The sequence below is a fragment of the Pleuronectes platessa genome, chromosome 5 (assembly GCF_947347685.1).
Source record: "Pleuronectes platessa chromosome 5, fPlePla1.1, whole genome shotgun sequence".
Lineage (NCBI taxonomy): Eukaryota > Metazoa > Chordata > Actinopteri > Pleuronectiformes > Pleuronectidae > Pleuronectes > Pleuronectes platessa.
The window spans coordinates 6171734-6431317 of record NC_070630.1 but is presented as its reverse complement, the minus strand read 5'-3'; the positions used below and the strand labels follow the sequence as shown (position 1 = coordinate 6431317).

Below are 259584 nucleotides of genomic sequence, written 5' to 3'. Positions count from 1 at the left end.
AAAACACCTGGACAAATCAGGTTCACGGTTTCTGCATTAATCCGAGTTTCAAGAGAGAGAAGAAAATGAGCAATTTCTCAGAAGGAAGTGGATTCACAGACGTTCAGAGCCAAAGTCAGTACGACACCTAATTACTGTGCACAGGGAGGGGAAATGCTAAAACATGTACAAATCTGTGGAGCACCCCAACCTCTCCACCTCCATCAGCTTCCTCTTTCTTTATGTCCCCAGTGTTTCACTTTATGCAATCAATGATTTCAACCGCCGCCGCTTTCAACCCGGTCCCAGAATCCAGAAGCTAATTTCTTTTGTGCACATTCAGGCTTGTCTCTGGTTTTCTCTGATCGCCAATCTGCTTCATTAACCTCCTTCCAGAACTAGGAGGTAATTAAGGGAACAGCTGTGAACCGTCTGACGACTCTTCTTGCCGCCGCCGCTCGACACTTCGCTTGGAGAACGCCGGCGAGGAAGCTGCCAGGCACAGGTGCTCGGTGTGTGGACGGCTCACCAGCACCTCTCCACAGCCATTCACACTCCAGCTGCAGGTCAGACGCCACCTCTTCACCGCCATCAATCAAAACTCAGTTTACGTTTGATGATCTCAGCGACCGACTCGTCGCAATTTCACATCATTACTAAAAAAAACTTGTTCTTAATCAATGTTAAATAAACAGTCGCGCTCGCTTTGCAAATTGTGGAAATTGAAGTGAGATTACGGTGAAAGATGGCCGTCAGTGGGGACACTGCCAGATGTAATGAGAGAGGGAGGGTGGACGCCGGCCAGATCCACCATTTTTTTTTGTTTTAATAACTGGGAAGTAATCTGGGTGATTTGTTCATCCATTCGTCACTTAGCCAGTCGCTCTAACCGTCCTTATTTAGTGCCGATGGGGTCCGCACAATTAACCCAGAGGGATGTGGCCTCCGCGTGCCGGCTCCTCGGATCCTTCCCACCTCAGCTCTTTTCTCTGCTGTCCTCTTTGCATCATCAGCCGAACACACCATCAACCATTTAATATTACCAATGAGTCATGGTCTTTATGAAAGTGCTTACACTTATTATTACTGGTATAGGCCCCTTTGATTTGCTGGGAAATTACGGGATTCACTGCACTTTGCAGAAATCACGGAAAAGTCTGAACGATGATGAGAACCCCTCTCATGTGAGATGGACTTTTAAAGACACATTTGCAATATGGATACAATAATATCTATTTAGTTTAATATAGCAAAAATCACATATGTATCATGTGGGAATAGTTCACCTCAGTGGAAATTTGAATCACAGGATAGAAGGGAAACAGTGGAAAAAACAACAGAAATTGACAAAAGTACACAAAACAAAAAAAAACACTCAACAGAAAATAGTAATTTTCCTAAAATATCTTCTTTTATATGCAAAATGCAGCACAATACAAATGAATCTCTATAACACTTAAGTGATAAAGTAAAAAAAACCTACAAAATTACCAATGCAAATTAGAGCCAAAATGATTTATCAGCTGTCAAATAAAAATCAGTCAATATGAGCTACAGGCGTTCTCGCCTCGCTACACTGGTTTCCTGTCAGCTGCAGGATTGATTTCAAAATTCTTATGATTGTGTACAAGGCACTAAATGATCTGATCCCACGCAGGCCGCACATTTACCGATACACACCGTAATGAACAGCGACAACAGATTGAATGATGCACAAAAGATGTGCGTTAATATTTTCTGCCAAATTTGTTTCCTATTTTCTAAACTCGAGTTCTAAATATTTTGTAGCATTTGTATTTTCTTTTTATTCATGGATATTTAAAATAACTGTAAAATATCAAATCTCAAATGCATTTCTGTGTCATAAGGATTTGGAGTCAAGGGTTATAGTGCAAATTTAGCTACTTTAACAAAAGTTCAACTGTAACTGACACATGTATGAAGTTATTACATGTACATGTTTGGTATTTTGACTTGATTATTACTTAAAATGATAGATTATCACTATTGTTGGTCATAATTTGCTACTAATTAATTATTACAGAATATTTGAGCTAAAAAACAAATGGGATTATTTCTGGCTAATGCATAAAATTAAAAACTTGACCAATCAAGGTTTTTCATTTGACGGATGCTCTAATCATCATGTTTGTTGATTTATAACCAGATGGTTTAATACGAGCGTTCCTTCAGATCCTTTAGAACGATGAACATCCTTTTGTCTGCCCCCTGTGGGTTTTCAATCCGCCTCCTGTCAATACAACATTTCTCCTGGTACAGGTACAGTGCAGAGCCCTAATTAAAAGCCCCCTCACACCGAGAGACACTGTGTGAATCTGCCCGCCCCCTCACTTCCCTGTGAATCCCGAGGAAAAACACTGGAAGCCTCTCGTCTTGTTCAAGGTGTTGGGTAAACGTGTAATGACAGTATTGAAACAACCTTTCACCCCCCCCCCCCCCCCCCCGCTGCTCCCGCCCAAGGTTTGGAATGTCCAATGCAAACACACAATCATACCATTCAGAAGTCACGTGTTTCCACTGCAGCGTTTACAAGCGAGGACGCTCAGAAAAGCCCTATGACACGACCAATCATGGAAAACAATGCAAATGGCGACAGACATAAAAAAAAGGGCCTGGCGGTGCCTAATGTGCAGCGAGGCCACATGATGGGTGTAAATTAGAGTGTTTTCTTAGTCAAATGACCTGGGGAGCTGTGGTGTGATGTGAATGGCGGCTGCTCTTCAGGCGCTGATGGATGGAGGGTGAGGACGAGGGTGTGTGGGGGGGGGCACCTTTGGGTTCATCTCACCTCTCTTACCCTCGTCTCCTCTCGATCGGCCGGCTGCTGACTGACTGACTGAGCGAGCGAGCCGGGAGATGAGACCCGGGCTCATCACGCCGCCCTGTGTGGCCTCGGGGCTTTTTCCCATTCCATCATAAGACGGCTGATGCGCTTGTGTTGCCGTCTAAAAGCTGTTGTTTTTTCCAGTCGGGCAATTCCTCTCTTCTATGACGGTGACCTACTTGAGAGCAGCAGCTACACCCCTCTCACCTCCATTTATCTTTTTTTTTTCTCCCGGCGTGTGTTTGTATCTTTTCATTCAAAGCAGATAAAGGGAGCGATTGCTAAAGACAGGCCGCCGTCATGTGACCGGCTTCGGGTCGCATGTTATTTGACTGGTGTGTATTCCTAGATCGTGTCCAGAGCTTGTTTTATCGATTCTTCTTCTTCTCCCCCCTCAAAAAAGACTAATGAGCTCAGAGAATTCCAGCAGAAAGGTTAATACAATATTGAAATGTCAGGAGATTAATGATATTGTTCTTTCTTCCTATAGTCCTGTAGGGGCGGGTGACAAATGTCTTGCCCTTTTCGCTCCGTTCCTCCCTATTTGTGATCTTTTTAACTCTCCCCATCTCATTCTCTTTGTCTCTGCGTCTGTTTCCCTTTAACTCACCGTCTCCCTTCTTTTCCTCCCTCCCTTTTGCCTTCTCCCTCGTTCTCCTCCGCTGACCATGGTCTCCAGATGCCGAGGACTCATCCCTGCGACTGTGTGAAAACAGCCGCAGCTATATGTATACACACACACACACACACACACACGCGGTGACACAACACAGGAGATGGGCTGGTGCTCGACACTGTGTGCGGTTGTCAGCTGATGAATAGCGTTGATCCATCTTCATTAGATGGATCAACGCGATGAGATTGCAACACGGGGAGTTTGTCTTCTGTCGGGAGCAGAGGACTCGTCCGTTTGCACCGGACCATCAAACAGTGTATTGTTACACTCCGGGCTTCAAACCCTCAGCCGGTCAACGTGGTGCAGATGTTAACCGCTCCTTCTGTGTTCAGCGATTCTGCCGTGAAACATCTTGACTCCTCCTATGCTCCTGCAGAAGCCTGGCATGGGGTCCAAGTTTTTAATCAACTCTGCATAATTGGAGTGATTCCCTGTCTTGCTGTATATTTCAACCCATCTGTATAATTACGGTGAATTAAAGTCTTTGTCGGAAAGGAACGGGGAGGGAGCAGCCTCACGGAGACCCTCCCCTGCCAGCCCCCCCCCCCCCCCCCCCCCCCAATCCGCCACCAGCCCCCTTCACACTGGAGCTCACACAATTACACACCATCTTGAGAGAGAGAGGAAATTACCTCTTTTGTCATCTCGTTTTTTCGCTGGTTGGAGGCCAAACACACGCGAAGGAGCGTAAACGATAATTAATGCATCACAAACAACCCGTGTGCAGAATATCCTCCGTATCTATTTCGATATCACAGATCAACCAATTAGCGTTGCACCTTCACAGAGCGTCCCTGTTGGTCTTTGTGCTGTTTGCTGCTGCTCCAGGACCAGCAGCAGGGAACTGGGATCTTGCCCCTTGCTTTGGGGGCTACTGGTCAAGCCATGCCTCAGTGCAGTAATTGCATCGATGAGAAGAAGAGCAGTAGCTTGCAGGCGAGCACGGCTCCTCATTACTCTGCGTGACGCTCGCAGCCCTCAGGTCGGCCATTACTGCGCCGCGTCAATAGCTGATGCTGTTCTATGATAGAGGCCAAACGTTAGCCCTCCCAGGGTCATGTGATCACATCCTGCCTGCAGGTTAAAGGTGCAGGCAATTACTGGGACGCCAATTTATCTTCTGTCTGTTTCAGGTGAAGATCCTCGGAGTGGTTCAAATAAGACCTCACACAAGGAGAAGAAATGGAGATGCAACCGTTGTGTCTTTCTTCTGCTCAATGTTCTCAGCATTGCTCTTTTGATTCTGTCACTGGCGTCCCGGTCACAGTTTGATCCCCGGGCCCACGTCTCATTTCCTCACGTCTTCCGTCCTGCGGCAGACGACTGCTATCTCTCCTCCTCTGTGCGATCCCACAGGGGGAACACTCCTCCGATAACTCCTACCTCCGTCCAGGAAGTCCTGCATTATCCATGAAGCTACTGGGCCAAGTCATAAGGTTTCATTCTTTTCATTCTTTTTTATCAGACCTGCCAAAGCCTTTGAATAATTGCTCCTCTACAGTGTGGCTCTTTCCTTTATTGTTCTGAGTGGAGGCCAGTCATCGTTCAGCCTTTATTATGTAATTCCCAGGGGATGCATTCTGTGAGTAAAGTATAGCGGCACTAAAAACAACAGCAGTCATTATGAGTGTGATCATGACGGCACTTCTTGCTTTAATACCTGTTTGTTGATGACTGTGCTGTAGATTGACTCCACAACAGAAATCTAAACTCCCTGCTCTGTGCTTTCCTTCGTCCATAATTGAATCTAAAACGTCTCTGTCTTCATTTATTGTCTCGCTGGTCGTCTCTCCTGAAACGGTTGTCTCGCAATCTCATTCACCACTGACCTTGGCCCTCTCCCAATTTCCACCTCACTACCTCCCTCCCTTTTGACCCTCGCATCGTCCTCCCCTCCTTTTCGTCTCTCCATCATTGTCAATCCGCCCGCTAACTTCCCGGCAATTGCGGCTTTTCCCTCACGCAATGTTTCCGACAGACAATTTATACGGTGGCAGGACGCATCTATCTCCTGGAAGGCTGAGGAGTGCCTGCGTCTCGATAGCAGTTCCCTGACTCACCGAGGGACTGTGTGTCTTCATCTGTGCCTTTGTGTCTCTGGAAAGTTTGCTCTGAGTGTGTTGAACTCAGCGGCGTAAAATGAGAAACACTTAACTTTCTGGTGCTAAATCCTTTGTCTGCGCAGTATCAGTCTGTTTCATCGATTGAAATGACTGGTTATAATCAGAAAAATGGGGAATTAATGGGGAATGAATGGGACTGGAAGAAAAAATGTCAAAAGATTTAATAAATCCATCAAATGAACCTGTTAATTACCTCATGTAAGGCCATTTTTCAACGAGAAGAAAATTCAAAACCCAATGAGATCCGCCTGTAAACTTTTAATGTGCTCATCATAATTCCTAATCTTTGACCCACTTCACCTCCCATCAAGTCTCCTGTGCCACAGTCTCAGCCTCTTTAGGTCGGACCCGTCCCTCAGCTCGACTCAGCGTTAAGAGCAAAGCCCCCGATGGATGTGACTCCGAGTTCACATGCATTAACGTTCCAACCCGACGCCACTGGTTCTCCCCTCAGCTGCACCGCGATCCGCCCTGACGTCCTCGTGTCCTCCCCGCGTCCCGGGCCCGAGACGTGTGCAGCCAGCAGGAAGAGGCGAAGCTGCACCGAGCGCGTGCAACAGCAATAAAGAGCAAAACAAGCTGTAAGTGCAGCTTCGTGCTTTTTAAAGAACTCACACAGCTCCTCAAAACACTACACTGTATCTGATAATATCATATTCTGTCTTCCTTCCTTATATCCTCTTAATCAGTCATGTAATGAACTACGCTGGTACTGCTGTTAAGATTAATTAAACCCAATTACACAGCGCATCCAATGCTACAGCATCTTTATCTGATTACAATAGAAAGATCAGAAACTCATCACATTTTTTACACGAGGAGCTCCTCCACGCAATCTGATCCAGGACACAGAGACAAAGTAAATTAGCGCAAATATTTTTTCTTGGGGAGAGGACGAATCACATGCTGCACACTTTGTCACAAGTTGCGTTTTTCCAATTTGTGTTTGTAATTAGGGTGTGCAGCACCCCGACATCCAGCGGATAATCTGGCCTTTCTGTATTAGACGGGAAGTGGACCGTGAAAGTAATTGGTGAGTGTAGTAGCACAAATTGGATCTAAGCGTGATGCGGTTTTTATTCCTCCGAGGCAACATTTGCAAAACGATTAGAACAATGCTGCTCGGGGCACATTTAAAAATTAAATAAAAGCTTTATTACATATGTGTAGTGTTTATGATCAAGTGTTACCAGGTCCAGTAATCAACCTGGAGGTGGGAGGAAGAACTCAACGTCAGCTCGCAGGAGAGAAGACACCGAAGTTTACAGCCGAGGCTCAGGCTGCTTTCGATGGAGGGTAAATAAATAATGAAAATAAAATCCTAATGGTTTTCATCAGTCAACTGTTTCAAAACTCTTCCAATTAGGATTCCCATTTAGATGCCCTTGGAAAGAAACTGCCAAATCAAGCACAAAAAATATGGATTGAAGAGTTGTTTTGGTGAAAGACAATCCCACAGAGGGGCATTAACTTCTGCTCCTGCTGGGACGACTGTAGCGTGTTTTAAGTTGTGTGAGACTCATACAAATAAGATCATTAGAAACAAATTCATTAGCAAGTAACACCACTTGGTAATGAGATCTCGAGCTTGAGCGCGTAGCCACTGGGGGCTCGGTAAGCCTGCCAGAATCATACTGGTGTGACACCAGCTTCAAAAGCACAGGGATGGGATACATCTGCAGTCTGCAGACGCTGCAGCTGATAAATGGGGTTTTATCACTTTGGCAGAATCCTGACCAATATGCCCCGGCTGAATGCTGAACAGGGTTATTGTGTGGGTGGGGAGGAAGTGCTTTTCCTCTGAGGACAGGGAGGTGTGGGAGAGCTGGTCTCATTTGAAGCATGTAGGTATTGTGGCGACACACAGATGGACACGAGGTCCCTCCCCGACACAAAGCAGAGGAGGGGCTCCAGGAATACACTGCAGGGTTAGGATCAACAAGTTTCATGTAATAGGGAGTATGAGAAAAATCATAATCACGAATATTAAACACGATACCTCAATGACCATGGAAATATTACACATTTAGGCAAGACAAAACAGGCGACCTATTGCAGAACCAAAAGGCTTTTGTATTTTGTGTCGATGTTTGTTGTCATAATCGTTCAAAGCCATAATCATAATTGAAGTTCAATTAATCGTCCAGCCCTAATAGGGAGTGTGCGATAAGCTGGATGTAATATCTGTGATTTACAACTAATCATCTGATCAATCTTTTAAAGTCAGGGTTGGTGATCTGGAAAAGAGCGGGCTACACTTGGAAACTATGAGACAAACACATCTCACCCCCTCCCAACTGAATTCTCTGTGACTCTCTTACCTATTTTTAGATAATGGTCACATTTTCCTTTGGCGTAAGCTTAAAAACTACATGGTTAGGTTTAAGAAAAGAAAAAAAAAACTGGTTTGGCTCAAAGTAAGAACTTTCTTAAGGTCAGAGGAACTTTGTCACCATGGTTACAATGATAAAAATAGCATGTTAAGCTATCTGCTTCAAATGTGAAATGAATGACAGTCTCCTGTGTCAGAGTCCTCCTGTCACATACGGCAAACACAATCTAGCTTCCTCCTCTGCTCCTGTCCTGATTCGGCTGCTAAAGGTCGTCTAACAATATTGAGCAATTGAATTTTTATCTCAGACGTAAAAAAAGTACTTTTAATCTCAATTCATACCCAGACCTGTACAAGAAGTCTCAATCTCAGTTATGTAAATCGGATGGAAAAGAAAAAGTTAGGATTATATCCTTTGCAGGGATTCTGACTAGTTTTAGCTCAGATAACTTTGTGTTGCTGATGTTTCAGTTGGTCTCCACTTTAAGTTGTTTACATGATAAACAATAAGCAGCAGCTCCTCTGTTTGCCAACTTCTCTAGGTCTAATTGTCGGGTTCCCTCCCAGTTTGCTCTTTACGCTGGTGGCAGTAAACCCCCCCCCCCCCCCCCCCCATCGATTACCCGTTACACTCTGTTTCATGGTGAGCATGAAGGAACACGTCAACACCTCCGCACACACATGAAAGCCTGGCCATCCACACAGAGGAAAACCCCCTGACAGCATAAATTACCGGGTGGAAGAAGGTGAAGGCATGTGCATGTATCAAGCCCTGTCTGCTGTCAGAGGCGGGAGACGGGGAAACAAAGGGCGGCACAGGGGCTGAGCGACGAGAGGGGAGAAGGAGGCAGGACGTGAGGTGAACATGGCGGAGGGAGGAGGAGAACAGGACATTAGAGATAGAGAGAGGTCGAGGAGCTGGTCAGAAAACAGGACAAGAACAATCCTCCGGTGGGATCCAGTGGGACTGTCAGCTCCCATGAGAACAACAAGGTTCTTAAAGGAAGCAGAAACAGCCTTCAGTCGTCAGAGGTGGAAGACAAACCACCGCTGGCACAACCGTGGCGTGCTTGTTGTGTAGCTGGTGGAAGAGGAGCTGAGGAGCTGCGTGATGAGGGACACGTCTGGGCGCCTCCGCCATTGTTTCGGCCCAGTTGAGAACCATTTATCACAATGGGAGCACCTGGTGTTCACAGGAGGCTTCAGCAGAGCAGGAGCTGGTTCACCACGAGCCGAACGCCGCCGCCAACAAAGACGGTGGAAGTAGCAAACATCTCTGTGCACGTCTCTTCCCCTGTTCCCCTTCACGTCCACCCGTCTCCGCCCCCCCCCCCCCCCCCTTCCTCACGCTGGTTTCAACGTGCCTCCATCTCCTCATGTTAATTTGCTGCTTCAGTGACACGCATCATTGGGGGAGTCATTTCTAATAACCCCCGCCAGCCCCCGTACGAGTGCCTGTGAGTCACGCACTGAGATGTCGTTCAAATTATTAAGCATAATGGCGACAACGACGCATCTCCACAGCCGTGCTTCCTTCCTGACACGACCGCAGTTAGCTCGACACAGGGCCCAGCCAATCCACCGACGTCCTCCCCCCCCCCGGTGCAGATGAACCCCCCCCCCATGTCCCCATCTCATCTTTTTGAGAAGGAGCACGCACCGAGCCGCTGGGATGAATCATTTCATTTCCCCGAGCGTTTTGCCACAAGGAAAATCTTTTTCTTTCTGAAGCATCTCAGCGTGTCCCAGGCTCCTCGGCGTCCTGTCACACGTCGTGATGCTTCTCGGCTGCAAGAGGCTGAGGGTGGGGGTGTCTCTACCTCCGTCTCCCTGACCTGAGTCAAAGTCGCAGTAATTATTCATTCAGTCAGGGCCGTCGGGGAGGACGCGCCGGTGACATTTTCCCTCGGCGGCTTTGTTGTCGCAGATCCAAGGCAGAGAGGATTGTGTGAGCTCAACATCTGCTGGTTTTTTTTTCTCCCACAGCCTCAGCTTGATACAACTCATCTCTGCAGCTAAAGAAAATAACCGAACAGAGCCACAGGGATTCTCCTGCTCTCGTTTACAGGCTTCAGGGTGTAGGCATCACACGCAAGGCAGATGGCAAGAGGAAAACATAGCCAGACAATAACGTTTAATATTATTTTGGTCGTGTTTTTACACTGGAGATGTAAGAGGTTACTGCGGCGCGGTTCTGCCCTAAGATACACACAAAGTAGTGTAATTTGCTGAGAGTTGTGTTACCGCAGTCGTCAGGAACTCATTTTCTTTGTCCGTGTGTGTTTTCTGATTTCACAAACATGGCCTCCTCTGCCTGGGTGATGCCACAGTGATGTGGGTTTAAAAAAGCAGAAAGCAGATGCCAGGGTAATGAAGACAATTAAACCAGCAGCTGCACCATCTGCTATTGACCGTGACCGAAGTAATGAGTGGAAAAAAAGAGTGGAGAAGGAATTCTGAGAGCGGAGCGGCGTGCAGGTACATCTTCATCCTCGTCACCAGATAACTGCAGAGCCACAACGGCTACGTCAGGTCAAATAAAAAACGTACACAACAAGGTTATTTTTGAAGAAGTTAAGCAATAAATCAAGAGACCTTAAACATTTTCTAGATGCAGGATAACAAGACATATTCCTTTAACTCATCCGTTATCCTCTCCTCAGCCTCCGTTCCACTTCCAGCCTGTGTGGCCCGAGCTGGAGAAGATAGATGTTGGGGCAGCGTGTGAACCCAACACCTTTCTTGACTGGAAGAGATTAACTGATCATGGATCAGTGAGCGGTGACGTTCAGGCTCGGAGGCGCTGGACACATAACTTCTTAACATCCAGCACATTAATTATGATCAAGTTTATTTATGCGGCACTTTTCATAGATAAGTTATAGAGTAATTAACATGTATTAACAAGGATTAGGACATTTCAAGACTAAGGCAAATAAATGATACAGAAAATATATTGGAAGAAACCAACCAACAGTAAAAAACAAAACAATAGATAAGAAACAAAGAGGAAAGGAAAAGGAAGAAATAACCCAACAATAAATGATCATAAGATGTTGGCAATCCAATATTATCCAAGAATTGATTAAAGACTCTTTTAAAAAGATATGTTAGAAGAAGTGATTCACCAGAGAACCAGTGGACTCTGTTTTAAATGCCTAACCCTAACCCCTAAACCTGACACATTATGAAAGTTCATACATTTTGAGGCACAGAAATAACGTTTTCGATTTGCTTGTTTTTAATGAAGAAACATGTTCTATTTGTAAACAGTTCTTCATAAGACAGTTGAAGATTAAACTGTAAAACATTGACACTTAATCATATCTTTATTTATTTGATAACAACATTTCGTTATCAAATCTTTGCCATTTTCTGAAAATATATATTGTCCGATATGTATATATAATCATTTTTTTGACTGTGATGAATGAGACATTTTACACAGATTACGCATCTTCTAAATTGTTACGTAATGTGTGCAGCTCACTCTGAAAAACTCAAATCCGACTAAATCATATTTTTCATTATAAAATATAATTTTTTCTTTATAAAAATACAGCTCTTAAGTGGCGGCGCCTTGAAACTTTCAAAGTCCTTGACGAAGACTCGTATCTGCAAAACCTTTGCCCAGCACATGAGTTGAAGTGCCACTGCATGAAAAGCATGAGCAAGTTTCCACACAAGTTAGACATGAATGAAGAAAACCTCTCAGTCTGTTTTGTCTGAGCCGGTGTGTGTGTGTGTGTGTGTGTGTGTGTGTGTGTGTGTGTGTGTGTGTGTGTGTGTGTGTGTGTGTGGCAGGAAAGGATAGTTTTGCATATTTTCTCTCCACTTCATACGAGCAGAGACAAAGCCAGGCCGTGTTGCTTCTTTATTCCTCCGTGTGGTTTTCAAACACACGGCCGAGCGCAGGGTTTTTATAAACGCCTCGTTTTCATGGACAAGATTTCAAGGAAGAGGGACATGTGTAGTTTGGACTCACGGTCAAAGAAAACATTTCTCCTCTCTTTGATTCTCTCACATATAAACCATGGTGCATGTGCAGTAAAAAAACATATGTTCTATAAAATAAGATGATTTACGGAACGTGCAGAAACCCTCAGTAGAGAGGGAACTGAAGAGAACGTGATGTTAACATTAAATCCATCACAGCTACACGGCATCAGTCAGCTGAGGGGTTTATGTTTCCACTCCTTTTACATTATGGGTTCCAGACAGTGTTGGGCCCAGCCTTTAATTAACGAGAGTCGGACAAGGTTTTGGGGTGTCTCCCACTGTGTTCGTTAACACACATCATTAATCATGTGTGTGTGTGTGGGTGGGTGTGGGGGGGGGGTTCCATTAAGCAGGTCACTCAGGATCATGCTAAACAATTAGGCTTTGATTAAGAGATTGTTCATCAAGTCGTCGCACCAGCCGCCGGTGGCAGATTAAAAGCCCACAGGAGCAGGATGTGGCTCCGTCCTCACAAACACGTGTGCTCTCTGTCAGTAAACGACAAGTGTACTTAGATACAAACATCCAGTGGCAACACAAACACACACAGACACACACACGTCAGAAAGTTTAACAGGCAAACACTGCCTTCTTTTCTCCAGCTTCTCTCGATGCCTGTTACAATGCGACGCCAATCAATTACTGTTTATTTCTGCCGACAACCGTTTTGCTCTTGAATTCACAGCTCTCAGCTTTCACCGACGTCCCTGCTCTCAGCCTGAACAGTTTGAAAAGACTGCAAGGTTGAAACGTAAGGCCGCCTCCCACTCCACACCGGAACACAGCTCGACTGCAGAGCTCAAGGAGAGCAGATGAGTGGAGAGAAAGGAAAACGTGTGGGCAGGCAAGGATGTCGGGGAATGTGAAAAGAATACGGTGGGATGAAGAATGTGAGAGAGAGAGATAACCTTCATGTGACTATCGGCAGAGAAGAATACAGACGTTCACGTGTCTGTCAGAGGAGCCGGAGAAATGTCACGGAAATGTACGAATTAAAAAACTTTCTGTGAGGCTGATTCTCCGTCAGCAGCATGGAAAATATGAAATGTTGTGTAACCTGCATTTGTTAAACCTGGTAAAAAACAAGAGTTCAACACATCTGGGACACAACTGCATCATTTTGCTGCTTATACTGTCAAACACATGATCACATGTGTCAAACACACACGAGCTGCAGAGCTTCACAAGTTTCACACTGATACGAGGCAGCAGGGATATTCTGTGATATGATCGACACAGTTCACACTCTGGTAATTTGGTTTCCTCAAGCAGAGAAGAATGTGTCTGTGCTCGGCTAAAGGAAAACATCACATCTATTCAATACTAACGTGTTGTGAGTAAACGTGTTGAGCTCTGTCTTCGCATTTGTCTCGTTAGAAAAACACAGGCTGCTTTTGATAAGGAGGGTGTGAAATGTAATAAATCTGATTCTGCAAGTAAACGTTCAAAATCTGTGGCTGAGAGACTAGATTCTGTCAAAGAAATGTTCTGGTAACTAGTTTGAGGTTTCAAACTGTTAACAGAGATGAGTCCAAATATCATCAGGTCCTATACTGGCTAGAAAAAGTTCCACTGGTTTTATGTCAAGTGGAGAAACATTTGATATATTGTCTGTTGCCCTCAGATGTTAATTTAGCCTCAGTCAGTTTCCAGATGGGATCTGAGATTAAAATGTTTGTTCGGTGACCTGTCGCCGATGCGTCTAAAGTGAAGTCCCTGTTAAGGTAAAGCTATGTGTTGTTATTGTTGTGTTGTGTAGAGGAATTTGCAGGTTATATAGAACACAGTGTTTGCAATACAGAAGCTGAATATTTATGTAAGATCAGCACTAAAACAAAAATAATTAATTTCTCTCTTAATTGATTTGATAACATTTTAATAGTAGATTTTTTTCAGCCTTTTTATAATTTCACACAATAGAGGATTAATGTAGAAATAATGTTCCTATTAATCACTGCCAATAACTCTTAGTTGAACCCCCTGATGAGAACAGGGATGTTCTCCCTAGTGTATTTATTCTAAACAGAAACACAGTCTCATTCCAACACAGACTGTCATTAAGTACAACCAGCCAGTCCTCAGACCCGGTGACTCCACTGCCCCTGATTCTGATTCTTAATGAAGAGCCACAGGAGACCAGGCTGCTCTGTGACTCAGAGCTCGATGCATGGAAACGTGTTGGTCAATAAAACAACGCTCTCGTCCAAACAGCTGGAAAATCATGTGGCTTCAGGAACGGTTATCAAATGTGGAGCTATGATGGAAATATATAAAGGATGGGAGAGGGAGGGAGAGGGGGAGGGAGAGAGAGAGAGGGATGAAATGCAAATCCACGCCGCCTGCCCCCAGCAGCTGGTTTAGCTGTTTGACATGTGTGATGAATGGTGTTGCATTGGTAGTGCTGCCCTCTCACCTCCACTCTGTGTCACCAGCACAGAGACAAAGAGGAGGAGGAAAGAAACGCAGCACGAGTAGAAGATGCTTCCTTTCATCAAAACACACACACACAGACACACAAAGACACACAAACGGTCTTCTGTTACTTGTGAGGACACAGAATGCATTCCCCTATACAGACTTTACATTATCCATTACAGGTACTTAACCTTATCCTCAACCTCTTTTAACCCTAATCCTATTACAGACATCTGAAGCTGTCAATGTCCAACACTGAGGACAATGATGAGGACACTTTGCTCTGTATTTGCAACTTCAAAATGTCCTCACAATAGGAGACTGACAGGATTATAGTCCACTTTTAAAAACACACACACTGAAATGTTATGCCAAATTCACAGGAAGGAGGATGAAGGCTACAGAAAGGAAAGAAGAGAAATCAGTGTCTCACACACACGTCTTGAAATATGTTTACGACTGGTCAGGTTGAAAATGAGCAGCACTACAGTGGGAATGTATGTAGCCAGTAACATGTGTTGGGATTTGACCCCAAAGTCCCAGCAGCCCACTTAAAAGTACTATTTTGTAAAAACATAATTGGTCCTCGGCAGAACCCACTGATTTCTGCTTCCACTTGAAGTTACAATGTCACTTGTCCATTCTCAAGCAACAAGCTAATGTCAGTTTGTTAAGTGTTTTGTTTCCTTTCCCTGATTTCACAACAGATGATACACACAGACACAACATATTCAAACATTTATTTATAATGTCAGGGTATTCAATCCTGCCCAGTATCGTGTAAATGAATTTAAATACTATTATTTTAAGAATATTAAATATGCCTATATTTGACCCTCTGGTACTCTGCTTCACATTGAAGGTTTCAAACCAAATTATATCCACACAAGTCAAAGATACACACACACATGCATATACACAACAGATTTCCTCTCCCAGTACAAACACTCATCTAACATCCAAACATCCAAGTGCACACTCACTCACACCCTGATAACTTGTATATCTGCAGTGTGTATTTGATGAGCAAAGCTCGTTTCCCTCCGCCAGGCTGACCAGTTTTTTTTTTCTCCCTCCACAGACAATCTCCCCCGATGTCTGATGCAACAATAACAAGCTCGTATGAAAGCAGGAAAACAGGTAACGTCACAAACTGCAGATCTGCTGCACACCCGCAGCAACGTGAGAAATGAGGAAGAGGTGGAAGAGTGCACACTGGTAAACAGCTGGAAACAAGAGATGGGAGCGGAGCTGGGAAGTTGCTGTGTTGGCAAAGAGCAGAGCAGTCATTATCACACAAACACAGACACACACACACACACACACACACGGATGAAGAGGTGTGAAATAGGAGCAGATCCTGCAGACCATATACTGATGTGTTTGTTTAAAGGGTCGGGATGGACTGCTAAATCTTTTCAAAATATGAAATCAAAAACAGTTAACCATCTCAAACCGTTTTTTGACTGTGTGGGGGTATTTCATGTATTTTGCATTAATGGTTCTGCTTTTTAAAAAGAAAATGTTTTAAATCCAAAGTCTGAATCTTGCACTAATATAGGCTGTAACACGTGTGAGGGTCTGACAGTCACTTCGGACAGATTAAGAATCACTGTGTCATCAGAGCAAAGGGGAAACAGCATCACTCTAAACAGGTAATCACTCTAAATGCAAAACTTAAACAGCAGAACAGGAGGCAATTTTTAAAACTCAGTCATGAACACATGAGGATAAACTGAGGGGGGGGGGGGGGGGGTTCTCCCACTGCAGCATCAGTCATTAACAGATAAACAGCCGAGTAAACAAGAAGTACTTTTCTGTCTTTTTGCATAAATACACTCAGCTGAGATAAAAACTGAAAAACTGAAAACTACTGACATTTAGAAGAAACAGAGAAAGTTTAATCTAAATTGGTTCACAAACATCAGATAATAATCATATAATATAATCAGATTCTACTGAGTTACTTTTTCATCATGAAGATAAATGATAGGAGAACTTAATGTCACATCGCATTTTAGAGAAATGGACCAAAGACAATCATCTTTATATTATGATTTACATTAAAAATGAAAAGGTGACACAGCAAATATCAAATTAAAACAAATAAGAACAAAGCAAAATCACTCTACCAGATGAATAAATAAAGTAGTTCAGACTGTAGAGAGGATATAAGCCTGATTTCTACTCCTGTCATCATATGATATAAGTTATATGTCAACACAGTATATATCATTTTTTTTTTAGCTGTTGAAGATAATTTAAAAAATACCTCAGACCGGTGAGTCACTTAGATTTTACATTTCCTTCAGACGCCTGCAGCTGCCACCAAACTGAAGATGGCTCGACTCCAACAGAAAACCACACCAGTAAATAAACAGCCTGCGAAACCGTCTCTCTTCCCAGTAAACCAGTTATTAACAAACATTAAAAACAACAAAGTGAACTCACCTTTTGTCTCCGTGTCCGGGAGCAGTTCACCAGAGGAGGCAGGTGCAGCCGCAGCTTTAACCGACATCCTTCTACAGAACTCTGCTCATAAACCTTTAATGTTTAATACCTCTTTGTCTGAGAAGATTAGAGGTAACGACATTTAACCTCTGGACACTTTCTCTTCACAAAATGTATAAAAAAACAAGGCAGACAAACAGAAAAAGAGTTTATCTTGGTAGAGATCGATTATATTATCACTTTCAGAGCTGTAAGGAATCACTGCTTGCAAATTAAAACGTGATTTTATAAATAAACATTATATTGCTTTAGATATTTATGTCATTACTAGTAAATGAGCTCTCCTGTTGCCGGGCGGATGCCACCTTGTCCAAATGGTTGAGTCTCATCCTGGTGCTTTGACCTTCAGATCAAGATCAACCCCACAAATTAAGTGATATCATGGTTCCAGTGTATATATTGAGCCTTATAATTAAACCTGTGAGGGAAGAGATGATGCTTTAGTGATGTCAGTGTAATATTGCACCAAACAACAATGATTTTCTTGTTTCAAAATAATAACTGAAGTGAGCTCTAATTTCTGAACCCAAACTGCACCCTTGAATTTGTCATTTACAGCAAACATCTGGCCTGACACCCCACACAGGCAGCAGCCTCCCACGCCGTGAGGCCCATTAGTCCCACGCAGCATCCAGACAGCAGACGACCCTCTGGAGCTGGCGCTCGAACATGTGAAGGGGATGAAACGGCTCCAGCTGCAGAGTTTCCATCACCACGTCCAAATCTTGCAGGGAGAGCGCAGCCCCTCTGCGGTGAGGAGACATTCTCTGGGCACCGGAGGAGAAACAACTTCTTCTTCTTCTTCTTCTTCTCCTCGTTTGGGAGGTCGGACAGCGTCGTTAACATTCCCTGAAGAAACGAATGATGATGATCGTCAGACACCAGCAGACTGAACACCGTGTCCTCCACCAGCACAGAATCAATGAGACGACGGTGAACACTGTTCTTTTCTGAGGTCAGCTCACACATCACTCCGCTCAATGAACAATTCACCACAGCAGCTACACACACGTTTCACCGCTCGCCTGGGAAACAGGGAATCACGTGTGTGGTCTGTGTGTCGACTGTTCCAATAGAAAGACTGATCCCACAGAGATACTATGGAATATGTTTGGTGGGCAGATGAGGAACAGCTCATTTACATTTGCTTTGTAATTCTGATCACAACGGTTGTATTTAAACAGTTTTGCATAATTTCTTCCATGAGTCATTTTCCCTCTGAGCCTCACCGGAAGCAGCTTGAGAGTGTGAGAGTGATTTAGCAGATTTAAGTTTGTGTTTGATGCTCCGCTGCAAGGATCAGGGTACGGACTGGGTTTGACATGAAGAGCACAGCTGAGTCAGGAGCTCTTTTAAAAACACACACACACACACACATAAACACAGTCAGCTAAACGTCTTTAGTGCAGATATACACACACAAATAACATCAGAAAATAGCTGCACACGTTTTTGCAGAGTCAGCAGTATAAAGACAAGAGGGGCCATGTTTTCGGAGAAACAGGCAAACTTGCCAGATTTCATTGTAGCTATAAGAGAGTAACCTATAAACGCTTCAGTTATGGATAAATGTGATTCCTTATTTTTACTTTTACTTTCAGTTTTGATAATAGACTGGTAGCTATCTGCAGTATGCGTCATAATCCCACCTTCTCCAGGTTAGTGAACTGGACAGGGACACAAATAAAGTCGAAGCACGTTCAATATTTATTTTCTTGAAGATAGTAGCTGTCATTTTCAGTTCTCATCCCTCCATTTGTTTAAAAGAGATGTTGTTCATCTTTATTTACACTTAATTGAATTTTTTAATCTGTTAATTACGCTGCACCAGAACATTTCTATCAGATACAAATCATATCAGGCATTTTTTTCATTTTTCAAAAATATTTTATTTGATATTGATCCAGGTACAAGGAAAGAAAGGAACATGGATTTATCTTACAGGACATGGGGATGAGACTGTAAAAGGTTTTATTTTCTTGAGCCACTCTCTTCTTGGACAAGGACATGCAAGTGAACAAAGAAGGTGGTTTACAGAAAAAGAAAAGAAGGCAGAATGTACCGTACTGTAGAAATGGCGTCGGACCGAGGTGTCACCTCGACCCGCACTGTACAGAAAGACTTCACCCAACAACTTGATCTTTTTGTCATTTTTAATCTTGTTTTTATAGCAAAAAGGCAACACACAGAGAGGCTACAAAGAACCAACAATATTGAGAAAATGAAAAGAGAGGGGAAAGCCAAAGTACTTTCATCCTTTTCCCTCAAATGTCTTGACAAGCAAATTGTGAGCCCTAGTTTTTTGGCTCATGTGTTCAGAAAGTTTTTTTTAGTTTCTTTTAGTTTTGACATGAGAGGAGCAGTGTGGTGAACATGCAGGACGAAGAGTGACTCAGACGAGCGCCGGCCCCGGCACCTCACCGTGCCCCGGGCCCAGCGTGCCCCTCACCTCCTCACGGCCTCGCTGCTCGGCTCTGACAGCAAACTTTACAAGGAACGGAAAAAAAAAACACATTTTATATCCCACGAATCTTTATGCATATTTTTCACAATATACTTTTTATTATCATTTTAATAAATACAAAACGACACTGTGATTCAAAAAGAAAAAACAATGAGCATTAAAGAGACACTCAAACGCATTAGACATTGGAAATATCAATCTTAATTTGGTATGTTCTTTAACTGACATCTTGTCTTTAGGTGGCTGAGCCAGCGCATTACACTCGGAATCAAAATCCACGGCAGGAAAGAAAAAGAGGGGGATGAAAGAATCGGACGTGAGAGGGACGTTTCTGTCAGTGACAATGGAATGGCATAACCAAGTGGAGCTGTATATGGATATATACACATATATATACACATACATAAAACACCACCAGAATGTAAAATAACCTGAGATACTCTTTGCACCTCATTTCCAGAACACTGGCCACTGGGCGGAGGATATAAAATGACGATGGCATGACAACAACAGTACAACAGCATCTGACGGCCTTTAGTTTTCCACCCCCCCCCCCCCCCCCCCCCCCGGTTTATCAACATTAGCGGTACAAAAAAAAAGACAATAAAAACAAACAGTCATCGAACCACAAAAAATCCTGAAACAGTAATATTAAAAACGGTCGTTGTAATCAGAGTTTCTGAGTCTTGAGAAGGCATACGAAGAAAAAACAAGCTTTTCATCAATAGAAGGACAACCGATAAAAAAAAAATCAAGGGAATCCGAGGTTTGAGGAGTCGGGCAGACGCGTGTGAGGGAAAGTGTTCTGCTCCAAACTGTGACTGGAGACATGAAGCAGCCGACCTGCTCGTCAATGTACAAAGGCTTTTCTCCGCTATCCCTCCACCGTCGAGGGAATCAAACACCAACTCAAAAGCTACAATCCTACACACACACACCGATTCCTCCCTCGAAGTTACTGACACTTGACTGTGGTGATCATCGAGGTTTTCGGTAACTCAGGCACCAAACTTTAACTGCTTTATAACGGATCATCTGAGTTTAACAGCCCTCAGGTGAACTGAGCAGGTCGATGTGTTGTTTCCTCTAAACGACCGTGTGCAGTGTCATATAATGAACATTAAACGGTAAGTGCTCTGAAAAGCAAACAACATTAAAAATGGATGGAAATTAAAATCAACAAAAGAAAACAAAAACGTAAAAAGATGTAAACAAATTATATTGCTCCACTGGTATTTTTCAGGTAAGTCTGGCAGTATAATGGATACTGATCACAGTAGCTCCCCCCGCTGTCTGTGATTTGTGTTTACCTATTAAGGCCTGAGAAGAATCATGAATCTGTCTGTAAGTGCTACGACTGAGCTACAGCCACAGATCCCAGTGGCTCCTCCCACCCCGTGACTGGTTTATGGTGAGTCTGCGTTATGCCGAACGAGGAGCGTAAACTTTGTGCGGCTAAAAAATGATTTAGGCAGTAAATCAAAAACTTGAAATGCTTGGAGACCATTTAAAAAAAATAAAATAAAAGAGCACAACATTGTCTTGGAAAACAATAAAGCCTGGGGGCTGCTCCCAAAGCACTGAACTCTAAATGTTTCTGATAAACTATTATTATCAGGCAGCAAAATTAGGAATTACATGATCAACTCGGTCACCATCAGCAATAAATACAGTATCGTCTGCATATAGTTCTTCTTCCAGCCTCGTATCTGTTCCTCAGACCTTCGGGAACCTTGTGTGTCTGTCGCCCGATTCGTCTACACTACGGAAATGGGCACGTTACTTGTTGCTGTGCGTCAGCAAAGCCTTACTCTTTAATATCTCTCTGTACATTAGTATATAATTTTCTTCTCTTTACAGTACAGAAACTCCTCTTCACATATTCTTCCGGTTCTTCATGTCAGCAGGAGCTATGTTTTTGTGCTTATCACCAAAAAATTGCAGTGCAAAAACAATAATTAATAATAATAATAATGATAATAATAATAATTAATGGTAACTATTAACAAACAATGGATTATAAAACAATTATTTTTATGGCACGGCAGCCACGCAATTCACATATAATACAAATAACCAGATAAAACCAACTGTTCCTGTATATGGAAATAAAAAGCTCAAACTGAATTAGGCTTGCATAGCAATGCAACAACAAGTGACAGGTTATATTTACAGGAAACAGAATTCCCTCTTTCACGAGGGCAGTTTTCAGAAAAATTTGTTCTCATATATGTTTTCTTTTTTTTTTGTTAAACTTGACTTTTTTTAACAAAAAGAAAAATCTAAATAAGGTAGGAGGTGGAAAATATTTTCTTGAGGACGAAAACATAGTGAGATGTACAGTATGTCTGTGTCTATACATCACATTTACAGTTCTGTGACACTGCCTCTCTCCGCCGTGCCCTCGGCTGCACCCCCTCCCTCCGAGAACACACAGCTCAGGACAAAGTTCGATGCCCCGACAGCGAGGGCGTCATTCTCTCGTGGACAGACTGAGTTTCCTCCAGTTCACATCCCGGGCAGATCACTCTGTGAGAACGACGACACATGACATGAAAATTAGTTGAGACGAACAATATAAATTGTATATTTGTGCGCCTGATGCAGAGCTGGAGCCAGGAGCTGATTGACTTAGCTGAGCATAAATCAAATGAAACCTTATTGGCCAAATATACCAAATTCAAGGTATTTATTTGTAGTTTATGATAGCTATCATTGCACTGAAAGAAAATACAGGGGATAAATTTACAGCTAAATAAAGAGACTTTATCAAGTTTAACAAATATTGTTATTTGTTAGCTAAAAGACTGGAAAACAGCGACACAGCAACAGCAACACCTCTAAAGCATTAATTCACATATTGTGTCTTGTTTATGTATCGTTATTATCAAATTATGATTAGATTATGAGAGGATGGTGAGAGTAGTCAGACCCTTTTTTTAAATATCTCATAAAAAACATAAATGAATTACTCACATAACTCCCCCGAGTACTGATTCTGTCCGTTGGTCCCCAGGAACTCAGCGTGCTCCGTGGCGGTCCACTGTTGTGGCTGTCGTGGCCCCTCGCCCTTCCGTGGCCCCGTCGAGCCCTTGGAGGAGGCTGTGCCGGAGGAGCTCTGTCCACCGGGGGAGGGGAACGATGGTTTACTGTATGGCAGGCACCCTTCCTCTGGAAAAACACATGCAGGAGGGAACAGAAGGCCCAGTTTGAGTTTCAAAAGTAAAGACATCATGTGACTTTTAATTGTTGTGGCGGAACAACATCTAACATCTGATGCGTGGGGACAAAGAGCACTTTGGACAGCCCTCTCCTCCGGACATCTGCAGAGTGGCGGTGCCAAGTGGCGCAGCCAGGGTGTGCCACAGAAAGCACTCTGCCTCGCACATGGCCTTGCAGCTAGCAGCCTTATGAGGGGGTAAATACAATAACAGAGGGACCACTGGCTGCCGTGGCACCCCCCGCTGCAGGGCAGCATAACATTGACCCTCAGCAGTCTCCGTCATTGCATGAAATCTCATCAAACTGCTCCCCACTGCTCTGCTAATGACTGTAATGGAGCCTGCCCCGACCTCAGTAGATGCCACTGTGAATCAGTCAGCAGTATGACACTTATGGGAGTTTACCTATGGGGTGTTGTAGCAAAGATGCTGATTGTGGCACCTGTCTTTGTCTCACAGTCTCAAATGAACTGTGCGAGGAAGTCCTGGCTCAGAGAGAGCCGGGTGCACAGCATGGAGATCCTTAATGGTTACAAACGCACATGCATATTCACATGAACACACAGATGGGGTGTAGAGTGGCTCCTGTTTGTGTGAAAAATGAGAGCTGAAGCGATTAGAGTGCATTTCAGTGGCTGGGGGCCTCCTGCCTTACTCGGAGCAGAGCGAGCCAATATTGGCAACAGTTACAGGGGCATTGGGGAGGCTGGGGGGGTGGGGGGGCTGAGGGGAGAGGGGGGCATTCTGGAAACCAGAGCAAGTGGCAGACAGTGCAATCTGTTCATGGGAGCCTGGTCTCAACGCAGCATGGAAGCTCACTCCAACACAAGAACTTAGAGAACAACGGCTCACTACAAAGGCTCATCCGCAGAAAAACTCTACTGCCCTGCTATAATGAAACCAATGATCTCTTTACTCAAATAAAGTCTCAAGTTTAAACAAGAAAATGTCCACTTCAGATCTTCAGTATCGTTTAGAATGTGCAGCAGAATGTTTTTTATTTTCTTCACCATGGTAAGTTCTACGTAAGCCAAATTATTTGATTATTGATTGTGTTTGGTTGGATACGAATACGTTTGGGGATCTCCAGACTTTTCCTCCTTCACAGAATGCTAACATGCTAATGCTAACACGTTGATTAAACAAGCGAAACATAAAATAGTCACAACTACAACCATGTCAACGTTAACAGGTTAATGAGCCTGTTAACTGCAGTCTTCAGTCTAGTTTCACCTGTACCTGTTATGTGTCCCCTGCGTCCGTCCTCAGCCCGGTCCACGGAGCCCAGCCTGTCTTGGGCCTGGCGATAGTGTTCCAGAGAAGTGCGTGTCTGTCTGTCCATGGAGCTCTTCATGTCCTCCGGCCCAGACAGGGGTCCTGATAATGGCGTGCGCTCCAGAGAAGAAGCCTTCCGCTCTGTAGGGGGCGCCATGCTGGTTACGCTGCGGGCCCCCTGGATACGACTCTGCCCCTGAGAGGGAGGAGGCTCAGGTGGAGGAGGTAGGTCTGAGGTCGATGCAACACAGAGTAAATCACATTAATTCAGTTATTCAGAAACTGTAACTTTGTCAACACGACACAAAACCTCAAGAACTTTCCACATAAGCTACTTAAAATGTATTTCAGTCGCAGCCTCACCGTCTGCGGCAGCTTCTCTCCGGTGGGGGGCTGTGCCCTGGCTCCGGGGCTTGCGTGTGGGTCGGGCGGCCCTCTGGTGGCCCAAGCTGTGTGTGCCGACTGTGCTGCCATCTGTCGAGAATGGACTGCTGGGCCGGGGCCTGTGGGACAAGCCTTTACCTGCAAGAAAGATAATGGACCACAAAGCCTGCCGGTTAATAAAGACATTAAGGAGCCAACACACAGTGGAGCTGAGGCTGTCATCAAAGAGAAGGTTTTTATTAATCAAGATCCAAAAACCCTTTTTAGAAACCAAAGATGAAGGTTTTCATTAGAAGAGAAAGCACTGAGGAAGTAGCAAGAACAAAGTCTGAGACCAAGTCAGAAGATCACATGGGCTGAGTTAGGGTAAAGGAGAGAGAGATACCAGCAGTCTAGCCACAAACAGCAGGTCCCATGCACAACCTGGGCACAGTGTCCACAAGCAGCAGAGGAAATCACCAGCCAGCATAATGTGGGAAACACCAGCCAGTGTCTGACAGGGGGGAACAATTAGAGCAGAAAAGAACAGATCATCTGCCGCTGGAAGAAGTTCCAGTCCAGCAGTGGGAAGCTGCCCCCCCCCCACACCAACCTCTCTTGCTGAGGCTAGTGCCCTCCAGGCGGTAGCCTGCCTTGTCTGCAGCGACCACTAGGGCCTGGGCAAAGCTGCATTGGGTAAAGATGGAGCCATCGGATGAACTGCCCATACTGGACCTATGGCTGGAGTAATAACGGTCATCCTCCGAGGCTGAGCCCCACCCATTCACCATGGACCCTGGGGAACACCACAGGTTACAGGCTTTCTGGATTTGATTTGTATTGGAATGCTTCCATCAGTGGATCATTTATATTTTATATATCTTGCCGAACACCTGTGCTGTGATTTAGATGAATGGAAGTTCTGATTGATCTTACAGATGTTAGAGATGAGATAAATATCTAGACTTGAATGAATTCAGATTTGCTGCAGGGCATTTCTTTTCTTGCAGGTGGGTCGATTTATGTACTCACTCTGTCCAACCTGCCCTTGATCATCTATTACAACCAAATGCAAAACATATAGCGCATGTACACACACCCACAACCAACCAACCACAACACAACGTAAATAAACACACACCAGAGTTTACAACTGACTCTTCTTTTTTTCTTTACAGGGAACAATGAGCACACCTGTGTGGAGCCGTGTGAGCTGAACAACAGCCTCAGGTGACACAGATGAAGCTTCTCACAGAACAGCGGATTGAATCCAACACCTGGTGCAGTTTGTTTTATTGCTGTTTGAAATGCACAGCCACCACCGACTGGAAGCTTCATTAAAGGTGTGTCACTTACAAGCTGCTGTAGTTACACAGACCTCTGCTCACATGCTACTTCATAGATGGTTGAAATGGAAGATTGAATCAATTTTCTATTAGAACACAAACATGATCAGCTCTTTGATGGAGCTGACAGAACTCACATGAGGGAGAAGTATAGATATTGTACAACGTTTGACCGTTGGCTTGTATAGATGCGCTACTGTAATTATTTCTTCATGCTCTGATTTATTTTTTTTTTTTTCCACCAACACAGAAAAAAAAAAGAAGCCAGGCCAGCACTTCAAATATAAAAAACTATCAGCCTGCCAATAAAAATATGGCACTTTAGCAAAGCAAAAAACACGGAACAGTCGGCTAATGTGACAGCTTTCAGTGGGACTGGTTTGGCAGACTTTGCTGAAGTGGCCTGAACCCAAGTGCCCCGCTCACACACACACAGACACACACACACACACACTCAATCTCTCCCTCACACAGAACACAGGAGTGATGTGATTGAACAGGCTGGTTAAACGGGGGGGGGGGTTAAGGTTGTTGAGACAGAGCGATCGGGACACAAAGTTAGCAGCAGGATTAATTAAAAAGTGAGTGTGATATTAAGGGGTTGGTTAATCCAGGATGGCTCACAGGGTTCAGGGATTCAAATGAACACAACAACACAATCAGCTGCTCTCAGACGACTCTACTCCACCTCTTGGAAAAACAACATTTAAATCCTGACGTGGAACCTGTGGTTTCTTTTTTGAGATACACTCGGACGTCCCTTTTCAAAGAGTTTTTTTCCAATTTTCCATCTGTGAATCTCTTTGCCGCTTTAATGGCATGTTTCAGAGAGGCGGTAACTCAGTCGCTTGAAGTGGCTCCAGGCGGTTGCACCTTCAACAGCTGAAGTTGCAACAGATTTTCACACCTAATGCAGTGAGATGCTCTCCGATTATTGGAACCTTCTATAAAATATAAGCTTACATAAGGTTGAAAAGCTCCTTACCCAATCCATTTGTACTGCGCTAACTGAACTCCAGGGCTGTAACTACCTTGAGCCCTCCATCTTGTCTGGCAATTTTCTTTGAAATTCTTTTCTAAGATTTTTTTTTCCTTTTCCTTCGAGAAAGAAAGAAAGACAGCAATTCCACTGGGTCCAATCCTCCCACAAAGAATAGAGCAGATAATGAAGTATGGGCCGTGTGAGCCAAAGCACTGAAGCTTCCAACTCCTCCGGCTCGGCTAAGGAACACCGCCTCAGCAAATCACTTCACAGAATGACTTTTCTGTCGTGCTACCTGCCACTTTCTCCTGCTGAACCTCTGGAGCACTTCTATGCTCAGAATGAGAGTCCATCAAACGCTGATCATTGGATTATAATTTGATAAAAATTCATTCAATTTTCTTTTGCCCTAGAAATGGGATTTTTCTCCAGATGCTCCAGACCTAGGTTCAGCCCATGATAGTCATTTTATCTTGTCCTGAACCTCAGCAACGGACCAAACCGTGTTTTCTAAAAAACCACAGACTGGTCCCTGACGTGCTCGACACACTGACAGAGCAAGACCAGTAAACGGGAGATGGTTGGGGGGGGGACAATAAAAACCTCAGCTCAGGTCCCTCCTGCCACTAAATCTGATTTATAGGGACGGAAACCCTACTCTGCATGTCATTAAGCAGGAGAATCATTCCCTGTGATGAGCAGGCGTCTCTACCTGCCGACAGGAGACGTGACCCCCGCTCCTCACAAACCTGGGACGGCTTTTATGGGAGAGTAATCGCCCAGAACAGCTCCGCTTTCCGCCCATTGTCGCTGTAACAGATTCCCCTGCCACCACGTCCCAGCTCTACATGAGCAGCACCTCCTACACAGGGAGCCGGGTATCACCTGCCTGCTCCCTTCATCTCTGACTCAGGCCACAGTGCAGCACCCACCAACATCGGGATTTACATTTATCTTATCTGAGATGAAAAATGGCCCCAGAGGACGAAGCTGCTTCTGTTTTCTGGAGCATCGGTGAAAATGTTTGATTTACCGGCCTTTGGTGGAACATTATGAAAACAGACCTATTTCCATATTATTAAAACAATGACAAATCTATCGAGCAGGGCTTGACAGGAGTCTCACTCCCACCCTCCCCTATTTGTACAGTCTCAAAATGGTGGCCGCAATAAATCTCCCTGGGTTCCCCCCCCCCCCCTCTCTTCCTGCTGCTTGCCCCGGAGCCGGGACCGTGTCTGTGTTGTCAAGCGATGGGGTGCGAGGCCGACTCTCAGGGAGATAAGAGGAAATAGTGCTGTCTTCAGAGTAATACAGTGGCGGAGAGATGCAGTAGATTGGGGCCCAGCTGCTGCTTTATATTCCTCTAAATACATCAGCAGTAGAATGTGTCAGCGCTACCAAAACCGCTGCTCCATCATCCCAGAGAAAAACTACTTTTTGGGGTCTGCTGCTGACAGGGAGGACCAATGAGAGAGAAGAACCGCCAACCGTCCTGTTCTCAACTCCCTCCACCTCCAGCCTCACTGTCTGCTCACTCCAACTTTCTTTCCACACATACATTTCCCCGTTATAGATTTTTTATTTCTCAGCCCTCACAGACACTGATGGAAGAGCTGATAGATACTCACTTCAACAGTACTGTGTATCACAACCTGTCCCTCAAATACACAACGGGCACATGTCACACATTTTTACAGCCACCCCTAACCTCCAGTAAACAGATGGACAGCGTGGCCTGGTCAGTGTGAGAGAACGGAGAGTCGGCTTTGCTGCTGCCGTGCCCTTCATGTGTCCCCCCCCTCCGACAGAAGGCTGTAAAACTTTTCAGTGAGTTGTAAAAATGGAAATGGGGCCTCTATATGCCGCACGTGGAATTTATTTCAAATCTCCTCAGGAGGATGTGGGTGCCTCTGGTTCAATCACACTCGCTCTCTCCTGATGCTTTGCTTCTCCCTCTTCTTAATTTCCCGCTCACTATCCTGTTTAAAATTCATGGACTTTCTTATCTCTTCTTTATTTATTTTTTTGGGTGGAATGATAATTATAATTCTCCAGAGTCCACCAAAAGTGCTTTAAAAAACGGAATGAGGGGCACTCAGTAGGCATTTGGGAATTAATATGTAGCAGTCTCATGGAAAACATGTCAGGAACAACTATCCATTTACTGTACACCCAGTAAAAGTGATAGAATTCATTTATATTTGATCAAAATGTAATAAACACTGATAAAAAAGTATAAACAATAATAATAAACCACATCGCAATAACCACAATTAATTCTCCAGTACACCTTACCTGTTAAAGAGCTGTCCAGGTTGTCCATGCTCGAGCCCGGTGTGTGCTCAATACCACGGGGATGCCTGGCTCCGTAGCCTTCATCCTCCTCCTCCTCCTCTTCCTCCTCCTCCTCCTCCTCATCCGGCATGTCGGTCTCCTGGTCGGAAAGCATTGTGCTCGACACGTAGCCCACTGGAGGAGCGGGAGCCTGAGGAGGAAGGGAGCTGCTCTGCATGTGCCTGGAAAGAGGAAGAGAGAACTCAGTACACATCAAGGCATGTGCAGGGGAGTGGCATATAGAGAATACAGGGATTATTCAGTAGATGTGAAGGTGAGTTATATAAAGGAGGGTGTACGAGGCCATGTGGAGCTCATTTTAGAGACGGCTGTCACACATGAAGTGCTGAATAAATCTACCAAATTCCACTTCTTCCTCAGTGCCGCGAACACGCTAACACAATGACCTGTTAATTGCTGCTGTTGATGGCACAAAGACACGCGCCCCGGGCCTGTCGACACATGGCAGTCACCTCTAGCGGCGGCCGACTCCACTGACAGCCACGTTTGTTCGGAGAGTGCCGCGTCTTTGGCGCAGTCTGCAGTGGGAATTGGTTGTAATTACCGGCCCTCTGGTGTTGTCAGAGATGCTCTCTAACCAACATAGTCATTACTGGGTAACATGACAACCCTTCCTGACAAACCCCCACCACCACCACCAGCACCGCCGCCACCAGCAGGACTGCTTCACTGTTATGAATGAATCCCATAATTCGGTGGATGCTGCGGTGCCGACAGAATGAAGAATTGTCTTCATCTGACTTGCATGAGCGCCACAAACATGGAAATTCGCTGTATAGGTGTGGGAGGAGTAAACAACTGGGTGGGAAATTGTTTCTCTTAGGGTGAGTAAAATACAGCAGCCGCCTAAGTGGTAGCACGGGCCCATTAAAATGGTACGATAAATGGGTTTATATCTCCACTGCACACACAGCTGACACACAGCTGACATACTGCAGGGCCTGAATAAATCCAGGCAGCAATACACACAGGGCAGAATGTACAGTAAGCATTTTAAAATGACAGCACTGCATTTATTATCAACTGTGAGAATAAATCCTTCAAAGCAGAGGGACTGATGGATGGATGCACAGATAAATATGGAGGCAGATAGATTGATAGATGGATACAATCGGGTCCACCTTCTTCTAACATCACTGTCTTTACCATGACTGCTTTGCCATGTCCAGTTGGTAAACTCTGGTCAGCTCGTCCAGATGGGCCTGGAGCATGGGCTGCATCTCGTCCCGGGGAGAAGGGGTGAGCGTGGCCGTGGACTGCTGCCCGAAGGACACCGCAGCCGGGGAGGAGGCGACTCCTCGGATGGGTGGGGTGGGGACCCTCTCCTCCTCCTCCTCCAGCTCGTCCTCCAGGCCCTGATGGAGATAGGTCTGCACGGGCATGGGGGGGCCCCAACCGTCACTCTCGTACCTGGGGGTGAGAAGAGATGTTTACTGCACACATTCTCACAGGCGATGTGTGAAATTGTGTGAGTAATCAGCTTGATCCATCATCTTTATACAAATATTTTATAAAGCCCATGCTGAGCTTTGAAAGTTAATAAAATAATCTTAAAATAAGTCTTGACCAGTGAAGGGAAGCAAGTTTCTAAGTGATGTGAGACCTACAGGCGGTTTTAGTTAAAATACGATTTGTGATATTATCAAGTTCTCCAAATGTAACTGAAGGAACTTGGAAATAAAAAAATAATGGACATGGAAACATTAATATTTTAAGAGGGATTTTTACACATTAACAGATCTTTGTGACCTTGTCCGACCTTTTCAAGAACTTGTTATACGAGTGTCCTGAGTGGGATCGCAGAGCTAATCAGGCTTCACTTCCTCATAGCCGTGCTTATACATGCTGAGATAATACTGGCCATAAAGAAAATGTTCATTAAAATAATTTGTCACCGCACACTCCCGAGGACATTAACTGTTTTAATCTGGTGCCATTAAGAGCAGCCGCAGATTTACAGTGCACTGGACTCTTCATTTGCCAGATAGACTATTAAAGCAGATGACTCTCCCAGATTGGAAATGGGACGGAAGAGGACACGGTAGCTGCTGGACCAAAGACACATGAAGACACTTGAATAAGCTGCTGCTACTTTATCCCTGTTACTGGTGGGATCTTGGTTGTTCTTGAAAAAGTCATGTAAATAGTCGTATAGTAGACAAAGTAAGGAAGCACATTCAAACATGTATATACGCAATCTGATAGATTACTGTCTATTTTCCTCCTCTCTGTCTGTCTGACACTTTTCCCTCTATGAAACAATACAACTGCAATTGTGGAATTCAGCAGATAGACTTATCTGAAACCATCTGTGTGTCTACACACTCGCAGCAGCAGGACCCGGCTCTAACATGGCTTTTTTTTTTCATTTGTTTTCCAGTCAGGAAGTCATCCCATAGACTGAGCACAGGATTAGCAAATAGTCGGATCTGCAGCCATCTGTATAGGAGTTTTCCTGCGAACGAGTGTGTAAGTGAGGATGTGTTTGTGTGTACGTGGCTGCACACAAACACACAAACAAACACGTTGATCCTTCGCCTCTTCTCCAGATGTACGATACTACAGTAATTAGCAGCAGAGAAAACAGAGCTGAACCCTGTTATTACACACAACAAAGTGTAGTGTTGTGCATTGTCTTTTTCATTCCAGAGAGAAAAACACTACATTCTCCGTGTCCTCAGAGGAAACGCACAATAACGGTGCAGAAATCTAGTCGTTACTGCTTCATGTTATGTTCTCCCTTCTCATCTGCACTCATTAGTTTATGTACAAGTTTATCTGAAAACAAAATATGCAAAATGGCTATAAAATAATTTATATTGATAATAATAAAAACATTTAACACGGCCCCTTCATTTAATGTCAGGCTTTGCAATGTCCCAGGTTTCAATATCTGATCGTGATGAATAAATAAAACGTATATATCATCAGTCACTTGTATTAAATCACATTTATCTGTTCAGATGCGTATAAGTCCTCATCACTAGTAGACCTACCCTCCTCCCTCATGGTGCTCATTGGGATAATGGTCCATCTCGGTGCCAGGAAGCGGGTGGATAGGGGGAGGGGGCAGGGGAACGTTGGCCCAGCTCGAGCCATTGGCTTTCGTGGGTTTGGAGCCAGCCTTGGTTTTCTTCTTCTTTCCTCCCTTACCGCCTACAAAGGAAAGGATGCATTTGAGAGAAACAGTCGTTGAAAAATAAATTGTACAAGCTGAATATAACAGTAGGTTCAAAAAACAACGAAAAAACACTAGATCTGTAAATGTATATTCTAAAGAAACTCAATTTAGTCCCAACACCTTACTTACGGCTCCATTTGGACTCAATTTCAACATACTCTTAGGAAGTCACACACAATTTCCAAACCCAGGGATTCAATGGGCTCCTGGCCTGTCACAGTGCTTCCACAGAGAAGTTCAAGGTTTCCTGATGGAAAGCGTGCCTCTATTGATTGATCGGCTGAAAAGCCTCAAATCTCCATAGAAACAGGAGAGAGCTGCAGTAAACGCAGTTGAGGCGGACCTTTGTGCTCCACCCATTCCTCAGTGTCCCCTTTTCACAGCGGGCTTTGGGCTCCACAATGAAATATCTCACTTCACAGCATCATCATAATGAATGGCTTGTGTAGTGTCAGTGTGTCCCTAATGGAATTCACTGAGAGTCTATTACTACTTTCATTTCTTTTATTACACCGGAGCGCTGCTAACCCCATCCATTTCCACTCATATCCCTCCAACATCCGATTCTCCCCTGTCACATCCGTCTTTATAAATCTGCCAGCCAGGTCAATACTGGGTTTTATACGATTTGGTCACCGTGGAGGAAACCTTTTTTTTCCTCTTTAAAACACATTTGGCTTGAAGCCGTAATCCGTTTTTCAACTTAAGAGGAATATATAGTATTTGTAATTTCCGGAAGACACACCGGAGCAAAACAAACTCAAACTCGATTTAGATTTTAAAGCATATTAACAGTAACTTTAACAACATTCTAGAGCCTCAGTGTCCTTTGTTCTTATCTATTTGGCAATTTATTTATCATGAAAAGAATATACGGGGGAAAAAGCAATATCTCTTATTTTATATATAGTACATTTAAGATTTTACTGAGAATCGTAAGTAGATGTAACAGCAGCCAACTGTTACCATCCATAAAATTGTTGGATTTGCACATTAAGGTTAAACACTGGACTAGTACATTATTTCAGAGGTCGGAAACCCTGTACCACACAAATCATTCTGAGCGGAAAGTTATAATTATTTTTTTCTATATATGCATTATGTCGTTCTTACTCTGGGCATATGGGTAAAGTAAGGATACATAGTGTTGCATATATATATATATATATATATAGACATTTGTGGCTGAAACACCTCACATCTCAATCCAGAAAATACCTCAGGCTGACGTCAGCGGCCACACAGACGAGTGAAAGCCATCATTGGGAAACTCTGCTGAACACATTTGTATCTGTCATCTGCTGGTTAGGCTTCCCTGCCAAAGGCCTGTAATCACTTCCCCCAGCGCCACAGAAAACGCTGCCAATATTGCATCTTGTGCGATGTAACATGATGCACTGAGATGTAATTTGATAAACGGATTTGACTGAGGCACAGTAGCACACAAAACAAGTGCATGACTGTCATCAAAAGAAACTTACAGAAGCAATGAGGTACATGTCCATTGATTTTTTTCACGGGGGCCAGATGGCAGAGAAGTCATGAACGCTGTGTGTTTCAAGTTCAGATAATTCTCATCATATTACATTTAGAAAAATCTATTCCCAGCAAGAAGAACAAAAGTACTTCTAAGATGAGCACGGAGGAGGGAGGGAGATCTCAGGCAGGGGTCGGAATGAGATTAATAAAGAATGGAAGTGATAAAAGAAACAACTGTAAGCCCAAGGCAGGCGGCACCAGTGTAGGTATAGTCTGAAAGTAATTGGGTTTCCTAATTGTACCTCTGGGCGACGCTTGACTTTTCCCAATAAATGGGGAGCTGACGCGATTGTTCAATCATCCTTAGTCTCTCCACACAAGACCGGCCATCAATATTGTAAATGAGCCTCTTCTAGGGAAGGATGGACTGGCACTGGAATTATAACAGCTCACCCCAAATATGAAAAATACAGAGAGAGAGAGCGAGGCTGTGGCTAGGAGCTATACAGGAGTTACACAGTGAAGCCATCCCCTGTGACAAAACTGGGCCTCTCTTCAAAGGGGAACTCGCACTAAATATAGATTCAGCTTTGGGTATTTATACCCAAGGTTTGGGCGGCCCCAGCCTATAACTGTAGGGCTGCAGAGCCTTGAGCTTGCTTTGTTTTCATTGGGTGCGTCAGTGCTGAGGGGGAAGCCACAGAGCAGAGACTGGGAATATGCAGCCAGTAACTTGCGGGTGGGGGAATCATTTGTATTTAAAAGAGGACGAATCAACTGAAAGTCATCTATCATCTCAATTAAAAAAGAAGTTACACGATGAGGTGAGACGCAACACACACAGGAGGTGCAGGACAGTTCACACACACACAAACCACGGACTTCAACACACGATGGTGGACTTTGCAGCCTCACAGACAGATCAGTGAGAGCGGGGGGGGAACGGGGAGTCTTCGGGGTCTCGAACAGACACAGAAAAAACAGAGAAAACAGCAGCTACATCTTTCCCTTACACTATGAAAGCTTTTTAATGAGCAGCTTCATGCCCCCAGTGGAGAGCCACGCTGCTATAAAAGCCGCTCTATTTCAGTTCCTTTTCATCCCGCTCCCCTCCTTCAGACCTGACATTCATTATTCTCTCCATCTCCTCGGAGGGAGCGCAAGGCACTGCAACTTCTACTCCCCCCCCCCCCCCCCCCCCTTTCAAATGGTGAACTTACTTTGGCTGAGGTCTGAATCAAAGCCCAGCTCGTGCTGATTCGAATTTCCATCACCGTATATAACACGCTCTGTATTATATAGAAGATATACAGTCGGAAACTCAGTTTGATACTCATCCCTTATTCTTTATAGGGAAGAATATCATAGCCTATGTTAATCCATTCACTTTTATAGCGTTGTTAATACATTTTTGAATTATTATTTCACTCTGGGCTACCTTTTACCTAGTGTAAGCTTGGATCGGCTCCAGCCCCCCCCCCCCTCAACAGGAGAGGTCTTACCATCACTGGCTGAGTAATTCCCTAAAAGAAGTTATGAGGTTGTAGACGCCTGTATGTTATACAATATACATTCAACTATAGGAGACCATGTCTGAGTATAAGTGAAAATGAATAAACCTAAGATAAATCTTTAAGAAAACTGAGAACATCCACTCCTGGAAGCAAGATTAATCCCACGTTCATATTTATGTATTGACAATAACCAGGAAACTCTTTCTGCTTCTTAACTAGAGTTATTTTAAAGCACGTTAGTTTTTTCCACGTTTCTTTTCAATCCATGAAATCAAAATACAGGATGTGTTAAACCCAGTTAGAGATTTCCCTTATGGGAAGGATCTGCCTGTGAGGCCACTTCACATCCTTCTCTCCAGTCGACTGTGTGCTGGAGCACTGAATTAGAGACCAGTTAAGGCAGTGGCTTGTAACTAGATAAAAGGAGAGGAGAGGGGAGGCAGGCAGAGGGCTGCCTTGTCCTATAAATGACATTGTAATTCTCTGAACATAGGTTTTAGTGTAGTCGGTGACCATTAGTAGAAGAGGGGAAAAGGGAGGTATTTTTGCCACTTTACCCAGCCAAGCATCTCTAATGGCGTGTGTGTGTGTATAGAGTCCACTCTGTCTGAAAGACTCCCTCTGCCCCAATTCCTGTCTTCTCAGCCGCACAGTGAGAGACAAAGCCTTAACAAAGAGCAGCAGTGATGGCAGGAACCCAGGATTAGCACTTGCAGCAATATTCTGTCTGGAGCTCGTAGCAGTGTTCTACTCTCTCTTATTTAAATGTCCTGCTTCTTTATGCTCCAGTAACTCATACCCTATATTAGTTAAAATAATAACCACATAGCATTCAGATGTATTGCACTGTGAGCAGGGGCAGCTGAGTGAGAAAAGCATCTCTGGTGAAGGAAAGGGACGAGGTGAAGAAAGAAATCTTAGATGTCAGGTTTGAACATGCAGATAACAGATCGATGAAGCAATTAAGACACCTGTCAATCATAACGTCAAGCGGCAGAGCCCCAGAGAGTTTCCCAGTTCACTTTGACTCAAACCCACCTGAGAGACTGCCGCTTCGCTCTGAGCTGTTGTGAGAGCTGGTGGTGCTGAAATCTTGTGATTGGTTGTGGGGTATTCTATTAGACAATCCATCGGCCAATCGGTAGTCAGGAATGAAAAGGAGGGCTACAGTGGGGGTTAAAGGGCAAAAACCACAGTGGCGTCAGGTGATTGGCTCTTAGCACAAGCACATGCAAACATGCAGTTAGAGCATCAAGCAAGCAGGATATAATCAGGAGTCACACATTTAACAGGCTGGATTGATTCAACATTACGTGGGATTTGAAGGCAACAGACTAAACATTGGCTGGACATACATGATTTGATATTGATCTAATTTTTTTTATAAATAGAGATTTTAATTCAATATATGATAATTATTATTTCTTAAAATGATGCCAGGAAGATTTAGACAATTAGTTTCTAAAGATCCGTTTCATTTGCAATGTAAAAAACATAAATAATCAATTTTAGACTTTGAGAAAATGTGATCATAAATATGTATTAGAATACAGTGAAGGAATGCTCATCACACCTCAAGTGTGAAACTCCAGTCTGCATTAAAAGTCCCATAATTAAACCACGGTAAATTAATTTGGATCCTTTTCCAAAATATGACTCAAAGTTAAAACAGATTGGCAATCACTCTGAAACCCAGGGAGGAGCGGTGATATATCGTGAAAACCCAGCAGGAAAAAAGGGATGGATGACTAAACTGTACTTCTCCCTCAAAATATGTTTATTCAACCTTGGAGAGTGACCAAGTTGATGTCTGCTGGAGGAGAAACCAGTCTTTTTAAGGAAACCTCCCACCACCGCAGCCGGGTTTAAAAAGGCTTCAGAGTCTTTAGGGTGGAAAAGTTGAAATACCAAATGACCATGTTTTTTTCAACTGTAAACTTTGAAGTGTGAGAACGTGGTTAAACGACTTTGTTGTTGATGTCACTGGACGACAATAGCGACACTATGGCTGACACACAATCGTAAAAAACTTGCTAAACCTCCCACACACGAGGGAACCAATGTCCCCAAAAAACCTCACACTGGCACGCTCGCGCTCTCAGGACAACTTACTGTTGTTGCAGGAGTTCTTGTCGGGCAGGGAGTAGCCCAGGTTGGCCATCTCCTGCTTGGCCTGGAGCGAGGCCTTCCACTGGGCCTCGGGCAGGTCCACAGCCAGCTCGTGGATGCTGCTGGTGTGGAGAATCTGAGAGGTGGCATAGGGCGTGGCCTGGGACGTTTGGCCGGCGCTGTTGTAGTTGGCTTTGGTGGTGAAGTCTATGCTGCTGTAGATGGCTCCATCAGAGAGCATGGTGCCCGACTTATCCCCTTGACCATTGGGGATATCTGCAAAGACAAAGGAAGGGGGGGAAATAAGAAAGCTGCCACCTCACTTCACCTTCATGCCGGCAGTACTTAATCAAAAGCTTTTTGTTTTTATGGCAGATAGAGAGAACAGGACTATACAAGTGGATCTCCTTGACTCTTATGAAATTACAGTCTGCGTCCTGGAGCTTTCAGGTCCACGGACATCTTTCAGAAACAGCACTTAACAGCTCAATCTCATTGAAAGAAAACATCCCCATTATTTACGTATTTCACGGAGCTCTGTTCCCCTCCACACGTGTGGATATCTCACTCCCCTCCCTTCTCTGTTCATATACATCAGGGACAATGCTGCCGCTTTGCATGTGTGTGTGCGACGACAGAGGGAGGGAGAGAGAGAGAGCGAGCAGACTCTCTCTGTAGTGCCTGGTTTGCATGCCCAGTGAAGGGGAGATGATGTAGAGCCATGGCGGAAGTGTCCGCATCTGCGCCAGTCAAGCTGCGCCTGTCCTTCACGACTGGCTGCCCCACACCATCCTTTCAAACACCCATCCACCCCCTGCTCCTCTTCCTGTCTCTCCCCTCGCATTCTCTTGCTCTGAGGTATGGGCTGCTACACCGAGCCGGACTATTTGCCATTACTCAGCCTGGTGTCAGTGGAGGCCCCCAATGTTAACGCTCTAGCTGTCCCCCTATGTGATATATAAATGTATATCCAAACATGCATGCGATACGCTTATACTCGATGTATTCATCTCGCATGCATATATGTACATGATGAACAACAGGAGCTGGTGGCAGAACAGAAAGGAAAGCAGGTCGTCATCTTTTATCTCTGTCAGTCCTTTCACAAACCGCCGGGGACGGCAGCAGGGCACTTACCTCCTCGCCCAAAGTTACTCAGGTCATTGGGTCCCCCAGAGCCGCTGTTGACAGGCAGGCTGGTGGCTGGCCAGGAGTCCGCTAACCAGGGGTATCCGGGGTCACCGGCAGACAACAGTCCCGGCCGGCTGAGCAGAAACACAAGATAAAACACAGGATTAAACACAGCCTGTGAAATGACATCGCTATCAGAGTCTATTGCACTAACAACATCCCTTATTCCTTATTACGCATGGTTGAATTTGGGTTTATGTTTCCGGATTTAGAAATTAAAGATGAAAAACATGACAGCAATCAGCAGAGAGGCAAAATGAAGACAAAAGAAATACCAAACATATGTTTAAATGTTGGTTGTGCAGTGGAATGTGTGTTTGTGTGAGATAAGCTCGCTATAAGCCTCTGAAGCTAATGAAACACATCTGAGATACGGGTGAGAACTGTACAGATACAGTTCTTTTACACAGAGTTGGAATTCCTTCAGGCACACACGGCCCTTTATCTCTCCTGTTTCTCCTGCTGTGTCTTTGTCACATTCCCTGAGTTATTAATGCAAAAGCACACCGTGGAGACACTAATGCATACATCCACACATGTGCAGCAATGCACGCCCACACCCACATGCATACGTTCCCTCATTCGTTAATATCTCGGGCATTCTGCTGCGTTTTCCCATCAACCCCTTGTGGTGATGTCCAGACAGTCTCAATCTTATTTGATGAGACGTCAAACCTCAGCCGTCGCCCCACCGTGATGCCCCGACCCACTTGTGGGACGCCTGCATATGGGTGATGGGCAGCTCCATTGAACAGGTGTTGCGTCCCTCCTGAGGGGGCGAGGACCATAAAAAGCAGCCATTAAGACTTTAACCTGTCATGGGTGACTGCTGGGAGGCCATTAGGGCCACTTTACTGTACAATCACGTCTGAGCCTCGTTACCACGGGAAATACAGATGGAGTTGAGTTAAATGCGGTTGTTTATGTTCAATTGATGAATCATACTCTGAATTACCTAGCATTGAAACCAATTAAAATATGTATAACCACTAGTTTACGAAGCGGAGGAAGGATAGAAACAGACAAAAGGCCCAAGGACATTTTTCTCAGATAAATTAAACCCTGCACCGGTCAGACAAGCAGCATGTGCAGTGAAGCGGATGGAACTGCCTTCTCAGATATACACAGCACACCCCGCTGTCAGTGCCCGGCAGTGCTGCGTGTACCAGACTACAGACAGTCTGGTGCATTCTGAGAGATGGTGTGTAACACAGTAGTTAGCAGTCTGGCTGCCTGATGGGGCTTTTCGTCTCAGCTCCACCGGGGTGACGTGTTGGCTCCGAGGGACTGGGACAGAGTCAAGCCCCGAGGACAAGGGCAGGTAATGGGCGCGCTGCAGTCGGCTTCTCCCTCAGCCACAGGTTCTAAATGAGAAGAGCTTCTGCAGCAGGGGGGTGGGGAGTCCAAATGAACTGCAGCCCTGGCAAGCTAAGAACCCTCGCTGTGGCTCCTGAATGCCAAAACAGGCCCTCGGGGGAGACAAGTCATTCAAATTGATGGCTGTGCATCAGACACATGCACTTTTATAGGGTAATACATCTCTCCCCGTCCTTCTCCCTCTGTTTCTGGCTGCAATGTTTCCAAACTGCCATCATTCTCTCTCTCTCTGTCCCTCTCTCGCCATACCATCCTTCCCTAACCCCTTTTATCCCTCCTGCACCACTCCTGTGTGCTCAGCATCTGTCAGCCCAAAAGCAGATCAAAAAGGAGAGGACACTGTCTCTCTAGCAGACTCCAGCAAGGCTGCACCACAAACCTACACGGTCTAAAATAAAAGACCGTGACCTTGTCTTACCGCCGCTCTCACTTGCCCCTGTGTGCTCCAGCAAGTCCTCCCCCCAGCCCCGCTACAGAAAGACCATTTGAAAGACAAGGAGCTGACAGTGGAAATGGCTGCATCGTCCTTGCATTCATCACACAGCAGAACTCCTGTTAAGGGATAATTAGAATAAGACTGATTCCTTCTGGGGATATTTGTTATATGTGTGTGTGTGTGTGGGGGGGGGAGATGGTGCTGGAATGGGGAACGGGCGGGAGGTGGACACTGGGTCGTATGTCTAATGAAAAGTTGACACCTAGCTTGGATGGATAGCAACCTTGGCAGATAAAATTTGATTTGGAGCGCTTGCTCTTAGACGTTTCAGATCCGTGTGATGGGTTGGAAACCATAAATACAGCCTCAGACCCCGACACTGAGCTTCCCATAAATAAGCCAAGTGAGAGGCATTAATTCCAAAGCAACTTCATAAATCAGGTGTTTATGGTCCCACGGACTAGTGAATGGAACTTGGATTAAAAGTCTAGACATTAGCTAGCACTAAAAGCAATGAGAAACCCGGATTAGTTTTCTAGATGAACTCTCAGGCAACGTGCTGTCGTTTAGCATTCGGAGCCCGGATGGTAAAGGAAATCTCCATAGCCCCAGTGTCAGTGAAACCTGTTCCCTCTGCCTACAGGAGTGAATGTGCTTTGCTAAAATATTGATCAGCGCCGAGACAGGAAGTTATTACTACCTCGTAATTACCATCTCCCTATTGGCAGGGGGATAACGAATGAGCCCATATCGGCTTTTATCAATTTCAATTGAGCAGCCAAAATCAAATGGTCCTGACCCACCGATCTGCAGCCTATTCATCTTCCATGAATCATTTATTTTGTGATCGATTAAGTGTAATTGTTCAGTCAGGGCAATTTGGCAAGAGCCAATGAGAAACTGGAAAACAGACGCAGCTTCATTTGCTATTGTCTAATTAATGCAATGAACATTTCATGTAACAAATGAACACATTTTGCCTCTGACGCCGTGCTACATATTTTCACTCGCGGGGCAGATGGGGAAGTTGCCACATCTGGGATTGGATGGCACTAGAGTGACTAACGGATCAGAGGCTCCAGACTGCATCCTATTCCAGTCGCTGCTGCCGACTAAAGATATGACAAATACAGAGCAGCGCAAATACAGACATTTCAAATCCTATTCGCTGGCCTAAGAATCAGGAGCACTTATGTGGAAAATTGGAGGAAAAAAACACTGCAGCAGAACGTAGATGAGAAAAAAAAGGCAACGACGAGTGGCGTGGCTAATTCATTGAGAGCTCGCTGGCAGCTCCCAGAACAATACAGGCAAAATTGTCCATTGTGGCATCGAGTCATATGCACGGAGTAAAAGGGGGTTCAAAACAAAAAGCATGAATACCGCAGCCAGAAATTCCCAGAAGCCCAGAGACACGCGGGGGTCAGATTTAGTCAGCGGTGTCTCGTCGAGGGTTTGAATCCAGCAGGTTTTACCCAGTCAGGTGTGATAAGCAGTAGATAGGCGGAAGCACCAGATTCTCAAGGGAGTCTCCTGCATACCCACAAAGGCTCAGTAACTGGTGTCATTGAGATGTGCCCTGTTCTCCGAAGCCCCCCCCCCTCTCTCTCTCTCTCTCTCACTAACACACACTGAGATGGAGCAGGCTATACGGGGGTGCAAGCGGGGTACCTGCACACGCACCTCTCCCCTGGGTAATTATTTTTACATTATTACATGTGCTCAGATCCCAGCCGCCCACGCGAGGTGACAGGCAAATTTATCACTCCAGAGGGCTTCTGGGCCGCCTGCAGCCGGGCAGCCGAAGATAAATGACAAAATAAAAACACTCTCTGCTTAAATTGTTTCTGTTAATTCCGCGGGGGAGATTTACGAGTTCATCCGTCGATGCACAGATGGAGATGTGGTAGAAACGTAGATTTGCGTGGTCGGCGCACAAACAGGTATCGGTTATCTATCAATCTATCAGTCGTTTATCAGCGTTAGAATCAAGAGCAGCTCGCGGAGGACGTGATGCATGACTGTGGAGGAAGTGCGTAAAGGCATGTGAAGATGGTAATGATGGGAAGATCTGTTTTTTTGCTCAAATATTGATGGTCTGGTTTGGTGTTGTGGTTTTTGTTTCTGGATGGACACTCACCTTCCGTTGCTCATCAGGCCGCCATCGACTCTCTGGAAGGTCACTGATGACAGGACGGAGAGAAAGAGAGAGGGAGAAGACGGAGGGGGGAAAGAAGACAACACCAGATATTTAATATTTCTAGTATTTATAAGAAAGAAGCAGGATTTATTTCCATAAGTAAGACACATTGCACTTTGAGTTATGTCCTGTTTCCCTCCATGTTTCAGCAGCTATGTATTCATCTGCTCACTTTTCTAACACAGCTGGATGGATAATACTTGCGGATGTCCCTCTGCATCCAATGCCTTTCATGAAAATTAAAAAAAAAAGAAAGTGCAAAGATGAAGACTGCATATTGCTTTGCATTAAGCGGAGACGTCATGTGCTCCTCAAGGACAAGACGCCTGATGAGAGGGAAAACTCATTTCATCTTTCCTGTTTTGCTGCTGAGTTATTATCAGATTTGAGATTAAATTCTCAGCCAAAAAAATGATTAGAAAAGGCAGAGGGCTCATTAATCACGTTGGATTTTCTATCTGGAAGTGTGATAGCTGAGTTGCCGATGCTCCAGCTTGCAGGGGCTCCCCAGAATCCAAACACGTGACCTGCTCCATGACAGCGATGCACTGATAACGAGGGCCCCTCTTTGACGGCGGTTTGTGAAACTCCAGCTTTTGAAAGAAATCCATTTCATCTCCGCTCGACAAACATGATGACAAAGCAGCACCGAGAGTTCTGAGCGTGTTAAGAACTTCAATGGATCACAGGGAACACGGAGGAGCGGCAAGAGTTTTGGAAACCACCTCATACCGATGAGGGGGGGGGGGAGCTGGTTTACTCAAGAGCGAGAAGGAGAGCTGTTAGTAATTTGGCTCATGTGCTCCACAGATGGAGATTAAAGGGAGGAGGCGGCATTCCTCCTCCCTTTTCTGTTTCATTCAGGTTGATTCCACAACAAGCCCGGGCAGAGGCGAGTGAGAGAGAGAGAGAGAGGGGGGGGGGGCTTTTCTGTGGGTGACGCTGTAAAGCGGATGACAGGGAGAGGAAACTCCCCCCATAGATTACAGAGGCTGCTAACATGACATTTTAATGCATCATCAACACGACCTAGGCCTATTTGATCCAATTTCCTCTGAGTTCTAAGCAAGGAAAACACAATTCTAAATTTGTCTAGCAAGCATATCACAACAGTTTAGGGGGTTTATTTACTGCATTCAGATTTAAGCAACTGCACACAAGTAACTGGAATTTAACTGCTTACTGCCAACAATAGTTCTACTCAGATAAAACAAACACTGCAAGTTTGTGTGAATGCAACACAGCTTTGACAGCTTGAGGCAGACTTGGGTTTTTCTTTATTTAGTCGTAGCTAAAGCCATTCGCCTTTGTTCCACCACCAACAAACTTGCGTTGGAGAATTCTTTCCCTCGCCTCAGAGAGGACTGACAGGAGGAGGAGGTGGCGGCGAGGGGAGACTCAGCAGCGGGGGGGGGGGAGGCCCTCTGAAGTCCCTATCTGCGCTCAGGCACATTTCTAGGCTGCTGTGGAATACTTTTCATGTTAGCCGGAGTGACATGGCGGCACAGCTGTGCTTCTCGCCTCTGTCTTCCAGATAAGCACTTTCTCCAACATGAATACAGATTAATCCCCTTTAATAAGCATTAAGGGGGGGGTGAACATAATCAGCGTATAAAAATTCCATCAAATCTCTTTCCTGCTGGCCGCGCGCCACAACAGTGTCGTGATTTACCTCTCCGGCACTGACAGGAGGCTGAACCAGGACACTCTCGATATATCAACTAATTGTCAATATAGAGAAGAGCAGCACTGTGGGACTCCTCGGCCGTGCTGTGGCTCAGGTTCTGAATATCACCTCAATAAACTGTTTTATCTCTTATACTTTAGAGAGTTAACATGAAGTTTATCTCACATTTTAATGTTCAAATATCTGTTGTTATAGTGTTGAAAAGGCTGGAATCATTTCCATGGGGACTACATAACATCACAAACTTCAACAAACATGTCATTAGTTCGTGATGGTTGAAAAGTCCAGAGATAATAATTAAAGCTGACCCGTAAACCTGTGTACTGCAGCTCCACTGATATTATACAGAACAAAGGAATCATTTGAATTTAATCCTCCATGTCTTGTATTTTCTTAAACTCAAAGCACTTGAAAACACTTTATCTTTGATTGGGAGCTATTGACTCCATCCACTCTATCCACAGACTGCATTGTGGGTGCTTCTTCAATAAGCTTAGAGCAGCCGGTGACAGGACATCGTTCAGAGTGGCTGTTCTTTGCCATTACGTTAAGTAGTAGGTGACATTCCTTTGTCACAAGATCACAACTAAACAGAAGGGAAACAATCAAATGGACCACCGAAGCGCATAAATGACACCTACGGAGATAGATCTGTTAGAGACACAATGATTTGATGATTCTAGAGGGGAAAGAAAAGGAAGATGCACTAGACAGGATGACCCTTCATTCATAAGCAAACATACACACAAATACAACACAACATGTAAATCAGGCGGAAAAGGTTGGGCGGGGATAAGAATTGAGGTTTGGTCATGGCCAATAACAAATTCGGATTCATTTGATTTTTTTTAATTTGTTTCTCTGCCGGGTTTAAAATGTCCTTCATTAGTATATGGTTTGGATTTGTTCATGACCATCAGTCTGACAATCCAAGCACATGTACTATGAAGCGGGGGGGGGGAAAAGGATCTGCGTTGAGGTGGGGTGAGGAGACGGGACAAATGAACAGTACCTGCAGGGGTGAAGGTGAAGGACTGAACTGCAAAACAAGAAGACAGAGAAGTTGTGCGTTAAAAGCCTGCAGAGATAAGCAGAGCTTTAGGGGGTTGTCTGCACACCGGGGCCGGGGCCAAGTGGAGAGGCCCCGGGGTGGGTGGGGGGGGGTGGTGTCAGACAGTGGAAGACCACATTGTCTCCCCGTGTGCAGAGCGTCAGGCAAGGGAAGCAGCCAGCTCAGAGAATAAAGAGGTGTGGAGACGGTGGCACAAACCAAAGAAAACACACATGTAACAAACAGAAATGATAAAAACAAATTAACCAGGCAAACTCTGGACACACTCATTAATTGTTAATAACTAAAATAGAGACATAAAAGTGTGCTTCTATGGAAGTTCTGCTTGTTAATGAGAGAAGAACTAATGTAAGAATATTATGCTGCACAGATATTTACACACACAACATAAATGCGTCAGTTCATTGCCATTTTTCTGCTCTCTAATTAAATCTTGAACCCTTGGCAGCGCATGTGGACCTGGTGGTTGCTAGTATTGACTGGAGGGGTGTGGGGGGGGGGGGGGGGGGGGGGGGGGGGGTCGCTTGAGTAAGATGTCAGGGTCAGTGTGTGGGAGGAGAGCTGGACGACCTCCAGCGTCAGTGACCAGCAGAGAGTCCAGTCTGCCCACTCAGCTCCACCACCCTGGGCTAATAACCAGCACCGTGGGTGGATTTGTCAAAAAGTGTAGCCCCGTGGATATGATTCACGCTGACACATGTCTCCCTGTTGAGCTTTCACACACCACGGCCGCCTCAGCCTCACCGCTAGCAGCTTCTACACTATTCCATTATATCTGTGCTGATTAAGACTGTGAGATGTTAATATGGTGGTAAAATATTCATGCTTTGATACAGAAAAACATAATTATTTGTTGAGTTGTGGACCAATTTCCCCCTTGTTTGCCGAGGCAGGGGAGCAGAATGTCGGCGGCAATTTGCATAGGCGACCATGATCAGGCTGACCTGCGTAGTTGCTGAGGCCCTTCCTCTTCTTTCTCCTCCAGTAGAGCCAGATGCTGAAGCCCATGAGGATGACCCAGCAGGCCCCGCCGATCCCCGCGATAAAGGCAGGCTGCTTCACCACATCAGTGATCTGCTCCGTGATGCTGTTGTTACGGTTTCCATGTATAATCACGTCCCGAAACTCCTTACCTGAGGGCACAGGGGGGGGGGGAAACAGGAGGCGTTAATGTGATGCTGGGGCGGATAGCTACTGGAGGGAAACAGGAAATAACAACGCTGCTGCGCCTGAGCTGCTGCTCCTGAGCTGCTGCTCCAAGGTGAAAGTTAAGACAGCTGCCCGTATGATGCCGAAAGGCCCTGAGAGTGTTGCACCTTTTCACTCCATGGAAAATAACACCTACAGATGCATCGAGGCAGGGTTAGGGCTAGATTAAGCTCAAAGGAAAAAGGTCTGATGAATTTCAGCAATAGATATTGACAAAGGGAGCAGGACAGGATCTACAGGATGTGCAGTGAAATATAATGTGCAGACTGAAAAAGAACAAAGCCTAAAAGCTTATAACAAACCCCCAGATGAGCAGGTTGTTTGCTGAGCTCAGGCCCTAATTCACCCTATTGCCCGTAAAACACACCATGCGAAATGAGAAGAGAGGATCCTGGTCTGTATTGATCTCCAATCGCTAGCTCACCCTGACTGGTCTGCTTGACACTATGTCTTGGAGAACAAACAAATGTTCCCTCATAACAGGAACAGAAACCCACAAATATTAAATGTGCAGGCGTGTAAAGATGCACAAAAGCTCTTTATGGTATTACAGTGTGACCCACATGAACACAACCCAATCGCATATCCACAGACTTGCAAACACACAACATATTCTAACTGCAGACTTGGGGCTGTGCTCTGGGAGATGGATTATGTGAGTGACACAGGGGAAATAAGAACATGCTGCAGGCCAAGCCATCAGTTATGGGTCAAATCAGGCACAATCTGCCTTGGCTCCACATAAATCACACGTGGTCACGCCACATTTCAAAATAGTGGTATTATAGGAATAATATCAATTTGGTAATTCCTGGTGTTAGATGAAAACATTAAGACCGGCTTCTCTTCTGTTGAACTCCTCCTGTCACCACTGGAATACACTGTTGTTTCATGTGCACACTGATGGTGCCATTGGGAAAAAACAGATACAAAATATGGAATGCTTTATAACAATAAGTCTTACCGATGATGATAGACTGAGGTTCGCTCTTGACTCCAACCCCCGCGCTGGTGCTGGCAGCCACTTCCACTCGGTACACCACTCCCACCTGCAGCCCCCCCACCACCACGGAGCGAATGGCTGCGTCCACCGTCTTATTCACATGGAAACGTGTCTCGTTGCCCAAACACCAGATCTGGAGCGCAGGGGGGAGAAAACAGATTTGCAGCTGATTCCATTTGGCTCAGTGTGATTGAAATGAAAATGTCCACGCTGACTTGCCACGGGGACAAACCTTGTACTCTTGCACGAGGCCGTTCTGGTGGTCTGATGGAGGGGGGTCCCAGGAGATGCTAATGGAAGTGCTGTTCTGGTTTCCCACGGTCAGGACTGTTACCTGCTGAGGAGGAGCACTGGGAGCTGAAAGTGGAAACACAAGATAACCAGGTCAACCATCAAATGTACTATTCTACAGTTCAGGCAGCGGCGTATTTAATTGGGATGCAACAGTTGTATTTTACATCTGAATATGTTAAGAGCTCAGAAATATGCACATGCGTACAATCAGACACACGCACAGGCGCACACACACTTTTCCAAGGAATGTTATTCTTTGGGGATGGCCCAGGTGCCTGAAGGCTGTCAAGACGTCTCATTAAAAGAGGGATTTGCATGAGGACCAGGGCAGCTCTGACATGGCTGCAGCCGATCCTTAACGTTTCACTATGATTTAATATATCTCGCCCTCTGCTCGGAGGGTGGTGGAGCTGCACAAAGAATACTGGTATTGATTTGTGGAATGACATCCTGGCACAGTCAGGCAGGAGCTCTCAGAAAAGCTAAGACTCCAGTATTAACCGAGCCATGGTAGCACGGAGGTCAACGGGCTTATGGGATGAAACGCAGACAAGAGGGAAATATGGAGAAAAAACATTTTAGGGGAAAGGAAACATGGTCTCAGTAAACATATTGACGGGTTCCATCGATCAGCCAGAGGAAACTAAAGCCAGTAGGTAAGGCTAAGATGGACGCTTCACGGCGGGGCTCATCTAAACCAATCAGTTCTATCCACAGACAAACGGAGAGTGAGCAGAAACAAGACAAGTCCGAGCTTTCATAAACCTCACTCTGTTGTTATTCTGATGGCGACAATCTCCTGACCCCACACGGGGTGACGGAGGACAAAATAAATAACAGTTGGCCCGACTGGAAATAACGTTTTAAAAATAATGTTTTCTCATTTCCGCAGTGGCTGGCAGGGGAGCGGCACCACGGCAGAATACTGACAGGTCAATTACTCCCGAGCTGCCTCTCCCTCACCTCGCCTCCGTCCAAAATGGCACGTGTCACCCGGTAAATCTGTGCTCATCCCTCAGTGCGATTGGCCACCCGGTCCCCCAGAGAGCCGGAGAGCCCTGGCACGGCGGAAGACGAATGGGTCCAATGATGAACCCAGCACCTTGGCCAGATTAGAAACAATCTACCGAGGGAGCTTCTGATCAGGCGTCGTGCTCAGGGCTCTCCGCCGCTGAATTACATCCAGGTGACAAAGTGGTGGAATGGTGCGTGGCAGCCATCGGAGACAATGTCGTTCAAAGTTAATGCTATGAATGATTTAGCAGCTGATTATCATGCATATTTGCGCTAAACAATACACATTTTTCATTAGCGTCCTCAGAGGCTGTGCTAATAGAGCCATTAGTGGTGTGATGTATGGCGGGCAGGAATGTGACCCCCTGTCTCTCATGCACACACAGTGCTAATCTGCATGAAGGAAGGAATAACTTCATACCATAACCAGACAGGGAAGCCAACAGCTAATGTAAACCAGTGGGTAGTGTGGGAGGAAAGACGTGGGCCTTCCATCATTATGTCCACTAGAAATTACAATATGTGACATACGTGATTTTTCTTTCACCTAAATAAGCTTCATATTGCATATTTGATGGGTCTATGTGGTAAATTCTTAGAGAAGCATTCAGTCGGAATCCGAGGGAAGCCAGAGTTCATCCAAAGCATCAGTCACAACAGGACTGTCCACAGGGGAAGTGAGACATTGGGTTTAAAAGAATGAGAGACACGATTTGGACGGACACGGCATTTGAGCCCGGAGAATCCGCCTGGACCCGTCCTGGGGATTCTCTAATTGCGTTAGGTATCGAACAAGTTTGAATCACTCTGTGAAGTAGACTTCTCCTCTTATCCGTCTCACTGTCCTTCTCAGTAGTCCCAAGGTCTCCGAGGAGCCAGTAGCCTCGCTGCCGACGCTGTATCAGCTATCTCCTCTGACCGGGTGCAGCAGCGGTTCTGTGACAGGAATAGAAAGTGGCCGAGCTCTCTGGGGGACTGGGATGCAGATAGAGCAGGAGCGCAGAGTGTTATCAGCATTGGTAATAGCTGTGACATGCAGGTTCCGGAGGCCTCGGGGAGAAGGGGTGTGTCGGTATGTATGGGTTTACTGTATACATGTCTTAGTGTGGGCGTGTGTGTTGGGGACGGTTGTAATGTGATGGCAGTTCCACTACAGTAGCGGCTACACTGGCTGGCCACAGGAGATAGGGTCCCTTTGAGAAGGGGAAAATAAATGGGTCTGTCACCCCGATGGATGTGAACTGTCTCTTGTACACGCAGGCCTGGATACGTTGTGGCAAGGGGGGGGGGGGGGGGGCTTTGTCTCCGGCACAAGGAGCCTGTGTTTGTGCTGTAGTGGGACAGTGTGTCTTTACCTCAGATCAAATCCTAGATTTAATTTCATTAGACTTGAAGGTTGAGGAAAGGTAATGGTGCAATGCCAGTGGCTGCAATTCCGCTTTGACATAGATAATTCATTCAAATACTGACCAGTGTCTGTGTGAGCGTTTTTTTTTGTGCCCACACTGCTCTGTGGCCTTGTCAGAGTCTGTATGAATCAGGCTTTGGGGCGACAGATCATCTTCGCGAGAGGAAGTGTGTGTTGTGTCCAATCACAGCTCAGCCCGTGGCGGCTGGGTGATGGATTAGAGGAAGGTTGGCACTAACTCCACCAATCATTACCAAAAAACAGCACAGCAGGAAGGTCAGACAGACAAGCAGGGACATCCACACACATGCATCCTCACATACACTGTCTACCCTCAGTTCTCAGAATCCAACGTGATATCATGAGACACATTAAAGCAACCTGTTGGGTCATTTACACCCCCCCCCCTCCCCCACACACACCACAGTTTGACTGCTCAGCGAGTTCTCTCCCTTCGTACCTTCTTCAGTCGTCCGGGCCGTCCTGGACTCACTGTCCATTCCTTGAAACTCGTTGAAATAAGGCCGAACCTTGATCTCGTACACGATTCCCTTTTTGAGCGCGGAGAGGATGACGCTGCGCTCGGAAGGGACCTTCACATCCTGGGTCTGCCAGGGTCCTGGCGAAGGCAGCCCTGATGTTTGCCTGTACAGAACTCTGTAGCCCTGGATAAACTGGGACTGACGATCCACCTGAGAAAGTGAACGGTAAAACATTAGGGTCGGTATTCCATTGCAAAAAGAAAAAGAGCTGATTGGAGAAGATTGGTTGACATTACCTGGGACTGCCACTAGATTAAACAATAGGATACTTTGCTCACTGGATCACATTCACGACTCTTAAGAGGCTGTTACTGGTTTAATGGGCCTTTTATCACCAGCTATGACACATTTAGCTCAATTAACACCCTGCCACTACCTCGTACACACAGCTCCTAACCCAAAGAAAGGGTTCCCTCCTCCATTACAAAGACTATCTGTAATTCCGCCTTAAAGGACATATTCATGTCTCACGTGTAATATAAACACTAACTGGTGACACTGGAAATCAGGCTTCCCCACGTCTAATAAGGGCCGTGAGTACGCGAATGTCATGCAGCAGCAAATACAGACACCCGGGGGACATGAGGGGAATACGCAGCAGAGGTGATAACAAAAGATCTGTCCCATAGAGAAGATGGAGGGACTGGAAGTGTGATTGCCCCCCTGCAATCCACAGAGGACCCCTCCCTTGAAACTTGGGCCATTTAGCTAGACATGAAAATCTGAATTTATGCAGAAGAGGAGTGGGTGCACAACTCATTGTAATGGCTTGTTAACAGTAGAAAAAGTGAGCAGGGCTTTCAAGTGGGATATTAAGCAGCTGTTTTTTTTTTTTTTCCCGCCAGTGTAGCCCGAGTAAATCAGCAGAATGGATTCCCTGCTTAGTGCGGGACGTTTATTAATGGAATGATTTGGGAATATAAAAGCTCTCTGAGAGTGGCCCCTCTGTTTGCTGAAAGGGCCCCTGATTGATTATGTAGCCGTGTTTTGTGTTGATTGTACATTACAATCATAAAGAAATGCTTCAGCATTAAATTTGTCACCATGTCCAGGGGGGGAGACTTATTATAGGGGTCAATAAACATGTCTCCAGGAAAAGTGCTAATGTGGCTCATTGGGAAATGGAATCCGGCACCCCATGGCACTAAGTGAGGGCTGTGCTCTGTAAATACCTGCATCTGAGTGATTTATCAGAACAAACCAGCACGTACTTTGTATGAATGCCTGAGCTCTGGGGAATACAAATAGCCTTTTTATCCTCATTTCCATACAATTAAATACAAAAAATTAGACGAGGCTGTAGCTGTTCATTTTTCACATTTAATAAACCTGTCAAATTTTGAGACATTGCTGATTCTTGTGTGTATGTGTATGGTGGAACAACAGATGTGTGTTTGTATTGTTTTGAAAAGAAGAGTAATGTGTCGCGTAAAGGTGCGGAAAAAAAAACACATTCACAAAATACAGTTGAATTACAATCGCAAGCTAAGTTTATCTGTGCAAAGTCTTTGATTAAAGAGGGAAGCAGATGAAGACACATGGAAGATTGATGAACAACCAGATGTCTCTGACATTTCTTTTAATGTTCCCAGTGGTTCAAAGAAACTATGTTCAACCATTTGATGTTCAGTTTACTTTTAAGTCGCCAATTACAATATTTCAAAGCTTCGGGGGAACAACCTGATTCGAATGTTGCCTCAAGGAGAAGATTCTTGGTTTTAAAGAGAGTTAACATCAACTACCATAACTTTATGACTCAGTTTTGAAATATCAAAAGATGTAAAGTAGAGCAGAGACAAGAAACCCAGAGAAAGGGAATTATTTCATGTATCTATTGTAAGTTCTTCCAGTGGGAGGACTCGAGCTTGAACAGAGGAAGGATGTTCTTGGTGTAGCATCAGTTGAACAGAGTTATATTCACAAAATGACAACTTGCACTTACCGTCCATGTGACCTGAATGGCTGTGGGACTCAGGACGACCGGGTTGTGCAGCCGAACGATGACTTCGCCAAGTTCTTTCTGCACGTGCCTGTGGTCGACCCCCTGAGCTGGAGGACTTATGTCTGTGAGAGAGACAGACAGAAACACACACACAAAATCAAATAAATGGTTCAATCAGGTCCTCATTTGAAAAGGAGCAACCTCATCTGCTTTAAAATAACCTCATTACATTTTGTATTAAGGAACTTGTCTGGTTTGGAGAAAAAGGAAACGGACCAGGGTCGGTGAAGTTTCGTAGATGTTTGACTTCTCTGTAAACATCTACGTCAATGAACAAACTCTGAAATCGAGACTCGAGACATTTTGGATGGGAAATGGAAAATGAAACACAATTTTCCAGCTCATTTCCCATTTCACACATGCATTTGTTTCCTGCTACAAGCAATAAAATACTCGAGCGCATGAGATACTGAGTGCGGCTGAAGGAAACCACATTTTGAGTTATTTACTGAAGGAAAGCAAAAAATTATATTTCAAAAAAGCTCCATTGAAACAACCGAACACCGTCATGAATCACAGGCCCCGCTAACCGGGTGAGACAGGCCAAACACGGTTAGAAAGAAGTGAAAAATCAATTTGTCATCAATGCACGCCATCGCCAATAAACACGTCTATATATCAACTCAAAACCTTCACCGCAGCATGAGGGAGATATTCAGCAATTCACACTGACTCCACTTTCCTTTTTTTTCTCCTAACACTCCCTTGGCTTGTATTTGACAGAGCTTGGCCACGGGTTGCTTTTTTTATTATATTATATCTTCTGCAGGGGGACTTATCATATCAATGTAATCTGGAGACTGTGGTCTGTCCGGTGCTGTAATCCAATCGTCGTTGGGTTTGCGGGCAGTCATATTTCCCTGTTATGATCATTAACATAGCAGGAATAGCACTAACTCAGTTAGGGCGTAGAAGTAGACATGGTTATTTTACATAATTGCTAAAGTGTAGCCTTAATGAGCTGGCCTCCGATGGAGAATTTGACCTCTGCAAAATTGTCCGGTGATTCAGTGTTCAGCTGTTCAGAGCAAATTGCTGAGAGGGGCTGATAAGTATCACACTTTGAAGAGGTGCACAACGACCTTACCCCATCAGGGGAAACACAAATTACACCCAGGAAGAAGAGAAGCACATACCAACAGTCAGAGTCATTATTACAGGTCTTGAAACAACTCTACACGTGTTCCATAAACACGACAATCACCAGAGTTCATCACAACTACTTTCCATATTCATGCCAGTGTAAGCTACCTTGTGTTCGGACAGGATCCGACATGGGGCTGGGGTCACTGAGGCCCTGGCTGTTGACGGCTCGAACCATGAACAGGTAGATGGTGTTGGGACGGAGACCTTTGACCGTGAACTGGGTGGTTTTGATGTGATCTGCTACCGTTTGCCAGCTGTTGCTCACTGATTGACTGCAATCAAACAGAAGAAGGAGGGGGTTATTCCACACTATCTTCAAAAGGCATTCAGGTGGTACATTGTAGTGTGTTTGTTAATTAAAGTGAGCAAACCTGAATGCTTCAATGACATAGGAGGAGACGGGTGAAGCCCCAGTCAGTCCTGGCTGCCAGGACAAGGACACACTGTTCTTGGTGACGTCGGTGACCTGAGGTTTAGATGGTGGCCCTGGAAGCTCATTCTCATCATGGTTCTTCATGACAATCGCTCCAACAGATTCTGAATGGACGGAGAGGAGGAGACAGATAAATAACCCACTTTCTCTAAAAATATATCTATTTGTTCTGTATTTAAATACATGGAATCAGGAAGCCGTCTTGTACCTTTGACTTCCAGGAAAGCACTCCATGATGTTTCACCGCTGGAGCTGGTGGCCACACACGTGTAAATCCCAGAGTCGGAGAGCTGATGCACAGAATACACATAAATATATGAATAAAAGCAACATATACAAACACACACACACACACACAAAACCCCCCGTAATGATTCATCTAATGACACTTTGCAGTGAAAGGACAATTTCCCTTCACACACTCTGAGAGCAGGATCAATGACTGCATCTACGTGATCTTCCGCAGAAACGCTTAAAGTGATGGGGCGACTTCACGGGCTCGCCTTGTGCCGGCCAAATTGTGTGTCATATGTGAGTGCCTCAAAGTGCTGACACTAATTTCCTAATGAATTCCATTTTCCACTCACCACCCTTGCATCACTTTTCCACCCCCCCCTCCTTGTTTCTCCGCTGTCCTGCCGACCACAACAAAGCCAGGCTAATTAATTTAGGGTGGGCTGCTGGAACCCCCTGGACCGATGACAGCTGGCTTGACTCTCCATCCCTCTTAGGGAACTTTGGTTGTTGGTTGGGTTTTTTGTCCCCGTGCCTTGCTTCCGTTTATTAAATAACATGTCAGTGGTCGGCAGCTTTATCAAGCGTAATAGATATTCCACCGAGGCCTCAGAGTGCGGAAAAGAAGATGGGAGCCTTTTAAATCGAATCTGGTCCAAGTGTGTACGCGTACACACCCGTCTGTGTATATCTCTAAGTGCATTTATGTTTCTATGCTACAGCTGGAGACCGTCCCACCCTGCCCAGCCGGGCCCTTTTGTGGCTGTCCTGCCTTTAAGTGACTCTGTCAAACAATTAAGAAGAAAATCAATGCTGCCAATTCATCTTTGCGGTATTGTGATAGCTCTTGTCCATCAAAGTTGCACTTAAACCTATAAACGTTGCATACATTAGTGTTGGAAGATCACACAAACATCTTAAATTAAGATACATACACGCTATTGACCACTAAGGGAAAACAGAGTGGAAGTTAACGTCTGCATCGAAGAGAAAACAAGAACCAGGAGAACGATGGAGTCCTCTACCTTGATGTTTTTGATCTGCAGGCTGCCCAGCTCCTGCAGGGACATGCGCGGGTCCTTCCCCAGCAGACTGACCCCGTCCTTCAGCCAGCTGATGGAGGGGATGGGGTCTCCCGATGCCTGGCACTTCAAAAGGGCCACGTTGTCCACCGCGAGCGTCTGATTGGACGGGCCTTGGCGAATAATGGGCGGCGGTCTGTCTGTGAGCACTGCGGAAAAAACAAAGACAAAAAATGTGAGCACGCGCTTGTGTCTCTGTGAAGTCGAATGACGTGTTCACATGAAGGCGTCTGACTACAGAAGAGACGGAGTGACAGCACTGCTCATGGAACGCACCGGGGGTGGATGTGGTTATCTGTCGTAAAGTGGACTATTTTCTCTGCAGGTCTTGTAATTGCACCACAGAACAATGACCATATCCTGTATTTCCAGGAAGCAGGGGAAGAAAAAGCCGAGGCAGCGTTTTTTCTCGTTCCATTGATGTGGCGGAGGGATGCTAAGCAGTTTCCAGTTACTGCCTTATTTTTATACACTTCTCTAGACTCTGTGGTGCAGTTTGGCGGTGAGACTCTTGCCCATTGACTCAGTGTGGTTCAGATAAACACTTCATTATGTGCAGCGTGGGGCACAATAAAAGGTCAATTTCAACTACGTGTTACTAAAAAAACTCTTGTGATATTCATATAAGCACCAGTTCAATCCTAACATAAAATAATCAAAGAGCAGGAAGCTTCTATATTTCGCCTCTCGCTCAGTTCTAGTCGGATGAATGCTAATGCTGTGATGAATTCCATTCCATGAGAAATTTCATTTGTTACACAAAAAGCCGGTGGGGTCTGTCGGTGGAATAGTGGCGATGTCAGAGGTGATCACGCAGAGATTTGGCACCGGGGCTCACCGGCAGTTTATATATTTAGAGTTGAATAATGTGGAGTCCCCCTGGCATCCCAGAAGCCACATTAATTAGAAGGTATGGATTAATGATGTCAGACCTGCGGGGGCTAATTACCGGGTCTACCTTCGTAACCTTTCAACACATTACTACACCCTCAGCTCCACCTCCTATTTCCTCTCTCTCGCAGCCGCATCTGACAAAAGGAAGTGATTTCCGATGATGCATTAATGCTGTGGTACCATCGGCCTCCTGCTTTGGGTCAGCAGCGGCAGAGAGAGAAAAGCTGAGCAGGAAGAAACCAGATTATTATTTTCAATTTATCAGTATATTAGGGGAAAATACAATGATGTGAAACTAAAGTCTTTAGTTTCATGACTCCATAGTTTACTTCATGAGGTGCATCCGTGTTTAAGTGATGATGTTGGTGCTTTTCCTTATCGAGGGAAGACAGGAAGCTAATTTTGACAGATGCCAGTGCTCGGACCTCGATGTGTCTGATGCATGTGCGGAGGGGGCGGGGGGGGGGGGCAGGAGTGACAGGGGGAGGAGGCGAGGCTCGAATGAAGCCTTCGCTCCCCGGATCTGGAATTTTCTCATTACAGATCTCCTTGAACTCCACAGACTGTTGTCAGGGCTCGGGGTAGTAAATCACATAGAGACTGCAGCAGGTGTGGCCGTGACCTCACCCTGGCCCTGACGTGCTCTCTCCTCCTCTCCCTGTTTCACTCTGCGACCTGCCGAGCACCTGTCTTTGCTAACACGGCTTTTGCTACTCTGCCCTCGTGAAGAAAAACAGTTTGAATCCAAAAACCCACAGTAAATACAAATACAAGGGGTTAGCCGCCGGATGGGTGGTTACTGAATGTGTGTAAAATGGGGATGTTGAATTTGAACGACACACCAATTTTGCTGTGCTCCTGTGGAGCTTTTAATCTTTCTGCGAGCGAGTGCTTCAGGAGACATATGGCCGTCGATCTCGCCATCACAACTCCCACAGCTCGCAGGACAACATCATTCATTCCACAGGAAGCCGGTGTCAGTCAGCAACACAATCGCATGCCTCCTCTCTCTCCGTGTCTCTTTCTGTGGCTGATTCCCTCAAACTCGTACTTGCTCCTCGCCCACTCATCCAAGCTCTCATCATTCAACCTGAGGGAACTCAAGGGCAATGCTTTATTCCCTTACCGAAAGGAAATGTAGGACATTTTTAATTAAATTGTGTCAGGTAAAAAAAACGAAAAAAATACCTTAGAGCAAAAACCCACCAACCAGAAGTCATGGGCACAGTAGTTTATATAGCCACAGCTGAATTTAATATTTTTACATCGAATATACGAAAAAATGTATTTGTACTTCTTTGTAACAACTGAAAACCTTCAAACTAAAACCATACGTCAGTTAAAATAATCTATTTGTTGAAGGATAAATGATGAAATGCATGTGGAAGAGAATCAAACGTGCAGAGAGGATTTACATCTGTGTTTATATCCACATCCTGCACCAGCGTCACCACGGTGCAGTGGTGTTAAATCATGTGCTAATGTGCTGTAGTGTGCTGGCACTGAAGAAGTTATACATCGTCCCCCCCCCCCCCCCCCCCCCCCCCCCCCCCTCACCATCTGTGACCTCCAGTTGAGCCTTGGCGAGGATGCTGCCTGCAACGGTCAGGGCCTGGCAGATATAGTAACCAGCATCTGTCCGCTGCACAGACGTGATGGTGAGGTCTCCGCTGGGCGACACCGAGAAGCGACTGCTCGGCTGCTGGGGTTGGTTTGGAAAGAGCAAATTCTGCAGGAAGACGAACAAACAGCCAATTAGTGAGAACATGGAGCCAGTACAACCTGGAAAAAAGACAAAACACTCACACTCTCTTGCCTGCATACTCATACACACACACACACACACTCTCACACACACACACACACACACACACACACACACATCAGACTCTTAGAGCTATAATCTGAGCAACTGAATCTCTCGCTTGGTTAACCAAGCTCACAAACTCCACAACCTGTCCACAGTTTGATGATTTGGTTTCATAATTATTCTCGGGCCAAGCCAGAGGCTCCAGTGTGTCATGAAAGCTCTTTTTTTTCCTCGTCATGACTTCTTTCAGTTTTGCTTCTAGTCCACAGCGGTTCACTCACACTCTCCCCACACACGTTCAACTGACACTGAATATTGGACAGTTTATCTTGAGGACACATAAACCCTACTAAATATTTAACTTTTTCAATATTCTACATAAGGGTTTACATTCTCCTTATTTCAATTTTAGTGTTTTATAATGCTTCTTTCGTTTTTGTGTTGTTGTCATGCATTATGTAAAGCACGTCCAGCTGCTTTTATCAACTTTGCTCAAAGAAGAAGTGATAATGACCTCACGTATTTGAGGGTAAATATAGAGGATCAGAGGAAAACATCCCCTCTACTTTTGATTATCTTTTATTCTGTCACCTTATTCGAGCACTTTCTTTTAGTTTTCCCTTTTTCCTCATAATCACTCCCAAATGTAACCCAGAAAATACATTAGCTGTATTCAATTTCCCCACTAATCGCTGTAATGCAACAAATTATGTTGATGTTTTTTTTAATTACGCACAACGCATCTCCAACGCATGAGATATCCAGTCCATTATCCTCAAGAGTGAGAAAAAGGCTGTTCTGTCATTTAATGAATTTACTTAATTAGCTTTAATTTGTTCTCTCCACAAATGGCTTTGTGCATTATATACGTCCGCGTGACGGAGGAGGAGAAGACCTCAGCTGACACCGACACAAGTGGGGAGACAAACGTGCAACTGCTTGTTCCAAAGTGTTTGTGTAGCATTCATTTCCAAAGCCTCCTCTTTAATGACAACGTGAGACACGAGCTGGATACGAATCCGTTCACAACATTACTCAGCAGTGAGTCACACGTTAAGGTCACACGCTGGTGAGGCGTACAGCGGGTAAAGTATCCCACTAAATGTGTGTGAGAACACGTAGCCCTGTGTGTCTCACTCCTCTTTCCTACTTTGCTGTAATTGTTGGCCTCGGTGTGTGTGTGTTTATGTGTGTTTGAACCTTAGCCAGGGCTGAATCATATCTCTGGCTCATCTACAAGCCTCAACAGGCTCCTAATTGGTGCTGTTGTGGAGTGGTGCGAGGACACCCAGGTATTTGAATGGGGTTATCTGCTTGACTGAGGGATAGGATCGTTCTTATCAGTGCAGGGTCACGGGAAACCGATTAGCACTTCGTCGTTTGACTGCTCCTGAGAACAAAGGTGCGTCTGTAGCAGAGATACTGATGACAGATAGTGTGGTTTGAAGTGCTGCCTATACTGTATGTGTGTGTGTGTGTGTGTGTGTGTGTGTGTGTAGGTGTGTTCAGGGCAGGAGAGTCATAAGTCCTGAGCAATAAGACTCAATGCTCAGGAAATAATAAAAGCTGCCGACCCTGAGAGATGATGTCTCCACATTTCTGTCATTTTTGTTCCACACACTGTTTGTCTCCTCTTACCTGACTTCCCTCCTTCTGCCAGAAGACAGCCGGCTGAGGGTTTCCTTTGGTTTCACACGGGAAGCTGGCAGTGCGGCCCTGAGCCACGATTTGGTCCCTTGGCCGGATGACAAACTGGGGTGCAGCTGGGGTCAAAGGGCACAAGCAGCAGTGTTAGCAGAGCGGCGATACGCACAGGGGAGGTCAAACATCAGGGCTGGAGATTACCAGGGCTTTGGGGGGGATTACAGGCACCAAAACAAGCAATATACCATATGGTCAAATCAAAATGGGAGTGCTGTACAGAGCTTCCATGCAGCTTTGTATCTGTCTGTTTGCCCTCTAATGGCTCTGGACAGACGGGTGGGTGGGGGGGGAAAGACACCAATCACTATCCTTTCCATGTTAACCAGGTTGGCCATTCATCCAGGTGAGACAGAGGCTGAATGAATGACGGCCACATCGGCATTCACATGTGGAAGCTCCTTGGTCAGGATGGCGTTTAGATCGGAGACAACACAAAGGCACAGCCATGCCCCGGACACATCCACGACACAGGTAAAAGACATACAGGGCCAATCGTGACTGTTCATATGCAAGATCTCATATAAAAGTCAAGATCCGAGGTGGCTGATCACAGTTGTATCAGAAGGGGGAAGTGTGAGACAGGAACTCTCCATTCGAAGAGAGAAGAGGTTTGAAACTATTCCAAAAACTGAGTGTGAAGCTTTCTCGGTCAGTGTTTACGACTCCACCAGGAGCCAGAGCAGTTGTCACACACTCTCAGTCACAGACGGAGTGAGACATGTCTGACCGACAGACGCAGCTCACTAGTAGAGAGTGAAGAGAGCGTGGAGATAAGATAGCAGCTCGTTTGGTGTGCAGCGTCGTCTCTCTTCCCTCCCTGACCCATCGCTGAGAGTGAAGCTACTTTCAGAAACGCACTGAAGCCCAGAGATTTAGTGTTGTCGTGTAGAGACGATGAAGAATCCAGCACAGCAGAGAAATGAAATTTAACATTCTTCATATTCTCAATAAAAGCTACTGTAGATGGCCAAATGCTCATCAGGCGTGCAACTATAGGATATTCTCACAATTACTGCAGATATAAAATTAGAACTCTGAACATGTCTGAACTTTGACCTGAGGTAATTTACTGCCTGACCCAAGACCTCTACTTGTTTATTCTACTTGTCACTGAGGGGGGGGGGGGGGGGGTTCTCTGTTGACAAGTGTTTGCCAAGATAAGACATCAATCACATAAAGGAGGAAACACGGTTCCTGCAGAGATAATGAGAGTCAACAAATTAAAACTTTCCTGTCGTAACCTGTGCAGACGATGGGTCGTTAAAGACATTTTCTACAGACGGACATAAAGTAAATTCTACAGATTGTTGTAAAATTGTGAGAAATCTGAATTGTTGCAAAGCGACATCTTGCACTCTTTGTTTCTTTCGATTTCTTTGTAAGTCCTTTCCCTGACAAGCCAGCTGGTTCCAGTAAGGCCAGGCTCTTCCCATTTGGCTGCTTTCTCCGTGTAATTCCTTTTTTGGGGGATGTGTATTTGTCAGAGACACACACAGTTGGGAACGGTACAGATGGCTACAGATTTACTGCCTTTCCGTTTGGCCTTGTGCAGCTTGGATATCTTGTGGCTCTCACAATGCTGGGCCCTGATACAGAGCTCCTAAATCACGCTCTGGCAGGGACCTGGCTCCCTCCCCTCTCTTACTGTTCTATCCCACATATACATACACTCCTGACTCCTGACTAAAAATAAGGTCTAACACCTTACAGAGTGGGTCCTGTCACCGGGCCGGCCAGAACCATCCTTTCTCACGCTCTCCTCATTAGTATGTCCTCCCTTCCTTACCTCTGGATTTATGACACAGGATTGCGGATGTGGATGTTTTTGAGGTTTATAATTGGGTTTTGCTTGTATGGATGATTGTCTACAGCTGGGTGTCAAAAACAAAGTCTTAAGTGTTCTTCAGTTAGATCTCACAAAATCTACTAGGAATAAATATTATCATTCATGGAAGTTATGGAGGATCTTTCCTCACTGAGATATGAATTAAATGAAGATGTTTCATAACGTGCTGGACTCTGTTAACCTTACGTATTTTGCTTAGTTTTTCCTGGTAGCCTGAGTTTCATCTTGAGCTGCTTCTAGACCTGCGGCGCTACTTTCAATCTCCCTTTCTGGCTTTTGAATTAACTTTAAAAAATAATTAAATCCTGACGGGGAATGCTTTAAGAGGCGAAGGCCCACTGAGAAGCATAGATCAAAAACGCAGACAAATCAAGAGGAAGTCAGTGTGCGACAGTTTCACAGCTTGGCTCAGGGCTGACTCACACTGGCCCTGTTTTGATTCACAGGCCCTTAATGACATGTGAGCGGCCTCTTCCTGTCCCCTCCTAAGGAAACACATCATCAGGCTCCCATATTTAATTCATGACAAGTCACATCCGCCTGGTTCGGGCTAGATCTCGGCATAAAAACAGCAGTCAGGGTGAAGAGAACAAATGGTCACCGAGAATGACATCTATTCAGTGCAACCCACTCAGAGGCAATTCTACCTCCTCCTTTAAAAAACCCACGTTCAATCATATTTTATTCAGGAGTCGACAGCAATTACTGTCTCTCCCCACAGGCAGGGTAACTGTGTAATTTCCTCCGTCTTCTTCCAAGTTGAAAGTTTGACAATCGTATAACAGCCACTGCTGTTTTGGCAACCGAAGTCCTGCCAGTGAGGCAGTGTCTGGGTCTCTCTGCCAGCCAAGTCTGTCTTGACGGACACTTCTGTCAGTCTCTTCCTCGTCCTCCTTTGTCCTGGCGTATGCGGCGTGTTCCTCTATTTCTTTTGTTTCCAGTTTCCAGACTCGAGAAACCCACCTTTCTCTACACGCGCCTATTTCCACTCACTTCTTCCGACAATTTTTATTTCTTAAGTGTATCAGATTCGGTTCTGCCTTGACCTTTTCCCTCATCTATGGGGAAATCAAATGAGATTCTCTGCTCGGTGTTGTGGGGCTCAAAAGGATAGAAGCCCGTCCAAAACAAACAGATCTCTGCTTTGTGTTCCAACAATCCACAGATGGCCTCAAGACTTGCGAGTTAAACACGTTCTGGACCATATGAGATGACAATGTCGGAGACTATCGCGCTGCCAGCCCACTCACTCATCGTAAAGGACGTGGTGTAGAATCTAAAGAGCCTTCAGTTCAGAGCGGCTCTAGCAACTGAAACTTTGAGTCATTAGATTTGATAAATCTGTGCTGTAGAAAGTTGTGACTGAAACCTGCAGCGGTAACGTCAGCTGCCGGTTGAGATGAAGTGGAAAGTCCTAACTAGAGCGTCTTGAGACAGCACAACAGCTGCGACACCCGTCAACACCACCAACACCCCTCGGTGGTGATAACTCAGGAGTCAGACCTGTGATACTCATGGGTCGGACCACGCGTCTCCGAACACCGGCCTTCATTTTGATCTCAATTGCACTATTGCAAAGGTTCATGACAGCAGCCCACTCAAAACCCCTTCTGTTTTCAGCAGAGTAGGTGCCTCCAAACACACAACACAGATAAACACAGATAAACACAGATAAACACACAAAATATCACCATCGTAGCTTCAAATATAAAAAAAGAATGCCGTTTATATTGTGGGATTCACATAATGAAGGACATCTTACCTGATGTTATACAATCTCCTTTTAATATGTGCTTCATATTAAAGTCCTGTTTTTGTGTGTTAGTATACTAAGCAGAACTACCACTTAGAACTAGCATTTAAAAACAAGGAACACAATTTGCAAACACTACTTATAGGGCTACACAATATAATGTAACACCAGCTCTAATCGAACACAGTGATGTTAAGCAATGGTGATTGATTGTCAAGCAGTCGGGTGCAGTAACGTGTATGAGGGCATGCGGGATGGGATCAAATCAGAAGGATGGGTACTTACCGACAGGGCGAGCTGGAGACACAACAATGGAGGAGTGGATACACAAAAGGAACAAAATAGGACACAAACACACACAGAAACAAACAGACAAACACACACACATACACACACAGAACGAAAGAAGACGAACAGAACAAACAAAGCAAAATAAGACACAAAAAAAAAAGAAATCAAAGTCAGAACGAATGACATGTTGTGTTGGGGTCAACACATTTCTGGCAAAGGGAAACATGACAGAGAGGATTCAGTAGCTTTTTATCCACTGGACGGTTTTCTGTTGTTGTTTAGGTCAAAGCTTCTGTTTCTCACGACCCACAGTGATTAAGTGGGTTATGGAATGAGCGCCCACTACAGGTCAACTATGTTCAATTGCATAGAAATCCCTGTGGGGGCAGTCGCTTTGCTTTTTAGAGACAAATGTGCCACTGGATCTTCTCTGCTTGCATTAATGAAATCTATAATTCTAGGAGTGGAGTGTATTTGCAATTGAAATGCGAAGATGTGTTTGTCACTGGTGCTGATGTACAGGGCAGGAAAAAGAGAGGAAGAGGAGGCAAGGAAGAGAAAAAGCTTAAGGACAACATGTGGGTTGTATTCAGTGATTCTGAAACCCCCATACTGTATCCAGAAGAGCTGATGTAGGTGGTTTATTCTCTGTGTTACTGTATACGTCTTCGCTGTCAAACAAAAAACAAAGATGCCTAAAAAAAGGGTCAAAAAGAAAAAATGAACCCAGACTTTGTTCTACCTCCCAGTGGCCCCCTGTGTCGCTACAAAGCGCTCCACTGGGAGCTTAAACACTTGGATTTAATGGGAAGAAGAGTGGTGAAAAAGAGGGGAAATTATGGTTAGAATGTTTTTTATTAACCTTGCAAACCCCAGGTGTGAGGCTGGCGGTGTGCACCAGTAATCTGTGAAATGGCTTTGCTGACTTGGTGGTTGCAGCATGAAGGGTGGCGTGGCCAGCAGACCACCTCGAAAGGGGGGGGAGGGTCGCGGAGTGTGTCGACACCGCACTTGGAAACGTAAATAATTAAACAGATTCATAGACTGTCTACATCTCTCTCTCGGCTGTGGGAGTCAGCGTTCTGGAGTTCCATTTGTGTAGGGGTGGACCCTACGGAGCAAACTGTCAATCCAGCTTCTTGTATTGGTAACCACTGCGGGCCACGGCTTCTCTAAGTGCTGCTGGGCGCCGGCTAATGTGAAAAAATAACAGAACACAATACCTCTGACTGTGAGAGTGGCCGAGGCCTCCAGCTTTCCCACGCGGTTCTCTGCCAGGCAGGTGAACATGCCCTCGTCGTTGACGGAAGCCTTCTTCACTCTCAGCACATAGTCCTCCTTGTCGTACTTGATCTCATACCTGTCGACAAAAAAAATGTTGCAGCATGAAATTCCAGTTGCCCTTTCAGCATTGCATGCAAAAAAACTACAAATTCAGATAAAACATTGACCCAGAGACGAATAAGATGTTATTCTACACTTCAACCACGACTGTCTGGACTGTCTGGCAGTGGCCGTGAAAAGTGTGTCTATCCTTGGAGAGGTGCACACAAGTACAACTGTTCATTATGACAAATGGAGACTGCAGGGAGGAGGATCAATTATTCAACAATGACACACAGTACACGGAGCTGTGCATTCAGATGGAACGCACTAAACTTGTTCAATATTCATGAAATGGTTCACTCTGTGTGTGTGTGTGTGTGTGTGTGTGTGTGTGTATATTTTCCAGCCATATTCAGAGGGTTGTGTGTGTGAGGTATATAACTGTGCCATATTCCTGAATGTACGTTGGCATGAATCTATACACAGCCACACCTGGTTATTATTTTGGAGGGACTGAATCAATAGAACAACAACACCGAGGCAAAGTTGGTCCTGATTTCCATTCGACTGCAGTTTCCTCGTGTTTGTGTGTTTACACGTGGTTGGACCCCTGGACCTATATAAATTGTATGGCAGTTGACAGGGAGGGGGGGGGATGCTGGTCTGGGTTTGTAGCTGTGGTCTTGTTTGTTCTGTAATTGAAGGGGGGGCCGGCCTGGCAGTGAGTAAGTAGTGTGGTGGGTGGCGGGGGTGGTGGGGGCTGTGTGATGGTGGTCCCTCAGCCTGACAGCCTTCTGCTGTCCACAGTCTGTCACTCACAGACACTGAGAGCAGAGTTGAGATGAGGAGATAAAGGGCTACTCCGTTAGAGCCTGACACCACGATGACCCTTTAAAGCCATCCTGCAGATTTCTATTTGATTATAGAATATGTAGAAAGATTAAGTGCATGTGATGCTTTTCCTCTTTTCTGCAGAGTAAGCACGGCAGCCTGCCACGGTGTCTTTTTTTTTTTTCATACTACCACTTATAATCCCACAAGGTTTTTTAAATATCTTTTTTTTTTCATTTTTTATTATAGTGTCGGCCTCTGAGCCTCAAAACCTCAAACTTGTAGTATAACAACTGTTAAAAACACATAAAGGAGCAGTGATATGTGCCCAACGCAGAGGTAACCGCTCAGAGATTGAAAGTGCAGTCACACGGCGGCTCCAGAACAAACTACACAATCCATGTTGATCATAATGAAGAATTATTCCACCCCGCGCTCCAGCATGACTCTTTTATGAGCTTTCTAATAGCTTCTGGATGACAACGGTGCTCTGAAGGAAAGAAAAGAGAAACTGCACCAGGTTCGCTCACACAGATATATCGGGGTAGGATAGGGATTAATGAAAAGATAAAGACATTTATTACAGTTGGTGTTTTGAACATAATATATATATAAAAAAAAAAGGTTTACTCTGGATAATACATTGGATAGTTAGATGTGGCAATAAACTACAAAAGCAATACTTTCTGAGGCGACTTTAGAGTAACCGTTCGCTCCGGTCCATTTCCCCCCCGAGCGGAGAGAGACCCCTCTGGTCGCCCATCAGGTGTATTGATGGCTGCTTGCCACTGGCAGCTGCAAAACTAATCTGTCCTGTCTGTCCATGTCTTATTTTTTCCCTCTCCTGTTATGACATTTCCTGAGTAACCATTCAAAGGCAGCTTTTATTGAGGCACATTCCTCAACTCTGACTGCCAGTTCCACCTCTCCACACAGGTACTTAAAGAGCCATAATGATTATTTGACTGAGTCATGACTGAATGCTTTGTTCTAGAAAGAGGGGATGTACAGTTCAGGTAATGGTAGGGAACAGGAATAAAGCATTTACTGTTGATTCTGAGTGAGCGGCATCGGAAGGAATGAGGCAACACCTTTCGGGACATGTCTGCTCTCAGATGAAAAACAAACAAGCTAATAGAAAGAGCCTCTTCACATTCTGTGCCTTCCAGCTATAAGACGGGTAGAAAACATGAAGTCCTGACTTGCAGGTAGAGAGAGGAGCAACAGAGTGACAGCAACAAGTCAGGGCTAAGGGAAAACATCATGACTCCCTAACAAACTATTATGAGAACAAGCGAACAGGTAAATAGTTCCCCGTGCTCTCAATTAACCTTCTCTTACCAACGGAACCAAGAAGGAAGGTAAAATGATTCCTTTAAGACTCTGGCTGCTTCAGACCTGACGTAGGTTTGAATTCGTTCAAATCAACAGCTGCAGATACAGAAGCTGCACACAGAGGAGCTACAGCAGCCTTCCCCTTAACATACTGTAAAAACAAGCAGCTCTCTGAGGCTGTACAGCGCTGAACTCAATGCTAACATGCTGATCTGAAGGGTTGTGTTAGGTCAGACATGTTTACCATGTTAGTTTAGCATGTGAGCATGTTAACATTTGCTGATTAGCAAGTGCAGGCAAGGCTGATAAGAGTATCCTTAGTTTTGCATAGAGCCAAGACTTTAAGAGAATGGAGATCAAAAGCAAAAACTAAGATTTGTGGCCTGATGTTTAGCAAGTTTATGGAAATTCATTATTGCTATACAATAGATTGTGTGCGACAAAATTTGTGGTAATGCAGCAAACAGCAGAAAAACTACTTGCCAACCTAAGAGTGGACCATAAGTAGAAATCAGAGGATCATCCAGTCACTAGAGTTCATCCTCTCAGGACCACAAATATTTTCATTTTAACCGTTGCCATCCATGAGATAGTTCTTGGGATATTTCAGTTTGGAAACCAAGTGTTGGACCCATCAAATGAACGACACGGAACTGAGTTGCAAAGACCCATCCATGCTTTCAACTCAATTTTGATCTCTTACTTTATGATCAGGCATGAAAAGTACAGCTTCCACCAGCCATCATCCAGCAACTGCATGGCCAACCCTCTGCAGTGTGGAGAACCTGCGTAAGCACCCACTGAACAACACGCGTATTGTTCCCGGTCCTGTCTCTATCAGTCTCTCAAAAACAGAACCTCCTGCTGGTCCATGACATGTTAGAGGGAAACACGAGCCCAATCAATCTGTAATCAGCTTCCTATATGGAATCAGCCTGGATGACAAGATGAGTGGAACTACTCAGGGATAAGAGGTAGTTGAGGCCACACACACACACACACACACACACACATGCGAGTACACAGGGAAAAGGAACAGTAGCTCTTTATTGCGAGTGGATTGCGGCAGAGCTCTGTTTTCTATTAGAGGAGGAATGTAATTGCACATGTAGAAGGGCTGTGGAAAGGATAGAAGAGCCAAGTTCGCCCGGCCGGATTCATCCTCCTTTTCAAACAGAAAAGGCACACTGTACACACACAGACACACACAGACACACACACAAACAGACACACACGCACACAGAACAGAGTATACAATCATCCGACACATATCCACACATGTACAGAGTCATTCATCCAAGCAGGAAGATGAGGAGTGACGGGAATGTAAGCGAGTGCCAAGACGAAGCAGCATTTTTCTGGGTTGTCGCCTCGATGTGTTTGCTGCACGCAGAAGGCGCCAGCGGAGATGAAAACTTTATTGGACGAACTTTAAAAGCATTCGATTTCAAAACTCCCGCAGATCATCTTGAAGGTCCTGCCTTTGAACTGTCTTTCAGGGACACAGTCGACCATTGTTAGACATTCAGACTTGTGCAATTCACTCACATTAAGAGACTCTTATCTCTCGGGTTGTGAATGGTTAGACTCATCCACAAAATGACTCAATCTGTGAGGATCTTATCGGGCCTCTCCTCTGTGTGTACGTGTGAGTCGGGGCCAGCGGTAGGCAGAATGAAGCTGAGCACATGAGTCAGACTCAACGATACAGTGAAGGGCTAAATCCAATCTGGTCTCTGGCTTGACTGCTCTGACACAAAGTCCCCTCTCTGCTCCATTTATTTCTGACAGTCTGATCCAGTCTTACACCATCTGACTGCTACTTTACCTCATCCTGATCAAAGGGGCTGGAGTCCACCTCGCCAAGCCCTGTCACCCTTAAGAGGGAATCAATTAACGGCTATTGCTTCTCATCTTCCCTCCGCGAGGCCGTGAGCCAGAGCCCCCCTCCGTCTTGGCACCTCTAATGGCTTAGCAGGGTCAGGGCTTTCTCAACCGTCCGAGTGACGTCCGTCCCCTTATCCCACATTGATCAAAGATCCGTTTGGCAAGATTTCCACCCTGTGGCCAGGTGAGGGGGTTGTGGAGAGCAGATCTATCCCTAAGTTTGTCTTTAAAAGAGTTCCATAACCACAGCAACAGTTGCAGCAGTGCAGTCTCTACTTTGTCAAAGTGGTTTGGAGCAGATGGAATGGTTGTGTGTGACAGATATGTCGGGAAAAGAGAAAAAAAGGAAAGTACAGCTCACTGACCGATGCCTGGAAATCGCCCTCACTTGCAAACTAATGAATGACCAGAAACTGGGCCTATGGTTATTTAAAGTTAAAGCTCGGCCATTTATCAATGTGGATGTGAGCAGGAGCTACGGATACATCTCACGTCAGCATGTGTGCTTTTGCATCAGTGTCAGAGAACTGATATTAGACCTTACTGTGTATTAAGACTGGAGTATAAGCATTCAGCTACAAATATATTTTGTATGGAACATTATTATACGTCCTAGTGTCTTGTTCTTAACCTAAATGTAAAGAATTAAGTTATAAGCTGTAATAGAGAAGTTTGTCCCCTTGGATCAGTTGCTCACATCCATGGCGTACACTCTAGGGCCCGAGTCTCTAAATCAAGAAGTGAGATATTCAAATGACGTTTGTCTTCAGCTGCCACGTTTATCAAAGACCAATCACTCTTATGTGTGGATAGACACCGAAGTTTACAAATCACTTGTGAACCCTGCCGATATTTTTGCAATGTCCGATGCAGCGAAGCAAGAACAGGATTGAATAGTGATGAAAAGCACCGACACATAATGAGTGAGTGACTGCACGTTTTCCTAATTAATGCTAAATCATTGTTTTCTACAGTCCTTACAACACACGATGAGGTGTTATACTGCTATTGACACAATCACTGTCAATAAACCGAAAGGATAAATTACAGTTCCAATCACGCTGCTGCCGTTTCTCTTACCGACACCCTCCCCCTTCCACCCCCCCCCACCGTATACAAACGCCCTCATAAATACCAGATGTATCCACTTATATATCAAGAGAAGTAATGGAGACAGGAAGCAGAGTCTGCTGTCTTCTATTCTGCTGAGTTGCAGAGGTGAGAAATCACTGAAACCGGACGGTCAGCATAACAAAAGCGCTCCTGTCACACTAGCTTTAACAGCTCTCTCAAACAGAATGACCCACACGGGCACACACACACACACACACACACACACACACACACACATACATGCACACACACACACGAACACGCACACGCACACCACAAAGGGATTGAGTCAGAAAGGAAAGCTTTTCTGCTGAATGTTGCAGGGGCTGTGCTGTGGAGGTCAACAGGGACAAGGGGGGGGGGGGGGGGTAGAATACAGATAGACTGCAAGACCAAGGGCCTCTGATAAGGCTCTGGAGAGGGCACAAGGGTCCAGTGCAAATGAGGCAGGAGAGGGAAACCAAAGGCGGGACGGACCCGGGCCACATACTGAGCTGGTGGGCACTGGGAGATAACACACACACTGGTGCCTTTAGTCTTTTCACTGGGATTCAGACACTACGACAGGATCTTTTCCATTTGGAGTAAGAGCTCTCGGCAGAATTGCTCTCCTGGCTGTGGGAGCAGCTACTCAGTGTTTTCACCATGATCCGGCAGAGATGCTCGACAGGCGGATACTATTTTCTGATACTGATATTAATCCAAATGATGAAACGTTCACAAATAAAAAAAATAGTAAGAATTGAGTAAACACATATGGAGGATATACTTTTTTGCAGAATTAGTGAAGAGCATCATAGATTCAGAACGAGCTGTCTATCAGTCTTCACAGTATTTGCTGCTGTTCAGTTGCTCAAACACACACCAAAGCTTTTCCCCGGGGACGACACACAACTCCACTCTCTGAATCTAATCGCACATAAGTAAAAAAAAAAAGAGTGAATCCCTTTCGTGCTGGACTTATTTCTCCAGGGGAGGTTGGGTGATTTTAATTTTACATGTGCTGGTCAGTGATTTTAATCCCAACCCAGAGCAGGATATATTTGATTTTCCTCCTCTTACCCTGGTGATAATAAAAGCCCCAATTTCCAACCATTGTTCAGCACACTTATTGGTGCTCTTACAATTTCGGTCCTTTCTAATAAGAGACCTCGTCTTTGGTTTCTTTCAGCACATTGTCGCACCGAACTCACAGAGCTGTGCGTGACAGTGTGAGAAATTGAAAAAGGTTTTTTGCGACCTGTTGGCAACATTCACTTTCTATTTGGGAGCCCATTAAAAGAGCCAGAACCTACCAGCTCATAAAATGGGCTGATCTAATTCCAGCTACAGGTAATTATTCTGTCTCAGCCTTTCTGCCTACCTATAACTAATTACAGGTGTGAATGTAACTATTGCCTCCAACACCTCGGTCCTCTCCTTACATGTAACAGGCAAAAAATAATATCTTTATCTCTTAAAAAGAACAGGTCCTGCATTTTGGCTTTGGGTGGAATGACTTTTACTCCAGTCCCTCCCAATGGAATATTAATCCTGTCCGAACTGGGTCCGATGGATTTTACTGGGAAATTTGTCGACAAATATATAAACCTCCAATAAGATTTAAGGTTAAGTACTGAGGCATTACTTTGAATGACAGTGCTTGAAAACTTGCTTAAATAACTAAACCTAAATATATTTTTAGAGTCTGTTTCAACAACTCCTGATTCCCAATCCTGAATAATCCACCTGCATTGTGACATTTTAATTCATGGCTTCAATGCAGATACTTGTACGCTGGTTTTACTGGTCTCACTGGGATATCTATGGGGATTTGGATATGGAATTAACCTATTTTATGATGCCGCCGTATCAAAGCCTGTTGATGAGTGTCCTAGAATAGATACGGTTGTTTGGTGATTAGAGTTTTACAAACATGCTGAAACACAAAGAGTGGAGCAAAAAAAAGAGCAGCACTGTTGTCTCTGTCCCCTAATTGAAACCAGTGTGGTGTTGTCTCTATCTCCAGTTCTATCCCACAGAGACTGGAGCCAGTGCCATCCTGCGTACATTATAGCTGTGTGCCAGTGTGTGTGTGTGTGTGTGTGTGTTTGCCTGGGAGGCTACTGGAGCCACTGAGCATATTAAAGACCTGTTTACTCAGCTGAGGCTCCATTTGCCTTCATCCTAGTATAAAAGTGTCACTCTCAAACACACAGACCCACAAGGACACACACACACACACACACACACACACACACACAGAAAGACACAGGCCTGAACAATGCATGTAAAGGGACCAGCCGAGACAAGTTGAAAGTATTTGAAGTTAAAGAAGACTTGGCCTCTCTAAGTATCTCTCGATCTATAGCTTATCATAATAATAAGGATGGTGTAACCTTTTCGCTTTAAGAACAATCAAAGACCACCCCCCCACCCCCCCACTGCATATAGGAGTGCTTGATCTTTAGTCGTCTCTTGTGCCGATGGAGACGCCCTCTACAGATACAGCAACAGAAGGCCGCAGTGTAAATGACACGATGGCTGCGCTACAGTAGCTGTTTTTCATTGCTCCCTCTCCGGGGCGCTTGCCAGTTATCATACTGGAAACCAGTCTTGCGTGGAATTTTAAACAGCTCCTCTGTCAGTCAGAGCAGAAGCCATGTTTTGATGTTTGCTAAGAGAGGATCAGAAAGCGGAGGAAGCAGGAACCGATCGTCACTTAACAAAATGAAGAGTCCTCATTTTGGCACGCCACGGAAAAAAGGGCGGCAGGAAAATGTCAAAATTAGAATATCACAGTCTCCGTGCTTGCTTTGGTGCATCAAAGCGAAACTGGAGAATTAATGATTGCAAAGGAAAACAAAAGTTACTCCAATGTAATTACAAACGCTGCAATATTTATTGTTTATTAATTTCCGCAGTCTTTCTTCTTTCAGGTATTCAGTTATTTACCCGTTTCCAAATAGGGCCAAACTTCAAAGGGGGGGGGGGGGGGGCTGATACAGGCACATAACACTCATCCTGCATAAGTCTGTTAATTAGTGAACAAAATGAAGTCACTTCCTGAGCCAACTCCCTATCAGAGACACGAGTGAAATGCTTTTATGTGTTTGCTTTGGCACGGCGCTCACGTCCCACTGCCCGGCGATCCGAATCCTTATCAGACACAAACAACCTGCCCACGCTCGGCTCTGCAGCTATTGCCTGGAGAGATGTCAGGTCCGCTGAGTGTATGCTTTATGAGGTGATCCAAGCGGAGTGTGTGTGACTGGCCTGCTGGCGCTGGTCTCTTTGAAGTCCACTCCGGAGAATGACACCGCTGTTGACTGTGAGTCCGGTGAGTCACGGTGGAGCAGCGGGCTGACGCACCGGGCACCCAAACAACAACAGTATCACCATATCATCAGTGGTTGTTTACTGGAAGTCAGACTAGTCTAGAGCGGGCGATGGCGGAGGCGTGCGTCTGTTACTTTGAGACTTTGACTGCTTCCCTCTGCCGTCTCGAGTGTGAGTGAATGCAAGTGACAAAGGGTTAAATGCATAAGCGGGGGGGGGATTATCTTCCTGTGCCTGTGCCGAGATGCACCTGAGCAGCTGCACCGGTACACAGACACTTGAAGCCCATGTCAGCCTCTCTGCTCCCTCTCTTCAAACCTCCTGTCACTCTCTCCGTCTCTTTTCTCAACACTTCTTGCAACCTCCCTCCCACCTTCCCTGTCACTCACTTTTAATTGTCTAGCTCAAAATCTGTTTGTCGTCATGTAGGGCTCTCTCCCCTGACACGAGTCACCGTCGATCCCTCCTGTGACTGTGCGAGTCGGTTTTCCGGAGCACCCACGGGTGGAGTCATTTTATCCAGAATGTGTAATGTGCGCGGTGTGTACAGCCTAATGGGGCTATTATTGCCCCGTGGCAGCCAAGCCAGGTGAGAGCTGGCAGTGTGAGTTATCATTAGTGTGGAACAGTCACTCAGACTGACATCAATGCCTCCACAGCTCCTTTTGCATTAAGTGCAGCCTGTCACGTCAGAACTACACACACACACACACACACTGGCATGCACATAGGAATACACGCACCGGCTGCTCAATAAGGGAAATAATAGTATCACTGTCTTGAGAAATGTTCTCTCCTGAAACCGAGCCTATTTGAATGCTTACCGCCCACGAGGAACATCGCTATCGTCTTTCCTCCAGCGCACGTTGGGTTGGGGATCTCCTTGGACCTGGCAGCGGAACTCCACCGTCTCCTCCTCCAGGACCACCTGGTTGATGGGCCTCCGGATGAAGGTCGGTCGCTCTGTGGGTAGAAAGTCCAGCGTTTCATTTCCAGCGACCGAACAGAAGGCGTATTATTCTCTCGCAGCCGTCTCTTCCAGCAGAATCTTTCATAAATCTCTAATAATAAATTTCTAATGAGCGGTGTTCTGTTCATTAACATTCTGCGATCATTTGTAATTTGTGTTACCCGGCGTCATTATGTGGTGGAAGAAATATAGCAACGGCACGACGGCACCCATAACTGGCTCCTTTGACACTTTAGGAGCTGTGGATTTTTTTTAACTCACCGTAAATTTCATTCAACTTCGTGACAGCTTAATGGCCGAACATTAAATATGATGTAAGGCACATGGGGTTTTTCAGAAGAGAAAGGTCGTCAGGGATTGAAATTCCACTGTAAAAAACACATGACTTGAAAGTATTCCCACTTTTTGAGCTTGATGTACTTTGGAGAATTATACCGTCACAGGGGTAAATGTAGTAATAAGCGTGGAAGTGGCTCCTCTTGATTCCTGAGGAGAAACAAAGTGAGCCTCACCAAACACGGTGACTTGTGCCGTCTCGCTGTCCCTCTCTCCGACCATGTTGGTGCCCACACAGATGTACATGCCGGCGTCACTCTTCCTCGTGTTGGAGATCATTAGTTTCCCTCCTCGGATCTAAAGGCAAAAAAAAAGGAAAAATCACTTTAATACTCGGATCGTGCATTTTGATTTATTCCCCGTGGTTTTTCCAATTTTCTCCTCCTTTTCTCGTCCATGAGCAGAATTTCTTCCCCTGTCAGACCATGAGCTGGGCAGCAACAAAGGAAGGATCCCTCTCAGGCTTCCAACACATGAACACACTGTCAAATTCCAGGGGCAAGGGCTTTTTTATACGAGCCCAGAAACTAGAAAACAAAAAGTTAATAGTAGACATCGACCCAAAAAGTTATCAAAACAGACGCCACTCACTGTGATCCTGTCATCCTTGTCATCAATTCGCACTTTGTCCTTCTTCCAGTAGGTGGTGGGTTCCGGGTGGCCTCTGGGAGGAACACACTCCAGGATCGCCGGCTCTCCTGCTGCCACCACCGCGTCTGTAGGGTTTTGTCTGAAGTCATCTCGCAGCACTGAGGGGGGGGGGAAAGGAGGAAAGGGTTCAGGACGAGTGCAGTTATGTTGTTTCCATCTAAATATTCACAATTTCTCAAATGTTTTCACATGTCTTAAATTGTGTGCACAACGCAGCGTGGACGGATTCATCGTGGCTTTTTTCAAATGGGATGTGCAGCTTCATCTGACTAGGCAAGCACAAACAGAAACTAATTGGAGCTAATGGAAGTCCCTGTGGAGGTGGAAGAACAAACAGACACAGAATGCCCTGAAGCCTGGTGTCATTCACATGTGAGAGCCCACATGGTGCCACACTGGCATGTACACATGCTCCCACTTACGCACAACCAGATATGTGCTCCCACACACACACGTGCACAAACAGTGGGTGGGCTGATGAACAACTGTGGCCCTGCATGTAATCACCCTCAGGTGAAAGCCCTGCACCATGGAGATAGCCTCTACCCCCTGCATGGTGCTCAGTGGAACACGCAGTACCAGCTCATTATACAATCTGATATCACACACAGGCACACGCATGAGCACGGAGATGTTAAGATGAACATATACAAAAACATACTAAAGTAACTGGAGGAAATCTAATCCTGAATTAATGGGGTATCCAGAAATTGAGCGAACACACAAAATACCTGATGGAATGAATAAAAAAAGTATCGCCTGCTGTGTGTTCTCATACTGAGCTTTCTCCATTTGATCTAGAATACATCTTATCCTTGGTGTAGCACTTCGGTGTCCGAGGGGGCACGTGGTTCCTCTAATGGATGAAAGGATCCAGCCCGTTGGAGGATGTTTGAAGATGCTTGAGGAGGGCTGAATTAAGGGGCACCACCACAGGTTCTTATGTAAATTCCTCGTGGCACATGGGGGACAATGACAGGGAGGGCCAGGATTATTAGAGGGATAACTGGTCCCCGTGGTCCAGGCCCCTCACATCTCTTCAGTCACTTGTCTTCAGCAAGCCGAGTGGCCATTGTCTTCTTATTTATTTATTTATTTATTTAGACGAAAGGAAGCAGGGAGGAGGAATAGATGAAGCTTTTAAACCCAATTATCCTGGGGATGCACCGGGCCACCGAGAGGGACTCCTGTGTGACGTGAATTCAAAAGGAACCTTTACACAGGGGTGATAGGAGGGAATAAAACAAGGAGGTAGAGGTTCTCTCTCTCTCTCTCATGCAGGGCTGCCCTCTAATCTAAAGAGCCAAGGTAATTAGTGAGGCCGCCCCCCCCCAGGCCATGATGGGCATAGCAGCCACCACCACTGGGCTCCACCATATTTGCATTACAAACAGAAGTCCTGCTGCTTAAAATCATAGCCTGGTTTGGACCGTACACTGCCTGTTGTTTTCAAGATCACATTGGATTTAATTGCTCCTTTCCATTCACTGCTGATAGCACCCGTGGGATTTTTGTCAGAATCAATTTCCTTTGAAACCGAACAGTGACAAAAGAAACACTGGTTAGGTGCATCGTTACAGTGCCAGTGCCACGCTGTCTAATCTAATCTGATACTACACCGTGTGTGTGTGTGTGTGTGTGTGGCAGTGAATGCATCCCGGCACTGGGATCTAAATAAATACAGATAAAAAAACAGAGTAGACACACACACACTACGGCAAATAAAACACAACACACATTGTTGAGGGCAGGATAAACAGTGGGTTACAAACAGCTTTAAAGCAAACAAACACATGACCCAACACTGTGGGGATTATGCCCTGTGTGTTGGTTCAAGGCTCGCTGATACACACGCGGTGAATAGGTACATTCACTAAGTAAATGAGGGGTGGGCTCAATCCAAATACACTTTGGTCCACTATCTAATCCTAACTACAAGGCCACAGGCGCCAAGGTCACATCCGACAGTTAAAGCACACACTCGGCTCAAATATTGATCCCCTCAGTAAAGGTCTGGCGTACTCTATTACAGTATGAGCATGGGTTTCCTCCCCGGCTGCCCACAGGCTCCTCCACGGGCTCAACTGCAACACGTCACGGGCAATCAAACGGCAAGAGAAGGCTTTAGTATCAGAGTTTCAACATGCCGGTTTCCTCTGTGAGTCCGTGTGAGGCCCATTCGATATGAGCGAATCGTTAAGTGGGTCTGTGCATGTGCTGTGTGAGGAGAAACTCTGGCTCCAACTCCGAGGCCCTGTAGGCGTTCAGGCCCCGAGTCAGCCGACAGACGTAAGGTAATTGCCTTTCTATCCCCATGAAACACGCAAGTCTACTTCCACGGAAAAAAAAAACATCTCCCCTCCCGCGGAGCTCCGGCAGGCCCCAAACTCTGCCCGCCCTTTGCTTACTCGCTTGTTAATATTTATATATTTTCACATTTGCACCTCTCTCTCTTGGCAAAGTGCTACATCTGCCAATCCGGCTGCGGGCTAAAGAAGGAACTCATATCTGAAAAAAAAAAGATCAAAATTAATCTGCCTTGTATTTTCATTTATTTATTTATTACCCCAAGTATCAGAGGGGTGGGCTGATTTGAATGAAGGAGCAGCAGGCGGTGGGGGGGGGGGCAGAGCACGGCACATTCATCTGGCACTGTTTCAACACCTTGAACTTACAGGGGAGGGATTCGAGTTGCAACTTGCACTGTGTGATATAGCCGAGGGGTTGAGAGTGGAGGTCTTTGCCAAAATGAGAAAACACAAAGGAGACACCCACACAGTAACTTTGTAAAACTGATTGTCCTACACTGACAGGGAGGGGGGCAACTATTAGGGAGGTCTCTGTGTGTGTGTGTGTGTGTTCTAACTTAACATAGAGTCAGCACACAAAACAAAGTCAGCCGGACGTGGATACAGGACAGCAAAGACACCTGACATATAGCACCGGGGTGGCAGGGGGCGAGGGCGGGACGGGAGGAGATATTTTGTACAGTGCCCCCTCTTCTCCCGCCCGAGATATTACTCACCGGAGGGGTGACACCGCTTGTCGGCAAGATTAGTGTGGAGAGCCTTGACTGAAGGTTCCAGCCAGCACACGGAGATAAGTGCTGACAAACACATTCACCTACAGGAGCGAGCCCAGCTTCGGTTCACAAAGGTTGCGCTCGCTGCCACAACACCACAGACTGATGTCTAAAATCTAATTCTTTTTTTTTTTTTTCCTTTTCCTCTCCGGTTTGACATTCACATCACTTTGATAGACATTCGACACACACACACACACACACACACACACATACTGAAAAAAAAACACCACACAACCCTGACAAACTGAGAGGCATTTACAAGAGCTGCAGGGCTTTGGTATCTTTTCTGTAATGTGGCAAATGTGGAGTGTTGTGTATGTTTGTGGTTGTTATTATTTCTCCCTCCCCATTCACTGCAGAAAACAGACCCTCTGTGCTTTCAGAGATATTCTCCCGGGTCAAGGGCTAGGAAACACTACGAGAGATTACAACAGCTTCAAGCCCACGGCCACAACCCAGCAGGCAGACCCACCACCTTCTACCCACACTCTGATTAGAAAATAAACCATGCACACAAACACACACTCACACACACACATAAACAGGGAGAGCTGTGGAGTGGTAGCTCCGAGCTATAATATCATTTCATTCGAGTGCTTTTTGCGCTTCATCCGGCAGAGTGCTATTACAATAACGCCATTTTCAATTCCAGCCTGAGAGAAGAGAGACGATATATATGTCACTTGACAAAACATACCCAGCCTACTCTATGTGCTGTCATTGGTGCTTTGTATTACTGTTGACGCTGAGGGCAGGGGAAGGAGAATGCCACGCCATGCGCTGCTACGCTGTGAAAAGAAGACGGGCTCCATTTGTCCGGATGCAAGACTCCCATCCAGCTCCGACTCGCTCATTTACCCTCCCACCGGCCAGAGCTCACCTTTGCCCCCCCATCCAGATGCAGAAATTACCCCCTCAGCAGGCGGGCGAGCAGCAGGTTCACACATCTTCCCCGTATTCCTCCGCTGAGGGGTTGCAGGTCAGACCAGGGAAACAGCTGCAACAATATGGCCGCCTGGCGGTGCCTATGGCTGTACCTCCTCCGAGAACTGAGCAGAGGCTCTCATCATTAGCTCAACTCATCACCATCTCTCTCTCTCTCTCTCTGTCTCTTATTCCCTCCCACCACCATCAGGGGGCCATTCTCTCTCTCTCTTTTCTCTGTTTCCATTTTCTCGGCTCATCCTTTTCTCCAGCCCCCGTAGCGTTGTCCCGTGTGTTGCATCTTGCCCCCTCCACTTCCCTCCAGCGGCTTGTCAGCGCTCTCACTGCACTGACTGCAGATGAGGTTCTGCAGATGAAGCCGTATGCACGCACACAGATCATTCTCCACAGAGCATGGCCGAGCCCGATATGATCTCCAGCGCCGTTCTCCCTATCTGCAAAAATCCCGAGCTAAGGGATTGTAAATAACACTGTCACTTTGGCAGATAAGATGCAGGAAATATGGTAAAGAGCGTCGGTAAAGGGGAATCCTATGGCTGCCAGTGATACCACAGTGGAGAGAAATCACAGGTGGTGATATCGTATGAAATGTGCATCTTTAATAGAGCCTTAGAGGGAATAAAAGAGCCGGAGCGTGGGGGCTGTTGTGAGGAGGCAGAGAGAGGCAAGACACAACAGCACACAGCAGGGGATGAGGAGCTGATGCCTGATCAAGGTCAAACTGAGGAGGTGGTGGGAGGTATGAAGGTGCTGAATAGACGGGGCCGACTGTACATGAATGGAGTGAATTCCATCACACTCGCTGCCACATACTGTGCCTGTACCTCCGACTCAGCTGATGAGCCTAAAACAAACATCTTTATTTAAACAGCAGCCGCGTTCAAAGCTCATTTTTCAAACAGAACCTGCTAATTTGGCCTAACAAGCCCCTGGGCAGCCCGGTAATGACAGCAGGACCTCGGTGGGCGAGTCTGCTGCCCGGTTCCAGGAGAAATGTGTGCCGCTGCCGCCCGCCCCTGAGAAACAATATAATTAACTCTTAATGAACCCCCTTTTCCTTTACACCCTCTAACAACACCAACAGACACACATACATTAACATTCACACGCTGACACACAATTCAATTTGGCCTAATCCATGCTTTATGGTAATGTATAGCTCATTAAAACGTTAGTTAAAAACTCATTAAAATTCACTTGAAGAAGTAATGGCTTCATTACAGTAATATTCCGAAAAGCAAAAAAGAAAAAAGACACGTAAGGACAAGGGGAGAAAAGACGGCAGAGAGCGACAGCTTTCTAATCACTTAATTGTTTCTGAAATGGAATACATTTACATAATAAATAGCAATGTGCCGTATCCTGCTTCTATCTTTCCTCATTCTCGTGGCACTCAGTAATTAACAGGCGCTACAATTAAAGATGCATTTTTGCCCCCCCCAAAAATAAGATTTTGTTGCTCCACTCCAGCTTCCATTCTGTTGTCTTGTTTACGGTCGTGAATGTGTGGCCGGGGCTTGGCAGATGCACACTGTGCCCTGAAACTGGAGCTGGCTGATACTGACAAACAATGTGCCCATGGGTCTTTGTGCCTGCTCAGATAAGGCGCGATGTTGTGCTGATGCTCGTGCTCCGTCCAGAACGGACACTTTACAGCCGGAAGGGGGAGTAAGAACGTGAGGGGAGGAGGAGAAGAAGGCAGGGGGGGTGGTGGTGGTGGTGGTGGTGGTGGTGGTGGTGGTGGTGCTGGGGGGACTGGAAGTGGTAGATGAGAGTGGGATTGATTTCCTGCCAATTCCAGCACAGAGACAGCACTGACAGAGGTAGCGAGGCGTCATGACAGAGCGGGTGGTTCTGCTTCCTGCGTCGGGCGAGGGAACGAGGGAAGAGGAAGTAAAGTGAGAGGAAGGAGAGGAGAGGAGATGGTGCATCCAGGCAGACGGGGGGGAAATGTCGCCCGCTAATGTCTTCCCTCTGAGAAATTAGTCTCCTATTGCATCAGTGATATCTGGACATGAGCACGGTGAACTGAGAGCGATGCAGCTTTATGAAGAATTAGTGCAACAGGACTACGCCAGAGAACGAGGGAGTGGGCGTGTTGGGAGTTGAGTCGGATGACGCAGTTTGGAACATTTAAAAAGGAAAACTCTCTCCACGTCTTGTTATGACTCGATGCATTGATTCTTATCGAGAAGTAAACTCTCTAAAACCAGTTGGACTTGGTTTCCGTTCTTGGCCCAGAAGGTAATTTTAACTCTAGTGGTCTCTGGGCCTCCGGCGTCTGGGGAGGCTCGGGCAGAGACACGTCACTTTGAATTAGCGCTGTGTAACACGTTGGGAGCATTTGGTCTCTCATTAAGTCAGACTCTTTGGTTGTGAGTTACCAAATGACTGGACTCTAATGGAGCCTTCAGCCTCACATTTATTATGTCTGGGAGAACCCACAGGTCTTAGAATGGAAAATTAAAAACACACTCCCTGAGCTTTTCCCTCACGAGTAAAAACTGAATGTTCTATGGTACAGAACAAAATGCCAATCTGCCATCTTACAACATTATATCTCAGTAGTTTTCCATCCTCTGTTAGAGTTCATTTGTTTAACCCCATAGTGTTTAGATTTCTCTCTTGTAGGAGAGTTAGAGGGTCACAGAAGTCTCAAATCCAGCTGTGGCACAGAGAAGAGCCAGAGGAGCAACTCCATTAAAAAAGGGAACAGAGGTAGAAGCCACTGGGACAGAAATTTATCTGGATCTGAAAAAAGTGTGAAATGTGCTTTGAACCTGTGTGACTGTGTGTGTGTGTGTGTGTGTGAGTATGTGTGTGTGTGTCAAAGTGTGTGGGGGCCCTGGCCTAATGACATTGAGACCGTGTCCTTCCACAGGGAAATATAATCCCCTGGATGCTGCTGAACTGTGTCCAGGCTGAGAGAACAGGGCTGGATTCTGGCAGACACTGCACACACACACACACACACACACACATGCAGACACACACACACACACACAGCCGTTTATCCGGTGTGGCACACTTACACAGGCATCTCTGGTGGAAATGAAACCCTTGCAGCCCGGCTCTGCGGTCCAATGTGCGAATCTTCATATAATCTTTAATAGCTCCCCCCCCCCACACACACACACTTTTTCTGTACACCAGCCTATTTGCCGCGGCTCCTTCCCGTGTCTGTTTTATTGTTTTGGTGTATAATTGGATTGGCAGTAACGGCGGGCAGAGAGCCGTTAGGAGCTTGTAAAAGGTGTCACTCTGCGATGGCAGCCCGCTTTAATTAAGCTCTCGGCTGGAGTTGAGCAGCTTTTATCTAGCCTGGTCTGATGAGCCCCGAGTGCAAGAGTGGGCTCCCCGGCATACTGCAGGACAAGCTGGAGGAGGAGAGGAGGAGAGGAGGAGAGGAGGAGAAGAGAGGAGGTGTTTCACAACAGCTGTAGATAGCCCCAGTTTACTGTATTCAGCTAGCCCCCTCCCCAGACACCAATCTTGCATGCCTGGACCACAAAGATACTGGGGGACATCATAAAAATGCAATGTGTTTGTGTGTTTGTGTGTTTGTGTGTTTATGTGTGTGTGTGTGTGTGTGTGCCATAGCCGTGTCTCCTTGTGCTCATTGTGACAGTGCCCCACCCATCAGTGGTGTGCAGCCATGTGAGTATTGGTGCAGATGCGGAGGCAGCCCAACAACATGGCGGCAGCAAATGGGAGCAAACGCAAATATAAACAGAACGCGAGAGCGCAGGAATCTCACGGAGCGCCGCCGTGAACTCAGAACTAATCCTGGTTTCCTGTCTGGCTGCTGGGCGAGTGAGAGTGTGTGTGTAGATCTGTGTGTGAGGGCTGGTGATGTCTGCACTGTTGTACACAGCATAATGATTAGAGAGGTGTTCATCACTGTCTGTCCTTGCCTGCATCCCCCCCCCCACTCCTCAATCCTCCTAATGGCCTCCTCAGATCATCTTTCCTTCAATCAATACCGCCTGAAAGGGACAACCCCACACCTAAGGACACTTTGTTCCCCCCCCCCCCCCCAGTAGATCACAGGTGACACTTTTTCCATACCGGGACTCGTCTCCGGATCAGAACCTTGTGAAGGACTTTGAACCAGTTCTGACATCCATCAAATGTTAAGGTCTGGACATTTTCTATGTGGATGTGCAGGGGGGGGGGGATACAGTTAGATTTGCAAACGGATAGAAATAAAATGAAAATCAGACAGGGCAGGTGTTAAATCACATGCAGCCGAGATGCTCGGACGTTTAAAGAGATTTATTGATCACTTTATAGATCCTAACTCTTGAGGAAGAGCAAAAAATTAAAGGGGATGCAGGGATGACCTTTACAACAGCCTCGCCTGTGGAGAGAGATTCCATTCCTCCATCTCCACATCCCAGGGTGTGTATCAGTGAGCTGTTCATGGCTCGGCGGGAACAAGTAATTCACCATTTAGTCAGAATGTGCATCGGAAAAAATTCCCCCTCAGTGCAACCGGCGCCGCCATCATCCAGGAGATGTGTTATATACTTTCTGTGCATCTGCTGAAGCATGATTGAACGCTGCACATAATATCTAAATACTTGGAATAAATTGTTGCAGTGATGCTGCCTGCTCAGCAAAGCAGTGCTACATTAGGCTCACCTAAGCACCACACACTCTCGCACAGGAACAAATTACAACCTCAAGTGTCTGAGCTGCAGAGTCTGTCGGGTTATTTGGAAAAAGCAAACGGCAGAGAAACGCACAAACAAACTGATCGCTCTATAGTGCATTGATGTGTGGTGCACGACAAATCTTTTAAGACAACAATCCGGCAAAGAACTCACCCCTAAGATTTTTGTGTATACCTGTTTTTACGTGTTTGTGTATTTACACCGGATACACAGGACTTGAGGGTGTGAGCTCACATGCTTTGACGTTAGCTTCACGGAGCCTCTCTCTGATTTATTGGCGCCGCGGCTTCACTGGCGTCACTCGGTGAAAGAGCTCTGCATCTTCACCGAGGCCCAGAGACAGTCCGGTTGCTTATTCCACAATCCCATTCGTGTTAATTGCATTACAGAGGAGTAATTGTGTTAGTTCCATCTGTAATCAGCTTACTGCCTCAGTGCGGCTGGGTATACCTGTACATGAGGCTTATGTAACCCGTGTACTAATGGGGGGGGGGGGGGTAAAACCCAGGATACTCACTCAAGTAATCTGGCCGGCATGGAACCACCAGTCTGTGTGTGTGTGTGTGTGTGTGAGTGTGTGTGTGCGAGTCAACCCATGCTCACATTATCATGCAAATGGAAAACAATCGGAAACACACCACTGGCTGCCATGTTCAGGATCAGTGTCTAAACCATTCCTGTTCTCCCTCAGCCAGCCACCACCCCCCCCCTCCCCCAACGCCCCTTTCTTTTCTTTTTTTTTAACCTCTCTGTTTCCTCTTGATTTATCCCTCCACTCTAACATTTCTCCGGCACCACATCAAAAAAAGGCAGATTAATAAGCCCCCCGCTTCCGTACCGCGCTCGTGCCGCGAAACTTGTCCGGCTCATCTCTGCGGGCCGGAGAGATGTGAGGTTAATCATTTAGGCAAAGGAACAAAGTTAATGAGGCAACTTCTAATCCGAGGCTATTTGAAGTTCTGTCAACAGTATTGACTGCACTGCAGATGGGGTAGGATATCGTTGGAGGGCACCGATGACCTACATAGCAAGGACAAGACAGTGGCTAAACAGCAGCACAGCACAGTGATCCCACAGCTCTCCAGGGCACAGAATCTGCAGCAAAGACACAACAACACATACACACTGTATGCACGTTTGTGTGTGTGTGCGGCGTCCTTTATCTTTACAGTCCCCCTGCTTTCATATCACCCTGTAGGAAGATCCAGTTTGGGATCAGCTACATACTCCCTATCGCCGCCGCCGCTGTGCAACACACGATCAATACTGCTTCCACCTGGCAATTAGCTAATAATTCAATGAGCTATAACTACTGAGCCCGAACCACTAAAGATAGGAGGTGGGACGGGGGTGGAGCGGGTTTCGGCTGAGGTCTGCCACATGACTGCTGTCCATTATGCTTGTGTGTGTGTGAGTGTTAGATACTGAAGCTCTGTGCAGGCGTCTGGTGAGAGTGAGGAGATACACATCTTGGTTCTGTTGTGTGTTTTATCCGCACAGAAGAACTTTAGAGGCGTTGAGGACATTAACAGACTCCTGCTGATAATAAGCAACACAGCTTTCTTACACTATTCAAGTGGAAATATTACATTTTAGACATGAAATTAGTCATAACAAATCAATGACTGAGGAAATACTGGTTTTCTACTACAGATCCATAGTTTTTTTAGAAAAGCAAGTGAAATAGAGATTTTAAGTGTTTAATTGGTTTAGATTCACATTATATATTCAAATTGATTATAAAGATGTAGGCAAATGTGAATTTTTAACTTAAATTGAGCTGTACTTTTAAGTAGTTCCACAATAAATAGTTCAATCATTAGGAAACTGCTTTGTATGTATATTAAATTATAACTGAAATATCTCATTTTGTGTATTCTGCACTACTGTGACTACTTCTCTTAAAGGTAATGACAAACCCCACAAAAGCGGATTTCTCTTCTTCGGAGTAAACGCAGACCTTGAACCATCCTAAAATCAGTTTAATTCAGAAAATGATTCCATCTCAGGCTCGGAGCAGAGGTGACTCTTTTTGCCATTTAAGAGAGAAGGCGCATTCCTTCCTTTGATTAATTCCAGGTCCTTGAAGGTCACTTTGATACAATGACATTTGAAATCGTCAGGACTAACCCCAGAAAGCAGGACGCTGGGGAGCCATTAGGGGGGGGGGGGGGGGGGGCGTCTGTAGTTGGGGTGGACATTTAGCGTGGCAGACACCACTTGAGCTGCTTCTTGCCTCTGCCGGAATCCCTGATTGCCCACAGACACTGCACTCTCAGATCAGTGGGGGTAGTTGACACACATATCTATGATGCATGCACACACACACACACACACACACACACACACAATACCTCACGCACACACACACCGATGCTGTAAAGCCCCCCCATATGTCTGAACACAGAAACAACCAGACACACTGTCCCCTGGGTAATGAAGGAGCATTGTGAGACTGTGGTTTGCTGTAAAACCCAATTAGTGCACGTGCTTTTATCAGCGCTCTCAGTTAGTGCTACACAAACAGATAACGGCCTCCACGAGATGTCTGGTGGTCTGCCCCCTCCTGGACACACACAAGCCAAGCAGGGACGTGTAGAGAATTAATGAGTATTAAGAAGGTGCAGAAAATGTATCTTGACATAAGTTCAATACTTTTTTCTGTCATCGCATTTAACTTTAACGTCAATGTCGGGTTAAGTTATTAATATTTCTCACACGAGCGGCAAACGAGTGTAGATAAATGAGAATCCGTATTTTTTATTGGTTTACGTTCAAACCTAAAAGTGGATATTAAGTTTGTTTAATCACTGGGAAACATTTGTATCAGCAAGAAAAACATCTGAAGTTTTACAGTCTTGCAGCGGCTACGGAACTTTTACTAATTTGAAAGAGGTCTTTATGCAAAGCGACTTCCAAGTAAGACCCAACATTCCAGCTTCAGTTCAGTATGAGACCATGTGAGCGCTAGACCAGCACCTGGGGTAATAACAAGTTAGTAAAGCAGCAGCTGTGCATTAATGAGTCATTCTTCCTGTTAATAATCCTGATAAATCCTGCTGGGTGGACATTAAAAGTAAACAAAGCGGTGCCTTCCTGCTGTCACTGTGTTTTAAATGAAGCGCTGCATTATCAATCTGTAAAAGCCCGGGTCTCTGTGCAAAAAACACCCCCACGATTTACATGGTCCTGGGAAAAGGTTGCGTAGCTGCACCTTGTTTGTCTAAGGAATCGATTTTCCGAGCAGGTGAAGCCGTCTTTTTGCGATGTGCCTCAAAAGTGTCCTTTTACTGTTTCTATCTTTATTTTTTTGGGGAGGACTGTTCATCCCGAAGACATCACAGTCGACACCGCTCAGCCTTCGGTCTTCAAGGAACAGACCTGTCAAGTTTGAAGTTGACAGGATGAGTGGCTGTTGAGAAAAAAATCGAAGACAGACAGAGATCCCTTTATTTACAGTTGGATGCAGGGGCGGGGGGGGGGGGGGGGGGGGGGGAATTACTGTGTGTTTGTTTTGGTTATTACGCTATAGGTAAGAAAGCCTTTCCCTCATAATTGACACCCACTGCACAACGAGAACCACGTGCTGCTGTGTGACTTCAAACACACAGAAAAATCAAGCAGCGAGATCTCAGGTGATGTAAGAACAGCACCTCCATCTGTATCACGTGTAATCAAATACAGATTACAGCTCTGCTCGGCACGTCCAGAGCTGTAGAGCTTGATTTCTTGCCTTCAAGTCACTGCGGCTGAGGGAGCAAGGCAGAGGCTGACATTGTCACAACACACCAAGCTTATCTCCGTCTTCAAACACCTCCGTCTCCCTCAGCCACATAAAAAGAGCCGAACAGAGAGGTGGCAATCGAGGCAGCCGTGCAATGCAAGCCCTCTGCTGCACCACAGCCATCAAAAGAGCTACTTCTGCATTCATGTGCCGCATCACGCCCGAGTTCTTTGATGGCACAGATCACTGTCGAGATGCTGATGCTCTCACTGAAATGTACTGTGGTGGCTGCACGGGGTAAAAACGTGTAGGAGTCTGTGGCGTGTGGGAATGCACAGAGAGAGAGAGAGAGAGAGAGAGGCAGTGTGCACGTGTGCCCTGTAGACAGATTTACATTATTGGATTAGTATAGATTAGCTGATCATTTTCAATCCCCATTAGCATTATTGAATTTAGGGCATCGTTTTTTAAATGACTTCAAATATTATTGACATCACTGGAACTGATGCCCCGTCGAGGAGAAAGAGCGTGAGTGGGGCAATCCAGTCAAGAAACAGAGGGAGAGAGAGCGAGAGAGAGAGAGAGAGAGAGAAACACAGTGAAGTAGTTGTTTTTTTTCTCCACCATCTTTCATTATTCAGCCTCAAGCCATGAATAACTGAATAACTGAATCCATGATAGCAGGGATGGAGGTAGTTTCATCCAGCATGTCTGAATGTGAGGGGGGAAACATAACAAGCCACAAGAAAGCATCCTGCAAAAGAGGTCTTTAAATGAAGAGCTAGAAGCTCCACTCATGCATGACTGCATCTTCTGCAGCCATTTCAGCATGGACCTCTGCCCCTCCCCACCCCCTCCACCGACTGGATGCACGAAACAAAAGATGCTTAACATGTCTGCTACTTCTGTGAGGAGTCATTGGTAGGAAACCAGTGCTGTTAAGAGTGGGACCTAAATTTGATCAGTGGCTGCCCCGGTCCGGCCTCTGAGGAGTCACCGGCACCGAGCGACACGGTGCTCCTGCTCCCTGGACTGCTACTGAATAAAAAATGAGGGAGGAGACATTGGAGGAGAGACGGAAAGAAGGGAGATAAGAACAGATGGGGCAAATAGCCTCGATTTAAATGGCAGAGAGGTGACATGTGAGCACTCTGCGGCGGGAAGGGACCCCCTGACCTCCCCGAGCCACGGTGACAACTAACACTTAGCGTTCTCCGAGGAGTCCGGTTTGGCCGGGTAATTATCGCACGGTTTGCATCAACACGACCCGTCGGCATTGTGCTGCTGACAAACACGCCGAAACAAATAATACACGTGTGTTGTGCTTTGTCACATCACGGTGCAAACAGTCCTCCAGCTAAAAACCCGTCATTAGCACAGATCATTCAGGGCAGGAGCACTCGGATGATTGAAGTCGATCAACTCATTTGAGGGTGAAAAAAGCAGTTTGAAATTGCCTTGTTTGAAAAACCATCGGCCGATTACCATAATCACTTCATGGCTGACAATACTTTGTAAATGTGTGTGCTATTAATGCCGGCAATTATGGAGGCTAAATGCAAATTGGATGCCAGGCTGGACGCATCCATTGATCTAAGCAGATAAAGCACAAACATACCAGATCCTCCGCCCGCCAGAGAGCGAGGCCTCCTGCTCACTTCACCATTATCCTCTATGAGTTCTGTCCAGGCAAAAATTGAAGGGGGGACACTACTGAAAATGGGTTCCGAGCCAAATTTATAGAGGTGATTTTACTATGAAAATTGATTCATTCAGAGTTCGCAGTGAATGTGTTAGTGAGATGCGATGGCCGCTCTCCGCTTGACACTCCAGCATCCGCCTGCAGACCGCGCCTCAGGCTGTAGATCACTCTCCCGTGAAGCCACACTTCACTGTCAGGCCGGCGAGTTCCACCTTCATTAATAGCAACCACTCATGTCTGACTTCAATTAACGTACAAGCTATCAATTAGCTCGGGCGAGGCCAGACGTATAGTGTACTCGAGGGGAAAGGAGACAGGCATCCTGGACGCAGGCTGGACACGGAAGATGGATGATGCCGTGTCTCTTCAGCTATTAGAACTCTCTCGATTCCCTCTTCCTGCTTTGAGCGGCCCTCATTATTTAAAACTACTCACCTGTTTCCACACAGGGAATCTTCTCTGCTGTGGCTATTTACTTTTATTTTGACACAACGCAGTCCCTTCTTCCCTCAAGGTGAACTAACTTTAAATCACTTAAAGCAGTAGGCAGCCACTTAGCGTCTACAGAAGCAACCTGCCGGACTAAATGTCCACACACCGCGTCCCTGGTCCCATTTTAATGAGTGTTTGTGTTCCTGTAGCGGTATGGATCGGTTCAGGGGGTAAGGGGCTTCATCTGTATGGGTGTCACTGCCCAATAATCTATTCATACGAAAACAAACCTCCTCACCTTTACGATACCGAACTAAATTATTTTCAAAATATACCCCAACGTATTTTGTCCCCCCTCTCGATTATTCAAGCGGCCATCCATCTTTCCATCTCCACATGTTCCTTGATGAGTTAATTTCTCTCCCATCGCCCGTTGTCTGCAGTGACCCTGACGACCCGGGAGAATCTCCTAACAGGCTGCTCTTGCCCATCACGATTGATTGGTCCACAGCGCCCTGTCGTCGGCGAATCAATACATCATTCCTTCAGTAACGAGGGCCTGCTCCTCACTGCCCCCCCCCCCCCCCCCCCCCCCTCCCTGCATCGCTTTGCTTCCATTTTATTATTATTTCTCGCAGCGGATCGATCCAGGCAAACAGGGCCCACTGTAAACCACACCACAATTAGAGCGGCGTCTAATCTTCTTGTTGACTCCATCTCCTTCACGGCAGCCGGCGAATAAAACACAAATGATAATGAAATCTAATGGGATCGGGTGGAATTAAATCACTTAAACAATGAAGAGAGCCAAGCCACAGGTCTGAAGCAATAAAGATCCCGGTAGATGTATATATGCCAGTCAATATCCTACATGCACATAGGTTTAACAAGCGCGAGGAGCATCTTCTGTGCATAGTGATGGATCATGTACTGGCAGCTTTCATCAGGGTAGGGTGAAAAACATGAAATAATAAAATTAACAATTTGCGATGTGCACACAGACACACACACACACACACACTCACACACACAAATACACATCTGAGAAAGTGATGACACACTCGAGTTGAAATTTTAGATCTATTTTCATTCCATTAAGTGGCTCTCGACAGAATAAAATCACATTTCTAATATCGAGCGAGAATGCTTTGTAGTGAGATAATTAAATAACCAACTCCATCCATAATTAGGGTAATTTTGTTAGTGGAAGCTCTAATGACATACTTAATGCACAGATGTCAGCATTTTCTCCAAGAAGCATAATGACATCAGAGCTCTTCGCCCGCTCTATGTAACGAGCAGGAGTTTAAAAAAAATTGAGGTTAAAACTGTCGGTGCCTATGAAGTAACTGGTTTCTGCAGTGTCATTGCATTAGCAGCTGGTTTACGGAGAGACAAAAATAGCCATCGAGCTAATTTAATCATTGAATTATAGATTTATCACGCCTGTGTAGCTTGGCCCGGGTTTGAGGGTAGGCCTGTGAGCTGGCGATGCGAGCAGAGCCGTCTGCTCGGTGCAGGCGGTGTGCGGGGCAGCCGTGTGGAACTGCCGGTGTAATTAGCGCATCGGGCCCCCAGCTCCCTGTGAAGTCCGGCCTTTGTAGGAGAGCGCTCAGACCGATCAGTGGCCCCTCTGATGTATGTTTGTGAATCTTTCAACAGAGTGAGAGCTGCTAACGAGGCCTCATCTATTACCATCTGAGATGTAATTAGCGTCGTCGGAGGAGGAATGGAGAAGGGCCAAGAAACGAGTGGCTTAATCTGGGCTCTGTGTGTGCCTCCGTGTCCCACTGGGCAGCAACAGCAGGAGGATGAAGGGAGTGTGGAAGGAGCCTCCCTGGAGGGGGGACGGGGGCCTCAGCGCTCCTGACACAGGCCAACCAGACACAGCTACAGCCACCACACCGGAGCACCTGGGAGGAAGCCTCTGAAACAACCATATGCACATGTTCCTGGTTCCAAAATCCCTTCAGGTATCTGTTGTTGTGCAAACTGGTCAAAGTTTCATTTCATTTTTTTTGACGCACGCCAACAATATCATCCCAGAAGTAGAATTACAATTGAGTGACATCTCTCTCTCTTTCTCTCTATCTCCGTACACACCCTGCACTTCCAGATGTCCGTCATGCTACTCAACAGCACGGGTTCAATATGGCTTCCTACACTGTTCCTGACCTGCTGTGTGTGTATGTGTTTGTGTGTGTGTGTGTGTGTGTGTGTGTGCCGTGCCAAAAGGAGAGGGTCTGAAGTGACAGATTAGCCTGGACTCTAAGTAGCAGCCAATCTGTGCCTCTCAGTTCACTCTGGGGTCAGGTCAGGTGTGACTCTTACTCCGTTTAACTGTTTCAGTCGACCTTTGACCCCTCAGAGTTCAGTCGCCTGAGCCCCGGGGGCATCGGGAGGGGGCCGTGCAGGTCACGATTGTTTTCACTGAACATCAACAGTTGTTTGGTGGAAGCTAATGAGCCGTGGTTTTCATCAGGACTCGCTCGTTACAAACTGGAGGTGTGAAAACACTATACACACCTCTCTGTTCTAAACACGTAACTTTGAGATGACTTAAAAACCTGCTGACAGCGGGGGGGTAGTGCAGTCACCTCTCTGGAGAGTGGTAGTGTGACTGTAGAGGGAAGCTGTGATCCTTCGCGGCGGAGACGTTAATCTGTGTCAGGCCAAAGCACTTTTTTGTTTTTGTCTCTCTTCCTCATGCTCCCGCTCCTCACTAAGGTCGTTGAACTAGGGCATTAGGCATGGCTGCTTGCATCATCAGTATGCAGCAAGGAGGCGGTGAATCAATGGAGCCTGGAGGACTTTCCACTCTCTCTCTCTCTCTCTCTCTCTCTCTCTCTCTCTCTCTCTCTCTCTCTCTCACTCTGTTGCAGCCGCACTATTAATGAGCAGGAACAAGGGCCCGTCCACTCCCCTCGTGGCCACGAGCTAAATTACCAGCCGTGAATCAAGACAGCGTTTATGGGCAGCCAGCGAAATTAAAGCGGCGAAATCTGGAAGGACGAGCAGACGTATTGTATAAACGAGAGGATCACAGAATGGGACCCGAGGAATCCAATAACCTTATATAATACCGGAGGAATGAATAAGGAAAAGCGGCTTCTTCAGTTCTCAGTGGACATATCGGGTCTGTTGTGACTGTTCAGGATCAATGTGAGGCTCGTATACATGCAAGGCCAAGTCCCCAGCCAGGCACTTATTCTTATCAGAGGACATAAAGTCGTCGAAAAAAAAGAAAAACAGGCCAGACACAAAAGGGAGAAAAAGAAGAGATAGACTAATATTATAAATGAGAGGCATGATAAAATAATAAACAGGTAAACAAATAGTAAAGCTGAAGAGGAAAAAGGCTTTTAAACATTTAAGCGAGGCGGCCGGAGATGCCGCAGGATGACCCTTAATGGGAGACAGGGGGGGGGGAGGGAGGAGTGGTAAAAGCCTGATAAAATAAGAGACTGTAACCTCACTCCACTTAGCCGTCAGACAAAGAGATGCTGTAGGGAGTGCACGAGCAATACCAGCAGCATGCCTTGCGTCTGCAGCCGTTTCAAAGCCCCCCCCCCCGTCTGCTTCTCTACACACTGACATGATTGAGTGTATTAAAAAAAAAAGGGAATGTTTACAGAAATAACCGTTTTGTGTGTGGGCTCCGAAGAAGAAAGGGAATAAAACGAGTGAGCTGTATATTAAATGTCTGGAGCATAAAGAGTGATGGAGGGAACGCCGGCAGTCACACAAACAGCAAAGTATGAAGATTATGTCTCCGGTAATTACCAAGACTTCATAATCATGTGCTTGTGAAGAAAGGGGGCTTGAAATGCACGTGCCAACAGATGCATGTGTATGTGTAACTCATGGAAAGTAGCAATATAGAGTTTCATGGGTAGATAAAGATGTTTATGTCTTTTTCTTTAAAATTACTGCAAGCGTAAACGCAGGGAGGCTCTTTCGGTGGTTTGGTCCACTTAAGTAATCTTTGAGGAGAGAATGGAATCAGTCTCTGGCTCAAGAGTATAATAATAATAAAAGAATGCCCCTACTTCAAGAATTACTGTATATCTGAATAACAATAGGTATTGTCCCTACTGTGCCGGGCAATCAAATGGAATGGCTTACTGTAAATTGAGCAGTGAGTTTCAGAGCTGGTGCCAAAAAAGGGTGTTTGGATAAACAGAAGGAAAGAGCCACTGCCTGCCTGGTTTAATGGCTACATGACTTTGAGATTGTGGCTGTATATGCTGCAGCTCAGCCATACCTTTCTGATGGAGGGTATGGCTGTTTGTAGGTCATTGTGCTTTTGACAGTGTGTCAGTGTGTGTCAAACATTAAATGCTTCAAAATGGGCCCCCACTAACAGTGCCTTGGGACCAGACCGCTCACCCCCTCCTTCCATCTCAGGAGTGACAGTCCACCACTGAGGGAGGGAGAGTCTAATTTCACTGCTGGCTGACGTCCATTCAACTTGAGTGATGAGGGAGAGCGGGCCCTCGTGCACACGCGTGCGCACACATGTACGGTCACATGGCCAGAAGCGCACCCTGGCAAATAAAAAAGATACTAAAACAGTAAACTCAAAGCAAGGTTGGCTGTGTTGACAGGACCATTAACTGGCCTCTGCCGGCCATTACGGTCTTGTTCCACACCCGCCTGTTCCCTGGAAATATACTGGGCTGCATTGCCTTACTGTTCGCTCCAGTGCACCACGGCCCCTCCAAAGCCATCACTGTCCAATGTGGTGTCCTCTGCTTGCACCCGATTCCCCCTCTTTATTATCATGGTGAAAACAAAACTGCTTTCCACGTAATAGGTTGCCATTCTACCTGCCATCGCTTGCTCCTCAAGGTAAAGGGTGATGAGAATATGCATGGACCTCTCAGGGAAAGTTAGAGGCAGTGAGTGAGACACGGCCGGAGATAGGGGCCCTCTGGGGCAACAAAGGCCTCCACTGTGATAGATCCTGATGAAGACAAATGGACAGGACCAATATGGTCTCCCCGCGGTGAGGTATCATCTACAGGAAAAAGGGGTTTGGGATGGCTGGCTGGATGACGGACATACAGCCTAATTGGTGACCTGCAGGGTTAGAGGTGGGCTGGGGAGGCCTCTCCAATGACTGAGTGGCGTGAGCGTCAATCTATCCTGAGCAGGGGTCAGAGATCAAGTGATTTGCTGGGAGAGAGGTGAAGTGATAGGGAAGCGTGTCACTGTCAGAAAGACTGAAATATGAAGTCTTATCTTGGGAGGATATTGTATCAGTATAGCAGTGCTTTGATTTATGGTGGCCACACAGACCCATTGAAATGAAATTCCACAACACTTCTGACAAGTGTTAGGAGAGGGGAAAACAAAGAGGAATTATTCTAACATTATTAGAGTAATTATGTCCGTGTGAAGTATGAATGTTAGCAAGAAATAATTATGTCAGAGAAGAGAGGAATTCCTGTCTCCGTGTATTGTCAGGTCAGATTAGCAGTGAATATTGTGTCCAGAGTAAAACAGAAAAAAGTCGTGTTGAACTCTAATTAAAGTTAGGGGGTTTTAGTATTGTCCACTGTGCTCAACTCAGCTGCTGGAGGAAAATCGATCGCAAGACTGAATTAATACTTAATCATAGCACCGCAGATGCTCTTAGCTGAGGCCCACAGCTAAACAAACATAGCACAAAGGACAAGGGGAAGAGAAAAGCTTGAGACCAATACATACGCCTACTTTGAAACACATAGGTACGGTGTAGCCGTGCACCCTAAGCAGTATCCTTAAATCGAACTACTCCAATTCCAACCAGATCTGCTCAGTTTCAGTCACCATTGTTTGAAGCACGTGTGAATGCCATAGACACACCGATGAAGCTTTACAATAGCCAAGGCCACTTGCATAGGGTCTGTGTAAATCTGATGAAGAGGTACAAACCAGGCTTTTAGCAAAAATCCCCAAAAGAGTGAATGGAGCTCAGTGAGCACCTCTGCCTAGGCCCATACATTTAAATTATAATAAAGCTGCTGAAAATAAGAGACTCATAGATATCAGCCCCCGGATTTAGACAAACTCTCCCCCCTAGTTTTTGCGTAATCTTGCTGAAAAACTAAAAAAAGAAACAAACCAACAGATAAACAAATAAATGGACAAGGCCAAAAGAAGAACTCATTTGCGGAGGTAACTTTGTGCATTAAAAAAAAAATAGGGTGCTCTGATGAGCACTAGCTGTCCACACCACATATATATAAAGTACAAATAAAGCACCCGGACTGGTCTGAACTCAACTAATCACATTTATCAGGGAGCCTGCCATACCGCCTGACATTTCCTCTCCTTGTCAGTTAAACCCCCATTTCCATCCGAGAGTGTCATGTGGCGAGGCTGGGTGTGTTATTATTCATAATGTGCAGCTCAGCCGCACTGGACAACAAAGGGCCTGACAATAATCCAGTGGAGAGGAATGTCAACATGCTTACCCACACTGCAATATTGAAGTGACACTACAGAAACCGGATGTGAATATGAATGGCTGCAGTGTTCAGGCTGCCACCGGAGAGTTTCCTCCCAAGTCTATTCAGACGGAAAACTGCCGAGGCCACTATGTGTGAGCGGCTTTCACCGCTGACATGGCTAATCACACTGGCCTCTGATTGGAAAAGAATGAGACGGCCATTAACAGAATCCATGTGAGACATAGTTGTACACCCTGTAATTTGCTACCAAGGCAACAGATGGAGAAATACAAATATTGGCGACTTCCAATCTGCACACAAGTAATGATCAGGCCAAGGTCCATGTCAGGGAAAGAAAACGCAATAATGCAACACAACGACAAAGCCGACAAATAGTTTCCTTTTAGAAAACAACTGTGCTTTCATGAAGTCACAACACGAGTAAACATGCCCACGGGGTAATCATTATTTCAATTATGACATATCTCCGAGCCATCGTTCACTCCAGAAGATAACCATCGGTTCCTCGAAATCGAATTAGCGTGTGGGAAACGCTCGGTTAGTTTAGAACACCGATGTTTTTTATTGATTCTAAAACGACAAAAGTAAAGAAATGTGAGCTTTTAAAACAGTGAAACCAAACACTGTTACTCTATTATTGAAATGTTAAATATAGAATTAATTATCTGTTGGCCAACCAATGAAATAATAATTTCTAAAATATTTCCTTGCATTAACTCAGAATGAAAAGCACTGTTTAATATCTTGCTGAAAATTATGCATTAGATTACTAAAAGGGGGGGGGGGGCTATGACAGGCTAGGCTCTGCTGGAGGAGGAGGTGTAAAAGAGTACCACATTAACTGGGAATACATAGAAACAAAAGAAAAATGAGACGGACAACAAACCAGTGTGAATCCAAAAGGATTTGGGGGTTTTATCTTGTGGCACCATGTGGGAATGATAATGACCGTCTTGAATCCAAAAGGACAACCATTCATCTTAACCCTCATAATCCCCGAAACACCCAGGACCCACCACTCCACAGACAGCGGGGGGGGGGGGGGGGGGGGGGGGGGGGGGGGGGGAATGGCACTTTGAAGGCAGCGGATAAGACAATACGGACCCATTTCTCCCGCTCTCCTCAGACATGATTATTTAACACTGAATGAAATGTGCTCCATCTGCTCGCCTCCATTAATTCCCTCTTCTTTACCAAATCTTCACCTTTACACCTTTTAGATTATGTCACTCCCTGTGCCCCCCCCGCCCCCCCCCCTCCCCCCCCTTCCTAGGTCCACAGCCCCTTCCTCCTCTACTCTCTTAACGGCTCCTTCAATCAGCCTAATACCTTCTTTTCCCTCGTGATGAATCATTTCATTTTGGCTTCTTTTATTCCCCGCATTGGCTCTGCAGTTATACCGCCATCAACCGCTCTTTTCTCTTTAAACATCCTCTATCCATCATAGAGGGAAGCCAGGACTCTACTCCTCTCTAATCTAGATTTCTTCTTTTCCACCTCCCTAGCTTAAACCAGCCATCAAGATGAACGATGGTGAAGGTTAGATGGCTCCATTTTCACCCCCTCTGACTCCTGACCCCCCTCCACACTAGCCCCAGGTGACATTACTAAATGCTGCTGTCAGAGGGGAGTGAACAGTCTCTCAATTTATTTAGGTAAAAGACTTTGTTTTGCTTATCCAGTGTGAAAACTATGCATGAGTTTCAGTCTGTATCGCTGCCTGTGTGCCTTGTTCTGTATGTGAGTGTGTTTGCGGTCCTTTATTTGGTAAGTGGCACAATCCTGGAGTCTGTTAAACATTCAAAAACCACAATGTGACTTCCAAAGTACACCATCGTTCCCTCGTTTTCGCGATTCTTTTAAAAGCCATAACACTGGCGGAGTCTTATAAATAACTGCAACAGCTTGAGTGAAAGTGTGTCCGTCAGAAACAGGATTTCAGGGTTTCCCAGTGTTTGTACGGTCAACCTCTGCACTCTCCCAAAAAGTGCAGAGCAATTAACTGAGGGAGATTCCTCAGGCATCTAGTGGATCATAGAGGATTAGCAGTTATAACCCAAATGGCACCATTATGGTCAAAGAGTTACTGAGAGGAAAATGACAGGGGGAAAAAAACAAAAGGGGAGAATGACTCACGGTTCCAAATAATAATAATAACAAAAAAAACAAAAAAACAAATCAGTAATGCCACAGAGAGCAAAAACAAAGTCTGAAACAGTTCCTAAATGCGTAGTAAATCTGATTAGGCCTCAGAGCGAGGATGGCAACCGAGGCTAAGTGACTCAATGGATGAGTAAGTGAATAAATAAAGGAGAGGAGATTGTGGTGGCTGTCTGCCACAGCACCGCGTTATTCGAGCAGCCTTGTGTGTACACTAGCCAGGTTGCTACGGGCCGGGTTTCCACACTCGGCGCAATTACTTCTGTGTCGGTGAGCTAATTAGACCTTGGCGGGCTCGGCGCCGGTAGCCTGGAAGAGGAGGTGAGTCAGTGGGGACGGAGATGGAGGAGATAGCCTCTGTTTTTTTCCACCTGAAGGGAAGTCGCTCCCTGTGCACACCCCACGGTGTAAACTACAAATGGCCGTGAATGGAGAGGGAGTTAATGTGGCAGGGAGAATGGTCGAGCGGCAGCTGTGCTTGCTCCCAACTTCTCTCTCTCTCTCTCTCTCTCGCTGTCTGCCTTCTTCTGTGTCTTCCCTCTCGGGCCGACTCATGAACACATACCCAGCCGTGTCGTGTGCCACCAGAAACACCCAGCTGTCCGCTCTCTGCCCCCCCCGTGCTAATCCGAGCCCATCGAGGCTGCTCCCACCCCCGCCAGAGTAACCCAATAATGCTGTGTGTACTTAAACAGCGGTGTTGGCAGGCCTCCTCCACTCCCAATCTCCTCCTCGTTGCCAACAAACACACAGAGCTCTCTTTCAACAGTCCTCCGCTGAACTCTACTCCTTGTGAGAGTCGCTGTTAAAACAAACACGAGGCAAGTCACTGTGATGTGTCTCTCAAGGAGGAAGAGAAAAAAGGAAACAGGGAGTGATGATTGCCATTCTCTCTCTCTCTCTCAAGGCATTATTAGGCAGTATGTTATAATTAACTGAACTGTGGTCTTGTTGGTACACGCGGGTTCTCGGCTGCTGAGCTTTCTCATTAGCGACGCAGATTCTGGCCCTAACCTAATGAACAATAATAACGCTCGCCGGTTGAAATGTGTTACGGAGATGAAACCTGATGGCCTCTGCTTGTAATTGGGCTCCCTTCCACTCATTACGGGGAGGAAAGCAATAAAAAGGCAATAACACTCTTAGAGTGCCATCAGAGGAGGAATGCGGTACTTTCTTTTTGACAATTCATCAAGAGCGAAGCCCTGCGTATTAGCCGAATGAGAGCCCAGGGCCGGATAAACATCTCCCACTCTGCACCCACTGTTTGATGGGTAAACAGTCTTTGATGTGTCCGCAGCCAGACACTGACATTCTGTGTGGACACGACCGTCAGGGCAAAGACTCGACCATGGGAGAACTTCAAGTGTAGTTAGTTATTACAGTAAATGTGGAGATCCAAGGTCTGCAGTGTTTATTTGGGTCCGTTTAGCTCACTCCACGTTGTGTCCTCTCCTTCCTCTGCAGGTAGGACGTGGGCAGAGTCAGTAAAAAGATCAGGTTAAATACTCGGGTCAGGGCCATGATTGCATTTCCCTACAGGTAAGACAGAAAAAAAAGTCCTGTCTGTTTGTACAAGGGTGTTGTATGAGCTGCAGGGATTTCTGCCAAGTTTGCAGACAGGGAGTTTCAGGTCCATTCATCACCGCTTCGCTCGTCGTAATTTGTTTTCTGAGCAAGTGTCATGGGGAAGCTGTCTCGCACTGGAATATTCAAATAAAACAATTATCTCTGACTGGCTCAGGCAACAATGTTAGGAATGTTGCTCGACGCATTGGGTGTTTCAGCTCGTCTCCTCACTAAGCCAATGGCTTTAAAGCAGAAGGAGAAGAGGATATAAGCCAAGAGTGACACACAAGTCATCGTGAGGTCTCATTCCACAGGAGTCCTCTGTCTGGGCCTGACAGGGTTAGCGAGCAGGCAGTTCAGAGTTCCTCTGCAGCTGGGCTGGAGAGCTACTTCTAAAAACCTGTCTAAATCTCATTCCCTCTCCTGCCCTCTGCATTTGTCGAGTTCAGAGGAGGATGAGGAGTCAGAGCTCAAGGAAGCACAAAGCAACAACAGCCTGGGAATTCAAAACTACTTTTGTAAACTTTTCAGTTTCTATTCCAACTGCGAAAGCTGCCGTGGATTGGCAGAGATGAAAAACCAGTATGTGGTTTCGCTGTATGTCATCTGAGAAGGAAACTTTTCAAGCATTAAGGAGCGGGGGAGTGCAACATGGAGCAGCAATAAAAGTAAAAGAAGAGGATGAGAAGCTTGATACTCAGCCAGTCTGCTGTCTACTCCTGTTTGCTGCATAAACATAATTCATGAACATAAATACAGTAGCACATTAATGCTAGACTGCTTGGATTTGCAAATGTATATTTACATGAAATATTTGAATTTTTATGGAATTTTTTATCAAAGTCTTAACTTGAACTCATTTAATGAAAAACTTGAATGTGACTATGTCATTAATAATAATTTAAGTCGTTTGTTTGGTGGACGCTCATCGTCTTTTCTTTAGTTCCTTGTGCACTCCATCAGAGACATGTACATCAGGTCATTATATGTGAAATATAAACGTAAATACAACCTACATAAACACACACACACAAACATAGGGTTCAGTTCAGGCTAGGAGCCTCCCTGATAGCAGACGTCGGGTATCAGTCCATCCAGAAAGTCACAAAAAAGGGAGGAGGACCATTCAGGGTGTTCTCCAGACAACCTCCTCTGCCTCCTTCAATAATCACAACACAACAGATGAAACATGTGATCTTATGCACGGTCCTTTCTTCTCACTCTTCTAATGTCATCAAGTGCCTCTGGAGATAAGTTCATTTCTTAAGGGTCCACATGAAGATGAGCCCGGTTTCAGTTCTGCACTGATGCAAGAAAACCTTATTCTTGAGATTCTCAGTTTTAATAAGTTTATTTCATGTTTTTTTTTATACGCAGCCTGTTGAGGAATAGTGTTTTTAATGTCTTCCACTGTAATTCAGGGTCGGCCAACATTCTGGAGGCTGACAGTGATTCAGTGTCTCGTCTGGAGCTTGGCTGTCGATGTGGTTTGAACTTGAACTCTGCTTAAGAAACAGTTACAGTAAAAAAAAAAAAAAATCTCAACAACAACTCCAGCACCATGTTTTTGCATGCTTTAGAGAAAACTGCCAGGATACAATCAGTGCTGGACTGAGACAGATTTCCATTATGCTGCTCCTGCTCTGGACAACCCGTCTAATCAAGTGTTGGTAATAATAAAAGCAGGCAAGATAAATCAGTGCAGCAGCAGGATTGCTAAAGGCATTATTTTCCCTTCCACACTCCACCAGTGTACAGACATATAGAGCACTACCCTCCTCTGTCTTTATTTTTCTTGTCTACTCTCAGTCCCGCACTCTGTGATACAGAAGGTCGTCGGAACAAAGGAGGCCCTCACTTGCTGCTATCTGACTGTGGTCCAACAAGATGGAGTCTGTCTGGATCACCTCCCTTTCCCCCCCTGACAGTGACCCTGGATAGATAACAACCAGCGGAGAGGAATGTTGTTTGCCGGTAAGAAATTGAGACACAAGGGCAGTAGGGGAGTGTGATACTCAACATGCGGACCAGACACTGGAGACCTTTATTTTGCCTGCTTGCAAAGAGCTGGAGTGAAATCAGGCAAAAGAGAGACACACAAATAGCAACAGGGGAAACTAAGAGTTTGCCCAGACTGCTGCGAAGGTGAATCTGCTAAAACGGTTTCAAGAATAACGGCAGATGAGAAAGTTGAGAAGAGGCACATCCTCCTCTGTGGGAGTGATGTATATTTTATGGCTGTAGAGGGGTTGGTGACCCTCCTCTTGGCCTCTTTGGGACCACAGATATGGGCTGAACCAGCTGTGGAGGGTGGGAGGACAACTACAGATGAAGGTTTAACAGCCCTCCCAAGGGCCGTATACCTCCACCCCCCTGGTGGAGCTACATGAGCAGAGGGCGGGGCTGTTTTTCACGGCACGGGGCCTTTGCCGGGGCTCTTCAAACTCTTCATCTGCTACTCACTCAGAGTCCATCTGGTGCCAAGCAAGCAAGAGGAAGGAACTAAGAGAACACTTGCAACTTGCTGTGGCGCCCTCCCACACTTACCCACACATTTGTACAAGTGCTCCATTCCAGAGAACCACAGAACCAATTCCTCCTGTGTCGTTTTGATTCAAGCCAATTAAGCTGATTCTTTTTTGTAGATTTTATTTCCTCCTCTGCGTCCTGCTCCCACTCCCGCTACACCCACCAGGACCCCAGCTGGGCTTAAACACACACAGGCAGTTCCTCAGAACAAATATTAACTGCTCAGCCTTTGAGGATTGGGCTGGATCCTTGTTTAAGTGTGTAATTTGGGGCACATTGAGAACATATGTTGAAAATCCTGTTAGAGGCATTAGCGCTAACCCTACTGATTGCTCTTCTCTGACTCTCTCTAGGCTGTCATGGTCTCTGCATCTCTATCAACAGTTTCTCTCATAGGTGTTGTCAATGTTGTTGTGTGTGGCAACATTTCTGTGGCTTTCATAAAACATCAATATTCACTTACCTAGAAGATCAGCATAAGAGAGAAGGATCATCAGGAGCAGGCATGGAAGAAAAGAAAGAAGATGGGAACTGGTTAGATTGAGGCCAACAGAAAGCAACAGCAATCTTCACTGGGCAAGGAATGGGAATCAAACCTTGCATTTCATGTGGGTCTAAACGGAACCAAGCTTGACCCGGGTTTACAGTGAGAACCCAGTCTAAGACCACTATCGTATTCCCTACCCCATTCCTACATGCCCTCTACCTCTCCGCCTCCAACCATGCATCACCACATCCTTCCAGTTTCCCCTCCGACATCTGCTAATCCCCAGACCTCTGACCCCGGGAAATCTACTCTCTCAACCTTGACCATTTTCTTTCTCTTTTCCCTCTTTATGCCTGGCAGATCACCATTATCCATTATCATTCCATTGTCTGAGGCCAAGAAAAACAATTTAAATACCCGTGAACTGACATCCACTTGCTGGCTAAAGCCTACGGGGGTATACAGAAGGATGTGTGGCTGTAATGTGATGTGTGTCGATGGTGCGATAGTCTGGCTGTGTGATTTCTTTTACCAAACACAATAATAAGCTATGTATATTACCTTTGGCCTACCAGGAAATGGCTATTTATACCGTATTTCATGGTTGTCAAAGGCATCTTTCACACTCGCAGCATACATTTGTGGCAATTACATTTTACTTAATACCTGCATAGAATGGGAATTTTCACATGAAGCAAACTATCAGATAATGGGTATGCTGCATGTTGGTTTTGGCCAGGCTGTTAGAAACATGCAAAACTTGGAGAAACCCCTGGTCAGAGCATTTTCTGGATCATCATGTGTTTTTTTTCCCCACACGTAACAGGAAGGATTTGATCTCTTCTCGGGTGTGTAGGTGAGGAGAAGATTTTTAAATGCCCAATAGAGAGAGAAGGTAAAGGACAAGAGACAAAGATTTTTCATTGTAAAAAAGAGAAAGGTGTCAGTGGCATAAAAATGTCACAGGCAACCTTTGAGAAGATATTTTCTCAAGCATTACACCTGCATCCCTGAAGCAGTACTGCAGCTTATAACCTGTTATACTTCATTCTTCCATTTTGTATTGAAATCTTGATCCATCTCCTAACTGTGATTGCTACATAAAAGCAGGTCCAGTAAAATGAGAACACATTAAAAAGAGTCCCCATGTCAGAAGCCATGATGGACAGACACTAAATCATTCTTGCTATCTCATTGGACTGTGCCCAGACGGCTGAAGTATAAAACCTCACATCCCAAAGCAGTATGACTTCAAGGGCCCTGTATTTGGTCAACTTTACAGCCGCTATAAGAGGATGATGAGGATAAATTATGTTGTGACAGGTCTTGTGATTTTGTTTTTCGAAGGCTAAATCGTTATTCACGAAAAAGTGCAAAATGAAAGTAACATTAAACTGTATTCATAAAATGTTTGGTTAAGAAGCAGTACAAACTAATAAAGATATGTCAAACAAACAACTTATCACGGAAAATTGCATTTAAAAACAACTATTTGTTTAAAACTCCTTTCACTCTATTCAGCGTCACCAAATCGTTTACTCCCTTGAGCAGAAGTCCCAGACACACCCACTCAGGTCTAATAAGAGCAGATCAGAGGAACATCAGGATCCTTCTGTTGTTGATCTGTTGTGATCTGGCCGCGCTGGCACCCATCCAACCATGTGTACTCTGACCCCGGGGGCCGAGAGGCCCTCTGCACCCCACTGTTCCTGCCCGCCCCGGGATGTTGGCACCACATGGCACACTCCCACATTCATTATTCATCTGCTTCAGTACTCCCCACATCTCTTTACCTTCACACTGCGGGCCTGATGCTGCGACCCTGGGTGGGCATTATGCTGCTCTTCAACAGAGGGAGGGGTAAGAGAGACGAAGAGGGAGAGGCACCACCCCAATGTCATTTCACACATCTTCTCTCCCTCTCCCTTGCTGAGCTTAAAATGAACAGAAGCTGCTGACTGAAGTCGGCAGCTTCAGAGGAGTGTGGTGAAGTGGATTTGTGCGGAAATTGCCAGAAGGACATTGGCCTCATCTTTCGTAGGTCAGCATGCTAAGCGCTTAGAGAAACTCGGCCATTCCTAAGTAAGGATATCCAATCAATTCCAATAGCCCCCGGGGCAGTCCCCATCCCGGGACCCCATGCAAGTGCTGTCTTTTAGCCTCCCAGCGCCCGGGAGCAGGCAGCTTATGTGTTGGGTTTAGCTCACTTAATTGCTTGAGATATGACTCGGTGGGGTTTGTGGGAGAGTTTTTAAGGAGTAGATGTTGTGGTTGGAAAGAGACATTTCCTGGCCCATAAACAAGAGATTAGCCCCACAATGGGAATATATAGAGCACAACTTTCCTGTGGGACTAAGGAGATACGAGCCCTCCATTAGCAGGGTGGGAAACGATCTCCGTAATGTGCACCTGTGTCTGTATGTGTGTCGGACAAAATTGTGTTCAGCATATTTGTAGAGAGGTAGAAAAGAGCTACATGGAGAGGACTACTTTAACCCGTTTTATATTTCATCACCAATTTCCCCTGAAGTCCATTTTATGTAGTAATGTTCTTAACTAGATCCATTCAATTTTCCTTTCTATATTAAACATAAACATTCAAACACTATGTCGAGTGTTTTAGGAACCCACTGCAAACTCTTGGTTTATTTTAAAGCAGAATGGGAATTCGGAAAAATACATTTCAAATAAAATACGATTGCACTTTTATATAATTGCGTTTATATTTCAGTCCCGATTATTTTACCCCTTTTCTCATGAACCAACTAACTGTGGTGTTCATGTTTATTTTGGACGCCATCATAATAATCCGATGTGAGCACTAACCCAGGCCCCATAACGACTTCCCTTTTCCTTGCTGTTATTTCGGTGCCACTGGCCGGTGCCAGGACGCTACAAGGCTGAGGTGACCACAGAGAGTAGCTCTGGTCTGATTGTGGTTCTTGGACCAAGCCCTTGGTCCCAGGCAGAGAGTCCACTTCCCCTCCCCCCCATTCCACCCTTAATTTACTAGGGCAAGAAAAACGGTTGTGGGATGGAGCAACATTTTCTCCCTTTTCCTTAGCACCAAGTCTGTGGAGAGGCCACATTGTACTGCAAACTAACAGTATAATTTTCACAAGGAAACAAGCCAACAAACACACAAATGCCCCGAACACATGTACTCTGTGTGATTCGTTACACGCTCGCTACCTTCTTTGTACCGCCTATACAGTTTCTGCTGCGGACATCTGCTTCTGTGCTGATCATTAACGTTCACTTTAAATACAGGTCCTAAAATAAGCTGAGTCCATCTCTAGACGATCAAAGCTTCTCTGCTGTGGTTTGAACAAAGCCAACATCCAGAGGGAGCCCGCAGAAAGACACACAACGGGATGTTTACGTTAAGTGAAAGACCGACAGAGAAAAGCAGGTCAGAACGAAAAATACAAAGCATACATTGCTAATAAGAACAAAATGAGCTGAACAAATATATTAGCATAAATAAAAGGTTTTATTTAAAAGTATATCACAACTGAATAATTTAGTTCATAACTCAGCTTCTGGAAGATTTGCATGGCGACCTGTATACTGTTCAACCATGACGCCCTTCTCCGTCTCTTCTTACAATAGCAGAATGTATTTATCAGAATATAGCCTGATGTGCCTGCGGCTGTGTAAAAGGTCATAGGTGAGGAAATGCATAAGGATGAGAGCAGGCGCCCAGTAATTGCAGGAATATACATTACTGCCCAGCTTGTCAATATGTACACACTGTTAATAGATCGATGTTTGCTACGCCTAACATTGACTGGTGCAGAGGCAGCTAAATGAAGAGTGGGGGCATAAACATGACTCATAGCTGCATAAATCTCTCCTTGACAATTAAACTGATTACATCTTGTCACCTTCACATCTTTAACCGCCTCACTGTATTATAGCTTAACGGGCTGTATAGAGGAAAATATGCAGTTGTACACACATTACTGCATATCTGACGTTATGCTGGCAATTTAGAAACATTATCTTGCATAATTTTCCCTCCTTCTCAGGAAGCAGTGGGGTTTAGTTACTCAGATGTCCCTCATATGTTTATGTATTCTGCTCCTGCGGTGCTAACGGTGAACCTGATGTGTGGCACATTGGCAAACACCCTTCAATTACCTCCCTGGCCCCCCCCCTCAACACCCCCAAACACCCCCAACAGGATGCACAGCTTTCGCAGACCATCAAGAAGAGATGGGCCGATTGAAACACTCAACATGCAGTCGCACTGGGTACAATTACAGACCGCTACCCGCTCCTCCGACCTCTCAGCCCCACCCACATATGCCCAGGGGGGTCATTACCCCTCCCCTCGCCATCAGGCTGCTGGCATCCAGTTGGCCAGGCAGTTTGAGCTCTGTTGCCCACATGTTGTGCAACTGAGGGAGAAGCAATGTGGACTTTGTGTAAATAAAAGCGGCGTCGTTCGGCACCGCAGCAGAAAATGTTTGCTGCAGCTCTGCAAGCCGGGGAGCCAATTAGATTAGAGGTGGGCAAAACTGTGGTTGGAGGATGTCCCAATTCACGGAACATCTGCTGAGAGTATACAAAGCTGCACATGGTAAACCTCCCCAGCAAACATCTCTTGCCTAATACGGAGCGGTGCCAGAAATGTATAAAGAAAAGTGGGTAAACTTGAAGGTAATGAGCGCCACAAAGAGCACGACCTAAAAATATCCATATTGGAGCAGTGAGAAAACAGGATGCAACGCCCTGTCATTCACTGCGCTCGCTGCAGCTGAACCCTCTTCCTTGGCTCCAGAAAGAACCTCCAGCTGTGTCTTGTGCCACCATATGCATGAAAAAGAGCCCATCAAAGAACATATTTCTTTCATTCCAGGCAATTTCCCTAATCCCTAATGAGCTGCAGGGGAGAGGAAAACGTTGTGGATGTGGGCTAGCAGGTGGTGGAGAACGGATTCTCTGGGAAGTGCATGAATTTGCGCGTTTCATTGTGTGCATGTGTGTGAACATCTGAATACATTTGCATTCTTGTGAAGACTTGTTTAATGACTCAACTTTTATTTTGCACTGCTGTTTTTAGTAGGTTGTGTTTGTGAACGGATATTTGTGTGACACACACAGGCCCCTATCCCCCAGGAAGAGGGACTGAGAAGCCTGGAGGTAGCTTCCATGGATTAGTTTATCCAATCTTACTAATCGCTGATAAATTCTTTCCACTGGTGAGTCCAGCTCAAGATCCCTCTCTTAAGACTCACTTCAGCCTCAGCTGAAAGAGAGAGGAAGAAAAAAACTAAGACCAAGCTTCCTTTCTTAAATAAACTTGGATATACAAACACTGGCTACCATCGCCTCTAGTTAAGCTACCATCGCCATCGCTTCTCCAAATACTACAGCAGGTGATGGTCCAGTGACTAGTGGACATTGTCTCATATTTCAGGCCAGGGCACAGTAGGGGGGGTTGCCATCCAGGAAGCAGTCAGTCCAATTTCCTCATGTCACCACCAGTGAGCTCCTGACAGCTCTGAGATGTGGGCTGCAATAACAAGGAACAGCAGCAGCCCACAATGTCAGCGGTTTCCTCCTGGTGCTGTAACTATCCCTGAGCTCTGGGAGGAGGTGGGGACTGTGGGGGCAGCAACGGGGGCCAAGGGCCTGCTTGTTACGATTTAATAAGTGTCATTGTGTCAACAGAAAAAGCAGGCGGCAAATGACCCACCTGTCTTCTGTCTTTTAAAAGGTGAATGTCTGGGAGGCCAGGGGGGCAAGTGTTATCCAATCTTTTATTAATGTGGGTATGATCATCTGAGCAGGCTGGAGGCTTTTTCAAGCACTAGTCTGCTTTGCATTCACGTATTCAAACTGACCCATGAAAGTAGCCCAAGTCTGCTATGGTTTGTCACTGAGAAACTCCACATCTGGGCGTTAAACCTTCCATCTCACTGGTCGTGTACTTTCTCCAGCCACATTTCCAGAAACACATAAGAATCGAATTGGGGACCTTCCAGTACCAGACCAACTTCCCATAGGGACGGACTCTTACTGGCTTTTCATTGGTTTTTGATGACTACATGTGGAGGAAACATAGCAACCGTAGCTGGAGTTCCTCGAGTTTATTCAGGGAGCATTGGGTGGAGATCGGATTGGTGGGGTTGTACAGTCGACAGCCACAGTACAGTTATACCACAACGGTGGAGAATGTTATCAACTCCATCGCAGCAAACCATACAAACTGTAAATACAAGACAACTGTAGTCAAAAGTAGCCTTTTAACAGACTTGCTCTTCTACAATATTGGAACACTAGCTACAAGGGAGTTTCCATTACTGTCTGGCAAAAGATCTTGGCATTGACAATGAACAGGGGGGAGGTGAAGGGGGTTGGGGGGGAAAAGAAACTGTGAAATCTGACTGGCCGACTTCCAAGTCTCCTATTCTTATATCTTTCTGAACCCTGCCCTCACACTCCGACTGGCTGCCTTCCAGGGACTGTTTTATTATTCCTTCACTTATTCTCCTTTTCTCCGGCATACTCTCTCTCTCCGGCATTCTCTTAGGTTCTTGTCTGATGCTCTTTGCTACTGTACTGTCAGCTGCACTCCTCTGTTCCCTTCAACACGCCTCCTGCAACAACCGGTACTCCATTAGTCACTCAGTCTGTGCATATATGAACCAGGCCTCCTTCCTGCGCTAACTCATATCTATTACTTTTTAAGTGGCTAGAAACTGTTTATTTGAGGCATTTTGCAACACATGTAATAGCGGAGGCATCACATATCTGACAGCGGGAGGTTAAGCAAATTGTAGCATGTTTGATGGATTGGTTCAATTTGCACCGCCTCAGTCCTCACTTGTGTATGAGGAAGATCCCAAGTGTAGGGCAGTGCAGCAGCTGGGGGTGCTTAAAGAGTGCTTTTTCACCCACTGCCAGTTTCCCCTCTACATCTACTGTGGAGGAAGCCAATGATTTATGAAGCAAACAAATTTGTAAATGAGCAGGCACCACTTCAACATTCCACACCACAAACCTGCTGATGACAGACAAAAAGAGCTGAACGTGCAGCGCGCAGCCGGCTGGCTCGACTCACACACACACTTCTATAGGCCAGGTCCCAAGTTTCTAGTATAATGTAATTCTAAATTTAGAAGATGGGGTTAATTCAGGCTTGAGACAAAGGACTTCTTCCCACCAGCCTGTCGCAGGTGCCAAGTCACAATGATCACCGAATGCAGGGGTTGAACAAAAGAGGGGGGTTCATTTAGAGCAGCAGAGTATGATTCTGAAATATACTGCCACATCAGCAGGCCGGATTAGCATGCATCCCTTTTCTTCCCTTTCTCAATATTTCATCAAACGCTGTTTCATGCTGGCATTCCAGCAGGGGCGTACTGAGTGAGGAGGAGGAGAGTGACTGGTAGTGATGGGTGGGAGTGTAAGGGTGGCAAGAAAATCAGTTCTGTTCGTCCCTTGAGAAGCCTTGATATGTGGAACCAGTGGGGAGAGGAGAGCAGGTGCAGGGGGATTGAGAAAACGTTGCATATGGATGCTCTGACTTATACAGCAAGCTTTAGCTTGAGGAAAATTAATACTCAATTGGGACAGTAAGCTGCAGGAGATGAGGAATTGAAGCTGAGGCTAATTGTAGCCTATCTGAACCCAGTCTAGGCTTTGAAAACCAGCCTGTCTTGCTCTCCAGCCTAACTGGGGATTTCTCGAGCCCAACATCAAGGTACAAGCCACCCCCGTTCTCCCGAGTCGTCCCCCGTCAGCACCGGAACTAATGGGCTTTAGCAAGACATCTAATGGTTTCAGCGAGAATCAAAGGCCTGCCCCTGGAAATGCCTGTTCCTACAGAGGGCCCCCCCATGTCAACAACACAGTTAGACAAGAGGATGGGAGGCATCCTGTGTATTTAGATCATACAGGCATCACGCAGGGAACACAATTGGCTCTGACAAAACTCTGAGCACCAGGAGGAGACAAGGATGGGACAACGATGGGAGGACAATGGTGTTTGTTTCTCTCTCATTGTGTAGCAACTGCCCAATCAGCCTTTACCTTTTCTCTTGACTCATTGGGAGGCAGGGTGTGCTTTTTTTCAATCATTGATTTGCTAAGGTAAGATTTCACAAGAGGTGTAACCAAGTCCATTGCAGATTCCCAATTACAGCTGATTATTAAACCCTCCATCTCAGTGCTCATTTACTTTCTCCACCCATATTTCCAGAAACACATGAGAACCAAACCAGTGACCTCCCAATCCAAAACCGACTTCCCATTAGTGCTCTGTGTGGCTTGTTGTGATGAGTACGTGTGAAACAAATCTTAGCAACAGTAACTGGGGTTGGGTGAGATCAGATCGCTGAGATGCACAATGGACAGCTTCAGTTCAGCTCATACATTTACCACAAAATGCTCTTTTCAAAGGGCGTCAGATGGACAGGAGAATTTCTCTATGGGAGAAACATTGCTCCAGTGAATAATGGAGAATCCTCTGTCTGTCTTTTGTCTCTACTCAGACTCTACTTCTAGACAACCGCTCCTCCAATCGACTTCAAACTTGGCAGTGTCGACTGTGAAGTTTTTTTTGGATGAGTGGTTGTCGAAAAAGCTTCAAACGTCACTTTTAAGTGACAAGCTATTTGATGAGAACAAAATGGTGGAACTATACTTTGATGGCCTTGAAGGGTGTCCAGACAATTTATAGAGCATGTCTGAGAGATTTCAGGGCAGATTTGTGCTGTTGTACATTTGACATTTCACAGCTTTATATTGTGTTATATTGTTTTTATTACACAAAATGTTTTTTAACAACATACACAGATTTCCAAAGCCTATATGGATCGATCTGTTATTTTTTACAATCTTTAAGTTTCTGTAATGGGCACGCTTGGTTGGCATAACTTGTTTTCATAAAGTGGACCATCCCCCTGTGATACCTTGTACTGTATTGACCTTAAATAATGCAGGCACATTTTGAACTGAATTAGTTATGATCTGGTATTGTATATGGTGTTGCATTATGGTGTAGAATGTATATATTTTTTTTACAATTTATATCCAATTGAAATAATTGTTTTGGAGCATAACAGTCAGTTCACTGAGTCGTATGTTTCTCGCTGCTAAAACACTCATCAGAATCCGGACTAGATGACGGTAGAGGAGAAAAAACAGTGAGCTTTATTATAGGTTATGAAACAGCTGACAAAACGAGACTGAAGAAGCAGGGGACACCATCTTGTCTTCTTCCCACTAGGCAGGATAATAACCTTTTAAATCATGTTTGACATTTTTAAGTTGCCGCAGTGGAAATTGTGGCAATATCTATACTCCAATATTAAAACTGGTAACTGCCAGTAATCACATTGCTTTGTTTGATGATTTGCAATATGACGCCCATCCCCCTTGTCCTCAGCCACCACATAGCCTCCGGCTCCCCCCCCCCTGGAGACCGTCCGATCTCGCCCTGATTCGCTCTTGCCCCGACACCGGTTGCTAATGGTGCTGCTGTCAAGGGAAGGCCAATGGCAACAACGGAAGCCTGGACCCTTCTGTTGGATATTCACATTCTTTATGGTCTGAATTGACAGGGTGGGGCCTCTTTTCTCTCTGAATGCAACAGCGCAGTGATTAGAAGGCTGTCGCTTTTCCAACGGCTGCCAGAGATGACTCCTGATAAGCACTCGCTGTCCGTTTGCACCGGTCAGTCACGGAGCTGTCTAATCAGCCGCCGTGTGGGATGAAAGCCAACAGATGAGTATCTGTTCAAAACAGTGTCAAACATCCCCTCAGCCGTGTTTGACACACAGCCAGTGTCCACTGATCGAGTGTCACAGCATTTCTGATTTATTGTTGCTCTTCATTAAGGTGAACTCAAATTAACTGTCAGCATTCGCTTGTTCCAGCCACAGTGTGAAGTCTACAGAGGAAGGACAAACGTCAAGCTGCTGAGCAGGTGAGAGCACAAACTGAACTTGGGCCGGCACAAGAGAGGGAAGGACGAACAGGGTTGAGAGGCAACACGTCAGGCCCGTTAATTAGTGGAGCACGGATGTCTTCATAATGAGGCCTAATCACCTGAGCATGGCAGCGACCATACGGAAACGCCCGTGCTGCCATACTGCCTGAGTGGCCCACGGTGCAGCAGGCACCACAAGGGATGGAGAGAGAGGGGGGAAAGAAACCCAGACAGAGGGGAGGTTGATAAGAATGCAAAATGGAAAAACAGGGGAGTTTCTGAAACGTGTATGACGGCAGCCGGTGTGTGTTGTGTGTGCTTCTCCTCTCCTGTGGCATAGTTAGGTGTTGTACCTTGGATTAGAGGCAGGTCTAATTGGCCCACTGGGCCCCGGGGGAAGGAGCTGAGAGCAGGGATGCTGCAAGAGCGATTTCCTCAGCAAATAAATCATCTATTCCGTTTCTTCAGCACACTGCTACATCTCAACCCTTCTGTCGTGAATGGCTCCAGAGACATATTTGCTGGTCTTTTTTGGATTACAGATATTATAGACGGAACCAGTGTCTAGCACCACCCCATATAACACATGGTAAATATTAACGCGTTCAGAGCACTACAGCGTTTGATAACGAAACAAGCTGAGAATAAACTGAATATAGAAACATATCTTTACTCTGAAATATAACTGTACAGTGATATGCAGCTTGTCCCGCTTTCGTCACGCAGGCAGCTGCTATTTGTCCTACAGGTGTGTGTGTGTGTGTGTGTGTGTTTTTGTGTTGCCATAGAGACTCATTGTTGTGAACTACTGTGAAGCAGCGACAGGAGGCGGCTTGTCCTCATCTGCCAGCATCCATTCCGTCTGTCCCCGAAAAGTGGCTGTGGCAGGAGTAAGACCACAGGGATGTGCTGAGCTTCTCTCAACCCAACACTGAACCCTCTCATCACTGCTCGGCAGATAGCTTAGCTGTAGAGAGAACATCCCCACTCCCTGCCACTTGCTCATTTCCAGATTACGCGGCCGTACGACCCAGCGGCCCAGCGCCCGGAACACAAGGAGTGGGGTCAACACGTTATGTCATCAAAGAAAAGCTGCATCGCACAGACGGAAACTGCCGCAAACCCACCACTTAGTGCAGGGGCACGCTGAGATTTAGATTGGATTGGTTCAAATTATACCCAAGAGCTGGCAGCTTAGTTAGAGGGAGGATTAACATCTACTTCACGTCAAGAGCTTTCTGGTTGTAACATCCACTAGAACATAAAAACACACACATACGCGTGCACACACGTTCACGTACACACACACATCAAATTATTTGAGTTATCCTCAGCAGGAGCAGTGCCGGACTGATGGCAAACTGCCAACCACATTAAGATTAAACCCCAAATTATAAATCCACCAAAAACATTTAGAATCCAGGCCGCAACATCCCAGGATTCCTTAGGAGCCTGGTGGATAGTATAGTGCAGATAATGTTTAACGCACTTGCTACTCTATTCCTAAAGTTACTTTTGAAAGATTACATCGAGAAATGAATAAATTAAAAACAAACAATAAAAGACTATTCCACAACAGATCAGAATCAGCGAAGGTGATGAAAGCTAAACTAAGCTAAGCTGCACACCATCTGAATCAAAATAAAGCCTAATCTCCACGGAGCGGCTGATAGGGGTTAAAACAGTGAGCGGTAAAGCCTGGTAAACATCTTTGGCTTCTTCACTAATCAGCTCCCGTCCCTCCCCACCTCCTCCCCTCTAACTCTCTCTCAGAGGAGCTGCCACTGCCTGGGTCACCATATTGTCATTAAAGACCGTGGCATAGCACCGGGAGCGCAGGAAACCCCAGAGCCACGTCCCGGGAGGCCCGACCGCTCCGCTGAGGGCCACACTCGGTCCCAGTCGCGGCAATGCTCACACAAAGGCACAAACAAACAAGCAGCAACACAGGCTGCCGAGCAGACTGACATATGTGTGCACATTCATTATGTGCATCTTCAAAAGTAAAGAGGAAGAAAGAGATTCTTTTTTAAGTGTTTCTCTTTATCTCCTGAGACAGACTGTGGAATGGATCAGTTTTCTATTTAGCTCTTTATAACACCTAAAACAGAATGCTCAGCTGCCTGAAAAAAAAAAAACACAAAATGCGTGTTTCAAATAAAATCCCTCCTCCAAGCCTTTTTAGCAGGCAGGCCTGAGATTAACTGATTCCGAGCTGAATAGTCAGCTAAAGAGGAGGCTTTAAGCTGCAGCCGAACAGCTCCTCTGCACGCCTTGAACTATCAGCAGGATCTGTCTCCAGTGGATACTAAAAAAACTGGAGGCAGGGCTGTAAGACAGGGAGGACTATAATCATCCCCCTGCATATGTGCGATGTGCAAGAGCGGGGAGATGGGGTGGTGGCACTGTCTGGGTGGTCGGAAGGGAGGAGAGAGAAAGATACTGGGAGGCTGAATCCAAACGAGGGGGCTTTACAGCAGACTGAATGCGCCTGTGTGTCTCCAGCAGATGGACTATTGTCTGTTGAGTCCTGGGGAGTGGGTGCTGAGAGCGTTCCTTGTGCCCAGGGTGGCCCGTTCTTTATCCCACACTTCACCTCTCTGTCTCTCCTCAGCTTCGGGCTTTGTTACACTCCGTTTTGTTTGCTGTTGTTTTGTGTCTGACTATGTATCTCACTTTTGTTAACCTTTTCTCACACAAAACAGAGAGATTGTGTGCCTCTTTTTTCGGCGACGGAGGGCGATATCTTTCTTTGTAGGGGCTGTTTCGTGTTTTCCGGAGAACAAGTTGGGAGACTTGTTGTGACAGGGGAGGAACGTCGGGCGGAGCTGTCCTAGCCTGTTCGCTGGTTGTCCCTCCCTGAGGACCAAATGTAAAGACCACCCTATAAATCACCAGCCACCCAAACAGGTAGGGAGGAAAACAGCCATCAGACAATGCAGCTGATTAGAGCAAGGGACCATCATCCATATGCTCCATTGTCTATTGTGCATATCCGACTATCTCAGGTACCCTGGAAAAATCTGCTACTGCACAACTAACATGCATCAACAGGCAGGGAGAGACAGGGGGGGGATTTTGTTTTAACTGCTGCTACTAATAATATAGCTTCTGCTTAACTGTTAATCTAAAAACTGTGCATGTGTGCGCCATCATCATGTCCTATACTTTTCTCAGGGCATTACAGAGAAATCTGCCTTTACTTAAGCCATATGGTACCATTTTCCTCGCCTTCTGTGGTTTTCAGGCTTGCTCTGTTAGAGTCATTAATTACATCACTATTCCAGAGTAAAGTACATCAGGATCATTCGGGGGGATCCCTCACCAAAGTTGGAGAACTGGAAAACCAAAGGCAAATGAGTCCAATGCTCCTCAACCCACCCAACCCCCTCACCACCAAGGCAAACATCCCAAACCTGGCAGGACTTGACAAGATGTTCTGACGTAATCTCGGGTAACCCCACAAAATCCCCCCATACCCGTCGGAAAAACTCCCAAGGTCTTTGAGGTTCGTCTGCATGAGTGGGATGTTATGAGGCCCGATGAGGTGGGTGGCTTCAATAATACTCCCAGGTCTCCCCTTGTTACACCAAACCAAACTGAGCGGGCGAGCAAAGAGCAGAGCAGAGAAGTTAGCTTTATAGAAAAAAGACTCCTGGCATTATTTATGACTCCCTATAAAAGCTGTAGTTAATTACAGTGTTCTAGACTTATAAATTACAGATTGTGGTGCTCCTGTTATAATTAGAGCTGTGGAGGCCGGGCCCGAGCTCGGTCCTCTCGGTCGGGAGGTGGAGAAGAGCTCGGAGAGAGAGGGCTGCTGGATGAGGCCTCCTCCACTGATGTGGTGAAGTCAGGCCCAGGACTCATCCCCGAACAGCGCCCTGCCTGCTGCATGTGGAAACACTGCGCTGGTCTCTGCGAAAGGCCCTGTAATGCTTATCCTCTCTGTCTTTCACCCAACCGGGACCACCACAGAGCCGGCTGCACGGCATAAATTCTGCATAACACTGGCACTGAAGAAGCAGTTTGTTATTTTTGGTTTTAGTTTCTGGCTGTTGGAACCGTTTCTTCTGGCTCAAAAGAGCTCCTGTGGTGGAACAGATCAGTGGCTCCGTGTGACACATCTGAGATATTGATTGTGCTGTTTGCTCGGGCTCAGTGAGGCAGAGCCAGACAGGCAGATAGACAGTGGGATGCTAAAGAGGGTTAATCCTGGTCATCCCCTCACACTCATTAGTTGAATTATCAATGGCCTTTAGCAAAGCTATACTGCAACGTGTGTGGACACAGAGTGGCCTCAGAGTATCATGGGAGATCTCCCGACAGCCAGGGCATGCCCTTAGGATGTTGCTGGTGTCAAGGGTCAGGTCGATGGCCTGCCTTAATGCACTTCGCATTATCAGCTATGTCATTATACGTATTAGGGAGATTTTGAAGACCTTGCAGCACCTGGGGGGGGGGGGGGGGGTGTATCGGTCGGATAATTTAAAAATGTGGTCAGTTTTTCCAGAATTATAATTGAGAAAATACAGAAAATATCAGGCTGAAGTAATAACATCTGAGTCAATCGTGGCTAGGTCACATTTATCTTACATCGAGCATGCTGGGGGTATTCGTCTTGCCATTTCTGCTTGAACACATTTGGCTTGACCGCCTGCGGTGGAGAAATAGGTGTGATGTTACACCAGCAGCTCACACTAATGCAGAGCTGAGAAAGAAACAGTCCCTCAGGTGGATGTGAGTGAAGAGAAACTCCTCAGGTCTACAGGGCATCTTTAGAGGCTTAGTATAAGACTCAGCTAATCCCTGGGATTCTGCCTTGTTCGGGCAAAAACATTTTAAAAAAAAGACTTCCACACTAAACCATTGAATGTGTCTGTGTGAAATCAATAAACAACTACTGGCAGGTTCCAATAGATTACAAATATTAGAAGTCGACCCCCTGATGCTGGATTTTATTCATTTATATATATTTTGTTTCCAGCCTGAAACCTGTTATCCAGCATGGGGTTGTTACTGCTGAGTTCTGAATCAATAAGCAGCATAATTTAGGAGAGCCGAGAGAGCGGGACGACATTGTGTGAGCCTGAGTGAAAAGGATTCAATCCTCCCCGAGTCTAGCACGGCTCCTAATCAGGAGTCCTCTTCCACGGGGGAGAGGCACCTCTTCCTTGTCTCCACATCATTTCTGTACAGAGGAATTCAGGACAGGTGCTGTGAATTAGCGATGAGGGCAGTGTCACCGAAGACAGATGCCAGCCTCTGTCGCCTTGGAGCCCCCCCCCCCCCGCTGCTTAGTGCAACCCCCTAGCCCTCACCCATTTTCCTCTCTAATTCTTTACGCTGGCCCCAGGCTACGGGCCCTCTCTCATTAGGGGTGGTGACAGGCCCTGTCCTCACCCTGATCCCTCATCATTAGAGCATGTAAATCTCCCCGTCTCACACATACAGGTACACGCGCACGTCCACATACACACACACACACACACGCGCTGCACACACACGTCTGAAGAGGAAGGGGGGCTCTGATCAAATTCACCTGAGGAATAGGAGTCAGCGACCCAAGGACCCAGAAGAAAGGATGGGTTCATGTGTATGATGAACACAAGTGAGGGACATGCATGTTCAAGGGCTGGTGACCGCCCAGCAAACAAAAGTGCAGTTTGTGTAACTACTCTAAAATAATTAAACAAGGGCTACGCATAAAAACACACAGACAATAAAAGCCACACCGACACAATGAGGGGATGTAAAGAGAGGTAACCGAGACAAAAGCTGTGAATCTGGAGGGCAAGCATCTGGTGGGTCTCTGGTGCTCTGCTGCTGCCGCATGTATAATTCAGACTGGCCCTCTCCTTTCCTTTCCTGCAGCCATGTAAACGAGCCCAGACACAGCATATGGAGGGAAGGATTGGAGGGGGGGTGGAGGAAAAAGAGGGAGCGAGGGAGATGTATGAGGGTAAAAAATATGGAAACGAGGACGAGGGAGGAGGAATGGGATGCTACAGGCGGGAGGAGAGGCAGAAGGTGAGGGGAAAGCAGAGAGCAGGTACCAGAGGCAAATGAGCAAAGTTGGGAAAACAAGAAACAGAAGTATGCAGGATGTGTTACTCGAGAAAATAAAAATAAAAAGCTTGTCAGATTCCCATCTTGTTCCTCTCACTGCATGACAATTTCCCCTGCACAAAATACAGGCTCGCTGAAATGGTCCATTATGTTTTACTCTAAAGGAGCCTTTAAAGAAATATCACAGCTATTTCAGCCAGATCCCTCGAGACAATTCCAGTATCAGCTTATCCAGACAGCAGTTATAGTGTAGATGTGACTGAGGCGTGCATGTCTGCATGTTCACATTCTGTATATGTGCCTATACAGTATGACTGTGTATGGTACTGGGTGTGTTACAATACAAAGAGCAGGGAGAACTCAGGACCTGCATTTACACATTCTGTGATTTATAGTGAGCAAAAAGAGGAAGAAAAACTTACTCGGCGCACAGCATAATTGAAGATTTAAAACTTTTAACACAATCACTTATACAATAAAGAGGAAATGACTAATAGGACTTAAGATGACTCACCTGATTGATGAGATTTGGGAAGGGACGGCATCACCAGGCAGCAGCGGCGGCGAGGAGGAGGAGAGAGAGAAGAGACAAGGAGGAAACATTAGGCAGAGTACTGGGGTTCATAAATATGAAAAAGATTGTGAGGGTATTTTATGTTCACTCTAAAATGCATGCTGCCTCTTAACTGCTGCAGTGAAACAGACTGGATTTACACATCATCTAAAAACGTAATATTGTTTACTACTGGGGGCTCCTGGCAGAAAATGAGAAGTGGATGGAAAATGAAGACAACCGTCCTCATAAGATCTTTTATCGGCGCATTTTGTAGATACATTACAAGCCTTCCTTCTGAGGCTGTATTTGTCAGATTTAAAAAAAACGGCACAGCGTGGCCACAAGGTAAAGAGCATGTGGAAAAAAAACAGATTCACAGAAAAGGGCCAGCGGGACAAAGAGAAACGGCTGAAAGAGAGAACGATGAAGGCAGAGGAATCATTAATGCAAATACGCCCCAGAAGCCAGAGAGGCCGGAGTTATCGGAGGTTACGGCTGTTTCTGGAGAGTGTTAATTGTTATTCATGATGCTGTTGGCTTGAGCAGGGACTGGGGCGGGTGGTTTTTTGAAGTGCTGGATCAGGCAGGGGTTTATTGACCATCGCTGCTGGGTATACAGCCCCACAGAGAGATGTCGGTCAGTACGGAGAAGGACTTGAGGGGGGGTAAGAGGTGGAGCTGCTGGTGGTGGTTGGGTCAAACCTCCAACCTAACACCTGCAGAGTGTTCCTGAACGCCCCGTAGCTGTGCAGAAAGACCACTTGTGTAAACAGCAGGCTAAAGAGGGCATCTGTGTGTGCATCTGTTTTGCCTCCACCTCTTCAGCACTCGACTTGTTAGCACAAAGGACTCCAGAAGAAGGGCACAACAAAATGAGGTCTTCAAAGAAAATGAAAACAAGCTCTCGACTGAGGGATCTTAAAGGAGACGGACCGCTGAGATCTTTACAATAATTCATCAATCTTTGTTGAAGTCTATGTACAGTTAGGCTGAATAAAGGCTAAGTCATAGTTTACGCGTTCCTCTAGTCCACTGGGGGCCGCTATTTTCCTCATGTCGTGAACGGCGTAACCACCACCAATGTAATGTAAAGCCTTTGTGTCCATTATGGAGTGCGTCGAGAGGTCAGCTCAGATTTTAGACGTCTTAACTGGGCGCTAGAGAGGCGCTGGCTGAATGAATGACACCTCATAACAAAAAGTCTACACGCCTGTAACACTGCATACGTGTGCTTGTGTGTGCGTGGTCACATGCTGCTAATTGCAAGAATGCGCCCATGTGTCCAAACTATAAGGCCGAGGGCTTAGAGAGTGACAAAGCTAAGAAAGCCTTCTCTTTGCACACAGACACACACACACACACACACACACACACACACACACACACACTCATGTGGACAGAGTGTGTCAACAGGCCTGTCAGAGCAGAGGACCCCCGACAGTCACTCCTTCACCACTTGGAACTACTGCACAGCAACGACATTATCTTCATATTAGCATTTCACTCCAATAATATTGCTCCTGTCCAAGTCCAAGTCCAAGGAATATAGCAACATACATCATGTGTCTCACAACTGCCAAGGTAGTAACAGGTAGATACAGTAGATACAGTAGGTAGATAAGTGGATAGATAGACAGATAGAGGGATAGAGGGATAGAGAGATAGAGAGATAGATAGATAGATAGATAGATAGATAGATAGATAGATAGATAGATAGATAGATAGAAAGATAGATAGATAGATAGATAGATCAATAGGTGGCCAATGCAGTGGGGAGTCATTACATAGATTAAAGCAATGACTCTGGAAGAGAACAAGACAACATGACATTGCACAAGGGAGTCTGAAGGAATGACCTTTCCCCGTCTATAAAACGACCTACTTCAAAAGAAATAAAGTCATGGACGGAGGTAAGTCATGAGCAGAATCATAAAAGAGAGACGGCTGGATAAATAAAGAGCCCTGCCGGATGATAACATGACAGGCCTCAGTGTGTTTTTAACCACTGAGCAAATATACATAAGGACAGCCAATGTGGGCTGGCAGGTAAGGCCGGGAAGTCGATGCTATTTGTGTGGCTGTGGCCCGTTGCTAGTATTACATCTGCTAATCCCTGCGATCTACTGGTCTTAACAAGGAATCTGGGCTCGCTCACTGTTTGTAAAGAAAGTATTCACGTTGAAAGTGTTTTAGAAGGCGCGTGTTTGCCAGCAGTGATGAATGGAAGTTAATTCATTTGTTTGAGAGGGATCTACTCTTGTTTGGTTTTGAACAGCAGGGTGGGTCAGACGTGTAAGGGAGATGTCAACAGCTCGCCCGGTGATGAAAACACCCGTCTGTGGCGCTGATGCAATGTGTGAAGATGACAGGTGAAACTTTCTGTGGTGTCTTGTTTTTCTTTCCTGTTGCCCCGCAGCCTCCTCTCCTGTCTCGTCTTCACTCTATTCTTGTGTCTCTCTCTCTCTGTGTCTCTCTCTCGCTCTCTCTCTCTCTCTCTCAACATGACCTTGCCTAACCCACCTCTGGGGTTGTCTTTGACTGAGGGGCAGTCAGGCAGAATTTATCCGTCTGAGATCAAAAGTGTGTGGGGGGGAGGGGGGGAAGCTGGGGAAAGATTGCATATCCAGGCGTGAACCCCGGGACAAGCACACAGGTCAACAGACTGCCAGCACTGACACGAGACAGCTTCCACTCACGCACACCAACATCACAGACGGGGACCTCGCTGGTAAACACTTGTTTGAATATGAAAAATAAAATTTAATATTCAGTAGCAAGGATATTTGGCACGTTTTCTACATACTGTTAAATGGTTTTGAGAAGGAGGGACAGAAATAAATGTTATTATCATAATCGTTATTATTCTAATTATTCATCCTGTCCTCTTGTTTTCCTGTCACTGTTGCAACACATAAACATGAGTGCTAATACACACTTACACGCATGCACAGACATAGCTCTCACGTCTATCTGTGCGACACTGGTCTCAGGGGAATCCCACTGAGGTGTGAAGAGTGTGATGGGATCATAGGGAGCCGTGGCCTCTCTCCACCAATTACTCAGCAATCTGGCCCGGTCCTAATCTCACTCTGAAAACTCCCCGGGTTGGAAATGGTGCAGAAAACAGCAGGTTGCCCACCAGGCCACACAAGCTAATCCCGGTGCACTGGAGTATGTTGACCCTCTTGCTTTTATAAATACTAACACACCTCTATATCTCGTCACAGGTTCATGTGCATTCAATGGCACCACTGGTCCTCTCAAAGGAGGCATGTGTGCTTCGCGTGATACAGAACATTTGTCTTTTTTGTCATAAATAATGCACCTGTCGTTGTCTACCACCAGTAACCTAATGAGAATTAACACCTCAAAAATATCGTGTGATTTCCACAAGTTAATCAGGATTGAAAGTGACTGATGGCTTTAGAGGCAGGACTAAAAATACTGAGCAGCCCAGAGGCCTGACTTTGATCCCAAAGCTCAAATTAAATTGATTCTAACGGCTTCAGACGGCTTCCTCTGTGTCCTTCAGATTCAAACAATGATTTCATCAGGCTCTCATCACACGGCTCTGCCTAAAGCTATCTGGATGGAACCCCTGTTTCTTGATCCTTCCTCCGGCCGGCAGGAGAGAAATGTCTCTGCCTCCGCTGTATAAATAAGTGAAGAGCGGGGTTAGTCCATCTTAGAGCAGAGCAAATAAATGAATAACAAGCAGAAGAATGAATGTCAGCCTCAGTCCATAGTGTGACATGTACGCTGCTGTGTGCTGTAGATGTGGTGTTTCCTGTTTACCACTGACAAATCGAAACCCAGAACAAATTCTAGCCTTGGTCCAGTCCAGCTCACCAAGCCTCGCCATGCCATGCCCTCACCATGGCTTCTGAGCTTCACAGGCAAACAGCCAGGGAGTATTTTTACCCAGGCCGTTCCATCCCGACCCCACAGCAGCTGTTCCTCATCCTGTGGCTGACACTCACATCTGGTGTCAAGGCTCTGAACAGGCCAACAACAAAGGCTGTTCTCTGTGGAGCTCATGCTACACGGAGACGGACAGGCAGCTTTCAGCGGACAGTCATTTCAACGAGGCCTAGGGGGGGGCCCGCGGTGCTCGGGGTCTTTCTCTCAGCTGAGCACCTGTCCTCGATGTATGGAAGGTGCACCCCCCACTCTAAGGTGAAACAGTATATCTTTTTTTTTTTATATGGTGAGGATTAAGGGTCTCTCACCCGCCCGCCATTCTCTCCAGCACCACGCCTCCTGCACTAAATTACTCCTCACAGCATCACCCTGGCTCCCATTAGCCCTTTCAATCTGCCTGCCTTCAGCATGACGAGCCCTGGAGCTATAGGGGATGGTAATGATCTGTGTACACTCTACATTGTACAATACAACCCCCCCCCCCCCCCCTTTCCATATCTCCATCACTCCTCTCTCAAATATTCACCCCCCTTTACGAGATGTGTCCCACCTCAAAAAACCTTAGCGCTGCATTCAAGATTTGTCTCGGTGTCTTTGGTAACCCCGTTGTGTGGGACGGACGTGGGGACGATTTGAAGGAGGGCTTTCTTTATCTGCTGCGGTGGCGGAGGGAGGTCTTCAAGAAGGCGAACCTCCAGCCTATCTCAAATGCACCCCCCCCCCCCCCCCCCCCGGCCTCCGAGCAGACACCCCCATCCATTAGTGACGGAAAGGGGTGGAGACCCTGTAAATTATAGACGAGTCCCACACAGTGAACAATGGTGCATCCACTCTGCATTCACCGCCACATCTGCATTCCTCCACAGACCGAGGCACAAACACAACCTTTCTGACGATTTCCCTCCACATCAGAACCCGGTGGAGATATAAATAAAAGATAAGTTTTGTTCTCTCTCTCTGCTCAGAGTAGATCAATAATTCCACGTGACTGTTGACTGACTACGGGCAGAAATAAGCTTTCTTTGTCTAAAATAAGAAACGGATGTAATCATATGGATTCTTATGAGCGAAATTAATGTGGGGGCGAAATTAACATGCGATGAGACAGATCTGCTGTCAGTTCAGAAAGCCCGAGTTAAGAGAACAACAAGTCTGAATCACCTTTGTTCCGGTGGAGCCATCCTTGCCTTCTCTGCTGAATGGTGATAATTAACATTCCTCTCTCGGCATCCCTTCCATTAAACTTGCATTAATGAAAGCACAAGATAAAGACATGAAATATTCCCTGTCACCCTCATTCTCATTTCCAGAATGAGGCTATTCAAAAACCACCATTAGCAATTATTCTTTGTGTCTCCAGCATAATATTTTATCCTGTTCAACCCTCAAAATGATTTGAATCAGCCCGAATAGGAGTGTAGGTGTTTGGGCGCTGACTGTGAATCAGAGAGCTCGTCCTCGGCAGCCTAAGCTTTGCTGCTTTACACCGAGACTGTGACCAATAGATTGTCTCCCAGAGCAAAGTGAATTTAGGAATGCAAAGTGTGGGATATTCAAAAGGGAAACTCGGCATGAAGCCCCTTCAGAGAGCGGCAGCATCCCACCATCCTCGTTTCACAGTTCAAGTTCAGCTCTCTCCGCCTCCGTGTGTCAATTCTGCACAAATGTTGTTTTAAAACAGAATCATTCTCCAGGCTGTTCACTGAGAAAACCTTTGTTTTCATTTCTACCTACGTCACATTTGTTAGAATTGTGAATTGTGGAATCTACAAGCAGCAGGTGTGAGTATGTGGTGGTGACTTGACGTTGACATTAGTAGAATGAGATGCCTTTACTTTCCTACAACCCCTGCTTTGTTTTTCCTGAACTATATTCCCTCTAGATGGGCTTTCATCTAATCCTCAAACAGTGTGTTCGTGTGTATCCATTAGCAGTTTGGCCTAGAGGCCTTTTCTACCGCCCCTAACCCAGAATATACCCCCCATACTCTCCATGGGGGGGATCGGGTTAATATTATATTGGTGAGGGGAGACACAACATTTCTTATTTATTGAAAGGCAGTCTAGCATGAAAGAGTGTTTGCAGGCAGGCCAGTGGATTACCTGACCCCATCTCCCCTTCTATCAGATCACTCCGGATCCCAATAACTTCACAAGCCACTGCTGTGTGAGGGGGACAAAGGCGAGAGGAGATGGCGGCTTTCTTAACCCTTCATCCGCCTCATTGACCACTTTAAAACACAGCATGACCAGGAAAACCAGTAGAGCTAAAAAGGAGTACGTGCAGGTCTCGAACGTTTTGGGAGAGATGGCAGGGCTAACATTTTTAGATGTGGTATTTTAATACAAACCCATGGAGAGTGTAATTTTTTTAGTATATTATGTGTTGCATGTTTCACTTAAATTCAGCTGGCCACACATCTGTAAATCTATTCCTTATATTCTCAATGGTTTAATCTTTGCTGGTTCTTATATATTTTCCACTTCAGTTATTTACCACTTGTTTCCGAGTGCTTCTCTGTTGACATTGAAAAAAAGAAGTCAGTGCCCTCTCTGTTCCAAAAAAACCACACATTATCTATTTTCTAGGCAATCTCAAGGGCCATCGTGGATGACATGCTGCAGACGCACAAAGACAAGAACTACTTAGTCTGACTATCCACTCATGATGGAGAAGAATGAAATGATGAGGCGAATGAAGAAGGACATAGGGGACATCCAGAGGGGTAGAGACAGGGAGGGGGTGAGCAGGACCAGTGGAAGTGGTAGAAGAAAGTAATCAGGAAGTATGTGACCTTGAAATGAGCAAAAAAACTTCATTACGCAAAACAGACTGAGCTGGATCAGGAAGAGGTTGTGTGTGAATCAGGGTCACCGTTGAGTTGAATTTATGACAGGGTGTAAAACATGACATAAAGTCCTTGGAAAGTACAACATGGGAGCCTCATAGAAAGCCTGTTTGCTGGGAATAAATCACTCCGGAGAGCGGATGCTTCATCTTATTAAAAGAACTAATCAGCGCCACATTAACTTTAACAAACTCCAGGGGACAAAACAACAGAGAGTCTCTTCTGATGAGCCGCCGCTTCAAACGCTGTTGACAAAACACAGGAAAGGGGATTTGTCCCCCTGATTATTTTAAATGAACCCTTCCTAACAAGGCCATCACGGCACATGTGAATGGGATGAGTCTGTGTGACGCCAATACAAGGACTCTCTGAATGAATGTTAAAACAGCACAAACAAGAGACTGCAATGAGATCTCAACAGTTCACAGGGTAGTTTAAAAAAAAAAGGGAATGGTTTGGCTTCTTATGTAAAACCACTTGTCTGTAATTTTCACCTATTTCCGTGAACACTAGGATCCCCTCTCCTCAGTGAGAGACCCTGATTTCACTGCTAGCCAGTAGACCTGACTCCTGTTTGACCCGCTTCTGCTCGACAGGGCACTTTCTCCACGCTGCAGATCCCTGCTCACAGTCTCTTTGTGAAGCGGAGCCACTCGGCGGCAAACGCTGCGTGTCTGGGAAGAAATGGCTCCAGGAACACTTACACTAAACACCCGCCTGCCAATTAGATACCGTTAAGAATTAGCATTTTAAATTTTCAATGTGCAGAACGAGACCCTAGGATACCCGGCTATCAAAGCAAAGCCTGTAATGCTGACTACCACAATGCCACATTGGCCCTCGCTGTATTTTTGCTGTTTGCAGGAATTCAATTTTGATGTTGATAGGAGCGAGGGCATTATCCACTTAGGGGGTTATTAATTCAGCTGTTCTCAGGAGGGGCTGGGGGGGGTGCTGATGCATTCAAACTGCAGATCCATAGATATTCAGAGGCTCTAATTGATTTGGCCGGTGTGGATTCTCGGCTGATAAGATATTGTATTGCGGGGCGAGGTATGCACGGATAAGCAGCTGTGTGGTGTTAGTCCTAATGGCTGAGAGAGCAGAGCGCCCCCCCGACACTTCGCACCCCTGACCCATATATTTACACCCTTCTGACAGAGCCTCATCCCCATTTCAATAAGAGCCACTGCGATATTCACATCGCGGAAGCACCATTCTTAGTGAAACAATTTGGGAAATGATATTGAACAAATAAAACTAAATGAAAACATGCACGCTCAGCAATAGATTACAAAACAAAACCAAATGATCCCAAAGAAGCATTCGATATCTACGTTTTCACAATGTGGTGTTGAATGCAGATTCGTTTTTTTGGCTCTCTAGCAAAACAAGAAAACCCCAAGCCAAGTATCTGAGGGTAAAGATAAAACAAAGGATTAATGAACTGACTCTGCCACTTCTCTCCGTACACACATAAGGAGCGAGCCCTCTCCCCAGTTAGGCTGGTGTGTGCACTGTGGCGGGATGATTATCATGTATTTTTCATGTGCTCCCTCCGTCTCTACGCTTGGCCTGCGGGTCTAACATACAACAACACAACCTCAGCATCCACAGAGCCTCACTGTAGCACGAGCAGTGTCGCACACACCCGCATGCTAACACAAAGACTCACTCGCAGACACTATGCATGCATCGCAGGTATAAAAACACACTTAGACACTGAGATGTAAAACAATCAGAGTCAGATAAAGGCACTTGAATTTGATTCAGCTGTCAAAGGATTGTGCAGAGTGTACACACACACACACGCACGCACGCACACACACACACACACACACACACACACACACACACACACACACACACACACACACACACACACACACACACACACACACACACACACACACACACACACACACACACACACACACACACACACACACACACACACACACACACACACACACCCTAAATTGAAATAAATAAATTAGGTTGAGTGTATTTTGACAGGGAGATAGAAAGAGCAAAGAAGCAAGAGGTACTCCTGAATATTTCAACGGAAAACAAAAAGGAGGAATCTGAAACGCGCTGGCAGAGGCACGGCAGATGTCTGAGAATTTAATGGGGGGTAAATGGAAATCAATCCTTTTCACTGCTCAAGACGCCCAATCATAACACATTGTTTTAATGGTCCCACTGGATGGCATCCGCATTATACGTGGAAAGGGAAGACGGCTCCACGGTTGACTATTATTATAGCCAGTGGTTACATGCAGAAACTGAGAGATAAATGCCGAACACACGTACTGGATAACAATCAGACGGGTTCCGTGAAAGGTTTAACGCAGGCTCCTTACTTTTAAATAGGTCCATTGTGTATGGTTTTCAAAGGAGACTGAATTATTTACTTGGCGGATTTACTCTTGCTCCTATTTTATCTGGGCTTTGTAATCATGAAGTCAGTCCAATTTACTGGGAGAGGAGGACTGTGGTGCATGTTGACACACTCGGCACACAAATGAGAAAAGACTCCACTGTGTGAACACAGAGAGACAAATTAACCATTATGTGATTTCATGTCACCTCTGATCAGGTCTGAATCTGATCACAAGTTGAGACTGATAATCGGATGCAGAACTTTGCCATTAAGAGCTGTTTCTTCTCAAATTGCTCACGTACGACCATACGGTGCAATGAGAGCAATGTATTCTACAAACGGCAAATATGCTCTGACCTGCATTGCACCTATACCTGAGCTCTTCTTACCCCTCGTTTCTGGATGAAGGAGTCAAAGCAGGGCCTTTTAATGGAAGCCGACACTATGGGGAACTTCATGTCACCAGAGACAACACAGCAAATTAGCTGATAATTAAATTTTTCTCCATTAGGGAAAGAGCAGAGTAATAACTCACACAGTAGGACTGCCGGCTCCATTAATGTCTCTATTCTCCTCATGTGGGAGGATAGAGAAGCAAGACGGGGATTGTCAACGGCTCAACAACACACAGGGAGACGAGAGGAGATGGAGGAGGTCACACTCTCATACAATCTTAATGATTGTATGAACAGTATGAGAGAGAGAAGATCTCCCATGTTCACTGTTTGGTTCAGCTCAGTGCAAAGAACTGTAAAGACAGAGTCAAGGAGTTGGCCGGCCGTGCCACTGACAATCACCGATCGCCACCGGCCACTCGTCTCTTCCAGTGCAAGTGAAGATCATTCTTGTGGACTGTTTGTGTGTGTGTAAGTGTGTGTGAGTGTGTGTAAGTGTGTGTGAGTGTGTGTGTAATCACCCAGCTGTTGAAGGGGCTTTAGCCCTCCAGCTGTTAGCCTGGTGATGACAGCGGTCCATGGCCCCACCTTCATGCTCAGTGATCTGAGTAATTACTGCGTCCATCTGACCCCCTCCCCTCTAGACGCGACTCCACCACCACCACCACCACCACCACTTTGACCGAGCTGACTGGTCTGAAGGTGCATGGTATGGACGGACACACAGCTCTATTAAAACTCTAACCTTCAGGTCATCTCTGGGTGTTTTTATCATAAACTAAGGGCGAACGTGAAAGGAAATGCCAGACGAACAATACTCATTATGATGAATGTCAGTCTGGAGGTAAAGTTCACTGCCTGCACGCCGCTCAATGACAATCTCAGCGCCTGGCTTCATCAGAGGAGGTGGACATGCAATCAGCCTCGGAAAGATTGTCCTCGACCGTTGATGACAGGACAGAGGAAGATGGGAGAATGGAAAAACACAACGAGCCAAATGCCTTCCCATCCTCTCCTCCTCCGATGCTCCTCTGCTCTCTGCGGTTCTCTCTCCATGAGCGGAAACAAGAAAGACCGGGATGATCCGTAATTTCACAGCTGAGAGACCTTCCTTTCCCCCGATCTCATATCATTTGTAAAAAGAGAAGAAGGTAAATCTCCCTGCTCGACATCCCTCACTCCACTGGGATGTAATACATTCGGTTTGTCTCATTTTCTGGAATACTGGGAATTGGCGACAGCAGGCCGAGCGAGCAAATCGAGAGAAAGTGGGGGAATGAAATTAAGACAATAGCTGTGCATCTGCCCCTCTGAGCTTACTGGTGTATGTGTGTGTGTGTGTGTGTGTGTGTGTGTGTGTGTGTGTGTGTGTGTGTGTGTGTGTGTGTGTGAGTGTGTGTCATTTAATAAAAAAAGGCAATGGTCTCTCAGCGCAGCGCATGCGAACATAATTAAGGATTTACTATCAGCAAACACCTGGACATCTGGCCCTGATTCACAACATCTCATTCCTTGCAGAACTCAATTTATTCAGACACGGCATCTTGTGTTTATATTTGTGTTGTGTACATATACAGTGCATGCATTGGACTGTGTTTATATCTGTATGTTTAAACACGTTGTACAGCCCGGGCTAATTTGTATGCACAGGCAATATTTCACATCTGTGCTTATCCTCGCTTTCCCACCCTGCACTTGACTGGGCAGACTGGCTGTGTCCCAGTTCCCCCAGTGATAACCCCCCCTCCCCTCTCTCCCACCGCTTCACCACTAACATCCAGCCTGGAGGGGCTGCGTCAGCTGCACTGGACTGGGGATCAATGTTGGGGAAACGGCCTCATAATGGCTTGGATTAATGATGAAAAATCTGGTGTCAACCTGTGAGCTCTTGGATATTTATCACTGGGGAGGGATTTGTTGCCAATAGCAGCATCTTAGCACCCTCCTGACCTGGAAACTGGTACCAGGACAAGGGTGTGACTGTGGTTGCTACTGTCTCCAGCTGGAGCCCTAATGGAGGGGCTCTCCGGGGCATTCACCCAGCAGAGGATGGAGACTCTTAAATGGATACTAAAGCTGTTGCTCCTGCCTTTTATGGGCCAGACCTGCATCCACAGATGCCACTTCCCTATTTGAGAATGCACGTCGCTTCAAACAAGTGTCAGCAATCAATCTCACACACAGGATGGTTTTTGCATGTCTGGGGTTTTCGTGCCACTTTCTCTGTGTTGAAGCCCTAAGTGAAAAGAAAGAAAGAGAGGTGCTAAGGGAAAACACTAACTGTGACATTTGAAACATAAGAGAGAGCGACATTTTAAAGGGGAATGTTTTCAAGTGCATTTATAAGGAAAGACACATGCCCAGCGAGCCAATAACCCCGTTCTGCCTCTCCATTATTAGAAAGACAGATAATGCACACAGACAGAGGTGCAATCATGGTCTCCGGAGAGGGGTCTTCCACGAGGCCTTGCAGGATGGATTGGGTCGAGTCTACTGGTCTCCTGGTGACTGAGAGACAAGGCTATTACTGGCCTGTCAAATAAGGGAGCGGGCTCGAGGAATCTCCGACCACAGGACCTCAAATCTCCAATTACCTTTCAACAACCCAAGGTAACGTTGCCTTGGAAAGAAAGAGCTCAACTGAAGCTTACAGGTCACTTCTGCTCTTTGGTCCTGCACGTGCTACAAAAAGAAACAGAACGCATAATATCTGCTCTGGTCTTCACCAGGTGATTGAGCAAAGGGAAGGGTATGCATCAGAGCGAGCAGGGAGCCCACTCCAACTGCTCGTGCTTGTTCATGGCACGTGCACGGGGGGGCCCATTGTTCTATTTGCATGTACCTTGTTGTGACCCTCACCCTGGGACTGTCTGTCTGGTGCTGTGTGGACGACACTTCAATGCTCCTCCACGCCTCCTGTTAGTATTTGTTTTATGCTTTGCTCGCCTCATTGTTTCTCTCGGAGGTATGCCTGCTTTGACCCTGAGCGCTGGGGATCTGTCAGCCCAGGAAATCACAGGCAAATGTCACAACTCCTTTTTCTCAGCATATTCAGTGCAAAGCAAAGGAGGATGACACTGCTCCATGGCCGTCCTCTATAAGAACAAGACCCTCCTCACCAGTTCACCATGACAACAGCATCCCCCAGCCCCACCAAGCCTGAAATGTTGATTCCGAGCTCTCCGGCCGCGGCAAACCTATAAATCCTGTACATCCACAGCACTAATGGACATAAGGCCTCTATCCAAGAATGTGGAGCATAAGCAGATATCAAGGCCTGAAGCACGGGTGGGGGTAAGGGGGGGACAATTAAGTGTGTGGCACAGGGAGGAGTGCAGGTGTGTGGATTGGTGATAAGGACAGTGGAGCTGCCATTACTCATCCCCCCACCAACAACAGCAAATAGACTGCCAACAGATGACGGGTCTGCTCTGGCAGCCTCAGAAAGCTTTTCCTCAGCCGGGGAGAGGAGAGTGTGGCAGGACAGAGTGGATAAGGAATAGATAGCAGCGCAGAGAGCATTTCATCACACTGGGAAAGACAGGGGGAAAAATGGCTGTATGCAATATTGTTGAGGGAAGAGTAATTTTGAAAAACAAGGGGATTCTGCAGGCGGGCGTGTTTTGAAGCCATTAGGATTAATTAAGTGTCGCTGGTGGCACTTCACATTGGAGATACCGGGTTTTATTATTGCTAATGTGCAGAGCCATACAGAAACATCATTTAAAGAGAATTTATTTGCTAATGTTGAGAATGCTGAAAAAGATTACACCATTAGTCAACCTTTTCCAGATAGTACCTGAAAAAGATATCCCAATTTCTCCCATGGTTAATGAGTACCAGTTCCAGCTGTGACAGATGATTATGGTCCTGATTACCCAGAAGCAATTTAGTAGCAGACATATTTTTCCCGTAGGATTCAAATGAAAAGTAGCATGTTTGCAAGAACAAAAATAAACACAGTAATTTCGAATGATTACTAAAATTAAGAAAGAAGAATTGAGTAGTGAAGGAATGCCTCTTCAGGAGTTATCGAATTATCAGTATAACAAACAATATATTACAAATCAGCTCTCTTCCAGAAGCTTATACCTTAATAACTACCATGGTCCTTACTCCCTTATGAATGTAAGTCCCCATAAGCAAGAAGATGGGATTGCCAGAAGAGGTCAGTGTGATTGCTGGTCTGCTGACAGAATCTACTTTGTAAACTAGATGCAGGAGTTCAGCCACGGTCAGAGCAGTGCATCGTTTTGCCCCGAGGATCTTTGCGGCCCCTTTCTCCCGGTCAGCAGATCCCGTGTCGTCTCAGCGGCCTTGGGCCTAAGGACATCCTGTCTGCTTGTCTACCGCGGCAGACGCAAGCGCAGGACAAGCAGATGCGCGGCGTTTCATGTGTAGCAGTATGCATATGGATGTGCAGGTTCAACCACTTGACAGGGGATTGAGAACCTGAGAGGAGAGCATCTCTGCGGAGGGGCTGGGGAAAAGGGCAACTCTCGACTTTGACAAAGTCAGTGTCATCGGTGACATTTATCAGTGTCCCCTTCATATCTCTCTGTGTGCTCGCGCCACCATTTTGCTCCCCCCTGTTTAAGTAGCCTCGTGGGTGGCAAGGTGTCAGGCCAAATGGATGCACGGGTAAAGATTTGTACTTGCTGCTTAAAGGCCATAAGGGACATTGAACTTTGCAGTGCCTTTATTTCTATTTATATATATATATATATATATTTTTTTTTTTACAGAAATAAATCTGTAAGCTTTTTTGATACTGCCCTCCTTTGCTTCTCACTAATATGAATGTTGGATTGCTGATGTCAGCAGTTCTTTATTCTCCGCCGCAGAGTCTTGAAATCCTGCCCTACTCCCTCTCGCTGGCCTCAGGCAGCCCGGCAGTGAGGGCGAAGCAAAATAAAAACTAGGTCTGTTTAACCAAGAAGAAAAACAACACGGGACAGATCTGAAGATATCTTAGCGTACTTCACTGTACAAACTAAAATTCATACTAGTACAGTTATAGTAGGAAAACAAAGCCAATTTCTTAGTATTTGTACCGACTGGAAACAGGGGATAAGAAGGAATCACTGGCTGTGGGACAGGGACTGATGCCACCTCACTGTTCCATCCCTCAGTCACCTGCTTGGCAGCCCCTCTGTTTAATTAGCTGGTAGTAATCAAACGGTGGGAGATTAAAACCCTTAAAATACTGTAGGCAGACGATAAATCCTCCAGAGACACCGAGGCCTTGCAGGAGAAAACAAAGCACCGAAACAGTTTATTATGTTAAGTTGAAGATTGAGTGAGACAGAGGGTGACAAAGAGAGAGAGAGAGAGAGAGAGAGAGAGAGAGAGAGAGAGAGAGAGAGAAAATGGGGAGAGTGCTTCTCTCATATTTACCCTTCGCCCCACCACCCCAAAAAAAGGAAAAAAAAACTATGTGTAAATCTGCAGGAGGCTGCAGTAATTAGACTAAACACGCCCTGCACAAAAACCTTGCATGCACAAACACAAACAAAGTGGTTGTCTTTATGGCAATTAGGTTATAGAAATATGTAATCTGTACGGCATGGTGACATAACCTTTGCGGCTCTGCAGAGACACTTTTTTCCCCCTCTTACCCGCGTATAGAGCGAAAAGGGACCTGCACCTAATTAGTTTCTCACTCTGCAGATGTCAAGTTTTATGATTTGGAATCGTAATGGTTCATGTAATGAGCGCGGTGTAACTGAAGTGTGTCTGCTGATCAAAGTGGAGGCGTTTTGCCTCATTTTCTCCAGAAGTGTGACTGCTGGGAGAGAGAGACACACTCATCTGGTGACATGTCACAGTGGTGTTCCCACAGATGTCAGCCATATCTGTCCCCTGGCAAATCCTCTGGGGTTGATCTGCAGGCAAGTCATTATTGTGAAAGGTTGCTAATGTGTGCGTTATTATATAAAAGTGTACACTGCAAATGCATTCATAGATGGGCGTGTGCTCATGTGTATGTCTGTGTGAATTCATTTTGGCCCACTAGTGTCTGTATCCCAGTCTTAGAGCTGGGTGGTGATCTAAGCTCCCCTGGTCTCTGTCTCCCGGTGCTACAACAGGTGTAGCTGGGCTTACACACCCCCATGCAAGGTTTCTCTTTATATGCTAACCACACACTACCTCGTGTGTGTGGACACACACACAACTCTGACCTTTTCCCAGAGATATGGGAGGTGAAAGGGGGAAGATCAAGGGGGGAACGAGGGGGATGGACCGCCACCGCAAAGGGGATGTGAGGTTTAATTTGAGAGTCAAACAGGGACACACAGAATTTCAGAGTTGATATGTGAACTTTGATCAAGCACAAGAAGCAATGATGCTGATGCTTAGAGGACTGATTTATGAAGACTATAGATGATAAATACCCTTTGCCCGTATTTTTTAAAACTGGTTAAACTGAACTCTGCAGTATTTATGTCCTATGACCACAAATGATCGTGGCCAGCCGTCTCTACACAGAATAATCGGCCTTTTCAGTCTGCATTCTGGCGAAAGACATGAAAAGACATGAAAATGATGCCTCGTGGTGGTAGCTGTGGTTCGGTGATATGGAAAGAGAATTGAGCCGTCGTGTTTTCGTTCTGCCTTTGTTTTAGCTAAGAGTCAGTGGGCGAGTCAGGCCTTCCTGGCTTTGATGAGTGTAATTATGCTTTAAAGAGTGCCGCCGGAGTAAATTCATTACCCAGCCAGCTAGCTCTGGTTGCCCGCAATCTCCGTCTCCGTCTCCCCCTACTCCGTGCGCACAGACAGGGCCTCCAGACACGCACACACTCGGTAAGCTCCCAGCAGACCAGCCACCGCTATAGGGCTGCGGCTCTGTAGCCATGCCCCCCCCCCCCCTCCCCATCAGGGCCCTGGAACTCCAGATACAAGCCAAACGCTATTGGATGAATAAGAGGAAAGAAAAGAAGTGCATGCAAAGATGCAAAAACACACTAATACAACTACACACATGCCCTCTGAAACATCCACCCACGTTGCTGTGAGCTGTAATGTTTTGCTTCTTCCTGGAGGTTCTCTATAAAAAGAGTGGAATAACAATGACCCCAATTTCCTCCCACACACATCAACACGCACAATGATGATCATCTTGACCGCGGCAAAGCAAAAGTAACTGAATGAACCACCAGCATGTAAATATCTAAATAAGCCCGAGCTTTTAAGATTTGAGCCTGTGTGCTTATGGTGCTTACAGACAGTGCTGCTCAGGTCAATCACGATATTGATGGCATCGATTCCCTGGACCTGAACTGTCTATCGCATTTGAAACGATGGATGTGGAATCGAGGACGAGGGTCTCAACAGACTGGTCAATGCCCTGGAGGGAATGAACCAGTCTTATAAAGAAACAAAGCACGGCAATGTCAAAGACTTGTGAACTCTCTCTTGTATCTGGCTGGGCCTGTAGTGCCTGTGCATGTTTGTTTATGCTTAAGCTCGAAGTCATGTTTTATCCCTCTGCCCTTAAACATGTCTGAGATGGTGCTACCCCCCCCCCCCCCCCCCCCCTACTCTCCCTGTCACTTTCTGACTCCAGGAAGAATTAAGAGTCCGGCCTATGGGGCAATAGATGCTTCCGTATTCATTGTGTATGTAAAAGAGGGAGAGAAAGAGAGGGGGATTCGTTTTTTAAACAGATAAGTCATTAACTATACTTCCTACAATTTTCCCGTTTCAATCTCCGATCCATTGGTGCGTCTATCTACGAGACGCTGCAGCCATTTTACGAGACCTCGATTATGTCAGTAGGTCCGTCTTTGGGAGAAAATGTCTGTAGCCTCTCATCTCCTCCCCTCTCTCAGCGTGTCGGCCCGTGTGTCTGTGAGGATTCATCATGCATCCTTAGGAGTCGATCAAGGGGAAAACACCTCCCTCTTTCTCCCCGCTCTCCCTCCTCCAGCTCCTCTTGCCCTCATCTACATTAATGGCTGTTGGTTTTTTAATGAGGAAGTGGGTGTCCCTGTGTAGTGTGTCCGTAGAGGGCCTGCAGTGGGGTGGGTGGGTGGGGGGGGGGGGGGGGGGGAGGAGGAGGAGGAGGAGGGGGAAGAGATGTACTGGTGCAAAACACATCCTCCGGCTGAGAGGCTCTAACGCTAGCCTAGCAGGGTGGGGCCGAGGGGGGGCGGGGGGGGCTCTCTCTCGGTAAATATTGCCATGCCCTCCTTCAGCCTTCAAAGAGCAAAACAAGCCAACCGCAGCATTCTGCGTCTCCAGCTCATCTCCCAACACTGTGAACAGGCAGCATGCATTATGATAATAGACAAGCTACCCAGCGTTCTGTGAATCAAAGGGGCCTTTGTACGTACAGTACATAATTGTATAACCTCTTTTTTCGTATGCTTCTCTTATTGTTGCAATGTGAGAGCTGTGTTGTCTCATTAGAGCAGCACAAAAAGACTGTAGATAACATAGTAGAATTTAAGTCTCTGTAAGGACTCTCTTAAGATCGAGGATTTAGGAACAGCCTGTGATATGATTCATAACAGTTGCTGTGCTATTTTGTAGTTCATATCAACTTTAGCATTTTTATTTTTTTCTTCTGTGGGAGTTTCAGCTTAAATCGGATCAAGCTTCGGATTAATAAAGGAACTGCAACTGTGGGGAAATTGTTGTATTATCATGGTCACAGTTTGTTCCTAAGCACTGAACTCTGCTAGGAAAATATGATTATATGATTATTAATCCTAAATACACATAAATGATGAATGATTACTCCTTTTTACAGAAAAAAAAATGCTATGTTAACTAAAAATATCTGTAATTGTTGTCAGTCTAATTCCCAACATAATTTTCATTAACATGCAGCTCTATTAGTGGGCCACCAGTGGCAGAAGAAGAATGTCTCTCGTGACAGCCAAGTAAAATATGTTCAGTGGCAAGTACCACCATTTCCTCTGGTGTATAAATAATAGATAAAGACTCGAGTGCACAGGCAGTCTGTAATTCTGGAGAAAAATACATTTCAGTGCCACAAGCTAACGGGAATTTGGGATAAAGTATGTTCTCAAAAGTGCTAAGTGTAAATCAACACAGTGATTGTGTATCTATTTGAAACCAGGAGGCTGGTTTTGCTGGTGTGTGTTTGCTCTTTGCGTTTATGTGTTAGTGTGGCTGTTTGTTTGAAGTTGTCATTAGCAGTCAGCAGCTGAACAGCAGACACACAATCGGCCAAAACATGATTAAAGTGGAGTAAACGGGGGGGCAGAGGGAGGCGATCAGGCCGGGACACATGGAAACTGGAGAGTTGACAGTAATGAACAAACTTTATTTATTTACACCCGGTTTTATACAGGAACCCTGAGTCGGACTTGGCAGAAGTTCGATCCTTTTAAATCAGACTGCTGTCACTGTTTAATCCTCGGCCTCACCCGCCGGCTGTTAGCTTCTGTTGGGCTGGCTACCCCCCCCCCCCCCCCACCCCGAAACCTATTCCCTCCTAAATGATGCTGTCAATCTGTCGGCTTGTAGAATGAAAATATTGATATTCTAACACATTAAACAAGACTATGCCGTATCAGTCTGAAGATACAGGTTCCCTGTCTGGAAACGTATTTGACCAACAAGTGATGATTATTATTGATGAATAAAAACATATTAATCTCTAACGTTCATATCTCTGAGCCAAGTGAATCCTACTACCTGAGGGAAATGAAGCCTTTCTGGTCTTGTACCTATTGACAGTACTCTTCGCATTATAATACAGACACACACAAAGACACTTGTTTGATGTGTCTGCACAGAGCTCTCAGCCACGGCCCTCATGCAGGCCTCGGCTTTTTCCCCAAAAAAATGAGGCGCACACAAACACACTGCCGGTTGTGAGTCTGAAGTGACTTACAACAAAGACACTGAGATACTGGCAGCCAATTAAATAAAGGAAATGGCCTTCATCATTGTATGATTAATGGAGCGCACCATTAGTGCATAATGTTGCTGTCCCCCCACCCTCTATCTCTACCTGTGTGAATGTGCAGTACATTCAGTAATGTGTGTGTGTGTGTGTGTGTGTGTGTAGAGGGGAAAGCAGCGGGGAGGGGCGGGGGGGTACCAGGGTCCCCAGGGTGTAGTAGCTGGAGGTATTCATCGCTCTCTCCCCTCCCTCTGAGTGATAATTCTGCTGTTATTCAGGCAGGAGTGGGATGGGGCAGAGCTGGGGCCCGTGATGAAGCACCATGGCCTTTAGAAATTCATTTCCACCCAGCATTCATCTCATTCCCATTCAGCACTGGTCCACCACCTACACTCACACCCATACACACTGAGAGACTCCTTACACAGCTATGATCCATACTCATAGACTCGTCTCTATCCACCAATTATAACAAAATAAAATACACCAAATATGGAAAAAACTGCTACAGGCAAACACCAGAGAACTTCTCTTTGACTGCAGGTGTAATATAAATGTAGACGGAGGCAGAACGATGGAATAAGAATGATAGAGATTATTGGGGGATTCTCTAGCTTGGGTTTGCTTCTACTACATCAGAGCATATGTCCAGATCAAATGCTGTCACTGATCTGACAGCTTTTCATCCTTAAAGAAAACTCCCATCTGTTTTTTTCATGTTGTCTGTGCACCAGAGAACAGATATCCACAGCAGACACAAAGACAGGCAATGGGTGAAACTGGTTGATTATTATATCCATTAATGCATCTCCCAACCCCTTGATACAAAAACATTTGGAGATAAATCTTACACAAGATATGATTCAGCTCTAATAATGTTGATACAAAAACAGTTGTCAAATCTCAGGCCTCACTTTTCTTCAGCCTCAGGACAAGAGGAGCAGCCTGAACAACAAATGTCCTCTCCATGGTCCTCTGGCTGCCCTTTACACCCCTTAGAACAACATACACCCCTAAAACATCTGCTCAGCAAGCAACACCCCCCCCCCCCCCCCCACCCCCATCTGCACAGAGGGCACCCTCGGCCATTCTCACTTAGCAGCCACACCCCTCCTACATCCTCTCTTAGCACTCAGTCCACATCGAATCCACCCCCCGCCCCCCCAGCAGACACTTGCACACACAGACAGACAGAGAGCGCACTGAGTGGGCCTGGCCCGGCTTGGCAAGTAGCCCTGTCTGTGTGCTCATCCCCCCCCCCCCCCGAACCAGCCATCAGGATGGCCTTCCCCATGGAGGGGGGGGGAGGAGGAGGGGCGACTCTGCCATGGCACCAGAGAAGTTCCACAGAGCTTTCAATGGCAGGCGGACCGATGGGGTCCCAAACCGCTGGCGCCTGCCAATTGTTTTGTCCCACTCCGACAACAACTAGGCCCACAACCCGCCGTGCAGGAAACCCTGGGAGACACCATTAATATGGGGGCATTAATAGGTGGAGCTACACACTAATTGTACACTGGAACGGGATCATGTTAAATATTAGAATCCATTACACTCCGGCTGTTGCGAGCGAAGGCAAATGAATTAAGACAACACATTATTTACCGGCGCACAGGGGCAAATGGAGACTGACAGCCCCGCGAAGGTTGACACTCCACGTGACAGCTGTTGCTCACATCTGTTGGCTCCCGTAACTGCAGCGCTCAGCGGCCCTTTGATACGAGCTGCTCCAGTAATTAGTCGACTCGCCTCGGTTTCTCTGCTCAGCCAAATCAAGCTGCAGCGGGCGAACACAAAGGCTGCAGACACACAAACACATTTGAGCTTTTTCAAATGCAATCATGTGCGCATCATTTACGCCTGCATGGCAGTCACTCTGCGGGGAAGTTATCAAGCCGAACACTTTAGGAAATGATGGGTGCCATTTTACTATGAAAACCTTAGGGTTGCATTGTCGTTTTTAACACACCACTTAAAAATGAAAATGTATGTCGACAAAGATGCAACTTGATCGTTGAATTCAAGGTTTTTGTTGACTTCTTTTCAGAGAAGAAGGAAAACGGCACTTAGCTATGGCCTTTACACAAGGTCAGCAGTTTGGTATGAACATAAAGGAGAGCTCTGAAAGCAAACAACCCATCATTGATGTATTGTGCTTGATAATGCATGTTTTGTATACACTCAAATAAAACTGCTGCTGCTAACATCTATATTCTTCAGAAATCTGCAAGGACAAAATTATAAAACACAGAAGTGACACATGTCTTCCTCGCTTTGCCTTCCTTTCACCAGGTCCCTAATGAGCATGTCGCTGGCAGGATTAATTTCTTATTATTTAATTGATTCCCAAACAGCTCTCATCCATCATAGGGCTATTCAATATCCCACTCTTTTAATCTCTGTCTGCCCCTCATCATAATTCTATAGCACAGGCCATTACGCACAGAGAGCGGACTAACACTGGGCCGTGGGCGTCTTTAACACTGCCAACACACAAATGCTGACAACCAACACACACAGATCTACACACAAACACACACACATATATATATATTTATATATATATATAGTAGAATAAATTATGTCGCTATTAAATATGCATCCAAACAAGCAGAGCAGTTGATGATGCAGTGGCACAGACTCCAGTGGTGAGAGCTGGTGCACCGGGGAACGCGTCTAACATCTGTTTTACATTAATGATTCCTAGTGCAGCTCACAGGCAACTATAATATTCACTAGTGCTATGAGGAACCAGAGTAATTGGGATGTGTTTAAGATGTCTTACAATGTAGTTCAATTGAAAGCCACAGACTGGGAGTGCCTGCACCTTCCCATCTGAAGCATCCCCAGATATGCGGCGTAGACAGTTGCCAAGTCAGCAGCCATGTTGACAAGATGCAGTTTTTCTAGTTGGGAAGTAAAGCAAATGGTGTTTTTGCAATGTAGTGTAATGCATATTTAGTTGTGTGAGAGCAGTAAATAATATTTATTCTAGCTGTGCAAGTGAAGTGAATAATGCGTACTTGGCTGGTGTTGTAACCACAGAGTAAAGCCGACCGGGCCACGCACATGTCCTGCTTGCTTGGCTGTGCAGCAAAGTAATGGCTGCGTCCTCTTTAGATGCAAGAGCGATTGTGGGAGCGTCGTCATGTATCAGCACCCACTGACATGCCCGTACCAGGGGCGACCACTGCACCATGTCCCGGCCCTGACACGCCAACATAATGAATGGCCCGGCTAATGAAGGCTTACTAATTGATTATGGAGAAAACAGAGTATTACTCACCCCATGATGGCGGCTCCGAGGGGCCCTGAGACACTTAGTCAATGCTCTGTTTTTGGTGCCTGTCCAGCCCTGAGGGTCTGTCTATCGACCTTCTGACCAGTGCCGACACCTCGCATGAGATGAAGTGTATTACTTTTATAATATTTCATTATCCTCTTACACGATGTACGAAAAAAGAAAGAACACTGCATATTTTTTGGGGGAGGTTTTGCACATCCATTAACATTAATTCAGTGAATGGATGTGTCGTACATCTTGCTGCAGGCATACACTAAACCCGACCAGGTGTGTCTGCCAGTGATGAGAGTGAATGGGGATTTCAAGGCTTTATACTCTAAGCTGTTGTTCGATGAAGCACGCAGGAGCTGCTAAGGTGGGAGGTATATGTAGAGAGCCATTGTCTTTGATTAACCAATTAGTGGACATTATCAAGACTAAACAGAAGTCATTACCAGTGGGCTTTGGTGAGGAGGCATTCATTTCCCCACGGACCTCCAGCCACTGTCTCCCAGGCTCTGCCCGGTCCGCCACGGCCCCGGTCACTTATTAAATCTATAACAACTAATTTTGCTTTTTAAATGAAGGGCTAATTGACTTTCGTGTGAAGAAAGCAATATGGCTGATCCAGTCTGTATTATCTGATTCGCAGATTGAATCACTGATTGGATGTGAATCAGCCCTGTGGTATTGCTTTTTGAGACGAGCTAAGAAGCTTGCTGGCCTGTCTGCTGACACACACACACACACACACACACACACACACACACACACACACACACTCATTATCATAAATACAATCATTCATGCACCCGTGATATCAGCCAAGCTATTTCATGTTTTCCCTGTTTCTCACCTTTCATAATTATTAACTTTACAGGTGACTCATACGTATCTGATGTGGAGCCATGGATGAAGGGTTAAATATTTCTACCAACCATTGTTAACAGTGTGTTTGAAACATGTCCATCTTGTGCTACAGGAGCCGCAGCTTGTGTTAGTGGAAGTGTTTGACACTGCACCTCCAGTGGATCGCACACGCTCCCTATTGTTGTCTTGTGTTGAGCTCAGACGAGGAGTGTCCTCCGGCTCACAGGCAGAGGCCAAACCATAATCAAGAAATTATCATAATTCAGTCTAATCATAAGTGAAGGAGGGCAAAATGACTGAAATTAAATTCTGGATTACTGCCTCCGACTGCAGGATGTTTCAGTAACTGCTATTTTTCTGCCAGTGTTTTTAATATATGTTTACCATACTTGTGTCGCCAATTAAAGCACAGAGTCAAGGGGAGTGCCACAGGTTTACTGTTTAGCAACACTTGCGTGCCTGCACACACACACACACACACACACACCCTGGTGCGGATTGGCGCTGCTGGGGTGTAATGAGATGGGCGAAGGCTGAGTGATGCGATTGCTCAGTGTGCTGTACGGCCGTGCTCCCAGTCCGGGGCATTAAACAGCTCAGCTGCAGTTGTGGCAGCATGCTGTTAGAAGGGCAGGAGGCAAACTAAAGGCTTGGTCAGAGAGGGCCGTTCTGGTCTAATTGAGTCCTTTGGGCCGAGGCTCCACTGATCAGAGACTTGTTACAGGAATCCGGTTTCATGGTTTCCAAACAATACGATTTCGGAGTGGGGATTTGTAGTCCTTTGGGACGACATCCATTCGAACCTTTCTGTGCTTTTTGTGGTTTTCTCTTGGTTGTCTGCCCCCGTGTTCCTCTGTTTTAAATCCGATTACTACAACAATATGAAAACACTACGGTTGAGCTCAGCAAGTGGTACATTCACATATGAAACATTGCAGTGATGCTGTGCTGTCAATGTGAATCCAACGCTCGATGCCTACGGGGTGGATTCTTTGTTAGAACCGGTGTCTGCCTCTGCATGACCGGAGCATGTCTGGCCTCCATATGGATTTTCAGATCATGAAGCTGACTCACCAGAGCAGGAACAGCGTCTCTGAACACTGGAGAAGACTGTAACACAGGTTGAAGGGGTTGGAAATCAGAGTCTTTGCTCGGAGGTGCCGTAAATCCTACAACTGTTGTTCAGACCTGCTGTCTAAATGATTAAACATTGACTTACAGGCTCATGAACACAGGTATGGAGTTGGGGAAGTTTGAGTTATATCAGTAGATAAATGCTAAAAACCTGAGCAATTTAAAAAGAATAAACTATCAAATACATGACAGCGGAATCTGTTCACGTTTTATATCTCGTGTTTTGAGCTGTGAGGATGAGGCAATAGAAAGCTGAGAACACTTATCAGAAGGCCTTGAATGTAGAGTAGAGCAAAACACAGCTTCCAGTACAATGGCCATGATGAAAAACCTTCACATATCCACGAAGAAAGGGATGTTCTCTTACTCCCTTTCACTCCTTATCTCTCTCGCTGTCTCTTTCTCTCTAAACAGTCCCTGGGAGACGGAGAACAACAAAGACAAATGACTTTGGCCTTTTAAAAGGAGCGTCAAAGCTCTCCCTCCAGTGGGCAGAGGATCCACAAAAAGTGTCCATGTTTCTCACTCGCCCCCTGCAGTGGCATTAACTAGAGGGGGGTTGGGGGGGATCTGGATGAGCTTCCTGTGGAGCAGGAAAGGCCAGGACAAACATGGGCGCTGTGCTGGTTTTAATAGGCGCTAGGCCCACTCAAGTGTAGCAGTTCATAAATTAGAGAGGAGAGCAAAGAGAGGAAGATGGAAGACTGAGCAAATACAAGTGGCAAACACGTGACTGAGCGCTGCCTGCTCCTCCGGATCATCACTCACTTCAGTATAATATGACAGAAAAGGAAAAGAAAGAAGAGTGGAAAAAGAAAAGAGGATAGGGGAGCTATTGAAATGATAGATATCTGCCAGGGCTTCAGTGAAAATAGCCCATGAGCCAAACACAATAGCCCAAATGAAAGCTATATGCTTTTCTTGGGGGTCCAGAGAGTCAACGGATAAGGAGGAGGAAAACGGGGGGGGACAGGCGCCTCGTCCACCTGATGCCACGACGCTGCCTGGCGCTGCTTCCCTTTGTAAAGCCCAAAGTGCTGGACGGAGGAGAGAGGCACAGACACAAAGAACAGACAGGACTCTCTGCAGGAGACTCTTTGTGCCGTCGCCTCTCACAGGCGGCGGGACAAAGCCGTCAGCTGCCTGGACACCTCGTTAGCCGCGCTCCCCGCAGCTCCATGGCACAGGGTTGACTCTGGGTCTGTTGCTGGGGCTGGCTCAACGCTACACTGGCGCTTCAGCCACCAAGACACACACACACACACACACACACACTCACACACACACTCAAAATGATGGACGTAGAGCATTAAAGACCAAAGGAGGAATACAGTGCTATAAAACACACCTGTTCTACAGGAGGTTCAATGCCCTCCTTTCACAAGCCTTTTCACGGATATTTGCCTAGATTGTTAAAGCTGATCTTTTCAGATACAGTCCACACACATACACACACAAACCTAAACATACAAAAAACGCCTCAAGCCTGCTGGAGATGGCCGGGAGAAAGGGATGAGGCTTTCTTCCCTCCTCGTGGTCTTTTCATCTTGTTCTACCCTTTTCGCTGTCCCGAGCTGAATGAGATGCAGGGGAAATAAAGATGAAGGGTTTAAATGAACTTGGTTGTTTGGGTGTCTGGATCAATGAGTAATGCATCAATCTGAACACGAGAAGAAAGATACGCTGCAGGACACAGACTGTACGTATATAAAACATACAATGGGACCCTTGGACCCGAACAACTAATTTACAATAAGACTCGTCATCTGTATTGAGCAATAAAAGCGCACAAGCTGATGAATCCAGTTAACGGCCACTGGAATACTCTGGGAAGAAGGCTATCTGTTATTTAGGGGGTTGTTTCCCTCTCAGCACTTTAGCACAGCGTTCACATATTAGCCTGGGATGAAAATAGTAAAAGAAAGCCAGGGAAGCAAATTTCCTTCCAGTTTCAAAAATAATTCATGCATCGATGCTCATTTAAAGGAGCATAAATTATTTTGACATTCTGAGGCAGCTGCATTTTTCCACTCGCAGTCTTCCAAAGGCTGTTTGACGCCGTTGAAACACCAAAAGGGTGTTCCTGTCGGCGTGCCCTGGAATATTAAGTAGGGTTAGTGCTTACGTTGCTTAGACCAAGTCAAATAAATATGCAGGGAATTAGTTCCAGCTTCACACACTGTCAAAACAGGATCCTCCAGTCAATGCACCAAAACAAGCCCATTCACCACACTTCACCTCATTCCAGCTACAAAGAAAAGCATCGCAATTTTCATATTGACACAATAAACAAATATATGCCGGGAGCTTTGTGAGCACGGCGACAGTGATGTACATGAATGCAAAGCAAAGTAGAAGCCAGCATCATGCAGGGATAAACTCGGATCCGCTCACACAAACACAAACACACAAACCATATTTATCCCACAAACATTTACAGCGATGGTGCATTTATATCCATAAAAATAATATGCTACTGCAGGGTATTATTGTGATAGAGGAATGCAAGTATAATGTTCAATATCTTTACATAAATATGTATACTGTATATAAATATCTGCGTGTGGTGGTTTTTCTTTCTCCACATATCCCGACCGGGTACCTACACAATGTCTCTTCATTCAGCTCAAGGTTTTTCTTTTTGTCTCAACACTGCAGTTCGCTTCTCTGATCAGATACAACCTCACACTCGATGTGATCAATCAGTCATCGAGCTCAATCACACCTGATCCTGATGCACCTTGTTTCACGATCAATTCAGTTATTACATGACACCATACAAGGCCTTGGTGAAGCTCTTTCAGGTTTTAAACCCCAACCAATCCACCAAAGACACAAATACCTTCTTATGGGACATGATGCTGCACTTCATCACGGTGCATGGACCATGTGATCTACTGTTATGGCCATGTTGTTGGCGTTGTCATGAATTATGTTACGCAGCCCTGATGCATACACAGACCAAACAATCAACCGCCCCCCCACCACTCAGTCGTAGCAGGTCCTTGTAGCCATTGCAAGGGATAATATACCAGAAGGCAGCAATCAGTCTGGCCGGCTGTAGCAACCTCCCATGCATCAGTCTGTATATCCCTCCCCATTCAACAGCTGTGGACTCGTATGTTACTGTCCGTCTACCTGTCACTGTCCATCCACAGCCACACCAACCGCAGCACACATCAATCAGCCCACCCTCGCTGCATTTTTAATCTCTTACCCACCCCCCAAGGACCAAGGACGCTTCAAAATTACAGTGAGGAAAGGTCACCCCATCCAATTAGAACATCATCAGAGATGCACACTAGAGGGTCATCCCCGGAACCCTTGTAGCACATCGTAAATCCTACACAGCCGGAGAAAGGAACACCCACTCTGGCAGGACTCAGAAAGGCTGACTGATTGCAGCACCGGAAAACGAGCTGCTCGGATGCATCTTTAACTGTGATCAGGGAGACATCTCATATAAATTGTTTGGTTTGATATGAGGTGTAATGGCATGTGAAAGTGCCGCCATAGATTTATTCCCTGAAGATGAACCGTAGTGTCATCAGTCCTTGTATTGACCCTGTGACGACCCCAGGGCCCGGATCAATCAGGTCTCCAATCAGTGGTAGATCAAGCTGCCCTCTGCATTCTCCCTCATCATTCTAGTAGCTTGTCCCTTGTGAGGATTTCGCCCCAATAATAGGACATATTGTAGATCCAGGCAGAGAATGATAAGCCGGCTGCAATGAGAGAAAGAGAGAGCGAGAGAGAGATTGTGGATCAAACCACCCAATGGAAAGGACCCTGTGGAGATCATTGTCTTGACTTGGCTGAGGAAAAAGATCTAATGAGAGAGGGGCAGAGATAGAAACAGGGGCAGAGATGGAGAGAGAGAGAGGGTGGGTCAGTGAGCTTTGAGCCTCTCGTGGGATGATCTAAGCCAATTAGAGACAAGTGACAGCTCAGCTACACGCCGATGACACAACTAGACCATGGCACCATTTTAAGCCCCAGCACCCCACAGCACAAGCCTGATTTGGACCCCGAACAAGCCCCTCACACTCCCCCCTTAAATATCTAAAAAACACTTTTACCACAACCCCCATCACCCCGGTCACAAACTGACGCCAAGGAAGATGGAGCGAGTGGGCTTAGCAAAAAGACAGTTCTCTCGCTTGCTGTCCTTTCAGAAGGAAGTGGCCGGCCAAGCAGAGGTCTGTGCCTGCCTCCGTTCCGTCATGGTCAGCCAACTCTCTTGACATCTGATGCTGTTGAGAGTTTGCCCTAATGACTTGACAAATCCACTGACCTTTGCCCCCGAGGTTCAAAACATATGAACCCGAGATGAGGGAGAGACAGCCAAAAAGCTCGGATGGAGACATATGACGTGAAGAGTTCCAACTGAAAAAGGGGGGGGTTGGCTCAAATGACCAAGGGGCCTCTGTCACTGCTGTGCTGCCTTCTCTCTGTGCACAGATAACAGCGCAGAGCCGTCCCAGCTTACACGAGGGGAGGTGGTAGGCCACCAGGTTGTGGGTTGTCAGGGCTCCAGCACAGGGCCTGTGATTAATGAGACACGGCTTCACGCCACAGGGAGCTCAGCAGCACGTGCCACACTGGTGGGAACAATAAGAACTCCTGACACTGTGCGGTGTAGTGGACTGTCCACAGTTTGTCAAGGTCCCGGGTCAATTTAAATCAATCTAATAGGTTGATATTTATGCCAACAAATACATTCTCAGGACCGCACATACACAAGAAAACATGTATGACACAAATGTACGCCAACAATCCCATGGCACACCCATGACACTGATATTAGATACGTGGACTCTTCATGCATCCTCTTGTCCACCCTTGACTGAGCATCAAGGAGCAAGAAGCGCAGAGACGGAGGATGACAGTGAGGAGTGATGGGGGTCGAGGGACACCCAGCGGGGGGTGGGACAGGACAGCCCTCTGCACGTCTAACGTCTGCCACTCAACAAAGTTAATGACGCCACCTTCTTGGGCCAACCATCCCCCCCCTCCCGCTGCGTGTGAGAAAAGACCCGAGCAGAGAGAGAGAGCTCGGGCTTGAGGGTGGTGTTGCTGGCGTGTGGATGCAGTTAGAAGAAGTGAGACGCTCTCGTGTGGTGAGGTGGGGGTGGGGGTGAAAATTGAAGGTCCAGGATTATTTACGACAATCAACACCCCAGTTGGCCCCGTTGAGTGATTCTGAGATGAATGAGTCCCCCCCCCCAGAAAACCCTATTTTCTCTTCCCAATTACATTGCTGTCTCCTGCCCTCATCAGCATCCGTTATCGAGTCAAGTTACTTATTAAGGTTTATGAGAAATTCAGCTAATTTTATTAACAGTCAGTCACCAGGTTGCTATTTGATTTTTTTCATAGCGAGGGGGGGGGGGGAGAATGGGCGTTTTCTCTGCCGGGCTGAAACTGTTATCATCTACAGCCAGTTAGGGAGCAGCAGTTAGGGGGATAGGGGAGACACAGAGGAGGGATGGGGGCTGAAGATGCTGAGGAGAGATAACAAAAATCTGGCCTGGCACTCAGCAAATGCAGAAAGGGATGTGGAAGGTTTAGTTTCACAAAATGTCTGACCGAGCAGAAACTGTAGCGGTGTAGTGTAAAACGATAAACCGGGCTAAATAAAGGAGGGTGAAGGTCTGTGGACGTCAGAAAACCAATCTGGGCTGAATTTGTCATGAAGCAGTTAAGTTTTGAGGTAACTGCGGTAATACCATAACTTGAGTTCTATAAGAATGAAAAAGCTGACGGTTGCTCATATCCTTTAGCCTGTTATTGAATTGCCTGTGCTTCTCTTCCTCTGACACAGGAATAACCCTGCACTTCCCTGGCTATTTCTCCTTTCATACATCTCCCAATAACACTAGCATAACGTCATTAGCAGCATATGAGATGATCTCCAGACTTCTAAATGGACCCGGGTGGCGCTCTGTTTTTAAGCGATGGGGTCAGATGATGGTCAATCGATGGTCAGTCAGAGGTCACAGCGAGAGGCGGCCAGAGGTCGGCCTATCTGGACCCAGAGGTACAGGCAGCCAATCAACCCTGTGAACTGCTGTGAATGGATTTAATTCACTTGGACATTTCCTTCTGCTTTGAGTCTGAGAATTTGATAAGAAAGAGCAATTTAACATAAATCCTCCAGGGCTTGTAAAATCAATAAAAAATATGTAAACAATATTTCTAAATACTTTAATTTTCAATGTTCAGGATGTTTTTCTCAGAACAAGGTTGAGTGTGAGAGAGGATAAGTTAATTCCCCAAAACAGGCAATTACACTAATAACGCATTAGTTTCATAAACGAAGAACAAGAGATTAATTGCAGATGTATTCCACTCAACATGTTTTGAATAATGTAATTTTCCATAACCTCCCGCACGGCAGCAGCAGCCAAATCGATATTCATGAAGTGTCAGAGTTGTAATTCAAGCGTCTGTTCCTCATGAACACCACGGGGACCTTTAAAAGAACGACAGGAAGAAGCTAACATGTAAATTGCACAGTTAATGCCGGTGCATGGCCTATGTTGGCCAATTAAGATGTTCTTCTCAGCTCCATTACCACGCGGCGTCTTGGGGTTCAGTTTTGCCTTACTGTGTCATTTAGGCCTCAAATAGGCAAACGTTCACTGTGCCAGTTGGAAGACAAAGAGGCAGATTGGAATCTGTTTCAGAGTGTGTGTGTTTGTGTGTACACGTGTGGGCACATACACGTGTGTGCATGTGCATTTACAAACCAGGTGTTGTGTACGAGTCCCCGAGATCCATGTGCTGTTGTGCCTGGGTGCCTTTGTGTGCCGAGGCCTAATTTGCGCATGAAACAGGAGAGCGTTAATGGCTTTTAAAGATCGGTGGAGTCAAATGAGCACGCTCATCAGTTAGCCACACACCCCTCGGTGATCACTCAGTGTCAATAGATTTCATTTCCTGTGGAATGAGAAGATCTCGGTGGATCCAAGACAAATCCCCGCAATTACAGCGGAGCTTAAGATGATTCACCGCCCTCATTTCTGTCTCACTGGGTGGTGAGTGCTGTTCCGTGTGGCATTATCGAGTTTCTACTAGTACATCAACAGTAATCAGTGGAAACACACTAACAACACAATGTGTTTTCCAGAAATATCTTTCACAATAGTTTTCCTTCTGAATAGAACATCACAGCTAAGAAGAAGACAGACAACTGAACATACACCCATTTAAGAGTGCGCACACACAGACAACGACACACCACACACACACACACACATTTGCGAGTGCAGAGACACACAGGCAAACACAGGAGGCATCTGCGTGATGGTTAATAGCTTTGCCCTGGACAGTGTAGAGCACAAGGGCCAGCAGCAAGAGGCACAGAGATAAGATTCTGCTTAGCATTTGAATAGGGTGTTCTGATTTCTATTCAGTTGGCCTTTGGCCATGCTAGTGCTTAAGTGGTCTGGTCTGCCTGGTGTCTCCTGTGCCAACCGATGTAGAGGCTCCTATCTGGCAAAGTGCAATGTCTGTCAGTGTCCCGGTCTGTATGTCTGTCCCTTTGGCTGGATGAGATTCTGGCTGGTTAATAAGTAGCCTTGCTAGCTGCTAATCATCCTGCCAGCTGCAGAAGCAGGTGGCCACACATACCACAAGTCCCAGTATCATCCACTATGTGATATCATCTCACTGCACCACACATAGCTGAGGTACCCGGGTTCCCTCTATGAAACCACGTGTTCGCCTGAAGCACAGAACCAAGGCGTCTATTTCTCAACAGAGGTGACGCTAGGGATCCTGCAGTGAACTGGTGGCCACTGAACCAACAACAACAAATCTCTGCGTCCCCTCCTTCACCTCGGACTGATCCTAGAACAGTCTAACAAGCAGAGGCAGCAGTCGGGACACAGCGGAATGGGAAGCCATTAGCTCTTCACCACACAAGGTCACCTTCAACTAGACACAGCAGCCAATCAACTTCCTCTGCTGAAATGCCCATTGGATGCAGCGGTGCAGTCATGTAAAGGTCAGACAGTAAAATGGAATGGAACCACAGCTGTCTACGAAAGCACCCTCCTAAACATTTGATCTTGTCTCCCCTCACTTTTGAAAGTGACCAAAATGCTTTGAGTATCACTTTCAAACAGCAGGAAAGGAAATGAGAGAGGGAGGGAGTGGAGAAGGGGAAAGAGGAAAGAGAGCGATGGAGAGAGGGCGAGAGACAGGAGGATCAGGTTTCAACCCTGGTGCGCAGCTGTTCAGGGCTCTGGTGGCTCATAGGTGTCCTGTGCAGCAAACGTTGTCCAAGACAAACACAATATCTATCTATGCCGTCGAGAGATGGCAAAGTCATAACACACCCGGACCCATGATAGCTCTGCTGTGGTGCAAGGCCAAGAGAAACTTGGTAACAGTTTTTGGAAAAACCACAACGCTAACAAAGTCGCACACGAGATACCAAACTTGCAATTTGTGTCCCTTTCCCCAGTTTCCTTCTCTTTATTAACACAGTTGAGTTCCAAATCTAATGAAGCTGGAACACCATGTCTCACACAAGGCAACTTTCAGGAGGGACCGTCCTTAGTGTCTGCACAACTAGAAAAGCCACCACAACAGTTGTTTGCCTTGAAAAGGTATGTGTGGGTGCAAGAGTATATGTGGACTTGTGTTTGCTTCCAACAAGACGTATCCATCAGAAGGCCAGTGTGCAGTGTGACAGTTGTAACCCAAAATAAACAGGCTGAATCGAGGGTCTGGCCGAGTCCTGACCCTTTCATGAGATCAATCCCCCCGGCAGCATTGTGTGCACCCTACAGTGTTACACAAAAGGCATGTATGCGTGTGAATAAATGTGTGTTTACGGGGGTGTGTGTGTGTGTGTGAAAGTAACCAAGGAAATAATGGGCATTTGAACCAGGGACATCAGTGCAGAAATAACACACCATTCCACACTCCAGAGGGTGAATCAATTTCAGCGACATTCGATTCTAACCCATATCAGCTAGCGCGTGAACTTCAGCCCTCCACCCTGTCACCTCCTCCCCAGCTCCGTATGATGGATTACCATCTCTGGCAGTCTCAGAAAGAGAGAGAGAGAGAGAGAGAGAGAGAGAGAGAGAGAGAGAGAGAGAGAGAGAGAGAGAGAGAGAGAGAGAGAGAGAGAGGAAGGTGGGTGGGGGAGGTCAGTCACTACGGGGACACATTCATCGGAGGGGAGCTCTGGGTTAAGGAATCATGGTTTGACAGAGATCTGGGGTGGATAGAAGAGGCCAAAGGGTTCTTCAGGGGTCATAGGATCCAATCCTGGCTGGACTCAATGGCAGATCTACAGGGATTTCACCCATGGTCCCTTTTGTTGATTAATATTATTATCACTCACTTGTCTGTTCGCCCACATATCAGCAAATGCAGTGGCATCAAACACATTTATCTGGTGAAGAGCACACCTGTGAAACCGTGTCCCATGTGTTAGGCTCGAAAGAGAGAGAGAGACTGTTGGACTGATAAAGTAATGTATATTCTAGAAGGTGCCTTTAAGATCAAAGTAAATCTACATTAAACTGAAAACTACACAGGGTGTGGAAAAAGTCAATATTAAGAAAAATAAATCAAAGTGCAATCAGACCATGAAAGCAGCCTCTCTTACCCTGTCTGTGTTTTAATTCTGATCAATAATCCGCCTGCAGATAGATTTCAATAATTTACAGCTCTGGCTACATTGAAAACCGTCTGATTGGAGAAAAGGAAGCGTCAACGCAGGGCAAGTATATTTTCTCAAAGCTTGTCTTGAGGTGCTCACTTTTAACATTTTCTCTTTTTACCTCCCAGCTTGTGCAATTCAGAGAGCCAATGTTAATGCAAATATTCATTTTTTCAGTCACATGGTGGGGTGGAAGGGGAGGGGGTGGGGGGGGGGGGGGGCAAGGAAGAGTGGAGGCAAGCGGCAAAGACAAAGCAATAGACCTGCATTGTCACAGTGGAGGGGCCATCAATAACACTGTCACTATAAAGAGAGAAAGAGGGAGAGTGTGAAGGAGCGAGAGTAGGGTGTATAAAAGAGGCACAACAAAAACCCGGTGCGACGGGTGCTTCATCTTGCCGGGCACTAATGGGCGTGAGAAGCGGCTGGCTCAGCATTCTTCGCTTGACGGCTCACTCCTCTGCTGATGGGCCGTGGCATCCATGACGGAGTGCCACACACTTGTTTCATCCAGTTTGTACTCCGGAAGGTGACACGGCGGAGGGAGTCGAAAGGTGAGGGGAGAGAGAGAGAGGGAGAGAGAGAGAGAGAAAAGGAGGGGCGGAGAGAGTTGGTCGGAGGTCGTCACAAACTTGGTTCTCTCAAAACGATCATTCTATACTTCCTCACCTCACTTTACAGCTCTAACAGCACTTCTCCACTATTGCTATCATTCCTCAGCAGCACACAGTGGCACAGCCGGGTTGTTTTCTATAGGTGTTCTTTATTTCCCATCTTCAGCACTTCACTCTCTCTCTCTCTGAAGGTAAGAAGCTTACGCAGACAGTCTATTTCCCAGGGCGGAGTTGGGGAGGTCAGAGCTGGGACACGAGGGCCCGCTGAGGATAGTAAAAAGTGCAGTCTCAGGACATAACGTGTGTGTGAGAATGAGCTACTTCCATGTGTGTGTGTGTCAGAGAAAGGTCAAAGTGCTGGTAGTCACTGCAGTGTAGGCCTGTGATTTATTTCCCTGCGAGAACTTAGTCTTCAAATTTCAGTTTCCATTCTGCAGGTCAGTCTCTTTCATGGTTCGGGATGAGGTTGGAAATTCTCATTTACCGGAGCCATCTGTGGTTGATAAATGAGATAAGAGCAATCTGCATTCTGCTGTGCGTGTGTTTGTGTGTGTGTGTGTGTGTGTGTGTGTGTGTGTGTGTGTGTGTGTGTGTGTGTGTGGCCATCGTGTGACTAAATCCCAACAGATAACAACACCTCTTTACAGAGGTCAGCAGACTCCAGCTGCACAGACACGGAGCTGACACATTTAATCAGGGATTTTTTACTCTCACAGTTTATCAGGCCGAGATATTTCTCACACCCTCGCCTGCGCTCGCCATCTTTCTTATCGCAGGACAACACTCCCACCTTTTCTGCATCCATACTCCCTCGCTCCTCCTCGGTCACATCACGACGTCTATCTGCTCTGAGCAAATACCAATTTAGCTCGGGCAATAAACAACAACAACAGCCATTACAATTACCAATATATATGCCGAGTACTCAAACGGCAGAATTACCTCTATTTTGTTCAAGTGGAAGGAGAGAGACACCATGTGACCCGATGTAATTAAAGAAAAATGTTGAAGAATTCTTCTCATCATGTCATGAACAGGTTTTCTTTAAACCAGAGATAATAAATAGCTCTGAACCACAACTCTGCCAGTCAAAGGTGAAGAAATGAGTGCATTTTATTTGTTTTTATATATCTCATCACAAACAAAGAAACATGCTGGGAGAGTAAAACATTTTTAAATACAGATTAGCTAGAGTTAAGTTTTTGGGACAGTGCTCCATCTCCAACTGGAGCATGCATCATTGATGTGCCATAATGGCTGCATTGTTGCATCTTCCTTCATTACCCTTCATTATTTCTCAAGGACTTTTGCTGCAGATTAAACCTCTGCCTACCGGGGGTTTATAGGAGCGCAGGGGCAGTTGTGTGTGTGTGTGTGTGTGTGTGTACATATGTGTGAGTCAGGGCGAGTGTGTGCGGTTTGTGTGCACTCGTCACTCCATTCTCCCGTCTCTGAAATGCAATAATGAGTCCAGATGAGCTTGTGAAAGCCTCAGCAGCGCAGCTCAGCCTGACTCCCCACCTGGGCTGCTCCTCCTGGCCTGTCCCTTTATTAGCTTCCCCTCATGCTGGACACAACAGGAACAGCTTGGTCCCCTCCTCCTCTCTTCACCGCTCACACCTCTCCCAACTCCATTTTCCCACTAATTACCTTGTTGTACGAGCACCAAATGCTACCTAACGATTCACTTAATTGCGGTAGGGGTACATTAGATGATGTCAAAGGAGCCTTTTTTTAAAGTCATCCAATCGCATTCCAAACGGCATTTAGCCCCAAACCCAAGACATCTGTTTCATTTCTGCAATTTGCATTTTTTAAAAGGTTACAACTGAAGAGGAGGTAAAGGATACACACCTCGAGGTTCTGCGTCCTCACACCTCCGCTGCACCTCCATCCGCAGAAGATTACTTGCATTTAATACACACACAACCACATACATGTCAGAGGGCCCGAGTCCCATCCAACACTCAATTAAAAGTGCAACATGTTCGCCCTAAACACTTTTATCTGGAGCAGCGCGTACGCCTGCTATCCATCCACCTGAAGACACGGGGCTAATTAACATATTCCTTGGGAGCCTATCGCCCCAGGTGTGCCTTGTCACACTAACATATACATAGATATCCGCAGCGCTAGCAATTTATTCAGCTGCAGTGGCTGCAGCTAGCATTTCTGACACAGGCTTCACAATGATTTATGAACCTGCTCATTGACCTAGTTTATTCTGAAAAGAGAAAAGGGGGCACATCCTCTCTCTTATAAGCAGCGTATCCATCCCAGGGAGCTGGCCTGCAGTGGGTTGTGGAGAGACGGGAGGAGGAGGAGGAGGATGAGGAGGAGGAGGAGGAGGAGGAGGAGGAGGAGGAGGAGGAGGAGGAGGAGGAATAGGGTTACGAAGCAGACTGCCCCGATGCCCTCGAGGCACTTTACAACTTCTCTATCTTCCTGACAACAGGACAGTGAACAGCAGCTCTAACGACGTCTCTTCCCTAATGCAGCAGAGAGGTGCTTGAGTATTATTATCCAACTCTGCATGTGCACCACTGACTCAGACAACACAAAGCAGTTCATGCTCCCGTCCGTCCATTGGTGAAAAAAACGTGTTCAACATCTAACACTTGGTTGGAGGACTAAGCCCCCCCCCCCCCCCCCAATCTGGCCCATATTAATAATGCAGAGGCACCTCTCCGAGGCCTCCACCCCCTCTTCCTCTCCGCTCCACCTTTCCTCCTCCGACAGAGAGAGTGGTGAGTGCTGCCCAGCTTGATGTCCAGCATGCAGCCGCACCACTCTGCTCAGTGGAAACTGAGTTCAATCTGTTTCAGAGCTGCAATTCAATTATCTCGCCGGGGTCCTGCTCAACCACTCGTGAAGGGAAGGGGGGCAAAGGTGTGTTCGATAGGAGGGAGGGAGAAAAAGGGAGGCAGAAGCCAGAGGGGGAGAGAGAGAGACATATCATAAACACAAACCCAGTTCAACATGGTTATAGATTTACATGTAGCTTCTTCTTGTGAGATTAGCTTTTCGCATTACAATCGCTAGACGGATGTCAAGACCTGATAAGGCTAATCACTGCAGTAAGCCGGCGCTCGGGATTTGGCAGCCCACCTCATTTCTGCCTCCCTATTCCCCCCCCCCCCCCCCCCCCCCCGAAGACCTGGCTGGAAGCTGAAAGGCCCGAAAACAAACCAGACATGGCCTCTTTGAAATGTCCCTTCAAGTCTATGAGGAAATACTCAAAAGACAAACATGCTGCAGAGGAGAATATTTGTATATTACTCATTTAAGAGTTATGATCATCAGTGCATTCTACTTGAGGTGTTAAATCCCAATTAGACTGCACCGATTCCATTCACTTTGTTTCCCCGAGACCAGACACTTGATTCCCTCAGACATGAATCCTGCAGATCAGCTTCAGGACTTCCCCTGCCCAATATTGCTCGTCATTAAAACTGCAGCGAGTCATTAAATTAAAGAAAAAGTCCTTAAAATCTCCTACGAACATAATTCAAACTCCTTTTCTTTTGTCCACCTCCTCTACTTTGTGTGACGCTTATTTGAGGGCTCTGATCAGCTCATGATAAAACAGTTGATATTAAAAAATGATTCCACTTTAATAAAACTTCATTGCACTTCATGATCCAGTAGTGGTGACTGTCCCCGTTGAACTGCACTCGACCCACCAACACTACACCCACAATATATCACAATCAATAAAAAAAATGTTTACAGACTGTTTCATGTTACAATGTTATTCTGCCTCAAACACTACAAACGTGGAATGGAGGGAATTGTTTTGCCTTAATGTCGACAGCAGAGGTAGCTACAGAGGCAGATCAACATCTGTGTGAAACAGGCAGAGCCGTCATGGTGGGATAGAAGCTGACGTTGATGCATTGCTTTGTCATTTCCTTCTGATTCTGCTGGGCTGACATGCCTCTATAAAAATGGAAAAATAACAGACTCGTGCCAGCTTTGATTGGTTCAGGGTAAACAAGCACATCTTGGATAATGAGAGGTCTTCTCAATGCAGTGGGATCTCTGTTTAGTGGCTGGTGTCCCAAGCTGGGTCAGATCAGGTTGAAATGAGCAAAACTGTTTGAGGGTTAGTGCCAATGTTAGTTCACCCTGTAAAATAACTGGGTGATGGGACAACACTTAGACAAACAATTACATGTTGATGGGGAGTTAGCCTAAGGTTGGTTTCCCTCTGGTGGCATTGGTATACCAGGCAGTGGCTCATTTAGTCTGTGCCCAAAGATGCTGTGATATTCTGTATTATTCTGTGTTGGTTCAGAACAATACAGGAACTCAGATAATTCAGTGCGATTGGTTATTAAATACCAAATGTGTATTAATCCTGACTAGTCTCCTCTCAGACCCAGTATCACGGTTAATACCGATCATTTGTCTGCTCTTATTTCTTCACCTTGCTAGCGCCTCCTGAGCCCCCCCCCCCCGTCTCCTGACCTCTCACCCCTCACCTTTAAGCCATGCGACTACTCAATGCCTCCATTCAACCCCCGTCTGCCGCTCAACTCGCGTTACACAGGCGAGGGAGAATACTGAGAAGAAAGGTGAAGAAACGGTGTGAGGAGGGAAAAATCTAATAATCTGTAGACTTCATCAATTTTTCATGAATTTTCATTTAGAACTAGGAGAACCCTCTTACAAGCAATCGATAGATCAAGCTGCTGTCACACAGTTAGCACCTGCACGGGGGCTGCTGGATGGCCCTTGGGAAAGCAGGGGACCAACCCCTCTACTCCTCCTCCTCCTCCCCCCAACGCACAAGTCCATTTCCCCAATCACAAACCAACTACTCGTCCTATTACCTTTTCCTCATCTTAGACCCAACCTGCACTGTATGTGTATAAAGTGGAAGATATTGTTCTTCCTGTCTCTTCTGTTCTTACCATTTCCAAATGTTAAATCAACAAAATGTTTGCTTGTCCTATGCCCACTAAAGAGAATGAAGGATTAGCATTTTGCAAGAAGGTAAATAGAAGATGCTAACCCTAGAGTAAACATCTCAAGATCTCAAAGTCCTCAATACCATGGCTAATTACACTAACCACAAAGCATCCAAAAAACACACCGTACAGAGGAAACCCTTGTTTGAAACAAAGGGCTACACAACTAAAAGCATTGACAGTTACAACAACAGACGGACAAGGACTTTCCACTCCACTTCCTGGGCAGTTTGAGGCCCCTGGGAGCCGCTCCATAGGAAGCCCAGCCTGAGCCTGCTGGGGGGGAGGCTCATCTTCAAAGGTAATTTGAGCTGCATCTCAGGTTCTGCCTGTCAGTGCTCACCACCACCGTCCAGGCAGCCTGGGACAAATGTCCATCAGGACTTTGATCACTGTCTGTTGTTCCACCCCCACCCACCTGTGAGAGACCCCCTGTCTGCTCCACCATCACATGCAGGCTGACTGTGTAGCTTTATGAAACACAAAGATCTGCAGATAAAATCAATACAACTGCCTTGAGGTAAGACAATATGGAATCTAATTTAAATATGTGGTGGGAAATATCATCAGCAGTGGAGGATGACTTTCTCTCTCAGGCCGACAGGAAATGATCAGCGTGTTTTCCAACACAGAGAGCAAGATGCAATCAACTCTAAAAATACTGCTGCGTCAAATCAAATCTTGATTTGTTTGCTGTCAATCTACAGCCAATATCATTTCCCATCATGGATTAATCGGAAAAAAAAAAACAAGGACATGCTTGAATATTACATTATATATATATATATAGTATATATTGAATGTGAATCCAGTCTGTCCATTTTCTGGAGGCAGCAAATTTGAGACTTTTTGTCGTCCAGTCAAATTACTTATAAATCATGTGAGCAAACATTATTTTGGCAGCACAGCAACGAGAGAAAATAAAAAAAAGTCCTGACTCACATGCTACTTCCAAAGATGCATTGCGGCTGACAGCTTCTCCCAGGTAGTTCCGTGCCACACAGATATAGGCCCCCTCATCCGGTTTGCTCCGTCGTCCGTGAACGATCCGCAGGAAGAAGAGGGAGCCGCTGGGCAGCAGCATGCGGTGGGAGCGCGAGTCGTCTTTGTCCGTCTCCACCCGCTCTCCATCCTTGTACCACTCCACCGTCGGGGTCGGCCGCCCCTCTGCTTTACAGTTGAGGGTGGCGGGCTCCCCCTTGGAGACGATCAGGTCAGAGGGGTGCTCCACAATCCGGGGTGAGGAGTCCTCCTGGCGCAGACGGGATCCTGGAGGAAAAAGAAGACGTGTAATTAAGAACAGTGGAACAGTGCACACAGGAAAGGGCTGGTTTTCTGTTTGATTATTTAAATAAAACATTCTCAAGCTAAAAAACCTCTTCCTTGAACACAAAGGAAAGGTAGTGGTTGAATGAATAAACACACTTAACAACAACAAGTTCATTAAGTGAACCATTTAGCTTCAGAAGACATCTGGAGCTGGATATACAGGATGTGGCTGCGATGAAGCTAAAACACAGCAGAATGTGAAGTATGTCATTGAACGGCTGAATAAATAAAGAGTAATTAAATAACCTCAGGATAGAGGGTGAAAGAATATGTACAGATGATAGCAAAGACACTTGAGGCAAATCTGTGATATTGAGGTTAATAAAACAAAGCTTTAAAAAAAAAAACACAAATTAAGTAGCCGACTACTTTCCCACTTCAAAGTGTTTTCCTATCGAATGATCTGCACCACACCTCGGAGGAAAACTGCTGTCCAAGACGTGTTCTCCTGAGAAGATGATTCTGCCACGTGTGCATTTTGATTTGAAAACGCAGCTAAGAAGTACTGAGCGGCATCTTGTGCTTAAGCACATCTTTAAAGTTAACAATGTGTTCTGTGAATGACAAGAATAACAGAGCATCTCCATCGAGCAACAACTCCACTGAAAATGAAGCAATGCAAACGCAGCAACTGCACAGATGGAGGAAACCACAAAAACAGCACAAGAATCTGCAAGAACTGGACCAAACTTATCTGCATTTTTCACAAGATAATGAGAATTCAACATTAATTCAAATCTAGGCGTAAAAGCAGAGGAACTCTCACTGGAGATGAAGACTGGACAGATTGCTCTGCAGTTATTTAGGTTTCTCTTGGTTAAGAACCATGTGAAACACATATATTGAAGCCTTTAATTAGCATTTCAGGCCGGCCAAAAAGCAGCCATCTGGCCTCTCCTATGGGCAAGGGCTTGTGGGTAATTGGGCCCATGAGTGAACAGAGAATGAACGCATACAGTTGGCTAACATCTGACCTTTACACAAGCGTAAATTACATATTTGGCTTTCAGTGGGGTGCAAACAAGTACGAGTCCACTGTTGTTGAAGCACACATGTGATGTGAATATGAATGGCGGGGTCCAGACTGATGTCAAATGCTAATCCCCTGGTGGCTGAACACCCCGGCCCACTCCTTTTCATTAGGGCGTGCAGTGGGTGAGGTCTGGGGGTCTGGCAGTCAAGATAATGCTCCCCCAAGTCAGAGTGCGCTGTGCGACTGTGACCGGGTCTTAACCGCGGTGATAAGATGCTGTTAGCAACACATTTACATCACAGAGGCAACAATCAAAGAGTTTGATCCAGCATCAAACGAGAAGGGACACAGCAAAGGGAATGGGGAATGAGGAAAAGTTTTCCAACAGCTCTTTCTTCATCTTCTCTCTTTTGAACCGCACTCAATACCCATCATCAATAACCCTGACTCAGTCATTAACAGGCCGCTTATATTAAGTGCAGCACTGGACTCTTTTTGTCTTAAAATGAGTTGTTGCAGGTGTGCGTGTGATTGAGCTGAGTTGATGACTGTGCCCTTGCCCGGGGCGTTGCGGTGTGGAGCAGTCGGGTAATAGCACGGAGCCGTACAGAGGAGCAGTGCACCACGAAGGCCTTTGTGCTTATGTAAGTGCTAATTTCAACACGAGATGGAAGGAGAAGTAGTGGAAGGGTCCAGGTCTTTGTTTGGCTGGGTCTGCACATGTTCCACTACCCCTCATACTCGCATGTCCCGGGGGAAACCGGGACAAGCTGTGCCACGGTCTTTTCTGCGGGCAAAAGGACAGGCGCAGGTACGATCCCACTGATCAGCACAAAATACACTTCAAAGACTCTGTGTGTGGTGAATGTGTGTGCACACAGACACACATGCAAACACATGCATTTAAACGGAGTAAATGTGCACTAGTCCACTGTTTAAATTAACAGGGATCAGGCTTCAGACAGTAGCATATTGACCCCAGAACAGGAGGCAGTCTATTCTCTCCTCTTCCTAATTTGGGCTAATTCCCTCCATTTCCCTGTCATTGATTAGTCATCAGCCCCGGTGTCTTGCACTAAGTGGGGACACAGACAGGGGTTTGTAGTCGGGGGGGGGGGGGGTGCTGATATCCTGGTCCCGCAGTCCCTGATCTAATCTCATTGGCATTATGTGGAGAACGGAAGATGACCTATTGGTTGTCGAACAGAACCCTCCAGTATCTGGCAAGATTCTATTGTCTTTCACCAATAGTCGGTAAATTAGCCAGTCCCCTGGTCAGAGCCAGGCTCACAGGGCACAGGGGCAAGTTTGTATTCTGGCAGGAAGTGACTTAATAAATGAAGGAGTAATTAACACCGTGACATTGATAAATGGAAGGGCAAGATAAAGGACAGACATGAAGAGACCCCCATCTCGCTCAGTGTCAAATGCATATTTATTCTTATCTTACCAGAGCATCTGCTTCCCCCATAATCCAGCGGCCCTGTGGTGGCTCTCCACTGAGGCCGGGGCACATGCACAGCACCAAACTACGGTGGCTCCATTGGATTTATATCAGTGTAATTTCTTTAAATCCAATTTGTATTCCAATCTAGTGCCCTCTAATCACTTAAACCTTGAGTCTCCATCTGCTCTCCTCTTTCCTGTTAAAATGAACACAGCAGATGCCTCTACAATTGTCCTTTCACTGCCAGAAGAGGTGAAGGCGGGAGCAGGGGACTGGTCAGTGTGCTTCCTGAGAGGAGGGCAGTCGGGTGTAGAGGTAGAAAAGGTTAAAAGTGACCCCATATGCCACAGAGTAGGTTCTGAAAGATGCTCATCAATCTTGATATTGGAAAACCTCAACATGTAAACCCTATTTGACTGTTATATATCTTTTCTTGTTTCTTTCTGTCTCTCAAACTTGCCCCTAAATGTGTGATGTCCAGGAAGGCAGCATGGCGCCATCAGATTAAGCTTCTCACAGAAGCGAAAGTCAATTTTCAGCTTCCTATCGGGCCCCCTCTCTCACTCTCTTTACGGTAAATGGGCTTTCTGTTGCCCTTTTAATGCGATCATTGGTGCTGTGCAATCAAGTGCTCTCTGAGCTGAGGCGAGTGCACTTCACTGGGTCTCAGGGCACACGCTCCAATCAAAACGCTGCGTTTCCCCCTGTCTGCGATAACACCACCATTACTTTTCACCACTGCTGTGAAGTCATCCCCGTCCTGGAGGAGAGCGGGGACCGGAGAACAAACAAACAAGCGTGCAGACAGAGAGTGAAATCGGAGAGAGGGATTACTGAGGTGGAAGCTGATCCTTCTCGGCCTTTTCTTTCAGGCTACTTATGTCAGCTTCACTGAAATCGGATGCTACTTTGTAATGCTGCTGTCCAAGAAATGTCCAGTGCTTCCTCCCTCTTTTGTGTCTTTTCCATCTTCCAACGAATCCCTTCACATTTGTCACTGGAATTTAACTTAAGGCAGAGAAACGTCAAATATACATCGAATTTGATGTTCAAACCCAGGACGAAAACACAGCAGCTCACGCTCCCTCAGATTCAACTGACCACACACATAGATTTGTATTTTTTTTTTCTATTATCTTTGTCACAGATTTATTCATGTGTGCAACAGAAGGTCAGCCCTTTGATGATCTTTTTGTAATTATTTTTATTAGCTCCCGGGAGAAATCCCAGCCCACCAGCCCACCAGCCGAATCAATACCCACACCAGTCTCAGCCCGGGCATAAAAGGAAGGGCTCCCCAAAGAGATATTAGTTATTCGGGCCAACAGACATGTGTGCTGATCACAGGTAACCAACAGCAACCTTATAGACCAAGGCAAAAAAAAAGTTCCAGTCGCTGAGGCTCCATAAAACATCCATAAAACATCAAACATGAAAAAAAAAACAAGGTCCAGGCCGGGCCTCAGTAGAACTGTAATGTGAGGAGGGAGGCGGTGGAGGCATTTCAGGCAGAAAGTGCTGAAGCCCAGTGAGCTCAGTGAATACCAAAAGAGAAAAAATATGAAAACCTCAAAGAAATTTCAGATGGAATGAATTATGCATGAGATCTATGTTGTCCATCCTGAAATGTATTCTCCCCCTGCCTCTCGTTTCTCCTCAACCTCTGCCACTCCATCTCTTTCTCTCTACGTGTCTCGGCCTCCCCCCTTTCCAATATCTCTCCGTCTCCTTCACTTGCTCCCTGTCCTGCTATGTCCTCGCCTCGCTGTGAGGGTGACGGAGTCATATCCGTCATGTCATCAGAGGGGAAATGGGAGAGAGCGGCTGGGGGAAACTGGGGGTAGCGATGGGATGATGTTACTGGCCGTCCACGCCTCTGCACTGGCCCCGCCATGACACTCGCGAGCAGCCCGCTCTGCAGCCGAGATTTATCTTCTTTATGGCGGGCTGTCAGTGCCTGCCCCCCCCCCCCCTCAACACCAGACACACAGCTCATCTCGGTGAGGTGTCACTAAAGACAACCTACTGTATCTGCTGGAGAGTATCCCGAGCTCAGCCACAGGGTACAGCCTCGGATACACAGAGAAGAGAAGACACAGAGAGTGAAGTGAAGGGCGTTCACAGGTTCTTCCGCTTCATCTTGTATTGCAGGGGAGGGAGGAAGTCTGAGCTAGCCAGCTAGCGGGCTCACATGATGGGCTCTGTTCCACCTCAGTGCCCTGCTTACAGCCCCCCCCCCACTCCCACCCGCCCCACTCCTGCTAAGATCTATACTCTGAAAGCAAACACAAGGGTAATTCTAGGAGCTGCTCCCAACCTCGCGCTGCATCCATGCCTGCCTCCGACAAACATTAGATTGAATTCCACACCGGGTGTATATTTCGGGCAGCGGCGTAGTGGGGTCGTATTGACTCTGCATCTGTGTATTTGCCCTCTCTCCCCCTTGCTGTTGGAATATATAAATAGATAACTGTGGGAAACAGAGTATCTGATATTGCTGCAAACGGCCTGATGCACATTGCTCGCTGCAGAGGAGGAGAGATCACTGAAGGGGAAACGAGAGAGACACAGGGAGGGAGAGGAAGGAGGACGTGAGAACAGTTTGGGTTCTGTTTATGATGAAGTGTTATGTGCTGATAAGGGTTCTGTTTGCCCTGGACAAACAGCTGATTAGTGGAAGGAGTGCCGCACCGGCTCTGTGGGACCGGTGGGGCGACCGGTGGGGACACTGAATTTTGTGATGCAGATTAAATGATTTCCGATGCCAGGTCCACTCAAGCATGTAGCCTGCTGAGCCCCCCCGCCTCCTTCATCCCTCGCTCTTCCCCTGCTACACCCCATGTGCTCGCCTGCCTCTGCTTTGCACTCCGGCTGCAGCCTTGATATTAAAAAATAAGTGCGTGTGTGTGGAAAATCAACGACTCACATCCCGGACCAAGCGATAAAACTTAAAGAGGTGAGTTAAATGATTAATAGTCGGCCTTTCCTTGTCCTGGATTGTGGAGGAGCCATAAAGATTAGTTAACGTCCACTTGCTCCAGTCAAGCAGTGGTCATCTGCAGAGAACTGTGGTGTGGTGCAGCAGGTACTTTTCTATAAAATCAGATAAGCGAGGAGTAGTGTTTATGTTGATGTTCCCAAGATGTGTGTGTGTGAGTGTGTGTGTGTGTGTGTGAGAGTGTGTGTGAATGTTGACGCAGCTGGGCTCAAACATCCAAACACCAATCCCCTATACATTCAAGCATGGGCCACTCTGACAGTTCCTACCGGGGGGACTGCAATGAAATGAATGGCATCAATTGATTCTCCCTCAAGCATTGTAATCTCTTTACCTGCATTGCTGAGCTGCCCCTGCAGATTGAACAGGGGGGGGGAATAAATAAGTGCTTTATTGCTTCAGAAATGAAGGCAAAGGAGAGGGGTTGGGTGGAGGGTGGAGGGTGGGGGCCTTCAGGTGTCTATGATACCCTGTGCTGAGAGATGAGTGGATAATTGGAGGTGTGCTGCGGGCGCCGACCTGTAGTGAACACATTGCAGTGTCCTTGCATGTCAATGAGGGCAGTCGCCAAATCCAGCCCCTCTAGCCCCTCTAGCCCCTCTAGCCCCTCTAGCCCCTCCAGCCCCTCCAGCCCCTCTAGCCCCTCTAGCCCCTCCAGCCCCTCCACACCCTCCAGCCCCTCGGCCCGGCAGGTGAACATGAGGAATAAGAGCTGTAATCACAGACTATCCGAGTGATGGACTCAGAGAGCACTGCAAGGTAATATAATGGCCCTCATAGCTTACTGGTTGTGTTTTTTTTAGGGTGCAGCATAGCAAGTCATGATGAGATTTATTAAATTTCTATTCCAGGGGACACTTCATCTGGTCTTGCTGAGGGCTACAGGGTCAGGGGGGCCAGCAGTATGTGAAGGAAGGTCTTATTACATTTACTCAGGCCCGTATATCCGTGCCAACACAAAACAAACAACGGGCTGTGATGGTTATGAATAGTGCTCAGAAAACCAATCGCACACATACAATCACTTAGTTTCATAATTCTACCGCTGGCCGGGAGTCGCTGTGTCTCTCGCTGACGAATGCCCGGGAGCGAGCCCTCCGAAAAATTCATCAACCCCCGGGAAGTGAAACTGGTGAGTTCAAACGTTCAAGGATGCGATTAAGTCGTTGTTTTCCTCTCTCTGCCACAATGGGTGTGACACTTGGCTTGTGCCATGTTTCACCCTGAGACTCCAGCCACAAAGCCAGTCTCACCAGGAGCCATTCCATGCAGTAAATAACCTCACCCCGGGTCACAGTGGCTCGGGCAACAGAGCAGTGTGTTGTCGCCACTTTTCTCAGTAGGAACACAACAAGAACACATTCCCACAACACTGACACACACAACTATCAAATTATTATGTCTGTAAGAGTGGGATCATATTCCAACTGTCATTTTAGCATAATTTTGCATATTACATATCAAAGCATAGCAATCTGCTTACACACAGATTATCCGGACAAAAACTACCAGGGAAATAACTTTGTGTCTAGATGTTTTCAAATGTACCACAGTCAAGAAGACACAAAGTACAGACAGCACATTGTGTATACCACCATTATACATACTTTAAAATTATGTTAAAAACCTTTTCTTAAACCACAAGTAACCATATTTGGTCACGATTCGTGCCCAGCTACACCTGCACCCGTCTGACGAGGCTAGCTGTAAAACACACAGCTTCCTTGCCCTAATGCATATCAAGCTTTATGGAATATTTTACTCCAAATGGAACCATATTTTACAAAAAACTAGAAATGACTGAGAACATATACCCCACATAAAAATGTTGTGAGAATTATTATAATTTTCTCAGAGATTTCTTCAGAAATTGACTTATTTTTGCAACCGGTGGAGTCGCCCCCTGCTGGTTCATGACAGAATGCGGGTTTTCAGGCAATTCTACATTTGCTTCACTTTCCGGACCCAGAGTCTATGTGCACTTTTATCCACAGTCTATGGTTTGGTTACAGTGATAGTGTGTAGGTTTGAGTATATGCAATTCTGTAGTTTACGATTCCCCGGTATGTTACGGGGGAAGAAAAAGGCACAGGGCTGTCATGGCCGAGTGATCCACAGACCGCTCGGCCAGGCGGAGATGGTGGAACACGACACGCATTCGGCGGCCCCCGCCAGCGGACTGCTGCTGTGTGTGACGGATGTGTGCTCGAGTGTCGTGCTCTGCCTGTCCATCTTCACGTGTCTCCCACTGAGAGACGGCTCATGCATTTTTATCACCGGGCCTGACCTCATCTCTCAAGACACTGGTGAGACACTCTGCTCAGGTACAACTGTCACGCTAACGCTCGACAATGACAAACAAGAAGGTTTGTTACCGAGTGGAAACACAAGGAAGAAAAACAAGCAGGAATGTGGTGGTAAATTTACTGATAATTAATTGAAGTGGGTATTTGCTGTGAATTAATACAGCAAAGTTAGCTCATGTGCATTAATGTCTCCTCACTCTCTCCTGCTGGAACATAAATGCTTGATGCCACCAGAGTGCATGCTTGAACGCCTGCATTGGTTTTAATGCTTCTGTGTATGCTTTCAATACGTGTGCGGTCTAACGCTCATGATTATGTATAATTGCCGGAGTTGCATGTATGTATGTGAGTAAATCAACCTTGACATTCCGCCTTTCTCTATCTGAAGGTTGTTGCGAAACAGCCGACCAGAGGGCAAAGTGAGGGCGACGAGATACAGAGTAATTAGACGCTTCCCCAGAAACCTGTTCCAGTGCAGCATGAAACTTGAAAACACTGTTAAAGGCGAACCAGGGAGTTTAAGGACTCACAGACTCTCGTTCTGCTCCTTCCTGACTTCCTGTCTGCATATAGGTGTCCGCTTTGAATAATCAGGTTTTGTTTTGTTATCGCATTCAGACTGTAACTGAGTAATCTGTCCCACACCCAGGCAGTTTGCATTTTAACTGCTGGCTGGGTGTTTGCAGGCTGATGAATAAAAGGATTTGTTCACTATCATCTCATCATCAGCGGTTGCATGAGAGGAATTCTTTTGCTGTTGGCCTGAAATTCTCTGTCGCCTGTTTGGGAAACAAGAGGCGGTGGGAGAATAGAGAGAGGATTATCTCGGTGTATCGGGGCCCGGGAGGGCGAGCACAGGTGTGTATTCTGTAAGTACAGGTGTGTGGGACAGGTGAAGTCCCTCATCGCTTGTAGTCAGCAGGCTCAATTCATCACTTCACTCCTCCACCCACCGCCCCACCCCTGACTCCACACATACTCCCACTGTACCGCCATCGCAGGTGCACAACCCCCCCTCGGTGTTTGAATTCCACCCTCATGCACACCGACAACTGACACAGAGATAATATGTGCGTGTATGTGAGGAGGAGGAGGATGGGGCTAAGGAAGTTTGGAAATATAAATCATGCAGGAGTAAATATATATATATATATGTGCAATATGGCTGTTAGCATTAAACCGCCATCTTCTCCTGTTTGTTCTCTAATCCTCCTTTGTCTTTGTTTCCCTGGGCAGAAGCATCGAGGCATTAGGCCTTTTTCTGCTCTGTAAATGTCAGGGGTATGCTTGGCTGATGCTTAATAAAGCGGAGGTAAAACCGGGAGAAGTGGTTTATTGCCTCCGCTGCATTCTGCCGGTCTCCCAGCGAAAATCAGCCACGTGCATTTTCTCCATCTCTCTCCCTGCGCTATAAAAAAAAAAAGAGTAAGGGCGTTGACCAGCGTGACGGGAGAACTTAAAACAGCTGTGAATCTTTTTTACTGATCACAGAGCAGTGTTTCACAGTCGATCCTGAACGTGTGGGATTGACGGCTGCTGAAACACGAGCCGCAGAGTAACCAGAGTTGGATGTTAAAGTCTCACAGGAGCTGACAGGCCCATGTCATTGGTCAAGTAACACTTATCACACTCGCACAAAGACCTGTAAACTGATTTCCCTACTTCTTTCTTCCCTGTTCATTCACTACCTCTAACAATCGCCCCCTTGAGTGTTATTGTCTTTACTCTTCGCTCAATGCTTGACGTTAATCGGAGAATAAACAGCGGTGCCCTTGGATGTGGAGGGAAGTGGCTTCGGTGACAGTGATGAGAGCGTGGGAGACAGTAGAGAGGAGCTTCCTGTAGATCTCAGATGAAGGTTCATCATTAGAGCGAGCCCATTCCAGCAAATGAACCACGATTACAATAACGCGGCCTAAACGCAGCCAAGTCGAGCAGAACAATCACATTTGTGGACGAGACACCGGAATGGCTCTCACACAATGACTTGAGCCTGCCTCATCATTCACTGGGACTATTTTAATCTGGCTTTACTTCGCATTATAGGGCAGTACTCCCAACCACTCACATTCAATCATGACCATCAACGGAGCTGTTAGTCTCCAGGGAGCGACGGTAATAAAGCCTAATGCCTCAGTTGCTTTTAAAAGATTGTGTTGTTCAACAACTTGTCTCTCACTTCTTATATTTGATTACACTCGTAATGCTTCTTCAGACCCTTTCTGACTTTCAGTTTCTTTAGACTCAGCCTCAGTGACTCCACGGCCCTGCTGGCTGAGGGAGATAGAGAGAGGCCTGTGCACTTTCTGAGGCATCAGACAACCCGAGTGGTCGTCGCCACGGCCTTTCAGACAGATTAGACAGTCCTGAAAGTCGGGAGCATGTTTCAGCACCTCTCGGTGTGTCACCCGGGATGGGCGTGATGTCACCAGGTCCTACATCAGACACAAGCATGCAGGAGGTCTCAGAATAGCACCGGGTCAGGAGTGCACGGTCCCTATGCAAAGCATCCTCTAATCCAGCTTCACAAGCAGCACAGCAGAGTTTTAAGAGATAACCATGCAGCTGCTGACCGTTGTATTCCTGGAGATATCTCCTCCTGCAATCAGTCTGATTCTTAAAAGAGTGTGCTACCCCGGTTTTCTTTGGTCTCAACATCCCTCCCCTCTCTCTCTCTCTTGCTCTCTCCCAGCCCTGGCAACACCCAACACTCTTTCTCATCCTCTATTCTGTCTCCATCTTACCTTTTCTCTCCTCGCCTTACACACTAGCGGTATTAATCACAGCACACTAAACAGTGACTGACGCCATTCACAAGGTTGGGCTTTGTCGGTTACGCTGCCCAGTGAATACAACTCCAGACCTTTTTGTCTGCCTAAGTGGACTCTTAGAGGAAGCCCCTCCCTCTCCAAGGACCCTCAGATTACCTCTGAAAAGGCGCTGGGTGATGGGTAAGTTTGTGCCGGGATGGAGCGGGGGAGGAAGCAAGGAAAACGGTCAGGGGGGGGGGGGGAGGAGAGTGACAGGCAAATTATTGGGAGGATCCAAAGCTCCCGGGGAGATGTGCACCCTCTCCCTCTGGGCAGCCAGCAATGCCATCAGCCACTGCCTAGCAACCAGTGGGTTTGGCTGAGCACAGTGAAAGACGGCAGAAATTGCTAAAGAAAGAGGATAAAAAAGAGAAACATCCAAACCCCCGCACACAGAGGACGGGATTTGCCAACTACAGAAGCCACGAGGATTGAACTAAAAAAGCCACAAGAGCAAAACTCGCAGCTGCAAAGGACAAAAGCCGGAGTTGACAGGTGAAAGAAAAGAAAAATGGGGCCTTGCAGCCTCCAGCATTCAGTGTGAAGACAACCTGGGCTTTACGTACTGCTAACTTGTACAAACAGCACAAAGCAAACCGGAGTGTGACTCATCACTCACGACCTTGAGCAGATATAATGCCCCAGGAGGTGACAGGTCAGGAGTATTGTGATTCTTTTTTGTTTTCATTACGAGGTTCTCATTGTTTGTGTGTTTCAGAGAGAACCAAGGTGTGTCCAGCTCAAGAGCGCCACTGAGATTAAATCGGATGCATTTTTAAAAAGGTGCTACGTCTACACCCCTCCCATCATTCCACCAGTCACAGGTTGGACCAATCCCAGTGACGATTTCTGTCCCAGAAGCCCCCCACCCACCCACCCAGCCACCCATTTTGATGATTAATGTAAGTCATCAGATTAACTCTACAGTTGACGTGCTTTTATTTCCCGTTAAGCCTCTTCTCTTGTAGGCTGGCGATTCCCAAAGCCCTGTAAAAATATTAGTATTTTATTTAATTTATTTTAAATGCTGACTTTGCATTCCGGGGTCGAGTGGACAAAAGGAGTCGAAGCTTTTGGCTGCGGCAATCACCAGAGATCACCATTATTAAAGTTTAATCAAACAAATGGGAATAATTGATTGGGGCATTGTCCCAGTTTGGGTTTAAGCCAGCTTACACCACCGTGCACAAGTGCAGCAGTGAAATCCAAAAAGCCAAATGACCACAGCAGTGCAGAGACATTGTGGAATCACAACACCTACAAGCCAGTGAAGCTCCTCGTGTCCACAGATCTGAACAAAACTACTTTCTCTTGTGTTGAGAGCACTTTGTCTGGCATTTGTGTTTTTCCTGGAAAAACAAACACGCTGGGAATTTCTTTGCTATTATTCATAAAAAAAAAAATTCTAAAAACAAAACACTGCCTCCACCTCTAGAGAGAAAACCTGTAGCCAGTGCAACAGCACCTGCCAATCTACTCAGAGATCTGTGCCTCACTCTGAATTAGAGAATCTCATTCTTAGAGGAACATTTCTAAACAACCTAACTGATTACATTCAGTCATATAATCATATACTATCCTACAACATATATTTTGTAATTGTATATTTTGTAATTGTATATTTTTTAAATGTTAAATGCTCAGAAAACAGGAGTTGTTCTGCCTCTTCTATCTGTTGCATATGAAGATAAAACAAATCTCCTAAATTTTAACCTCTTGACAGACACTTCAAAAAGACAATAGCTGCAGTGGATGGAAGAGATGAATTCAACTACTTGTTCATAAATGACTTTAAATTAAATTTTGAAAACAGGAGACATCGACTCCTGAGAAGGTGCAACATGGATTTAAATCACATCTTCACAAGGTTATTAACAGAATCCCCTGATTGCAGCTAATAATCCTTTAATCATCAAAGCCTAGTGAATTGATGGATTATATATTAATATTATATTCTTCCCTCCAACAACATAAACGCACATTACGCACAGATGAGCACTACTGAGGCGGACGAGTGGCGTCTCAATGGGTGTGTTTGAAGTCTGTGCCAAACAGAAACTAATCATTTGAACACAAGTAGGAAGTTTGTTTACTCAAAGAAACGTTTTTAAAACTTACCATCAGCTTGAAAATACAGTAATCCACCAACAAGGATGAACGCTAGCGGACCCATACTAGCATATTCAACATCCACGGCGGGCGCGCAAATCCTCCAATCTCAGCGCACAAAAAAGAGAATATGTCCAAAATAAAAAAGAACGACAGCCGAGTGGGCTCCGTGTTTCTGTGGCGTGAGCACGCAGAAGTTCACTCACTGACAGCAGACAGTTTAAATGTCCACACGCAGAGAGGATCCATTAAAACCGCGGGTCACCCGGAGCTGCTCGGTCTGTGAAGATCCAGCAAACCCGTCCAGCCAAACTCTCCGTGTTTGCGTAAAATTGTCCGCGCGTGTCCGGTGGGTTCATCCGCAAGCTGCGCCGGTTCCCCGGCAGGATGAAGCCCACACAGGGAGTCGGGGGGGAGGAATTGAAGTCCACGCTGGAAAACAAACGCGGCTACAGGCTATGCACTTCTCCGCATGCCCTCGGTTCCTTGAGACGCGTCTTTGGCACCTCTCTCAAAAACAAAAAAAATCCACAATCTTCTCCCCAGTTCAACACATGGTCACCACCAGCCTCCAACTCCTGCGCCCCCCCACAAAAGTTCCTTTATTACACAGGGACCCAGCTCCCAGAAGACCCTTGTGCTTGGGAATATAGACGTGTGAGAGTGCAGTCACGCCACAAGTCACTTGAACATCCTTCTTCTCGCTGTCTGTCTGTCTGCTTTGGGAACAGCGCGGCCGCTAGGAGCGCACTGCCTCTGCGCAACCGGCACAGCTCGCAACCCAAAACGCACTGAGGAGCCACACTGGAGCTCCACGCACAGGAGATCGGCACAAACACACGCGCAGACAACGCGGACGGATGAGGGGAGATGGAAGCGACCGGAGGGGAGAGAGAGAGAGAGAGACTGAAGGGAAAGGAAGTCGAGGAGTGTCTGGAGCTGAGTCCAACTAAGTCATAAAGAAAAATGAAGCTGCAGCGTTTGTTTCTGCAGGAAAAAGTGATAAACACTGACGCAGTGGAGCTGGATGATAAAATCCACACCAAGTGTTTATTACACACATTTAGCTTTTCTACTTTATAGCCTCACATAAATCTGTGCAGGACATCCATTCGTTATTTATCACACAACGTGAGCAATATACTGGGAATCAAATCAGAAACTATCCAGAGAAATCACATCTCGCATTTGGCATATTAAAAGAGCCAACAGGTATCAGAGCAAAGGATAATATATTAAAGGTTAAGGCAATCATTTGGGGGGGGGGGGGGGGGGGGGGGGGGGAGCCCCGTACTGCACATAGTGTGATTATAAATTAAATTTCCAATGATCGATAGACCCCATATCTGGCATATGAAAGAGGCACAGTGGGGAAATGCTAAATAGTAGAAAATAAGAGTAAATATGATCTCAGTCAAAAATCAATGAACGAGTGACCGAGGCCCTGCACCAACACCAGGAGGCTTCTCTGCATTACAAGTGTCTTCATCTGGGAAAAGGTGCAGAAACACACAGGAATCATTATGTGGAGAATCTAATATGTAATATAATGAGACACAGAAGGCAGCAGCCGGTCTATGTAGATGTGCAGAGATAGAGGTGGCTGTGTGGATGTGTATGTGGTCTGCGCCACTGCCCCGCTGCAGTCCTGTTCATATCCACCCATCGGTTTATTACAGGGTGAGCTATGAGCTGTGAGCTCCCCCTACTGGTGGCAGCCGTAGCAATCCGTGCCCCAAGGCTTTTCTGCTACTCATTTCAAGAGGTGTAATAAGAGGAGACAGCAACAGCAACATTTACAAAAAGAAAACACACATTATTGTGCCATCATTTTAATTTGTTTGTTGTATTCAGCAGGAGAATTGGACACATTTGATCAATACCACAGAGGGAGAGATCTTTCAACACATTGTAATAGACAACACAACATAATCACTAGTATATGTAGTAAGGAAAACTTACTGTATCACTTCAAGCTGCTGATAATAATCCTTTTGACAAGGAGCTTTTAAAACAACTAATCTAATCCGCCGTCTTATTCCCCCACAGAGTATATTGATTTATTGTGACCTTACATTAAGCAAATGCTGCAGCCGTCCACAACATTAAATTCACATCTGTATATACAAGCACACTAGATAAACATGACGTAAGGTTTTCATTTAACCAGCTACTCCCTTTTGTTTCTCCACCTGCACAGACACAACACCAGCGGGAACACAAACTAGAAGGTTCAGATTTCCCCATTTTATGATTTACATCAAAGTCGCCCGAAGAACAAAGCCTCCAAATCCGGCAGTAGAAGCCCTGAAGGTGTCTGTGGAAACCATACTCTCCCAATAAAACATACATGGAGCCAGCACCATGACAGAACGGCTTTGGCAAAGGAAACCACTTCTATTGCCGTTAATAATAGCTTTGACTGCTCATGGTTTGTTTGTCGAGCTGCGTGTTGCAGCCTGCCCTATAAAGGCCTTACTGGGAACTGTGACATGTTGCAAGTTTGCGAGCCTCGCTCCCACTGCAGGCGGGCGGGCGGGCGGCACTGTCAGCCGGCCAGACACAGTGATTTGTCTTCATATCCCGATACGTTTGTGAGCTGCATGCAAATGCTGTCTTCTCGGGGCCTCCACAGTGTCCCAGATTCAACCAGATGTGCGTAACCACACGCACACAAACACAATCACAAACACACACAAACACGCAAAGGGCCAAGCCAGAAATTGATTGTGTCATCAGTGTTGCCGACGGTTTGAGGGGAAATAAAAGAGTGGGGGAAAAAGAAAAGAGAATTGGAGAAAGGTCATTTACTAAGAAGAAAAGCCCACTTCAAACATAAACAACCGAGTGTGTGGCTTCATTGATGGAAACGTAAGTAGAGTGTAATTCTCCTTCGAGCCCAGCCTTTTATTCACCACTTCCAATCGCTGTATCTGTAGCAGAGGCAGTGACATTCTAAATATTAGCTGAAAGTGGATTTATTTTAATTAAACTGGAGGCTGCGTTTACTCAGGGCAAGGCACGCCACATCAAAAACTGAGATGGCGGGGCTAAGCCAGGGACACTGTAATATGAGATTATGCTTCGTTCCACCGTCGGGAGAATGTCACAGATCTCCTATTAGGGCGACATTCATGATATTAACGACAAACAGGGTTTTCTGGGTTGATTACTTCTTTCATTACGACGACAGACAGCGAGATGAGGTGTAACCACACGTGACCGAGTGTGACGTCATCGAGGGTGAAACAAAACACGAGCAGTGGTTTGGAAACGACTGCGTCAAACACAGTGAAACCAAAATATAATGAAAAACACAAAGGATAAAAAACTGTCTCATATGCAATTGTTGTTTTATTTGGTTTCCATTCCTGCAAAGACTGGTTTGAATTTACCCACAGATGTCGTAACAGATCATTTATTTTGTCCCAAACCAATCACGCCACAATTACTGTCACATATCTGTGTCTTTAATTGGATCAAAACTAATAATCAATCAGATGATTCCCCCATTATTGTTCTCAGAACATCTGCTCATTGACGAATCCTGGGCGGAGCCATTCATTATGGAGGGTTGTTGGGCTGGAGCCTCCCCCCCCCAATCCATCCTCATCCACTTCTCAAGTGACACCACTGCAATCGGTCAAGTTGATTCCCAAAGTCCACTGACTTCGTTTAGAAAACAGCAGCTTGTGAATCAATGAAAGACAGAAACCCAGTTATATGAAGCGCTGCAGCCTTTAATTACTGCGTCTCTGATTCTCCCTGTTAGAGACTAAGAATCTGGGGGTTTGAATTCAAAGTGAAGCGATGTGAACACAAAGTGCTGCAGTGTTGTTGTTTTTATGTAGATAAAAGCGCAGCTGAGGATCAATAGGGGGTCCCGGAGTGGAGAGGGTGATATCTGCGCCACAATCAGGAGGGTGTACAAACAGCAGCGCGCCCTGTGGGGGTCTGGAGACGCCACCACATTCCACCACGGACATATTCTGCGTTTCAATTGCGCGCGACTCCGGTTGCAATTCAAAATTCAAACAATGAATCAGGGGAGAGACGGAGACAAAATGTGTAGTTCCAGCGAGGCTGTTTCTCCTCCGAGTCTCTGGCAGAGAGAGGAAAGTGTTTTTAATTGTGTGCCGGGTCAGAGGTTCAGGTAGCAGCATCACTCACGATCAGATCAGAGTGGTATTTGGGGAGCTCTTAGCTGGATATCTTTCATGGCCGAGTATCCCCTTACTGGGTTTGGGTCTCTGCGTGGGGATGATTAGGAGCTGGAGGTGGTGGGGGGGCGCCAGTGTGCGGATAGAGGGGGGGGGGGGGGGGGGGGGTGATACGTGGAGGGGTGATTAATGTAGATGTCAGTAGCGGCCCGGCCTCCAATGCTCCCTCCCCAGCATCCGTAATGACACCTGGGGAAGGCAGGATGGGTCGACCTGCAGCCCAGGCTCCCTCAGCAGGGCATGATTCTTCCCCATGATCCTCCTCTGTCAGCAGTCCTGTCACTGGGCCGGGATCAGACCCTTATTAATGGGCCTCCATGTCAAACATAGATATTAAGCTGTGCTCTGCTCTGCACTGTCCTCGGCAATAACACCCACAGAGGCACACACTGCACAATACAGTGGCAGACACACACACACACACACACACACACCCCCCACACACACCCATAAACACATCCCTACATGCGCGTGAGCATCCGCTATTCAGGGCTTGTGACTTTAATATGATACATGGAAGTGGGAGACTTTTATACGAACCCATGTTTTTTTTTTCTTTTTCGACATTAAACAGCTGATCTGGATTTATCCGCGGCAATAAAACATTTAATGGAAGCCGGCGTGACACATGTTAAATTCTGTACTCTCTGATACTCCCTCCGAGGGGCTTAAGGAGGAGGCCCAGGCAGATGGAGGAAAAGTATGGAGGACACGACACCTGAGCTCGGTGTGGAGAGAGGCCTCTATCAGCAGGACACGCACTCTGTATGTAATGCATCGCCCCGTCTTCCTCTGCGTTCACTGAAAAGGACCAGGAAGTGAGATAGGGGCGCCCTATCAAATTTGGCGACTGACAAAACGAGTTGTTAGTATTTGATTTTTGTTGCGAGCGTGACTGGGGCAGATACTAGGGAGCTGCATGTGTATCCGTGTGTATTTACAAGTTTTAGATGAAAAATATCCTTACTTCTTTTTAGATTAACACCATGAAGCTCAGTTTCTCTTATTCATCAGGACTTTGTGAGTGTGGTTTGATCTGATCTGGGCAACATGAGCAAACCACGCAACACCTTTTGATTCACATTCTGCCAAAAGGTGAGCGGTGCACAGAAAAACAAGACGTCACCTTTTTCTCCCCATTGGAGCTCTGCATAATTCAAACCAGTGAGAAAAGCAAGGACAGAAAGACAAATGTAGAAATCTGACAGAGTCTTTTCAGGGAGATATAAAAAGAAAACACTGTCCTTCACCTAGTCAGTACAACTGAACCAAACACATTCACATGTAGAAGATGAACTTGCACATTTAGTCCCTCACACAGGTGCTTACATCTGTTCTCTCCCCCTGAAGAGGCCATTTCAAAGATCCGTCTAACACATGTCAGGAGAATCTACGAGGAGCACTGTGAGACGAGATAAGTTCAGTTGCATAAACGTTATGAGATGATCTGTCTCCCGGCCTCCATTTCCCCCCCCGCTGCTCCATGTCAACCTCTCTTTTCCTCCCACTCGTATTAGATATTCCAGCCTCTCCTCTTCAACCACATTCCTGTCATTTATGGAATTTCCCTGTCTCGGTGAAAAACAGCCTCCTCTCCGGATCCTGAGAGCTGCAGCTAATTAGCTGCCCTACTTCTCCCCCCCCCCCCCCCCCCCACTCTGAACGTAGCCACGTAATCTGCCTCTGTGGAAACTCATCACAGCTGTCATCCCCCACCTAGGGCAGACCTTGATAACAGGGTGCTAGTCATTGTCATGACAGGCCGGGATAAACACTTTGGTCCAGTGAGTGAGGGGCAGCAGCCGCTAATGAGTGAGAAGTGAATACTTGAGCCCTGACGAGTCAGAAGGGAGGGAACGAGAGGAAGGGAGGAGAGTCTCTCAAGTATCTCTCCAACCTCCTTATCAGTTGGGACGTTGTCCTTCCTCTCCCTGCAGTCTTCCTCCTCAGACATCATTAGACTGCCTCTGAGCTGGATCTGTTTCCTCCGGTCTGAAAACCTCTTCGTCCCACACAACGAACCACACTGTGAACACTGATAATACCGTGGCTTCTTGATTGTCAGGAGGAAACCCACAGAGTCAACCTCACATTCAGCTGTCTTTGCTAAGAATGGGGAGTTATTCATTTTCATTTCCTCTGCAGGAAACTCAGAGAAAGACACTCGACCTCACAAACACCCGTGAAACCTAAATAAGTTGATTTATTTAACCTATTGAAACCATTTATTCATCTCCCCCCCCCTTCTCATTAAAAACATCCCTGCAAATCTCCCCAAGACTTGGCAGGAGCCACCATCAATCAGGAACAAGAATTTACAAGTCATGTTTGGTGGAATAAACTTTACAAAACAGGAAGCCCCCCCCCCACATATAATTGTCTGAGATGTACTGAGTAACCATAAATAACGCTTTGACTTTCTCACGATTTCACCTTTATACAAATACAATGTACGTATGCACCGTTTCCCTAGTCTAGTGTTTGTTTTGTCAATTCTGTTAAATAAATGTGTTTTTGATAAGAGGAGGATGAGATTATCTCATTAAGGTTTCAGCGTTAGCATGATTGTAGCACTTAGCCTCTTGCCAGCATTGTCACACTCACATTAGCACATACAACAGTATATCCACCGAGCCCTTTATTGCTAACATGCATTTTAATGTGTTGACATAAATGATCTAATTTGCATTAGTTTCCCTGAGCCCTTGTTTATAGACGATACTAAAAAGGTGTATTTCTACAGCACCACATTCATTAATTTCCACTTCTGTTCCAGCTCCTCCTGAGTAAAGGCTGCCTTTACATTAGCTGCTGTAAATATTGCTTATTCTTTGTTGGAGGAGGCAGAGTGGGTGTGAGCATGAAGTAAGACTTTAATTAAACCTCCTTTCCACTGGTGGCATGTGATCAATAAACAGTATTTAAGGATTGCTGGATATTCAATTTCCGGTAGACATGTAATTAATTGTCTGTGTTAACAGGTAGCAAATGCAGAGTGTAAACAACATCATACTCTAAGCTTCACAAAGTAAAGTATCTCTCTGTTAGAGGAAGTGTTAATCTGTATTGAATTGCATGATATGTTGAATTGCATTATATTGTACATGGGGCTCATTCTTTAGTGCCTCCACAGGCCTAGAATGGAAAATAACTTACAGTTTACGAAGTAGCCTCTCGCCTTGTCATGGAAAAGTTACACATTGAATCGATCAGTAACTATTTAATTAAAATAGTCAAATAGTTTCAATGGCTGCTATTTAAAAATGATTCAACTGTTCAGTGGGGAAAAAGAGGTTCTAAAAAACTAGAATGGAAATCAGTAGAGCTGAAGGGTCAACAGTCCCCTTGATTTCAATTAAACTGCATCAAATCGGGCACACTCATGGACATCAGTCCCTTAAATGTCAAGATATGCCCAATCTCACAATGTTAAAGGAAGAAAATCCTGGATCTGCTGCAAACTTCAATGGTTTTCCTTCCTTGGCCCACTCTTCCATCGAGCTTTGTGGAGATTTTGAATAATCCTGGTTACAAACAAACGAACAGAGGTGAAAAATACCTGCTATTAACATGTGGATTTTGTGATCCGATAACAAGTGAACAGATCTAAGTGTGTGCATTCACACCTGGTGGCCCCACCCACATCTCCTGATGGGATCTCACTTCCCAGCCCTAGATGCAAATTAACACGTTCATCGTTTCTGTCCATGAAGACCAAGGTATGCTGTTTTTACCCAGTCTGAGTACACAAGTGTATCCGATATCACTTTGTGTGTTGTGTGTCTCTGTTTGTGTACGTCTATGTGTCCGCAAAAGCGAGCAAGCGAGAGAGAGCTGGAGAGGGAGAGGAGCTGAATGAATCTAGTGCAGCTGCGTGGTGGGAAGAAAGATTTTTCCAATTTAAGGAAAGTATTGATCAGGATGTGATGATCAGTGTTGATGTTTTGGCGGAGGTTTAAAAGACACTGGATTCATAATGAAACTACAGCGGGTCAGAGGAAGTCAGCCGAGTAGGAGGTCCTTCATATGTGGCCCAGGACGGATTTGTGTCCACGCTGTTAAACGGATGTGGACCTTCTGGTCTGGCGTGATCGGATCACTGTCTGATCTAAGTGTGTTCCCACCTTTACTTAGAGATGTCCACTCACTCACTTTGTTTGTGTGTGTTTGTGTGTGTGTGTGTGTGTGTGTCTGTGAGGGGGGGTATAGAGTATACATACTATTGTATTTAATTGTGTTTGACACCCACTGTGCTGGACACTTAACTTCGATACTGTACATTAAAGTCCACCTCTTGCAGCAAAAGGTACATATTCCATTTCCAGTGAATATGAATGTGTATAAACAGTTTCGCATTAAACTCAGTTTTTATCCGCCAGCAGCCTGTTCCTCTTTGTGCACACAGTCGAGATAACGTATTTAAAATATGTATATGCTCATTACACTCTCACCGTGCACTCTCTTCTGGAACGGAGCCCAGAATTAAAAGTGCCTCTCTCACTGTTTCTGTCTTGTCTCCACTCAAACCTTTCCAACGGCCCTGTCCCCTTCCACACACAGTAAACTGGCTGTAATCATGACTATAAAAACAGCATCACCCCCTCACGTCCTTTAAATCTCCTGCCTTGCTCCTCACCTACAGTCGGCTGCAGGGAGCGGAAACCATTCATCTCAATATTTGGATTCGGTGACCCCCTTTGGCCTGAGACAGTTTGAACATCTGCTGCCCCCTGTTGCCAGAAGCAAACATTCTAGCGGTTGCACAGTTCTGGTTCGTCGCATTGTGTTGTGTTGTGTTGTGTTGTGTTGTGCGGCTACATGGAGCAATTTGCGATTCCCTGGGATGACACACTTGGTTGTGAATGAGCTGAAAGGACACATGAGATGTTCGGGATGTCTCGTCTCGGAGACAGTTGTTTACATTTAGGTCCTCACTCATCAATACCTTCGGATGAGCCGAAAGCAACGGATTGAATCAAACACTCTGGCTCTGAAAACTGAGGGGTTATTCCACTTAACCAGACGGCCCCGCCCCTGCATGCTGAGTGCTATCGACAGAATCACTTGAGGGGACGTACAAATCAGAGGTTCAAACTTAATTGTCCCCCGGAATGGAAAGTGATTTAGAGCCCTGGGTCAGAGTCGATCCCCAACGACACATAAAGGCCCCCCCCGTCCCTATGCTTGACCACAGACACTATGACCCTTATGGGGGAGAAAAACTAGCCAGAAACTGTGGGGGGGGGGGGGGGGGCAAGGCACCCCTACAACCATAAATGCTTCAATGTCACCAATCTGAAGCTGAGTGATGGTCTGACACAGACATCACTGGAAATGGCCGTGGTGTCCTATAATTACTTTTTAAGGCATGAACTGAGAAACACAATAAAAGCCTAAAAGCAGCAGGTGATAATGTTTAAGGAAAAAAATGTCACTCCACAGAACCTTCAGAATACACTGGAGGACGGATTGATTTTCTCTTTTAAATGACAGTGAAGTCGGTGCATAGCAAGCCGGTGCAGCTCAGCATCACTCAGGCTCAGGTCCCCCCCCCCCCCGGACCACTGATGTGGTGATAAAACAATGGAGGTATGTAAGTGGATTCCACAGCTTGTAAGTGGATTTCAAAGCAAGCAAGTGTCCACAGCTGCTCCTGACCTGTGACCTCGTTCTCTGTTGGCTAACTGTCTCCCACAAATAATTCCAACCCCCTTTGGCTGAGAGAATTACGCAGACAGTATGGATCCACATAGTCTCTTCTGGCCCTAATGAAACTGGGCTTGTGCCCCTGACATTTCCATCCCCCGAGGGGCCGAACCCTGCACAGCCGCAGCCTCGTGCCCTGGCCTTGCCACTTCACACTCTAATTGCTGCCTCATAAGCAAGCACCACAGCAACAAATCCAGTTAACGACAGTGGCATATTGATCGCTGGCAGGCAGGCAGGCAGGCAGGCAGGCAGTCAGGCAGGCGGCACCCCTGTCCCTAGGTGTGGGAGGAGGGGCACTGTGGCTTTTACAACCTGAGGGATGGCCCTGCACCCGATAAAGCGCAGGTCTCTGTGACAAAATAAAAACCAAAAGAGGGTCAGAGTGATACAATTACTGCTCGGCAGCTCTGACCCAAACCGAAGGTGAACAATAGACTGCAGGACGATGGTGGCAGTGGGAGAGGGGGGGGAGGCAGAGAAGAAGGAGGTCCTCATTATGGAGCGAGGCTGGGCGACCTGTTCAATTTGCTCCATTAATGAGCGCTGAAGAAGCACTTCTACGCCGTCCCAGCAGAGCCATTACAGGCCCTGAAGAAGTCACACGACGCAGCACGCCAAAAATACCGCCGGCAGCATTGGGACATTAAGCCAAACAGACCTGAAAGCTATGAATACACAACGGCTGTTCAAACAGCAGCCTGTAAATCCATGATGTCATCAACACAAAAAAAAAAAAAGACTGCACCGGGGGTTAAAATGTGTCAGAGCTACACAGCGTATTAATCTGAATTCCTCTTGATTCATGGTGTTTTATTAGGGTTTTAAATAGTGTAAACATTTTTAAACTACATGTGCTCGGTTCTGCAGAGCTCTGGGTGGTTCATGCGGCACAAAGGATTTCTCTAATTGGAAAAGGAATGTTAGTCAAACTACTCATTTATATGCTGAAAGGGAAATGCTGCATTTTCCTCTAATTTATTTATGTGGCAGTGAAAGGTGATAGAATGAGGCCAAACAACAGGAAAGCTTAGTGGGTCTGCACTTCTGCTCAAAGCTACATTTTTTAAACACACACTGTACGTTTGTATATCAGCTGAAGTTGGTAAACATCCTTCCAGAATCTGTTTTAATGCACTAAATGACTATTTTCCTTTGTGGTTTAATCTGGTGTGTCCTCAACCCACCCTGCGTCTTCTCGTCCTCCAGGAGCAGCTCTGTCTTCAGTCGTGAGCCGTTACAACAGCCAGCCGAGGTTCACTGTCTCTTTGTTTTTTTATCACAGCAACATTACCAATCCTGCCTCAGGCCTTTACTATAATGTCTGAATGAACATTTTACGAGTAATGTTTACAGTCACTTTCCCATCAGCTGTAAAGACTGAGCTATACCTTCTCACGCCTCATTCCAGGAGGGAGTGTTCAGCAAAGACAGAGCAGTACATACATTTTATTACCTTTTTATTAATTAATCAATTAGTTTAGTGGGTCTCAGTGGAAATGGGTAGATTGGGTGAGCAGTGCAAAGGAAATTGCTACTCGAGAAAAGAGTGGGAAAAACAACATCTGGTGTTACGACAGAACTAAAAGCTTTGTCACATCTGGACTTATAAAAGTTGAGCGTGATTCCTTTGGACTACTCTGGTGTTACGACATTTACCCGACTCGGCACCATTCTGTTTCTGGCAACACTTCTCTAGCCGGTCCTTGTTTTTGCTGCAATAGGGTCCAAGCCCGTCTGAGCTTTACTGTTGTTTTGTCCAATTCCTACAATGAGTAGTGTGTATTGTATTATCTGGACTATTCAACCAAAGTTTTTAAACATGAACTCAGGGAAATAACCACACAATGTAGACTGGGCCTTTTTTTGGACTTTGCCTTCCACATATGAACAATGCAGGTCACATAGGTGAGATGTGTCCACAACAAGAAGAACATCTGCAGAGGGTTCAGGTGAGGGGGTGACGCAGCACACAGGAGGCAGGATGTAGGGTCAAAGTTCAGCTGCCGTAATCACAAGAAACCAGCGTTGACCCTTATCAACAAGCGTTCTTCCCAAATTGAAATTTTCATTGGCATCTTATACGGGTGTGGCACCTCCTTTATTGTATTGGTACATGGGCTCACACAGACATTCTCTGGAGCTGTCACCAGGGGGGTAGCAGGAGAATCTTCCAGGAAATGTCCTGAGCGAGAAACTCAGACATTTGCGTTCTCACGTTCAGCCCCATCCGGATAAACTCAGGAGAATATCTGAAGATCAATGCATGTCTGAAAGCAGCTTTAGAGAGATACATAATGTGCGCTAAGGCAAGTTGGCTGCTCGGGCTGGCATTCAGCACAAGTACACATCCGTCACATCACAAAAGGGTTTTACGCTGAACAGAGGTGGAGAGGTTGGCATGTCTATGACGAGGAGATAAAAGGTGGCTGGGGACAGTTTTAAAAATAAACAGGAAAGCTGAGAGACCGGCTTTCGCGTCTCCTTTTTTCTTCTGCTTAAAACATCCTCCCACTGACTGCTACTTGTCTTCCACTCGACCAGCAAAGCCAAAAACATGTAGAATGGGAACAATGGCAGAGGAAATCGGGAGACAGCGTGTGGACCGAGTACACAAATCGATTTAGACAGGCGTGATTTACTTAAGTTACACGAGAGCTGTCAGTGCCTTTTTAATTATGAAATCTCGTTACGCACTCATTGTCCTACGGTGAGATTTAATTTCTTTCGTATAATTTTTTAGGGAATGAGCGAAATATTCATTAATGCGACATTTGCATGAAGAAGCGTGTTAAGGCGGCGCTTAAGACAAAATGTTACGGTTTATCAGACGGGAGTAGGTGTATGTAATCGCATATAGAAATGAAACACAAAGAAATGTCTGTCAATGCCAATATTTGTGTCTGTGTGAGGATTAATGTGATGTGCTCGCTTGGCATTTCGACACGTCTCTTCCTCTGTTTTGTTGAGTTTACACAAAACAAAACAGAAGTAGGAACGCGCAACACTGTTAAAATACACAACAGTGAATCACGAGTTCCCTGCAGGTGTAGATTATGAACGGGGACTGGAGGTACAACCAAACAAAGGAATCACAAAGCGGTGAATTGGTTCTGCAGTGAGGCTGTGACTCATGGAACCTACTTCCAAACATGATCAGGGAGGAAATTAGCAGCTTGAAGGCTCTGCATGTCCACGATGTCACTGTGGCCAGTGTCGCGGCCGTGGAAGAGGAGGAGGAGGAGGAGGAGAAGATAAGGAGAGTGTGGGCACGTGGCCCCTGGGGTCAACAACACTATTTGGATTTTTTACTACGGGCGGTCCTGTCGGCCTTGAGACTTTACTATGAGCCGTTAAGGTGTAACACATCAAACTGAAAAGGTCATCTCTGGTCTAAAAGCATGAGGCTGTTACCTTTACAGCACAGAGAGAGAGAGAGAGAGAGAGAGAGAGACAGACAGAGGGACGAGGAGAGAAGAGAGGGAGGAGACAGGAAAACATCTAACGGCGCTATATTTAAAAACAGAACAATACAAAAATTAGCGTATAGAAACATATATAATATGTAGCACAATCTGGGATATTGCAAATCAGTTTATCCACGTCGCTGATATTAATAGCTGCTATATTTGGAGGAGAGCTGCTATATTTAGTTTTGTCCTTTTGTGTCAGAGGAAGCTGATGTCGACAGTCTGTGGTATCGCACAATTACAGCGGATTGTAATTGTACTCCCACTATCTTCAGGATCAGAAAGAGGATAGGAGAGAGAACAGGAGAGGATGTGTGGGTCAAGGGAAAAAGGGATGTAACAATTTAAACGTGGTGAGCACTTTGAGCTGAGCTTAATGATTTCTGTGTGACAGTGTCATCCAAACACCTCACGGAGAAAGGACCTGTTTTAATAAGGCCCCTTGTTCTGAAACTACCTATTGATTTTCAGTGTGGCAGGTTGCGGGGCAGTGACCTGCGCCGGTTCCTGGCTCTCACAAAAGCTAAATTGAGCCATTTAGAAGCCGGGCCTGGCCTTTAGAGACTCCGGCTCAGAACCGACTCCCCCAGCCAATTTATATCCATCAGGAGGAACTATTTTTTTGCAGAATTTCACCACAATGGACCGGCAGCCGAAGATCCCGACAGACAATTTCCTGCTTCTTTCCATCAGCCCGAGTTTGGGTCTCACCCCTTTCGCTTTATTACAGTTCAACATTACACTTCTAGCTCTGACCCAGCCGCAGCACAATGTGCACTCGTACAATAGAGCCGAGTTTTCTTTTTAAAATACTCACAATCGAGCATTGTGGCCAGTGGAGAGCTGGAGGAACACTCACCGCTCATTTCCTCTCACTGCAGACTGCCCTGTAGTCGACCTCTGACTTACACTGAGCGGTTGACTTGACAAAGACAGAGGGGGATGTTACAGTGTGATACAGAAATCATGAAGCAACGCACTTTGATCTGCAGGCCTCACCACAAGTATGCACGGAGACACACCCTGAATGACATATATTAGTGTGACTGAAGGATGTGTACTGACAGGTTTGTTATTGATGATTCATTCAGTTTGTGTCTTTATTGTGTGTTGACTGCTCTGATACTGTCGGGCAAAGCAAAGGTGAACGGCTGCGTAACATGTGGGCAGCACATCAGGCTGGTGACAGACCGTGTAGAAAGATGAATGACCTGACAGCTCCCAAAAAGTGAAACACAAAACACTATCACACCCTGGTGGCTGGTTGCAGTGTAGGCCATAAAACATGCCTCCTCCATGTTAGCGGTCGGTCGATGGACCAAACTAAAAAAGCTCCAATCCATGATCATTACTGCACAGACTCTGGCTCCAAACGACAACAAAGTTTCCGGGATATTCTGGCAAAAGTTGTCAAGCAGCTCCAATCACTTGCCGAGTTGTCTTGATGTCAAAGGAAACAGAACTTTGCTCTCAAAAAGTGCTTTGTATTTTCTAAAGTTCCACTTTTGGTCTAAATGTAATATGATTCATTATCAATTTTGAATCAACCTTCTGCCAAAACACTGACTCACTGGTTCCAAGAGCAAGTTATCAAGCTGGTCCACATCTCACACCTTTCTCTAACAGCCACGCCCCCTTTCTGATAACGGAACAAACATAACATGCTATTGAACAATGATACTACTGATAAGAGAGGTGGGGTCTGATACCAAGGAACAGCATTTCCTGTTACTGGTACCAATGCTATTATCTATCAAATTCCAACTATGCTTATCTATAATAGTCATAGTGTTACTGTACATAACAGAAGAACTGGAGCAGTGATATTTCAGATGTCTGTACTAATGAAGTTGGGGGATAAAGTGCAACTCATGTGTACAATACTGTTGCCTCACCGGTTATAAAAAGAGAAGAATGATTTCACATGTACACTCCGAGTGTTCCAGAGAGCTGAAGTTATCGGGCGTCTTTATGTTGAACTGCTTTTGTAAGCTACATTCCCCAATCAGCAAAGAGTATTATTCAATGTGCTGTTAGAGAAATGCAACTGAAATCTTGGTCAGGGATCACATACAAGCACATAACACACTTTCCTTTCGAGCTAACGTTTGCTGAGAGAAATGAAAAGATGAAAAGAAACCATCAGATAAATGTTCTGCACCTGAGATCAAACAAGAAAACGCTTCACGGCATTTTCTCAATCAAAGTTAGGAACAAATCCAAAATATTATATATTTTTTTTTCTCTCTTCAGGAGGCATGAATAGAGATCGTTATTCAGGTTAGGATGATGTGAATAACGTGTGATGGGTCACTCGCGTCACAGCGTACGTGAGGCTATCAGAAACCTCACGAAACAACGCTCAAAGGCAGAGTGGGAAAGGACAAAAAAAAAAAGCTGCCATGAAAGTAAGAGGGTAAAAACATTGAAGGTCACCCTCACACTTTCCCCCCCAGGCTGCAAAACATGTCAGCGTATAGCGCTGCGGCACATTCATTGCTCAAACCAATTTTACCAGAGGAATCAATATGGCTGAAACATGGGGCTTTTATGAGTTGCTACATTCAGCTGGGGGCCATGTGAGGGAAGTAATGTGTTCAGCTAGATTAGATTTAAACAACCTGGACATTGAGAAGGGCTGAAACAAACTTACACAAGGAGAACAAAGAGAAGCTCGCGGACCACGGCTATTTAAATTCTCGCTATTATTACTAATGTCATTGATCGTTTCATCAACAAAGCTTGTGTGCATAACATTTAATTGTGGCAGCATAACAGGCAACCGCTAGTTACCATCTATTCGATAAGAGTGTGAATTGCAGATTGTAAATTATGTGACTTTAACGAGACGTGTGTCCATGTTACAGTGGTGCTGTTTAAAGCCTTGAGAGCAAACCCTAATTGATTGTCATTCATATTTGATGCTGTTTAATTAGATAAACACAAGGCCCATATTTCCTTTGTGCAATCTATTATTTATATAACTCTTGTTTCATGTGTGTCAGCATACCGCTGCAAGGCCTGAGCTTAATGATTCGTGGAGTTTGTCTGTGTTTCCCTAGTTGCGCCTATTTTCTCTCTATTATAAAGAAAGCCACACATCAGTATGTCTCAGGGAGTATAGTATATACGTGAACTCGACACTATAGTGCCCCGGGTCTGATATATTTAATGATGGTTTCTAACCTGTGCTGCACCTCCAGTGTCTTTGGCTTCATGTCTTCATGTGATGTGGTGCAGGTGGTTCTCGTGGTGTCTGACAGCGAGCTGTTGGGGACCTCGCAAAGTCTCAGAGGTGTGAAAAAGAACATCGTGTCAGCGGCGCTGCCACCGAGCCGCTGCTCAACTAATATCTGAAAAGAGCAGCCGAGGAAGCCATTACACAGCCCCAGTGCCAGGGAAAAGGGTGGGCCGCCGGGGCCCCCCTGGCAGCGCTACAGTCATTAATGCCCTCAATTTGCCTTAATGGCTTTCTCAATCCCAGCCCTCAGTTCCATTCTCCCCCCATGCCAGACTGTATTTCGTCTCCTCTCACTGCCTGTAATTAATCCATTCATCTCTAAAAGATCCGATCAATGCTGTCTGGGATGAAAGTTGTCGTGCTGTGGGAATAGCACGGGAAAAACATGGAGGGGACACTGGACATGGAGCGAGTATCAAAGTGTCACATCCACAAAATGACACAGTTACGATGTGACGGCAATAACATGAAATGCATGTTGGGAAAAGACTATCTGAGAACTGCTCAGCACCTCAGTGAAGGTCTGACCCCCCCCCACGGTGAGCTATTACAAAACTCAATAGGATCATACAGTGAACATTCCTACTGGAGATGATTTTTCAATTCCAGTCCCATCATATTACATTTCTGGGCTAAATTTCATGCACCGTATATATATGTATTTATATATATATATATAAAAAAATCAATTTTCAATTTATGTATTTTAAGAGGCGGAGATGTTGTGCCTGGGGATCATTGAAACCAGATCCAGTTACCATCAGGACTTTTTAGTGAAAGAAGAGCTTATTAGAAATACATGTTGGGGCTGTTACTGATTCATTTTGGGGGAGGAAAATATATACATATACGTGTGTGTGTGTGTGTGTGTGTGTGTGTGTGTGTGTTAGTGTGTTTGTGTGTGTGTGTGTGTGTGTTCTTCACAATTCAGAAACGCTGGCTGGCAATCAGGAACTACGAGCCCTCCCACTGACCCCGCCACTAAATCCCCCTCCATGCTGCGGCCTGGGATCAATAAGTAATTTTTTGGAGCTGATTAGTTTGCAAAAGGAATGTGGTCACTGTCTGATCTGTCCTAAGGATATAATCAAGCACTAAAAAAGTGGCATTACTGCGGCTGTAAGGCGAGGAGGCTGGGTGTAATGGTATGACGTGATGCATGTTCTCTTCAGAGACGGTGATTATGGGTCATGATGCAGGTCCACGGAGGCGGTCCGAGGCGCGATGGACACGACTTGGAGAGAGAAGCCTGCTCATCCGGCACAATGAAGCATTTCGCCATTACAAAGATAATGTCGTAGTCAAGTGAAGTGAAGAGAAAATCAGTACAAGCGAAAGGATGCTTTTGATTGGTTGGTAAATACTGAAAAATCCGTTTGCGGAGGACGTTATCGGCGAAAGGACGAGAGGAAGAGGAAATAAGTGGATGGAGGAGAGAGAGCTTTAAAGAAGCTAGCAGTAAATTCTGCTGTGTTATTTCCCCGAGAGACGGATTGTGACACCTCTGAAGTGAACAACCATGAATGTTCACTTCTCTTTGGCTTTAACGTCCCGACCTTCCAATGTCTCTGCTTTATCTGCTTCATCGGGATCACTGGCTGGAATCGACACGAGGGTTTCACAGTATGACCACACTGCTGTTAACATTTACTGTATAATCACAATATATATATAAAGTAAAAGTAGGTCAGGAGTATGTGATGGTGACCCGATTAGAACGAACAAATTCAACAATGAAGTCTTGAGACAAACATGAGTGAACAAATACATAAAAAATGATGTGGCGTGTGGATTTGCCTTTTTATTTTCGACACACTTGAAATTCTACAATCAGATTAGTTAATCCAGATGAGACAAGGAGACGCTTCACGCCTCGGTATAGCACAGCCGGATTAAACCGCTGCAAGCCATTGGCCGTGAAGCATTAACCGTGTTTACAGAACTGCCAATAAAAAAAAACTAATTTGCTGAAGAAGTAAAATATGAACAAAATATTGCATAAAAAAAAAATGATGATTTCTAAAGATATTTATTGAAGAAATATGATTTCAATCACTTTTCAAATGAATACATCCACTAACAAAACCTTTTTATGAAACCTTTAAAAGATGCTTCAATGTATATTAGCAATTTGTTGCTTTCAGCACATGTTCTGTAGCGGCTTCTCCCCACTGCTGTGTTTACTACAATCTGCTGCATCTATTACTAACAGCAGGTTGTCTTGAATGTGCTACATTCACAGGCTCGGGGGAATTAAGTCAAAACTGCAGGCTTTCAAAGTCTTTACAATTCCTTACTGCACTTTTGAAAGGTCATATCTTCGCCGATCTTTAAATGCATTCATCAAAAGCACAACTATCATTACATCATATCTACAGCCCAATTAATATTGAGTTTCAAAATGGAGTATATGGAATAAAATAACTCCTAACATGTGTCTATCAAACCCTTATGACAACAGGCTTGATATTGAAGATTTAATTCAATATTTCTATAGGAAAATAATCCGTCTATTATAAAAGCAGAAATAAGAGTCATTTCTCAGAAGTTGTGTGTATCCCAATACGTGGTGTGAAATTCTGACTGTCTGCAAATGTGGCAACAGTGTGAAAAAAAAAAATCAATTCATACATTCATGTTGCCAAACAAGCGTTTTCTAAAGAAAGGTTTTTATTTATCTGTCCTTGTGAGATGCTGCAGTTCCAGGAAGCTGGAGGCAAGTCACAGCCCACACACACATATCCCTTCAAAAGGTCGGTGAAGCTCCACTAATGGAGGCCGTGAAGTAAGAGGACCATGATCTCTCCAGAAGAGAAATGTCACTGAGAGAGCTGTCTCAAAAAGAGTAAACATGCGGCAAATTCTGAGGATTTTAAAGTTCGGAACTCAAAATATTTCTCTGGGCTTCAAGTATTGAACCGTTGAGGCCCTTGTGACTGGGGGGGGGGGGGGGGGGGGGGGGTGCTTTGTATTTACCTTTTGCTGTCGAGCCACGATGTTGAGCGCTTGTCCCCGGTGTCCGATGTTGGTGGCGTCTCAAATTTGAACTTAAACCCAGGCACACAGCAAATGATTTACAATCTGACCATTAAGATGTCATCTGAGGAAAAGCTCTAAGTTTAAGTACATTCTGTAAGTCAACCTGTTGGGGCAACTTTTTTATTTTTTATTTTTTATTCCCACAACCAAACGGCCACATCTTTCAGCTCCAATCATGGATTTGACCTCAAAGAGAAAAACTGGAAAAAAGAAAATCAATCAGATGTGCAGCATGTGAGAGAAACGTTGGAAGGTTTAAATGCTTCAGGCCTTTTAGTCATTTGTGTGAGTTCAATATCTTATTTTACATTCAGTCACGGCAGAGTAAAGGAGAGAGGGGGGAGTTTGGTAAATTAAAGATAAAGTGATATGAAAGAGAAAAGCAGCTTTGCAAAATGTGCCCTCTGCTGGATTCTAATGTTTACAGCATTACATCACTGCAGCTGACTACAGAACTAATGAGTGTGTTTTAATAATGTTTGTGTGAATATACCACAAGGAAGTTAGGGTTAGGACATTCCTGATTTTGCTTAATTCTAAATAACATATTCAACTAGAAAAATACAAGCGGCCATACTGAAGACAAATGAAGAGAACTGAGGAAAAACAACAGAGACAGGAAGTGTCCCGGTTACAATTGTTCTCTGAGGAAGATGAATTGCCGGCGAAGATCTTTGACAAAACAATCGCAGTTGATCAACCACAGGATCAAAGAGGAGGCTGATATTCAGCCAAGAGGAAAAACCTGAACTCCGAGACCGAGAAGCAAAGAGTCAAAATCAATTCATCAGATGAAATCAATCAATACACAGAATGCACTGCATTAACAATTCAGTGTGTTCGCACCGCTACATACTTACTCACCAGTTAATCAATATAACATTCTTATATTACTTAATATTATATATATATATATATATATATATATTAATTACAGATTATAACAAATTCCTAGTTTATAAAAAATAATACAATGACAGATGAAAGACATGTTGGTGATTCGATTTTATTGTATATGTCTGCTTCATTGAATCTGATAGTAGTATGAAGGAAAAAGCCAGGAATTAAAATTGAAAATGATGTATGTATTTATGTAAGTAAAGGCAGAAGTTTGTCTCTGTCTGTTTCTAATAGATTCTGAGGCGATAGACTCCCAGCCGCTCCTGCAGGTAACAGAAACCCTCCACAGAAGAAACAGTACCGAGAGCTTTTATCTGCTCAAAACGGCTTCTGATCTTTCCTTGGCAGTGATGGAAACAGGCAGAGTGTTTCTTCACCACTTCTCCTCGAGCGCCCTGCTGCAGCATTGTGTGAATGTTCTGCACTCAAACCGACCCTGAACTGTAACACAAGGCTTGTGACAAATCACACGGCGGCAGTCATTCGGAGCCGGGGCCACGTTCTCAGAGCTGCAGCAGGGGGTGCGGTGGGAATGCATTACACTAGCATTACCTGGCCGTTGTACTATTTGCCCACTTGCCCAGTGCAGCACACAAAAGCTATATATCCACCAGTGTTTAATCTATTCTGTGTCAAAGGATCAGCCCCCCAGAGACCCGGAAAACAAGTTGTTTTATGTGGTGAGACCACTAGGCTAACACAGCACACACACGCACACTCACACACACAGAGGGGAAACCGGAGAACACATAAATTCCTGGTGCTTGCATGAAAGATGCAACAACAGGATGAAGGGGAATTTAGTTCCTCAAGATAAAGAACGGCTCCTCTGACCCGTTCATCATGAATAATTGCAATTTAACGCCAACACCATGGGTTAAAGGAGAAGCTCCCTTCCTGCTCACCTAGCCGCCGTGGCTGCAGTTATTCCAGGGCGTTGGGTGGGAGAGATTTCCACTCCGAAGCGAGGGGATGGTCTGAAGAGCACCACCACAGGTTGGGTTTTACAAGCAGGATCCAAATCAAAGCAATTACACCATAATGTGCTTCATAAAGCTGGAAGAGAGGGGCCACTAAGGGGGGGAAATGGAAGGAGTGCATTTACATATCTATAGCTTTAAAAGGGATTTCAAGCCATATTAAAGAGAAAATGAAATTACTGGGCCGTGGCACTGAAACTACACCTTAAACTCTTTGCTTGTGCAGTGCGGTGAGAAAACTGCATGTACACACACATTCAAGCACAAAGGGGGCACACACTCAAACAATGCACCACCCCTTACCCGCCGGTCCCCCATAGAAACCACAGGGGGTCCGAATGTGACGAAAAGGATTTCAAAACAATCCAAACTGCCATTTAGAGAGGTTAATTGGTTGGTCCGGTGCCAAACTGAGCCAACAGAAGCAGAATCCGAGCTGGGACCATAATACATACTTCAAGAGATTCCCAGGGACGTGGGATCACGGCTACTCAGCAATCAGCCACTGGCAAATGTCCACACGTCGGATCAAAAGGACGCACGTCTTAACAGGAGAGGGATAAAGTAGAAAGGTTACTTCACTGAAGTGGTGCTATGATGTGCAACCTCAATCAGAGATAAGTTACTGATAATGCAGTTAGCGATAGCTGGGCAGTGCGTGCTGTAGGGGAAACTCTGCGGCACAGTACCGGAGCCCAGCTGAGTGATGGTCAAATAGAGGTTGTTTCCTCTCCGTGACCTGGTCCACTGGTTAAATGCAGCCATAAACAAGACAGACCCAATAACCACGACAGGCCATGGACAGTTCAGGCATCTCGCTGCACAGCCACACTCCACTGAGACTCTAGAATCCCCAACAGACACAGTCGGGTATATGTACTCGTATCTTCAGTCATGCTACAAAGACGTGTTTCGGCTGTTTTATGTTTTACTAAATAAGTTTTGCTAAACATATATATCGCTGTGATCATTAGACTGTAAAACCACAAGTCTGCGATTCTTGTAGTGACATATACAGTATGTCCTCAACCCCTGTCTAACCTCCCCCAGAGATAGTACAGTAGGTACACACATAGCAAAAATCTTCCAGAGACGTATTACATTTCCCCGAACGTAATCGCTCGCCCACACAATAAGAACCATAACAGATACGGGGCCACATCTCCTCCATGCCCCCATTCAGGACCGGACCTTATCTGCAGGGAAACACATTTCAGCCGGGGCTTGTCCTCACGCAGGAGACCGGCCTGCTGACGGCGGGCTCCCAGGGCTTAACCTGGACTTACCGTGCCTCCTCTCTCCCTCAGCGGATACTCCCACGTCTCTCCCAGCTCTCTCCCCCCCCCCCCCCCCCCCACACACACACACACACTCAGCACAACATCTAGTCTCCGCACCTGTCCCTCCACGAGGCAAGACACTAGCTCTGCACAAAAGGGGTATTTACAGAGCCCGTGGAGTTATTAAAGTTTAATCCCACTAAGAAGAGCATATTCCGACAATGAATTATAGATGACACAGGTTAGAGTGTCCTATGTGACCTCCATTCCACCAGGCCCACCGCGGTGGGTTTTAATAAACTGTGTTATCAACTGTGTTAGGATGCTGCTTGCACCTAGATGGAGTTTCATATATATAACGGGAAAAAAATATGGGAAATCTAATCCTGATGTGAATTACAGCTGTGGGGGGGGGGGTCAGGGTCAGGGTCTGCGTAAAATGGCAGGCTGCATCAAGCTGAAACCTACACAGCACATATTCTAGAACAATAATGAGAAGAGTGACGTTAATTCATTCTCAGGAGCTCGTCAGTGACCCCCACTCTATTTCATTTGTTTAGTCTGCGGGGAGATAAACATAATTGCCACTTTCCCATCTGTCAAAAATTGGCAAAAGACAGTAAATTACTTTTAAAATTCAGCAGAGACCAATTGTCCTTCCTTAAAATTATTTTATTTGCACCACCCCCCCCTGAGATAAGTAATACAAGCTTTCCTGGCACAAACACACAGTGTGATTCACTTGTGGAAAGGTGATAGTTGAACATTTAATTTGTTACTCATAATCTAAAATCACAGTGGAGTCCACTGATTAGCTCCACATCGGTTGTGTAGGTTGTTTTGCTAATAAATGAGTAAACACAAATTAGGAATCTGAACACAATGCCGTCGACATCTTCAGATAAGATAAATGTGATTTAAAGAAAAAGACAAATTATTATAATTGACTGAATTCCATATTAAACCATTTGTTTTATTAAAACAATGCATATATTACCCTGTAGTTATTTAATAGAGATGATTATAGCTACATCAACAGGTCTCCTAAAATATCTGGTCATCCAGTATCACTTAATAAACCATTATAGTTTTACAGACATGACGAAACTATGATGACCAGTGACCCACCACACGTAATGGTTTTGCAAGCTATATCATTATGGTTTCCATATAACTAAATGCAATGTTGACGTCTGCAATGGTACACTTAATGCATGGGCAGTAGCTGTCACAGTGAGGTCAGTGTGTTTGTTGTGTGACCTGGAGCTCGGGTGACTTCCTGTATTATGTGGCCGTCCAATGCAGTCCAGACCAGGGGCCTCTCATTACACACTGGAATCCTGCTTCTAAATTGCAGGGCAGGGACGTCCACTCCCTGATTCTGGAGTAATGGGATCCAGGGTCATCATTATCAAGTGCACAGGACCTACATCACGGAGGCTTTTACAGTCTTCAAACAGCTGCTCTTTCCCTTCCAAAAACCGCATTTGCATCCCATCCTCTTTTTCGAGAACCTCCCTTCCCCACAGTGCTAATCCGGGGCAGTTGAGAAGCCTTGTATTTACGGAGAGGCCTGAGCTAAACATCTCGCAGCTGTAGCCATGCTGGGAAAACAAGAATGCTTTCAACTGTGCAGTCCACCTGAGGAGTGTAGAGCGGAAGAAGAGCTGCTGGTTGTGCATAACAACCCCCAACACTTCAGAGACTCAATTTATAGACACAAAACAAAGCAAATGGGTGTAGATGTTGTTTGTAAGTGCAAAAACAAATTGTAGTACGGTACATGTTTGTCTATTTAAGTTGGGTTCAAAATGATAAACAATAATCGAAGAGGCGACTATGGAACTTCTGCTTTCGAGAGCGGCTTCGGGGGGGAACCAGCAGTAGCTGTCATCTCTGGACATCACTATCAGCATGGTGGAGACACAACAATGCAGCAAACACAGTAATGACCAAGTCAGAGGAACAGGATTGTGTTTGTGGGTAAATGGCAGGTGGTTATGATAAGTGCTGAGGCTATTGTGCCAGCGGGCCTTGCCTAGCCCAGTTAAAGGTGGGGAGTCACGCAGGAAACGAGATTACCACTGCAACTCGGGGCTCATGGGCTCCCTGCATGTGGGCCTCATGGAAAAAAATAAAAGCCTGATAGCTGCCATTATCTTTTCTGGAGTGCGTTTAGAAGCGAGACACACCTTAATCAGTCCCCCCCCGACGGAAAAGAGAAGAGAAACACAGCGTTACTCCGAAAAATGCATGTTTGGCTTAAAAAAAAAGAAGTCTCAATTCTCTCATCACAGTGGTGGAGTTTCTCCGGGGATGTAACTGTACAATTTCCATTTAAATGAGGTTCAGAGAAACACGGTCGGGGGCTAAAGTTGCCTGTGCTTTGTCAGTGAATCGCATATTAACGAGGGCGGAGAAAGAAATACCCTCTGAAACACGACAGGAAAGGGAAAATAAGGTAGAATCTAATGGTGTGACAAATGCAAAAAGGGCACTTTGTAACAGCGACTATCACCTGGGGGATGATGAAGAGAGTTAGAATCTAATTCTTCCTGAATACTGTATCCCTGCAGACCTGCGTTTTCAGCTCCTATGTGTGGAAAGGTAGCGGCGGGGTTGCGAACAGCCGTGCTCAGAACACGCTGTGTGTGAGGGCTGCACAGTGGGGCTGCTACAATTGGTTGTGATCTAAACCCCAAGAGACCAAACGAGAGTGTGATCCTCAGGTCGGCCGAGCCCTGCTCTCTGGTCTCTATTCTCCGCTGTGCTCCTTTCATGCAGCTCTCGCAGCGAGTCATTACAGGAGTTCCTCTTCCCCTCTGGTGGAGGTAGCCCAGAACGTGGCCCCTGTGCTGTACACAATACACGTCCAGTGCAAACTGAAGCCATCTAGAAAGGAGGGCAGGTCTGCAGTGGATTAGCTGGGCTCGACTCTGGCAGTGCAGGAAAGTGGCTTATGTTTGCGTAAAGGGACTGAGGCTGAAATTGTCGCTTTATTGTTCTGACTTTGACAGAAACAGCTTCTTCTCCTCGAGAGCAACCAACAAACTGAAGCTGCAGTAATTCATTCCATGTCACATTAGAGGCCTGATGGATTGTTGACAAAGTTGTGTTTAGTACACATGCATACACGCAATCACTCCAGGTTAGACGCAGCTCTGTATATAAATGTGCCTTTAAATTGTGCCGCGGATGAATTGTGTTGGGGTAAGCATTTACACTTTATAGTCAATCAATCATGAAAATAGTGAGATGAATACAAACGCATTTGCATACTGACATCACAGCGAGGTTTTCCTTCAAATGCACGGCTGGTTCGGGACATATGCAAAAACAACAACGATCTTCTATCTGAACACACAGAGACACTCGCACCTCGCAGATTTATCACAGATCTTCACCACACGGTGTAATTGATGCCTTCAATTTATACGGAGTCACAAAGGAATTTACAAGGTTCAGCAGACTAACACAATAAAGGAGCTTTCCGGACTCATGAAGCTGTCGCTCCGTTACAAATCTAACGACTATTAGACGTGAAAACGAGCGCTCCCGTTTTGCTGCCTTCAGCAGAACCGTCTGATGGAAGGATTGGAATGTAAAGCAGGAGGGTGGGGTGGGGGGGGGGCTGGGAGACCAAATGGCCATATTGTTAAATTGGAGAAAATGATTAGAGACATTAAATTGGTTATTTATCTCATTAATCATTAATCACTCCATATGTGCAACTTGGTGAGATGTGGACAACGTCCGTCCTCTGTCAATAATCTTCTATCCGAAGGCAATAAGGCTGCATGAGACCATCTCCCCCAGTGCCAGCAACCTGCCGTAACATTAAAACCAGTGGGGGTTTCATCACAGGCCGGGGCTCGGCAACCAAGGGAGCAAACACCACGGGCCCCCTGCGCATTGCTTAGACACATTACCCAGCACCCACCAGCCCAAATTTCATTACCAGCTCATTACCGAGTCGAGCTCAGCCGTGAGAGAGCAGCACTGAATCATAAAGCGCTCATTTAGCAGCACATCCACACATTATCCTCTATATTGGCCTCGGTTTCACTGTAAAAAACACACGACAGTTTCAACTGATAAACCTCAGGATTTATGACGTATGTTTGTGAAATGGACATACAAATTGTCTATATATATATTTATATACATTTGCATTTGAAATAAATTATCTCCACTTTGACACGGAATTGATGTTTGTGTACGATTGACTTCAAATGCAACAGTCAAAAATAAAAGGAATGATATCTGTTATTGTTAAGGCGCCATTTACTCTGAATGTGTTAAGTGGTTGTTCTGATGGTTAAGATGCTAACAGCCTCAGCAGCATCGATGTGAATGAACCAGATGTAATGAACATGTCCAGGTCTGTTTTTTACAGTGCTCAGGAATAGAGCACCGAAGTAAGAGATTAACCTGCAGTGGCCGCCAGTCACCGGCGACTCATTAAACTGGGAGAGAAAGCAGCTCTAACAATCGCAGGTCCTGCCCCTTTTTCCACTGTGATATTTCATCAATTGAAGTCGTGCTCCCTCGGTTTCCTTTGGTTTATTATGAATATCAATATGTGTCGCAGCAATTTGAGGGTGATGATACAATAGGGTTTTTGCACTTACCTAAATCGGGAAAAGATCAGCCACAGAAAGAACGAATCCGGCAGCAAAAAAAGAGAGAGAGAGAGAGAGAGAGAGAGAGAGAGAGAGAGAGAGAGAGAGAGAGAGAGGAAAACAGGAATTAGAAAGTTAGACCAGTACATATGTAACTTATCTCTCTTCTCCTGCATATCCAAAGACTGAATATAAACATTTCTACAACTTGAAATAACGAATTAAACTTTCCTGGAAAAAACTGAAGACTTGAACAAACATCAGTGTGATAGGAACAGCCTAAATTTGCAGGTACCATCATTGAGAAAAGAAGAGTATTTGACATGTACTCTGACTTTTTAGTTTGGTACATGTCCAATTTGCTAACATGGAGGAGACAGGGTTGGGGAGGTATCGTACCCAGCCACAAGGGGGCATCACTTTTGTTGAGCAGTCATGTTGTCGATCTTTATCTACAGACTGTTGTGCCTTCAGTTCAGACTCGACAAGCATCAGTGATGTGTATAGAGCTGAGGATTGTTGGAAAACATCTTTTAGAGGATCACATCGTTCTGTTCCTGACATCTTTACGACACAAATGGCGAGTGTAGGCTCACGTCTGACAGTTTAACGCAATCATATTAAATGTTCAGTATTTTTTTATAATCAGGTTTATTTGGTTTAAAGGGTAATGACCTGAGATCTGCATGACTTTGTTGTTCCTGGACAAACAGGAAACATTCCCTTCATCTCCAACAACCTCCCAGGATCCTCATGCATTACAGCCTCTGCAGTTTACACAGAACGGTGCAATAAATGAAAGAAAACAAGCGTTCAGGGGCTTCAACGTGGGAACAAACAACTTGTCAATACGAGGCACCGGAGGAGATGTGTTCAATCTCTACAGTGTTCTTGGAAAACGACAGCAATTCCACTTTACTACAATGGCTCCGACGACCTCCAGAAAGCAACCCAATACAGAATATCTGGGACGAGGTGGAATGAGAGCTGCACAGCATGAAAACATGGCCAAAACAAAATTCAACCAACAATTGCATGAGTTTATCGTGTCAGCGTGAGCCATGTGATTTCAAAAGCGATGGGAAAAAAAACTGACTTCAACGATGCCAGCTAGTCTCAATGCAAAAGCAGGTACCCCCCCCCCCCCCCTCCATCCCCTTGTAGAGTGTAGACAGGGAATATAGGATAAAACATAAACACTCTATTCATGTATTCAGGTTAATTGATAACTAAAAAAGACAAGAGACTTCTCGTGAACCTCACAGGGGACATATTGACTAGTTCAGGGAATGACATAGCAGCAAAGAATGAAGAAACAATCCTCTTTTATGTTAGTGGCTGTTTCCCATTTCCATTTTTATAGCCGGAAAAGATCTGTTTAAGAGCCACTGTCTGTTCTAATGAGATGTCACTTGATTTAGGGTCAGGCCGCTTGAAGTCTACAGTGTTTCACAGAGGCCTGCTCTGACAGTCAATAGGAATCAATACAGCCGATGCAATTATTAATACAGTCCTCGGCCGTTTGATGTGAATGAGACAGATGACATTAAGCCAGATTGATCTAGAGGGAAATGGATTTCATAAAGCACTCAATGCCTTCATTATATTCCACACAATGACGCGTCTGGGGAAGCTCAAAAGCACAGACGCCGCAATTCTATGCTTCCCAGTGCACTAACATGAAGGGAAATTACACTGTTACATCGAAATGTTGTAAAGGAGCATATTGTCGTACGACATTGTTACGTTTTGTTGTAAATCATGTTCTCGTGAACTTAACTGCATTGCTGTATTTAAACTGTTTAAAAAACAGATGGGATCTCAGATTGATGGAGCACGTTTCTACACAGCTATACGGAATAAACACCGACACGGATATGAATGTGTTGACAACACTGAAACAATGCAGTCAATACGAATGGTGCTCGATGAGGAGCTGGTGAGTCTCAGGTGTCGGTCCCAAATGAATATTCACCCCAGAGATGAACCCTGCTCCCTCCGGGCCCGCGGCACTAAATAACCGAGCATTAACGCTGATAAACAGAAACCGAGCCGTGCTTGGTTTGAGGGGGGGTTTGTTTAAATAACCTCTGGCTCTGCAGCTCACGACGCAGCAAAGCAATAAAACCTGCTTATTGTCACTAAATCCATGCAGCTTCATTAACACTGAAATATATATGAAGAGAAACCTCATGGCTTTTGAGTGGCAACGGTGAAACTCTTTGTGAAACCTGTGAATCTGTGCGTTTAATGCTTCTAAGATGCTAAAGCAGTTTAACAGCATAAGCAGACATCTATATAATTTTTCATTTGCTAAATTAAATGTGTTTAGGTCTATACAATGTTTTTACAACAACGAGAGTCATAGGTCTAGAAAACAAAAGCTTTGCTCAGCAATATTTTGTATATTAGCAATGCAACAAATGATTAGTTTGCATAACCGGAGCAGGATTGCTCGTGGTGGCGAAACCCCAGAGAACCATTACTCCACTCTGATACCTGGCTCGTGGTCCCGCTGAGCCCTTCTAGTCTATTTTGGATCATTGTTTTCATTTTCCAGGCCACAGATCCACGCTCTCACCAGCCGGGTTTCCAGCTGTGACAGCTTCATATTCCTGACACACAGCACTGATAAACACTACCTGACCAAAGCTGCACAGAGCAAACAGACGACATCGGAGAGCAGTGGGGGAACACAAATCGAGCATCGAGCGGGCTATGGAGAAAAATGCTTTCATTGGCAATTGGCGGAGACCAAAACAAATATATATCGGACTCAGATTTATTCGCTAGATTCAAATGCATCTGTGGTTCAGTGTCATATAGACGTATAAATAAACTGCATTTTGTGCGTTAATAATTCCATTTCAGTTTGCTTTCCTGTCGCCATATGGCTGAATAAATTACAGATTTAATTTTCATTCTGAAACCAGTCAGAAAAAAGTTAAACCCCGGTATAACTTTGAGCTCTTTCTACGATTCATATGCAACTATGATGTCAGTTTGGTAACCCACTGGAAAGGTGGAAAGCCCGAGGAGGTGGGGGAGCAGTGGAGGGTATAAACTGAATGAGTCAGAGTGTGTCCTGGAATGTGACAGCGGCCGGCGAGCGAGCCAAAGCAGCGGCTGCCCTGACTCCACACAGGTACACTGAAGATCCAAGAGCACACACATTCACATGCATGCTCATGTACACACAAATACACACCTTCGGGAAAAAAAACATTTACAAAACATACTTGCATATCTAGAGACACGCGTGCGTAAACAAGAAGCACACACCATTCCTGGAAATGTCTGCAAGCCACTGGCATTTTTCCTGCGCTAATCCAGCATTTACTGTGAGTAGAAAATCCTGTGATGTTGAGGCACTAATAAAACTCAATGATCCCATTCCTGCTGAGTCCATATCTCTGAATCCCGTTTGGAAAAAAGGATCCGAAAATCTGAATAAACAGCCAGTCGACTCGAGCATTCACAAACAGCCAAATTTGAAAATGCTGTTCAGTTATATTTTAATCCACTTTAAAATGTCTGTCTGAGGAAGTGCAGCTTTTTTAGGCTGAAAAAGACGACACCACCACCACCACCACTTCACATCATGTTGCCTATACAGGGTCTGAAAAAAAAATAGTGGTAATAATCAGATTCTGATGCAGAGTTTTATCACAAGGCAACTTTTAGAGGCCGCCTCACATGCTGCTGTTAGTAGTTTGATGTATTCTTTAAAATTTGACTGTAATCTTGAAATTTCAAGTTTATTCTCAACATTTCCACTTAATCCTCAAACTGCAAATTAAAAATAAGACCTTCCTCCTCTCGTTTTTTCCCCCACTGTCTGACCCTGATAGTTTTCTGTATAAATCCGCAGAAAATAATAGTGAGTGTTGCTTTTACATTTGATTTCACAGTCAAGTAACATGACAAGAATCAAGTTTTTTTCTTCTTCTAATTCCGGGGGAGGACAGCCCTCGTATCTGCACTGAAACATGCACGTTATATGTTAGATAAGGTTTCAAGTGCTCGGGTCAGAGTTTACCATCTATCTCCATCCACTGTGACTGGGTGTCTAATAGTTCAGCTCAAAGAAAGCTGTCATTCAACTTAACATGGATCCAAAATGAGATGTTTGAATGTCAGCAGAATTCTAATCTTAACGATTCCACAGCTGTAATTATATATCAGAGGCTCGGCTTCATAGATTAGAACCCCCCCCCCCACCAAAAAAAAAAGCCGAACATAGTTTTTTTTCTTCATTTTAATCACCAGCTTCTGACTACATGTGGAACAGCACTAATAATTCTTTAATTAACATGTTGAATAGGAAAAAGCAGAGGGCACAGTCCCTCCCCTCCCCCTGTGCAGGCATGTGTGATGTCTTCTTCACACACACACACGCACATGCACACACACACGCGCACATACACACACACACACACACTGTGCGTACAGTAGGAGCTCGTCACCTACATCAAAAAAGTAAGGTAGTGTAGAGAAGTTGTGACAGAGGTTATACTGCAGCACATGTTGGGGCACAGTGAAGGTATAAGCCATGATTATTGGTTTGTAGCGAACACACACCTCTCCCCCCCCTCTGGTTTCCAATGCTGCGGGACTCGACTGTCACTGTGACTCGTGACTTTTTTCCCAGGGTGAGTCCTGCCACAGCTCGGCAATCTCCTCCCCTGCTCCCTCTATAGATGGGAGCAGAGAGCAGCTGGTGAAAAGTGATAAAGTCGTGTTCTGAGTGCTTCGCCACTTCCAGTCCACCGGGCGCCGCACACCCCTGAACTCAGGCAGGACAAAGATAGAAGCGAGAGAGAGAGCCAGACAGCAGATTAAGGGGAAGCGGGGGCTCTCGTTCCCATTACTGGCCACATGAGCACCTTGAACTGGTGAGGTTCCCACCCTCTGTGATTTCTCAGCGGTTGAAATCACAACCCGGTCCGGTACCTTTTTTTTTGGTGTGAAACCCAAACAGAACCATGTCCCCATCATCCTTTTCCTCGTTTATGAAAATCACTTGATAAGTCTTTAATGATATAACTCCCAGGCAAGCACATCCCATCCCCCATGTCTTAATGAAATTAGCTTTTGCATTGCTGGTGGCAAAGAGAGGTGACAGAGAAGATCACCATCAAAGGTTATTCCCTGCGTCTTTGTTCTTATTGCCTTTTCTCTCGCAATCAGCGCAAGTTCATCCATGTCCTAAAGCTATACTCGCGAATCTGAAGGAGGCTTAAATTACCTCAATAAAACATTTTCATATAATCTCAGCGCATTAAGTGAATATTGAAAATTGTATAATATCTCAAATAATCACTTTCCTGTTTTTAATATTTCAGGATTAGCAGCCGTAAGAGATTTGTCCCACCGTCTCATGGTTTATTAAAAGGTGGAGAGACGTGTGGTGTCTGGCACTTGTTTTGAAATTAGCCGTGAAATATGGCAAGAGAAGAAAAATGTGGATGACACAAGCTGAATTAAAAAAGTGCATGATGATACAGATAAGAGCAAACAGAAAATTCAAACAGACATGATTTATCTTTACAAAACACGAAAGAACCTTAATAACCATTTCATTTCACAATAAACACATTAACATATGAAAATCCGTTATATTTAAAATTAGCACAAGCTGTATATTGTGTTATCTTACAACTGCATGAGTCATGTGACTACTTTGGTCCAACCTGATCAAAACTAGTTAACTAGCTCAAGAATAACAATTTTCTGGTTCGACCCTGAACATGATCATGTCAGCAGTGTGGTCACGTTTTTTCTGTCTCCCCCCCCCCATCCCAAGAAAAAAGATGGACATGGATAAAAATGGTGGATTCATACAGCGATGTCTGAAATGAACTGTGAAATAAAAGCATTATAAAATGTCTTCCCTTTCGTTCGGTCAAACCAGCTACTCTTGACTTTTGCCTCCATCTGTGATCAAAACACCCCTTGAAGATAATGACGCTCAATTACTCTGGTAGACAAACAACAGAAACAGCAGAAAATAACTGTATGATAATAAGCTGAGCTCCACAATGTCTAGATCTCAGCTCCAATTTGTTTATTACATCACCAATAGGCAAATGAATCAACTGTGATTGTGATGAACTGAAGTACTCAACTGAAAATGTCCTAAGTGACAGATATTGGAAGAAGAACCATTTTCAAAAACACAAAACAATGCCTTGCACAACCTACAATGTTGCCTTCATTGTTACCAGCGTATCATTGTTCAAAGACGTCAATACAATCAAGTCAATCAAGATAAGCAACACAAGCTTTCAGGCAATAGAGGTGGTACACAACAAACCTTCATCTGATCCATATAATCTAATGAAGTCTTTGGAATACAGAACTTTGCAGACATGTTCTGAGAGAAGAGAAGATTTAGATTAAAGATTGATATCTTTGGCATAATCAAATGGGCGTTCTCAACAGGAACACTAGGTGATTTGGGTGTCGTCCTCATGCACACAAGTATACAAAATAAAAAGAGCTGACTGGTGTCTTACAATATTTCAGTTGCCATGACTTTGATCCTGAGAGGCTGCTGTGACCCGAGGTCCCATTTTGTCAAAAATTATCGAAATTAAAACATCGAGGAAACTCAAGTTGTCACAAAATAATATCCACTGAAGATGGGAGTCATTTATTTAAATAGGTTGTAAAGGTTATGTTTTAAAGAAAAGGCAAAAACAACTTATTCACAGTTGGACTCACTGTGTTAATTATACCCCCCAAAAAGTGAAGGTTACACAAGTTCAGAAACGTTGCCATGGAGTCAGTTATCCAACATCTGGCCACAGAGCAGCCATGTTCGGGCCCAGCCGTCTCTAAATGACCCAGTGGGGGACATCCTCTCATGTAGCCCTCTGTTTATTAAGGGCATCCAATCATGATAGCAATCAGCTCACACATTTTAATCCTGAGGTGTTATTGGATTTATCAATCTTGTCTGGAGTCCAGCGGTTTACGCGATCACCGACCGGCCACTTGGCAGCTGTCCTGGACGGGAGGACGGCGCTCACTCTCCAGTCAGGACAGCACCTCTGCCGCCAAAGACAGATGTGAGTAAACAAGCACATCGCTGGTGGAATGAATCTACACCTCGGTATAAAGACATTGTATCTCAAGTGCTGCTCATGCGTGCAAATGAATCTGGAGTCAGAAATGAGCACATATGGCAAAAAAAAAGCCAACATGTGGCAAATGGGCAATTTGTCTTCAATACCCTTTCTGTGGTGCCAGAATGAAAAGAGTCACCATAGCAACACAATAGGGGAAAATAGTTCAACACCCCAATCATTCAGACAACACAATATTTTATCCTCTAGCACTGCCAATGGATATTTGAAGGAGTAGAATGACCTGTCTTATGTTGGTGCAGCAAAAAAAGAAATACCACACAACCGAGATGGGTAAAGGTAAAAAGATATGTGGTCCGTGGAACTGTACACAACTATGTTTGTGTTAACTGACGACAAAAGCCTGTTTGCATATCCCAAAAATGTAATTTCAATGGCAATAACTGAAATGGCACTAGAGCGCATAACCTCCGCCACGGCCCAACAGTCCCATGACATCCAATCAAGCTGCATCAATGTGTAGATACAGTAGACATCAGTCCCCTAAATATGCCTGGTTTTAAGTTTTTTACATAATCTGGCTCACAAACCCACAAACTACCAACACAACTGACACAGGCGGAAACACAACCTCCTCGGCAAAGTTCATGAATGCATGCAGATACCATATGTTTCGCAAAACTGTTCTTTCCAAGATTCTAAACATGCTTCTATCAGCTGGTATCGCTTATCCCGACACGAAGAAGCATTTGCACTGACAGAGTTTATTTCCTTGTCCCTCATGGATGACACAGTCCCCGACTCTTTCTCTAACCAGCTGTTTGCGTTAATTACTTCTCAACTTGCGTCTGTCACACTAACATGGCACCACTCTAACTGCTTATGAATTGATGACAATAATGGGAATCAGCAGAGACAATGGAGTGAGATTACAGGCTGAAAAGGCCAATTTCTCAGCCATAACGGCGGCGAACAGAGGGATCGGAAAGGACCGCGTCTCTTAAAATAGACAGAGCCTTTTCATTATATGCTAAACAAATGCAACAGCTGTAGAATTAATCCTAAATGGGGTATATAGCTTGCACTTAGACCATCTGGCATGGTGGAGCATATTAAAATGAAGACTGAATTGGCTGACTGGGGCTGATGTGCGCACGGTGAGCACGGTGCCTCTCTGTTTGTCGGGGGGGGGCTGCTCGTCGGGTAGATGGAGATATCGGGCACAGCTTGAACGCTGACTAATGGAGGCTTTCACTTTCATTTTCCGGAGAGGTAACAATAGTGCCCTCTGTCTGGCCCGCCCACACTGCACCGTGCCACCGCAACCATTCATGCAAACAGCCTCGGGCGCAACATCAACGACAACATCAACTACAAGCAGAGATAGATGCAAGCCTATTCCCTGAAATGAGAAAATTAACAAAGCAGTGAACCGAGAAGTTAGAGGGTCGGCCGCAGTAGACGCAGTATGGAAGATGAATATAGGGAAAAAGAGTATTGTTCCTATTCAGGACTATGCTTAATAGCAACATGCTGGTTCAGTAACCTTTTTAAAGTGTCACCCTTCAGACGAGTGTTTGACCTCCCTTGCTTCCCTCAAAGCCCAGGTACAGGAAACAGAAAACTCCTGAACTCAAGTTACCTTCCAGCCCGTGTTGTAAGACTACTTCATATGGAATGAATATTGCATGTGATGCGCTTCCTCCTCACACAGTGTTTTGTTCTGCTCTCCACCCTGCCAGGCAGACACAAAGAAGCAGAAGATTGGGTTTGGCCCATCAAGGACATAATGGTGCTGCTGGAAGAATATTAGATCTCGGCTACAGCTGGGGTACAACGAGCATGTGGCTCCTCCGCAGGGACTAACTCCGAACACCTAATGCAATCAGCCACACAAATCACACATAGTTACGTGTGTGTGTGTGTGTGTGCGTGTGTACCCCACGCAGACACATGCTGCACAGGACACAAAAGACTCCTCGGCGTGTCTTGCCGGAAGTCGAATCATCATCACTCAAATTTGATTTGGATCCAGAGTGTTCTGACTGCAATTTCCTTTATTAAAACGGTCAGATACACATCAAGTCCTGTTCACAGAGTTTGAGCTGCACGGCATTTACTGGCCGAAGGGAGGGGCCTGCTGGAGCCGACAGAGGGGTGGGTGGGGGGGTTGTAATGCAGCAGATGTGTATTTCACAAGCTGTTTAATGACAGATTTAATGGTGACGTACGCAGCTCTAAAGGCCACAAGTGCTCACAATGCACTCGTTCTGTTGGTAAAAAAAAAGGTGCAATAAACGAGTGAGAGCATCTGTCAGAGTGGAGTCAAACCAGAGTCAGACTATCTCCCACTAAAATAAGCCACCACACTCACTATCAACCTGTTTAATCAATAATGCTATTGGAGAGAGAGCTCTTTGTGCATTAAATGAGTAAAATAAGGAAAAGTCACTACTGGAATCAGATTTGCAGAAATGTGGACAATCGAGCATCATTGACTTCTACTGACCTTCAGCGATTGTAGTTTCCCCAAATCGAAAACCCCGTCCTGTTTAGTGGATCATTTTCATGGTAAACAAAACAAAAATGACCCCCATCAATTTGTGAGCACACAAAGCACACAACACCCCCCCCCCCCCCCCGAAAAGTGACAGCATTTAACATGCACCAGGTCCCACGTGCCAGAATGTCCATCTGTTGCTGTAAATTATGAATGAGCCATTAAATTTTTATACACGTTAAATGTCTCCCATTTTTTAATTATGAGACATCGTGATGTTTCGTCCTCAGAACAGAGACTTTTCATTTCCACTATGAAATGTGCAGAGATCCTGTCCTGTTAGCTGAGCTGTATGAGTCTATAGGGCTGAGTACAGACCCACTGGAGGAGCTGTTGCCTATTCTGCACATAAACACTGCCACCTGGTGATCTATCACCGGCAGCCCATGTGTCTGCAGTGAAAGCTGAGCTGTAAATCTGTGCCGGCATCAAACAAGTATCTGATCCGGGGTTCAGCGCCATTATCGTCGCGTTCAGCATTTACACTTTTAATTGGAACGCTGACCAGCTGAATACAGATTAGAAAGGTCAAAGCAATATGGAACAACACACAGGCACACACACACACACAGCCACACACACACACACAGCTGTGTCTCCATGATTTCAGGCGACATTACATTTACTTACACTTATTTCCTGCAGACTTCCACCTTAACCATAGCTACCACCTTTACCTTAACCTTAGGTCCCCATAAGGAACGTGTCAGTACAAACAGATGTAGGTCCCCACAACATGAGGAATACGTGCCCACACACACACATTTACGCACACTCCATTCACTTTTGTTCTGCCATCAATCAAAATGGCTGCTTTGGGAGGTGGGGTTAATGGTATTATTTGTCATGCCAACCAAGGACATGAGCATGCGTGCCCATTGGATGTGATGTCTTTATTAGCAGACGTGACAGCAGCCAACTCACCAGTCTCTTTTCCATGTGGCGCGATGCCAACCAGTTCAAGCCTCAGGGTTGTTTAACCAGTGCACAGACGAAACTGAGCAAACACACTCATTCACGGTAAAAATTCAAATAGGTGTAAAATTGTCAGAGCAAAACGATCGTGCTCGTCCAAAAAATAATCAAGAGTGTAATTGCGTCTTCTGCCATGGTGTGAAGGATAACAAATCATTATTTATAGAACACATTCATAAATCTGCATTTACATATTGTGTGTTTATAAATCTAAATTAAAATGCTCATTACAAATTTTGTCCAAATCATTCTAGAAATACATCATGAATCAGAAAAGAACCTGCAGTAAGAAAAAAGCCCTTTTTTTATTGTGAAGCTGCTTCCTGTTGGATTACATTACCCGTGAAACTGAAGCGTTTTTTTTTCCAGTGGGCTCTAATGGTGTCTACTGGTGCAAAGCCGCGGTGAACGTTAGACAATTTTGTTTAGTTCAAGTGTTGTTTTTGTGCTGGCACACATTGTTTTTGTGTCATTTCATGACTCCGGAGGTGGATGGAGTGGCACAGCTAAGGTGGTAGTTACACAGATCAGGCAGCAATGTGTAATTTTATCATTGTTTGGAAATTGCTTGTATTTGCACCTGCACAGACCACCTCCATCTCGTATTGCAAACACACAACACACACACACACACACACACACACACACACACACACACACACACACACACACACACACACACACACACACACACACACACACACACACACACAGGAAACAGTATCAGAGTCTCTACTGGAGACACAGACTCACAGAGAACAGAGAATGTTTGCATATATTTGCAGTATTGGCAGTTTAATTAACTGGGAAATCACTACTGTTTTTTCTGTGCTGATCCTATAACTGTGTTTAATCAGTACGTTGTATATTTCACTGCGTGGAGGAGGCTGGGATCATTATTTTGTGTTATGTTAGGCTTTACAGTTTCTTTATAGTTAATTCTAAGAGACCAGTGTTACACTATCGTGGCAGCCAGGACGTTTGTGAACTGCTAATTTCTTTGAAGACGTATTGCAGGAATACAAAGTACCTGTGTTGCTCCTGCTACAAGCTAATGCTAAGCTACCGACTCAGCCGATTTGCGGTTCCAATAAAATCATTGAGAATAAGATAACAACAATTGAGGGTCCATGTGAGCAACAGGGACCAGCGTGGTTAACACAACTGCTGCTCCTGCACTTTGTGGGTTGTTGCTGTGTGTCAGGTCTGCTGCACTGGTGATGAACCATTATACCTGCATTCTTTACATTACTTTCACACTTACATCTTTAGCTTTTGTGCGGCATCAGTTACACAACATCTAGGTTAATAGCTCACTAATAAAAAAATGAATCAAAAGGTCTCTGACTCTGTTGTCACTGATACCTGACTCTGCTCATTTAGCCAGAATCTGACCAATATCTATATTAGTATTAGTTCAATACAAATGTATACATTAATTATATCTTCTTCGCCGTGTTCAAGCTATGGAGACTTGCATATGTGTGAAAAGCAACACAAGCACAACACAACCCTCATCTTAATCGGTGAGAATGTAAAAATCAATGTTGATGTTTGCTCTGTATCACGTGTTCAATACAATAACAGTTGTTCTGTTAGCTCTTCATTCACGAGTATAATGAAAAGGACTGTTTTGAATCTGCTGAAATATCCCACTTGTAAAAATACCGTTTCAATGATGAACAGGGGAACACAAGTGCTGTATTTTAGGAATATAAATGAATACAAAGATGTTGTACATGAGCCAGCTGTAGGGACGGGGAAGCTTCCTGAGATGAAGGTGAGATTGCTCTCCAGTTATTTACTATCCTGGGGGGCTGATTTATCAACAGCACGGACATCAATTTGTTTTCCATTGGAAAACTAAAAATAGAAACAAAACTGATAGGAATCTGGTGTAGAAGAAGAAGAAAAAACACACAAATTTGCCCTGTTGTTATATCTAAAATGGCAAATAATAGATTTGTGTTTTTCCATTCATGTAAACAGTGCATTACCATAGAAATCGCCTCCTTTATGCACATGTGAGGGCCAAAGTGGGCGCGTTGGGGGATGGAGTTGCTAATCCTGTTAGTTTCCCTGTACCTCCGAGCAGCTCCTGCCACCAGCTCCCTTCCTGGGAGGACTGGCACAATAATAACCCAGAGACACTCAAGCACTGGTTCTCAGGTACGCTCACTGCTGCAGGCTTAAAGTCTGCCTGTGAAACGTACGTCTCATTCCCTCTTGTTAATATGCAACTCGGTATTTCCACCGTTTTAATGGGAGTCCGGTGCAGTACAGCGCATACTGCTGATTGCTGGATTCCTGAGTGACAGAGAAGCAGAACACATATTGCTGAATTTAATATTTGACACCTACAGTCAGAAAGAACTTTTACTTCACAATATGGCCCTCGGGAGACTTGAAGCTGGGTTTTTTCTTCAATTTTACTTGAAGTTGCACTTTGATCAAAGTTGGCAAGCAGCGTTTGATACCGACAAAAATAAAACCTGAACCGCTTTGAGGAGCGGCACAATTATAGAGAAACATATGATGAAACCTGACAGGGAGAGTGAAATTTCCCCCTGATCACTGAGCTCTAATCACTGTTTGACAACAATGAACCAGAGTGTGATCCCGGGGAAAGAAAAGCTGTTTTCCAGGAACTGATAAAACGTCAGTCAGGAAAAACTCCAGGGATCCATATTGTTGATTGATAAATGTGACTGCTGTCAAGACACACCCACACCTAGAGACACACAACCCTCATCCCGCTGCTCTCGTGTGTTGATGTCTGCCGTCTCTGTCATTTCACACATGTGGAAAAGCTTCACGTCTGAGCCTCAACACAAGCCGTCCGTCATCCTCCTCTGCACTTTGTCTCTGTCCAATTTAAACATTAGAGCGGAGCCCGACCTGTTTTATTCATCCGTCAAAAGAACTGCTCTCTGCTATTTTACAGTCATTTCTTTGCCTTTCTTTTTCCGAGCCCGGTTGGTAATGTTATTTATATCAGCATGTGCATTTGCTTTTTAGATGGATTGCAAAACCAAAGCCATTAGTTGATAATATGCTGTCGGGTTTCTCGCTGTTACTCTTCTCTGAATTGCATTAATGTGGCGCGCTGATCGGAGGAACTGTTTGTCTTCTTGTCTTGTGTGTGTGTGTGTGTGTGTGTGTTTGGGCATTGTTCAGCCCGTTATGTTTGTGGCTGTGTTAATATGTCTCTTGTCAATTTTATGAAAGTTTATGTCAAACTGAAATTCCAGTTGAATATTAAAGGTCTCAGCGTGAGCCCGTGATTGATGACTGTACGGCTTCCCAAACACAATGTTTACATTTGCACCCCCATTACTCACCCACAACACCGCCTCAGGGCCCAGTGCCCCGACGGAATATATTGCCAAACACAAGGAATGCACATGGCTACCAAAAGCAACAATGCGTGTCTTTTGGCTTATGATGCAAGCCATTTATATTTGCATGAATGTTTCTCTTGTTGGAAAATGATAAACAAAAGGAGTGTAAACCTGCACCCATTAAAAAAAAACAGTCCCTGAACGTGATCCCATAATTACAAACACTATTAACTCTTAATTAAGACAGATCCGAAGAAAGGAGGGAAAGACAGCTCCCCCCCCCCCCCCCCCGAAGATGAAGGTTAACAAATGAGATCTGTTTGTCCGTTTGTGCAATAAACTGTGTGATGCATTAGGAAGCCTTCCCATCTCCTCCAATGGCCGCTGTGCTGCAGAGTGCAGTGGCTGGTTCTGTGTCCTCCTACCCCACCCTGTGGTCTGTCTTTGACATGCTCCTACTGCCCGGGCCAGGAGGAAGCCACTCAGAGAATGAAAAGAAGCAGCGGGGGAAAAAAGGAGAGAAAGAAAGGAGAAAACTGAGCTGACCCTGATCACACCACAACCACACTCACTGTAATTTCTGCACACTTTGTGATTTATAAGGCGCAAGGAGGTGAATATTTTATTGCAATACATCTAGGTTAATATTCCAGCTCTGGGTCTGGAGCATTGAGGCAGGCATGAATCCATGGAGTTTGTTTCAGCAGGCCCTAATCAATCAGGGCATATGGTGGGTGGAGCAGCTTAGAAAAGAGCTCTGTTCTCATTACGCAGACAAATCATACAGTGCGTGTTGTAAATTACACTCCAGCACAGGGCTCCATTCTCCCCCCTGTCGTTTGCCTGAGAAAAGACGAGGGTCTGCAGTAAATATTTGGTTTTGTGTTTAAAAATGTGGGCCATAGGAATATGCTTAGAAGTTGCAAAGCGCTGATAGAAGGCAACGTGGAAATGCAGAGTGCTGCGCGTGAGAACCATTATAAGGTCTTCATTATGAAAACTGAAAGCTTTGAGCTTTGACAAGAGAGCCTCCAGAGGGGAAAGCAGCCTGGCATATAATATAAATGTTACAATATTGAGGGAATATACAATGCCATGAATAGAATTACATTCTCACCCGCCAAAGGTATTGCTTTGCACCGCCTCAGAAATCAGTCTGACGGGCAAACATACTCGTGCAGGCGTACTACCTCAAGCAGTAATAATGACACCTTTGTTTTTCGTGAGAACCAATAAAAGTCCATCTTGTTTTCTCGTGTGTGTGTTGGGTAAGAGGCTCATGCATGTTGCAGTTAGTCCCCGACAGGATGAGAGAGGAAACGATGGACCTGTCAGAAGCCGAATCTCATGTTCACCTGCTTTTTTAATTATTTTCCTCATAAAAAACGGTCAGATGTGGAAGTCCGCAGGGTCGAGACCACATGACAGAGCACGCCCGACCAAAACCCAGAGCAACGCAATCAATAACTTCTACTTAGTTGGAACAAAATCTAATATGATTTTGTAGGAGCCTTCACCCGGGCCGCTCCCGCTCTGACACACTTGACATTTGCTATAACTGCATCGAGTGAAACACGGTTTAATTTAGCTCGAACATCTAAGTAACAGTGTCTGACACCTTCCAAAAGACATGACATATATTTTTTTTCCACTTTGCCGAGCTGCAGGTGTCAAGACTCTTTTATAGAAAGCGAGCTCCAGTGTTTTACCACATCTGGAAGACTGTAAATATAAAAAGGAACAGTGACTGTCCTGGAGCTAAACAAAATTAACAAGCATATCCATCATAAGTCCAGTCAAAGGGGTTGCTGATTTCATCATGTAAGATGATGTAATGCAAATTACTTACACGCCGAGTCATTAATTAACAGCCCATTGCACTGAAGTGCTCTGTGTCTGTATGTTTGCTTAGCAGTGACTTTATAATCCTCACTCTGCAAGTCCCGACGTTTATGTTGGCACAGAACTCAGCAGTCAGGAAACAGGGAATCCAGCCAGGGACGTGAGGGCTGGTGAAACAGCACTGATCAGCTGGTAACGTGACATTAAGCCTTGTCAATCATCCCATCTACATACCTCAGCTCAATTCTGTATCATTAAGGTGAGAGAGAAAAAACGTTTCTGCCAAACGCTCCGGCTTGTGTGAGTGTTCGTTAATATAAAAAATGCAAAGCCTGGATATGAGGTATGTAAAGCGACGTGTGATTGACGTGTATTTAAGTGTGTTTGTGTGTGGCAAAAAAAAAAACCCTGTGTGTTTATGTGTATTCACAGGGCTGGATGTGTGTGGGTTCAGAAGTTGTATTTTTTTCTCCTGTTGCCAGTCAGGCAGTATAGGAGCAGGAAGCAGCTCTGGAGGAAGGGAGCTTGTCAGAGCTGTCTCACTGGGTGATGTTAATATGGCAATGCTAAGCTGGCACAGGACTTAAGCAGCTTACAAAGTACAGGGAAATAAACTTGATGATTCCACAGCAGTTTGCAAGACTTTTTAAATCCTGAAGACATCCCACCTCATGCTGGCCACATAACAAATTCGTCGATCATAAAAAAAAAAAAAATGCAAATGTAAACTTCATCGAGCGCCATGACAGCGTTGAAGTACTTCAGCCGTTGCTCCCTATATGCATCAACGCTCTTATTTTTGTATCGACTGCTTCAGTGGTCTGCTTTACCTACATGACAATTGAAGTCTAGTTCCCATTAGGGATCAATATTCATCTGGGTCACGGCAAATCCCTCAATTAACTCAGGGAGCGAGATGGAGAAAAAAGAAAAAATCAACTCCACATCCGCCTTTCTGTGCAGTCTCTTTTATCTTATCTCCTGATGGGGGAGTGAAATAAAAGGGCTGCCTTGCAACTCGGGATCAAAAGCCAAAGACCTGATCAATAGGAATTGGCAAACACATCTAACAGGGCTGCTTGCCGATCGGTAAATCTCCAGGACGCACCCGGTTGTGCCAGGACATACGTTAGTTTCGGGCACATAACACATCATCTCACAGCACATCAACAGATCATCTCATGTGACATGGTTCCATTCTGATTCCCATTAAAGTGATCAATCACCCTAATGGTCCCAATCACAGTGGCGAGATGTAATTCCAAATGTTGGATACTATATGGAGAACACTATACGTGTCTATCACTGTCTGGTGATCTGGTGTCACTGGGCTGTGTGCGCTGATGGTTTATGGGTTAAGCGTTATGGTTTCATGGATTTTCTGTCACTTTGTTGGATATCAGCAGTGACCTGGAGATCGACCTTGTCAGAACAGGGGTCCAGTGACGGCCGTTCTCTCAGCCGACGCCCCCCCCCCCCCAACACTCCCTTTCTCACTACACTGCACATTCCCCCCCACCATCTGCTCACATCTGATTCCAGTTGCCCACACTTTCACCCAAATTTCTCCTGCAATGATAATACCCCCCAATAACAGTCATAATCCCAGCATGCCGCGCTGCTCAATTACAGTCTTTAGGAGGATGGGATTAGGAGCAGAGGTGGTGGGGGGGTGGGGACAGTGGTAGGATGGTGGAATGAGTTGAGCTGAAGGGTGAGCGTGGGGGGGGGGAGAGAAGAGAAGGGAGGGAAAGGATAAGGGGGAGGAGAGACTGCTTTTTACTGCCATGAAAGGCTGCAGATGAAGAGACAGGCACAGCAGCAGTGGGTAAATCCCAAATAGCCTGTCACCAGCCGACAGCGCACTGGAGCGTGTAGAGCACAGAACAGCCCAGCAGACTGGCAGACTGGGTTGAGCCGGGCTACGGGGGGAGAGGGAGGAGGTTGTCTGCTGGGGCTGCAGGAAATGTTAAGGGTTGGCCAATTTGACTCTGGCACAGAGACAGGAGGTTGGAGGAGAAACACATCAGGTGATGGAGACGGGGGGACAGGGTGGCTTGGTTCATGATTTCAAGCCCTGGCTCATAAACATTTCTCTCTGATTGTGGCGGAAGGGACAGGGGAGAAAAGAGGGGAGGGGGGGGGGGGAGTAGAAAGCTGACAGGGAGAGAATGAGACGGGAGCGAGGGAGAGCAAGAGTCAGACAACAAGAGAGAGAGAGAGAGAGAGAGAGAGAGAGAGAGAGAGAGAGAGGAGGCAGCGAAAGTTGAGCTTAGAAATAAGGCATGCAGGGCTTATGTCTCCACGCTGACATTTACAGAACCCGGGCCCAGATAAACATCCCTCTCCCTCATCCCTTTAGTTGTGGCTGTTGATTGAGGGCAGGCTGGCAGGCAGATGAGCCATAATCAACTACTCATCACAACGGCAGCCATCACACACAGTGACACTGCCAGCAATGCAGGGGATCCTGCAGCCAAGTGACAAATCGGGGTTTGCAGAGCACATCGTATTTACGCAACACGTCGACGTGCAGAGCTTCTGCAGTCGGAGCACGTCGGCAAAGTTTGAAAAGGTAATCATCGTCTGGATGTGAAACCAGTAATGAGTCTGTCCTACGAGACAGACGCAGTCACAGCGAGAGGTTATGAAATCTATCAATAAGCAGATTTTGGTCGTGCTACTTTTTTGTAGAATAATGCAAAAATATTCCTGAATGAGTGACCAAGCTGATCAGCATCAGGCGCTGGCTGCTTGATTCGATATCAGGAGTAATATCAACACCATAATATGGCAATTTAATGTGTGAATGATTCAGTTCTGGCATTTATTCAACCCCTTAAAAAGGAAAGATCCATTTAATTGTATTTTCAAAGAGGAAATTAAAAAAAATTGTCTTGAAAAAACACTGACAACTTTGAAATTTGTGTTCCCTTCTTATTATATTTGAAGTCGTGCATTTTGTAGATACGCTTTGCCTCCGATTTCAAATCTAGTTCTTTGTGCCACTTCTTCTCCATCTTCTGCTAATGAGATGCTCGTATCATTCGGCCAAACAGACCGAGCCACAACAAAACTAGATCTCCTCCGACACGTCTGATGGGTCTTTGGCAGCTGAATAATATCACTTGTTAGAAGCCAGAACTTTTTTAAGTGATTATTTTCAGCCGCGCTCCCTCCATTTAAAGTCTTTGGGGATTTGAAAGAAACAGATTAAAAATTCAGTGCAAGGACGGAGTCGTTCTGTGGGAAACAAACTTCGAAATGCAAAATGGGTTAAGTAAGAGGTTACATTCAAAATATGTTTTATTACTTTAGAGCAAATGTTGTTCTAGAATTTCTGGTCCTTGTATAATCCAGAGCACCTAATTTCACAATCTAAAAGAGTGTACACTTTGAAGGGCGTGATGACACTATCTGAAATCAGACATCAGGAACCGTCCGAGGTAAAACACGGAGCAACAGGGGATCAAACAAACACTGAATGAAATATCTCCCTCACAGAGAAACTCTTTTTTCCTGTCTAACCTCCTCCAGTGGGAACCTTCATGTTCTCGTGTCAAGTTCTGTTCCACTGATTCTCCCACTGATCCCGCACTGTCCTGTCAAGCCCAGAGTGTACACACACACACAGACACACAGACACACACACACACACACACTAACACACACACACACACAGACAGACGGACCCCGGTCAACAAAGCTGTGGCTACCAAAGCATGAAGTGAATAAAGAAAACAAAGCGCGCCGCCCCTTCCTCACCCGCTTTCCCACCCCACCACCATGCCCCCCCCCCCAGTCCCATGAAGCAGCACAGCACCTGATGGAGCTGATAAAGTGGTTGATCAGCTACATGTGATGGTCAGTGGTCCAGAGAAGCCACAATGCTGTGGAGAGGGAGTGTAGGCTCGCTGGAGGAGTGTGCACACAGAGCGCTGGCAAAACAAATTATACAACTACTGGTGACATGAATTTACACAGAGGATAAACAGTGGAGCAATGGTGCAGTGTTTAATTACCAGAGTAAAGCCTCTGCTCTATGGCCTGTGTTGTTTTTCTTATTCATAGAAACCCCGTCATTTGGTTTCAGTAGTAGGAGCTGCCCTCGCCACAAATGAGTTGTTTTGGAGTATTTTTATGTTTTAGATATATGTTTTTCTTTGTCAATAAAAATGTTTCACTTTAAATTTTTCAGACATGTAAGAAATTCCAAGTGTTTTTTTAGCTCTGGTGAGGGAAGTATTTTTACTGGTATTTTCCAATTCTTTTTTAGAAATGTATACTACTACTGTGTAGTGAGTCCTGGGTAGTAAATGTTATGCATATGTGTGTAAGAAGTCTGTGATTATGGAAATATTCTGATACATCTAAACATTAATCACAATAGCAAAACAATTCTTTAAAAAATAATTACTTATACCAATAATATACAGTTTTAATACAGACAAGTTAATTTAGAGTCACAGAGCTTTCGAATAACTTTGGTGTGAACTAACATATTTTTAAAGAGACACAGCAAACTACAAGAAGAAAAATGGCTTAATTTAATTCAGTGCTTCTGGCAAACTAGTTTTATTAATTTACTTCAGACTGTTGTTAAAATAAACCACAGACTTTTCGAATTTAAAAAATAACAAGGCTGGAGCTGATCCAAACGTCGGGTCATGGTGTAACCGGAGGCCAGAGTGGAGGCCACTGATAAAGAGTTATGGAAGGGGGCAGACTCATAGCTGTTGTCCTAATTAATCCACAGATAGCTCTGATCCTCCGCAGTGGGGGGTCATGGGAGTTTCCACAGTGATGTGCCAGCCAGGCGGCCTTGATTATTTTCCAACATAGATTGCTCTCTCCCAGCTAAACAGGAAAGCGTTTGAGTTGAGAGTGTGAGCGGCGACTGGTGCAGCATCGGGCTCCCACGTCCACATGCAAGGGGACAAGATTAATGTAGAGGATTAGCATATCTGTGTAAGGACCTAAGGACTGTGTATTCTAATTACATCCCAAGACAGCACTGCCAAGACCATCTAAAGGCCTCAATTATGCTCTGGTGGCTGCAGGCCTTCCCGCTGCCACTCTTCAAACTCAGCCATTTTGTTTTGTTCCCAGCACATGCAGAGTTGACGTCCTTGGAATAAAAGGTGCAAAGAGCATCTTGTGAACCCTGTGATGGGGACATTGACGTCAGTGAGTCTCTGGCAGACCCACATGTACTCAAGGATTCACCATAACTCTACTTGTCCACTGCTGAGCCATGAGCAGAAGGACAAATGGTGTCATCCAGAGAGCTGAAAAGAAACAGGGGAGCTGGTCAATGGTGTCAACTGTCTGGTTTCTTCTCAGAGAGAGAAGATCCAAAGATAACGGTGCTATTCTTAATATTTGAGCTCTCCGGCAGACACAGGGAGACGCATCAGTAAATGTTTGTGAATACATCAATCTCTGAAAATACTATCTGAGCAGCAGGCTTTGCAACAAGGACAACAGGTGTCACACGTTCGCTGACAGCAGAATCGTGGAGGACACAGATCGTTGTGTTGACAGTGAGATTGAGGGTAAATCGGCTGGTGGCTTGTATCAATCAGTAGCTGGTGATAACCCACCTTAATGCAGATAAACACACTGTAAAAGATACGGTTGTTCCACATGACACATGTACGTCTGCTGTTCACACAAAAGGGAAAATGTTTAATTTTGAGACCCGCAAAAAGTATACAGCACTTATATACAATGGTGAATGAGCCATGAGTAAGTGCTTGTGTGTGTGTGTGTGTGTGTGCCTATGTGTGTGTGTATGTGTGGTATGGGTGTTGTCAACGCAGCAGATCACCTCCACAGAGAACAGACAGCCCGGCTCTTCACAGGTGATGACAAGGCTCATTATTTGGGGATCCAGCAGAACCTGATGGGTCCAGACACTCAGTGGACCACTTCACAAGGAGAAAAAATAAACTGCCACAGTTCAATTAAAAAGGTTGGAGACAACACTCAGCTACTGCAGCTTAGATGGGTGGCATATGAAATACACATTCAGCGGGACCAGAGACAAGGACAATATTGCTATTTTTGTTATATCAATAAAAATAACTATATCGCAAATGTGTGAAAAGCACAAAACACACACACACACACACACACACACACACACACACACACACACACGTATGCAACACACAGGCTTCCAAATGAGCCACAAACACTGCTCGGTACAAGCTGTGCCTTCACCGCTCCCAACCTCGCTGACAACCTCGGTGCTCCAACGCTCGACTGAGCTTTCAAAGAGCTCTCTACATTATTGAATACATTGGAATAGGAACTACGTCATTTCACATTTACTTTTACATTTCGCTGCGAGAACCCTTAAGCTTCAGGACAGAATCAGTTCAATAAGATAATCCCCACTCAGTAACTGCAGCGTGTGCAACTCAGGCAGGTGCACGGCCCAAAATGAGGTCGTCTGAAAAGACTGAAATAAGGTTTTCTAACACAGGATTTACCAAAGTTTAAACAGAGTTATTTCATCTATCCTGGAGAGTCATAAAAGAGACATTCTCTCATATTAAGGTTGATCATTTTAATTAGGTTTATTACTTGAAAACTACAGTGTTCAGAAAACACTGCCCTCTCCTCTTTTCACTGTTTTTTAGGTCCTGTCTATTTAACCCCCGACTCTGTTAGCAAATCCAAAGAGGCTTTTCACAACTGAGAGAGAGAACCCTTAAGCTTCAGGACAGAATCAGTTCAATAAGACAAAGGAGATCAGCAGAGCAACAGTAGAGTTGGGCATATTTGAGTGTTGGATGTATTAGAGGAGCAGGTGTTCTCTGGAGATAGTCTCACAGTCTTTAAGAGGTTGTCCCAGTAGCTTGTTCCACAATGGGGGAACCACAAGCTAGAACAGTCTAATTGCAGTGATGGCAACCACAGTTGATGTCATCTGTGAGAACATGTCGTCAGAACAGTTCACGTTTGCTTGATTGGGTTAAAAGGCATGGTGCAAATACACGTGTGTGGATATGATAAAGGGAAAGCACAGGAATCTAGATGTTGGTGTTAAAACATACATGTGCATATACGTTAGGTTGTAGTGAAGTAAGAGCCTGAACACTGACGGTGACTCCATCTGTATGACTTCATCTTCTGACTGTTCAGGGTGACAACATATTTGTGGACAGAGCGAGTGTTCACTAAATATTTACATTATTAATATCAATGTGTAGATTTAATAACATAAAAACAGTCATGGTTGAAAGAAAAGCAAAAATTCCAAGCATTGAATTTTGCATAGAAACAGGCCACATTGTCGTTTCATGTGATTTCCCCATATCCTGAGACAACATACACTTACCAGTTCCCTCATTCACATCTCTGTACATTCATCTCACAAACACACACACACACACACACACACACACACACACAGATACACAACACACAGGCTTCCAAACTCGCCACAAACACCGCTCGGTACAGGCTGTGCCTTTCGAGCGTTTCCCATCCTTGTTACTCGGCTGAGCTTTCAAAGGGCTTTTTACATTATTGAATACATTGGGTTTTAAGTGAAGGGGAAACGTTAGAGCATTCCTCATGGTTCCGTCTTCCCCCGGTTATCTAAACACCTCCTCTCCACAGTTGAGGCCTTTAATTATCCATCAATCATGAGCTCACTTGTACTCTACTCCTGTAGCTAGATTACAGCTTCCATGAACTTTCTATAGGTGCGCGTGCTTGGCCTATAGCATGAGCAATGCACACACCTAATGTGAGAATCACAGATAACAGCTTGGTTAAGACGGAACGTGCATGTCACACAGTTATTCCTGTGGAGCTGTGTGTGTTTGTGTCGACGTAACTGCGTGTGTAGCCACATACACCTTCATGCGTGTGCACACTTTGCAATGCAGAGCTAAATTGAAATAAATGATGCCTACGCTGCTGCCCCACCCCGTCCAATATATAATGCTGTGGGAATCTAAGAAGTGGGTCAACAACATAAACATGCTTAAACACGCGCTGGATCCTCCATGCTGCCTCCACAGACAAGATGCGGAGTGACACAAGAGATACAACTCTGAAATATGGATGCACTGGGACACAGTACATAATCCCAGTACCCAGAAATGGTGTAAGTGTGTGTGGGGGTGGGTAGGTGTGTGTGTTTTTTATAGCTATAGCAGGGATGATGGACAAGGGAGAGAGCCAAGAGTAGGGGATGTTATCAGGAATGAGAAAGCGGATCAGGTGACTCACTTGGAGATAAAAGCTTTGGCGCGCTCTAAAAAAAACGAGCCGGCTCCCGAAAGGTCATTAGCTTTTACTTTATAATTCAGCTTTGGTTCTTCTTCTAATGTTCCCACAGATTATGTTCTTAAAGTGACATTTCTGTTAAATAGACACAAATGAAATGTCACATTGGACTTCCAGCGACCCCAGTTCCCTCAAAACACAAAGAGTATTTTAATGCCGTTTTAAAAATTATTTATGTGGCTACAGCTTCAGAGACTCTGTATTATAGAGACTTATTTAACATCATCTTTTTCCCATAATGCCCTTCCTTTCCTCATGTGCAGTAAATTCCAGCGGGCGTCTGAAATGAGACTGTGTTAATGTTGAGTTTTCAGATTAACCTCCACCACCCGAGATGGATGTCACGCTTCAACCTTTGCTCTCCGTTACTGTCCTGTGGCTGGAATACACCAACATGAGTTTAATATTTAATAAACGTGCACACTCATAAAATATAAACAGACAATTTGTATGCCGGTGCATTTTGATGAATAGCAATAGGGTCCATGCATCTAATCTCGCATTTAACAATGAAATCGATACTTGCATTAATCAAGTTCCAGGGAGTCATTACAGCACAGTGCGAGGCACAAATGATGAAAAAGGGAGACTGATGTGGGTGGGGTGTGTGGGGGGGGCGATGTTTCCCACAGGTTGGGGTGACGGGAGGGGTACAAGGTTGTATTCTGCAGCTACACCTTGCCGATGTCCCCCTTCTGCCTCGCGTACAGATGACTGGTACATGCAGCAATTTGTAGATGTTCCTAAAATGCTTCACATGCAGGACACTAACTAGGCGGCTGTGTACAGAGGAGTTTCTAATCCCCTCTTAGCTTCTGCAGCGTGTGCAACTCAGGCAGGTGTACGGCCAAAATTAGGTCGTCTGAAAAGACGGAAATAAGGTTTGCTAACGTCGGAAGTTGTCGGGAGTTGAAACAAAGTGAGTTTAGCTACCTCGAAAAGTCTTAAAGGAGACATGTGCTCATATTAAGGCTTAATACTTCAATTAGGTTAATTACTTGAAAAAGGTTTACATACAGTGTTTAGAAAACATGACTTTCCTCATCCGCTTGTTTCTAGGTCCTGTCTATTTAACCCCGCCCTCCCAATAAAGCCTGCTCTGCAATGATTGGCCAGCTGTCTCACTCTTTTGTGATTGGTCAACCGCTTCCAGTCTGTCGTGTGAAATGTCAACTACCGCTCTCGCAATTGTCTTGGCTTTGTTAAAGGTCGAACTAGCCACTAGCTTCGATGTCCCATGACACCGTGGTGGCACTTGAGTATTGATCGGGTCACTTACGAGAGGTTTCAGGAACAATGTTGTGTGTGTTTGTGTGTGTGTGTGTGTGCTTACTTTGGGCTTTTTAACTTTGCAGAATTCGTACGCACATACACAAAAAAAAACTATACAACAAACAGGAGGAAAGAAAAAGTGTCTGTCGTGCAACATGATGAAATCTAACATCCAATCTAAGTTGGAATCAAGGGTTTAATTGGCACAAGGCGAGGGAGTAAATGGGGCTAACTTGTTTGTAATGGGACTTCATTTGCCTGCTGCTCTAAAGCAAATTTAATTTGTTATGTCTCCTTCAGAGCAGAACACAGAAGACAAACAGTCCAGTCAGGAGAGGCTGTGTCTAAACAGAACAGCAGGTGAAACAATAGACAAGAGCTAAAGAATTCCACAGAGCATAGATCATATTTCAATATCCTGCACGGTTATTGCTGCGGTTAAAATTGCTTTTTGGCCTCTAAACAGTGTGAGGAAACTTAACTTCTTAACACCACTTCCCTGCAAATCCATAATAATAGTCCTCCCCCCGCTTTGGGAACGTCGAGGTATAGTTGAGGAAATAATACCTCTATCATCAAATATCTCCTAAAATAGTCTGAGATGTATGAAATGTCAGATTAGCTCCAGTTCTCCGGCAGCCTTCAAAGGCAGAAGTAAACGTACGAGGAATACACACAGCTCGTCTGAGGTATTTATAAATCATCTTTGACACACACTCCGCCCCTGTATGGCAGATTAACATTTTTATGAGATTTAAACTAATGGAGGATAACAGATGCGTAAGGAGACGGAGGTCAGTTGTCCAAGTTCACAACAATGCAACACCAGGATTTAACCTTCAGCAGGGGAGGTGTGTGTCTGTATTTGTGTAAATACTCGCTAAACTTGGCAACAACAATGTGTTATAATAAAATCCAGCATTAATTCAAGAATACTTGGCTGCTGAGTCATTCAAGAAACAAAGAAGATTGCTTAATATCGTACTTACTGTAGGTGGTACAGGGATGTGTGCATCAGTGCTCACTACATACTATTACTACTGATGTGTAGTGTGTAGTCCATTGAGAATGGAGGGTTGATTTTTGGCTTCAGGAAAAAGAAATAAGACAACTTCCCCTCGCCCCATAATTAACCACATCTTGTGTAGGGCAGAGGGAATGTTCAAAAGGTGCTTTCCAATTAGGAATTAATTCGTCACACAACCTCGCACTTTAATTAAATGTAGCACATCAAATGGAGATGTGAAATATGAGGTTATTAATGCGATGACCGATAATGGGTGTTGCCAAGCTGGGGCCTTTCGTAGCCGGTATAAGCCCGCACCCTCTGAAGACTGGTGGCATCACAGCTTAGCCTTAATCCCTCTGCCCGTCAAAAAGACACATTTTCCTAATTGCCTCTTAACTAATATGAAATTAGCACCTACGTACGTAAAATGATCATTGCGCGATGTGAATAATGGAGATTGGGGAGGGAGGCTTCCGCAGCGATAGGCTGGTTGAGCTCATTAATTATTGTGTTGCTGGGGACGGCACCAGGGAGAGGAGAGCGCTCTGCAGTCGGGCTGCAAGGATAGTGCCTCTCAAGGGGGGGATCTGGGGGCATTAGCCCACTCCTCCAAGGATTATCCATGCAGTTTTCAAGGCACCGCCGAGGGAAAAGTACACTGTAGAGGATTTTGGATCAAGTCAATCGAAGGAGGAGGTGCATTGAGAGAGAGAGAGAGAGAGAGAGAGAGAGGGGGAGAGAGAGAGAGAGAGAGAGAGAGAGAGAGGACTTAACCTAAAGGGTATTAAATAAATGACCAAATGAAAACAGAATTACATTTCCCTTATAAAACCATACATACTGTAATTGTGAGCTATCCCTTGGCTAAATGCACAGTGCTAGATAACCCAGTTGATAGTAACAGATTGAGATTAGGGTTTTTGCATAATTTGGGATTATGATTCAAGAGGGGATTTATTATAAAGACTTTATAATCGTCACTAAAATTAGTCAAAGAATAGCAATTCCCAGAGTTTTCATCCAAGACGGCCGGCGGATTATTGATCTTTTCAGTGTTTACAGTAGCGTGGATGAAATACTCTTCAGGGAATATCTGAGGGCTATGGTAATTTCAAAGTAGCCCCTTAAATGGTAAATTGACCTACATTAAGCAACTCATGTTCCTGACAACATTTTTTCCGATGACAGATGGCACAATTCCCAAAGCAATAGATCAGTTGTCCGACTAAAGCTCATCAGTGAATGGAAAATATTAAGAGCCTTGATTAGTTTTTGAACAATCTGTCTATGGTGCTGTTACATTTTCAGAATTAAACAATAAAAAGATTAACGTTCAGTTTGACTATTGAAATATTGAATTTGAGCATCCCAAACTATTAGAATACCAATTATTTAACTATTATCATTATGTAAGAGAGATATTTGATGTGCTTGTGTCATCATATCGTGACTAACGCTGCCTGGATTAAAAAACACGGGGAAATAAATAACATACAAGAGCATATTTGGCTTTGTTGTATACAAAGCCACAGAAACTTCTGCCACTCCAGTCTTATCATCCTCTCCAGTGCTGTTTCCCACATCCCCATGGCAACTGCTCGCCTCCTTATCCTAATCACTCCAAGTTAACCTTGATATGAAACAGGGCCCAAGGGACCACTCACACTTTTTGTGCCAGCTTCTGAAGACAGACACCATTTCTAATAATAGCCATAAAAGACATGGCCGTCTGGATATTGTGGGAGTTCTGAAGATAAATGATGAGCTTAGCAAGACGACTTAAAAAGTGACATGCGGGGGGGGCAAGTCAGTCGTAGGGAGCTGATTATTTGAAAATGATGTTCTTGGGGACGAAATCAACTGTGGTTCCGTTAGATATGCGTAGTATCGACAAAGACGACCATATTCTCCACTGCTGGAGTTCTGTGAGCGTGTTTATCACATGGGTGAACAGCGATAATGCTGGAACCACTCCGCTCTGATTCACTGACACCTTTTGACCTCGGATTGTTCCACGCAAACTCATAATCATTTCCCGTATCTCCCTCTGAGCGGCTCTTTGTCGTGGGCAATTTTTTGGAGCAGAGCCCATGATCCTCCAGTTTGACAGCTGTACATTAAAGTTATATTGCAATTAGAAGAAAGTCTGCCCTGGCTTCTGTACGGAGCGAGACATCTCTGCACGGCGCTTAACTCACATAAATGGTAGTCAGCTGTGACAAAATAAAATGGTCATTTAATAGACATACAGGTTTAGAATCAAAATGAACTGTATTGTACTATAAGGCACAGCTGAGTCTGCATTGAGAGATTCCAGAGAAGAAGAAACATTACATTGACGGCTTCATGCATCACTAGTTTGGGAAATAGTCGAGGAGAAGAAGAAGACAACAGGACTGACTCCCGACTGACGCCCAGGGACACTGCACGGTGTTTTATGGAAGCACTTTGTTGTGGGGGGGTCGCTGCATACATTTAAAACCAGCACAGAAAAAAAAAGCTTGAGCAGCAGAGATTGAGATGACCTATCTCATTTTTAATGGAGCCCCTTGGCTGCAGGGTGGGTAATTATGACTGACCCAGGGAATGTGTGGTCGCTGGTCACCTCTGGCCTCGCATGGCCTCGAATGGCCCTGCCCCTTCCATTAGACAAGGCCAGGATGTTACAGCTTACAAGACAGTGTGCAGACTCCACTGACAGCGGGGAAGGCAAAGCATTGCTAACACTCACTGTCAGTTACAGTTCCTTATACAATTAAATATGAAATCCCTTATACATTTTATCATTGTTGTCCCTTCTATGTCTGCAGAGTAGACGATCAACACCCAGTGTAGGTGAATGGTCAAAGCTAAAAACAGCGATGGTTATTTGAATCTCTACTCATCTGTAGTCTTCCGTCTGTGGCATAATTGGCAAGGTACTTGTTTCCTGGTCCCTGTCAGTCGTCCCACATCCAAACCTTGTCCATGTGACATCAGCACAAGCTCCTCATTTGGTCTTGGCCCGTAAGAATCGCTTTTTTGCTCTGAAAAAAAACCCTTTTCTATATCAAAAGAGCACTAACCCTCATGCCTGACACATTGTATATCAACAACATAGATGTCAAGGTCTGTTGGGTTCACGCCACAATGACGAAATCACATCGACAGCGACTGAAATCTGAAATGGCTGCAATGCTCCCGCAGTGCAAGTGTACGTATATATCTGAAGTGTTTGAATGTAGGAATGATTTCAGCGCCGTATTCATCTCCTTGATCGCCGGCTGTGATGGCACTATGGGTCGACCCTCTGTTAATTCGGGGGAAACACAACTACCCTGAAACAGTAAAAGCCATTACTGGACGTGATAGCATCATTTGGTCCCCATTACGTTTACAATTCACGGGCACATAAAAGAGTGAAATCTTTTCCTAGTTGAAAAATATGAGACCATGAACACTTAATCGCTACATTAATGAGATCAAACGCCCACAACGGCGTTCTGAGACGGAGAGAGCGATAAGACTGAGGTTAAAAAAAAATGTTTACAAACTCTACGACCATTATCCTCAACCCACAGATTATAATTACTCCACCTTAAATGTGTGGGTGTTATATGCGGCGTAATATAATTCCGGCAACACAAGTTAATGTTCCCCCCTCTAAAACACAAACAACACACAGGAGGTCAATGTGATATATCAGAGGTGCTTCACTGTGTATTTGACCTCAAAACATAATTTTCCACAACAACGTTCTGTCCATTCTAATTGCGCCCGCAGCACAGACCCACGTGTAGAACCAGGCGGTTAAACAGGAAATGATAATCCACAAGCCTCGATTATTACCCCAGAGTAAAGCACTGAGTAAACGTTTGCAGCAAAACATCCTTATTTTTTTTATTTCTTTTTGATTCAGCCAATTATACCTCGAAGCAACTTAACACAAGTTTATAGAAGCTTGTGTTAAGTTGGAATAATAATTCAAGGAAGAAAGGAGACAAGGTGGAAGAAGAGAGGATTGAGAGGAGAGAAACATTAAAGTGTGTGTTTGTGTGTGTGTCTTTGCGTGTGTGTGTGTGTGTCTCCAAAAAAGTACACGTAGTGGTGAGAAGTGTCTCTCCATAAGGCCATAAGGTAAACTCTATGGGAACTGTGACTCCAAGCCAGAAGGTATTGAAAAGCCAGGTGATAGCAGTAATGAAAGAAATGCAATAATAATGCAATAATAATGGTCGGGTGAGTCAGCTGGGCCTCCGGCACTCTCTCCATTGTGCAGCACATGACCTGGTTTCTCTCCTGCTCCGTTCCTCCACTGGAAACACAGGGCCAAGGTGCCGGCCATCAATAATAAATACACACAGTTACCGCTGCCACGAGCCCCTGAGCTGCACGGGGCTGAGACGAAGGCTTATTATAGTCCTTCCCTTCTGTTATTGTTTAGCCCTGAAAGAAAGTGGTATTATGAAAAATAGGACAAGAAAGAGGAGCTCGGCTTGGCACAGTGTCAGGATCAGGCACCACTAAATTGACGCTGTCCTTGGACGGGAAATTACGGCCGAGCCGGGCTGCACACATCCAAGCTGCATCTTTCTTGTTGCCATGGCATGAAGGAAGTGCGGCCATAGAAAGCAAATTGCCTTTTGTGGTCATTTACTCCACCGGGGACGAGGAGCCAGGGGACGAGGAGCCAGGGGACGAGGAGCCAGGGGACGAGGAGCCAGGGGACGAGGAGCCAGGGGACGATGTGTGGAAACGCTGAACAGAGCCACACCTCGGAAGTTGCAACCGAGCATGACACCACACTGCAAAAACTTTGTTTCGGTTCCACCAGAGCCGTGTGTCGTGTATATTCGTTAGAGTAGACCATGCTGGGACGTGCCTTAAACACAAAGACAGGCTTATATTTATGATGCCTATCTTCTGGACTCTCAGACATTCTCGGAGAGTCCTCCAGGTGTTTATCTTATTTGAACTTTTTGGGATGACTTTTGACTTAGGGAATTATCTCTGACCAGCTAATGGATGAGTTCAGAAGGAACTTTCTTGACCAGTGTGTCTACATGTTCGGACACAAAAACGTGCCCTTATTTAGTCAAAAGTCCCATGGGGGACGTCATTTACCTGAAGTCAAGGGTGGAACCAATGTCCCTATATAACTGTGTGTAAGACCCCCGCACGTCAGATTTTCACCATTTGGCTGTGTGATGTCTCCGGGTTTCTAGATGCCCGTCCTGACCTGTGAAACTCCTGTGTAATAAACTTTGTTATACTGAAGGTACTAGGTCCTCGGAGTCCTTTCTTCATCATCAACTACTTCTACAACATCATCGACCTCTCGGCTACATAGAATATACGATACGTGTCTTCGGGATAAGAGATTGAAAACATATTTCAAACACATGCTGCTGGATGTGTGACAGGCTTATAGCATTTGTAGAAGTGTTAATCAAAGTGAAAGTCATTTTATTTAAAAAACAATTATTTTTTTCGTGTTGAAAAAAACAAACTCTGGTATCCATTGGAACTAGTGCAGAAACCATGAAGCCTTTATTCCCCAAACTACTTCAACTCACTGGCATGAAATGTCATAAAGCCAACAAAGTAGGTAGTAAGTCGTGGTGGTAGTATTTAATAGCAACGCAGTTTAAAAGCTTAATAATGTCACATATATGATTATGTTTTTGTCGACTGGGAGAGTTTTGGCAGCAGAGAGATTAAGGAGAACATTCACGTCTCCATATTCCACCACCTGTTATCACACAGGCAAACTCCATCTGCTGACTAATCTTGTCTCTTTTCAGGTCTTTTGATTTTTTTGGTAAAATATGTTCTACTCCCTATGTAAATTGAATCAAATTTATGAAATATAAATATGTATATTGTTAAAAAACACTTCCAGCTCGATCAGAGACTGACCAGGGAAAGAGCCACTGACTCAAACAGGCACTCGACTGTCTCCTGGACACGGGTTGTGCTTGTTAGCAGTTCCCTGCTACAGTGAAGAAGAAGAGCGTGTGTACATCACATCAGGGACAGACAAGGTCCTGTAGCAGACCTGACACATGCAATTTTTACTGATGACAAACCTGCATCGTGTGCCGACCGCCCTGGTGGTGCCTCTGTGGAAGGTGTGTGTGTGTGTGTTGTGTGTGTGTGTGCACGTATGTGTCCTATATGGCTGATGGGGATCTCTAAGGGAGCTGTTTGTCCATGCATCCACTCTGTAATCACGGCCATAAAAGAAACCAGACGCAACGAAAGACAGGCAACTGGCAATAAATGACACGTCCTCCCAGTGGTGTAATACCTTCCTCGTTCATCAGTCAACCACTGTACACACACATCTCTCCGCCATTCCACTGCTGCTGCTGCTGCCCTGCTGCTGCTGCTGCTGCTGCTGCTGCTGCTGCTGCCCGGCTCAGTGCAGCGTTCCTCTCTCGGGAAGAATTACTCGGTCGGACGAAGGGATTGATCGAGCTCGGCCACCATTTGATGTTTATTTCAGCTGAAATGAAACCGTCTTGTGCCCTCGATAAAACCTCTGGCACAGACACACAGGCTGAGAAGACTACGGCCCCATGATGAAGTACAATATAATATCACACCTTCATGTGTTTCAGACAGGGCACGTGTTTCACCCGAAAGACCTTGAAATTAATCTGCCGCCCTCCCTCCCCGAATTTACGGCTGCATCTCGCGTGAGATCGATTTCACACCACAGATCTGTAAATGATGGCCGGGGTGTCAGAGTCCCCGGCTCCCTGCTGAGACAGGGGGTGAAACAAAGACAACCACAGGTGGGCGATGAACAGGGTGGGAGCGGGTAGAAGGAGACGTGGTACTAAAAAAAGGACACGTGGGGCGGGGGGGGGGATATGTCTTGAAGAGCATGAGGAATGAAAGGAAAGACAGCAAGGTGAGGAGATCAGCAGAAAGCGGAGCTCTTTTGAGAAGCCGGAAAGAAAAGAGAGAGAGAGAGAGAGGCAGAGCTTAATCTGTTCTTTCACAAACATGCAGAGGTGAGGTGCTGTGGGCCCGGGAGCAGCGCTTATTCATCTGCAGGGGAAGTCGTGTGTCACCCCTTCTCCCTGCCAGCCACGGAGAGGTCATATATTTCCTGTCTGTAAACCATCAATCCACACCGGGGGCGACAGCCAAGCGCAGGCTCACACACTCGATCCCACACGCAAACACACACACACACAAATATGTACAGTACACATGCAAACACTGTTCACAGGACCGATCCACGTGCACACGGACCTGAGTGCGTGTGCCAGTTCACCGGCGCTCTGCACAAACGTTCCTTTCCGGTTTATGAATTCTCTGGTTTCATTAAAAAAACAACAGGATTGTTCTTCCTGCACAGTTTTTAAAAAATTCATTTGGATGCATTTAGTTGGTTTCACGTGGACTTTCATCCTGGGAAAAGAGCGACTAGCGAAAAAAGATAAAAAAGGAAGCATTAGGGTCTGAGCTATTTTTACTCCATGCAAAACAGGGAAGGACTCGAATAAGGATTCAGATGTCGTATCGTTTCAGGAGGAACTGATGTGAGACACACGCCAGCACTGGAATTGATGAATTTTGGGTGAGCGGCAGAAACTTCCAATCACATCCAGTTAGATCCCTTCAGCATTAATAATGCACCAGCCTTTATCTTCCTTCTCTGACCTCTTAAATCACTATCACAAAGCTGCTGGTCAGGAAGTTAACTAGAAACCCCCCCACCATCCCTCCCCACTTCTATCGGATTTGCCTCAATCCATTCCTCTTCATTACCTATAATCTTATCTACCCTCTACTCTTTCTTGCGAATCACCAGGATTATTCATTGGAGAATGTATTTTTACTCTTAGGGGCCCTAGTGGCACATGCTTTGTCTCACAGCATTAGTTAGAACCAATAAGGATGTGATTGAATTTAACACAAAATCCTCCCTCTCAGTGTGGATACACAGGAAAACGAAGAAGAAGAAGAGGAAGTGGGGCTCTTGACCAAGATGCACTAGTGTGTGGAAGATGTGCAACATTTCCCATCTTTCAAGCTTAAGTTTTCGTGTACATGCTTGTGTGTGTGTGTGTGTATATGAGAGAGAGAGAGACTGCAAATGAGAAAGAGAGGGAGACAATCTGATGAATTGTCTCATATATGGCATCCATCAGCAGTTCGGTGATTTATGGGGTTAATAACGAAGTCTATTCACAAGCCTGCAGTCCTGTTGTTTTTCTGTTTGCGGTGCGATGACAGAAACACTACGGCCAAACCGCCCATTAGCTCGCTCCCATCCTCGTTCAGAAAGCCATAAAGCCCATCCTCGCTCACATCTGTACCGGTTGGGCGCGATGGGCAGGGCCCGTGTGGGCATGTACGTGCATGCTCCCATGGTGGCTGTGCTCTACATGTGCACACATTTTTCTAAAAGCAACACAAACATAATTACAAGCAAAACAAAATAATCACGGCGATGTAATGCCCCTGGTCCGCGAGACAGGCCAACAAACAGGAAATGAAAAAATGGACGTGGGGGGAGTAATTTTAAGAAAAATACTTATTAATCTGAAATTTGCAGTGTGTGTGTGTGTGTTAAAAAAAGAAAAAGTGACAAAGACAAGATCTGCAAACGCTCTGAATGTAATGCTGACTCATGGACTGCACCCCCGGCTTTTGTGAAGTCCCTCTTTTTCCTCCTGTGATCCCTCAAAGCTTTTAAACGTTCAGTCAGGTACATTGTGCAGACTTCCCATACCCTGTTTTTAAATTATACAGCGACAGAGGTAAAGCAGGGAGGAAGACAGTCCTTATTCTATTGTATGGTAATCCACAGAACTTCTTAATGTCTACAGGCTATAACAGATGCTCTCCCCTCTATGAGCCCTCATATATTATTTACCAGCAGGTCTCACTGTTTCTCGAAATTACACATAATTCAGATAATATGGTGAAAACTGCTCTATGTAGGAAATTGCGTTCATTTTGTCTGTAGTGTTCAAACACATTGTGCGTCCACCACGTCTATAAGAAAAATGACTTCTGATAGTATGTGAGGTGATTTGTGAAAATACCACGTTTTGTCAGTCAGTCGCTTACTTCCAACAAACAAACCAACAAAACGAACATGTTATCAAAAACACATCAACTGTAATGAACAATAGATGCACCTGGTTCAGTGCCGTCTGGGGCAATGTAATTGTGTACATCGTCTTGAGTTTGATAATGGGGGCAGTCATTATACATGCAGAGTAATAAAAAGATAATTATGAATCCCCCGACCGTGTTTCCGCCATTTGGCAGGCTCTTTAACACAAAGCATACGTTCCAATGAGCCTCGGCTAATCTTCACGAGAGACGAGGAAATTGGCTCTATTCAACTGACTCCATTCCACTTCTCGTCTGCGCACTTGCCAGTTTTGAAAATCAACATGAAAGATTGCGGGAGGAGGGCGGAGCGCGAGGAGCAGGGGAGCACATGAAAGCACGGCGAGTGAACGAGAGCGGAGGAGAGGCGACGTGGAGCCAAACAGAAATGAGATGTGGGCAGCTATAAAGAAACGGGAGAGAGGGCGGAGAAAGCACATCAGCAGCGCTAATATGTTTACCTATTTAATGCTACGGCGGCGGTGATTGCTTTGTCAACCCGGCGAGTCATGTGCATGGAGATGGGGGAATTGCAAGCAGGGAGATCGATGATACCTGCATGCGAGAGGGAAATGGTAATATCAGCGGGGGGGTGTAATGAAAAGAGGAGCCGGAGAAGGAGGTGAAGGGAAAGGAACTGGGCGGAGGTGGCCCGCTGCCTTATTTCCTGCCGAACACCTTTTGCTCTTACAGCAGGCGACAGGTTACACTATGTGACTGTGGCAACTGGGCCTGAGCTGGCTAGTGTTAATGAGAAGCTGCAACCTCCATGGCTCTCTAATTGCTGTATTAAGCGGTGGGAAGCAAGATAAAGGGGAAAAGGTGTGGGGCTAAAAGTGTGAGGACTCATAATGTCTGAGGCTGCAAAGGGAGACAGATTAGCCTGTTGATGAAAGCAGCCATGGCGGGGAAGGATTGTGCGTTCGGAAGGATTGTCGCAGGTTGATCGATCACCTCGCTACACAACCCCGCGTGGTGCATGCTCTCGCGTGTGTCCCTTTGTGAGTCTGTTTGTTGGTTGGGAACAAACTCACCAAAAAAAGGTGTGTGATTAATTACCTCTAGTACCGTTCAACAAAAGGTTATCGAGATGCAATTAAAATTTTAAATAAATCGGGCGAGAACATTGTCAGTGTTCCAGAGTTGCAAAAATGACTTTGCTTCATATTTTGGCGACATTAAGGAACTCGAAGGAAAACCAGACAATCAGCTGGCACCTGGATTCAACATGAGGAATGATTCTTTATTCTACTGACTCTGCTTTCAACAAGCCTGAAATGTCTGTTGTCAAACTAATGCAATTCCCTCTCTCACAGACTCTTTTAGCCCAAAATAGATCCATCAGCTTCCACAGCATATTCAATGTTTGTGCATGTACACACTCCAACACATCAGAAAAAAAAAAGATGCACCATGAAGTGAAACTGCAGTAACTTAAGGCATGTACTGTGGATAAAGCACACACACACACACACACACAGACACACACGCACACACACACGCACAGAGCTTATACAGAATCTGAAGCTCAAGCTGGAGGCTTTGATATGACAAAGACACAGCTCAAGGACAGAAAAGCACTTTTTCCCTCACCAAGGCTGATTGCTGTGAAATGGAATGGAAACAATGATACCTATAGTGAACAACAAGCGGGCACGCAGACAAACAGAGGGAGCGAGCGAACATCACATCAGTGCCGCTGCCACTGCCTCGTTTCATCCACACAGTCAAAGCCATTTAGACAGGAGCTGTTAGATGGTCAGACCCAGGGCTGCTGCAGCCACTCTCCCCCCCGACGACTTCACAGGCATATTCATCTGCATTAGGGATGAAAGTGCTGGGGACAATCAGATTGGAGATGGCTAATTCCACAGCTGTCTTCTCGCAACATTTAGCGACACAACAGTTGATTATTCCTCAGACTTATCTCTGTGAGCTTCTCTAGATGAAAGAGAGCATGTTGTCTTTTTTCCTTCTCTCTCTCTCTCCCTTGTGTTTTTTTCCGTTGCTTGTTTATCGCCCAACCTTCGCAGCGCATCCCCGAGTCGAAGAAGTGGCTAGGTTCAAACAAAATGCTCTGCTGCTAATTATCTGCAATTCCTCATCTTCATAAGACTACCCCCCCACCCCCCACCCCCCACTTTTGCAATTGAATGAATTTGCATAATAATGACTACTTGCCTCAATGCAGTGTAAATAACTGGCGATGGCTAGTTATCCTAATTTCAGGACTTGGGGCGGGGGGGGGGGGGGGGGGGACAGGTTGCTGAAGGAGGAAGACAAAGTAAAGCCACAAATTATTGACACTGATACTGTGTCATATTAGTTATTATAAACTCAAATGTTTAAAAAGAGTTATTAGAAAAATTGAAATGTATCATGATATAATGCAAAGATAGGTTTTTAGCACAATTTAGCTCATAATCTCACATGCAGGCAAAACAAAGTGCAAATGTATGTGTTAGCCAATGGCTCATTGATATATGCTGTAAGTGGCTCTAATTTACCAGTCACGTGCCATTTAACACAATGATTTGACTGAGATCATGTGATTTCTGTCCATCATCATTTGTTTCTTGAATCTGATTCCATCGGGTTTTCCTTTTAAATCGATAGATCCACTTTTTTCACTTCTTCCAAGCAAAAACAACATTGTATGATATTTAAAGATTTTTCGGGGGGGAATCTTTCCCACATTTTTCCAACATAAATTGAAAACATCTGGACGAAATTGCTCCAAATAACCCGTCTGCAAATGCCAATTTAATAACAGCCCCTGAAGCTATTCATCAAGCACCAGCTCAACACTGCAGCAATATTCAAGTAGCACAAACAACATTCTTGCCCACGCACTTCACCCTAATGTTCACAGTGCCGCACTTTTCAGTGACTCAACATTGACTCGCACACCTGCTACCAAACAGCTGAGGAATCTTCAACTGCTCATCCAGCCTCTTATCTTACTTACACTCTTCAAGAGGATCCTTATTGACAGATCTCCTGCTGATTCTCATGAGTGGGCCGACGGGAAAACTTGTACACATGTACAGACGAACTGTGCATTTTGACAGGTGTTAATATGCCGCTGACATGAGGATGCCACTGGCATGCAAACACCAAACCCCCCCCGGTCCTGTTATTTATGAACGTGACTCTTATTAACGAGTGCAAAGAAGATTGATGGACTCATTCACCCCCAGCACGCAAAAGCACGAAACATACACACACACGGAAAGAGTAGAATGCATAAGATTTATGTATTTATCACGTTGAAAGTTCACTCAGATGTAAATAATGTTCGTAAAAAGGTATTTTTCTTCCCACTGACTGATATTTATGCTGTGAGAAGCTGGGGATATTAAGAAAGACTTTCTTTTTTTGACTTTTTGCCAATACCTGCAAAAAATAACATACTATGAACTAAACATTGATTTCTGTTTACAAGAAATCCCAATAAATAAGCGTGATAGTTTTAGTTTTTTTGTCAATATTTCACACTTCCACACTTTGCTCTGTGTTTATTAAGTTAAAGTGAAGCTGAGAATAGTGAAAGAATCCAACCAACAAACCAATAAACCAAAACAATATATCACTTTTTCTGTGATATATGTGCGTTATAATCCATCTTCAGATCAGATTGGTGAATTACATTATGATTATTATGTATCTTTTAATGATTCTTATAGTGCCCTAATGGAGTATCTGGAAATTAAAATACATCAAACAGAGAAAAGACCAGCTTAAACAAAACAAAGAGACGAAAACAAAAGAATCAAAATATAATAACAAAAGTAATAATAACACACCACAAGCAAAAAGAAAAATGTGCACAGTAAGGAAACATAGATTAAGTAGATTATTAGACATGTATGTGGGTCAACAGTAAATTGTGCTGATGGAGTTGTAAGGAAAGGAAAATCTATCTTCAATGCACTGACAAATAATATTCCTTCCATGAGCCCTTGAACTTAAGCGCTTCAATATGTCTCAATGTGGCGTCTTAAAGCTGGTTTAAAGAGACGTGTGAGATAAGACACTGTTGACTCAGTATAACTTTTGAGTAAACTACACTGACATGAAGGCAAATTTGCCTCCTTCGTGAATGTGGCAGCCTTCAGGAGGAACACAGCTGATAAATTGGTCTTCTCTGGCACCAGCAGGGACACTACCGACTCTGGAGGCTGCCGAGTTCTCACTCTCCCTTCAAGGGAATCCTTTATTAGCCCCAAAGCTCCATATCAATAGCAGAAGATTTAAGCCTATCCCTTTTTGGATTTCAAGCCCCACATCTCTGTATTCTTCCTCCGTCCCTGCCGGCCCTGATGAGAAGCTGTCCACCCTCCCCAGGCGCCCGGAGCCCCATCTCTCCACTGTATCACCTCCCACCCAACCCAACTCTGCACAGTCCCTCCTCTGCACTAATCTGTGATTCAAGCTCCACTGTGGGCTAATGCCATTGGACACACTCCCACCCACTTCCAGATCTCACCTCTGGAAACAGATGAAGAGCATGTAAGATGGGTGGGGTAGTATGCGAGAGAGAGAGGACGAGTGGGGTGGCTCGAGCTGCATGCTACAACTCCACAGCCATCCAGACAGCGGTGGGCAGGATCTACGGAGGAGTAAATCGGGATTACTATGGAGAAAAGCAGCCTCTCCCAGTTGTATGGCCCACGCAAGCTTTATGTGAAACTAAGAGCAGGTGACTGATCACAGCAGTGCAGCGGGAGAGGAGGGAATCTGAAGGAGACCCCTAGAGATTAACTGTTGCAGGCTAAGCTGCGATAAAAAGAAAAACAGTCACCTAGTGGAAGTCAAAAATAAAAAAAAACCACTTCAGTCAGAACTCCCTCTTCAGAAGGAGTCTAGATGGGACCCGGTGATAGAATGCGTTTGAAATGGTCCCATAATGCAACAGGCTCAGGTGTGTGCCAGGTGTTTGTGGCAACGAGGTTTGGGTCCAATTACCAGTCTGCACCTGCCGCAGGGAGGAATAACCTAAAAATAAGATTAAAATATGATAGCAGAAACCGTACACCTTACACATTAATCACTGCAGGTGAGCACCACGCAAAACACAACAGTGGAAAGCTCGTGAAGCCGGAGACAGGTTGCAAAGGGACCTCGCTTTCAGTTGTTGTTCACTTTGGTTTGAGTGAGTGGGAGTTTTTTTGCCCAGAGGGAATTTTCACCACCTCAGTTGGGGACTTTAAATCTCATATAAATCTGTTTGAAACTGGGACATCTCTTTTTAGAATATAGGACCATCAGCAACACATAAAGTATGCTGTCTAAAGTGCAACTTCTTCAATTCTCTTTACTGTTATCCAATCCTTGGATATGAAATTAAACAATGAATAGATCCTGTGCATTCAAATAGAGCTTACTTCCTGTGTCGCGAGTATAGGCCGGATACAAAGATGGACGCTGCTACGATAACCTAAATATGGGTGCTGCCATCTTGAACTAGCGATACGCATGCTTGACCTAGCGTGAGTCAATCATCAGATTTCATTTAGTTTTTGTAACATCGAATAACTTAAATCCATTAAACCCAAACTAAATCCAATCATGAACACATACACATAAATCAGTATGGTAAGAACTATGGAAGATACCACAATCTTCATTAAAAAAAAAGGTGTATTTTACATGTAGTTTCCACTTTTGGTTTGTCCCATGTTCCATCTGCTAACATGGAGGAGGCAGAATGTACCTGTACTCAGCCAGCCATCAGGCAATCAAGATGTTTTGGCTTTTCTATCAGGGAGCCATCATGTCGTCTAACATTATCAACACCTTGCTTTGTAAAGCAACACATCTGGACTGGGGGACATGTTCCTTCATATCAAACAAGCATGGTAGTTTATTTTGAAACAATGCCACATCTATTGCCATAAATATTTGCCAAATTTACAGCTCAATATTGCTTCTAATAAAATCCCTCTGGTTTTACTGAGACTCCAGCTGTTTCAGGAAATGATCTGGCCTTTTATTATTATTATTATTATTATTATCTAGCCACAGACAGGCTGGAGCAATTGTACAGTACTGAGAATAGAAAAGTTGGTTTGAGATTTGAATAAAACTATTTTCATCTTTTTCATATAACACTCAATCGCTGTGGTTTGGTTTTGAAGTGACGTGAAATATAATACCGTAAGATTGTAAAGGGCATCAGGTGATCAATAATAGCACAGGTTTCACAATGACTGCCTTTGCAAAGGCCAAGAAGACAAACTGTAAAAGAAAGAAAAGGAGGGCTGGTAGGACGATGGGAAGAGATATGCAAATGGCTTACGTAGTGTGAGGATCAGTCACTCCTCTCATTGTAATTGCACATGACATTTAATTTTGAGAGTGGCGTGTTGTTTAATCAGTTGTATCCTCCAGCATCTAATTAGTCTACGCCGGGAAAAAGAAAGAAAATTCAGGAGCAAACAAGCCTTCATTTGTTATGTGGTGTTTAAACACAGTTCATCCTCGTGTTCGGCATTTGATGCGGAGTAAATCGTTTACAGGCTGGTTTAGCCCCGCGACCGAATCCATGTCACCTTGTCTTCATTTCTACACGACACACAGGACAGGAAGGTGTGTGTGTTATGAGTTCATCTTCCTGTGGTGAGGACATGTTTCTGTTGACTGTCTGAATGGTCCTCACAACTATGGACGCTATTTGAAAGTTACAACTTGGTTTAAGGGTTCATCTTAAAATGAGATTTAGGTTAAAATTAGTTGAGAATGTTAAGACTAAGGTTACGGGCAAGTCTGCTCACTAGAACCTAATGTGTCGGAATGTTTTCCCTCCCAATATCAGTTTAAGCCCGAAAAAGTATTGGTCAGTCTCTACTACTCACAGAAATTACAAACAGAAATGTCTCTCTGTGTGTGTATGTGTGTGTGTGTGTTTGTGTGTATGTGTGCGTGTGTGTGTGTGTGTGTGTGTGTGTGTGTGTCTGTGGTGGTGGTGCCATCGCAGGAGCCCTTTTCATTGACATCTCAACCTTGCAAATAGAAATCTTCTGGCTGACTCGTGTCCCCGTTCATTACCAGCCCCCTCAACATCTAACCCAGCCACACAAAATGACACTCTTGAGGTAGAAAAAAATGATTTTCACGGTTCTGAAAGGCAATTAATGTCAAGTGTAAAATTGTCAGCGCGGTTGAAGCCTGGAAACTATGGCTAATATCCCTCATTAGTATGATAAAGGTTTTCACTCTCCTTCAGTCTCCATCAAGGCTCACATGCTCTTCAACGGATGTAATGTGAGTGATCCAAGACTTTTCTCTCATCAACTATTCAAGTCCACTTTCAATCAATCGGACTGTTGCATGACTTTCTTAACCTGTTGTTGACTGACTATCACAAGAACCAGCTTCTCAGAACCTTGTCAGGTTATTTTATCCTGAATTCACTATATGCTGGAAGCTTTAGTTCTTTAGCTCTGTGACTAGCTGGAGCTGGAAACCTAGTTCAGCCATGTCTTCCCGACATTAGCATGCAGCTCAGTAGAGTAAGTGCAAAGGCCCATGCCTAATGAGTCATGTTCCTTTCTCTTCCCTGTAGCAGGTTGATGTTCCCAATGAGCTGTGGCTACATTCCCATTCCCCTCTCCCGCTCCCACTCTAAGGACCACAGCCCCTCTCCTCCGCTGACAGCCCTCATCCCCTCTGCTCACCTGCCGCCGCTCACATCAGCACCGCCATAATGGAGTGTGAAGTGTGAAAACATTTAACAGAGAGGCAGGTTCATTTGAGCTGCATCATTTCCAATCCATCCCGACAGGGGACGTGTGGCTTTCATTACACGTAATGTTCAAAAAGACATGGGCAGCATGCAGGTGCTGAGTGCCATTTTGCAGTTCTCCATTTATGTTTTACCTTTAGATAAATAAGAGCCAGGGGGCTCAATGACCAAGAGCATTGTGTATTCATAGCTTGGCTCGATAGGTCGACAACATCCTGCCGTCAAACCTCCTGTAGTAAGTTTCCCGTGTTTTCCCACCTTATCAACAATGACCTCTTGAACCTCCGGGTGTTCACTTAACTACCCTGTAGCTCCACTGCATGATGACTGCTGCTGTTTCTTAATTCTTCCTGATAGCGTGTGCACAGAGCCTGTGTTTGCTGCAGTCCAGCATCACACTGCTTGGGCTGGTAATTGTTTACCTTCTAATGTCCTCATCCTCTGGGAAAAACCTCTATTGCACGTTGCTGACCACAGGGACATTTTCACTGAGCCCAGCAACCTGGTGTCCTTCTTGTTCTTCAACAAACAGCGTGATCAGCTGTGTCTTCAGGACTTGACACGAGGCCATTGATTATAAATTCCCCAAACTCCACGGTCAGCACCCTTTGCCATGTTCACCCCTTTTGATGATGTCAGAGGGTGGGTTCCCCTACCTCCCACCTCTTGTGTCACTGTGGCAAAGTTCCATCGCTGCACTCAAGAGAGCCCTTCTGTCTAATCACTGCTGCCCTGCAGAGTCTTTCCTGTGCCCTCAATCCCATCCCTGTGTCCTGCTCTTAAATTACCCTGGCTAAGCACCCTCTCCCACTCCACTCAAGACCATTACGCCTCCTGCCCGTCCCTGTTTGACTGCCAGAGTTTCAGTAATGTGTATGCTGTGAGGGTCGCCTGACAAGCCGGGGGTCAGACAGCCAAGGCGTCCTTTTTCCTCAAATTACAGCCGCCTGCCAACACAGGCCCCAACACTTGAGGAAGATTCGTCCTCACTGGTGTCTTCACATCACAGGTTATGGACTGTGCAAGGCCGGCAGTATGTGGTTGAAAAGAAAAAGATCCAAAAAGCAAATGTAGAAATAGGACACAGGCACAGAAAAATAAGCAGCTTGGAAGAGAAGCCAAATTTATAGCAAGAGATGAAAGCGAGAGAAGAAGGAAGACATTTGCTTTTAATCTTGCACTAATGCACCGCCTTGTGATGAGTCGTTTTATTCTCACACCGCTCCTGGCACTTCAAATCGAGTGACCACTCCAAGTCAGCCATCACACAGGTCCGGTCTGATGGTCTATAACTGCTTTAATATTTCAGTCGCTCACAGGGAGCTTCTGGCCCTCCCTTCTGGCCTTTCCGAGCCATGGGTGAGAGATTAGACATGGTGGGATTCTGGGCCCTGAGCAAGCCTCTCTTTCATGCCTGCCTTCCTCCAAGCTGTTCCTGCAGAGCCCACTGTTTCTTTCTCTCACTGTGCTAATTTATCTAAAAACATAGCACCCTGACAGCCAGAACCCCAAGCTGCCTTTATGGGTTAGGAGGGTGATTCTTATCCAAAGCCACTTGGCCCATCCATCTGTTTGGCCCTGGAACCCGGGCATCTGCTCATTGCTATTGTTAGGCTTTGTCAGATGACAGGCCAAGACCCTCGTGGGGACCCTTGGTCAAGTCTCCTGCACAGTAATGTGTGTACGCGCGCACATACGGGCGCACACGTGCTTGTGATTGACTTCAAGGGCCGGAGAGAGGCCAAGTGCTGGCTCCGGCCACCGTCTTTGTTTTGGTGGCCGGTGGCGAAAGCAGCAGTGGCCAGGAAACATACTGGGAGCCCTTGTTTCATCCCAGTCGACCTGCCTGACTGACCTTCAGCCACAGTAACAGCTCTTTCCTGGGGCAGTGGTTTAACAGAGTCACTGTCAGAAGACTTCTGGAGGTGCAGATCACGGTTTTGTTCTTTTTACCACGGAATGACCTTCAGAATAAATAAACTTGAAACCCATTTACATGCACAAGAGAGTGGAGTGGAAATGCATTCACTGTCAAGGTGACTAATAGTTTGTTTCATATTGGTGTTAGCCAAAAACAAACACGATGTATATACACAAACAGACAGAGCATACACAGCATTAGTGAGACCTTGTGACACACATAAAAAGCCATTGTTGTTATCGAAGTATGAATTCAAACGTGAACTTTCATCTTTTGCAAATATTTAAATTGACGAAATTAATTAATTTTCAATTGCACTGACTGTGAGCTAAACGCTTTAATGGCAAAAAAACTCAAATGAATAACAGACTCTGCATAACTTAACTTCCCTTCCTATTTGTGATGCACAGAGATAAGTTACCACACACCACAGTCCCCACTGATATGATCCCAGCAGGTCAGCTGTTTCAGGTGAAATATCTCTTCATGCACCACTGAGATGATTCTTTTAATCTGCCCTGCATTCACTTCTTAATCAGATTATTAAACCCACTCTCCTTCCTCGATGCACTGAAAATCTGGCTGCACACTGTGTGAGACATTAGACCTTTTACTTCACCAGCTGCATGTATATTTAGTTTTGCTCATCCCTGTATTCATACATTCTGCCCTTTTCCAACATTACACTTTTCATACATTTTGCCGTTTTGAATATTCAAGAATGTTGATTTCCAAACCATGAAAAATGCATGTGTGAAGGCTGCATAATGAAGTACTTTAATTCTAGGCTTTGGGATGCATTCGTCACTTAATTATCATTTTGGGGGAAGGGTTGAATATAATGGGAGGAGACACACACGTTACATCCGAGGAATGAGATGATCTAAAAAAACAAAACACAGAGCACAAATGTGAGATTTATCTCATGTGTAATGTGTGAGGTCTGAGAAATATTTCCCAATCAATATCACACACAACATGTCACTGTATGGAGAAATCTTTTTTGTTTAAGTGCAACTGCACAAAAAGCAACATTATACAAGTCTAACATTTCATTTCTTTCTCAGAAATGACTGAAGAGACAAAGAGTTGGAAAGATTTTTCAGCAAAAGCCTTGAAGCCAAACACCAGGTTCCAGCAGCTAATTTACCTCATGTTTTCAATGATGAATGGAAGCCATTATGCAATGAATAATAGGAGTCAAGAGGATTTATTACAGGCAGCACAGTAAAACTTCAATAATGCATTCAGCACTTGCTATACACAAACATTAGCAAACAACTTCCTTCGTAAGTGGCTGCATTCTTTATGTTCTATATAGTTTAGGCTGAAGGCACGACAATCTAAACAAATAATTCAGAATTCTTATTAGGCATGATTAAGTATGTTTTAATACAGTAAGTAAGGATTCATATTCTTAAATATCCGAAGAGCTGCTATCAATAACAGCCCTGTGGCTGCAAATATGAGAGATAAATCCTGTTTGCCTGAACCCTAATAAAAATATTGTACAATCATGAACATTTACACATGTAGTTACAAGCAATACATTCACACCATGCATACACACGTTAGGATATTGAAGTTTTATTTAAAGGGATTATTAAAGAGCCAAGGACTGACAGACCATAATATAACATCAAGCTTCTAAGTCAAGTGATTCTAAAGCCTGTATTACTGGCTCCCTAATGGAAGTCCTGCTCGCATTTAGAGTTCAACATATGTGGTTTCCTGGGGTCAGTTTAATTAAGTTAATAAAAAGTGCTCGTATCAACAAGGCTTTTAATTATGAGCAGACTTTCTGTCCATTACTACTGTGCTGTGTTAACCGGTGGGATTAAGCCCATCAGATCTAAAGTAACTACTTCTCTATGAGCTAAATGGACAAAGTCTACTAAAGATCGATTGCATTTTATTTTGGTTTGTCATGTTTTATTACAGGTGTTAAAGACTTTGTGGCCTTTTTAAGATGCAGTTAAATTAGATTCTGAGACGTTGATACTTCTGAGCATTGGCACTTTCCTCCTAGTGAATTTTGGCCCTCGTGAATTTAGTGAATTTTGGCCAAATAGGAAATTACTTACTTAGACAGTATGTGAAAACTGAAATAACAAGTAAAGTTTGTCAGAAACAGTGTCAAAGTGGTTTCTACTGGGGATTAGCTCAGCATTTGGAAACTTCTGGTTTGTATTGTGTACATTGTATATTTGTGTCAGCATGTCCTAAGTAAGTGAGATCAAAAGTGAAGAAAGGAGAGTTGAGAAATAAGGACGAGATCCAGGAGTGTGTGTTCAGGTGTTATCAAAAGTAGCATCTTCTGCCCTGGGAGGAGCCGTGGAGACTGAGGGATGCTGCTGTAACGTGGCTGCTGGTTAACTTCTCAGCCTACGCGCACATTAATTAGCACCCAGAGGAAAAAGGGATGGGGGAACTGGGACAGGGGAATGGTGAGGGCGAATGATGGGGGGTTTAAAACAGGGATCCCCTAATGACAGGCACGGCTTAGTGCGTACTCCTGAGGACACTTCAGAATGTACGGAAACACAGAGGAAGTTCTGACACTGTAATATGATGTTGTTGTTGCTGTTTCTGCTATGAGACTAACAGGCTGTTATTTATTTTTATTCACAGCCGTAAAATGAAGTTTATTTTGAGTGTTATGCCGTCAATATGTATAAAAAAATAAAAAATAACAATGACAGTGATAAAAACTGTCAAAGGTCTCCTTAGAAGTTAAATTAATCGTTTAATCAATGACCCAGGATAAGGTTTTACCACATTCTATGACTTAAAAATAACAGATTGACAGTAAATAAAAACAATAGCTTTTTTTATCAAAATACTACTTTAGCATACTACCTTTGACTTCCTTGGGTACTTCATGTGCTAGGTTTGAAATACAGTACGGTCTCTGCTCTGCTTTCATGACAAAAAGCTCCAAACAAATTATCCAGTGCCGGCCTGATTACTCTTCTGAGGGTTAAAAAGGAAATCATGGCAAAGCAGCTTTATTTTTAGTGCATCACATATTTGGAGCAAACATTTCAAAGATCTGACAGCTGCTCCTTTAAGTGAAACCTTTGTTCCAGCTCTGGATGTAGAAGCATTTTACCTCTTCGCTGAAACGGCAGAACATTTAAACTCCTAACTGCTACAGAGCTGCTCAGTGGACAGTGGTATGCAAATGTTGTAAAGAGACAAACAGGGGCAGTAAAAACTTTATGGTTTTTTTGATGGTCCGGCAGCCCACTGGTGCAGGGAGAATTCTCCCGGTCGCCCAGATGGCCAGACCAAATGTGACAGATAGGGGCAAGGACCGCAGCAATGGCACATATGTAGTGTGGGGGGGGTTGTGCACAGAAATGTACTACTCTCGATGGATATGTATGTCAAGTGCACTCACAACTGAAAGCTGTCGAATGTACGAATACGCAACAGGTTCGCTCCCTTTTGGTAGATTCACAGGGACGGTGAGATCTCAACAGTTTTGAATGTAGCTCCACATGACTTCATCCACTGCGTCCATGGATTTCACAATATCTAGATAGATGATAGGTCAGCCAAAAATTAAGATGGAAAAGCCGCAGATGATCTCACTCAAGGATACCCTGACCTTTACAACCCTTCTGGTTCACACCAACAGAAGTAAAAACACCTGGAGATAGAGTATATTCGCTCAACACTTGGCTTTACTGGTGGACAGGTGTATAAATCGGAAATTAATAAGTAGTATATTATATATAGCAGTATTTCTGGTTCTGTAGGGGTAGCAATGTTTAGGTTTCAAGCTGACTAATCACACCAATCGCTAGACTGTACAGCAATTAGCAGTGGTACTATAATATTTATATTACAGTACTTTAACAAACTGTGTTCAACTATTCAAACTATGTTCATTATGAAACGTTTCTGTAAAAACACAATTGTTTTTCAGTGTGAAAGTAGATCTTTGCAAAGTGTATGCCTGCAGCGTTGTTTACTAAAATGTGTCATGTTCACGAGGAAGTCAGTGAAGTACTGTGAAAGATAACAGTGTTTGTAACAGCTCCTTTAACAAGGTTAATGTACTTCAGCGTATAAGAGTGTTAAACTGAAGGGCAGAAGATGAAGGTATTAATTATCTAAATTTATATAAGCAGATAATATTTTCTTAGCAAGACAGATTAATAGTTTATCTATCCGTAAACTGATTAAACTTCAGATAATGCCTCAATTATTGTTTAAACTTCATAAATGACGTGAAATCCAAAAGATAATTGTTGATTACAACTTTCTTTTGTGATAAGTAACGTGACATAAGCCTCCTCTTTGACAATTAGAGGAGCTAAATAAAGTGCTTTCTCAATACAAATACAAGGGCTTAACCGGCTCTCACCAGCTTATACGTATGAACTATATTAATCAGATGCTTCACAACAGCTTTGCTCATGAGTCAGAGATTATGCCCAAAAACAATTCACATTTCTGTGCCAATCTTAGAGACCTGGAAAAAAAAAGACAGAAATCCAAACACCAACACAATCTGTCGTACGTTTTAGCACAGAGTATAAAATAACATTCGGTAAATGCTTTTCGTGATAAATGTTGTTTTAAAGAGAGATGGAGTCATGTGAAGTTGTGTCTGCGTGTGTGTATTAAAACATTTTGCTTATGGGACGCTTCAAAATGAATTAATGCCGTTAATAACAAGCTGTCACACTTGAGTCAAAATGAAGATTGCTCCTCTTAAAGTGATAATCAGAGAGAACATCCTGACACAGATAAGTCTCAACGGGCCAGTGTTGTCTAATATCAGAACGCTTACAAATGCTGAATTAGGCCCATTAAAAGACTATAGGAGTCTAGATAAGGCGTAGATGAAATGCTGTTGAGCTCATCATTCGCCCAGAGGCAACATTTCTTTTTTCAAAGAATAATTAAGCCTTACATTATTAGGACCAAGGGTGTATCCCTGGTAATTATCACCCCTCAGTACTTCTCTCAGCAAGACTGCATGAAAGCATCTTGCCTAATGCGCGCGTTTTTTAATATTCGTCTGCCTCTTAAAAGACACCCAAATGGCGAGATGAGCCTAATCCTGTCGAGCAAAAAATTGACACCCTCATATGCCATCTGTTTAAATACAGTAAATCTGGTGTAACATAACTGGCTCGTAATGAAAAGATAGTAATCCTGTAAATTGGGGCAATGAGAAAGACCAATATCTTTAAATAAAAACTCCGGCTCTGCCTTTGTGCTCCTTATTTCCATCTTGGCAGATCGAGTGGGCCGGTGGGGCCCTAATGATGCTCGGGATAATTTTTCATTTGTTTGATGTGTTTCGGGGATTCAGGTACAGTTTCCATTAAAGTGGGTCACTCCACGTGTAACTTAATGCTGAATATGCTTACAGTCAAGCGATGAGGAGCGGCAGCAAGGAAGCGGGTTATTAGCTACCTGCTGCCAGTGAGTCACAATAAGCACAAGAGATGGAGGTGAAGGCAGAGGATCGGGGTGGGGGAGGAAGGGATGTTGGGGGGGATTTTGCAATTTAATATCCTCCAGCAATTAGCCAGGAAAGGCTACAGGCTCTTTGATTGTGGGATGTTTAAAAATGGAAGAGATAAGCGAGAGCCACAGATGCACCAGCCCGTTCTCGTGGTAGACTCTGGCTGCAAGCGCAAGAGATAGCAGCGGCTCCGATAGCCTCCTAGTCAGACAGCAGGGCCCAGATAGGCAGAGCTAAACTGATCCACCGGTGATAACTCCTGTCAATCAGGCCTTGGGCTTGATTAATACAAGCAGCTCATGGGAAAATTAGGCCAAATGGGAGGTTTGATTCGAGGGGTTACAGAGAATCGAGTTAGAGAGGATGAGGGGAAGAGATGCAGCGAGGCAATGTCTCAGCTAACAACAACGAGTGAAGAGAGGAACATCCCGTTTAGGTTGGGGCTCTTGAAGAGGCCTGTCGTGTGTGAGGCGCATCACAGTCACCATGTCAGCTGGGGTCAAGGTCACAGGGAATCTGTCACTGTCTTATCATCTCAAATCCAAATTTTGATGAGGGACTTGGTACCGTCCATAACCCCTGCCCTCAGCTTGTCGTGGTTGAACTCTGTCTTTTTCGATCCGGGCCACAGGGAGATCTACACTGGTCTACAATGATTTTTTGCATTCGCATTCCAAACCAGAACAATCCATCCAGTGAAAACTGGGGAGAATCCAGTCATCCATTAGCTATAGTGGAGGCGCAGCCAACATTGGGCGAGAGCTGTCATATCTCAGGATAGAGACAAACAACCATTCACGCTGACAATCACACCTACGGGCGATTTAAAGTCCCCGGTTAACCTGCATGTGTTGCATTGTGGGAGGAAACCGGATTATGCTAAGAAAACCAAAGCATGCACAAGGAGAAATGAAAAGGAATGAGAAACATTTAAGGTTCATTTATTTATAATTAGTCCGTTTTCATACACGTTTTAAGGTTCAGACCCAGCTATGAACCTTTTTCTTACAGTAATATGATGTGATTTGTAATCTCAAAGTGAACAAAAAACTACTGGACAAAAGTTACACCCAATTTCCACCTAGTATTAAAATGTGGTGATCTGTGTCTGAAATATGGTCTGTGTCTTGGTGCTTTATCTCAATAATGACAACGAATCATGGGTCTTTATATGGGTCGCAATTCTGCCTGCATTACGATTGGATCTCAATATGCAGATTAGGGAGATAGAGCCGGTGGATTTGCTGGACCCGGGTCAAGGGCAGTGAAACTGTGCAATGCATTTCCTTTTTTTGCTTCTTATACAGCCACCATACAATTTAAATACCTTAAACTAAATTCGAGATAAGATGTATTATATTCTACTGTTAGACTTTCGCCAGGCTTGCAGAAAAGAGTAGAACTAGGATGTTTTTCAACCGGAAAGGCAGAAGGGACATAATGGAATATCATTTTTCAAATTTAGACGTGATTGTTAACGATAGTGTTTCTAAATTTTTCCCAGGTTGTATAAAATGGGTATAATAAACAGTATCATGTTTATATATATATGCACATTTCAGCCAAATATATTTTGTATGGTTGCATAACCTTTGATTGCAATGACTGGATCAACCCTAAAATCACCAAACTGATGATAACCCAGAACTGATCTGATTCTTGTGTTCTACTGTTTTTATCTTGTGTTATTGCCTCTACATTTCTGCTCTCTGGGTCTTGTTCCAGTGATGGATGGTTATATCCTCAGCTCCGCCCTGTGGAGGTTGGTGTTGATGGGACTTTTGTTTTGTTGAGTTTTTCCTCACAGCTCTCACAATCTTGCCGTCATCAACTGCTGGTCGATGTCTGTTGTTCAGGACACTGGTGGTATCTTTCTTTTTCTGGATATTCCAAATTGTTTTATTGGCAGTAGCATTTCTTTGTAATGGCTAGCTGGTTTTCACTCTTTAATAGGCTTTCTGCACAGACAGCTCACTGGTCCTCATGTTGGTTTAACCTTGTTTTCTGTAAACGTGTAGTCTTAAGCTAAAAGTAAACTAATAGTAGTTTAGTAGGTTTAATGTTTAAACCAGCAGTGGAGAACATCAGGGCCATATACTGCATCCGGAATTATTTGATCTAGCCAACGCTGCAATTTGTAAGTTTTAACAACTCAGACATCCAAAAGCATCTGGACTGTGTGTGTCTTTCAGTGTGGCCTCTTCTGGCTTTGTAGCTTATGGGCTTCGGTCAGGGTGAAACACAAGTCCGAAGAATGCTGTTATTTCAAAAAGAAATAGACAAATGGCTATTGATTGAAGTAAAAGACTTGCAGGGACAATATGTACAACTCAGTGAACAAGGTGGTTGAGTAGGAAGAACCTCCTTGAGAAAGTAAGGATGTTTGTCATCATTGTAACAATCTAAACAGGGAGTTAAGTTTGTGAAACAGTCATGAATAAAATAAATCTATTGATTACACATGGGAAACAAACAGCTGTTTTCCGTGAGAAAGTCCCTCGTTTTGACGATACATTAATTCACCCCCAACATTCTAACATGGACTTCGTTAGTTTTTATCCTTTGTCATCGGACTTACTTCCTTGCTCCTGTCATAATTACTACAGCCACTAAAAGGTTGGCTCACAATAAAACGTAACTGTGGGTCATAAAAACCTCCTTGTACGGACGACCTATGGGGTCATTTCCTTTTTACTAGAGGAGGACAGTCTCAAATCAAGATCAAATTAAAGCCAGTCCGAGAGAAACCTACTGAACTGTGACTGCGATGTGTTCTGAACTAATGTTTTTTCCTTTTCCAAAGAAATGACCAAGCATATCATTCAAGGTCAATCGGTAGGTCCATCCTTCGATCATATACTTTTTTATCTCTGTTCTCCATATCCCCAGAAAGTAAAACCTTCCCTAGGCCCTGTAGATGACTTCATCTCCCGGTTATGGCGGATAGGGAGTGTGTATTTAACTTCATTATTAAGAAAATAATGGGAACATCTTTAAGTTCAGCACAAGAGTGAACACTAGATATCACAGAACAAAGCCTGGTTCACCCACACAATCTGCTGCTGTGAGGATATGAGTAAATCAAACTTTCCAAGTTATGAAACTGACATTTGATAATGACAAAACTATTTATACAATAGGCATTTCTCAGAAGCCCTTTGACAAAAGAAACAAAACACTGCTGTTAAACATTGTATAAATTATTTCCGTGCTCATGTCACCGTGTTTTAGCAGCTGTGCTCAATTCACAGCTGTCCTTGAAGCCTCGTACTGTGAGTCACAATACAGTGAAACAAATCTCTCCTTCATCCCATCCCTTCTTTACTGCGTTAACCCTAATGACCCTAGTCAGAGAGGAGCGAGAAGAAACTAATTCTGTGTAACTTTTTTAATGTCTGTTGCTGATTAAGATAAAGCCACCCTGTCTCGTCTCCTAGTGATTCTCCTCCCCACTTCCCTCTGGAGCCAATTTTGTTTGGTGGGGAGCGGTGGTAGATAAAGCTGGGAGCTGGCGAGTTCTCTAATCTAGGAGCAGTGTTAGAGCAGCTAGGGTGATGTGTGGGGGGGGGCAATGTGCTCTCAGAGCATGGACAGATAAAAAAAAGAGGCTGTGATTGGGATCAGGAGTTTGATGTTGGGTGTAAGATAACAAAGACAGCGCATCATCCCGATGGGACGAGGTTGAGGATAAAACCAATCCCTCTGCCACTTGTCTGGTTTTCAGGGTTTCACTGAGTAGGGGGCTTAAGCCAACAAAAGTATTGTGAGGAAAAAGTGAATTCTCCACAAAGGCTGATTATTACTGCTACTTCAAACTCCCAAATTCTGAATTCTTTGATAAAAATCAATACATGCTAAATGTCCTGGCATTATTTAGACTTTCACTTATTTTGAAGATGAGTAATTCAGGTGCTGGTTTAAATTGATATGATTCCACATCCAGACCTTTATGGCCTTGGAGCCTTAACGTGTCTGTGCTGTGACAGAGGTGTCGGCCACTCAGGCCTTTAATTACCCGAAAATACAGTCGGTGCGACCACAGTCACAGACGGGTCAACCATTTTACAACTTCGGTGACACAAGGTGACAACCCTTGCCGGCAGAGGTCCAATGTCCTAATGCAGCAAGTGTAAACAACCTGTGAATCTGTCTTTTCCAATATGATTCATTCAGCTACAGGCTCCTATCGAGAGCAATACCTTATCAAACTTATTCTTTAAATGTGTTCATAAAGACATAGTAACAAAAACAGGCAAATGCATGTACTAATAGATAAAACATTAGTACCTATTATCCATAGTTTTATGACCCTGGGCTCGAGATAATGGAGGATAAATTACAAGGGATAAACCTAACCTACCCGGCAGCTATGGTCGCTGTGTACCAGGAAGTGGAGTTGAAAGAAAAAAAGCTCCTCCCTCGAGCCTTGCTGAAGTAACCCATTACAGCACACACGATAAAATATTCATATGTGATCATGACGGCCTCTTTACAGTAGCACCACACCTTCATCCGAGCCACTGTACACTACAGCTAAGTGGATAACACAGTAAGCCACTGTTAGCATCTGTCTGGAAGGCTGTAGTTAGATTAAGCCAAAGTGAAATACAGTTTATATAAATAACAGTATATGACTCTAATGAATATGTATCATACTCTTTCATCTGCTTGGCAAAGCTATTAAACTAAAAAGACCATGATCCATTTTAAGAATCACATTCATGTCATAGCACTGGGAAAGAGTCAATATAGATAGACACGGACAAACCAGAAAATCGTATATATAAAATATAATATAGTAATACAATATTTGGCTCATGAACACGTAAGAGTAAAGCACGACATAGTTGGAAAGTACACACCATTAATACTCTCAGGTGTAAGTCGGTTGTATTTCCATAATGTCCCCATCATTAGATTCACCTGCGGTCGCCAACTGTCAACTCACATCTGCTCATTCATCTGTTTGAGTCAAAGCCTATCCTCTCAGCTGTTACTGTAGGCTGCCACCATGCACAGATCTGGGGCATGTGTGGGCATGGATGAAATTATCTTTATTAATTGGAACAGTGCTCCAATATGCTAATGCCATCTTCTTAATCGCAAAACGCATGTTGACTGCAAAAAGAATTTTGACGGTCTCGACAAACCAAATTACTGCGTCTCTGAATGTGCTTGACTTGGTTTTCAGCAGTAGAGTTTTTTTAACTCAATCAGCAGCTACTTGAAATACACGTCAGAGTTACACAGATTGAACATCATCGTCAAATTGCAGCTCTGCAGTCTTTTACTTCTAGGCTCTTTGCAGTGTAACACTTGTGCCAAAGTCCCGATTATCAGCAACGATTCTTTCCACCAGATTTATGGCCAGTGTAGCAGGGCGATGGTTCTGCACATTACCGAGTGAGGTGCCCTCCTTTCTACCGTGGGTGTAGGTGTTATTCAAGCTAATACTAGCTCGTCAGCAACTAAAATGAGATTTGAGAAGAAGGGGTTTGACAGAATCCTGGATAACAGACGGCTATTTATAGACGAGACAAAGTAATGCAGACTTCCCACAACAGATCAGAGAGACACAAACGCTTTAATCTCTACCAAAGGGTCCGGTTCAGACGCACAAACATTTATTCCGTCGCTCGAATGTAAGAGTTTGTCCAAACAGCACCTTGTAGCACGTCAAAATCTCCTCTCTCTATTCAGCGTTGAAGCCACAGTAAAGGATAAGAGCTTCCCGAGGAGCCAGACAGCCATTCTTCTTCTGAATTTGCATATCCTTCTGAGACAAGCTTGGCTTCAGATTCAAAAGGACAGAAAAAGAAACAAACACATACAAAAGCAAAGCTCATTCCCGAAGCCTTTGTATTTGAATAATCCAAGGCTCTCTGTCGCAAATATTTTCCTATGGCAACGCAAGAAGGCGTCAGTATTCAACGTATAGACACATTTAAGGGCTGATATCGTTGACACAGTGAATGGAGGAGAGATGAACACTCATTCCAGTTACACACTCTAGGAGTTAATCTCGGCCGCTTTTGTTCTAGTTGACAAATACAAATAAAACTGAGCAAAGAGGTATTTCTGCTGACTGATTCATTCCTGGGCTCTAACGCTCTTAAACCGAGCTTGCAGAGTTGCATGTTGTCGCTATCATGGCAGTGATGCACCGGTGCTGATCCCTAAATAAGATTTCATCCCCCTGCTCCGTGGATTAGAGTTGTGAAAAGACTCGGCTGTGACATATTATCTTCTCCACATGTGAAGGAAAAGAAAATGGAGGGGGGAAGCCACACGGCTCGGAGACTGTGATGTGTCTGTTCCGGTCTCACAACTGCTCTTCACACAATGTCTCATATTTCAAGGTCCGTTGTAACAAATGAAAGCACCGGGGGAAAAAGAGTGAAGAGCGATGACACACCGGGCTTACTTACTTCAGTCAGGTTGGGAGACTGAAGTAAGCGTGCCTCCGTGGCCTCTGCTTTCTCACGCCGTCAACTGAAGCCGACAGAACAAAACAGAACAGTGGCACCTGATATCCCACCACACACTGTTCCCCTAGCTCCGCCTAATAGCTGTATGCTTTGGAGATGGCCACCTGACTGCTTCCTGCACTGTCATCTGCATTTTCAGTGCCCTGGATCAAAATGGACGGAAAACTTACATAAGAAATCCGTCCGTCTTCAAATTGTTATACACTGTTTATTTCCTTGTATTGCTCATGCATGGTTGAGCCCATGAAGACACGCCCAAACACCAAAGTCTCTCAGACATGCAACCTACGTACATGAAGATGAAAGCAACGCCGCAATGGTGTCTTACAGAAAGAAAAGGCTGCACTGTCGGAAAAAATCACCATCAAGCATAAGTTAATGACAATATCTGTGTAAGGATTCCAGCTACATCAGAATCAGAATTCTTTCATTTGCCAAGTATATTTGCCCATACATGAAATTGCCTTGGTGTGGTTGGTGCACTGTACATAAAACAACAATCAAATACAGATCACTCAGAGCTATAGCTAGAATATAATCTTCTTATTGTAGCCATTTTCATATTGACATTGTCCAGAGTTATTCTTTCACACATTCAGCACAAAAAGTTTGGATTGTCTGTGTGAAACAAGTTCTCACCGTCAAGAATGTTCAGCAGCGGCAAAGAGAAGTGATAGAGACGTCATCAGCACCCCCACTCGTTCATTGAGAATGACCGTCTCTATTTACACCTCAGCTCAGTCAGACATGACACTGACTAAGCACTGGGGAGCTAGCAGGGTACAGTGTATTTACTGTCCAGTTCATCTGACTCTGACATTTGGGTTCACACATACAGCTCGTGCCGACATTGGGGAAAGTTCATTGCTGCAGTGAAAGTGCGAAAGCTGCACGTCACATCAGAGACACAACCTAATGCCCAAGAGTCATTGTTTTAACAGCTGAAACTTGCTACGTTACACGTTTAATGCCTGAAAAAGATATTAGCTTGAGCAGAAAATACAGTGTGGACTGTACTTCTTCTTATTCTCACACATTCCAGGGCGTGAGATACACTGGAGGTAATAGTGAGGTGCTTCATTAAGCTGAGTTGCTGGCGTGGCAGTAA

General features: G+C 45.2%; 1 protein-coding gene across 1 annotated transcript; it reads right to left on the bottom strand.

The window, feature by feature from the left end:
- Positions 1-19914: 19914 nt before the first annotated feature.
- Positions 19915-174632, bottom strand: robo2 (roundabout, axon guidance receptor, homolog 2 (Drosophila)). Its single transcript, XM_053423405.1, has 30 exons — positions 173867-174632; positions 160828-161154; positions 75505-75662; positions 75090-75210; positions 74432-74570; positions 65021-65157; positions 63597-63605; positions 59842-59966; positions 57951-58122; positions 55443-55648; positions 54392-54473; positions 54122-54287; positions 53856-54022; positions 52545-52666; positions 50521-50752; positions 47577-47701; positions 47306-47477; positions 46077-46265; positions 42314-42356; positions 38307-38434; positions 37173-37445; positions 36099-36224; positions 31883-32042; positions 30033-30296; positions 28827-29047; positions 24817-24999; positions 24204-24362; positions 23805-24071; positions 22321-22515; positions 19915-21873 (listed from the first exon to the last, which is right to left on the bottom strand). Coding segments are annotated over exons 1-30 (4725 nt in total). The 5' UTR covers positions 173922-174632; the 3' UTR covers positions 19915-21871.
- Between the last annotated feature and the right edge of the window lie 84952 nt (positions 174633-259584).

What these genes read in the sequence shown, in the direction of transcription:
- robo2 (XM_053423405.1), bottom strand. Translation starts at nt 173,921, where the DNA reads ATGGGTCCGCTAGCGTTCATCCTTGTTGGTGGATTACTGTATTTTCAA. An exon ending in ACTGTATTTTCAAGCTGATG is followed by an intron (nt 161,155 to 173,866) that starts GTAAGTTTTAAA and finishes TTTTTCCTCCAG; the next exon opens with GATCCCGTCTGCGCCAGGAG. An exon ending in GAGAGAAGCTGCCGCAGACG is followed by an intron (nt 24,072 to 24,203) that starts GTGAGGCTGCGA and finishes CATCGACCTCAG; the next exon opens with ACCTACCTCCTCCACCTGAG.